This window comes from Heloderma suspectum, chromosome 6 (assembly GCF_057233095.1).
Source record: "Heloderma suspectum isolate Gila_16-S chromosome 6, 16-S_ref, whole genome shotgun sequence".
NCBI classification, from domain to species: domain Eukaryota; kingdom Metazoa; phylum Chordata; class Lepidosauria; order Squamata; family Helodermatidae; genus Heloderma; species Heloderma suspectum.
In genome coordinates this window covers 43,086,786-43,375,143 of record NC_139463.1, presented here as the reverse complement: position 1 = coordinate 43,375,143, position 288,358 = coordinate 43,086,786, and the positions used below count along the sequence as shown (strand labels likewise).

Here is a 288,358-nt window from a genome sequence, read left to right as displayed (position 1 = left end):
CCGCCAACTCATCCGAGATCTTGTCTTTCAAACCGTCCAAAAATTGGGCCACCAGAGCGGCATCATTCCACTGTAGATCCTGCATCAGCAAGCGAAAAGCAGTCGCATAGCGGGAAACTGAATCCTTGCCTTGCTTGAGGCGACGAATGTCCTGAGTAGCTGTCTGTGAGCAAAGGAGATCACCAAAAAACTCCACCATAGCCATCAACCTGGATAGTCTCCCAGCAAGGGGTCATTAGCGAGAAGAAGAGACAAAGCCCAATTAGCTGCCATGTCAGAAAGCAGGTTAATGATAAACCCCACACGAACATGATCTGTCAGGAAATCCTCAGGCCGGAGGCACATGTACACCTCCGCCTGGGCGTGGAAACTGTGAAAACGACCCCTCTCACCTGAAAACGTCTCAGGCAAGGTCACCGGGCACTTGCATCGGGGGGGGGGGAATGGGAGGCGGAATGGGCTGAGCAGCAGCCTGCAAGGCCTGAACAGCAGTCGCCAATTGCATGACTTGCTCACGTAGCGCCTGGTTCTCCTGCGTCAGAGTGGTCAAAACCTGCTCCATGGCACTGTCCCAAAAGTAGGAGGAGGAAAAGAAAAAGGAACGGAGATCAAGCTGTTGGGAGGTTGCCCCTGCTGCCTTCTGAAATCCTCAGGTAGCCAGAATCAACACGCAGACAATAGGGCTCTTTTCCAAGGCTTTATTCCCATTCAACCTAATGACACTTACAGATGCTAATTGCTTGATCCTGCGAGTGAGACTTAAGAGAGCTGCCTACTTGGGGGTTCTAACCTTAGGAATCAGTTGATCTCCACTTGGAGGGGAAGGCAGGAAACCTCTGTACTTATGACCTAGGAGGAGAGAGTCCACCCCTTTCCCGTGGGGCATCAGTGCGCCACTGTTGCTGTTGCACCAAGTGGGCTGAGCGCCTCCTCTCAGCGCCCACCATCTCGTGCTTGAGGGTGCGCCAGCGCCTAGCATCCAGAAACTGCTGTTGCTCCTCCCTCTCTCTGCCAGGGTCACTATCACTCTCAGGAACGTGTACTGCGAGGGGCTCTCCCCCTGGCTGCTCCTCTGAACAGCGCACAGTTTCCTCTCCCACAGTTTCTATTTCTTCCTCCAAATCAGAACTGCTTTGGGGCTCTCTGGGCTCCAATCCAACCCTGCCAGCTGTAGGTCTTCTCCCAGCTGGGTCGGTTTGAGTCACTCAGATTTTTCTCTGTTAATCTTCCTAGGAACTGCTAGTTTCCTGGGAAGGGGTTACAAAACCATAAGTGATTTGGGAGGCATGTTTGGGCATGATAATCACCAGTTGACTCCATTCCACCCCCTCTCCCAGGAATGTCTCTGAGTTGATGGCAACCTGTGAAAGGAAAGGAATGACCTTTGGCTCAAACGGGCATTGACGGGATCTGTTGAAAGGAGATGCTAAAATGCCTCTGTTCAGAACAGAGGAGAGAAGAAACAAAGTATGGAAATAGTATCCCTGGGAGACCACCTCGAAAATTCCTAACATATTTCTGATACCTCCTCTGAAGGCAGGAATGTGAGATGCTTGAATGCGAAGGGTGGTACATTTCTGTTGGTAGCAACGCCATGTGTCATGGGAGTTAGGTGTCTCTGTGGTTCTTGAAGAGTTTGAATTGGGGTGGATGACCTTGTACAAACAGGGTGGGAAAAGATGCGTCCTGATGGGAGATATGACCAAAAATCACATCAGCTCTTTAGGATGTCCAGATCTACATTCACTGATATGGGTCAAGAGTTTCACCCACAGCTGCAGCTTCGGGAAACTGCTCATGCATTCCTTCCTTCCTCCCAATCTAGTTCATAGGATGCTGGCATTGACCTTGTGGTCTTCTGACAGTGCATGACAACTGCATACCTGTCTCCAAACATTTATGTGCAGAAGTGTCACCTGCCTGTACAATATTTCATTATCTTCTATGCCAAAGGTCCCAAAACAATTTTTGGTTTGATGGGCACACTGGGAATTTTGAGAGTGTGTCAGGGCACTCTCACAAAATGGCTCCCATGGGGGGAGGGCTTGCCCATTCATAAAATGGCTGCCATGCTGAGCATGGCCAGTTACAAAACACTCATTTCCCAGAAGGCAAACTAGTGAGACTAAAAGAAAGCTAACTAGTCCAAGAACTTAAGTACAAGGCAGAGGTGGGGTCAGAGCTCCAGAACAACAAAGTCACTCTTTTGAACCCAAATAGATGGGGCCGGAGGGCAGAACTTGTTGCAGCATGGCAGCCACCCAATTAAACAAAAATCAATTTTAAAAAAATTGTAATAAAATAAGAATCAGGAGAGGCAAGGAACCTGGTGGGTGCCAAGAAGGGTGACTGCAGGCCGACATTGGGACCCCAGTTCTCTGTGAAATCACAATGTTTTGTTTTATTCCATCATAAAACTAGAAGATGCAAAGATGATAGGGAAGGACTTAGCTGAGAATTTCTAAATTAAATTTGAATGTGTCTGAGGGTCAATTTACATATGACATGAGAGAACCATGACTGGATCACCCAGTGTTTTTATTTTTACCTTAATGCAGATGGGGGGGGGGGCGGATGCTCTACATTTGATTGTAGCAGGGTCAATGGGGAATAGGGTGTTCTCCCCCCAACCCCAATTTTCCCAATGTGAATCACCTCTCAGGCTGGTTTTTCGACCTGCAGTGGAATAAAATAGAGGTTATGTAACAGTATGAAAGAACTGCTGGGTTCAGCCTGAATGGGTTTTGCTTCCTGGGATGAACTAGAAGGTTGTAAAGGGCAACACTCTTGCTTCTGGCCTGAGGAAAGATTGGCCACGCCTGCTGCTACTGGTTTGAGGAGAGAGAAGCCACAGCCTGAGAGAGCTCTGTAGAGGGGACTTTCTTTAAAAAAAAAAACTTGGAAGTTTGTTTGAAAGCAGAGTCCATTTGAATCTGTGGAGTGTAGTTAGAGAAGTGAAGGCCTAGAAAAAAGCTGAAAAGATTTTTTCAATTTTTTTCCAAGGACCATTTTTGTCGTCCCCCCCCCCCAATGAAAAATTGAACACCTTTGGATTATGAAATGTTTTCTTTTAGAATTTAAGACAAGGGGGCTGTAGCATCTCCCCTATGAGGGAAGGTTACAACAGATGGGACTGTTTAACTTGGAAAAAAGGAGGGTAAGGGGAGACATGATAGAGGTCTACAAAATTATACATGATGTGGAGAATGTGAATAGGGAGACATTTTTCTCCCTCTCTCACAATACTAGAACCCAAGGGGGTCATCCCCTGAAGCTGATTGGTGGGAGAATCAGGACAGATAAGAGGAAGTCCTTCTCCACACAGCGCATAGTCAAACTATGGAATTTGCTACCACAAGACGTAGTGACGGCCACCAATTTGGATGGCTTTAAAAGGGGGTTGGACAAATTCCTGGAGGAGAAGGCTATCAATGGCTACTAGTCCTGATGGTTATATGCTACCTCCAGTATCAGAGGTAGTGAGCCTATGTACACCAGGTGCTGGGGGACATGGGTGAGAGGGTGCTGTTGCACTCACATCCTGCTTGTGGTTTCCTGGTCAACAGCTGGTTGGCCACTGTGTGAACAGAATGCTGGACTAGATGGAGTCTTGGGGCCTGTTTCCACAAGCGGTTTACTCTGAACTTGCTGCATGTGAAGGTCATTAGGGATACGTGACATTGTGACCATCCAGCAGCCAGCTCAGAGCTTATTAGGGAAAAACCGGATTTCCTGAGACTGCGTAAAGTCTGATTCTTTTCTTCAAGTTGGGCTTTCCCCAGTATAGTTGCTGTGTGCCCCAACCTGCATTGACCTCGGATATGCTAGCCCTGCCCAGGGGTGTGCCTTTCACTGTGACCCCGGTCAAGGGGTGTTTCCTGTGTGTTTCCCGTCCCTGCACAAACCAATTAGTGTCTACTCAGAAGTAACTCCCATTGTGCTGAATGAGGCTCGACCTCTGAATGCCCACATCAGTACTTACAGAGATCCCCCTTAACTGAAATGGCACAGTTTAAAGCCCAATTCTCTAAGTGCTGTAAACAGCGATCTCGAGGTTCCGATTCTCCATTTGCTTTATTGCCTTGGGAAGTAACTAATTCACAGCGTCGTTATAGAGATCCTGCGCAGTATCAGTTTGGTTAGAAAGGGGGTTGGTTTCCCACCCCTGTGTTCTCCCTCCCTGTCTTTCCCAGCACAAGCATATGTGTGTCTACTCAGAAGTAACGCCCGTTGTGTTCAATGAGGCTTGGGGCTCGTTGGGAGCCTTGTCTTACAAATGCACACAAGGGGAAGAAACTACTTCTCACCTTCCTTACGGGGGCGGGGGGGGGGAGCCTCTGTTATTGGTTGAGCAGCCCCTGCCACTCAGATGATGTTCACTCCAACCCTCCACCCCACCCTACCTGGAAGTAAGTTATGTGAAGCCACTTAGAATGGTGCGGTGTACACCCACGTGGAGCCCTTCCTGGACCAAAAGCAGCTCCTACAAAAATGTGGGTGAGCCACTCCTCCCTTCTTCCGTTGTCGTGGAAACAGGGCCTTGGTCCAACATGGCTCTTCTTATGTTCTTATATATTGTTACCCAGCCTTTACTCCCTGCAAATGATGTCTAAAAACTATGTAACAAGAAGACTTTTATAGAAAGACTACAGATGTAAAATGTCTGGAAATAATGAAGCCATGGAGGGAAAAGGTTTTTTTAGTCCTCTCTGTAAGATGCCTAGCGTAGTTATTTCTTCCATTTCTTATTACAGTTATTGATCTAACGTCTCTTTTACTGATAGACATTTAGGAATGCTCCAAGTCATGCTTAGTTTCCCAACATGTGAGCAGAGTCACCATATAATAATATGGAAGCAATTGTGCATTCTTGACAGTTTGTGTTTTTTTCTACAGAGTCCTGTGTTTCTGGGCTTGTTCTGGTTAGATGTTGTAACAGTCAGTTAATGTAGTTCTAATCTAAAACCCACATGTGGAAAAAAAAATACACTGTAGGTTATTCCACCACTGTCACCAGATGCGACGGAACAGCATGGGGGTTATCCCACCTATGTCTCTTTTAAAAAAATTAACTTTGAGGCTTGGGTCTATAGAACTCACTGCCACAGTTTTTAATAAAGTCCTTAGTTAGACCTCATCACAAAGGAATGCTGCCTCAGCTATAAAAGCTTCTAACTGCTGCCACAGGAATAAATCAACAGCTGGTTCCTATGGCATAGGCATGGAACTGACACCACCACTAGGGACAATCTTTCAAAATGAACAAAAAATAAAATGTTAATTAATGGAATGTATGTATAAAAGTGAATATAGTATCACTTTTCAAATAATAGATCAAGATTACTTAAAGGTTCTTAAGGTAAATATTAAAGGTTGCCTACCATTCCTAAGTGGAGTCTTTCCCAGCTAAATAACATCACAATAGCTTTTCCTTCAGATCTGATTTCCCAAAGCTCCAACCCACGAACAGGAACAAGTATAGGAATTTCCCTAAATTTCCTGAGGGAGCAATCTTATGGCCGCTAGTCAGTGGCTAGACAGCCATAGGATATCTGGTTTTCTGGGAACCGACCTCGGAGCCCGCGGTCCAAGGTTGGTTCCTGGAGAACCAACCTTCCCTCACTTCTGTTCTGCCTCACAGACAGCGCGGAAAACCCCCATGCGACGCACTCGCAAGAGGAGCGCAGAGCGGCCAAAATGGGGTGTTCCCGGGCAGAGAGGGCAGAAATGACTGTGCAAAACATCCAATGTGTCATATGGCAGCTTCCTCCCCTGCTCTACCCTCCCATGGCTAGACAGCTGCAATCGGCTTGTGAGATGCTTGTTCTCATCTGTGCTTCTTCTACCCTGCATTGGATAGGCGGTCGCCTCTGAGTTCGGAGGCGGCCGCCGACCTGCATAGGATTGCGCCCTTACAGACATAAACAGATGCTGTACTTCAGTCTTCCTCTGCTTCCAGTTCTTTCTGCTTCTTTTGGCTTCTTGGATGAGTCAGATGTTTCAGAGACTACTTGCTGAAGTTCCCTCTCTGGTCAGACCTAAAACAGGAACCTAAAATATGTCATGTATAACTTGGTTTGCTCATAAAATTATCACGTTTGGTATATTAAGTATATTATATTCAGACAATCCCCTTCATGGATCATTGTCTTGTGGCGAAGGGGCTTGCGTAACTCAGTGAAGCCATAAGCTATGCTGTGCAGGGCCACCCAAGACGGACAGGTCATGGCGGAGAGTTCTGACAAAATGTGGTCCACTGGAGAAGGAAATGGCAACCCACTCCAGTATTGTTGCCAAGAAAACCCCATGGAACGTATCACAAGGCTAAAAGAGATGACGCCGGAAGATGAGCCCCTCAGGTCGGAAGGTGTCCAATATACTACTGGGGAAGAGCAGAGGGTATTCCCAAGTGGCGTCAGAAAGAGTGAAGCGGCTGGGCCAAAGCCGAAAGGACACTCAGCTGTGGATGTATCTGGTGGTGAAGAGAAAGTCTGATGCTGTAAAGAACAATATTGTTTAGGAACCTGGAATGTCAGATCAATGAATCAAGGTAAGCTGGAGGTGGTCAAACATGAGATGGCAAGATTGAACATCAACATCTTGGGAATCAGCAAACTAAAATGGACAAGCATGGGCGAATTTAATTCAGGTGACCATTATATCTACTACTGTGGGCAAGAATCCCTTAGAAGAAATGGAGTAGCACTCATAGTCAATAAAAGAGTGGAAAAAGCAGTACTGGGGTACAATCTCAAAAACGACAGAATGATCTCAGTATGAATCCAAGGCAAACCATTCAACATCACAGTAATTCAAGTCTATGCCCCAACCACTGAAGCCGAAGAAGCTGAGGTTGATCGGTTCTATGAAGACCTACAACACCTTCTAGAACTAACACCAAAAAAAGATGTCCTCTTCATCATAGGGGATTGGAATGCTAAAGTAGGAAGTCAAGAAATCACCGGGATAACAGGCCAGCATGGCCTTGGTGTACAAAATGAAGCAGGACAAAGGCTAATAGAGTTTTGCCAAGAGAACACGCTGATCATAGCAAACACTCTTTTCCAACAGCACAAGAGGCGACTCTACACATGGACATTACCAGATGGTCAATATCGAAATCAGATTGATTATGTCCTTTGCAGCCAAAGATGCAGAAGCTCTATACAGTCAGTGAAAACAAGACCTGGAGCTGACTGTGGCTCAGATCATGAGCTGCTTCTTGCAAAATTTCAGCTTAAATCGAAGAACGTAGGGAAAACCACTAAACCATTCAGGTATGACCTAAATCATATCCCTTATGAATATAAAGTGGAGGTGAGGAATAGAATTAAGGGATTAGACCTGATAGACAGAGTGCCTGAGGAACTATGGACGGAGGTCTGTAATATTGTTCAGGAGGCAGCAACTCCATCCATCCCAAAGAAAAAGAAATGCAAGAAAGCCAAGTGGCTGTCTGAGGAGGCTTTACAAGTAGCTGAGGAAAGAAGGGAAGCGAAAAGCAAGGGAGAAAGGGGAAGATATATCCAAACTGAATGCAGAGTTCCAGAGAATAGCAAGGAGAGACAAGAAGGCCTTCTTAAATGAACAATGCAAAGAAATCGAGGAAAACAATAGAATGAGAAAGACTAGAGCATTACTCTACAACAAAGCATTACTAACAACAAAGCATTACTAACAACAAAGCTAGTGGAGATGACAGTATTCTAGCTGAGCTATTTAAAATCCTAAAAGATGATGCTATTAAAGTGCTGCACTCAATATGCCAACAAATTTGAAACACTCAACAGTGGCCACAAGACTGGAAAAGATCAGTTTACATTCCAATTCCAAAGAAGGGCAATGCCAAAGGGTGTTCAAACTATCGTACAATTGCGCTCATTTCACATGCCAGCAAGGTTATGCTTAAAATCCTACAAGCTAGGCTTCAGCAGTATGTGAACTGAGAACTCCCAGAAGTACAAGCCGGGTTTCGAAGAGGCAGAGGAACTAGAGATCAAATTGCCAACGTTTGCTGGATCATGGAGAAAGCAAGAGAATTCCAGAAAAACGTCTATTTCTGCTTCATTGACTATGCTAAAGCCTTTGATTGTGTGGATCACAACAAACTGTGGCAAATTCTGAAAGAGATGGGAGTACCAGACCACCTTACCTGTCTCCTGAGAAACCTGTATGAGGGTCAAGAAGCAACAGTAAGAACCGGACATGGAACAACCGATTGGTTCAACATTGGGAAAGGAGTACGACAAGGCTGCATATTGTCGCCCTGCTTATTTAACTTATATGCAGAGTACATTATGAGAAACACCGGGTTGGATGAATCACAGGTCGGAATTAAGATTGCTGGGAGAATGATCAATAACCTCAGATACGCAGACAATACCACCCTAATGGCAGAAAGCGAAGAGGATCTAAAGAGCCTCTTGTTGAGGGTGAAAGTGGAGAGTGCAAAAGCTGGTTTGAAACTCAACATTAAAAAAACTAAGATCATGGCATCTGGCCCCATCACTTCCTGGCATATGGAAGGGGAAGAAATGGAAGCAGTGACAGATTTTATTTTCTTGGGCTCCAAGATCACCGCAGACGGTGACTGTAGCCATGAAATTAAAAGACGCTTGCTCCTTGGGAGGAAAGCTATGGCAAACCTAGACAGCATAGTAAGAAGCAGAGACATCACCTTGCCGACAAAGGTCCGCATAATCAAAGCTATGGTTTTCCCAGTAGTAATGTATGGCTGTGAGAGCTGGACTATAAGGAAGGCTGAACGCTGAAGAATCGATGCTTCCAAACTGTGGTGCTGGAGAAGACCCTTACGAGTCCCCTGGACTGCAAAGAGGTCAAATCAGTCAATCCTAAAGGAAATCAACCTTGACTGCTCATTGGAAGGACAGATACTGAAGCTGAAGCTCAAATATTTTGGCCACCTAATGAGAAGAGAAAACTCTCTGGAAAAGACCCTGATGCTGGGAAAGATTGAAGGCAAAAGGAGATGGGGACGGCAGAATATGAGATGGCTAGATAGCATCACTGATGGAATGAATATAAACTTGAGCACGCTCCGGGAGAGGGCAGAGGATAGGAAGGCCTGGCATGCTATGGTCCATGGGGTCACCAAGAGTCGGACACGACTGAACGACTGAACAACAACAACAATTCAGACAATAATTGAGTTTATTTTTAAAAGTTTTAAAATATAATGATAAGTTTTTGAGCAAACCAAGTTTTACAGAATATAATTTTTAGGAACATAAAAGCTGCTTTATGTTCTTAAAGCAGCCCTCCCCAACCTGGCGCCCTCTGGATGTTTTGGACGACAGTGCCCAGCATTCCTGACCATTGGCCATGCTGCCTGAGGCTGATGGGAGCTGAAGCCCAAAATATCTGGAGGACACCAGTTGGGGAAGGCTGTCCTAAAGCAAGAAAGTGACTTTAGATCTGTAAAGAGTGCTAAAAAATAAGTCTTGCTCATTTTTTAAATTTTCCTACAATTTCTTTTTTTCTGAACCCCCCCAGAAAAAAACCTGTTTTTTTTTCTGACTTCAAAATGTCTGGATATTTTACATCTCTAGGTGCAGTCCACCAACTTTGAAACAGTGTATATTTTTTCCACTGAGGGTCTAACAACAGCTTGGGGACCAGTTTAGATTGGGAAAATGGTGGTAGGGTTTAACTCAGCCCTCCAGTGTCCATGCTCCAATCAGGTTTCAAGTCCCCTGAAACACACATACATCTGATTCAGGATAAAAAATAAAAACACTGGGAGATTTGATCATGGAGCGCTGACATCACATGTAATTTGGCCCTCTTAGACCCATTTTATGCCCTCTTTGTTTATGTCAGGGGCTCACATTAATCGGAAAGACTTCTCTTTGATGGCTGTACAAACAACTGTAAACGGGAAAGCACAAGTATATATATTCTTATCGCCCCACAGCAGTCTTTTCTTTACTCTCACAACAGTAGGAAGCTTCCCACCTTGCTTCCAGCTGGGACGTTTGTTCATTCTCTCTGTGTTGTAAAAACAGCTTGTGCTGAACAATCATGGTATTTCATTTTTGGCTCAGTTAAGAGTTACTGTGGGCCACTTTCTTCATTGTGGGAACCGTCTCTTTCGCATGAGCAAAATGCTGCGTGAGCCAGCCGCCATGAAAACGTCAACAGTAGCCCCTTCTGCAGTCTCCAGTATTCCAAAACACATCCGAGATTTTGAAAGAAACTGAGGTTGAGACCTATGCCCTGCTAGTTCACAGTACATCCCTCATGAAAATGTGTAAATGCAGTAATTCTTACAATATTCTTTATTTCATCTGCAACTTGCATTTCCACAAAAATACATGCCCAAAGCAGCTACAAAGCAAGTTCAAGAATTTAAGCCCTGGCTAGGCGACCTTTTTGGGCCAAGGGCACATTTGGCAATTTTAGAAACCGTCCTGGCATGGCAAAGGAGAAGTAACCTGCCCAAAAGACTGAGTACAAGGCAGAGGCGGGGTCTGAGCCCCAATACACTATACAAGTCCTTTGAACCCACAGTTTTTGGCACAAACAGAACCTATTTCACAGCAATCCCAGCTGCTGGTAAGAAAATGTGTGTTGTTGTTTTCAAATGGGAGCGGTAGGACACCTTGGCGGGCACCAGGAAAGTTGTCCAGGGATACAGTCATGCCCATGGGCACCATGTCACCTACCCCTGATCTAACTGAACTTGGAGCCTTTCTATACGAGGCATTTAGTGTACATTTGTGATTCCTCACTCATGGTAGTTTGCAGGTGTTTTACATGATGTCATTATCCTTCAGGACCCCTGCCATTCTTTGCAACCATTATAGTGGAGAGGAGCCAGGGTTTTTTTTTTTCCGAACGAGGCAAGTCTGGTATTTCTGTGAATGGCAGCATGAAACCTTGATGTATTTGCACAATTCTGCTTTACCACAGCACCACCTTGTGGTTGTGTAATGGAACATATAGAAAGGCAGAGAAAGAAACCCCCCGGAAAAAAACATGGCAAGAGTGTTGGACTGGGAGCTGGGAGATCCGGGTTCTAGTCCCCACTCGGCCATGGAAGCTCACTGGGTGACTTTGGGCCAGTCACAGACTCTCAGCCCAACCTACCTCACAGGGTTGTTGTTGTGAGGATAAAATGGAGAGGAGGAGGATAATGTAAGCCACCTTGGGTTCCTTGCAAGAGGAAAAAAGGCGGGATATAAATGTAATAAATAAATAAATAGAAAGAAAGAAAGAAAGAAGGAAGGAAGGAAGGAAGGAAGGAAGGAAGGAAGGAGCTGGGCTGAATCCCACAAAGAATCTGTAAGGAAAAGTCTCCGTAAAGTGGCGGGTTAAAAGCCTCATGTAAAAAGCCTGTTAACTGCTTCAGAGGACAGCGTGAGCAAGCTAAAGCAGGGGCAGATAAAAGGTAGATTGGATTCCACCCATAGATCTCTGGGTGCTTTGCAGTAGATCTGCAAGGCTTTCTGATTCCCAATTAACAACTGCAATAACCAAAACCTACTTCTCCTACACAGCACAGGGACAAGCAGAGTGCAACCCTGTTGATTCTCCTGGACCTCTCAGCAGCTTTCGATACCATCGACCATGGTATCCTTCTGGATAGGTTGTCTGGGCTGGGAGTTGTAGGCGCTGCACTGCAGTGGTTCCGCTCCTACTTGGATGGCCGATTCCAGAAGGTGGTGCTGCGGGATTATTGCTCTGTGCCTTGGCAATTATGCCATGGGGTTCCACGGGGCTCTATTTTATCCCCTATGCTGTTCAACATCTACATGAAACCGCTGGGGGAAGTTATCCAGAGGTGTGGGCTGCAATGCCATTAATATGCAGATGACACCCAGCTCTACCTCTTTTTCATCAAACTCAGGTGAGGCAGTGGCTGTTCTGAATCAGTGCCTGGGCACAGTAATGGACTGGATGAGGGCCAATAAACTGAAACTCAATCCAGACAAGATGGAGGTACTGTTAGTGGGTGGCTCGTCAGCCCAGCTAGGTGCTGTTCAACCTGTTCTGGAGGGGGTTGTACTCCCCCTAAAAGATCAGATTCGTAGTTTGGGGGATGCACTTGGATCCAGAACTGTCACTTGAGGCACAGTTGAACTCAGTGGCACGGAGCACTTTTTATCAGCTTAGGCTGATATACCAACTACACCCTTCTCTGGACAGAGATAGCCTAGCTACAGTTCTCCATGCTCTGATAACCTCTCATTTGGATTACTGCAATGTGTTATACGTGGGGCTGCCTTTGAAAACAGCCCGGAAACTTCAGCTAGTCCAAAATAGGGCAGCAAGATTGTTAACAGGGACTGGCCAACCAGATCACATTACGCCAGTACTTTTCCAGCTGCACTGGCTGCCAGTCCATTTCCACACTCGATTCAAAGTGCTGGTATTAACATTCAAAGCCCTAAATGGCTTGGGGCCAGGTTATCTGAAGGATCGCCTCCTCCCATATGTGCCTGCCCAGACCTGAAGATCATCTTCAGGGGTCCTTCTCTGGGAGCCCCTGCCAAAGGAAGTGAGGTGGGTGGCTACCAGGAGGAGGGCCTTTTCTGCTGTGGCCCCCCAACTGTAGAATGAACTCCCTGGAGAGTTTTGCCTGGCGCCTGCGTTGTTCTCCTCCTGGCACCTTTTTATTCTCCCAGTATTTTAGCATTTTCTTAATCTTTTAGCTCTGATGTTTGAAATCTGTATTTTAAATCTCTGCATTGCTGCTAGGTTTTACTCTGGTTCTATTGTTATATTGTGGTTTTAAGCTTTTATATTTTATTTTGTTTTATGTTGCACTTTGTGGTTTTAATTTCTGTGAACTGCCCAGAGAGCTTTGGTTATGGGGCAGTCTAGAAATAAACACACACACACACACACACACACACACCCCTAACTTAGGATGCTGAAGCAAAATCTGGGGGGGGACGGGACCAGGAGTAGATTTTTGTCTTGGTCCTTGTTGGACCTCCAGATTCTAGTAAAAGAACACAGTTGATCCCATAAGCCAAAGCTATGCCCACCCCTGAGATAAAGTATCATGTGCCTCCCAGCAGTACGAAGTTCCAAGGCAACACTCAATGGCACTGCCAGGGTTGAGAGGGCACTAGGCAAGATGCCCTCTGCCCCCCGCCCCCCGCCCCCCGCCCCCCACTCCTGGACACCCCTCGCCTTCCCTGGTTTCTCCCCCCACCCCAGTTTCTCCTCCCCCAGTGTTCTTTCTTTTCCCCACCCCCAGTGTTCTTTCTTTTCCCCACCCCACCCCACCCCACCCCACCCCACCCCACCCCACAGCAGCACCCTTTCTTTCTATCTATTTCTTTTAACTTTTAAAACAACTTGAGTGAAACGACAGTTGCACCAGGCATCTTAATTTGCCCATAATGTCTGTAGTCCCATGCATGGTCGCCTAGAGGCGCTGTGGAGAAATAAAGATGCCAGGAAGGACTGCAGCTTCCTCTGCAGTGCATCTAACCTGTTATAAAAGTTAAAAGAGAGAGTGAGAGAGAGCGCGCAGCAGCAGACAGAGACTGGGTTCACACATGCTAATCCACCCCCAATGGTTGAGTGTGGATTGTTTGTTGAACTGAGAGCGTGTTGTCCGAACCCAGGACATTTTCTGCAGGGTGGCTTGTTAACCATGCAGTGTAGCTTATTTTTCTTGAACAAGCCACCTTGAGAACCCATGGTCTGTTGTTGGGTTGTTCGGCATGGTTAACAAGCCAGACTGCATGGTTAATAAGCCACCCTGCGGAAAATGTCCTGGGTTCAGACAACATGCTAACCCATGGTTCAAAAAGCAACCCACGGTTTAACAACAACCCACACTCAACCACTTAGTGTGAGTTGGCATGTTGTGTGAACAGCCCACGAGAGAGAGAGAGAGAGAGAGAACCACAGTCTGGTAAGGGCAGAAAGAGTGATGGGGAAGAGAGTGTATTTGGGGGGGTTCCAATCTGCAGCATCTTGGACCTGCACCCAGTGTTCCAGCACTCATGGCACCCCTGGCAACAATACGGGGTTTATTTAGCTTCCCTTGAATGAAAGAGACCCAGAGACTTATGGGGTCTTTGTAATATTGGCTGATGTTTCATCAGTAACACTAATAGCAGCAGGTGTTCTCATGGAAGTTGAAAATCTCTCTCCAGCTTTGTAATATGAAACTCAGGGAAATGTAATGGAAATCGAAGTTACAGAATGGTTCCCAGCAGGGCTTATGTTGTCATCACAGTGATATCAAAGGCACCAGCCAAATATTGATATATGGCACCAGTGCATCCATCATCCATGCTGAACGTACATCAGGTGTCCCCAACCTTTGGGGGCCTGTGGACACTTCTGGAAACTTTAGAAACTGCCGTAGGCACTGCCACAAAATGGATGCCGTGGAAGTCACAAAATGGCTCCCCAGGGGGCATGGGGGCTTCTGAATCAAGAAACTTGGCCAATAAACTGAGTACAAAGCAGAGGTTGGGTTTGAAGCTCCAAATACCAGATCATATAATTGTTCCCAAAACGCACAAAAAAATGCCCATTTCAGAGATGATAAATGGAATATGCTTAGAGCAACACATATGTATACCCTTTTCATTCCCCCTTTCAAAGACAGTTTTAGCTGGCTGGTTGGGCCCTGCCCATTTCCTTTCTGAAGAATGCCTCTGGGAAAGGAAAGGAAGTGGGAGGAATGATTGGAGGCAAATGCTTTGTTTTCCAGCACTGCCCAAGGTGTGTGTGTGTGTGTGCACACTGGCGGCTTTGGTGGGCACCAGTGGAATGGTCCAGGGGGACCATGGTGTCCACAAGATTCATGTTAGAGGCCCCAGGCGTATGCACTCAACAGTTGCACTAGCTGAGAAGGCAGCTGTATGTGTATACAGTCAGTATCATGGCTTGCAAGGAAAATGAGATTTCCCCAGAATATATATGCTAGCAGGGCAAACACAGTGTGCGGACTCCACACAACAAATGAGAAGCCACTGCATATCCTGCATGCAGAAGAAGTCATGTCTGCAAAGGCCCCCAGAAGCTGGCCAGTTTCCAGTGCAGCTGTAAAGGGTTATTAACGTTGCTAAGCTATTGACATCACACTGACAACAAAGGTCCGCATAGTTCAAGCAACGGTATTCCCCATAGTAACCTATGGCTGCAAGAGCTGTACCAGAAGGAAGGCTGAGTGAAGGAAGATAGATGCGTTTGAACTGTGGTGTTGGAGGAAAATTCTGAGAGTGCCTTGGACTGCAAGAAGATCAAACCAGTCCATACTCCAGGAAATAAAGCCAGACTGCTCACTTCAGGGAATGATATGACAAGCAAAACTGAAGCACTTTGGCCACATAATGAGAAGACAGGATACCCTGGAGAAGATGCCGATGCTAGGGAAAGTGGAGGGCAAAAGGAAGAGGGGCCGACCAAGGGCAAGGTGGATGGATGATATTCTGGAGGTGACGGACTCGACCTTGGGGGAGCTGGGGGTGGCGATGGCCGACAGGAAGCTCTGGTGTGGGCTGGTCCATGAAGTCACGAAGAGTCGGAAGCGACTGAGCGAATGAACAACAACAAAGCTATTGAACCTGGGTAGCTTTTTCCTGCTGTGAAAACACATGGCCTTTGTGCCTTGGTGTCACTGCGTTACCACTCTTGCTTCTTTTTTTTTTACTCCTGACCAGGAATCCAGGTAGCGCCTGCTCAAGGCTTTTGAGGTCCTTTGGGCAAGGCACCCCCAAAGAACCCCCTCTCTCAGTGCATCTGCCTTCACATTGCCATTGTCACCAGCTGCTCTTGCTCGTCCTCCTCCAGCTCCAGTGGGCTCTCATCCGTAGACTTCTTCTGTGCCCTTGGCAAGTGCCTGACCATGCCCGTCCTGGACGCTGGCCCTCTAATTCAAGCATGAGGAAGATCAGAGACAAGCTTCCAAACTGCAGGGTGGCCATATGTCCTGTTTGTGCTGCTCTGTAGCTGTCTTCAGAAGGGTTGCCGTAGAGATGTTCCAAGGTCCAACAAGCTGATAAGCACAAAAGTGAAGACAGTCAAATAAATCACGGAGCAGAGAAAACACAGTCAAAAACGGTCCGGGTCATGATTCAGGAAAACCACACAAAGCCTAGAGAAGACCTAAACGCAGGAGCAGGGGCAGAAGACGAATGTTGTTTGCAGCAGAGAAGTTGGGTTTCTGCAAGGGCTTTTCAAGCTAGTCAGCTTCAGACACCACCTCCTGGCTCCCGGCTGCAACTAATCAAGGGCCTTCAGAGAAGCCCTTGCTTTCAGCCTAGCACGGTGCCTAAGTGGAGCCAGCTGTGTACACCTTTTCACCTGATGCCTCTCTTGGGGAGTTATGAGAGGGGCCTGCTCCTGCTCAGACTCTGAGTTCTCCAGTGACACATGGGAGTGGCCTGATTCTTCATCATCAGGCTGACATGGTGTTGCCTGGATCTCCCGCTCCGGTTCCTGGACTGGTAAGCTCTCTTCGTCCAATGAGGAAGAGTCCTCCAGAGGAGCCATGACACTATGTTACATAAATAGAGTCCTCTATTTGAAGGCCTGCCTGAGATCAGTCTTCTATTGTGAATATGGACTATCCAGTTTGAAGGACTATTCAGGGCATCTCTACACCAGCCTAAAATCCTGCATTTAAAACAGGGCTTTCTGCTTCTGTTTTAAATGCAGGATCACAACTGACTCTCTTTACACGTGTTTTCTCCCCCCCACCCCTTCTCCCCATTGCTCAGTCTTCCGTTATCTTTCATTGATCTCACTCCTCTTCCTGCCGCTTTTAACTCTTTTCATGGAGGAAACTGGAGTGGAACACAACGGGGTCATGCGATGGCTCATTATCTGCGATTTATGTAAAAATGGAACAGAGGGCATTTAGTGCAGAAGGGTCACGGTGTCATGTAAAGAGCCCACAAACTTCCCTGAAGGGGCAAACTCAGTCACAGGATAAAAGCTCGTGTGATGAAGCCCTCAATCCAAGTGAAGTCTAAAGATAATGAATCCCAAGAAGGAAGTGCAGCAGAGGCCTTGAGGTTGCCAACAACATTTAGCACGGGGACAGCGGACTGAGCAAGTACAAAGCTCACCTGGTCACAGTCTTCCATACTATGGTGAGATCGAGATGTAGTGTATTTATATTTAAATTATAGCAATTCTTTTAAAATTTGCATCTCTCGATACACATGAACACATGCATATTTTATGCAAATCTGTGTCATCTACTGTCCTCTTTTTTGGTGAGGCATAAGTGGCCACCCTAATCTCAGGCCCACAGTGGGTCTTTGAACCAGAGTCCTGAGGTTAATCAAACCTTCTGCCTAATGAATTGAGGCCCATGGGCACTTCCTTCTTCTTGACTGGCTAGCGGTAAGTCACGCAGTCATCTTCCACCCCTTATAAAGCTTCCTAGTTTGTGTTCAGTCTTTTGGCCTCAGCAACCAGAGGACTTCCACTTCCTGCCTGCTGTTTTCCTAGTTTAAGATTCTTATCTCTTGCCTTCCCTTCAGATCTGCCTCAACTGGCTCTCCCCAGCTAATCTGCTTTCTCTTCCACCTGTCCTTGAGCACAGATCACCCTTGGATGAGGAAGATGATGATGACTGATTGATTGATTAACTAATTCATTAAATGTATGTGCTGTTGCCCATTGCCAAAAGCAGTCTCAAAGTGACTACACACACAAATACAGAAATCCGTAATTAAGATAACAGGAAAAAACCCAACATCAATATAAGGCATGATCAGCGCAATAATACAAATAAAGTTAAACACCATAAAAACGTAATTTTAAAACAATACAATATGAGAAGCGTTCATCCACAATGCACAAAAACCTCCCCTGCCCCACCCACAGTGTAGAAAGAACACCGCAAAAGTCATACCCAAATAAGTAATAAGTAAACACTGTAAGTAATGCCCAAATGTCTGGGAAAATAAGTATATTTTCCTGGTGCCGAAAACATGCCAGTGTCAGTGCCAGGAGAGTTTCCTTGGGGAGTGTGTCCTATAAACACCAGGTGATCACATAAAAGGTGTGTTCCTGAACTGCTCCCCCCACCCCCCAAGTTTCTCTTGAGGGGGCCACAGAGAAGGGCCTCTGAAGCTGGCTTCAGGGACTGGGTAGGTTCATGTCAGGAGAGGAGGTCCTTGAGGTACTGGGGTCCTAAGCCATGACTGCCCTCTCCTCCATCTTCTTTCCCTGATTTTATTGCCTCCCCTGATAATTTGTCATCTTCTTGAGGCAGGGTCTTGTCTTCTTGACCGTCACCCTGTAAAGTTCCGTGCGCACTGATAGCATGATATAAATCCTAAATAAAGAGCCTAATAATAAATATGACAGAACTTGGATGAAGCCTGGCAGAATTGGGATCCTATTGAGCTTTTCAGGCCCCGGTACTGGTTATCTGACAGATCGGGGTTTTACTGGTAGTACTGGTAAAACCCTGGTTGGTGGGCAATCCTCTCAACAGCCAGCTTGCTCCTCAGTGGAGGCTGGTGGCTCTGATGTCAGTGGGGCGTTGCATCTGCTCTGGGTTTCAGTCAGAACTGGTCAGAACTCTAAAGAAGCTGTCCAAGGTGCGAAGACTGGGGATAGCTCCTTTAGAGTTCTGACTGACCCTGTGCCCTGATAACTAGGGAGTGCACAAAGATGGGATGCTGTGGGGTTGCTGAGGATGGTGGAGTGGTACAACTTTTTGGCCTGCCTGTCTGCTTCCAAAGGGGATGCTAAAAAGAAACAAATAACAGGCTGTGCGCAAACAAGAGAGAGCATTCAGTTTCAGCTGCATGCATATCTACCAGGAAAATGTCATCTCAGATGTGTGTTGCAGAGATAAAAGGCCTTGATGTCATCCAGTTGCTTCATGGAATGGCAAGTTCAGAAAATATCACAGAGATTGTATGTTTCTTTGATATTTCTTCTGAATGGAGAACAGAGAATTAAGCAATGGAAACCGCATTTTATCGCGTCGACGAAATTTATTAGTAGAAACTGATTAAGACAATGTGTATTTGGAAGTGAACAGCAAATTCCTATTGCTCCATTCTGGCTTCTGAATGGAGCTGAAAGGATTCCTGCAGGTCTGTAGCAAAAATGTGATGTTTTGGAAGAAGCATAAAGGTGTACCAGGAAAAGGGGGGGGGGGTCGGTAGGTGAAGAATTGATGCCAAACAGTCAGATCCTACATATAAGTAGCCTAATATGTTTAATGAAATTAAATAATTGTATTAATATTAATAAAAGACTTTATATAAATATTATAGTATTCCCCAAAGCACAAATCCCTGGTATTTGGGCACCAACTTAGCCTACTTTAGAGCCAACTAAGGTCCCCCCCACTCTTTTTTTTACCCAGGCCATCCCTGAGTGAGTGTGCTGCCTAATCTCTTTTTTTGTAATTATGGTGTTGGATTGGTTTTTATTGGTTTTTATTAATGTTTTATATCAATGGCTTAGCAATTATTATGTATTTTAATTGTATTTTAATGTTTAACATATATTTTAATGTATTTAATTTTCATGCTGGCTGAGGGATGCTGGAAGCTGTACAGCTTTTTTCTACCTAAACATGCATGGGATTGCGCCCTTAATCATCTGTATCAGGGATGTTGAACATCAGTCTCACAGGCCAAATCCAGCCCATGGTGTCCTAGTCCCCTAGATGGCCACACTCCTTCCCTTGGCCCCACCCCTTTCCCCCCAACCTCTGATTATTTGGTGGTTTTCCGGCTTTTGTGCAGTTTTTTCTCCATTCTAAGAGGTAGAAATGTCTCTCCTGGGGGTTAGCTATGTGCAGTAAGCGCATTAAGCTAAAATATGCTGATATTTTCAGCCCTTTTGCCTTCAGCCCCACCAACCCCTGGAATAAGGCCCCTGAGAGCTTCAACAAAATTGAATTTGGCCCTCAGGCTGAAAAACATTCAACAACCCTGCTTCGTAGGGTTTATTCTGTGTATGCAACATTGTGTTTCAGATCTTCCTGAGCTGTTTGGCAGTGGAACAGAATGCCTCGAAAGGTGGTGGGTTCTCCTTCATTGAGATTTTTACGCAAAGGCTGGCTGACCACTAGTCAGGATTTCCTGCTTTAGCATGGGGTTGGACTAAATGACCTTTGAGACCCCTTACCGCTCTTTGATTCTATGGTTCCTTTGTCATAAAATAAATATTTATTTAATTTATACTGCTCAATAGCTGAAGCTCTCTGGGCAGTTCACAACAACTGAAACCATAAAATATTATAAAACATAATATAAAACTTTTTAAAGTTTGAAACCACAGTATAAAACCAAAGTAAAAACTAGGAGCAGTGTAAACATTTAAAAATACAGTAACAGGCTTAAAAACAACAAAAACTGAAGGAAAAATGCCTGAGAGATTAAGGTCATCACCTAGCGGTGAAAAGACCACAACATAGGCACTAGGTGAGCCTCTCTGAGGAGTTCATTCTTCAACCAGGGTGCCACAACTAAGGCCCTCTCCTTAGTAGCCACCAACCACACTTCATTTGGCAGGGGCACCCAGAGGAGGGCCTCTGAAGACTGTCTTAGGGTCCAGGCAGGTATATATGGGATATTTGTGAAACTCTACACATGCTTTGGTGTTAGATTTCTTTTGCCCCTCCTCTTGTCCTTAATTATTAAAGGACTTTCTTGTGGACATCACATTATAGGAGCCACATTTGTGGCTCCTGTAGATAAGGTGTTCAGTAAAATAAGGGTTCCGTAAGCGTTCTGTAAATGGAAATCAGGAGGGTGGGTTGTTCTAACCTTAATAAAATCAAAAAGATTTCACCAATATTCCTGATATTTGCATGTGCCAAAAAGAACTGTCTATTTTACAAAACCAGAAAATTTCAGGTTAAAGATTGGTTAAAGATTGAGGGAGAAAGGGCAGTTAGCAGAAACAACCCTCAGTCACTCAAAAGTGTTCCTGAAAACATGTATTTGGCAACCTTTTGTGCCCATCATTTGTGAAAAAACTATAGGCTCGTTGTTTTGAAGATTGATGTTTTCCTATTCTCTTTATAATGTAGTTGATGGAATGGATTTTTTAAAATTCAATTTACTTATTTTAAAAAAATCTTAATTGGTATAATGAAAGTCTATGGGAGCCTCATAACACGGGGCTCGGTATGTTGAGGGGGGGAGAGAGGGGAATAACTGCCACGTGGAGGGAAAGCAGAAGCAGCAGCAGCTAAGTGGTGAGTTTCTGGGACCTGTGTGTGTGTACGTGGTGGGCAAGCAATCCCTCAGGGGTTACCAGAGCCCCCCTTCACCGATCTGTGCCCCCCACAGATACATAAGCAGGCCTATCTTTCCTTGAGGGCAGAAAATATTGCTGCCCAGAACATCTCTACACAGCCTAAAATCCCGTAATTAAAACAGGGCTTTCTGCTTCTGTTTTAAATGCAGGATCATGACGGAGTCCCTTTACATGCGCTTCCTCCCCTCCTTTCCCCCCTTATCTGAGTCTTCCTTATGTTTCATTGGTCTCGCTCCTCTTATTGCGGTTTTTCCTTTGTCATGGAGGGAAAGTCAAGCACGGTAATTTGATAGCTCATTATCGTCGATCTTAAAAAAAAAATGAAATAAAGGTCATTTAGTGCGGGAGACGCCCTGGAAGTTAATGATGTCATCTAAAGGACCTGCAAACGTCCGTGAGTAACCAGTCCCAACAGCAGGATAAAAGCTCCGTCTGAAGAAGCCTCTGGAGTCTAAGAAGCAGGCAGTCGTGCTGACAAAGCAGTGGTCAAGCAGTGGAACAACTGACCAGTGTGAGCAAAGGTGACAACGTTTGTTACTCCCTGCAGCTAGCAGCTCCACGAGTCTGGAGTGTTCCCCTGTACCCTGATAAGGCCTAGAGTAACAGCTGCCTAAAACAATGTCCCTGCAGATTTCTGCCCTCCACTATGCCATTCACTAATCCAGAACCAAAATTTCCAGTTAGCAACTAGGGAAAAGAGCCAATCAAAAAGCAGAACATGGAGGGGCGTCAGGGGATTAAAGAACGCAACAGCGCCCTGTGAAAAAGACAAGACCCATGTTTGTTCCAGCCTGGCTTGCTTGATTTTTACATTTTGCTTAACTGTGAAATTTGTTGGCAGATTTTGGTTTGTTTTGAGAGCCTTTTGGCACTCAGCCTGGTTCTTGCCTCCCTTTTGGGAGAAGTCGAGTCCTCTTTTCTCTTTTTGAATTTGTTTACCCTTGGCTTTGAGACTATTTGGGGCAGTTTTTCCACAAGCCAGTTTCTCTGAGCCAGGCACCCGGCTCCTGAGCAGCTTGGTGTCGTTTTCACCCTCTTGTTTGATTATGTTCACTGGTGATGCTTGTGCTTCGCAACACTTTTCATTTTAAAATATTTTCTTCACTCTCTACCTCTCTAATTTTCCCTGCTTGGACTTTGCTTAGTTCTACACCCTGGATTCTAGGAGACATCACTTTCAACCTTCCTCTGGGTCCACGAAAGCCTGGTCTTCAGCTCTCTACTTGGGATAGGCAGCTGTACCTTCCTTTTAATTCCCCCTTCCCCGCTCCCTTCCTTTTCTCTAAAATTTTGGACCATACCGCTATAAAATTGAAAGCTTCAAACACTGCTTTTAACTAGTTTGGACTGGTGGAAGTTTAAGTAGAGCTAAGGAACAATTCAAACTGCTGCTAGGCCTACTAGGGCCAACTAACATTGTTTTGGGCCTACTAACATTGGGCCTCCTAAGGGCGCGGTCCTATGCAGATAAGCGGCTGCCTCTGAACTTGGAGGCGACTGCCTATCCAATGCAGGGCAGGAGAAGCACGGAGGGGATAGTTCCCTCTGCGCTTCTCCTGCCCTGCATTTGCGGCTAGACAGCCGATTGCAGCTGTCTAGCCATGGGAGGGCTGAGCAGGGGAGGCAGCGGCCATACAACACATTGGATGTGTCGTACAGGCATTTCTGCCCTCCCTGCCCCAGAACTCCCCCCGGGAATACCCCATTCTGGCTGCTCCACGCTCTTCTTGCAAGCATGGAGAGGCAGCGTGGAAGTGGGGGAAGGTCAGTTCTCTGGGAACTGACCTCAGAGCACGGGCTCTGAGATGGGTTCCCGGAAAACCAAATATCCTATGGCCGTCTAGCTATTGACTAGCGGGCATAGGATTGCTCCCTAACATTGTTTTTTTAAAAGACCTTAACTGTAATGTATTTTGCATAGTGTACACATGTATTTTCTTTGTAATCATTGCACGTTTCACATCTTACTTCTGAATCTGATATTCTTTTGCATTTACTTTTCATTATAAACCATTCATATCTTAAGACTTCTTCTGTGGCATGTTTTCATTTCTTTAACAAGTTAAAGGGAGTATTCACTGTTTTCTTGCTTAAGTTTTAAAATATTTTTTCAACAGGCCTAGTAACTTCAAAAGTTACAGAGTTGTAACTCCACAAAGCCAGGAAATTGGAAGCTAATGCTGATGCCTTAACTGACTAGGATTCCTCTAGCAGTACAGTAAGGCTCAGAAGCTTCATAAGGCAATACAGGACCAGGACAACGTGGAGCATCTTTGCTGGTCCCAGTCACTCCATCCTTTCAATCTGGATTTGGCACTGAAAGACTCAGCAAAAGTGTGGGTACGTGGAGGGTAAATTGTAAGCAAGCACAATTTGTGACATTGCACAACATCATGACTGATCATGAGGCACATCAGATAAGGCATCAGCCTTAGCTTCCAGTTTCCTGGCTTTGTGGAGTTTGGACCAACATGAGATAACCTTAGCTTCTGGTCTTTTAAACCAGCAGGTTTTTGATGATTGAATATTTATCTTGTCCATCTGTCTGCAAATCCATCTCAGCCAAATTCTTCATTGCTCTTTAAAGTTCTGTCATTGTAAAATGTTTCATCTATTTATAATAGTCTATTATTTGTACTCTAGCTTTCTCGTACGTATTATTAAATGTCACAGGGCTTTTCCTTTGGGAAATGGAGTCCCTCTCCTGTCTGCTGCCATCATGTTACGTCAGCAACTTTCTGGTTATCCTACACAATTTCTCCTTAATGAAAGCAAGGTCTGGCTGAATTTCCAGCTAGTATCCATCAGATGATACATCACTGCCCATTAGATACAACGATAACCAAGTTTGGCCACATTCTGCATCTTTCCAAAAGCGTTGCTTTGTGACTCCTACCGCAATGTTGTGATAAGCCCTAGGACTGACGTGAACAAAGCTTTGGAGGGGCACACATGGAAACCATGTGGACTTTGGAGATTCACCAGGATTTCCTCCGGGTGAAAGCTAATGGGTAACTTTCTCATCCCAGGGCGTTCCAGCTTTTTCCTGATGGCAAGACCCTTTCTTTCCTTAGATGAACAGTTGATCAGCAATTTTTGCATAATGTTGCTGTTGAGATTAAAAACGTGGCTTACACTCAAATCAGCTTTCCTGTCATTCCGGTGAAGTTATTGCTATAATAGTGATTCAGAAGCAAAAATCTGGGTGAGGAGTCACAGGTTTGACTGAGAAGCTTTTTCTGTGTCCCGTCCCCCCACAGCACCAGGTTCCCCAGCCTTGGCTTCCCCCAAATATCGTATGGTCAAAGAATTCACCAATGAAAATATCAGCCCTCTTGCGTACTTGTAACACCTTTATGTTCTCACGCTACACCAAGGATCCCTGCCAGAGTTCACCCATCCCCAAATTACATATTCCTAAAGGACCTTCTTCATGTAGGAGAAAACTACACAAATGTGTGTAAAGAAGTCCAGATATCTAATTTTAGTAAACAAAAGCAGTTTTGGGAGAGGGTATTTTTTCATGGACATTACAAACATAGGGGTGGTTGTGCTTAACCCTTTCCCAGCCTTGGTTTTTTCCATTGCTATTTCCTCTCCCACATGCCGAGTTGTGAGTTTACCCTTAGAAACATGCATCTGGAATCCTGTAGGGGGAAAAAAGTTCAGTGGGAGAGGGTTACGATCGGGAAAGGGTTAAGCACACACGCATACATGCTTCTTCACACAAAAACATCCCCTCCTTAAGCTCATTTTGTTTACTAAAAGTGGTTGTTGGAGATTTATAACACACATTCGTAGTAAGGGCAAACATGTCATTTGCCCCTTACTCTGTAGTAGCCTCTCCTGCACTGGACTCTGAAGCAAGTTGTGTTTATGTAAAACAGGCTTTATATACCAGCATTAAAAGTTTCCTTTGTAAAAATCTTATGAAAGTTGAAAACGTTGAAAAAGGAAGTTGAAAGCTCTGTAGTGGCCTCAGCCTCCCCTGCACTGCATTCTGAAGCAAGTTGTGTTGATAAAAAAGCAGGAAGTTACTGGCTTTATACACTGGGAATAACAATTTCCTTTGTGAGAACCTTAAGAAAGTTGAATAGAATGTTTCATCTCACCATGGATCTGTTTGTGCTTATTATCATTCCCTCTAATAATGAACTCAGCTGGTGAGTGCTGACAGAAACAGAGCCAAAATGAATCCATTGAGAAAAAAGGAGTTGATATCAGTGTGTTTGGGGAACCCCAAGGGTTGCAGAAGTATCTTTTAAAAAATAAACCCATGGTGGGGAACAACAACCCTAAAACACCCCAAGGAGGACCAAGCATGTTCATAGGCTACAGAATGTGGAGTGCTAGTTAGAAAAGCAAATTGGAAAATTGAGGTGAGGGTGGGAGAGAGCAATGTCCTCCCAGAGGAAAGGAGCGCTGGCTGGTTGGCTGGCTGGAACCCTGAACAGGAACGCTCCTATTAAGAGGTGAGAATGCTTCGTAACATTTTGTTGTTGGGCCCACTTGTTATAGGGTTTTTCTGCACAAGGCATTTATCGTGAACTTGTCATTCCCTACACACAGTTGTTTACGGGTTCTTTAGACAATGACATGACCCTCCAGTTTCGCTTCTGTGTCTTACCAGCACTTCCAGTGAGGTTTTTTTTTAAGAAGCAGGGAAAATGGGACATTTAATTGTGAAAGGGAAAGAAATCAGAATCTCCTCTTGTGTATTTGTGCTATTCTGCTATACCACAGTGCCATCTAGTGGTTATGCAGCAGAAAACAGGAAAGGAAACAGTCCTTGTGTAATGGGCAGATCTCAATTCTATGATGAAACTGAAAGTAGATGTAGTGGCCTAACAACCCCATGTAGAAAAGCTCATAGAACAATGGTAACATTGGAGTCCCAGAGCAACCTTTCTGAAGCTAAGCAGGTCTGGGTTTGCCTTCCCTAGCCTGGTGCCCTCTGGATGGATTGGGCTACAACCCTCATCATGCTGTCTATGAATTATGGCTTTGTAGTCCAACACATTTGGAAGACACCAGGCTGGGGGCAGGGTGGTCCAGTCAGTGCCTAGATAGAAGACTACCTAGAAACCCCATGCGTGCCATGTTGAGTGCCATCATGGAAAAAAGGATATAAATGTGATAAGTGAATATCGAGTACTGGGATAGAAGGGAAGCAATATGCCAGGAATATTATGTCCATGTGCAATTATTTGCATGTGTATGCATTTGAGGCATGATTTGCCTGCCCCCTCCCCCCCCATCCTCACTCAGATATTTAACTTTTAGAAACTTGGGGAGGGGGCTTAAATCTGAAGAACACTACTGCATGTTTGTGCAGATGAGGGGGCAATCCTGAGCATGTTTAGGACTTTGGACACTCAGCTGTGGATGTGTCTGGTGGTGAAAAGAAAAGCCGATGCTGTAAAGAACAATATTGTTTAGGAACCTGGAATGTAAGATCAATGAATCAAGGTAAGCTGGAGGTGGTCAAACATGAGATGGCAAGATTGAACATCGACATCTTGGGAATCAGCGAACTAAAATGGACAGGCATGGGCGAATTTAATTCAGGTGACCATCATATCTACTACTGTGGGCAAGAATCCCTTAGAAGAAATGGAGTAGCACTCATAGTCAACAAAAGGGTGGGAAAAGCAGTACTGGGGTACAATCTTAAAAACGATAGAATGATCTCAGTACGAATCCAAGGCAAACCATTCAACATCACAGTAATTCAAGTCTATGCCCCAACCACTGATGCCGAAGAAGCTGAGGTTGATCGGTTCTATGAAGACCTACAACACCTTCTAGAACTAACACCAAAAAAAGATGTCCTCTTCATCATAGGGGATTGGAATGCTAAAGTAGGAAGTCAAGAAATCACCGGGATAACAGGCCAGCATGGCCTTGGTGTACAAAATGAAGCAGGACAAAGGCTAATAGAGTTTTGCCAAGAGAACACGCTGATCATAGCAAACACTCTTTTCCAACATCACAAGAGGCGACTCTACACATGGACATCACCAGATGGTCAATATCAAAATCAGATTGATTATGTCCTTTGCAGCCAAAGATGCAGAAGCTCTATACAGTCAGTGAAAACAAGACCTGGAGCTGACTGTGGCTCAGATCATGAGCTGCTTCTTGCAAAATTTCGGTTTAAATTGAAGAACGTAGGGAAAACCACGAAACCATTCAGGTATGACCTAAATCATATCCCTGATGAATATACAGTGGAGGTGAGGAATAGAATTAAGGGATTAGACCTGATAGACAGAGTGCCTGAGGAACTATGGACGGAGGTCCGTAACATCGTTCAGGAGGCAGCAACTCAATCCATCCCAAAGAAAAAGAAATGCAAGAAAGCCAAGTGGCTGTCTGATGAGGCTTTACAAGTAGCTGAGGAAAGAAGGGAAGCGAAAAGCAAGGGAGAAAGGGGAAGATATATCCAACTGAATGCAGAGTTCCAGAGAATAGCAAGGAGAGACAAGAAGGCCTTCTTAAATGAACAATGTAAAGAAATCGAGGAAAACAATAGAATGGGAAAGACTAGAGATCTCTTCAAGAAAATCGGAGATCTCAAGGGAATGTTTTGTGCAAAGACAGGCATGATAAAGGACAAAGAAGGCAGGGACCTAACAGAAGCAGATGAGATTAAGAAGAGGTGGAAAGAATACACAGAAGAACTATACAGGAAATATCTGAATGTCCCTGATAGCCATGATAGTGTGGTCACTGAACTTGAGCCAGACATCCTCGAGAGTGAAGTCAAGTGGGCTTTAGGAAGCATTAGTAACAACAAAGCTAGCGGAGATGACAGTCTTCCAGCTGAGCTATTTAAAATCCTAAAAGATGATGCTGTTAAAGTGCTGCACTCAATATGCCAACAAATTTGGAACACTCAACAGTGGCCACAAGACTGGAAAAGTTCAGTTTACATTCCAGTTCCAAAGAAGGGTAATGCCAAAGAGTGTTCAAACTACCGCACAATTGCGCTCATTTCACATGCCAGCAAGGTTATGCTCAAAATCCTACAAGCTAGGCTTCAGCAGTATGCGAACCGAGAACTACCGGAAGTACAAGCTGGGTTTTGATGAGGCAGAGGAACTAGAGATCAAATTGCTAACATTCGCTGGATCATGGAGAAAGCAAGAGAATTCCAGAAAAATGTCTATTTCTGCTTCATTGACTATGCTAAAGCCTTTGATTGTGTGGATCACAACAAACTGTGGCAAATTCTCAAAGAGACGGGGGTACCAGACCACACCCCGTTTATTCAGCTTGTATGTAAATTATCATGGAGCAGCACCATCCAGCATATTTCCCCCTCCATCTGCCAAGTCATGGACAGAGTTCAAGTCAACACAGAGTATAACAGAAGCGGGTCTTAGATACCTATTAAGAGTTTATGGGACAGCTAGAAAATGTGTCAAGTTCATCAAGCCTAAGGCAGCTGTGTGCAGGAGCTGCTATTCCATAGACAGTGGGGTAGTAGTAATGTTTGATGCTGGCACTCATCCTGAAACCGCCATAGACATGCTGTCAAGAAGAGTCCAAACATTTTGGCCCCTGCCTTGATTTCAAACCAGCTCTAGCCGTTTTCCTCTCCACCAGGAGCTGGCCTTTTGTAATCCCAGTAGGCCTGAATTGCCTATTCAAGACCAAGCCTTCCCAAAATACTTTGCTTTACAACAGGGAATATATTCTTGTTGGTAAAATTAACCACCACCACCCTGCCTCTGTGAGGATGGCAGCGAAGCTCAGAGGAAACTGGGACTCCTGAGGGAGGTGGCAGATGACATCAGTGTCCCTGCTAATAAAAAAAGTGCTGGTGCTGTGTCCCTGTGAGCCCTGGCTCCATCATGCCACTGTCCATAGGGAAGGAGCCATAGCTAAGAAGCGTCCAGGGATTCTATGCTATGGATGTACAAAGCCTCAGGTTCAATCCCTGGCATTTCGAGTTAAAAGGATCTCAGGTAAAGGGGAGAGATCTTGAACTGCTGCTGCCAGTCAGAGTAGGCTATACTGGCTAGTATGGACTGACTCAGTATAAATGACTACAAATGTTGTAGCATGTTAAAGACTAAGAGTTTTTCTACACAAGGCTGTTAATCGGCTGTTAATTGACTGTATCTACTTTCAGTTTCGTTGTAGAATCCAGATCAGAGTACTACACTAAGGGCATTTCCTTTCCTGTTTTTCTGCTACATAACCTCTAGGTGGGATTGCGCTATAGAGGAATAGCGCAAATACACAAGAAGAAATTGCACTTTCTTTTGCTTTCACAATTGAATGCTGCATTTTCCCTGCTCTAAAAAAAATTAATATAAGTGCTGGTTAGACACAGAAGTGAAACTGGAGGATATCATCGTCTAAGGAACCTGTAAACAACTGTTACTAGGGGGTGATGAGTGCACAATATGTGGATTGTGTAAAAAAGGCCTAATACCTTTATTATGGAATACGTTTTGAGGACTAGAGCCATCAGATGCCTCTGCGTCAGTTATGCTATGGAGTCCCTATGGAGCCCCATGTCAGGAGCCCTTGTTGCCTTCAGTAATCCTCAAGTACCTAGAATCAACATGCAGGCAAAAGGGCTATTTTCCAAGGCTTTATTTCCATTCAACCTAATGACGCTTACAGATGCTAATAGCCTGAGCCTAAGTGGGAAATTCAATGGAGCAGCCTAACAGGGGATTCTAGCCTTAGGGAATCAGTTGGTCTCCATTTGGAGGAAAAGCGTGGCAACCCGCTGAACTTAAGGAGTCGGAGGGGAAAGTCCACCCCTTCCTGTGGGGCAACGGGGCGCAGCTGTTGTCGTCGTGCCAAGTAGGCTGAGCACCTCCTCTCGGCGCCCGCTACCTCCTGCTTGTCTCTGAGCCGGCGCTGCGCATCTAGAAGCTCAAGTTGTCCCTCCCTCTCCCTGCCAAGGTCACTCTCGCTCTCAGGAATGTGAGCAGGGGGGGTGTCTCCCTCCAGCTGCACCTCTGAGAAACGAGTGGGTTCCTCTCCCACGGATTGTGTCTCTTCCTAAAAATCAGAACTGCTTTGGGACTCTATGGGCTCAGATCCAACCCTGGCACCCCATAGTATAACTGTCATGGAGGGAGCAATAATCTCCCAGCACCGCCTTCTGGCATTGACCATCCAAGGAGGAACAGAACCACTGCAGTACAGTGCCCGCATATCCCAACTCAAACAGGCTCTCCATGGTTGATAGCATCAAAAACTGCTGAGAGCTCCAAGAGAACCAATAGGTTCCTACTCCCTCCGTATGTTCCTCTCTTACTATAGGTCATCTCACACAGTGACCGTGGCCATTACTGTTCCAAAGCCAGCCATGAAGCCCAATTTAAATTGGTCTAGAAAATCGGTTTCATTCAGTTGGTTAGTTTTTAAGTCCTTGCTGCCACTTGCTTGCTTGACAGGCAGAGAGCTGGGGAGCAAGCAGTCCGCGGCATCCCCTGCTCCTCCCTCTCACCACCACCGTTGTCTGGGCCAGAGCGGGAGGCAGGTAAAGAAGAAGGTTGCAAGGGCGAGGGGCAGGCGCTACTCCGGGGCGCTCTTGCCAGGGCACCTGTGCTGGGGTGTGAGCACTTGGCAAGTGCCCCAGCATGCCTACCTTTGATGTTGGCCCTGCCCTCAACACTTAAAAACATGGATACAGGTGTGCAAATTTTGTTTTATTAGAAACAAGTTAAGGGGCGCATATGTTTTCCTGCATTTCATTTGGATAACATTCAGATGTAATTATTATCTCCTTTTCTGTGCCATTTCAGGGTAAATCATGCTCTAGAAAGCTATTTCCATTATATTATTTTCCTTTTTTTTTTAGCCGCCTTTAAGGCTAAAATGCTCTCAAGACAGCAGCATCTCTAGTTATGCCTACAACATAAAGATTTTCCATCTTTAATTATGCCTATGGCTTTATTTGGTCCTTAAAAACATAAGAAGAGGAAGCAGCCTTGATGGACTGTAACAAATGTCCATTTTGTCCAGCATCCTGGTTTGCACAGTGGCCAAAGGATGGTTCTGGGAAGCCCACAAGCAGGGCATGAGGTAATATTATTGATTTAAAATATTTGTATGCCTCTCCTCAGCCAAAAAAACCTCTCAAAGCAGCTTACATGTAAGCAGTAAAAAGGACAGTCCCTGCCTGTAGGCTTACAATCTAAAATGACATGACACACAAGGAAAGAGGTATGGGGAGGGAAGAGGAAAAAATAACAATTAAGTCTTTCAGCAGGGCTGGTGGACTGACCCTACTTTGTGCTCTCATCTCCCTCAGCCCAGCCTACTGGAATGGCTGCTGATGGTAGCAGGTGAGGGAGAAGGAGCCTTCATGTGGAAGGTCTTCAACAGGCTGGTGGAATGGCCCTCCCCTATTGTAAGATTAAGTTCTCCCATTCTAAGATTTCAAATAAATGTCCTCCCTGTCCTTTAGATGCCATTATCATAAAATCCTGGTGGCATAACAGCTCTACATTTGTGAGGCTATTTTATTTATTTCATTTATTTTCTATACCACCCAATAGCTCTCTGGGGGGTTCACAACAATTCACAGGAGAAAACACAGCATAAAAATTTAAACATACAAAATGTTAAAACAATTTAGGGCGCAATCCTACTGGGATAGGCGGCAGCCTCCGAACTCAGAGGTGACCGCCTATCCAATGCAGGGCAGGTGCAGCGCAGAGGGGATCATCACCTCCACGCTTCAGCCACCCTGCATTCGCATCTAGACAGTTGATTTCAGCTATCTAGCCACGGGAAGGCGCAGTGGTGGGGCGGACACCGGCTGACTCATAGGAAGCGTCGGAACAGCACTTCAGCCCTCCCCACCCCAGCATGCCCCCAGGAACACCCCGTTTTTGCTGCTCCATGCTCTTCCAAGTGTGGGGCTGTTCTGCGCTGCCTATGAGGCAGCGCGGGAGGGGGTGGAGGTTGGTTCTCAGGGAACCAATCTCAGAGCGCGGGCTCCAAGGTCGATTCCCGGGAACCCACCCATCCTATTGCCGTCTAGCCACTGACTAGCGGCCATAGGATTGCACCGTTAAACAGCTAAAAACAATTGCAATAAAATACTAGACCTGTTCAGACGGTTGGCATAAATGCCCCATCATATGCCATTAAATGCCTGGGAATAGAGGACAGTCCAAACCTGGCACCGAAAAGATGACAGCGTTGGCACCATGCAGGCCTATGTAGGGAGATCATTCCATAATCAGGGGGCTACCACTGAAAAGGCCCTCACACTTGTTGCCACTTTCCAAGACTCCGTTGGAGGTGGCACTTGGAGGAAGGCTACAGATGTTGACCATTGTGTCTGGGTAGGTTCAAGGTCGGGAGCGGTGCTCAGTCAGGTATTGTGGTCCTGAGCCATGTAAGTTAGGCTATACTATGAGGCTATATTGCGTTATGTTGTTTATGAGGCATCAATTCCACATGAAGGTACACATCCATTTCTCATTGAGATGGCTTGTACCTTAAATAAGCTGCTATCTTTTGGCCAATTAGGTGGAGTATGTAACGTTTAGAGTTGCTAAATTGGTCTTGACTGCAAAATAGTTGAGGTGGGAATATATTGTACCGAATATAGTCACCTTTAAAGATCTGTTGAAACATAACATTATGTGTGTTCTATTAACAGTCTTCCCTCAGGTCATTAGCAATTGTGGTTGACTTTGACGTTAGTCTGAGTTCCTGAAATGAATTGTACTCATTTTATTCAGTTGTGTGTACTGTAAATATTGGATTTTAAAGTTGTGATGATTATGTTTGTTTTTGGTATGAACAATAAAGCCAAAACCTATTAGGAAGTTTAGATTCTGAACATTTTTATCTTTGGCAGCTTAGATTTGTGTGACACCTGGAAAATATACCACCTTGTGGCGCATAAATGTAAAAAGAAAGAGATGCAATCCAGTGCATGGTTAAGCATGCCTAAGGACCCGTTCATACAGACACCAGAATCAAGAGGTAAAGGCTTTCCCTGGATTGAACCAGTCAGTGGAGGCTGGTGGCTCTGATTTCAGTGGGGCTGTAAATCCACTCTGGGTTCCAGTCAGAACTCTAAAGGAGCTATCCAAGGTGCTGGGCTAATTTTGGGGATAGGATTCTGCATTTTGGATAGCTCCTTTAGAGTTCTGACTGGTTCTGACTCAAACCCAGAGCGGATTCACTGCCTCAGTGAAACAGGTGTCACCAGCTTCCGCTGGTATCAGTTCCAGCTGCAGGTGGAGAGTTGTGTGTTCAAAGGCTCTACATTGTGTATGTGCAGTCCTGGCTCTAGGTTCCATGGGTCACATGGGCAAGACACCCTCAATGGGCCCTCCTCACTCACTGGGTTTACTCCCTCACTGCCAATTGTCAACAGCTCATCATCTCTACCACTTGCCTGCTTGCCAAGCAGAGAGCCAGTGAGCAAGAAGTAATGGCAGCTACTACAGCTTCTCCTCAGTGAGAGCTACTACAGCTCCACAGTGTGGAAGACTGCGATGAGGTGACCTATGTGTGTCTGCCTGTTCAGTCTGCTCTCCTAGTGCTACTTCTGGATGGACAACAGGTCTTATGCTTAGAATCATAGAATCATAGAATAGTAGGGTTGGAAGGGGCCTACAAGGCCATCGAGTCCAACCCCCTGCTCAATGCAGGAATCCAAGTCAGAGCATCCCTGACAAATGGCTGTCCAGCCTCGTCTTAAAGGCCTCCAGTGTGGGAGAGCCCACCACCTCCCCAGGTATTGGTTCCATTGCCGTATTGCTCTGACACTCAGGAAGTTTTTCCTGATGTTCAGCCGGAATCTGGCTTCCTGTAACTTGAGCCCATTATTCCGTGTCCTGCACTCTGGGATGATCAAGAAGAGATCCTGGCCTTCTTCTCTGTGACAACCTCTCAAGGACTTGAAGAGCGCTATCCTATCTCCCCTCAGTCTTCTCTTCTCAAGGCTAAACATGCCCAGTTCTTTCAGTCTCTCTTCATAGGGCTTTGTTTCCAGTCCCCTGATCATCTTTGTTGCCCTCCTTTGAACCCTCTCCAGCTTGTCTGCATCCTTCTTAAAGTGTGGTGCCCAGAACTGGACACAGTACTCCAGATGAGGCCTAACCAGTGCTGAGTAGAGGGGAACTAGTACTTCCCGGGATTTGGAAGCGATGCTTCTATTAATGCAGCCCAAAATAGCATTTGCCTTTTTTGCAGCCACATCACATTGTTGGCTCATATTCAGCTTGTGATCGACGACAATTCCAAGATCCTTCTCGCTCGTAGTGTGGTTGAGCCACGTATCCCCCATCTTGTAACTGTGCATTTGGTTTCTTTTTCCTAGGTGCAGAACTTGGCATTTGTCCCTATTAAATGCCATTCTGTTGTTTTCTGCCCAGCGCTCCAGTCTATCCAGATCACTTTGAATTTTGTTTCTGTCTTCCAAAGTATTAGCTATCCCTCCCAATTTTGTGTCATCTGCAAATTTGATCAGCATTCCCTGCACCTCCTCCTCCAAGTCATTAATAAAAATGTTGAAGAGCACTGGGCCCAGGACTGAGCCCTGCGGTACCCCACTCGTTACCTCTCCCCAGTTTGAGAAGGTCCCATTGATAAGCACTCTTTGAGTCCGATTCTGTAGCCAACTGTGGATCCACATGATCGTTGTTTCATCTAGCCCACTTCGAGCAAGTTTGCTCATCAGGATATCATGGGGCACTTTGTCGAAAGCTTTGCTGAAGTCGAGGTATATGATGTCTACAGCATTCCCACGGTCTACAAGGGAGGTGACTTGATCAAAAAATGAGATCAGATTTGTCTGGCAGGACTTGTTTTTGACAAATCCATGTTTATGCTTCTTTATCTTAAACCAGAATTGGACAGGACAGCCCTTCAAATGGAGGACTGTCCTCTTTAAAAGAGGGCACACGTCCACCCTAGCAGAGAGGTGAGTGAAGAAGCAGGTTGCGATGGTGAAGAAGAGCAGGTCCATGGGCCTCTATTTATTTATTTATTTATTGCATTGATACCCTGCCTTTTTTCCTCTTGCAAGGAACCCAAGGCGGCTTATGTTATCCTTCTCCTCTCCATTTTATCCTTACAACAACAACCCTGTGAGGTGGGTTGGACTGAGAATGTGTGACTGGCCCAAAGTCACCCAGTGAGCTTCCATGGCCGAGTGGGGACTAGAACCTGGATCTCCCAGCTCCTAGTCCAACACTCTTGCCACTACACCACACTGGCTCTTGTCAGCGGAGCCCCTGTTGAGGTGTAGACCCTTGGCAGGCGCCCAATCACACCTACCCTTGAGGCCAGCTGTGTCCATGTGTGTGGGAGCACCCGCCTGCCAACACTGGATGCAGCTGTGATAATGGTTGCAAAACATGGCAGAGGCCTTGGAGAATGACGATGTTGTGGAAACGACAGCGAGTGAGCAATTACGAGCGCACAATAAAAGCCTCATGTAGAAAGGCTCTGAGCCTGCAAAATAGAAGGCTTTTTAGGTCTAGGCTAGCAAAATTCACACATGGAACATGCTGGCTCGCAGATCCCATGGAAGCAGCAGCTGAGTCATGCGCCATGGGTTCATGACACAGGTCTTGAAAGAAGGGAAACACAAATGTTATCTGTTTTCATCCAATTAATGTTGGAGGGTATAGAATCCATTGTTCAGTCTGCTTTGGAGGGGCTGCAGCTCAGTGGTGGAGCCCCTGCTCTGCAAGTAGAAGGTCCCAGGTTCGATCCCTGGCATCTACGAGGGAAGGTTACAACAGCTGGGATTGCTTAGCTTGGAGAAAAAGTGAGTCAGGGGAAACGTGATAGAAGTGTACAAAACTATGAATGGTGTGGAGAATGTGGACAGGGAGATATTTTTCTCCCTCTCTCACAATACTAGAACCCAGTGGGGTCATCCCATGAAGCTGATTGGTGGGAGATTCTGGACAGATTAAAGGAAGTACTTCTTCATACAGTGCATAGTTCAACTATGGAATTTGCTACCACAACATGTAGTGATAGCTACTAATTTGGATGGCTTTAAAAGGGGGTTAGACAAGTTCCTGGAGGAGACGGCTAGCAATGGCTACTAGTCCTGATGGCAGGTGGGCTGGTGGATCTGATTCCGGTGCGGCGAAGATTCCATTCTGGTTTAGCACCTTGGATAGCTCCTTTAGACTCCTGGCTGGCTGTAAGTAAAACCCAGAATGGAATCTCCACCCCACCGAAATCAGATCCACCAGCCTCCCCTGCCTGATGGCTATATCCTACCCCCAGGATCAGAGAGAGTCTGCCTGTGTACACCAGTTACTGGCGAACATGGGCAGGAGAGTGCTGTTGCACTTGTGTCCTGCTTGCGGGTTTCCTGTAGACGTCTGGTTGGCTACTGTGTGAACAGAATGCTGGAACAGATGGACCCTTGGTCTGATCCAGCAGGGCTCTTCTCACATTCTTATCTCCAGGTATATCAAGAAAAAACCCTGCTTAAAACCCTGGAGCACCACTGCCAGTCAGTACCGACAGTACCGGACCAGATGGACCCATGGCCTGACTCGGCCTATGTTCCTATAAAAGCTGTATGTTCAACATGCCTCCAGATGAAAAGAAGGATTAAGGCAGTTAAGCTGGTGGCATTCATTCAGGGCTGGTGCAAGACATTTTGCTGCCTGATGCCAAGGACAAAATGTCACCCCTTTCCCAGTCCACCTACAGAAGCCAACTGATCTGCCACTTGAGTCTAATTTCGTCACTGGTAATGGGACACCATGCGCTGCCACATACACAAAGCAAGCTGCCTCATACTGAGTCAGACCCTGGGTCCATCTAGCCCAGTACTGTCGACGCTGACTGGCAGCAATGGCTCTCCAGCGTTTCAGGCAGGAGTTTTTCCAGCCCTACCTGGAGACATCGGGGACTGAACCTGGGACCTTCTGCTTGCTAAACAGGGGCTCTGCCACTCAGCCACAGCCCCTCACAGGGGGTGCAGGGCAGGCTGCCTGGAACTCACACTGTTGTCCTCTAAAAGAGAGGACTACCCAGAGGGAGGCTGCTGCACACTACCTAGCACCTGCCGCCAGAAGCAACCATCTCACTATGCCTAAGGGTAGGGCCGGCCTTGCATTCATTTGAGACAGAGGGCTCTTTCACACGCAGCTTTTATCCTGCAATTGAGATTGCTATTTCACGGACATTTGTAGGCTCTTTACATGATGCCGTGATCATTCAAGGCGTCTCCTGCACTAAATGACCTTTGTTCCGTTTTTTTCATAGACCGCAGATAATGAGCTATCAAATTACCCTGTTGTGTTCCGCTTCAGTTTCCTCCGTGAAAAGAGGAAAAGTGGCAAGAAGAGGAGCGAGATCAATGAAAGACAATGGAAGACTCAGATATGGGGAGAAGGGGGGGAAGGGGGTGGGGGGAAAAGGAAGCACGTGAAAAAGTGTAAAAGGGAGTCGTCGTGATCCTGCATTTAAAATGGAAGCAGAAAGCCCCGTTTTAAGTGCAGGATTTTAGGCTGGTGTAGAGATGCCCAGACATTTGTTTTAGTTTATGGCAGCTTAGGAGAAGCTTTGATTTCTATGCTGTGTGTGGGCGTGCGTGCATGCTTCCAGACAAGGCTTTTATTGTGCCATCGGACTGCCTTATTCACGGAATTTTATGGTGGTGAGCGTCCAGACGATGACGTCTTTCACACATAACCCTCCCATGCCTTCCAACCAGCTTCAGTCTTTTTTTTCTTACTCCAGAAAATCCTTTAAGGAAGGAAAGGTGGAATAGCTGCAAAACGCCTCCAGATCGTTAGCACTAGGACCCCTCCGCCCAGAAGAGGCCTGTATGTGTGTTTCCGTGGGTGTTTTTCTTTTGTCCTAGTTTTGCCACTGGTAAACAGGTTCTGCAGCTTTGCAGCAGTGGGACCAAATAAACATTGGTGTACGCAGGAAAGCAAAGCCTTTCTCAACCCTAGTTCAACTCACTTGAAAATGAGTGATTGTCTCCAGCCTTAATTGTGGAGCCGGTTATGGGTCAGTGCCACTTAACCTGTTATGTAACAACGCATGCCCACAACAAATGCCTGTCTGAGTGCGTGCACACTGGGGAATGGCATTGCCTGTGTCTCCATGCCATGTATTGTGTGAAGCAGCCCCTCCTCCCACAGTCAAAGAAGGGGGCAAAACCCATGGGTGCACAGTCTGTTGTTATGACTTCCTAGCATTCATGTGATACTGCTGGTATAAAGTTTCCCAGATATTGTTTCAATGAGTCTTCTCTAAGCCAAGCCAGGGGGCGGCGGGCAGGGGACGAAATTGGATTTCCTAGCCATATGGTTTGAGCAGGGGATGTAGCCACCTTGCTGATGCTAAGCTAGTCTGAGTCTGGTCAGTACCTGGATGGGGAACCACCTGAAAACCCCATGGGGCTATTCACGCAAAACGCTAACCCACACTCAGTGGTTGAGTGTGGGTTATTTGTTGAACCATGGGTTGTTTGCTGAACCATGGGTTGTTTGCTGAACCATGGGTTGACTGTTGAACTGTGGGTTAATGTGTTGTCTGAACCCAGGACATTTTCCTCAGGGAGGCTTGTTAACCATGCCGTGTGGGTTGTTAACCATCCTGAACAACCCAACAACAAATCATGGGTTCTCAAGGTGGCTTGTTTGAGAAAAATAAGCTGAGTGTGGGTTAGCATGTTGTGCAAACCCAGTCCATGTGTCCCATCCTATTTATTATTTATTATTTAAATTGATAAACCACCTTTCATCTAGAGGATCCCAAGGTGGTGTACACAACATCATAAATAGACAACAAACCCAATATAAAAACCATACAGTTGCACAATAAAAACAACAACTCTTCAGCCAGCAAACCAAACAACCATCAATTCATTTTAATATAACTTACATTTAATTGTTTTTTAAACCAAACTAAAATGCTAAAATAATCAGATGTTTAAATGCCTGGGCAAAAAAGAAACATTTTAACTTGGCACCAAAAAGAGAACAAAGTTGGTAGTTTGAATTCAACGATGGGAGGAAGGAGGGATATAAATATGTGTGTACGAGTTCTTTGATAGACTGTTACGTTGCCTGACCATTCAGTGCCTGTTCCAGATTTTGTGGTCCCTTGGGCAAGATACCCTCCATGGGCCCCCTCCCTCAGTGAGTCTGCCTTCTGACCACCATGGTCCCCAGCTGCTCTTGCTGCTCTTGTCCTCTCACACATCGTTGCTGCCACTTGCTGGCTTGACAGGCAGAGAGCCAGAGAGCAGCTAGGCAGTGGTATCTCCCGCTCCTCCTCTTCCTCCTCCTCTTCCTCACCACCGCTGTTTTCTGTTCCAGAGCATGAGGCAAGTGAACAAGCAGCCTGCAATGGTGAAGAGGAAGAGCAAGTCCAGGGGGCTCTCGTCAGTGGGCTTCTGCTAGGGTGTGGACCATTGCTAGTTGCCCAGCCATGCCAGTCCTTGACCCTGCCCCTGCCCTCACCCCCAGTGAAATCCATAGGCAGTAGATTCAGGGCAGACATCTTCACACACTACACATAATTAACTTGTAGGATTCATTGCCACAAGATGTGACATTACTGGCCACTATCTTAGCTAGCTTTGAGAAGAATGGACTAGACAGATTCATGGGTAGGATTATCAACAGCAGTTAGCTTTCAGGGGCAGGGCCCCTCTTTCTTTTTATTGAAGTCAGCTGCTGTGGAAGACAACGTTTTTCTGAAAAGCAGGATAAAAATAACAATATAAATAACCACTGAATGGAAGCCTTCATGTTCCGAGGAAGCTTAGCTCTGAATACCAGATGTTGAGGACAGCCGTCAAGGGAGAGCTGTTGGTTTCCATGATCTGATTGTGGGCTTCCCATTACGGCATCTGGCTGTCCGTCCCTGGAAACAGATCACTGGCCCAAGATTTTATCCAGCCAGGCAGATCTTAAGGGCAACAGAGTGGGAAGCTTCCTTGACAGGCCGCTGTTTTGCCAATTGTTTAGTTGATAGGCAATGGTTCTTTCTGCATATTCAGAAGCAGTGAGCATACCAGTGGGTGAAGGAAATAATTTTTTAAAGCTAAAATAGGCTAGTAAAGCAAGAAAAAGCAAAACAATACATCCAAAGCATAAAGCATAAGTTCCTTCAGCCACCAGGTGTGGCATATGCTCTGGTTCAGAGGTTTTCTCAAACTATATTGTCAGTATGTTGGCAACTACTGATCACCTGTCTATATACAGTCAGATTTCTCTTACAACCAGATACCATCTAGAGCCAGTTCAATACTTCAGTCTGATATGGGTAATACAGAATCCTAGTTCCTAAGAATTGCTCTCTCAGACAAGATTTGTCTTTTTGTCTTTTACTAAAAAGTAACATTTTAGCTTTTTTTTTTTTACATGTTACAGTCAAATGTTATGTTTTTGACACAAATATATTTACCTGACATCATCCTGTCTTGTGAGCTTGGTTTTTTTTTTTTTTTACATATTTACAGTCTTCAGTGAGGCTTCTTGGTCACTTATCTGATGGCTCATCTGACCTAATAACTTTATGAGACGTTACTAAGTGAAAGTCGTAGACCTAAATTTAACATTGACACCTCCTCATCTGGATTCTTTTCTAAACAGCAAAAGGATTTAATGATCTTTTTCTAATGGCCTGGAACAATTGTCTCTTATATGGCAAACTTCAGAGATAAGACATTTTAATTACTCTTGGGTGAGAAGACCATACTGGGTGATATAAGGCACTGGAATCTCATTTTTAATTCTGGAATTGTCTTGGAGGCATTTGATTATAGAATTTCTTAATTGAGCAGCAGGGGTAAGTTCATGCAGATATGAAAGATTTGCTTGATCTGCCACATGGGAACCCCACACTCTTATGTTAAGATCAGCAAATCAGATAAGAGCAGTGAGGAAGGGCTGCAAAGGCCTGGCCCGTCACCCGTGATACTTGTAGGCTCAGTCCACAGAGAGGTTCCGAGTCTCAAGCCTCCCTCAGAGATCTATATATACTTGGTGGGCTCGTTCTCCCCCATCCCTGTCCCATTGGGAGTGATGAACTAGCCTCTGTCAGGCAGCCAGTCCAGATGGTAGCAGTGAACTACGGCTAACCTTGGGTCTCTTCACTAACGATAAGCTAGAAGCTAGGAGAAAGGCACACTACTGAAGAGACATTACACAGAAGGCCCACCACGGCTGGATTAGAAATCCAGGCACAAACATAAGCTAGGGTTTCATGTTTATAGGTTTTAATTGTACAAGTTTTAATGTTGTAAAGCCGCCTTGTGTCCCAGTATTGGAAAAAAGGTGGGATATAAATAAACAAACAAACAAACAAAGAGCATTTGGGGCATGGAAGAGAACGATTGTGATGCACCACTAGTTTCTCGATATACAGTCGTCTTCTGCATTTCCACTACATTCCACACCTTGGTGCACACAAGTCTTCTTCTCATGCCTTACTATCCTTTACTATTTCATTATGGCATGAGGGCCTGTCCCTTGGTATACAGTTGTTTAATCTTAAAACACAAAATAGATATCAACAACAGCAATTTACAATGGTTACAAGAAGGTGGATTACAAAATGCCATGCTAGGCTCAAAACATTTTTCATTGTTGCGTTCCTTCCCTAAAAGATACCACATCGGTGATGTGTGATAAGATCTTCCCTATTTTGTATGACTTGGTTTGTTCTTGTTAAATTGTCAACATCATTTCCTTATCATTTTTAGACAAGGCCTTCAATTTAGTTGGGACCCCATCACTTTCCCATAGGGCCTGCGTCACAGGGTGACACTGCAAGCTATGGGAAATGTGAAGCTCCATTCTTTGGCTTCTCAACCTAGGGTCCTAGTTTACTGCAGCAGTATGTAGCTGAGAAACGTTATAGCAACCCGCTCACATGGATGGTTGGGATGTGCTTTATCTTCCCAATATATTACATTCCAGGATACCACACAAACACATCCTCTATCATTATCAATTATTCTAGGAGCATCATTACTCAATTGGGGTCATTCCCTTACTTCTCTGAGTGGATGAAATTGCTCTGGAATAAGATCAATTCTCTGGGCTTATGTCCAAAGTCTGTACTAATGATGGATGCTAAGCAGGCCAAAGCTCTTCTGTCTCAAAGGGTCAGGGATTATGATCTACAAGCTTTAAGTTCTGCAGTGGATAGAACTTGCTCTCCTCTGTTTTTGGGTGCAAATCTGAGTTATGGGCTGGTAGAAGCAAAATATCTCTCAATCCTTAACATTCCCAAATATCTGCGTGCACTTACTTTAGCAAGATTTGATGTCTCACCCTCTTCTTTGTTACAAGGGAGGTTTCAGAAAACTAGCCTTTTAGATCGTATATGCCCATGTGGAAGGAATGAAATCGAATCAGTTATTCATGTTTTATTTTGCTGCTCCTTTTATATAGAGATTAGAGAGAAATTACTGTCTGATACTAGATCAGATATAAATGTACTTCTCTACTGTTTTAGGACAACAGAGGATAGGGATACAGTGGAGGCTTTTGCTAAATTATTTTGAAGGCTATGAGAATAAGATCTCTTCAGAACTGATTTTACTGTATATTTCCCGAATGTATTTGTAGACTCTTTGTATTTTTGTATGTTCAAAGTCAGGTCAGTAACCGTAATAAAGATGATGATGAATTGGGTCATCCACAAGAAGTAACTCTACTAAGATTATAACAGTAGAGGGAGGAGCACTCCCTCTCTTTACAGGCTCCTTTCAGTCTCCCTATACAGGGATCAATCCATGTACCAGCAATGTTGTCCTGACAAAAATGAAAGGTAATGTTCCATTCCACAGACCAAGCAATTTGGCTGATTCCAAGGACTAGACAAGGGGCATTTCTACACCAGCCTAAAGTCCTGCATTTAAAACGGGGCTTTCTGCTTCCGTTTTAAATGCAGGATCACAACTGACTCCCTTTACATGCGCTTCCTTTTCCCCTTCCCCGCCTTATCTGAGTCTTCCATTATCTGTCATCGATCTCATGCCTCTTTGTGCCGCTTTAACTCTTTTGACAGACGGGGTAATATGGCAGCTCATTATCTGCAATCTATTTAAAAATGAAACAAAGGGCATTTAGTGCAGCAGGATAAAAGCCCGGTGTGAAGGAAGGAACCCAAGTACACTTTCAGCCAACTATTATCCAGTTATCCACTCCAGGGATATTTATACAAGTCCCATTAATGCCAGGGGACTATTATTTCTACAATATAACTTGGCTTGGAGTGTCATTTTATTTATTCATTCATTTAATATATTTCTTAGTGACCTTTCAAGGCCATAGTCTTCCCAAGCCAGCTTACAATATAAAATAGTAGCATTCTGTATCTACAAATGATAAAACCACCTGAAATTTTAAACAATTTTAAAATAAGCCAGTTAAAATAGAATAACATATAGTAACGTAACATAAAAGGCAATGCAGTTAAATTATGTAGCAGCAGTAAATACAATAAAACTTTTTTTAGTAAAAAGCCAGGGAAAACAGGTATGTTTTTAAAGTCCTCTAAAAAGTAGACACAAAGGGAGCCATCCGTATATCTCTTGGGAGGGAGTTCCACAGACCTGATTCACACATAACAACAAACCATGGATTAATTAACCATGGCTTATTGAATTGTGGGTTGTTATGTGCAAGCTACGGAACTATGGGTTAACTATGGGTTGTTAACCACGAACAACTCATGAATAGAACCCATGGTTTGTTGTTGGATTGTAAAGTGGGTTGTTTAAACCATGGGTTGTCATTATGTGCAAGCTCAGAATCATGGCTTGTTCATTGGTGGTTTTGTGCAGAGGCAGCAGGCAAGAATGGTAAAAACAAAACAAAAAACCCCTGTCTCTTTACATGTTAGTACTGCATTGCCACAAAGGCAATTGGGATACAGGGAGAAAGCAGGCAAAGGAGGAGGGAAGCAAACAACCCAGGACCCGAGAAAACAAATAATGGTTTATTCAATCATCTGCCTGACAAACCCTGGGTAGGGCAGCAAACCATGGTTTAAATAAACCATGGATTAATGTTATGTGCGAAACAGGCCATAGAGTAGGAGCCGCCATAGAGAAGGCCCTTTCTCTAGTGCCCACCAATGTTCCTGATTTTCCACAGGCAGCTTCATCTGGGTGTAGGCAGTCCTTCAAATAACCGGGACCCAAACCATTTACAGCAGCTTCCCCCCACCTGATGCCCTCCAGATGTTTTAGACTTCAACTCCCAGTAGTCTAGCAATCATGGCCAATGCACAGGAGTGCTGGGAGTTGTAGCCCAAAACATCTGGAGAGCTCCAGGCTAGGGAAGGCTGATTTAGAGCTTTAAAGGTCCACACTGGCTCCTTGAAATGAGCCCAGAAATGCACTGGCAACCTGTGTACTTGGTACAAAATGGGTGCACAAAATGCTCTGACCCCCTAGCCCCAACAAGGACATGAGCAGTCATGAAAGGGCAGAAAGCTTATAGTTTGGTTAATTTATTATTCTTGTATTTTAATGCCAAGGGAAAGGCACTTGCAGGATTTTTGTGCCTCAGGTGCAAAATAACTTGGACACCTTTGCATCCTATGCATCTTGACCTGGGGAGGCTGGGGTGTGTGTGTGTGTGTGTGTGGTGGGGTATGCTATTCTGCCTCAGGCAGCAAAATGCATTCGGCCAGCCCTATTGCCTGCTCCACCACTGTAGCTGTCCCATGGGGGGGGAGGGGCGCCATTGTGCCATGCGTAAATAGGCAAGGGCAGTGCTTAGCACTTGAATGCTTCCTCTCTGGAGTGCACAGAAACAGGCTGCAGAACTCGTTGCCAGCTTGATTTTACAAATGGTTTAAAAAAAATCTTGTGGGGCAGGAGGGTAGAGAAAGAAAAGAAGCCAGAACAGGCTGTGGTGCAGTGGAGCCTGGGCTCACAGAGACGAAGGGCAGGGACTTTTTTTTTTTTATTAGCAGGGACACTGATGTTACCTGCCAACAGAATGCCTTGCTCCCTCCGAGCTTAGCTGCAATTCTCACAGTAGCTGGGGGAGGAAATGGATTTTACCAGCAACAATATATTGTTGTGAGCTATCCCTGTTGTCATGCAAAGTGGTGGTGGTGGTGGTCTTAAATGGGCAATTAAGACTCACAGGCTTTACATTGTCTTTTCCAGCTCACTGTTCTATGACCCTAATAAATTGGGCATTATGCTACGTACTGCTGCTTTTTGGGAGGAGGGGTGTACACACCTGTGTGCGCCCCCCCCCCCGCCCCAAGGCTACCTGCCTGTTTGGAGTCTCCTTGCAGACTCAGCTATGGGGTCTGCCATGAAGCGTGTCTGCAGTTCAAAATGTATCACTGCACCACCGTTCTCCCCCCCCCTCCGTCTCCCAAATTCCATGAATGAGGCAGGGCAATTGCACAGTAAAAGCTTTGTCTGGAAGCACCCCCACTCATTTTGCTCACACATCAGGTTGTGCTGTTTCTATTTTCTATTGCATCCTATATCTAGGGGAGTTGTAGTCCAACATGTCTGGAGGACGATGGGATTTGTCATCCAACATGTCAGGAGGACGATGGGAGGCATAGTCCAACATGACTGGATGATGAGCACTGTAGTTCAACATGGCTAGCAGATGATGGGAGTTGTAGTCCAAGATGTCTGGAGGGCATCAGGTTGGGAAAAGCTGGTTTAGGGTTACTTACTGGATGCAAGCCCCTTTTTTCCTTTTTCCCCCTGGATTCCAAACAATGCATCTGTTGGATCCATCGGTTATGAAGATGGTCTCCAAGGTAGAATTTGGAAATACTTTAGTGAATAGAACACTTACTTCTCGGGACAAAGTAAGTCAGCAGCAGGGAGTCGAGTGCTTGGAACATTTTACAGTCCTTCCAGCCTATAACAATGAAGACTTCGAGTTCCAGGTCCTTACTCTATAAACTGGCCTCTATAAACTCAAGGGAACAGCAGTAACCATGAAGTCTGCCAAAAATCACAGCATTTGACTTCTTCTTGTGTGGCCAACGTAACATGAAGTGCTTCCAGACACTACCAGTCAAAATACATTGTGCAGCTGTTCTGTCTTTTCCTCCTTAAGGGTTTGTGTGTGTGTGTGTGTCCATGTCCATGGAAAGAAAAAAGATGGAAGAAGCTGTGGGGAAAACTGGAGGTTTACAAGATGGAGATGACATTGTCTGGACCCCCAGGAAAATTCTATGAATGAAGCAGGGCTATTGGATGATAAAAGCCCTGTCTGCAAGCTCCCCTCATCTTAGAACCAGCTATCAGCATGGTCTAATAAGCCCAAGAAAATATTCACACAGAGCCAAATGCTCAAGCCAGCTACAGGGACTCAACCCTCAAGACCTAGAAAGACTTACTGAGTTTTGCATCACTATATGTGGTACCCTGCAACTATGTCTATGGAAAGACAATTTCCAAAGGGTAAGCTGTTGTCCCCCAGAGAAAGAGGAAACAGCAGTCAGACAGCCCTCCATTGTGCCCTGAGGTGGTGATGTGTCCTCTTTTACACCGGGCAGTCCTCTGTTTGAAGGGCTGCGCAGTCCAAGTCTGGTTTAAAGATAACCACCAGAAGGGAGAGCAGCAGGGGCCCTGGAGTTGCGCATCAACATTTAGCCCTTGGGACAGCAGACTGAACCGACAGGCACACAGGACACCTGGTCACAGTCTTCCCCACTATGAAATTGTATTTCTAGTTAAATTATGATTTCTAGATTTGCATTTCTGTGGGCAAATTAGCATATGCAAAATTTATGCAAATCTGCATTCCCTTTCACCCTCACTTTTTGATGATGCATAAGTGGGCCTGGCTCATCCTCCCAGCTGCCACTGCTGAGGTCATCAGAGGGAGGAGAAGCAGCAACCCTGTAGTTCCAGCTCCAAGACCTGTTGAATTACTGCTTATCCTTCAAATGTGAAGGGCTTTGGGGAAAAGAAAGTTGAGATCGTCTAGCCAGACCTGAAAGCAAGTGCTGTTCAAATTCCAAAATCTTTCCACTTTTAGAGCAAATTTTCACAGACTGAGGCAGCCTTTCCCAGTCTGGGGCCTTCCAGATGTGTTGGACTACAACTCCCATAATTGGACTCAATGGTCTTATAGGCCCCTTCCAACCCTACTATTCTATGATTCCCAGCCAGCATGGCCACTGAGGATTATGGGAGTTGTAGTGCATTGCATTTGGAGACGACCAGGTTGGGGAGGCTGGCTGAAGTGTTGGACTGTCCAAGGGTTTGGCAGAGATGCATGGCAGAATGGATCAGAAGTGGATGGGTAAAAGGTGCTGGAAGCTCTGGTGTGACTTTCAGCAGAGTTGCTTTATATAGAGAAAGCGTGGCAATACAGCATTTAGTATTGGAGGCAATAAATGCAGGCTAGAGCCAGTTTAAAAGAAGTTCAAATCAACTTTATTAGTGCTTTTATACAGAGAGAAAGCTATCTAACACTGCTTAACTACAAGCACCCCCTAAAGCTGGGGGTGTGAGTGTAACTAAGTGAACTCACGAGATATGGTTACTTGCTTCCTTCCTGAGAGAGACTGCATAGTGCTTGCTTGTTGCAGAGGTGGAGGAAGAAGGAAGAGGAAGGTGAGCGAGCAGGAAATAGGAACTGTCAAGCTATAAGGCATTCTCTTTTGCCCCCTAGTGTCTGGAAGCATGCGGAGTTGTTCCTATTATCCAATAAAAGGAAGATCATTGTGGGGGGTTTAACTGGAAGCATTGCCAGTGGATTGTGGTCCAGATCATTTGGGAACATAACATCTCTGCTCTTTATCTGAAGTTAAATTATCCTGCTATGTACATGAAGTGGATCTTGTGTAAGCCGCCTTGGGGGGGCTTTGCACTGAAAGGCGGCATAGAAGTTCTTTAAATAAATAAGTCTGTTGCAGCAAAAACAACACTTAGTGCCAGCATCACGCTTATCCCAGTCCTGCAGACCTAGCAAGACATACTGAGTTTTACAGTGCAATCCTATACATCTACTCAGAAGTAAGCCCCAGTAATGCTTGACTTCAACTGACTTTTTTTTACTTAGTACAGCATCTAAAGTATAACTCCAGCTTGGTTAATATAAAGACTGATTTTATATTTCCAAAACAGGGGATCCATTGGGGTTTTTTTTTTCTCTCTTTCTTGTTCCCAGCAACCATAGGGGCAGTTCAAGGTCTAACCTTGTAGCTATCACATGACCTGCAGAGCCTAGTTGCCTGCTTGTCTGCTTTTGGTAACCTCTCGCCCGATGAAGAGATCTGGAGATCTGGAAACCTTGCACTAATTATAGGGTGGTCACTTACGCATTGCCAAGCAAGAGAAAATGGATTAACAAAACAAAGCGGACAAAAGAGGGCACCAATTTGCATATAATGTAGATGTATAAATGCACATTTAGAAACAATAACTATAATTTAAATAGAAATACAGTGCATCTCACCATAGCGGGGAAGGTTGAGACCAGCTGAGTTGTGTGTCTGTTCAGTTTGCTGTCCGGGGGCTAAATGTTGATGGGCACCTTCAGGGCCCCTGCTGCTCTGTCTTCTTATGGATCTTTATCTTTAAATGGGACTTGGACAGGGCAGCCTATCAAACAGAGGACCCCTTCAAATATGTATGTTATTTATTTGTTAAATTGATATCCCACTGTGAAGGTTTGAGGCCTACAGAGGTAAAGGGAGGAAAAAGGTCGGCTTAGAGGCCTGGAGGTTTTTTTGGGAGGGAGTATCCCTGAGAGGAGTAGTTTCATTTCCCCAGTTAATTTTCATTTTCATTTCCCCAGTTAAATTTCATTTCTTCAGGTTTGAAACAGTACTTTTGGTTTTGAAGGAGGAGGGTATACAAAGAAAATGAGAGAGCCAGAAAGGGCAGAGTCTGAGAGACCAGAGTCTGAAGAGGAAACTGGAAGAAGCAGCTTGGAGAAGTCTAAGAACAGCTAGGGTAAAGGTACTTGTGCTTTACAACTTTTCTCTTAATGCCTTTTGTATCATTCAGCTCTATTGTGTAAATACCTTTAGTTGAGATTTCCTTGCTTTAATTTACCAGTAAACTGTTGACTGGAATGCCTATCACCCCATGTCTACAGCTTAAGCACCACGTTATTAGGAAGGGGAAGTTTAAAAGAAGGCAGGTGGGACTCTTAATGAGGCAAGAGATCCTTCAGAAGTTGCCCAGGGGGTCCAGGTTATAAAGGGAAACCTTACACCCAGCGTTCCTCCAAGGAGCCCAAGGCAGTGTACACATAATCCTCTGCCTCTCCATGTTATCCTCACAACAACCCTGTGAGGTAGGTTAGGCTGAGAGGCAGTGACTGGCCCAAAGTCACCCAGTGAGCTTTATGGCCGAGTGGGGAATAGAACCTTGGTCTCCCAAGTCCCAGTCCAACACTCACCACTGTAAAATAGGACACTTGGCCACCCTATGAAAATGTTACAAACTTATTAAACTTTCAGACACAGAACAGCAACACACACACTCACACAAATAAGTCCTATGCATGTTTAAATGGGAAACAGTCCTACAATTCCCAGCATGCCCCAGCCAGCCATGCTGGCTGGGGCATACTGGGAGTTGCAGGACTTTTTTCTGTCTAAACATGCATAGGATTGCGCCCTTAGTGATGGAGAATCTTCACCCAGTGATGCCAGCAAGACAGGACTGTGGGGCAGGAGTCCAGGGCTGCCGCCTGAGCAGGAGGGCCTCCAAACACAGCTGGGCTAGCTTACCACAATTTGAAGTAAGTGAAATAATGCACATTACCATCCAAAGAAAACGGGGTGGGTAGGAGGGGAGGTGTAAGTCCAGAGCTTAAAATTACCTAGCCCTTTGTACATGAGGGGGTGCAGCTGGGATCTCTTTCATTTGGATTTTTGCATAACGATAGCTCATGTCTTCACCTCAGGCTTGGTGAGGTACAATAGTCATTCCCTCTCCCCAGGGAACCATGGGAACTGTAGTTTGTGGGAGGCAGGAGCTAAGGATCTCTAACAGAGAATTCTCACCAATCTACAATTATGGCTACTGTCCAACCTTCTTTTATCAAGGGGGCAATCCTATGCACCGTTAGACAGAAAAAAGTCCTACAACTCCCAGCATTCTCCAGCCCGCCATTATGGGAGTTGCTGTCCAACACATCTGGAGGGCTGGAATATAAGAACATAAGAAGAGCCCTGCTGGCCTGGGTCAGACCAAGGGTCCATCTAGTCCGCATTCTGTTCACACAACAGCTGACCAGCTGTTGACTGGGAACCATCGAGTCCACCCCCTTGCTCATTGCAGGAATCCAAGTCAAAGCATCCCTGGCAGATGGCTGTCCAGCCTCGTCTTGAATGCCTCCAGCGTGGGAGAGCCCACTACCTCCCTAGGTAATGGGTTCCATTGTCGTATTGCTCTAAGAGTCAGGACGTTTCTCCTGATGTTCAGCTGGGATCTGGCTTCCTGTCACTTGAGCCCATTCTTCTGTGTCCTGCACTCTGGGATGATCGAGAAGAGATCCTGGCCTTCCTCCCTGGGACAACCTTTCAAGTACTTGAAGAGCGCTATCCTATCTCCCCTCAGTCTTATCTTCTCAAGGCTAAACATGCCCAGTTTCAAGGACTATGAGCTCAGTTCAGTTCTGCTCCTGAAAACCAATTCCTAGTCTCATAATGCACTCAGAGGCAGTCTGTTCTTTCATTCTAAGCATATGTCTTTTGTACCTGTATCCTGGATTTTAAGAAACAGCTGATTTTGCTTTATTGGACTTGCTGAGAAGATTATTGAAAAAATGCTAACCTACCTCTCTTAAATTAATATGTCTTATATCCACCCACCCACCCCCGCCTAGCTGCGAGAGCCCTGCGTCCACCCTCCACCCAGCTATGCGAGCCCCCTGCTTCTTACCTGGACCTGTGGGGAGCAAGTGCAGCCATCAATGTATTGGAGGGAGTCGCCATTTTCTTTTAAAATGATGACTCTTCTTCTTCTGGTAAGTAAATAGTGCATAGACTGTGGCCCTGAAGGGGCTCTCTACGTAGCATTACAGGTGTAAATGGCCCATTTACGCCTGTAATATTGCATAGATGGCCTCCTTACGGCTGCAATCTGTGCACCATTTACTTACCAGAAGGAGAAGAGTCACAATGTAAAAAGAAAATGGCGACTCCCTCCAAGATGGCAATGGCTGCAGGCACTCCCCACAGGTCCAGGTAATGAGCAGGGGGCTCATGTGGCTGGGTGGGCAGCTGTCTGGATCGGCCCGAAGCGTTTCAGAGCGATCCAACCTGCTTTGGGCCACTCCCGACCCACTCCAGAACCGGATCGCTTCAGTCCGAAACACCCCAACCCACTTCGGAATTCGTACCAAAGCAGTGCACAGCCCTACTTTTCGCTTATCAATTAATGAGCAAAAAAAATTGTGTAAAGTACAGGCATAGAAACCTTGATATACAGATGTCTAGAAAAATTTAAAGACTTAGGTTTAATTGGCTAATTTTGAGTAAGGAGTTATCTTCTCAAAGGTACAATTCAAAATTGATCTTATCAAGCCTGAAAGGTGTACGCGTAAGCCTTTTATGTATGTTCTAATTTTTTAAAAGAAAGTTTAAAAATAATTAAATAATTAACACTGTGATTAAATAATTCAGACTGATTTATGGGACATTAGATAATATTAATTATGAGGTAATTTCTACAGCAAAAAAAGTATAAATAAGTGCTGATTTTAGATACAGGGGCTTCTTATTAGAAGCTCACCAGGCCTGTGTACCTGTCAGCTGAATAGGCTGTTTAGTATTGAATAGGGAACTTGGTACTTACAATGATATCTCTCCTTTTTAAGGTGTTAAGACTAGAAGTTTAAGAACAAGAAATAGTTAAGAAATTCTATTTCATATTAAGCTATTAAGATTTAAATATCTTTAGCAATGCTATTTTTAACAATAAAACATGTACTAGTTATATTTTGATGTGATGTTACAAATATATTTCAAATAAAAATGATAAAGGATAAATGGATCAAAACAATTTTCTTTTACTAATTTTTGTTAGTACAAAACCAAAATTGAATCCACCAAAACAATTTTGAACTGTGGTGCTGGAGGAAAATTCTGAGAGTGCCTTGGACTGCAAGAAGGTCAAACCAGTCCATACTCCAGGAAATAAAACCAGACTGCTCACTTCAGGGAATGATATGAAAGGCAAAACTGAAGCACTTTGGCCACATCATGAGAAGACAGGATACCCTGGAGAAGATGCTGATGCTAGGGAAAGTGGAAGGCAAAAGGAAGAGGGGTCGACCACGGGCAAGACGGATGGATGATATTCTGGAGGTGACGGACTCAACCTTGGGGGAGGTGGGGGTGGTGATGGCCGACAGGAAGCTCTGGCGTGGGCTGGTCCATGAAGTCACGAAGAGTCGGAAGCGACTGAGTGAATAAACAAACAAAACAAAACAATTTTTGGTGCACACTTTGAGGTATTTTTTATCTGCAATAGAGAGTAAACAGGCAGCTAAAGCCTTAGGCTCCCAAAGTAATGAACTATGGACAGATAGTTCAAACAAAATAAAACTGTAACACCTGACTTCCGTCTGGTGACTCTTGGGGTTCTAGTAAAAAAAAATAAAAATCGAAGTAGACCCGGCAAGCCTGAGGTCTGCCCATCCTCCCCTCCCCTGTCAAATGTAAGACCCTTGAGGGGTGGGAACCATCATGCCTTGCTTATAAAACTCTGTGATGTAATGCCCCCTGCACAGTTCTGGTGCCAGATGCAGTGTCCTTCCAGGAGAAGGCGAGTGCTTCGAATGGCCATGGGTTAATTCCAAAAACGGTATTTATTCAAAAGGGAGAAGGTACAAAAAGATGTCTGTCTCCAAAGCGTTGTGTTCTGCTTTTTGTCCCCCGTCCCACCCTTTGTTTTTTTACTCACAAGTAAGTGTGCAGAGGCCCAATCTAGACTGGGACCACCACACACAGCTCGGGGAAGTTTAAACCCTAAACTGGCAGAGAGCCAGCGCGGTGCAGCAGTTAGAGTGTTAGGCAGGGACTGGGGAGGACCGGGATCTAGTCCCCACGTTCTGCCATGAAGCTCCTGTTAGAAAAAGAGACTCCATAACCGTTGGCGCCTCAGTTACGTAGGCGCCCGAGTGGCGGGAAAAATGTGGGCGGAGCCAAAAGGAGAACCATAATGACGCGCTCATGACTAACGGCTTGGTAAGCTGATACTGACTGTTTATTGGCTATTGACTTGGTAAGCTGATGTACTGACTGTTTCATTGGTTACTGGCAAGAACAATAGAAGTGATATGGTATAAAAGGCTTTTGCGAACGTGTCTCGGGGTCCAGACTGCTCTGCACCCGTTTTGCAAAATGTTTCAATAAAATAGTGTTGGATCCACTGCTGCCTGCCTGGCATCCTTTTCTTCTAAACCGGAAGCAAGAACTTTTTATCTAACACTCCCCGGGTGACTTTGGGCCAGTCACTGACTCTCCGCCTAACCTACCTCACAAGGTTGTTGTGAAGATTAAATAAAGAGGAGGGCCATGTACTTTGCCTTGGGCTCCCTGAAGGAAAAAGTGAGATATAAACGTTACAAATAAATGAATAAATTAGGGCCAGAACAGACATTACTTTAGATCTGGATCTAGCAGTAATGTCTTCCCCCCCATTTTTACTCTAGAGTAGGAGCAGTGGGCCTGATCCTCTCTGGAGACAATTATCCTTCCAAGGCTAGGTCAGCAGAATCACTTCTGGATCCAGATTTTTGAGGGCCCTTGGGATCGACTCCCTCAATGAGTCTACCTTACCACCAATTGCCACCAGCTGCTCTTGCTCTTGCGCCTCCTCCTCTTTCTCCCCATTGCCACCACTTGCTTGCTTGACGGGCAGAGAGCCAGGGAGCAAGTAGGCCGTGGCCCCTCCTCCTTCCCATCATCGCCGTTGCCTGGGCCAGAGCGAGAGGCAGGTGAACACGCAGGTTGCAATGGTGAAGAGGAGGAGCAACTCCAGGGGACTCTTGTCAGTGGGCCCCTGCTGGGGTGTGGGCCCTTGGCTGCTGCCCAACCATGCCCACCCTTGATACCAGCCCTGGGCAGGGTATTTTTGCTTGTAGGCAGGCTTCTGTTGGTAGTGAACTATGGTGATCTTTGATGCCGTGGCTTTGGTCTTTGGCACAGTCGGACTGGACATTGTTCGTGCAGCACCAGGTATACTGACAATGGCCTTGTTACAACCCTCAACCCATTAAAGGGTTTTTAGGGTGGATTTGATTAATCGTCCACATTTCAGCAGCTGAGTCCATTGAAGTCATTTAAAGAAATTTGCCATTTTATTTATTTAGATACATTTCTGCGCTGCCCATTAGCTGAAGCTCTCTGGGCGTTAAAAATGATTGTAAATATAACTATAAGCAACAAGTCTTTAAAAAAAAAAACTCTTTCAGTTTTCACATGTAGCTTCCTTACAGGGCTACTTAAGAGAACAGAGAATTATGCATCAATAAGTACAGTGAGTAGCGTTCTTACAAATTAGAGCTTCATATGATCGGTACAGGATTAGGCAGCATACCGTATGCCAACATACGATGTCTACGGTGTTCTCTCTGAATCCTTTCTGTTCATGAAAAAGATAAATCTTGCTAAACTGTAAAAGATAAGCATCTGGGTTTGGATGGTGCCCTTCATTTGTATTTATTGTGCACATTTTTCAGCTAAAGCAATGAATCAGTGGAAGTAAGCAAAGGTATGAGATATGTCTACTTGCTTTCTCTCTGCAGAGACCACATGGCACTTGCTGCAGAAGCAGAGAAAGGAGAAAAGGAGGCAGAAGAGGAAGGAGCAGGAAATAGGAACTGATCAAGCTGCAGGACGTTCTAGATTGCCCCCTGGTGTTTGGAAGCATGCAGAGTTGTTCCTGTTATCCAACAAAAGGCAGGGGGGCAAGGGCAGGGCTGAACCGGAAGCACTGCAAGTGGATTGTACTCCAAATCATTTGGGAGAATAACTTCTCTGCTATTTATCTGAAGCTATATTATCCTGCTATGTATGTGAGCTGAATCTTCTTGTGTAAGCTGCCTTGGGAGGGCTTTGCACTGAAAGGCAGCATAGAAGTACTTTAAATAAATAGCCTATTGCAGCAAAAACAACAAAGGGTTTGTCCACTTAGCACCACCAGCATATTTGGGTTTTGACTGTGCCCTCCTTCAGTCATATTTGGTGTGTATATTTTTCAGCTGAAGAAATTAATCATAGGAACACAGGAAGCTGCCGTATCCTGAGTCAGACCCTGGGTCCATCTAGCCCAGTATTGTCAGCACTGACTGGCAACAGCTCTCCAGGGGTTCAGGGTTTTCCCAGCCCTTTTCTTCAGTGGAGAAGGAGCTCCAGTTGGACTTCCCCGCCCCACAGGGCTAAGTGACATCCATGGCCCCGTGGGGAAGAAGAAGGGGCGAGGGAGCAGGCAAAGGGAACATCAGGGCCTGCTCCAGTTGGAAACACCCCCCCACCCCCCTGGGCTAACTGCCATCCATGGCCCTGTGGGGAAGAGGGCTGCTACCAGCAAAAATGTGACTAGTCCTTTCGAAATTAGTGTTTCATTACGTTCCTCAAAGATATGTAATAATGCTAGCTTCACCTCCTTTGGTATGTTTTGGCATTTTCTTTCTCCTTTTGGTATATACAGTCTAGATAACCTCAATAGTGCTTATGTAAGTTATGGAAAGAAATGGCAAGTACCTTGTAATTTAACACCCAACAAATACTTCCAGTTGTTATTAGAAGAGTAATCCATCTTTTTTCTCCTTAATTCCCTTTTGGACATAATAGGCTTCAGACAAGTATATAACTTGTAATTCCACGGATTAATCAACTAAAATGTTATGTCTGTGGTTTTCAGACTAAGCTTCTGTGGAAATGAAAAGCTGAAGAATTTGCAAACCACTACATGATTAATTAATCTACTGAATACTACTTGCAGCCCCATCCAGGTTTTAGATCAGTGATAACTTTTCCTCTCCTTCTTATCTGTGAGATTAGCAAGATCAAAGATGTGGAAAATCACCAGCTATCACAATCAGATGGTTAGCCTCACTTGGAGGTTTATGTTAGGAGCTGTGCATTAAACATATTGTCTGGTCTGGTCCTGTATGTCAGCGAGTGTAACCTTCTGTTTCTGCCCTTATTTCCATTAGAAGGCTGGCATTGTGGAAGCTATCAGGACTGGCCCAAGACATTTTGAACAGGGTAGAGAGAACTGGCTATGCCACTTTGACCTCCTTGAAGAAAAGTTTGGAAACAATCCAAGATTTCTTAGATTCCTGCACTGAGCAGGGGGGTGGACTTGATGGTCTTATAGGCCCCTTCCAACTCTACTATTCTATGATTCTATGAGCCTTGATGCAGAAAACCAAAAAGGTGTACAAAATTATTCTTGGTGTGGAGAAAGTGGATAGGCTGACCTTTTTCTTTTTTGCAGTACTAGAACCTGGGGACACCTAATGAAGCTAAGTGGTGGGAGATTCAGGACAGATAAAAGGAAGTATTTCTTCACACAGAATTCACTGGGGAGGTTCATTGGGGGGGAGGTCAGGGTCAGCGTCAAGGGTAGGCATGATTGGGCACCTACCAAGGGTCGACACCCCAGCAGGGGCCCCCTGGCAAGAGTCTCCTGGCGTCGCTGTTCCTCTTCACCACCGCAACCTTCTTCTTCACCTGCTTCTCGCTCTGGCCCAGACAACAGTGGTGGTGAGAAGCAGCCAATGCTGCGGGCTGCGGCCTGCTTGCGCCTTGCCTCTCTGCCTGTCAAGCCAGCAGGTGGTAGCAAGGATGAGGAGCAATAGCAGCTGGTGACAATGGCAGTGAGAAGGGAGATTCACCGAGGGACGGGGCATTGTGTGTGTCCTGCCCAAGGGCGCTCAAAACCTGCAGCCAGCACTGGTGAGGTGGGTAGGTTTGTTATGAAGACACAGAGAGAAATATGATTCAGTCTAGACACTTCCTTCACGTCCTGGGTGACAGCGGCTGTCCAACTTTCTCAGCCTGACCTACCTAGGCTGACCATACGTACCGTTTTAAATGGGACAGTACTGTTTTTTTCATATTTCCCGACCATCTCGTCATTTTAATATAAATGTCAATTTTGTCCCGGTTTTAATTTTTTGTAAAAAACTGAATGCGTTTATCGTAAGGCTCTCTGCTAATCAGTGCGTGCAGTAAAACTACTAGTGTGACGAAAGAGGAAGGTCCATTTCCGTTATCCAGCCAGGGCCAGGCTGCTTGAGCTAGCGACGCTCAGACACCGCCCCCTCGCTTGTCTGCAGTGGCGGGAATTCAAGAGGCGTCGCTAAGCCCCATTCAGCATGTGGGAGCCAGGAGGGCGAGTCTTACTGTTATTTCAACCATCTTTCCGCCCATAGAGATTCTTTCTGCCCTACATTCAGTTTGATTCGGACTTTTCAGACTCGTATTTCGGTTCAACGGGCTGTTGGCTATTTTTTTATTACAGCGGAATATCACATAACCCCGTCCCATTTTTGTCATCCCAATATCCCGTTTTTGTCTCAACGAAATAGGGTCAGCCTAGACCTACCTCACAGGGTTGTTGCGAGGACAAAATGCGTGCATGCGGGGTGGGTAGAGAGAACTAGCTATGCCACTTTGACCTCCTTGAAGAAAAGTTTGGAAACAAATGCAGGGCATCAATACAGACAGACATGATGCGTGATGGCGCAAACCGTGGGCTGCTTTTGTGCTGGGGGCGGTTTTTAACCATGACCCACCCTGATCCGGGTCCGGATGTCACCATAAGCTGCGGCGACCGTCCACCGTGGCTTGAATGTTCGCAATGGCCGCCGACGCAACCCAGCGTGGCTGCCACAGAAGGTCGTTGCGCCCGAGGAGGCCCTGCCCTCCCGTGGCCTCCCGCGCGGGCTCCATGGTGGGAGCGGGGAGGCGACACGGACCGGTGCTCGCTTCCTCGGCAGCGCGGGCCGGCTGAACGCGCGCAAGTCCGCGATGCTGGGTACGCGTCTCTGCAGGGGGATGGAGAGGCGCAGGGCGGAACGGGCCTGGCTCCTTCCTCCTCCTCCTCCTCCTCCGCATCATCTCGGGGAAACGACCCCGCGGATTCCCCTTCTCCCAGCGCTGGCCGTCCGCCAGCCGCCCCGCCCCGCCCGCCCCGCCTCGCCTGCTCCGCGCGGCCGCACCGCCCACCTGCCCGCCCCGCGCGGCCGGTTTCTTAAGCGAGGGAGCCGGTGCGGAGGACCATCAGGGAGCCGGCGGGAGCGCGGAGGCGTTGGGGACGGAGCATCTCGCGCGGCGACAGCAGCGGGCAGAGCGCGGCCGGGCCTGACGCCCGCAGCGCCGTCGGAAAGGCAGGTCGGCGGCAGGTAACGCTCCAGCCCGCCGCGCCTCGCCGCGCCGCGCCCTGCCGGCGCGGCGGCGGCGGCGGCCACGGTGGCGCGTGACGGGAGGAGGCTGGGTTTCTGCGGAGCGGGGCCAGCAGCCTGGCCGGCAGCCAGCCGCTCTCAAGGTCTGGCTCCCGACTGCGGGAATGCGTGGGATCTGGCCGTGTTTGGGCCCGGGGATGTACTCTGCACGTGCTCAGGGGCACACGCCCCTTCACCGTCGCTTTGTCTGGCCCAGGGCTGAACCTCCGGTGCTGGTAACAGGTGCAGTGGCGAAGACCTCCTAGGGAGCTCTAGCAGATTGGTGATGATGATTTTCATCAACGGCCGCACATCGTTAAACTAGAGAATTCGCTGCCACCAGATGTGGCTGCATACCACAACTGGGATGGCTTTAAAAGGGGGCTAGACGAATTGCTGGAGGAGAAGGCTATCAGCGCCTACTAGTCCTGATGGCTCTATGCGACCTCTAGTACCAGAGGCAGCGAGACTGCGTGCACCAGTTGCTGGGGAACATGGGTGGGAGAGTGCTGTCACGCTCTCTGCTTGTGGGTTCCTGCTGGACAGCTGGTTGGCCACTGTGTGGACAGAATGCTGGACTAGATGGACCCCTGTTCTGATCCAGCAGGGCTCTTCTTATGTTCTTCTTCTTAATACTAATGATAATTTCATCTATTTGTAACGCATCCTTCGATGAAAAACATTTCCAGAGTGGCAAGCATTATACTGAACTCTGTATGTGCGAAAAGGGGCTCTCCGCAGGGGCTAGCAAGAGACAGGGAGGGGACAAACCTTGTCCCAGGTTGGGGGTCTCTCCTCTGCACTGACTGCCCGTAATGAGTGAGTTTATGGTGATTCTCCCTGCAAGTCCTTTTATAGCTAAGCAAGCCCCATGGAGTTCAATGTGCCAAGGAAGCCGGCCTAAGATTTCAGCCTTAATCACATTCCTTAATAGTCAGCAGTTGTCCAAGAGCGGAAGGGGGGGGGGAGGGGAGAGATACCCACAAAGAGAGGCATTGAACTCTGAGCTACTGTGTCCAGTAGTCTGTGCCTCCATCTTTTCTCCCCTTTCTCCACTCCTCCCAATCAGAAAAACTGGAGTAGTACTAGAGCAGGACCTGGGAGGAGTCTTGTGCAGAGAAGAGAGAGAGAGAGAGAAAGAAAGAGAGAGAGAGAGAGAGAGAGAGAGAGAGAGAGAGAGAACAGACTGTTGGAAGAGGCACAAAGCTTAAACAATCCTTTGTGCTGTTAGTATTCTAGAGAGCTGCTTCATGGTTAGTTAGAATGCTTGACTGGGACTAGGGAGATGTGAGTTCAAATCCCACCTGGTCAGGAAACTCACAGGGTGACTTTGGGCCAGTCACACTGTCTCTCAACTGAACCTACCTCACAGGGTTGTTGTAAGGGACAAAAATGAAGGAGGATGCTTTCCTTGGAGGAATGGTGGGATATAACGTGTGGGAGATGGGGAGAGAGAGAAGGGGGACAGTTCAGATTAGGTCTCGGAGGAGGTTTTCTCCTGTGTACAACATGAGATTCTGCAGGTCCTCAGAGTCATGTCCTCAAGGAAGTGGCGGGAGGGTAGGAGTTACTTGGAGAACACACAGAGGGAATGCAAATTTTGTATGGATTCCCCCGCACCTTGGTGTGAACGCTGCTAATGCCAGATTTTTTTTTTCTTAAAAAGAGTAGAGGAGCGAACTATTTTTAAAGCAAATACACATTCCAGCAAATGTAGCTGTCAAAGATGCAGGAAATGCTAAAAATAAAAATGCAGAGTTCTGATTCTTGGTCTGTTATTAATAAGGTCTGCGAGACCTGCAAAAAACAAAAATGAACGTAGTGTGGAATGCTCCTGGTCAGGGTTCCAGCCGCCCGCGGTACTCCGTTCTGCACAGTTTTCTATTCCCCACCTCCCAATAGACACTTGATGTTCTCTGGGCACTAGGCATGTTCAGTCATCATTGGGCTGTTTCTGGTTAGTTTGGGTTTATTGCTCCCTTTTCTAAAGATGGTGGGGTTTTCTTTTGAACTTCTCCAAACCCTGGGAGTCCTGGAGCATGCTGATACTTCCCTCTTGTTTCATAATGACCCTGTTTTGGCTGCAATCCCGTGCAGCGGCGCTCACCAGCTGAGTCTGCTGTTAGAGGACCTCTTATGTGTCAGTAACTGGTTAAAGAAGAGAACGCAGAAATGAATTGTAAATTCTCCCAATGGAGTGATGTAAATAGTGGGGTCCCACAGGGATCTGTATTGGAACCAACCCTTTTCAGTTTATTCATTAATAATCTGGGATTAGGAGTGAGCAGTGAACTGGCCATGTTTGCCGATGACCCCAAATTATTTGGGCTGGTTAAAACAAAAAGGGTTTGCGAGGAGCTCCAAAAGGATCTCTCCAAACTGGGAGAATGGGGATCAAAATGGTAAATGTAGTTCAAGGTAAGCAAGTGTAAAGTGATGCACAACGGGGCAAAAAATCCCAGCTTCAAGTACAAGCTGGTGGGATCTGAGCTAGCGGTGACTAACCAAGAAAGAGATCTTGGGGTTGTGGTGGACAGCTTGACGGAAATGTCAACCCAGTGTGCGACTGCTGTGAAACAGGCAAACTCCATGTTAGGCATAATTAGAAAAGGAATTGAGAATAAAACTGCCAATATCATACTTTCCTCATACAAATCTATGATGCGACCACACTTGGAATTCTGTGTACAGTTCTGCCCACACCTAAAAAAAGATATTGTGCAGTTGGAAAAAGTGTAGAAAAGGGCAACTAAAATGATCGAGGGGCTGGAGCAACTCCACTATGAGGAAAGTTTACAACAGCTGGGATTGTTTAGCTTGGAGAAAAGGTGAGTTAGGAGAGACATGATAGAGGTGTACAAAATTATGCATGGTGTGGAGAAAATGGGTAGTGGATTTTTCTCCCTCTCTCATAATGCTAGAACTGAATGGGCTCATCCCATCAAGCTGATTGGTGGGAGATTCAGGACCAATAAAAGAAAGGACTTCTCCACACAGTGCATAGTTAAACTATGGAATTCGGTACCACAAGACGTAGTGATGACCACCCATTTGGATGGCTTTAAAAGGGGCTTAGACAAATTCATGGAGGACAAAGCTATCAATGGCTACTAGTCCTGATGGCAATATGGTACCTCCAGTATCAGAGGCAGTATGCCTATGTACACCAGTTGCTGGGGAACATGGGCAGGAGGGTGCTGTTGCACTCATGTCCTGTTTGTGGGTTCCTGGTCGACAGCTGGTTGGCCACTGTGTGAACAGAATGCTGGACTAGATGGACCCTGGGTGTGATCCAGCAGGGCTGTTCTCGGGTTCTTATGGGATGCTCTTTTGCAGTTTATTAATTCTCATAGAACTGTTATCAGAGTAGCTGGACTTGGGGATCTGACTTTGTGTACACTGCATCTTTCATGGTACATTAATTCTCTAAACTGTGCCAAGCTGTTAACAAGCTGGATTTTGAATCCCTTTCTTACATTCTGTCCTTCTTCTCCAGCAGAGTTGGATAGAGTAGTAATATATTGTATTTGGGGATTAACTAGGATTTAGGTTCCTTTTCTGTAATATGTATTTCCTTGTCATGTTAATCAGTCACTTTTAGTTTCGGGGCCACTCTTTATCCACCTAACAATAAAGCCAGCTGCACAACATCCTCTGGCCCCATAGAGGGAAGCCAGCACTGTGCTGTTTGTTCCCCTCATAACTTCAGGACAGGAACCAGTTCTTTCAAAGGATAACATTTGCCTCCAGGCTATTTATGAACCTTTCAAAGAGCTTCCAGTGTCCATAGAAAGCCAGCCAAGTAGTACCCTGGAGGCAAGAGCATCTGAGGAAACTGCATGCACCAGCTTACTTCTTGTGGCTCATGAAGGCATTTTTCTCCTCCTTTCTAAAACCAGATTATATTTTGACCATGGGAAAGAAATCCTGACTAAGAAAACTCTCAGCAACAGCCACATTTAAAAAGCCTGAAGTTGCTGAAGGTGACTGTGGCATTCCTGCCTATTTACCAGTGTGAACACCTTTTCTGTAAGGCTTTTCCCACAGCAGGCAACACCTTCCACTATACACACTGTAATGCTGCCACCAGGACCTTTACCTCAGGATCAACACCTTTACTTCTTGAGATGTGAGGACACAGTGGCTTTTTATTCTGACATATATTATTCTCTTATCACTTTTACCTTTTGGTAGCCCCAAGTCATAGGCGTGGGATTTTGAAAAGCAGAGAAATATTTATTATTTACAGAATTAAGGAGTTAAACAGTAAAAAGCCACTTTACTCTCCTCCTGCACATAAATAATTGAGTTACAGTAATATGTTTGTGAATTACCCAGAGAGCTTCAGCTACTGGGCGGTATAGAAATGTAATAAATAAATAAGTCACATAGAATCATAGAATAGTAGGGTTGGAAGGGACCTACAAGGCCATCAAGTCCAACCCCCTGCTCAATGCAGGAATCCAAGTCAGAGCATCCCTGACAGGTGGCTGTCCAGCCTCATCTTGAATGCCTCCAGTGTGGGAGAGCCCACCACCGCCCTAGGGAATTGGTTCCATTGTCGTATTGCTGTAACAGGAGGTTTTTCCTGATGTTCAGCCGGAATCTGGCTTCCTGTCACTTGAGCCCATTTTTCTGTGTCCTGCACTCTGGGATGATCGAGAAGAGATCCTGGCCTTCCTCCCTGTGACAACCTTTCAAGGACTTGAAGAGTGCTATCCTATCTCCCCTCAGTCTTCTCTTCTCAAGGCTAAACATGCCCAGTTCTTTCAGTCTCTCTTCATAGGGCTTTGTTTCCAGTCCCCTGATCATCTTTGTTGCCCTCCTCTGAACCCTCTCCAGCTTGTCTGCATCCTTCTTAAAATGTGGTGCCCAGAACTGGGCACAGTACTCCAGATGAGGCCTAACCAGTGCTGAGTAGAGGGGAACTAGTACTTCCCGGGATTTGGAAGCTATGCTTCTATTAATGCAGCCCAAAATAGCATTTGCCTTTTTTGCAGCCTCATCACATTGTTTGCTCATATTCAGCTTGTAAAACTTTCTCTATATCCTCTCACACGTACACACTCAATCACCACTCTAATCCTATGAACACAGATCCTAGGCTCTATCTATCTCCCCACAAGCCCTGTCCTTCTCTTCCCTATCTAAAACACTACCGGCATTGCTTCTTATATATCGCACACCATTTCACCCCCTGCCCACTCACTCAGCCAATCATCTCACATATACAAATACAACCTACCTCCTGTCACTTGTACCACTCACTCTCTAGGTCTATTTACCAGCAAATACAGAATCATAACATTAATGCAGAGATAGACACAGATTCATAACAGATATACATGTGACATCACAGGGACTTTGCGTTTTGGTGCTCATCCCACTTTTTTCTTGGTGCGTGTGTGTGTGTGTGTGTGTGTGTGTGTGCTTTTACAGCAAAAGTGGGCAACTTGTGGTCTTCAGGCCCTCCACCAAATTTTAAAAGCCTCCTGCATGCGATCAGTTCAGTCCTCTGGCAAGAGCAATTGATCCCTTCCCTGGCAGCTTGCTGCATGGGAAGCAAAAGGAAGAGAGAGAAAAAGGGGTGGCAGAAAGAGATAAGGTGTGATCCACCCACACCCAAGCCAATATACCTGGGGCCACCAGGTTGGGGAATTTTGATGTTCAGCTTAAAAACAAAGCGAAAGTCTTGCCCTTTGCTTTTTGGGCAATTGGCCTGACACCCCCCCCCCCCAGTTTCTGCTGCTGCCCCCCCCCCTCCATGTCAGTTTGTGTTTTCTTTTTCTTTTCCTGGTTGATTGGCCACCTGGGCAAGAGGAACAATGGCGCCACTCATGCCTTATCCCTTCCTTTATAGCTAGGGTGGCTTTTTATGTTGCCAAAAAGAAGAAGAGGAAATGCATCACCAAAAAGAGGACACGGATTTGCATAAAATGCGCATGGGATGGTTTATATGTAAAACCTAGGTTTAGAAAGAATTACTATCATTTTAAGTAGAAACTACAGCTCCCCAAAGTGGGGTAAACTGTGACTTCTCTGCCTGCTCAGTCTGCTGTGCAGGTGCTTATGGTGGATGGGCAACGTCAAGGCCTCTGTTCTTCCTTAATATTATGGTTCTTTATCTTTAAGCCAGATTGGACTGGACAGCCCTTCAAACGGAGCACGCCTTCAAACAGACACTGTTCTCTGATGGCCTTTCAAACAGATGGCCCTTCATACAGAGGGCTGCCCTCTGTAAAGTAGGATATATGGCCATCATGCTTATAGCCTGTAGCTTGGTTCTTTGCTTGAATGATCTGCTCTGCAGGTGGCTTGGTGTGATGCTTTTTTCTTTTTTCGCATCTGCTTTCTGCTTGTACCACGTGGTAGTTTGTACTGCATATGGGAGCTGATCTGTGTGAGTAGGCCTACCTTGGAGCTGATGTTGGGGGGACTGGGAGCAGGTTGGAATTGATGACATTTCAGTCTGTCCCAACCCTTTGCTTCTTCGAGATCTGGTTGTTGCCAGACTAGATTTCTAGCCGTGTAAACACGGCTGTATTTCTCACATGGCAATGGCTGTGTGGTTGCACTTAGATAGCTTATCTCTTTTGAACATCCTTCTTGTTGGCCAGGAATGGTTTGGAAACAGGACTAAGGCTCCAGCATATAGCTGGCAGCCATTAGGCGTACGGCGCCCTGGAGGGAAACTGAAAGTGGGCTATGCACATCAGGCACTTGGAAGGATCTGGACTTAAGTTTATTTATTTGTTTATTCCTCACTTGTCTGCTCTAAGCATTCAAGGAGACGTACAAAAGTTTAAGACAAGCACGTTTACACAGCAGTAATGGTTAAAACCAGAAGGCAACAGCACAGATTAACATCCACTCGTAAACCACAGGAAAGTAGAGGGTTTCTCCCTCTCCCTCTCTGCCTGAATGTTAATGATGAGGTAGTTTGGTGAGACTCCCTGGGAAGCCGCTTCCAGAGCTATGGCGCCATCGTGGGAAAGGCACTACATCGTATTGTGCATTTATTTATATAATAGATTTGAAGCCCGCTTTCGGGGTTACAAAGTGACTTACAACATATTCTACTTCATATTTGTTATCAAATCATGAAAACAACATTCAATATATAAATCATCAAAATGTATAATATTAAAAGAGGACATGTCAAGACCATGAAATCTAGACAAAACTTGGCATGCTTGCTAAGGGACCCTAGGGGGGTGTACCTTGGGCTTACATAGTCCTTACAATGCATTAATTAATTTTAATTAATGTAAATGTGTTCATGTGTTTGAAGCCTGGAGTTCCATCTTCAGTCACTAGGTGAAAGACTTCTCTAACTGGCGCACAACTTTTTAAAATGTTTTTGCAGTCAACACAGGCCGAGTCTACACATAGCAGTTATACCGTTATCATACTGTTATCATAACTATTGGTGCCCATTGGTGTCGTCTGTACCAATATGATAATGGTATGATAACGGTGTGACTACTATGTGTAGATTCAGCCACAGTTTGAAGCCGGGGGGGAGCCTCCAAAGGGCAGAGTTATATGTTTGCCTCCCCTCAGGGAAATAGAAGGATCTTTTTATCCCCTTCCTCTATAGGGGGCTATCAGGATGCACCATGGCACGGGTCGTGCCTAGGGTGTCAGCGGGCTTGGCTTTACTCTGACTGGGTAAGCACAATGTGTCAGCTGCGTATATTTGCTTGAAGCCTTCACAGTATCAAAGGAAGGGCTATTCCAACCTGTGTGAAGCCGGGTCTGCCCATTAGTAACAAAATAGCAGCAGCAGCAGCAGGTAAAACCTCAGTTAAAACAAAGTACTCTCAAATTAAGCAAATGCAGACTGGAAGAAATAATGTTTAAAATCCTCTTACAGGTCAGCAAAGAGGATCCATACGCAGTTCCCAGGGGAAGGCATTCCAAAGAACAAAACCCAGGACCAAGCAAATCTTCAAGAACAGGGAGGGTTAGGTGGGAGGAGACATTCCTGCAGATATGTTGTTCAGAACATGAAGGTTATCCCTTTAACGCAGAGGTATTAAATCACTGGAACAAAGTGGCAAAAGTTATTTTAAAGTCCTTGAAGCTACTTTCTAAAGTCCGAAGAGCTTGGCTTCCTTCAAAATTAAACAAAACCTTGGACTACATAAAAGCAAACAGGGACTCTAATCCTGACTAGAGACAGATAGTTTTTCATTCCAAGAGATCTGAAGGCTAACTCTCCCTGTTTGTGGTGTGTGTGCTTATGCCATTTTGCCTCTGCTCAAAGGCATGTTTGATGTTTTCCCAAACCTGTTTTCACACCAAAGCCAGTGTGGTGTAGTGGCGAGAGTGTTGGACTAGGAGCCGGGAGATCCGGGTTCTAGTCCCCACTCGGCCGTGGAAGCTCACTGGGTGACTTTGGGCCAGTCACACACTCTCAGCCCAACCCACCTCACAGGGTTGTTGTGAGGATAAAATGGAGAGGAGGAGATTAATGTAAGCCGCCTTGGGTTCCTTGCAAGAGGAAAAAAGGCGGCGTATAAATGCAATAAATAAATAAATAAAACCTGTACTCACAGAAGCAAAACTGGAGCAAAAGAAATGGGTATATGTACACGCCCCATGGGAAGCAAACACATTTCAACTCATGTAAAAACTATTGTCTGTCTGTCTGCACTTCAGCCTCTGTGGCCCCAGGAAAATAGAAGCCTGCCTTATACTGAGAGCTTTTCTGCATGAGCAATTTATTGCATGCTCGTGCTTGGTTACTCATGGAAGTTAGGGTCCTTTACAGGACATCGTCAACCTCCAGGATGTCTCCCACACTTTCCCCTGTTTATTCAACTTTCAAAAAGATCTGCAATAACACGAAAAGGGACATTATTCCGATCTATCAGGTGTGTGATATGCGGGCATAGCACTATAATGCACTATAATGAAAGCACCATCTAGTGGCTGCAACCTGAAACACACAGAAACATATAGAATATGCTGAGGAAGGACTTTCCTTGATTCGAACCACGTGTCCACTGTGTAAAGGAGCCTATCGTAATCCTGCAAATAAACCAAAAGCAGAAAGCCCTGGTAAGGATGCAGATTTTTTGTTTAACATAGAGAAGCTATGACCAACTGTAGTCCAACACATCTGGAGGGCAGGTTGGTGAAGTATGGTCTACACCAGAGGTCAGCAACATGGTGCCCACTGACACCAATGTGTCCCCAGACACCTTTCTTGGCACCTGCCAAGGTGCCTTACCCCTCCCACGTAAAAACAAGATAAGTTAACACATTTTCTTCCTGGCAGCTGGTGTCGCTCCAAAGCAACATGAGAGCCTCCAGCTGCTGTCACCTTCATTTCCCATGAATGCCTCTGGGCTACACGGTGACGAGCCTTTGTGACTAGCCACACCTCCCATGGCAGCCATTTTGTGGTGGTGCCCACAACTGTGTCTCAAATTGCCAAAAAGGTGCCCATGGGCACCACATGCTGCCTACACCTGGTCTGCACTGACTGACCATGGCTCCCTAGGGTTTTAGGCAGGAGCCGTGATGGGGAAGAACAAATGGCAAAGCCTCTTGCCACACAGGAAACAGCTTCACCCCTGAATTCTGGCCCCTTAATCTGAGATTTAACTCCTACCCAACCTTGGCATCAACACACAGCCTCAATAATGTGCCCTCAATAATGATGATGATGATAATATGATTTTGATATTGTCCAGTGCTGAGAGGAAAAATGCTGGGCAAGGCAGCTGCAACTGCTGCCATCTTAATTCCACCACAATGCCACTGGGCCTTGCCCATAACATTTGTGGTATCCTGCTCTGGAACACAGCATGAAACTGAAATGGAGGAAGGGCCCACCAGACATAGGAGCCCCCTCCCCACAAGGGCACATTGCCAAGAGCCCCCTCTCAAGCCCGGAGCAGGCCCTGACTCTGTTGCTCAAAGCAGCTGTACAACTCTGTGGCTTCCGGCTGGTTGGGTCGGCCCTGCTGGCTGCACATCCCTAATTCTCGGCCTTCGAAATGCTGGCTGTCCCTTCTCTGAGGTGTTCACGCTTGACTGGTTGATTCATACAGAACTGCTCTCCTCTGAAGTCAAATGAGTGCCAGCAGCTGAGCCCTGTGGCTTTTCATCTTGCTGAACAGCTGGACTGAAGTGCTAATTCTTTGTGTGTGCGTGTTTTCTTCTCCTCCTTGATTAATATCTTCACCCCGATGAGTCATCTTAAGCTTCAGTAGCTCAAGCAGATTTTACAGGCGAAGTATGATCCGCTGCCTTTTAACAGCGGTTGCTTTACTTCATCTCATCATTATTATATTTATATCCTGCATTTCCTCCAAGAAGCTCAAGGGGGTGTACATCTTCACACAACAACCCCGTGAGGCAGAGAGAGAGAGACTAGTCTGAGGTCACCTAGTGAGCTTCATGGCTGACAATTCAACCTAGCCTTTCCCATCCTGGAGCCCTCCAGATGCAACTCCCATAATTTATTATAAACAAATAAACTGGTGCTCCGGCAATGATACTGATGAAAGAATAATAGGGGTCAGCAGAGGCTGGTGGCTCAGATTTCAGTGTGTGAATCCGCTCTGAGTTTCAGTCAGAACCAGCCAGAATTCTAAAGAAGCTATCCAAGGTGGGTTAGCTCCTTTAGAGTTCTGACTGGTTCTGACTGAAACTTGGAGCAGATTCACTGCCCTGCTGACATCGGAGCCTCCAGCCTCCACTGATAGGGGCATTAAAAGTACACAAGGCTGTTCTTTTTTTTCATCTGTGACTTGTTGGAGGGTGTGAAATAGTTAACTTTGTCTTGAGTTTTGCTCAAAACCTACATCTGTTTTAACTCCAAGATCTCTCTCTTTCTCTCTCTTTGGCTTTGGTTTCTGATGAAATGATGCATCCATTTGTTATGCTCCCATGCCACTAGCCATTATCCAGCTGCCCTCATCAGCTTTGAATTAAATTGCAGTGACTGGATTCCTGTCTTAGGGTGAAAGATAAAACAACTCTTTAGGCTGTTGCCAGACAGTCGAAGATTTCTGCCAGAGATTAAACAAACAGAACTGGGTTTTATCAAACATTCTGATGAAGAATCTGATGCAGATATTGGCTCCAAAAACATCTATCTCTAGCAGATGTCTAGCCCTCTGTTTATAAGCCTGTCTGCTGGGTCACTTAGGCTGCAATCCTATACACACTTACAGGGGAGTAAATCCTATTAAATACATTTCTTCTGAGTAGACCTGGCTAGGGTTGCACTAATGATCGGTTGCAGTAACACTTTCCTTGCTCTATGAACAAGTTTGTAGTGCAGCTTTTCCCAGTCTGGTGCCTTCCAGAAATGTTGGACTACACCTCCTAGCATTCCCCAACTAGAATAGCTGGCTGGAGGATGCTTAGAGTTGTTATCCAAAGTTATCTTGAAAGCACAAAGTTGGGGAAGGTTGTTCCAGTGCATGTTGATTTGGTGCCTCTCTGACCTGCCTGTTATAGGCACAACACTATCTGGCTTCTGAGATTTGAAAGTGATGTTATGCTAGGACTCCATCGTATCAGGATGATTTTAGGGAGTTCTTTCTGGTAGATTTGGGTGGAGCATTGTGGTGAGCCCTACCAGAATCCGTCTTTATTCTGGCTCCTAGTTCAGCATGTATGATTCACTCACTTGCGCTGCATCATGGGCATGGTGGGATATATGAAGCAGGTATCCTTTTCCAAAATACTAGTTTAGGGGGATATAGGCAAAACTTCTCCTCCACCTTTTACCCACCTCTAATTGTAAACTGTATTCTTGAAATTTGAAAATGTTTAGCCTTTGGGGAAGAAAGATAAAAGGAAATACTTCTTCAGACAGCACATAGTTAAACTATGGCATTCGCTACCACAAGACATAGTGATGGCCACCCATGTGGATGGCTTTAAAAGGGAGTTAGACAAATTCATGGAGGAGACGGCTATCAGTGGCTACCAGTCCTAATGGCTATATGCTACCTCCAGTATCAGAGGCAGTATGCCTACGTACACCAGTTGCTGGGGAACATGGGCGGGAGGGTGCTGTTGCACTCATGCCCTGCTTTTGGATTTCCTATGGGCAGCTGGTTGGCCACTGTGTGAACAGTGGACTAGATAGACCCTTGGTCTGATCTAGCAGGTCTCTTCCTATGTTCTTAAGAAGGTACTACATGACAGTATTGAAACCTCTAGCATGCTAAATGTGAAAATATGTTTTCTATCCTCTGCAAAATATAGTTAATGTTTCCCTGATCCTGCTTTGTACTGTAACCAGGATACAAGAAAGCACCAGACCACTTTTTCTGCTCTCAGCTACATTTAATTGGCATCTCCTCAAAGGGTATCTTTCAGTTAATAAACACATCAGCCATTCCTGCCTAAGTGAATGAAGTTATGCAAAGGAGCTATATTTGGAGGTTTTACCAGGTGCCTACCTTAAATAAGGTTTTCAATTAATTCGGTCTCTTTAAACTTTAAAGAGTTTGAGACCACAATCCTCTATCCCCATTTCCTGGGAGTAAGCACGTTGAACTCAATAGGGCTTACTTTTGAGTAAGCATGTATAAGATTGCTCTGCAAATCTTTCTCCACACTTATGCCTTAGGCATGAGACAAATAAATATTTTAAAATACGCACATAAATAAACATATTCAAATGTAAACAAAGAACTACACAACCTTATCCTCTACTCACTAAATACAAGTTTAAATAACATTGACTTTCATCACTGCTTGTAAATGCACAGGTTCAAGCTATAGTGGACCTCCAAAGAAGACAGTTTTTGCAGTGTAAGGGGGTTTCCAGAAGGTTTTCATCATGCCATTGCCCTGCTTCATTTACAGAATTTTACGGGGTGGTGGTGGCAGTAATGTCTAGATGATAATACCTTCCACTCATACCCTTCCTGTGTTTTCCCACTGCTTCTTCTGTCTTTTCCCTTACTGTAGAAAATTTACCAAGGAAGAAAAGATGGAATAGTTGCACAGTGCTTTCTAGAGAACCAGTGCATTGTAGTGGTTAGAGTGTCTGACTGGGAATCTGGGGACCCGGGTTCTAGTCCTCACTTGGCAATGAAGTTCACTGTGTGACTTTGGGCCAGTCACTGACTCTCAGCTTAACCTACCTCACAGGGTTGTTGTGAGGATGAAATGGAGAGGAGGATTATGTAAGCTGCCTTGGGTTCCTTGTGAGAGGAAAAAAGGAAAGCTATAAATGTAATAATAATAAATAAGGGCACAATCCTATGGATGTTTAGACAGAAAAAAAATCCTACAACTCCCAGCATTCCCCAGCCAGCCACGTTGGGGGTTGTAGGACTTTTTCCTGTCTAAACGTGCATAGGATTACACCCTAAATAATGGCACCTCTGTTAGGACACATCTGCCTGGAGCACCATGAACCATAGAAATCTGTTGTGATCTCTCTGTAGATCAGCCTTCCCTTACCTGGTGCCCTCCAGATGTGTTGGGCTGCAATCCAACGCATCCTTCCCAGGCAGCATGGAACAATGGGCATTGCAATCCAACATATCTGGAGAGGGCACTATGGTGGGGAAGGATGCTGCAGAGGATGATTTCCATTGAAGAGAAGAGAAAACAGAAGTTCATCTAGGGGAAGAGAAAACAGAAGTTCATCCTGGAAAGAAGATGGGTCTGGTCATCTGGCAACGACAGCAGTTAGGAGTTGCTTCCAAGGTTGTGCTGGGGGTTGGGGGGAGCACGATGAGCTAAAGACGGTAGGACAGTGAAACTGCCAGGGTAGCAGCCCAAGCATCTGGAACAAGGCCTGTTTCTTGGAGTTGACGTAAAGGCCACGGGAGGCTGTTGTGGCTATGAAGAAGTGACTCAAGGAAGGAGGTAAAAGCACCAGAGACGAGATGAGAGCCAAGACCTCAAGCCCCATTCCCAGGCCAACTAACCTACTTTCAGCCGCCAGCCAAAGGGAGGGACTACAGAATGGAAACTGCAAGTCTGGGGCAGGCACTACGAGACAGGGTGAAAGGGCTTGGGCTGATGGGTCTGCCCTTAAACCCACTAGTAAGCACTGTTCAGCTGCAGCAGCTACTGCTGCTCTGCATTCGGCTGACGAACAGAGAAATCTGTCCTCTGCCATCTGTTGTGCTTCTGCCTCTGCCAGAGCTAGTAAAGCTCCTCGAAGAAGCTAGTCGGTTCCGGGTTTGCACACGCAACACCCACCTCCGAACAGAGGTCTGAGACGGTTGCATGAGATCTCCATTAGTTGTCCCATCCCCACTTCTACTCTGTTTTTATTTAGTTTCTTGATTGCTAGAAGACATCAAAATGAAGCTGGGACAGATGTTTTTCTCGCTGCTGCTGTTGGGAGCCATTGACACGCTTCAGTGCAAGGTAAGAGGCCAAGGCCATTGGGATGGTTTTACTTTGGGTGTTTGTTTGGAAGATTGTGCTATTGCCAGCTACCTGTGTGCAAAAATTGTATGCATGTGGGCTTTGCATAGAAATGGATGCAGGCCCCATCTCCTGCCCTGCATGGCCTTTTGCTCCCACGGTTCTTTCCTCCCCTCTAAACCACCCTTCCCTAACCAGGAGCCCCTCAGATGGGTTGGACTGCAACCCCCATCATACCTAGCCAGAACTGCCAATGGCTGCCCTATAACCTGTGTGTGTGTCAGCTGCAGATGACACTTCATAAGAACGTAAGAAGAGCCCGGCTGGATCAGACCAAGGCTCCATCTAGTCAGCATTCTGTTCACACAACGGCCGACCAGCTGTCAAGTGGGAACCCACAAGCAGGACAGGAGTGCAACAGCACCCTGCCACCCATGTTCCCCATCAACTAGTGCACAAAGGCTCACTGCCTCTGGTACTGGAGGCAGCATGTAGCCATCAGGACTAGTAGCCATTGATAGCCTTCTCCAGGAATTTGTCCAACCCCCTTTTAAAGCCATTGAAATGGGTGGCCAGCACTACGTCTTGTGTAGCGAGTACCATAGTTTAACTATGTGCTGTATAAAGAAGTCCTTCCTTTTAACTGTCCTGCATCTCCCACAAATCAGCTTCAAGGGACGACCCTCTTGGGTTCTAGTACTGTGAGAGAGGGAGAAAAATGTCTCCTTATCCACATTCTCCACACTACGCATAATTTTGTACACCTCTATCATGTCTCCCCTTACTCACCATTTTTCCAAGCTAGACAATCCCACCTGTTTTAACCTTCCCTCACTGGGGAGTCGCTCCAGCCTCTTGATCATTTTAGGGCACAATCCTAACTAGATAGCAGCTGCCTCCGACCTTGGAGGCGACCGCCTATCCAAAGCAAGGCAGGAGAGGCACGGGGGGGATCGTTCCCTCCACGCCTCTCCTGCCTTGCTATTTTTCGCTAGACAGCTGTTTTCGGCTGTCTAGCGGCAGGGGGGACGACCGGGAGAGGAAGCTGCTGTACGACACATTGGATGTGTCATACATGCAGCTCTGCTCTCCCCGCCCCAGAATGCCCCCAGCCCCGCCCCTTTTCAGTCGCTCCGCGCTCCTCTTGAGAGTGTGGAGGACGGGGCTTCTCCGTGCTGCCTTGGAGGCAGTGCGGACGAGGGGGGCAGTCGGTTTTCCAGGAACCAACCTCGGAGCATGGGCTCTGAGGTCGTTTCCCAGAAATGAGCATATCCTATGGCCCTCTAGACAGTGTCCAGCGGCTGTAGGATTGCTCACTTAGTTGACTTTCTCCTGCACTTTTTCCAACTTGACAATATCTTTTCTTAGACTTCCTGCATCAAAGGGGGCTCTCGTCCATGAAAACATACACATTTGTAGCACTGAGTGGTAGGCGGCAGTATTGCAACCGAAACTCTCCCCATGACCTGAGTTCGATCCCGGCAGAAGCCGGGTCCCAGGTAGCCGGCTCAGGTCGACTCAGCCTTCCATCCTTCCGAGGTCGGTAAAATGATTACCCAGCTTGCTGGGGTAACGGTAGTCACGACTGGGGAAGGCAATGGCAAACCACCCCGCTACAGTCTGCCATGAAAACGCCAGCGAGAGCGGCGTCCCTCTAGGGGTCAGCAATGACCCAGTGCATGCACAGGAGGAAACTTTCCTTTTTCTTTTGTTTTAACAGATGTGCTGCAAACTGCTTTGCTTTAGCTTTTCTTTTAAACGGATACACGTGTGTTCAACTTGAGAAGCCCCCCCCCCCGCCCCCCGGGATGCTTCACTTTGGAATGGCAAGGCACTGAGCCCCTACACTTCCTACCTATGCTCCGCACTTCTCTAGAGCGTGGGGATGGAGCCGTGCTCGGGAAGTGGCCGTTCTGACATTGCTTGCTTATTTTATTTAAACAACTTCTTTCTCTCTCGGCAGGAGCTTCCTGTGCGCATGAAACGAGGAGCTCGGTCGAGAAGAGGTAAGGAGCTAAGATGGGCACCCCAGTTCTCGAGTAAGGAGGGGGCCCTGGTGTTGAGCTGATACCCAGGCAAAATGGGCTTAGGTTTTGAATCATTTATTAGCAGGGGCGGCATCAAGAGCTGACACGGCTGGGCCCCATAGGGGCCCACTGGCAGGAGCTCCTGGGCCGTCTCTTCCTCCTCACCATTGCAGCCTGCTTCTTTTCCCTCCACCAGCTGTGGCTGAGACTGGTAGTGGTGAGGAGGAGGAGCAGGAGATGCCCCAGCCTGCTTCCTGCCTGTCAAGCCAGCAAGCGGGGGCAAGGATGAGAAAGAGGAGCAGGAGCAAGAGCAGCCACTGACAATGGCCGTGAGAAGACGGGCTCTCCGAGGGAGGGGCCCCCACTGAGGGGGCCTTGCTCCCGGCCCTCCAGAACCTGGAGCCGGCACTGTTTATTAGTATTAGCAATAATATGGATTCTTATTATTTTAAAACAACTAAAATTTCTAGACAATAGACAAAGATTAAGAACACGGGCCCTGGCAGCAGGCTTATAGTGTAGGATGCGAAGGGGGACGCCGTGGAAAGCTGGTTGTGGGCTTGGTGCCTTGGTGCTGTGTGCTTCTGAATGGTCCCCAAGTGTGACCAAATCTAGTGCTCAGGTTCTGTACCCAGAATCTTGTATATTAAGCAACCTCTCCTCCTCAAATCTATGACCTAATTTATTGAGAACCTGGACTTTGGAAGCAGGATAGAGTTGGGATTCCTCTGGCAAGGGCTCTTGCTGGAATAGAAAAAAAGGAAGGGTGCAAAAGTTGGGGATAAATGAATTGTAGGGTCCAGGAGTGCCAGCTACATAAGCGTTCCAAATGGGCTTCTTGTGCTATAACCAGTAAATGGTTATAACAAAGATGGCTCACCCCAGATCCCCACTTGGTAAGGAACTTCCAGGGATCTGTTTACTTGCAACAAGATCAAGCACTGGAGATTTCTTGTGACTTTGTAAATATCTGCAGAACCTATAGAAAGCAAACAGGCTCCTAAAGCAGGCAGCACAACAGATGATCCTGCACTGTATTCCCCAAAAGCCCTAGTTGCAGCTGCACCCTGAGACTTCCATGACTTCACAGGGCTCTGCCCAATGTGATTACTCAAGCTTTTCTATGCAGCCATTAGGAAGAGGAGCTTGTTTTTGATTAAAATGGGTTTTACTGGGATCACCCCAGTGTGTTGATTTACATGGCAATCCTACGGATGTGCAAATAAAATTATTTTGGATTTGTCACACGACTCTTGTCTGACATGCTTTGAAAGTCTTGCCAAGCATTTGGAAGAGAGGGCAGGCATTCCTCCGTCTAGCTCTTGGTGGAGTGGTGGAGGTAGGGACTATGCTTCCCCCCACCCTTACTATTGTAAGTGTAGCATAGGGGGTGCCTGCTGAGCAGGGAACAAAGGGACGTTTGGTACTGATAAGGTGGGAAATAGTGTGGTGGGGTCCATCTTCTGACGAGGACTTCCTGTCTCTTGATTACAGCCACATGCAAAGACCTGTCAACCCAACAGAATCATCAGCAAAGCGAGGTTTGGCTACGCCAAGTAAATGGACACATTGAATATTGTCGATGTGAGGGTAACGACAGCTTCTGCCACAAGGTGCCTGTCAAAGGTGGGTCCTGGATAGCTGTGTGAGAGACTCCAATTGGAGTGCATTGCGAAAGAGCTGGGGGAGCGAAACCGTCATGGCTGCCTTCAGAGAATCCTGGGCAATTATGGGTGAAGACACATTCTAAAGCAGGAGCGTTGAACCTCTTTCCGCTTGAAGGCCAAATTCAAGTTTGGAGAAGCTCTCGGGGGCCACATTCCAGTGGTGGGCAGGGCCAAAGGCAAAAGGAGACAGGGCCAAAATACCAGAAATATGAGCATATGGTATCTTGAAGCTTTTATTGCCAGTAATTACACTTTAGGAGAGGCATTTCAACCTTTTAGAATGGGGGAAAAAACTGAGCCAAACCTGGGAAGACAACAAATGATCTGCAGTTGCGGGCTGGTGGTGGTGGTGGTGATGTGGCCAGGAGAAGTGGGCCTGGCCTTCTGGGTAGCTCCAGGAGGGGCAGATTTGGTCTGCAGGCCTGCATGAGTTCCAGCACCCCTGGTCTAGAGTGTAGCAAAAGTGGTTTGGGTGCACACATTCTCTGCCCTAATGAGAAATCTGGAGGGCATGGCTGTTCAAAAAAACATTAATTTCCCACAAGGCAAACTGGTGAGACCAAAAGAAAAGTAACCTAACGCAGAAGGGGCTCTTAAGCTCCAAAACACAAAACCATTCCTTTGAACCCACGTAAAGATGGTGCTGGAGGGCAGCACTTCCCTTGGCACCATGCCAGCCTCCCAGTTTAAAAAATAATAGTTCAAAAAACCTTACGAAAGAAAATGAAGGTCAGGAAGGTCAGGCAGCCTGATGGGCGCCAAGAGAGCTCTGTGGGCACATTGGTGCCCAGGGACACCAGCTTGAAGTCCCCAGCTTTATAGGGTAACGTCAGCCCCCCAAAGACAGGTGGTGCCCAATGGAGCTTCCAGTCTAAATCCAAATGGAGGGGGAGTGATGGAGAAGTAGGGGCGGTTAGGGGCGGCCCTACCGTGAGGCAGAACGAGGTAGTCGCCTCAGGCAGCAGCTTTTGAGTGTCATAAAAGGGCATCAAATTCTCAGTTACTTACTTTGTTACTATTGTATTTCTATTGCCAGGGATGGGGAAAGGTGCTTATGGGATTCTCTGCCTCATATACCAAAATAATTTGGCTGGCTTTGGATGTTATGCTTGTGGGGGGGCATTTGCTGCTCTGCCTCAGGCAGCAAAATGTCTTGGGCCAGCCCTGGGATGGAGGCTAATAAGGGATGGATATGTGTGTGCGCGTGCAGTTGTACATTCTTAGACTTCAAATGCCAGTTATGCGGTGCAATCCTAAGTGTGTTTACTCAGAAGAAAACCATGGGTTCAGTGAGATTAACTCCCTAGTAAACGTGTTCCTGATTGCAGCCTCGCTGTGTAGTACAGATATGCCAAGACATGCCAAGCCAAAGGAATACAGACCTTCTCCCAGGCGTAGGCAGTCTAGGGCCATATGCGGCCCCCAGCTGAATTTCCAAAGCCCTCCGCATGCAATCAGTTCAGCCCTCTAGCAAGATCTATCCCTACCTTGGCAGCCTGCTGTGTGGGAAGGAAGCAGGAGAGAGAGACAGAGAGAGAGAGGAGAGAATGCAGAAAGGGAAGGAAAATGGTGGACTTACTTTTGGCTGTCTGGCCTTGTCCACTGTTGGCCTCAGTCCTGCTTACTGCTGTCATGGGGGCCCTGACAGATTGCCCATGAAGGACTGCGGCCCTCGGTAGAAAAAAAGGTTGCCCATCTCTGTATACCAGATCAGCCTGCCTGTATATGAGATATCTGTATACCAGATCAGCCTTTTTGACAGGCAGTGGTCCTCCAGGCAGGGGACTTTCCCATCACCTCCAATCCATTGTGCCAGAGCTTCCAGGAGCTCTACCTGGAACCTTCTGCATGCAAAGTGTGTGCTCTGCCACTGAGCTCTCTCTGGCCCCTCCTCAAAAGGTTGAAGGACCAGGGCAAGGGTACCCCAAACTGTTGTGAGAAGAGGAAGCTGAGCAGTGCCGTAGTGGCAAATTCAGAAGTACAGGCAGTGGTCCTCAAGGCAGGGGACTTTCCCATCACCCCTTCGTGACAGTCACAGCCACGCCTCCTCACAGCCACGCCCCCTTCTAAGATTATACAGCCTTGTAAGTTATGCACCCTTCAGCTGGGATCCGAAAACAGTGCAGGTGAGCGTAAGGCAGTGGTATTTCAATTGGACGTCTGAGAAAAATGCAGGGGTGTTCAAATCTTTTTCACTCACTCACTCACTCACTCACTCAAACACAAACATTTTAGGTTTTCAAAATATGATCCTCTATGGAAGCTTCCCCTCTCCACTCAGCCCTCCTGGACAGATCCCTTCTCATTTAAACAGCCCCCTTGCATACTCCCTCAGTGCCCCAACATTACCCATTAGCCTTCCTGAAGCTCCTTCATTATATCTCCCCCCTCCAACAGAAACATCCACACGCCCAGCTGGATTGAACCACACACACACACACACACACACACACTGGTGTAGTGATAAATCTGGAAATGCAGGAGCTTGTTGTGACTGTCTCCAAGGGCAGCCCCAAAATTTCAGGCAGCTGTGTCGATCCATATCAGCAAAGCAGTTCTAGACGTTTCCTCTTCACCAGGAGCATGTCTTCGGTAAAGTGAATAGGTCTTAATTGCCCATTCCTGACCAAGTCATCCCAAATGCTTTGCATTCCAACATGGAACAATATCTTGTTGCTTGGAAAATTCATTCCCCCCACAGCTACAGTGAGGATCGCAGCTCAGCTCAGAGGGAACAGGGAATTCTGAGGGGGCTGGCTGATGACATCAGAGGCCCTGCTAATGAAAAAGTGCTGGGGCTGCGTCCCTGCGAGCCTGGCCTCCGCTACACCGCTGAAGCTGAGATCCTCTCGTTCTTTGTCCAACAGGCTGTACGAAGCCGTGGTGTTCCAACAGGGGGCGCTGCCGGGAAGCGTTATACTCGCCCGGCCTCTTCCTCTGCTTATGCCCTCCAGGCTACTCTGGGAAGCACTGTGAGATTGGTGAGTAGTTAATATATGGAACATGGTGAGGAACGAATGGGTGCACTGCCAGGAGGCCCTGGCCTGGGTTCACAGCCAGGAAATGGATCCTTGGCTTTTGCTTGAACCGGGAACCTCCTGGCTCACAGCTCCATCTGAGGGCCAAACTACTGCAAATGGCACCTTCGGGAGAAAGTAGCAGCCAGGTCAGGGCTGATCTCCAGCAGCAAACTGGTGCGGGTTCCCGATCTGGATCAGGAGCATGTTCCAGATCAGAGCCTAGCAGCTGCTTAATCACCCAAATAAATGTGGCCAGGGTAAGCATGCCTGATTACATATGTGGCTAGCATTGTGTGTAGCTTGGCCCTTAGCCACTGTGCTGCAGTACCTGTGTATTGTAGCCTGCGAGGGAAGGGAGAAAGGAAGCAGTTTGTACACTCACAAACCAGTTAGGCGTTGGCTATGGCCATGCACATCTTGCTTCTTCCCCTCCAACCAGTATGAGGTGGGGTGCATCATAAGACTGAAAAGAGCGTAGGGTGGGATTGTCCCATGTCAGTTCCACTTCAACCCTATGTAGCCAGCAGCGGTCTCGCATTCTGCTCCCATTGCTGAGTTGCCCTAGCTCATGGCTGCCCCGTGGGTAAGGCAAGCATGAGAGAGCAGGAATGACTGAGAGGAACACTTTGCTTCTCCTTCCTCAGATAACAAAGCTATGTGCTACGAGGATGCAGGAGAAACCTACAGCGGGATGTGGAGTGTGACTGTCACTGGAGCTGTGTGCTTAAACTGGAACAACGGTGCCTTGTCAAGGGATGAGTACAATGCGCTCCGGCCAGATGCCCTGAAGCTGGGTCTTGGCAAGCACAACTACTGCCGGTGAGAACATTTCATTTTTAATTTTATTTTATTTAAACTCCTTAATATTGCTTGACGTCATAAGATCTCTAAACAGTTTACATAAAAATACAGTATGAAAACAATATGGAATAATAATTACATCAAAAACTTTAAGGGAATGGTAAAACAGAGCAGTCTTCAGGGGAAGCCTTCAAGAGGCATCTGGAGTTCATCACAGTTTCCGCGTCTCGCACCACACGTGGCAGAGCGTTCCAAAGGGTGGGTGCCAGTGGAGGCTGGTGACTCCGATGTCAGTGGGGTGGTGAATCTGCTCCAGGTTTCAGTCAGAACCAATCAGAACTCTGTACCATTAATGTGTTGGTAGACTTGGCTTTTAAAACAAAAATAAAACTGTGACCTCAGAAAAGCCAAAATGAATTGTAAGTATAATGGAACGGAATGGAATAAAACAAAACATTTGAACAAAATATCTTTGAGAATGGAAACATTTCATTAATTTTTAAATGTACAGCCTGCCTTTCCACCAGTCATGGCACTCAAGGGAGCTAACAATAATAAAACACAGATTAAAAACAGATCTTAATTAAAACATAACATCAAATCAAATCAATTAAAAACACAACAATAAAAGAAATAAACAACATCCAAGAAACAGACAGCACTTGGATACAGGGAAGTATTTTGGGCCAAGAATGTGGGTGGTAAAAGAGGGATAGGATGGTCTGAGCAGGCCTCTATGTCCATTTTAGCTCTAAGTTCATTTCTAAGTCCTATTACTTACTGAGCCATGTTCAAGGTTTTGCTGCTGACATTCAGTTCCCTAAACGACTTGGGACCAGGATACCTAGCAAACCATCTTCCCCTAAATACACCAAATCAACTCCCACCATTTTCCAAGGAGGCCGTGTTGATCATCCTACAGCGTGTTACCAAGTAACAGCACATAAGCAGGCCTTCTTGGTAGTGGCACCCACCAGTGGAGGCTGGTGGCTCTTATGTCAGTGGGGCAGTAAATCCGCTCTGGGTTTCAGTCAGAACTCTAAATGAGCTCTCCAAAGTGTGGAGCTCCACCCACATTCTTATCCCAAAATACTTCTTTATATCCAAGTGCTGTCTATTTCTTTTATTGTTGTATTTTTAATTTATTTGCTTTTATGTTATGTTTTAATTGCGATTTTGTCTTCATTAAAGTCCGCCAACACATTAATGGTCCGGAATGTATTTATTTATGTAATTATCTATGACCAGCATCACTCTCTTTCTGTCCCTCTAGAAACCCAGATAAGGACATCAAACCCTGGTGCCACGTTTTCAAAGACGGAAAGTACTTACGGGAGTACTGCAACATTCCTCCCTGCTCCAACCGTAAGTTCAAGGCCCACATTGTGCGGTGAAAATGTTGGGTCTGGTTGGGGTTAGCGGGCAGATCAGGGTCTACTTTCCAAGTCCAAGATTTTCTTTTACTCCAGAGGTGTAGGGGTTAAATAGGCTGCAGCTGCGTGCTGCGGGAAACACATTCTCCGTGTGCTCATAGGCATTTCTCTTCAAATCTGCCAGGACTGAACACAGATTGCCAGACTGCATGCTTGTGCAAATGTAGCCCCTGGCAGGATGCCATTTTTCTTTAGAATTTGGGCTGAGTTTTGTTAGTTGAGCTCAGGGCCAAACTAAAGACATGACACCAAATATGTGAGTGCATCTCCACTGACTTCTTCTTCCACCCTCTTCCTCCTCCTGCTCCTTCTAAAAGTGTGGGCAATTCGCATCGGAGCACCCGGGCAGTATAGGAGGACAGGGAGGCCTTTAAACATTTTTTCTCCATACCATGGCCCCGATCCAAATCTCACATGTGAACTAGGGATGTACGAAAATCACTTACCTGTTCGTGGATTATGTTGATGGTGGGCGGGGGGAGGCGTTCCGTCCCTCCCCCCCAGAATCCTGGACGGGGGGGGGAGGCGCTCCGTTCCTCCCCCCCAGAATCCTCCGTGGCCGGCTGTGCTCCACGGCAGCTCTGTGGAGCAGCCGGCCAGGCCCAGCCAGGCCAGAGCTGTCTGCAGCCGGATTTCCGGCCGCGGAGGGCTCTGGGAAAAACAAAAACCGCGTACGCAAATGGCGGCGGCTACGGCCGCCGCCATTTGCGTTCCTTATTTTTGACGTCTTAATCTATGTAAACATTTACGTAGACTAAGAAGGTGAAAATAAGGGGAACGCAAATAGCGTAGCGGACGCTATTTGCGTTCCCCTTATTTTCGCCATCTTAGTCTACGTAATTATTTACGTAGACTAAGACAGCCCAAAATAAGGAATGCTGTTTCATAAAACTGCAGTCTCAATATTCGGCTACTGAGTTTCAGCTATTGGGTGGTATAGACATGAAATGGAATGAATGAATGAATAAATAAATAAATATTCCTCGCCTGTAAAACATGAGTCTTAACTTGCTGCCTTAGACCAGGTCTGCTGGCCCGTTTTCTCATTTTAGAGTTGTGAGTTAGAATCTCTCACCTGAATTCACTCAAATGTAGATTCGTACTTGCAGTAGCATGCAAACTGTTAATCCCAGTGGATGACCCATGGGCTCTACTCCCTGGGTTGCCATTTTGTGTCTGGCTCTGCCCCCTACTATTATTTTGCACTTGGTTCTGGTTGGACCTCTGTATTTTGAGTAAAAAAAAAGAAGCCTGCCTGCCTGCCTGCCCTGCTTTGCAGAGTCCAGTCAACAAATAAAATGCAGGCCCCTGCCCAACGATCTTACAGTCTAAAATCTGCAGTTAGGAAGACAACAAAAAGGGAACAAGGAGAGAGATGGGGGGGGTAGCAAGGGGACAGAGTTCACCTCTGGGCTGTTCAGCCCCTGTCCTCGTTACGCTCAGGCCAAATGCCCCGTGGAGGCAACGTGGGACCAGATCCTTCGGAGCTCAACTGGCCATTTTTCTCTCCCTTGCCACAGAAAAGCATACATGTGTTTCTGGAAGGGGCACTGACTACCGAGGTAGCCATAGCCACACGGAATCTGGTGCCGTGTGCCTGAGGTGGGACTCCCAGGTCCTGCACAGCACAGTGTACAATGCCTGGTTGGTTCATGCGCAACAGTTGGGCCTCAGCAGTCATAACTACTGCCGGTAAGCTGATTTCCTGAGTTCTTGTAGTCTCTCTTTTTCTTTAATAACTAGTTTACAGCCCATGTCGCCATGGGCATTAGTACTCTGAGAATGCTCGGATGAGAATATGTTTGGCTGTTTCCCTTGTGACTAGAACAACTTTCAGGGGGCATTTCCTTCTTTCCCTCCCTTTTCCTTTCTCAACTTTCCAATTATTTCCTGCATCAGCTTCCCTTCAAGGAGCAATAATATCAGCTCTTCCCACTACATTAAAGGAGCCCTGCCCCCCCGGCATGCCAAACGGGGTCTTCCGACCCACCTCCCTCCCTCTCATTCACCCACACAATTAGCCTCCCTTGTTCCAATAAGAACCCCCTCCCATTACATGAAAGCATAGACAGCCCCACCCCTCCTCTGTTGCAGGGAAAGGGTGCGTTCCAAGCCCCCACCCAAGAAACCCACCCCCACCTTCACTTGGGCCTGAAACAAAAGATGAGCTGCCTGGGGTGGGGGAGAGAAGAAAAAACACCGCCTTCCTCTCACCTGCCTTGAACCAGAGCCATCCAATATGGTGCCGGTCTTATGCGCCGCCCACTCCTGCCACATCGCCCTGCCCACTACCCACCTCTCTCTCACAGACACATTCACACACACACACACACACACACACACAAACCCCATCCATGCACAGGACATCATGGGAGGAGCAGCAGCAGCCCCCCCCTCCCCGTTCTCTGATTCATCCCACTCAAAGCAATGCATTCCGGGGCAGGGGTGACTATGGCTGTTGCCCCTACCAACCGCCCCCAAACCCAGCAGTGCCCCTTGAAACATGCCTGTGGAGCAAAATGAATTAAAAAGACACTCAAACAGAAACAGAAAAAAGGAAACTGGGAGGATGTAGGTAATAGAGGTCGAAAACACGTGATGTCAGATCAAGCATTGCTTGGCGCAGAGCAAATAAACTGGTACTGAACTGTTGAGAAATAGGAGACCATTTGGTGCGCAGCAAATAAACATACTGTTTTGCTATTACAGCTCAAGCTTTGAACTTTTTTGAAGTTTCAAATTTTTCTGCATGTCTACACTGCTCAAGCTTCAGTTTAAAAAAAAAAGAGCAAAATCAGTCTGGTAGATCTCTAGTAATAAGAGTTACACTATCGTATTCTTATATAGATAATTTTTTAAAAGGCCTTACTTTAATAGGGTCGCCGAGAACCCATCTGGGGGCTTTTCTTCTGTGCTATAAAGAAGATGCTGCAGGTCCTGCTGGGCTTTCCAGGGGATGAGCCCCAGATGGGACAAGGTGCCACCAGCAGTGGTATAGTGGTATGTTTTGAAGTGCAGGCACTCATTGAGCCTTTCTTCATGAGGCTTTTATTGTGCGCTCATGATTCCTCACTCATGGTAGTTTGTGGGGGCTTTGTCATCCTCCTCCAGGGACTCTCCCACTCTTTGCAACCATTTCCCCACCTTTTTTAAATCGAGGAAAGTGTGGTATTATTTAAGAATGGTGGAATGAGGCTCTCGTATAATTGTGCAATTCTGCTATATCACAGCACCATCTAGTGGTTGTGTAATTAAATGTATAGAAAGACGGAGAAAGAAAAAAACTTGGAAAAAACACATGTAAAGGAGTTGATCTTAACCCCACAAAGAATCTAGAAGCAGAAGCCTTGGTAAAGGTGCGGGATAAAAGCATCATGTAGAAAAGCCTTCCATGACAGTCCCCATAGCTGCACCCCCAAGGAGAGTCCAAAAATTCAGGCAGCTGCATTGATCCATATCAACAAACCAGTTCTAGCAGTTTTCATTTCCATTGGTAGCAAGACTTTTGCAAAGTTAATGGGCCTGAATTACCCATTCAAGATGAAGCCTCCCAAATACTTTGCATTACAACAGGGAACAGTATGTTGATACTGGGAAAATTCATCTCCGCGCCCCCCACTGTGAGGATTGCAGCTAAGCCCAGAGGAACAGGACATTTTGAGGAGAGTGGCAGATAATGTCAACACCCCTGCTAATAAAAAGTGCTGGCCCTGTGTCCTTGCCAGTCCTGGCTCCACTACACCACTGCGGTGTAATAATCAAATCTGATAGTATTAAACCTGGCTTGTTTGGGAGAAGAAGGACAAGGAAATGGGTTCTGATCAGCGATTTAGGACAGCTCTGGAGGCCAGCCAGATGGTGTGGCCGGTACAGCTGGAAGACCAGCACGGGGCATGCTGCTTCCCTCTCCTTCTTCTCAGGGAGCGCTTCCATTTCTTTACTGTTCTGCCCTGTTTGCTGCGTCTCCTGAATTCCATGAGAATTTCTAAAATGAATTCTGGAATTGGAATATGCAGGTTTTTAGTTTCTTCAGTTCCTTTGTTTCTTTTCCTCCCCATGCCCTATCAGTGCAGATGTGCGCATTGATAAGACATTGCCAAACAGCGACCTGGACATGATTGTGTGCCTCAAGGGTCTGTTTGTCTATGTGGTATTTTACTGATGTGTGCATATGCTCTTGTGTGTTGGTAAACACCACACTCGCAAAGCAGACTTGATGCACTTTGTCAGCACGCAAGTGTGCACTTTAGTGCACACTTGCTCGTCGATAACACACGTGGGGAAGACATGAATGAGCTGAAAGCTGCAGCAAAATGCACATGCATGGTGCTCTGAACAATTTGGAAACAAAAATCAGAATGACGGAGAATTGAGGAACGTTATCCTGAGTCAGCCCCTTCATGGATCACTGCCTTGTTGTGGCGAGTATTCTTGCCAAGTAAAACCCCATGGAACGTATCACAGTATTCTTGCCAAGAAAACCCCATGGAACGTATCGCAAGGCTAAAAGATATGACGCTGGAAGATGAGCCCCTCAGGTCGGAAGGTGTCCAATATACTACTGGGGAAGAGCAGAGGGAATTTCCAAGTAGTGCCAGAAAGAGTGAAGCGGCTGGGCCAAAGCCAAAAGGGCACTAAGCTGTGGATGTGTCTGGTGGTGAAAAGAAAATCCGATGCTGTAAAGAACAATATTGTTTAGGAACCTGGAATGTCAGGTCAATGAATCAAGGTAAGCTAGAGGTGGTCAAACATGAGATGGCAAGATTGAACATCGACAACTTGGGAATCAGCGAACTAAAATGGACAGGCATGGGCAAATTTAATTCAGGTGACCATTATATCTACTACTGTGGGCAAGAATCCCTTAGAAGAAATGGAGTAGCACTCACAGTCAACAAAAGGGTGGGAAAAGCAGTACTGGGGTACAATCTCAAAAACGACAGAATGATCTCAGTATGAATCCAAGGCAAACCGTTCAACATCACAGCAATTCAAGTCTATGCCCCAACCACTGAGGCCGAAGAAGCTGAGGTTGATTGTTCTATGAAGACATATAACACCTTCTAGAACTAACACCAAAATGCTAAAGTAGGAAGTCAAGAAATAACCGGGATAACAGGCAAGTATGGCCTTGGTGTACAAAATGAAGCAGGACAAAGGCTAATAGAGTTTTGCTAAGAGAACATGCTGATCATAGCAAACACTCTTTTCCAACAGCACAAGAGGCGACTCTACACATGGACATCACCAGATGGTCAATATCGAAATCAGATTGATTATGTCCTTTGCAGCCAAAGATGGAGAAGCTCTATACAGTCAGTAAAAACAAGACCTGGAGCTGACTGTGGCTCAGATCATGAGCTGCTTCTTGCAAAGTTTCGGCTTAAATTGAAGAACGTAGGGAAAACCACTAAACCATTCAGGCATGACCTAAATCATATCCCTTATGAATGTACAGTGGAGGTCAGGAATAGATTTAAGGGATTAGACCTGATAGACAGAGTGCCTGAGGAACTATGGACAGAGGTCCGTAACATTGTTCAGGAGGCAGCAACGAAATCCATCCCAAAGAAAAAGAAATGCAAGAATGCAAAGTGGCTGTCTGAGGAGGCTTTACAAGTCGCTGAGGAAAGAAGGGAAGCGAAAAGCAAGGGAGAAAGGGGAAGATATATCCAACTGAATGCAGAGTTCCAGAGAATAGCAAGGAGAGACAAGAAGGCCTTCTTAAATGAACAATGTAAAGAAATCGAGGAAAACAACAGAATGGGAAAGAATAGAGATCTCTTCAAGAAAATCTACTCTATAGGAAAGATCTGAATGTCCCTGATAGCCATGATAGTGCGGTCACAGAACTTGAGCGAGACATCCTAGAGAGTGAAGTCAAGTGGGCCTTAGGAAGCATTACTAACAACAAAGCTAGCGGAGATGACAGTATTCCAGCTGAGCTATTTAAAATCCTAAAAGATGATGCTGTTAAAGTGCTGCACTCAATATGTCAACAAATTTGGAACACTCAACAGTGGCCACAAGACTGGAAAAGATCAGTTTACATTCCAATTCCAAAGAAGGGCAATGCCAAAGCATGTTCAAACTACCATACAATTGTGCTCATTTCACATGCCAGCAAGGTTATGCTCAAAATCCTACAAGCTAGGCTTCAGCAGTATGTGAACCGAGAACTCCCGGAAGTACAAGCTGGGTTTCAAAGAGGCAGAGGAACTAGAGATCAAATCGCCAACATTCACTGGATCATGGAGAAAGCAAGAGAATTCCAGAAAAACGTCTATTTCTGCTTCATTGACTACGCTAAAGCCTTTGATTGTGTGGATCACAACAAACTGTGGCAAATTCTTAAAGAGATGGGAGTACCAAACCACCTTACCTGTCTCCTGAGAAACCTGTACGAGGGTCAAGAAGCAACAGTAAGAACCAGACATGGAACAACTGATTGGTTCAAAATTGGGAAAGGAGTACGACAAGGCTGTATATTGTCGCCCTGCTTATTTAACTTATATGCAGAGTACATCATGAGAAACGCCGGGTTGGATGAATCACAGGTCGGAATTAAGATTGCCGGGAGAACTATCAACAACCTCAGATACGCAGACGATACCACCCTAATGGCTGAAAGCGAAGAGGATCTAAAGAGCCTCTTGTTGAAGGTGAAAGTGGAGAGTGCAAAAGCAGGTCTGAAACTCAACATTAAAAAAAACTAAGATCATGGCATCTGGCCCCATCACTTCCTGGCATATAGAAGGGGAAGAAATGGAAGCAGTGACAGATTTTATTTTCTTGGGCTCCAAGATCACCGCAGACGGTGACTGTAGCCATGAAATTAAAAGACGCTTGCTCCTTGGGAGGAAAGCTATGGCAAACCTAGACCGCATAGTAAGAAGCAGAGACATCACCTTGCTGATAAAGGTCCGTCTAATCAAAGCTATGGTTTTCCCAGTAGCAACGTATGGCTGTGAGAGCTGGACTATAAGGAAGGCTGAGCGCCGAAGAATTGATGTGTTCGAACCGTGGTGCTGGAGAAGACTCTTGTGAGTCTCCTGGACTGCAAGGAAGTCAAATCAGTCAATCCTAAAGGAAATCAACCCTGAGTGCTCATTGGAAGGACAGATACTGAAGCTGAAGCTCAAATATTTTGGCCACCTAATGCGAAGATAAAACTCCCTGGAAAAGAATCTGATGCTGGGAAAGACTGACGGCAAAAGGAGAAGGGGATGGCAGAGGATGAGATGGCTAGATAGCATCACTGATGCAATGAATATGGACTTGAGCACACTCCGGGAGAGAGCGGAGGACAGGGAGGCCTGGCATGCTACAGTCCATGGGGTCACGAAGAGTCAGACACGACTGAACGACTGAACAACAACAACAACATCCTGAGTCAGACCACGGGTCTGTCTAGCTTAGTATTGTCACACTAACTGGCAGGACAAGCTACTGGAAACCATGGTCGATACTGCGGCACATACCTGTATCAAGTCCATCTTGCTGTGTTTTTGTTTTTTGAGTTATAGACGGTCTTTATGTTTTCAGAAATGGGGGAAAAGTTTTTCAACCTCTGGCATAATGATTTTCCTCTTGTGTGTTGCAGAAATCCCGACAATGATATCCGGCCATGGTGCCACGTGCTCAGCGGTGCCCGGACAAGATGGGAATACTGCGACGTGCCGGCCTGCTGTAAGTGGTGCCCTCCGTCATTCTGTTCTCCCTGTGGCCAGCAAGGAGCCCTCTCCTCCATGCAGAGAGTGTGTTAACTTACATACCTGACCTTTAGCTTTTCCTTTATGTTGGACAATCAAGGGAACACTTAACTGGTTGCTATATAAAGAATTAACTAAGTGATGGGGAACTAATTGTGGAAAGCAATTGGAATTTTTTTTTTTTACTGGTTGCTGGTTTGATTTTTCAGCCTGCAAACCCTGAAAAGGCCCCATGCTGAGGTGCACACATTGGGAAAATCAGAAATTAAGCCTAGGTTACAGCTTAGGTGACCAACCAGCCAGCTAAGAGTAGTGGGCACAGCAGTGTTTCTATTCCTCTAGAGCTGTTTTCATCCTTTGCCATCAAGTACTCAAGAAAAAGAAGAGAAAATAGCCACACTGACTCTGAGTATAGTGAGCACTTTAAAAGAGCACTTACAGTAGATATTTTTTCAGATCACTTTAAGTTCTCTCTTTATTTCGCCCTTTAGCAATAAGCACCCAATCCTGCTCTACTCATCATAATAACTGCGGAATAAACAAACCCTTACTTCTTCCTGGAGGCAAAAAAAAAAATGCTTCTTTATTGCTGGCTGAGTAGAGAACACAACTGCAACTGAAAAGCAGAGCAAAGAAAAGTCCAAGGTGTGGAGTCAAACTGTAGCCCATAATACAAAGTTCTAATATTTAACTCTTCAAGGGTCATGTTACTATACAGTTTTTTTCAGGATCGCTTAAGTAATTATAGGGTGATCGTGATGGTGAAAAATCCACCCTCAGTCAGGAAAAATCTTGAGTGATCAGACTTTGGGGGGCTCTTCCAGATGAGGTTTTTCTTGTGCTCTCACCTTGCCTTATTCACTGAATTTTTCAGAGGGTCCTATCCATTGCTCCTGTTCTTAAAACAAGTTGTCATCCTTTAAATGGAGGCTGTCATTGACTGTCGTGTCACAAATTAAAAAGACAATGTTCCCCCAAAGCCCGGGCGGGGGGCATGCGTGCGTGTGTGAAGCACAGCTCTGGGGAGGGTGTGCAACCACTTGGCCCAACCTGGCTACAGGGCTCGTTAGAGGGAATGGCTGTTAAAACTGCTGCACAGCTTTTTCTTCACTATCAGTAATGGGTCACTTCCAGTGGAGGCTGGTGGCACCAGTGTCAGCGAAGTGGTGAATTTGCTCCAGGTTTCAGTCAGAACCAGTCTGAACTCTCAAGGAGCTGTCCAAGGTGCTTCATACCTCGGATAGCTCCTTTAGAGTTCTGACTGGTTCTGACTGAAACCCAGAGTGGATTCACTGCCCCACTGACATTGGAGCCACCAGCTTCCACTGGTCATTTCAGAAAATGGCTTCAGACAGGGCTGGTTTCTGGGTCTGGTGTGGACGGGCATTTGCTGAGGCCCAGAGTCCAGCAGGGGGCTCACCATCGGAAACCACCTTAGGGCGCAATCCTATGCATGTTGAGACACAAAAAGTCCTGCAACATGGCTGGCTGGGGCATGTTGGGAACTGTAGGACTATTTTCTGTCTAAACATGCATAGGATTGCGCCGTTAACCTCCTTCTCAACATTGGCACCGGTTTGCCTGCCTGCCCCCCACTCTCTAGTTCAGAGGGGTGAACGAGCAAACAGCAGGAGAGGTGTGGAGATGGAGGAGAAGCATTGAGGAAGAGCTGAGTGTTTCTTGGCCAAGCACCCCCCAAAACATGGAGCTGACAGTGGCTTTGGACATTCTGGCTCAGAGCTTATTTCTGTATTTTCAATTTTCCTTCTCCCGGCCCAATTTACAGCCACGTGTGGATTGAGGAAGCGCAATACAGTCGAGGAGCGGATCAAAGGAGGCTCCTATTCACAAATCCAGTCCCACCCGTGGCAGGCGGCCATTTTCGCCAAGGCCCGAGGCGTGGAATTCTTCATCTGTGGTGGGATTCTGATCAGTCCCTGCTGGATCCTTTCGGCCGCCCACTGTTTCATGGACAAGTAAGAGAGCAGCTCTTGACTTGTTTCCTCTGGACTTCCTGCCTCCTTTGAAAGCAGAGGTGCTTTCCATTGTCCCTGTGACGAAAAGCCAAACACGGCACAGTACCATTCACGCAATGCTGCTGTTGCTTTTTCTTTTTCTATATCAAATGGCAGGAGGACTGGATTGGGGCAGGCTAGTGATCCTGATCTGCCCCGCTCCTGTGCCCCCTCTTTCCATCAGGAGGGAATCTCCCATGGCTGCCCCTGCAGCTCAGTATCATCTCCTTTGATTGGCAGTGGCTCTACTTAGGTCTTAGGTGAGGGTTTTTCCCAGTTCTACTTGGAGATGCTGAGGCTTCAGCCGGGACATTCTGCCTGGAAAACAGGTGCTCTGCCACTGAATGAGCACTCCCTTGCCCTGTATTGAGCCTTCGCAAGAGAGAAGTTGCAATCCCGAGGGCTGTGCAAATTCACAGCCTGCTAATTGGCCTGATGTTCCAAAGAATCCACACTTTTCATCTTTTAAAATAGTAGTAGTAGTAGTAATACTGCAGTTTTCTAGCCCTCATTGTGACAGTGCTCATGAATGTGCAAATATTTTTCTGCTTTTCCCAGCTTTTGGCAGTTCTCTTCCCCTCCTCCCCCTCTGCCTTGGCAAAACATTTTAAGCCTATTTCAAAACCTACAAGATTAAAAATAAAAATAACAGATCAAAACCAATGCATGCAGATTTTGTAATTTTGATCACAGAAAACATGGATGTTCTGGACCACCGAATACATACCTGCTGTTTCTCCCTCTCTTTCTCTAATGCTTCATATTTATATTGTGTCTTTTTCCCAAGACATGCGGTGCTACTTGTATGTTGGTAATCCATACACCAACCCTGTAAATTAGCCCAGGTTCTCCTCCATTTTAACTCTGGGGATGGCTGAGCTGAGGTTTGAAACTAAGACAGCCTTCCCCAACCTGGTGTCCTCCAGATACGTTGGACTACAACTCCTAACATCCCCAGCCAGCATGCCCATTGGCCATGTGGGCTGGAGATGCTGGGACTGGTAGTCCAACACCTCTGGAGGGCACCAGGTTGCGGAAAGCTGAACTAACAGCTCCCAGCTTCTACTCTTAACCGGTGTACTAGATTAGCCCCAAAGTCATGGGCTCCAATGGCACCTTGAGGTCCAGTAGCAGATGAACAAGAAAGTGGGAGGAAGAGCCATTGCACCTGAAAGAGGGAGTCATCAAACATTTTTCCGTTCTCCAGGAGAGACCCTAGAGACCTCAAGGTCGTGTTGGGCAGGACTTCCCGCGTCAATCCCGAAGAGACTGAACAGGTTTTCGAAGTGGAGAAATACATCCTGCATAAGCATTTCGTCTCCGCGACGTACGACAACGATATTGGTAAGGCCTTTCCCCTGCCTGCTTGTGGGCCTGGAGCAGGGATGTCTGGCGCTGCGGAATCTGGTGCTTTTGGGTCTCGACGGACTCCTGGTGAGCACCCCACTCTGCTGGCATTTGTGGGCTGAGCCAAGGGGCTTTTCTGAAAACCTAAGAACTTTTTCCATTAAAAAACAACAACAACATAAATAGGAGGCGCAAGTTGCATAATTTACACAACTTCTGGCTGTGAATTTCATGATTTACGCAAATTGTACTTGCAATTTGCACAAATTACGGTTGTGATTTGCACAAATTATGCAAATTGTGCCTGCAATCTGCACAAATTATGCAAATTGCACCTGCAATTTGTGCACACTTCTATTTACATCAATTTTTTAAAATGGGAAATCCACAAGCTGGCCCGACTCAATGCAAATCGAGTTGGGCCAGCTCACAGGGAAATGAGCTGACGTCCAGGGGGCTGAGCTGATGAAAGCTTGGCGAGCCCCACCCCCTGGATGGATTCCTCCAGCATCCCTATCCTGGCCCCCGCTCCGTCCTCTCCACCCTCATGCACCTTGCCTGTTCTGCTTTCTCTTTGTCCAGTGCTCCTGAAGCTGAAGTCTGTGTTGGGGGAGTGTGCAGTAGAAACAGACTTCGTTCGGACCGTCTGTCTCCCAGAGCCTGGCCTGGAGCTGCCAGTGTGGACGGAATGTGAGATCTCGGGCTACGGCAAGCATGAGGAATGTAAGGACAGCTGCCCTCCTAATGACAGACAGCTTCTGTTTGCTTACTGAAATATTTACAGGCCATGAAATATTTATAGGCCAATATTTCAGCCATGAGATGGTGTACAAAACAAGTATTAAAACAGTTTAGACCAGGGGCGGGCAACCTGTGGCCCTCCAGATGTTTTAGCCTACAACTCCCATCAGCCCCAGCCAGCACCACCAATTGGAGTTTAGGCTGAAACATCTGGGGGGCACAAGTTGCACACCCCTGGTTTAGACAAGTTGCCCACAAGTTGGCCACCCATGGTGTAATGTACGCAAAAGTAGTATAGTTCATTCACTGCCGCCAGATGGCAGTGGTAGTGCCCTGTATATATATTTGCCTACTGGGAGTAGGGATGTTGCGGGCGCCCAGCTGGGTCCAGGAGTCCGTCGCCCCCCCGCCGCCTGCGACTCCTGGACAGCGCCCACTGAGACGCTGTCCTTGCTCGCCCCCTGCATGCACCCGTTCATGCCCCACTCGCATCCTCCAGGACTCACCGCGATCCTGTCTGGTGAGTGCCTGCCATTTTCCCGCCTTTGTTGTGTGTGCAAAAAGGAAGTTAAAAAAATGCACATATTTAAATATGTGCAGTTCGGGGCCAGGAAAGCTTAATGTGTGCAATATCAGAGGTGGGAAAATGGTGGGCGCTCACCGGACGGGATTGCGGTGAGTCTGGGAAACTCGCCAAACTTGTGGGTGGCCCAAGCGCAGGTCCAGGGGCGGGGGGGCAGGGGCTGCGCTTCTGTGGGCACCCGGAGAACCTGAGCTGGGATGGGTTCTCACATCCCTGACTGGGAGGAGTAAAGTTCATTGTTAGCTCGCCCTGCAAGCTGTTGAGTCTTCGTTACCCTGATCAGCACAAGACATAACACCTGGTTGAGACAAGAAAAAAAGATTTAAGGACAGAACAAATCAAACTGTCAGGCAAGTAAAGCCTGCTTCAGTTCCTTCTTTAAAAGCCAGAAAATGCTGAGCAGAGGAACAGGAATGCCTTTACTGCCAGTCGGAAACTGAGCAATGACGGAAATAATCTGACCTCCCTTAGGAGGGAGTTCCACAATTGGGGCTGTCACAAAAAAGGCCCCTCCCCATGTTCCCAACAACCTCGCCTCTTTCGGTGGTGGGACATACGACTGGGCCTCTGATGAGGGTTGTGAACTATGGGCAGGTTCTTATGGGAGAAGGTGGTGTTTTGGATATCCTGGTCCCAAGCCTTTGACCCCCTACAACAGCTGTGCTAAGAGGACAGGTCCCACCTCCTAACCACTGGATTCTCTATCAAACCTCTTCTGGTTTTTGGTGCTTTTGGTGGTGGGTTTTCTTTTTTTAGTGATGAGGTGTGTGCAGGAGAGCTTCCCAAGGCATTGTGGGTCAGATCAGCCTCTCTCTCATGCTGCCACCCTTGATGGCACCCCAAAGGTACTGCCACTTCCTTGCCTCTCAGAGGGCAGCTTCAGAATGGCTTTTGTCAGAGGAGGCTGGTGGCTCTGATGTTAGTGGGGCAGTGAATCTGCTCTGGGTTTCAGTCAGAACCAGTCAGAATGCTGAAGGAGCTATTCAAGGCACTTCGTACTTTGGATAGCTCCTAAGCACCTTGGAGAGCTCCTTTAGCATTCTGACTGGCTCTGACTGAAACCTGGAGCCAATTCACTGCCCCACTGACATCAGAGCCACCAGCCTCCACTGGCTTTTGTCCTGGCTGAAATGGGTTTAGGATTTAGGCTGGAACTCTCTGGCTGTCAGGTTTCACTGGAGAAACAGCCTTGGTGATAGCAATCCCTAAACCAAACATATTCCCTCTCCTGGATTTGCTGCAGCGGGAATGTCTGTGAGCTGAATTCCTATCCGGTTACTAACCGATCCGTATGACTGAGCTGTGTTTACACCAGAGCAGCATCTGTCTTCCATCAGAGTGACTCAGATCCCCAAAGGAATGACTTCATCATAAGCTCTCTGGAAACTCCCCTCTTTGCACTTAAACCTCTGTGCCATGGCTCAAAAGTAAACAAGGGGGTTGCACTGAGTTGAAAAGGGCAACTAGTAGAGCGGGGGGGGGCAGCTTATGGGCCTCATTTTCACTGAGGCAGTCGTTGTGTGTCTGGGCTGCATCACTTCAGAGTGCAGGTGGGGACTTGCATGATGGAATGCTCATCCGTACAAAAATAGTTTCCGTTACACTGAAAACTAACTTCACCTTTACATTAGCTTTATCTGTGCAGTGATTTTTATTCTACTTTTTGCATGCAGTAACATTCTGTCATGTGGTCTCCACTAGACTAGACCATAGGCTGCTTCCACATCTGGATGTCATGTCTGTTTTTATGAATTCCCTGGTGGAGCTGTCATATTTTCTCATCTTCATGCGTTGATGCTCTGACAGTGCAGAAAAAGTGCTGAATGTTGAACTGAGCACTGTAGCATACTGAATTCCTCCTTCTGGTTCACTGGAAAGCTTACACATCCTCTCCTTTCGGCTTTTGAAACTTCAACAGCCTTTGCCCATCTACTTATAAGCTTATCTTTGGGCTCCTTCACACTGGGCTTTTGTCCTGCAATTGAGATGGCTCCTTCACAGACTTTTGTGGGCTCTTTACATGATGCCGTGACCCTGCCGTGACCCTCCAGGGCATCTCCTGCACTGAATGCCCTTTGTTCCGGTTTTAAATAGATCGCAGATAATGAGCTGTCAAATTACCCCGCTGTGTTCCGCCTCAGCTTCCTCCCTCAAAAGAGTTAAAGCGGCAAGAAGAGGCAGGAGATCAGTGGCAGATAACGGAAGACTCAGATGGGGGGGAGGGGGAAAGGGGAAGGTAAAAAGGGAGCGCGTGTAAAGGGAGTCAGTTGTGATCCTGCATTTAAAACAGAAGCAGAAAGTCCCGTTTTAAATGCAGGATTTTAGACTGGTGTAGAAATGCCCTTTGTAATGCTGAGGACTACAAACTTGCTTCTCTCTCTCTCTCTCTCTCTCTCTCTCTCTCTCTCTCAAAACAAAAGAAAAGAAAACAAAGAAAGCTGAGGTTCTCAGCCTCCTGAACTCTGGACCCAGTGGTAGTAAAACATCCAATAGACATGCCAAAGCAGGGAGAGGCAGCCTCTTGTCTTTTGAGGGCCACATTCCCTCAGGGGTAGTTCGCTGGGGGCTGTGTGCTGATGGTGGGGTGCAGCTGAAGCCATGGATCAGAACCAAACGTTAGTGGGGCCACTCCTTTTCACTCTCTTTCTGCCACCTCCTTTTCTGTACATCTCTCTTCTTGACAGCCTTTTCTCCGTCTGTCTGTGTGTCTGTCTCTTCAGGGCTGTTACTCCTGCGCGGCTAGCTAAGGCAGGGGTTTTGCCACACTTCATGGGAGGTCCATACCTGGTGGGAAGCAATGCATTAATAATAATAATAATAATAATGGGTTCCTCATTAACACCTGTCCTTTGTCCTCGTTAACACCTGTCTAAGCCACACAAGTCTGTGCCAACACCCCACCCCCACCTCACACACACTATATTCCCTTTCTGCCAACAGTTTCTCCTTTCTACTCGGAGCGTCTGAAGGAAGGACATGTGAGGCTGTATCCCGAGAGCCAATGCATCCCCGAGCGACTCGACAACAGGACAGTCACAAAGAACATGTTGTGTGCCGGAGACACCAGGGAGTTGGATGATGCCTGCAAGGTAAACCCAGCTGTATGAACATTAAGAATTCCGTTGCCCATATAATACACCTGGGGTCCCAATCCGACCCTTTGGGTTTCCCCAGATGCCCCCCTTCCTCGTGATCACTGGTTGTTTGCTGGCTTCCTGGCTTTTGTGCAGTTTTCCCCCATTCAAAGAGGTTGATGTGCTTCTCCTAAGGTTTAGTTACTGGCAGGAAGAGCTTTAAGCAGAAATATGCTGCTATTTTTGGTAATTTTGCCCCGCCCCTTTTGCCTTGGCCCCACCCACCACTGGAACACGGGCCCTGAGAGCTTCTCTGAAATTGAATTTGGCTCTCAGGTAGAAAGAGTTTCCCCACCCCTGTGCAGAGAATGTAAGTAATGACCATCCACTCTTGTTCAACTCCAGCATCTAGTATTCAGAGGTACACTGCATCTGTACGTGGAGGTTCCATTTAGCTCTTAGCTATTGTAGACTGTAGCCACTGATATTTGCCATGACTTTTGTCTAACCCTGGTGGCCACCCTTACACATATGATAAGCTATCAGTCCTGTCTTACTAAACCATGGTGTCCACAACTTGATTGCTCCTGCTTCATTTCTTCCATCGCACGGGTGGATATGCAAACCAGGAAACTGCAGTTAAGCATAGCTTCCTGTTAGCATCCGAACTGGAGATGATGATTAATAGTTTCCAAATGAACCAGGATTTGTAAGCCACCTTTGTCCTGCACATCATGGTTTATTAAGCCAGGATGAGTGGCTAAATGCAGCTTCCCCAACCTGTTGTCCTCCAGATGTGTTGGACTACAACCCCCATTGATTCCCAGTCATCATGGGCAAGCATGAGTGATGGGAGTTGTAGTCCAATACATCTGGAAAGCAGCTGGTTGGAGAAGTCTGGTTTACCAGATGTGTAAACATGGCTGCTTTGTGGTAGTGAATCCCATAAGTTAATTCCATGTTGGAAGAAATGCAATCTCTTTCCCATTGCTGCCAATCAATTTCATTGGTGACCCATGATTACGGGAGAGGGAAGGGGTTTTTTGTTTGTAAAATTCTATCACGTTTCCGCTTTGGAGTTCTTAAAAATGTTTTTTTGGGGAAAGGCAGATGTTTTAGCTTTTCCTCATACTGCAGAAGACCCCTACAAGCAGGGAGTACATGAATGTTGTCTGTTTCCTATTTGAAACTTGGAAAAACAAACAAAAAAACACATCTCATTTGGTCCTCCCAAAGATTTGCTCACTTCGGTGTCAAGGTACAGGCAGCTAATTTGGACACAGGTTCCTGGTTGACCTAGTACAATAGGACCAGGAGGCCAGTCATGCCCCAGAGTGAGGCAGGCACCTTGGGGGCAGGTCTGGGGCTCAAGTAAAAGGCAGTGAGGTGCCAATTATATGTACGTATGCATGTATTTAACTGAAGGGAAGGGAGGTGTAGACATGCAACATCAGACATGCAATTAGAAATCTGTGTAAATGTTATTTAGCAGGTGTGGGGAGCCCCAATCCAGATTGGGATCTTGTGTGCTTGTGTGTGTATTGGAGAGCATTACCCCTTTGCCTGCTGCTGTGGTTCCAATCTAGATTGCCCCCTTGGGCCCCCCTCCCACTTCTGCCTCTGGTGCCTGCTTATTTCCATTGGAAGGAAAGCTCCCATTTATGCCAACGGAAACTTTCTTTCCAATACAAATAGCAGAGGGCCAGCAATCTGGATCGGGATTGCAGCAGAGGGTTAAAGCCCCTTTACCCTCTCCCTCCCACCCGCTCTGGATCAGGGCCCTGCACATGCTCCTTACTTTTCTAAGAGAAAAAAAATCACAGCATTAGTCACTCCTTCAGTTAGCAATGGAATCGTGTCTAGTTTGGCCCTCAGAGGGAGCCAAAACATCTGGCTGGCCTTGCCACGACTGCAAAAGACATGACTTCAGTGCATTATTAGTGAAGTTCTGTTGCTCACTTGCGTTGTTTGTGCCTCCTCCCCCTTGCAGGGTGATTCTGGCGGGCCACTGGTTTGTCTGAACAACGGCCGCATGAACCTCATTGGGATTATCAGCTGGGGTGTGAGATGCGGCTTGAAAGGCACGCCGGGCGTTTACACAAACGTGGCTCGCTATCTGAGCTGGATTCGGGAGAACATGATGCCCTAAGCCGCTTGAGGCTTCCAAGATCAACTTGCATCAGGGAGAGACAGCGGATGCCGCGACAAGAAGCTGTTCTCGAGTGTGTGTTCAGACTGCCGCATGGCAGTTAGGGGAGGGACACGCTTCGCGGGGTACCTTCCTCTCCTTTTCCGAGGCCATTAGTGTAGGTGTCTATTTATTTTGGGGGTCACACCAACTCACACTGTTTCAGTAACCCCCCTCCCCAGGAAATTCAAGGGATCGGTACGAAGAGCACTCTGTACACCGTAAGGTCCATTTCCAGAAGCAAAAAAATATCCATTTAATGTTTTTCGTAAAGAGGGCAACTTGGTGCACCTGCACTATGCACGTTAGTGTGTACAGAGATGCATGGAGGTCATGTTCCAGGCCCTTAGCAAGTCTGAATGGCAACCGCTTGGAACCGTGTCTGCTCATCCTCTCCTAATGTTACACAAAATTTTCAGAATTTTAAGAGAGAGGTAGGCAAGGTAAATGGAGAATTCTTTCATGCCACCTGTGACTCTGAGCGTGTTGTGCAATGGGATAACAGCAGTGGGGTTTGGGGGGGGTTATGGACCCTTTGCTGGTCTTGGGGTTCCTGCCACACTCCTGACTTCAACGGGAGGCTGCTTTGGGGCCTGCCTTGTACAAAACAAAGGCAGCAAGCAGAGCATTTTGACATCCTAGCTACATCAGAAGGGCTGGCTAAAGAGAACCACATCCGCGGTCCCATGTGCCGAAAAGTGGAATTCATTGCCAAAGAAGGGATTTTAATTAATTGGGGACCAGATCCCTGCACAAAGTAAGTCACACTCCAGCTATGCTGGCATTTCAGCTTTTCTCAAACCAAGCATATCCAGCATTTCCTCCTACCCCAACCCCATCGCAAACCTTAGAAAGATTATTTTTATACTGTGTAGATATTCAAAATTTTATGTATGTACAACAACAAAACAACATTTTCTGAAGTGCGTTTGAATGGCAGATGTCTCTGTTGCTGCTGCTTGGAAATAATGTTATTTTAATGTTGTCCCTTTGTGTCTTTCTAGTACATTAAACTATATTAATTTACTGGACCTTGTCTTTGAATTAAACTGGTGTGCATTGTATTCATTTGTTTCATGTTTAATCAGTGAAGAACTTTCTGATGTACAAAGAAGGTGCAGGAGACTATGTGAAATTAAAGAGCACAGTAGCACCTCCTACACAGTTCCCATTCATTTTGTATGGGTTCCAAAATCCATAATAGTGTAATATTTCTTTTCGGCTAACCAAAAGATCACAAAAATGTGTATGTTTTTGAGATCTCCAGATCCCTTCATCAGGCAAGATGTTACAAAAAAGCAATTTTTTAAATTATTATTATTATTATTAAATTTATTAATCGCTCATCTGGCTGGTCACCCAGCCACTCTGGGCGATGTACAACATACAATAAAACAGTTTAAAACAATAAAATTCTACAGTAAAAACATTTTCTAAAATACCCTAACCCACCCCAAATGCCTGCCTGAACAACCACGTTTTTAATGCACGATGGAAGCTCATTAAAGAGGGGGCATTGCGGAGTTCCCTAGGGAGGGAGTTCCACAGAGTGGAGGCCACCACAGAAAAGGCCCTCTCCCTCGTCCCCACCAGTCTAGCTGTCCTGGCTGATGGGACAGAGAGAAGGCCATCCAAGGCTGATCTTGTTAAGCTGCCTGTCTGGTGCTGCTGGAGGCGCTCCTTAAGATAGACTGGGCCGGAACCATATAGGGTTTTCAAGGTGAAAACCAACACCTTGAATTTGGCCCGGAAAACAACTGGTAACCAGTGCAACTCCTTCAGCACTGGAGTGATGTGATCTCGCCGGCGGCTGCCTTTAATCAGGCGAGCTGCCGCGTTCTGTACCAGCTGCAGCTTCCGAACCAACTTCAAGGGTAACCCCACGTAGAGCGCATTACAGTAGTCTAAACGAGAGGAGACCAGGGCATGTACTACCGATGGGAGCAGATGGTCGGGAAGGAAGGGGCGCAGCTGCCATATCAGATGGAGTTGATACAGTGCTGTCCAGCTCACAGCTGACACCTGAGCCTCCATGGACAGTTGGGAGTCCAAAATGACCCCCAGGCTGCGGACCTGGTCTTTCAAGGGTAGCCGTACCCCATTCAACACCAGGTCAACATCCCCCAGCCTCCTCTTGTCTCCCACCAAAAGTACCTCGGTCTTGTCAGGGTTCAGCTTCAGCTTATTCCTCCCCATCCAGCCACTCACCGTCTCCAGACATTTGGACAGGGATTCTATGGCCAACCTTGGTGAAGATTTGAACGAGAGGTAGAGCTGCGTGTCATCCGCATATTGATGACACTGCACCCCAAACCTCCTGATGATAGCCCCCAGCGGCTTCACATAGATATTAAATGGTCAGTCCTGTGGCTCCGGAACCACTGGAGCATTCTAAGGCCTCCTGTGAGGCCTTGGCAAGGCACTTTGCAGATAAAATTGATCAGATTAGGTGTGTTACTCTGCACGCTGTGGATACAGTTAGTGAGCAAGAGGCGGCCTGTGGCAAACCAGTTTTGTGGAATCGGTTCCAGCTTCTTCCTCCTGATGAAGTGGACAAGGTGCTTTCATTGGTACGGCCGACCACCTGCTTACTTGATCCTTGCCCATCTTGGCTCAATATGAGCTGCAGAGAGAGACTGGGTGAGGGGATCAAGGCAGTGGTGAATGCCTCCCTTGAGGAGGGAGTGATACCATCAGCCCTCAAGGAGGCAGTGATAAGACCGCTCTTAAAGAAGCCCTCCTTGGATCCTCAAGTTTTGAACAATTTTCGCCCAGTCTCAAATCTGCCATTTTTGGGCAAGGTGATTGAGCGGGTGGTGGCGGTGCAGTTGAAGGCACACTTGGAAGAAACTGATTATCTAGACCCATTTCAGTCGGGCTTCAGGCCTGGGCATGGGACAGAAACGGCCTTGGTCGCCTTGGTGGATGATATGACTCGTAGGGATGGGGGAGAATTTCTCCCCGAAACTTCGGGGGGCCGAGTGCCAATGCATTCAGTCCTCCGAAGGTTGTTCGGGGAAAAATTCTCCCCCATCCCCAATAGCGTTGCCCTTATTTTCGCCGTAGTCTACGTAAATCTTTATGTAGACTACAGGGACCAAATAAGGAACGTGAATGGCGGTTCCCTATGGGGGCCGCCATTTGTGTACGCGCTTTTTTTTTTCCAAAGTCACCCGTGATAGGCTACGTGACGATTAACGTAGCCTATCACGGCTGACTTTGCAGATCTAGCCGTGATAGGCTACGTTAATCGTTACGTAGCCTACCACAGGGGCGTTTTTTTTTTTTTTTGAAGTTCGCGGCCGGGGAGATGGGGCGCTTCTCCCCCGTCTGAATTTCGGCTGGGCGAGGCGGGAAGCCTCCCCCCCCCGGCCTGAACTTCGGGGGGAGCAGCGAAGCGCCTCCCCCCCACCGCGAAGCAAGCTGCGAGACCAGGTAAGTGACTTTCGTACATCCCTAGATATGAGGAGGGCTCTGGATAGGGGGGAATGCTCCTTCCTTGTTCTCCTCGACCTCTCAGCGGCTTTCGATACCATTGACCACGGTATCCTCCTGGACTGCCTGGAGGGGTTGGGCATTGGGGTCACCGTATTGTGGTGGTTCCGGTCCTTCCTCTCCGGCAGGTACCAGAGGGTAGCACTGGGAGAGGAGGTTTCGGACCCGTGGCCACTTACTTGTGGGGTGCCACAGGGTTCCATCCTCTCCCCAGTGCTATTTAACATCTATGTGAAGCCGCTGGGGGCTATCATCAGGAGGTTTGGGGTGCAGTGTCATCAATATGTGGATGACGCGCAGCTCTACCTCTCAAATCTTCACGAAGGTTGGCCGTAGAATCCCTGTCCAAATGTCTGGATACGGTGAGTGGCTGGATGGGGAGGAATAGGCTGAAGCTGAACCCTGACAAGACCGAGGTACTTTTGGTGGGAGACAAGAGGAGGCTGGGGGATGTTGACCTGGTGTTGAATGGGGTATGGCTACCCTTGAAAGACCAGGTCCGCAGCCTGGGGGTCATTTTGGACTCCCAGCTGTCCATGGAGGCTCAGGTGCCAGCTGTGAGCCGGACAGCACTGTATCAACTCCATCTGATATGGTGGCTGCGCCCCTTCCTTCCCGACCATCTGCTCCCATCGGTAGTGCATGCCCTAGTCTCCTCTCGTTTAGACTACTGTAATGCGCTCTACGTGGGGTTACCGTTGAAGACGGTTCGGAAACTGCAGCTGGTACAGAACGCGGCAGCTCGCCTGATTAAAGGCAGCCGCTGGCGAGATCACATCACTCCAGTGCTGAAGGAGTTGCACTGGTTACCAGTTGTTTTCCGGGCCAAATTCAAGGTGTTGGTTTTCACCTTGAAAACCCTATATGGTTCCGGCCCAGCCTATCTTAAGGAGCGCCTCCAGCAGCACCAGACAGGCCGCTTAACAAGATCAGCCTCGGATGGCCTTCTCTCTGTCCCATCAGCCAGGACAGCTAGACTGGTGGGGACGAGGGAGAGGGCCTTTTCTGTGGTGGCCCCCACTCTGTGGAACTCCCTCCCTAGGGAACTCCGTCATGCCCCCTCTTTAATGAGCTTCCATCGTGCATTAAAAATGTTGTTGTTCAGGCAGGCATTTGGGGTGGGTTAGGGTATTTTAGAAAATGTTTTTATTGTAGAATTTTATTGTTTTAAACTTTTTATTGTATGTTGTACATCGCCCAGAGTGGCTGGGTGACCAGCCAGATGGGCGATTAATAAATTTAATAATAAAGAAATAAATATTAAATAGCATCCGGGAGAGGATGGAACCCTGTGGCACCCCACAAGTGAGTGGCCACGGGTCCGAAACCTCCTCTCCCAGTGCTACCCTCTGGTACCTGCTGGAGAGGAAGGACCGGAACCACCACAATACGATGTCTCCAATGCCCAACCCCTCCAGGCAGTCCAGGAGGATACCGTGGTCAACGGTATTAAAAGCCACTGAGAGGTCAAGGAGAACAAGGAAGGAGCATTCACCCCTATCCAGAGCCCTCCTCGTATCATCTACCAAGGCGACCAAGGCCGTTTCTGTCCCATGCCCAAGCCTGAAGCCCGACTGAAATGGGTCTAGATAATCAGTTTCTTCCAAGTGTGCCTTCAACTGCATCACCACCACGTGCTCAATCACCTTGCCCCAAAATGGCAGATTTGAGACTGGGCGAAAGTTGTTCAAAACTTGAGGATCCAAGGAGGGCTTCTTTAAGAGCAGTTTTATCACTGCCTCCTTGAGGGCTGATGGCATCACTCCCTCCTCAAGGGAGGCGTTCACCACCGCCCTGATCCCCTCACCCAGTCTCTCTCTGCAGCCCATAATGAGCCACGATGGGCAAGGATCAAGTAAGCAGGTGGTCGGCCTTACAGATGAAAGTACCTTGTCCACTTCATCAGGAGGAAGAAGCTGGAACCGATCCCACAAAACCGGTTTGCCACAGGCCGCCTCTTGCTCACTAACTGTATCCACAGCGTGCAGAGTAACACACCTAATCTGATCAATTTTATCTGCAAAGTGCCTTGCCAAGGCCTCACAGGAGGCCTTAGAATGCTCCAGTGGTTCCGGAGCCACAGGACCGACCAGGCTCTGGACCACTTGGAACAGCCTCCTGGGACAGCACTCTGCAGATGCAATGGAGGCAGCATAATATTCCTTTTTTGCTGCCTTCACCGCCACGTGATAGGCTGAAGATACAGCTCTAGCCCGTGTCTGATCGTCTTTGGAGCGAGACTTCCGCCACTGGCGCTCTAGCCATCTCACCTCCTGTTTCAGAGCTCGTAACCGCGGATTGAACCATGGTGCAGTCCGAGCCCTGTTCAGGGGGAGAGGGCGTTTCGGAGCCACCTGATCTAATGCCCCAGTGATTGCGGTATTCCAGCCAGCCACCAGGGTCTCAACCGAGTGGCCATTGGTGTGCCCCAGAGAATCCCCAAGCGCGTTCAGGAATCCATTTGGATCCATAAGACGCTTGGGGCGGACCATTTTAATGGGTCCTCCACCGCTGCGGAGGGGTTGTGGAACCAAGAAGTCCAACGTCACCAGATAGTGATCTGACCATGACAAGGGGGGGGTGGATATACCCCCGACTTCCAGATCACTCCCCGCTTCTCCAGAAACAAACACAAGGTCTAGCGCGTGACCGGCTACATGGGTGGGCCCAGTTAGAATATGGTGCAGCTCCCAGGAGGCCATGGTCTCCATGAAGTCCCGAGGTGCTCCTGTGAGGATGGCCTCCGAACGTACGTTGAAGTCCCCCAACACCAATAAGTTAGGGGACTGTACACGCACATCAGAGACCACCTCAAGCACCTCGGCCAGGGAGTCAGTCGTGCAGCGGGGTGGACGGTACATGAGCAGAATCCCCAGACTGCCCTTCGGGCCCAACCTCCAGTACATGCACTCAGCAACCTTGGTCTCCCGGAGAGGGGGTCTGGTGAAGACCAAGGACTCTCGGTAGATAACAGCCACTCCCCCTCCCCGATCCCCAGCCCTCGGCTGCTGTGCATACGAAAATCCGGCTGGACGCATGGCTGCAAGGGTTGGAGCAGCAGCCTCGGCCAGCCAGGTCTCCGTAATACATGCCAGGTCTGCACCCTCATCCAGGATCATGTCATGGATGAGGGAGGTTTTCTGGGTAACATTTCTGGGTAACCATTTTGGGGTGGGGTGTGTGGGGGAATAGAGGAGAATGGAAATCGGACTGGATGATGAAGTCACAGTGGGGATGTCTCCATGGTCGATTTGCTATGAGCTGGCTCTGTCTGGAGGTTGTTCAGGGCACATGACGTTGTGGCCATCCTGCAGCCACCCGGGAGCTTTTCGCGGAAAAAACAAGATTTCCTGAGACTACTTTAAGGGCTTCATCACACGGAGCTTTTATCTTGCAACTGAGATTGTTCTTTTGCGGAAGTTTGCGGGCTCTTTACGACACAGTGACCCCCCCCCCCGCATTTCCTGTGCTAATTGCCCTTTGTTCCGTTTTTAAATAGATCTCAGATAATGAGCTGTCAAGTTACCCTGTTGTGTTCTGCTTCAGTTTCCTCCGTGTAAAGAGTTAAAGTGGCAAGAAGAGGAGTGAAATCAATGAAAGGCAATGGAAGAGTCAGATATGGGTGGTGGGTGGGAGGAAGTCCATGTAAAGGGAGTCAGTGGTGATCCTGCATTTAACATGGAAGCAGAAAGCCCTGTTTTAAATGCAGGATTTTAGGCTGTTGTAGAAATGCCCCAAGTCTGATCCTTTTCCTTAAGTCAAGTTCTCTGCATTGTAGTTGTTGTGTGTCTGAACCCTCACGTTTACTTTGGATACACTAGCCCTCCCCGGGGTGTGCCTTTCACTGTGACCCTGGTCAAGGGGTGTTTCCCAGCACAAACCAATTAGTGTCTACTCAGGAGTAACTCCCATTGTGGTCAATGAGGCTTGTCTCCTCATTGCACATTTTAAAGCACTAATTGAAGAGCCATCTCGAAGCTGCAATTCTTTGATGTTTGGTAGGTTACTGCTAGGAAGTAACCAATGCGCACCGTTGATCCTTCACAGCATTGAGTTAGAAATGGGGCTGGTTGGAGCTGCAATCAAGTGTTTATAGGGTGGAAGGCTAACTGGAGTAAGTCCCCTAAAGGCTGTGAAACGCCATGTCAAAGCTGCAGTTCTTCGATGTTTGGGTTACTGCTGTTCGGAAGTAACTAATCCACATCTTCAGTCCTTCGCAGCATCATATAGTAGCAGCTTAGGGGGAAGCCCAAAGGGGGTTAGAAGTGAGGCTGGTTAGAGCCACAGTGAATCAAGTGTTAGGGGGTGAAAGGTAAAAGCTGACTGGAGTAAATCCCCTAAAGGCTGTGAAGCGCTAAGTCGAAGCTGCAGCTCTTTGATGTTTGGGCTATTGCTGTTTGGAAGTAACCAATCTGCAGCTTTGATCCTTCACAGGTTGTATAGCAGCAGCTTAAGAGGGAAGCAGAAAGGGGTTAGAAGGGTTGGAGCGACGGTACATCAAGTGTTCATGCGGTTAAGGGCAGGCTGGAGTAACTCCCTGCAATGGCTGTGAGGCGCTAGGTCAAAGCTGTGTGCCTTTGGTGTTTGGTTTTCAGAAGTAATTAATGCACTGCTTCGATCCTTCTCAACAGGAGCAACAGGGGAAGGAGAAGGGGGTAGAGCCTGGACTGGACAAAGAGCATCTTATTGGTTCAGCAGCCCCTGCCAGTCTGATGACATTCACTCCAATACCCCCACCCCACCTGGAAGTATTGTCTTGTGAAGCAACTTAGAATGGTATGGTGCACTCATTCATAGAGCCCTGGGCGGACCAAAGCTGATTCCTTGAAAAATCCGGGTAAGCCACCATTGGCTTCTGCTTCCATTGTCATGGAGATCCCCCCAGTGTCTGCATGTTCAGAGTCCCAAGATGAAATGGGAAGGGTCTGCAGACATTCAAATTAGGGTCTGCAGGTCATCTGTTGGTTACAGGTTATTCTTTATTATTAGATTTATTAGCCACCCATCTGGCCGGCTATCTGGCCACTCTAGGCAGCATACCATACAAAATACAACATAATCAACAAAACAACATTGCTCTAAAACAACCCTAACCCACCCCAAATGCCCTCCTGAACAGCCTGGTTTTCAAAGCCTGATGGAAGCTCATCAAAGAGGGGGCATGGCAGAGGTCACTGGGGGGGAGTTCCACGAAGTAGGAGCCACCACAGAAAAGGCCCTCTCCCTAGTCCTCACCAGCCTAGCTGTCCTGGCTGATGGGACAGGGAGAAAGCCTTCGAGGCCGATCTCGTTGAGCGGCATCCCTGGAGTTGCTGGAGGTGCTCCTCAAGATAGACTGGGCTGGAACCATATAGGGTTTTAAAGGTCAACCAACACCTTGAACTGGGCCTGGAAAACAACTGGTAACCGGCGCAACTCCTTCAGCACTGGAGTGATGTGATCTTGCCACGGCTGCCTTTAATCAGGCGGGTTGGACCTGTAGCTGCCCCCTAGGATTTTTGATGGGGCTCATGCAGATGCTCCTAGTGGATTGTCCCCAATGAACTTTGGAAAAAAGTTGTGAGATTGAAGTATGAATTAAATACATTGTGTTCCATAGCTTCGGGCCTGCGATGCCCAAATCTTGGGTTGGATCTAAATAGGATCACACTAGGAGAAGACCCACAGGAATCAATGGGCCTTAATTTAGTGGTTAAGACCCATTGATTTCTATGGGACTACTCTAAGTGTGACTACATCTGGATCTAACCCTGTCGATGGAGGCCACTAGGGTGCCATAAGAACTACCAGCATTCCGTGCTTTGCGGGTAGCTGGGCTCACAGGAGCCCCCTGCAATGGAGTTTGGTTGCCACATCTCTGCAAAGTCCACTGGAAGGTGGCAGAGCAATCAGCCCGCACAGGGTGGGTGAGTAATTCTTTGGGCCTTCTCTCGTGCTCTCTCTGACCAGATACGCATGATCGCTGCAGCCCACTGTGGCTTATTTAAGCCACAGTGAGTTGTGGTCCATGCTGGCCACCACTTTGAATATGCAAGCGGCGGTGGGCGGGCGGCGTGGTGCATTGTGCAAACCTGGGTGTCATGGGCCACACAAAGGTTAAACAACCCTCAGATAACCCTGGAACACTCTAAGGGTTGTTTAACCCTTGTATAACCAATGATGTCCGAGTGTGCACGACACGGCAAGCTCGCTCGCCGGCCGCAGCTGGCAAATTCAAAATGGCGGCTGGCATGCACCACGAAGCCCCACGGATTAATTAACCCATGGTGGCTTAGCATTATGTGCAAACAGGCATCCGCTCTCCATCTCTTTGTGCATTGGGTGTGGTTGGTTCACTCCATGCAATTAAGCCTAATGGAGAAATGTAGCTGAAGTGCCCACCCTCATCTCCCTGTGGCAATTCTCCATCAGACCCTGCTGTGGGCTAGTCTTCTTAATTGGGAGGCAACACCAGATCACCAATTCATGCAGGAATACTGGAGGGGGTGGTCCTTGGAGGACACCGGCAACAAAGATTACTATCCCTGCATTCTCTCATGTTCTACTTACTAACTTTGGCTTTCAAAAAAAAATCTTGTTGTTGCTCTGTATTGGCTGGATTGCCGCCCTGGTGCTGATCAGACAGGCTTCTGGGCTTTATGTAAGACGTTTATTGGGGCCGCAGTCGCTTAGTGGTTAAGACGCTGAACTGCATACTGGAAGGTCGGCAGGTCAGCAGTTCGAGACTCGAGTGCTGTGTGAGGGAGTGAGCTCCCGTCTTCAATCCCAGCTTCTGCCAACCTAGCAGTTTGAAAGCAAGAAATTGCAAGTAGATAAATAGGTACCTCCTCGGCGGGAAAGGTAACAGCGTTCCGTGCACCTCGGTGTTCAGTCATGCCGGCCACTTGACCACGGAAGCGTCTTCGGACAGCGCTGGCTCTTCGGCTTAGAAACGGGGATGAGCACCGCACCCTAGAGTCGGACACGACTGGTTGGGGACACCTTTACCTTTAAGACGTTTATTAAAGGAGCACCTTCCCCCCGCCACTCCTGCGGTTGCCCCTTAATCCTCCTTGGCCCTTCTAGAATGACACTTGGCATACGCTCCCTTTCCCCTCTATATTCCCTTTCTTTTGTGAGTCATAATTTAGTGGACTGTAGGCCTCAGGGTGAGTGGGTGGGTGGGGCTGTGCGCCTCTTTAATTTTTATATGGAGCCTGGTATGATAAGCACACAGAACAAATACCAAATGAAGATGAGTCAAAGAACTGGAAGGAGCTTGCAATTGCCCTCTTTTAAGGAAGAATTGAAGCAGCAGATGAGGGTGCTTCCAGAGAAGGGGGATGGATCCAGATTTAGGTGCATGCAATGGGGCGGGGGGAGCGGAAGGAGACTTCCCCATCATCTCCTCCCCACAGCAGCCCCTCCAGCCCCTAAAAATGCCACACAGAGGGTTGGGGGACCCTGCTGAGAGGCATAAGCTCTGGTGTGTGGGGAGGGAGGATCCCTGAAAATTGGGCGAGGCACCTTCTCTGATAGGCACCCTTCCATCCACAGATGACAGATTCCAGGTCCAAGCCCTGGCTTTGGCTCTGCAAGCACACTGCCTCGTTCACTGCATTTTATGGGGGCCCAGATGATGTCTTCAAGTTGCAGTCCTCTCATGTTTTCCCATTGCTGCTTCTGTCTTTTCTTTTTCCAGAAAAAAAAAGGGCTAAGGAAAGGAATGATGGAATGGATGCACAATGCCTTCTGATTACTAGGCCCAGGAGCCCACCACTGGGAAGCCTCTTGACTCCCTTCTGCAGGGGATGGGGAACCTCAGGCCCTCCAGATGTTGGTGGACTTCAACTTCCATCAGCTCCAGCCAGCATGGCCAGCGGGCAGAGATGCTGGGAGTTGCCTTAGGCTAGCCCCCAAACACAGTAGGGCCTAGAGTCCTGGCAACAAGCTATGCCCCCCACCCCCATCTGATTGTATGGCTCCCTGAGTGTGGGAGAGGGAGGGGCAGAGGGGCACAGAATGATAGCGGTACCTCTAATGCTTACGTCATAGAATAGTAGGGTTGGAAGGGGCCTACAAAGTCATCGAGTCCAACCCCCTGCTCAGTGCAAGAATCCAAGTCAGAGCATCCCTGACAGATGGCTGTCCAGCCTCATCTTGAATGCCTCTAGTGTGGGAGAGCCCACCATCTCCCTAGGTCATCGGTTCCATTGTCGCATTGCTCTAACAGGATGTTTTTCCTGATGTTCAGCCGGAATCTGGCTTCCTGTAACTTGAGCCCATTATTCTGTGTCCTGCACTCTGGGATGATCGAGAAGAGATCCTGGCCTTCCTCTCTGTGACAACCTCTCAAGGACTTGAAGAGCGCTATCCTATCTCCCCTCAGTCTTCTCTTCTCAAGGCTAAACATGCCCAGTTCTTTCAGTCTCTCTTCATAGGGCTTTGTTTCCAGTCCCCTGATCATCTTTGTTGCCCTCCTTTGAACCCTCTCCAGTTTGTCTGCATCCTTCTTAAATTGTGGTGCCCAGAACTGGACACAGTACTCCAGATGAGGCCTTACCAGTGCTGAGTAGAGGGGAACTAGTACTTCCCGGGATTTGGAAGCTATGCTTCTATGAATGCAGCCCAAAATAGCCTTTGCCTTTTTTGCAGCCACATCACATTGTTGGCTCATATTCAGCTTGTGATCTACAACAATTCCAAGATCCTTCTCGCTTGTAGTATTGTTGAGCCACATCAATGCAAACTAGCCCTCTGCAACAGCTGCACAACAAGTGAGCATCACCAGTGCTCATCACATCATTGTCCTAGACTGAAAGACGAAGAAAAAAGTTTGCAGGCCAGGAAATTAGCTGCCCGCCACATCCAGAGGGCCCAAAGGTGCTGCTGTCCAAAGGTCAAATCTGAGGTTTCTTTAAAGTTGATTAACTGCAGCAGTTTGACCTCCTGGGGTGATGAGAGGCCATCCAGGAATGAGAGCCTTGCTCCAAAGGTTCAGATTCAGAGGAAGGATTCCTGACTCAGAGAGACAAGACAGGCAACCCGTCCTCCATGCCAAGTCCATGACCTTGTTCAGCTTGGCTGTTTGCAGCCACATGGTGCTCTTGCCAGAGGAATCTGGGAGCTTGCCTGTGGATACAAACATCTGTCTGTGGGGGGGGGGTAGAAAAGAAAGATGGAAAGACTAACAGCATTTTTAAAAATATATTTTTAGCTAAAGGTTTCGGCTTCCACCCTTTTCAGTAGCACAGCTGATGAGGGTGGAAGCTGAAAAGTTTAGTTCAAACTATACTATTTATTTTAAAATTACTCCGTTGTTAGTCTTTATTATATATTTTGCATTAAGACTGATGGCATCCACATTGGATCCAGACCCTCCTTGTTGCTTTGCTGTTGTGCCATTTTGCTGTTGCACCCCCCCCCCGCCCCAGCAAAAAAGGATTTTCCCAAGGACTAAGAATCTTATCACACATCATCTTTAAAAAGATTTTGCATTGTTGAAACAGAATTCTGCTGTTATTCCATAGTTTATTGATATGTTTGCAATTGTGTATTGTTTCTTGGTATATTTTAAAACGCAGAGTAAATACAAGTGTGTACGCATACTGGGTTTGGGTTGTGGTTGCATTACCCTGGTTGATTTCATCATCATGGTGATCACTCGTGACCGAGTAAGATTGTCTTCCAGGGGTAGAGTCTTAGCAGTGGGTCTATAGGTGGCTGTGAAGGCCAATCCTGGATCCACACAGCCTCCCACAGTGAGGACATAGGTTTCCAGGCGGAAGGTGATCACGATGAGGATTTGCTTGACATGCCTTCCGCTGAGCTCATTTCTCCCTTTCTCCCTGTACTCGTGCTTCTTCAAAGCCCATAGCGCCTTTAATATAGGCTAACCTCCAGTTGGAACACACATGGGTTAGAGCTTCCCAGTTCTCAATGCTTATGTTACATTATTTTAGATTAGCTTTGAGAACATCTTTAAATCTCTTTTGCTGTCCACCAATATTCTGTTTTCCATTCATACGTTGGGAATAAAGTAGCTGCTTTGGAAGACGATGATCAGGCATTTGAACAACATGGCTGGTCCAGCAAAGTTGATGTTGGAGAATCACTGTTTCAACGCTGGTGGTCTTTGCTTCTTCTAATACGCTGACATTAGTCCGTCTGTCTTCCCAAGTAATTTGCAGAATTTTTCAGAGGCAGCGTTGATGAAATCTTTCGAGAAGTTGGAGGTGGCATTTATAGATGGTCCATGTTTCACAGGCATACAGTAAGGTCAGTAGTACAATGGCTTTGTAAACAAGCATTTTGGTCTCCCTGCGAATGTCCCGATCCTCGAACACTCTACGCTTCATTCTGGAGAATGCTACACTTGCAGAGCTCAGGCGATGCTGAATTTCAGCGTCTATGTCAGCTTTTGTGGAGAGATGGCTGCCAAGATAAGAAAAGTGATCAACATTTTCTAGTATCACACCATTAAGCTGGATTGATGGCGCTACAGAGGGGTTGGTTTGTGCTTGCTGGTAAAGCACTTTGGTTTTTTTTATGTTAAGCGAGAGGCCGGGCTTTTCATATGCTTCTGTGAAGATGTCTAGGATAGTTTGGAGATCTTCCTCTGAATGTACACAGATTACGTTATCATCAGCATATTGAAGTTCTATGACAGAGGTTGTAATTACTTTTTGCTTTCAGCCTACTGAGATTAAAAAGTTTTCCATCTGTTCGATATACAATTTCTACACCAGTGGGAAGTTTCCCTTCAACAAGGTGTAGAATCATAGCAATGAAGATAGCAAATAAAGTTGGAGCAATAACGCATCCTTGTTTAATACCTGATCCCACTTTAAATGGATCACTTTGAGAGCCATTGTTATCCAAGATTGTTGCTGTCATGTCATCATGGAGGAGCTGCAAGATGTGCACAAATTTATTGGGGCATCTGGTTTTCAAAAGGATGGTCCAGACAGCAGTTCGGTTTATAGAGTTGAAGGCCTTAGTCAGGTCAATAAACGCCATGTACAGAGGTTGGTTTTGCTCCCTGCATTTTTCTTGGAACTGTCATGTGGTGAAGATCTTATCCACTGTCCCCCTGGAGGGGTGGAAGCCATTTTGGGATTCAGGGAGGATGTCTTCTGAGATAGGTAGAAGGCGGTTTGCAAGGATCCTTGCCAGGATTTTGCCTGCCGTAGCTAGAAGGGAGATGCCGCAATAGTTTCCACAATCTGTTCTATCATCCTTTTTGAAGAGAGTGATAATTATGGCATCCCTGAAGTCTGCTGGGATCTCCTCCCTCATCCAGATTTTTTCGATGAGCTTGTGAAGCTGTCGTGTAGCTTCAGGCCCACCTTCTTTAAAGACTTCAACAGGGATCCCATCGGGTCTGTTAGCTTTGTTATTTTTCATTTGGTTGATGGCTTTACTGACTTCCTCCAAACCAGGGGATACTGCAAGCTTATCTCTGGTTTGTTTTTGTGGGATTTGCAAGACCTCATCAGCCACAATAGAATTACAGTTAAGGAGATTGTGGTAATGTTCTTTCCAATGCAGTGCAATAAATAGGGATGGCAGGGAATTCTGCTACGGATCTCGGTGAGGCTGAATGCCAGTGCATTCGGCCCCCCAGACTCGGTGGCGGAACAGGTGACGAGACTCACCTGGGGTGGATCTTCTGGGTGGCAGCAGCTGCGGCAGCTGCCGCTGCCGCCATTTCCACTCTTAAAAAAAAAAAAAAGACGTGATAGGCTATGTAAAGATTTACATAGCCTATCATGACTAGGTTTAAAAACAAAAACAAAAAACGACATGATCTGTGCACATTCAGAGGAAGATCTCCAAACTATCCTAGACATCTTTGCAGAAGCATATGAAAAGCTTGGCCTCTCACTTAACATAAAAAACCCCCAAAGTGCTTTACCAACAAGCACAAACCAACCCCTCCGTAGCGCCATTGATCCAGCTTAATGGTGTGATGCTAGAAAATGTTGATCACTTTTCTTATCTTGGCAGCCATCTCTCCACAAAAGCTGACATAGACGCTGAAATTCAGCATCACCTGAGCGAAAGTCACTTACCTTTCACGAATTATGTTGATGGTGGGGGGGAGGCATTCCGTTCCTCCCCCCCGGAATCCTCCGCGGCCGGCTGTGCTCCGCGGAGCAGCCGGCCAGGCCCAGCCAGGCCAGAGCTGTCTGCAGCCGGATTTCTGGCCGCGGAGGGCTCTGGGTAAAAACAAAAAAACAAAAACCTGCATACGCAAATGGCGGCGGCTACGGCCGCTGCCATTTGCATTCCTTATTTTTGCCCGTCCTAGTCTACGTAAATAGTTACGTAGACTATGACGGTGAAAATAAGGGGGAACGCAAATAGCGTAGCGGGCGCTATTTGCATCCCTTTCTGATTCCCCGTTTTAGCCTACGTTACGTAGGCTAAAACAGGGAATCAAAAAGGGACGCAAATAGCGCCCGCTACGCTATTTGCGTTCCCCTTTATTTTCACCGTCATAGTCTACGTAATTATTTACGTAGACTAGGATGGGCAAAAATAAGGAACACAAATGGCGGCGGCTGTAGCCGCCGCCATTTGCATACGTGGTTGTTTTTTTTGTTTTCCCAGAGCCCTCCGCGCCAGAAATCCGGCTGCGGACGGCTCTGGCCTGGCCGGCTGCTCTGTGGAGCTGCCGCGGAGCACAGCCAGCCGCAGAGGATTCCGGGGGGGAGCAACGGAGCACCTCCCCCCCCATTGAGGATTCCGGGGGGAGGGATGGAACGCCTTCCCCCCCACCATCAACATAATCCGTGAAAGGTAAGTGACTTGTGTACATCCCTAGCAATAGACTCTTTGTCCTTTAGGAATTTGGCACCATCTATTGAGCGTAGGGGGGTTGTTACATGATTTGTTGGTCCGTAGATGGCCTTTGTGGCATTAAAAAAGCCCCGTGCATCATGGGCATCTGCAAAATGCTGGATTTCTTGAGCTTTCTTTATCCACCAAGTGTCCTTAAGTTCTCTTATTCTTCTTTGGACCTCAGCCTTTGCAATGGTGTGGATTTTTTTCTTAGCAGCACAGTTGATGTCTTTTTGCCATATTTGGAAGGCTTTCCTTTTCTTATCAATAATATGTTCAATCTCCCTATCATTCTCATCGAACCAATCCTGATGTTTCTTAGTTTGGTATCCAAACTTAGTTTGTTCACAGGCTGCAATAACAGAGGTCTTGTTTATTCCAGTGTTCCTTGACATTTTCATGGGTTTCCATAGGTAGGTGTTCCTTAAGAGTTGTTTGAAAGCAGGCTTGCTTAATAGGATCTTGAAGGGCTTGGGTGTTGATTTTATGTCTTAGTTTTCTTCCTTGGAGCTTACGTTGAGGCTCCAAGGAAGCCTCCTGGTTGATTTACTGGTCTGCTAACTGCTAAAGGGACAGAATCAGATACATCTTTGTAAGGTAAACACCAGAAATGTGAAGAATCAGGCTGCATCCTATGGTGAAGATGACACGCACCCAGCAGGAAGGGCTGCTGCTGCTGAAAAGTTGGACCAGCCTGTCAAAAAAGGATTGAAGTTGGAAGCAACATCAAATTCCAGGCCAATGAGCAAGCTGGGCAGCCCTCCAAGGTAAAAACTGACCGCTTGTGTCAAGTGACCAAAGTAAACACAATTGTTTGCAAGAAGGAAAAAAAGTGGATTGACGTGGACTGTGGGAGGATTACACAAAAGCCAGTTGTGGTGTAGTGGTGTAGACTAGGGAGACCCAGGGTCAGATCCCTGCATGGGGCCTAACTAAATATGCCATGAAACGCTTAACTGAAAAAGGGTGTTTAGCAATGCAATAGCCTTCTTCTGCTGTTTCTCTGCAGCAAGTGACACCCACACCTGTCAATAACCAACATGAGGCACAAGACATCAGGACGTTTTGTGCACGCCTTCCTGAAATGAATGGGAGCAGCGCAAGACCGTGGGAGTGCCCTTGCGCAGCTCCTGCTCTTTTCGAGAGGGAGTGTGCGTCCTCCTCTGCTGCGCCTTGTGAATCAGAGCTCTTGGCCCCCTGCTCTCCTGTCTTTCAATTATTCCAAACACCACTGCCTGTCGAACGAGACCTTTCCACCTGGGAGACCCCTTTGGCTTGTACAACCCGCGGCTTTACGAAAGAAAAAGCATCACTGTTCCTTGGTTTGCAACTCCACCTGCTGAGCAGAAGGAGCAGGTACATCTCTACGCCCCTCAGGCCAGACATGTGGATTTTCTGGTGGGCCAAAGCCACACCTGAACCTGTGTTGCTTTATATAGATGAAGGCAACTTCCAGCCCTGCTGTGCACTGCTGTACATATCCAATTGCGTTGCTAATGAAATGCATCTAATAACTTTCTCCCATAAAGAGCAGCTTGGGACCCTGAAGGACCACCTTCTCCGACATGAATCTGCCCAAGTTCCAAGACCATCCTCAGAAGCTCTCCACCAAATTCCCACATCTTTTGAAGCATGGCATGTGGCAACCAGGGAGGGGTGTTCTCTGTTGTGGTATGGTGTCCCCAGGAAGGCTCACTTGACACCAAGTCCAACCTTCAGCACCAAGTGACAACCTTTCTATCTCCCAGGGCCTTTTAGTGCAAATCTTTAGATGTCTTTATGCTGGAATTCACTTGGTTTCATTGAGATTATGGCAGTACTGCAGTTTTAAAGTTATTAATGATTGTTACTTTAGTTTTTATGCTTTCAAATTGAATCAAACTGTCACAGAGCACAATCCCCTTTGCATGCAAATGAGAATCACATATAGAAACGGGCTGCAGAGCCAAACCTCTGTCCCCACCTCCGATGTCTGCGTATCTGGAGATGTATCTTTATTGAGTCAGAGGTGCGCCTCAAGGCAAGGAAGGGTGAGAAGCCACCCGCAGCTCCACAGCAGGGGTGTTGAAACTCTTTCAGCTAGAGGGCCAAATTCCATTTTGGAGAAGCCCTTGGGGACTGCGTTCCAGTGTTGGTCATTGCCAAAGGCAAAAGGGGGCAGGGCAAAAATACAAAAACAAAGAACAAAAAACCAGCTGATTTTAGCATCATGCTCTTATGACCAGTAGCCAAGCCTCAGGAGAGGCATTTCAACCTTTTAGAATGGGGAAAAAAGTGCAAAAGCCAGGGAAGCACCAACTGATTGGCCGTCAGGGGTAAAGGGCGTGAGCATCTTGGGAACCCCAAAGGGCCAGATTAGGGCCCCAGGTGGGCCAGATTTGGCCCACGGGTCTGAAGTTCAACACCCCTGGTCACTGGGGAAAGAAGCTAACCTGCTTTGGCAGGCCAACATGCAAATGCACCCCTTAACATGATACACTTTGGGCTCGTCCAGGCAGTGGCTTTCGGTGTGCCCAACTGGGAACTGCGGTACGTAGTCAGGAGCATGAAAAACATTCTGGGCAAAGGGAGGTTACTTTACTCCTACACTTGCTGTGGAAAATGCAGGGAATTCAACAGGATGAGCTTACCTGATAAGCAGCTGCTGCTGTCTGTCCTTGTCCAGCCAAGGGCTCCAAGACCACTTAACTGACTCTGCTCCTGTAAGGTTTCATCCCAAATGCTCATGACACAGAGCTATAGGCAAGACAGCTCATGGACCAGCATTTTATCCTGATCACAGCAAGTATCTCCTGGCGAACTGTGATCTCTGGATAAGCAGCCCCTATGGAAACCACACCAGAGGCCCCTGGTCTCCCGAATGGCAGGCTCCCATTCCTACTAGTAGCACTGAAAGTGTGAGGACTTGCTGCTCCACCTGGTGGGTCCTTCCTTCCATCCCAAGACTTCATCGATGGTGCTCTCCATTAGATCCCAAACACCAAGAGGATAAAAGTGATTTTATTGATCTCCTGACAGACGTAATAACGCACTGTATATACATACACATTCCACCCAGGCCATGCAGCAACTGCACTGATATTTTCACCAACTGCGTAGGAAGGCACCATTCTACCAAATGGGGGACTTCCTCGGAGTCACAAAAGGCAGGTAGCATCAAGGGGTGATCAGCCTGTGGCCCTCCAGATGTTGTTGGGACTACAACTATCTTCAGCACTGGCCACTGGGCATGCTGGCTGAGGCTAACGAGAGTTGAAAACCAGCAACAGCTGGAGGGCCATAGGTTGCCACCCCTGCTCTGAAGCAAAGCTGTCATTATCTCAACTCAAGGATGTTCTCTAACCCCGTGACACAGTAAAGTTAGGAGGCACCATTAATCTTTCAGGTTCATTAGGGTGAAGACAGATGTAACAGTATAGGTTTGGTGGAGGCGATTTGAATGCACCTCTGCTGTCCTGAAAAACATATGTATGTTTTACCCTCATGGAGAAAAGCTCTGAGATAAGGTTTTGCAAGCTTCTAGGAAAAAACAGATGCGATCAGTGCCTACTGGCCAACAGCCGTGATATCTCTGAGGTACTTCCCTCTCCATCCCCAGAGCAGTTTTTAAAGTGTTTGTGGCATTTTGTTTTGTAACTATGGACAACTGTATTTTCAGATACAGTTATATATATATATTTGCCTAAGGCACCCAAGGAGCCCCGACAAAACTAATCCAGTGTTTGACTTGTAAGACGCACATGCAAATTGTAAAGGTGAACAACTTGGCACGATCGCTGTTAAGAATGTTGTGACTATCTTCACCATTGTAGTCTGATCCTAAGCATGTTTTACTCAAAACTAAGTCCCACTGTGTTCAAACGGGGCTTACTCCCAAGAAAGTGTACACAAGACTGCAGCCGTGGTCTCTTGCCTTGGTTCTGAAAGAATACTATTAGCCTCAAAGCGGGGAAGGGTCCTACCGCTTAAAAAAACTCCACTGCTACAAGAAGATGTGCCTCATTGTGTTCTCCTCTATGCACTCACCCAGCACTAGGAATCGAGGCGAGAACATGTCCTCTGCACGGGTGCGCCACGCGGGCTGCTTTTCACCCACCACAGTCCTGCAAAAGGGATCCGATCGACACTACCATTTCTTTACCAGGTGGCTGAGTGGCAAAGTCACCATACACAGATCGTTTGGACACAGCAACCAGGATTGTGGATTCTCCAACATGGCTTTCGGGGTCCCAGCTTCATTCCCTGTTTTCAAAGTTTTCAGCCACACTGTCGGAGCATTCCAGAGGCAGGTCACCTTGCCAAATAAGCCAGCTTGGCTTTGCGATGCTTGAGAAAACAAAACACAAGCATGCAACCCAGTGCAAGCTCAGATTAAAATGTACACACACACACACACACACAGCTACAACCTTCTTGTATAGAAGCAAGGTGTGTAAGAGTGGTCAGTGCAACACACAAGTACATGCAGGAGGAGCTGCATCACAGGAACAAAGGCACCCCAGCCCTAAAAGCCCAAACTCTTGCCATTCTGTTCCCTTATCCAGACATCACTTCCTAGAAACATTAAATACACAATTGTACACAGCCTCCCCCCCACCCCCCCTGCCCCAAATAAATTTAGGCAGACAAGAGTTTTTGCAGGTTTTCAAAGCATCCCCCCCCCCCCCGCTCCAAAACCATTGCAAAACCTGTTTACCAGAGACAACGGCTGGGCCAAGCATATTCAGAATGGGAGAAATCGCCTCTTTCATAGCACCTTCAACTCTCCAAAGTATCTACCATCTCTTTCTAGCCTTTTCCCCAGCCAATACATTTAAATGGGGGCAGGACAGAATGAATATGGATGTGAGGGTAACACCCCTCCAATCCCCTTCAGCAGCTCTTAGCAAGGACGTGCAGGGGTGGGCAGCTCCCGTCAGGCCCTCTTTGCAACAGACAAGGAGAGTCCTGTGTGCCAAGTATGAAGACTATTCAGGACTAAATCGCTCAGCCTCCCCTCATCACACTCCCCTGACATCTCCTCCTCCTGATGCCTTCCCCCGATCCATGGCAAGGCTTTTGGAGCTCCAGCCAGCAAAGAAACAAGCAAACGCATGCTGCAAGAGGCAGCAGGGCGCAGCATTTATATTCAGCAAAAAAGTAGCTGGCAAGCCTGGAGGGAGGTCACCGCTTCTCCCGTCTGTTCTCCTGTCCCACCTGGGAGCTTAAAAATTTAACGGAGGCAGGGATGCCAGGTTTGCCTGGCTCAGGAAAAAGACACCTGCCCTGAACAAAACCAGGTGGCCATAGCAAGGGGCAGCCCTGGAGGAAGATGGGAGCAGAGGCGGAGTAGGAAGCGAGGGCGCAGTCGAGTCTTCTTTCGGGCAGAGGCCCTCTTAGGTCCGGACTTGGAACTTCCCAGCCTTGGTCATGTACTTGATCCCTTTGAAAGGTTTGTACTTCTCTCCATACATGTCGAGGCGGTTCACTTTCAAACCTAGAAGAGCAGAAAAAGCAAGGAGAGAGGCTGGAGGTCAGCAATGGTGAGAGGCACAGGGCACTGTAAGTGGCACATGGGCCCTGAGGTACTGGGGAGGGCAGAGTCCAGGCTGCCACAGCCAATCAAGCAACTCTGTGCAGATTTGCTTCATCTCCATAAAGCTTAATTTTGGTTCAGCTAGTGGCGGGATACAGCAAAGAGCTCTACGGGGCCCATGGATTTCTTGCTGCTGACCCCTGCACATCTCACTCACCCCCTCATCTCCTCCCACATGTTCCCCCACAGCACATGATCACTGAGCACCTTGCTCAAGCGCCCCCATACTTGAAAGAGCAGGCAAGTCGCTAAGAAGAGTAGGGCTTTCTTGATGGCAGCAGCCACATTCTAAAATGCATTCCCCAGGAAGGTTCAGCTAGCTTTGTTTATGGGTCTCTTTTTAGAACATGGATGAAGGTGTTTTTATTCATTCACTGCATTTACAAAAATATTCATACTCTGCCTTTCTGCCCCACAAATTGGGGCACCCAGCGCCGCTCATGACAATACTTTAAACAAAATAAAGGGCAGCTTTCTGAACTGAAAGCCGGTTGTTAATGGCCTTGGGAGGTGATTGGGATGAGCTGGTGCCTGGTTTGCCTTATCCCACTTTGGGTGAGAGAGCACTGGGAAAGTACATCAGCAAAAAAAAATACAGTCACTGAATTCACAGCCCACGAACCAGAAATGGCCAGCTGCTGGATTTTGAATTGGAGGTTGATGGTGGGGTTCTCATCCGGTTTGGAGGCTCCTGCCTGGAGGCTCATCGTCCCCTTCAAACTTGGGAGCTTTTGGGGGTTGATTTTTCCCACATCCCAAGACAGCAACTTTGTGGGTGGGGGGCAGGGAGAGAGAAAGAGAAGAAACAAGACAGGTCAGAAGAATAAACAGGATGCTGTGCAAGGGGCAAGAACAAACCCAACCCAGTCTGATGCAGCAAAAAGTCTGGGGCTTGGAGAAGTTGATTAATTAATTGATTAATTAATTCTGTATACTGCCCAACTGGCAGATGCGCTTAGGTTGGTTTAAAATAATTGAAACCCTGCCCGCCCAAACCCAATCCACCAAATCGATAAATACAACAGTGAAACTATCAAAATAGTAAAAATTTTACAAATATTAAAGAGCCAACTTAATAGTCAGAGCACTGGTGTCAGGCTTCCCCCTATGACCTGGACCCCCCGAGGAACTCCTTATGGATCTCTTGCCTCCTTAAGAGTCCCACCTTCCTTCTTTTGAACTTCCCCTTCCTAATAATGTGGGGTTTAGGCTGTGGACGTGGGGTGATTGGGACTCCAGACACAACATTTTACTGGTAAATTAAAGCAAGCAAATCTCAACTAAAGGTATTTACACAAAAGAGCTGAGTGATACAAAAGGCAGTAAGAGAAAATAAAAGTTGCAAAATGCAAGTTCCTTTACCCTAGCTGCACATGGACTCCTCTAGGCTGCTTCTTCCTGCTCTGGTCTTCTAACTTTGCTCTCACTGGCTCTCTTACTCTCTTTATATACCCTCCTCCCCGCAAATTGAAAGTACTGTTTCAAACCTGAAGAAATAAAACTTAACTGGGGAAATGAAACTGAAACTTAACCAGAGAAACGAAAGTACTCCTCTCAGGGATAACCTCTCCCAACAAAAAACCTAGGCCTCTAAGCCTGACCTTTTTTTTGTTTCTGTAGGCCTCAAACCTTCACAACCAGATTAGAAATTAAATGCCTGCTGGAAGAGGAAGATCTTAATCAGGCATCTAAATGTATACAGTGAAGATGACAGGAGGATTTCCTTGGGAAGGGCATTCGATAGACAGGGAGCTACTACAGAGAAGGTTTTTTCTCTGGTAGCCACCCATTACACCATTGTGGGTGGCAGCACCAGAGAAGAACCTCCGAAGATGATCTTAACAATCGAGCAGGAACATATGGGAGAACTTGGGCTTTGTGATGATAAAGCACAGGTAAGAGGGTTCTCAGACTGGGCCTATATCTTGAGCTGCTCAGAGAAAGCTGCAGCTACTGCACTGCAAGGGTGAGGGGAGGAGAGGATGGGGGAAGACCTGGCACCTACTGTCTTGCTGTCTGGTTCTCACGATGGCTCCCCTGCAGCCCCAAATGGAGAGAAGGAGGTTGGCTATCCCCTGCCTTTGCCTCCTTGCTGGCTCTCCGAAACAAGATTAACATCCCCATCCAGATCGGCAGACCTGCCAACCTGCAAAACGTCAACTTTATCTGGATTAAGTTGCAGCTTGTTCTCCCTCATCCATCTCAAAGCCACATCCAGGCACCTGCTCAAGACTACCACAGCCTTCATGGGATTTGTAGGTGGGAAAGAGAAGTAGAGCTGTGTCTTATCAGCATATTGCTGGAAATGCAGCCCAAACCTGTGGGTGACTCCTCCCAGTAGCTTCATATAGATGTTGACGAGCACGGGGATGATGGAACCCCAAGGCACCCCAGAAGGCAGAGGGCATGGGGCAAAAGAGAACTCACCAACCCGGCCTCCTGGGAGAGACCATCCAAAGTGCTTGTAACGCTACACCTCTAAAGCCCAGCGCAGATATGCAGGGCAGGAGGATACCATGGTCAATAGTCTCAAAAGCTGCTAGGAGGTCCAGCAGGACAAAGAGGGTTACACTCCCACCATCCAGTTCCTGATGCAAGTAAAACCTCCACCTTAAGTGCTATTTTAGTGGAAAGGTGGGATTTCATAAATAAATAAGGTCATTCACCAAGGTAGCCAAGGCTGTTTCTGTCCCACAACAAGACAGGAACCTGGATTGGAATGGACCCGAATAATCAGTTTCCTCCAAATCCACCTGAAGCTGAGAGGCTAACACCCTCTCAAACACCTCTGTGAGCTTGGGCAGGGAAACTATTGAGCAGCAGAGTGCCCAGTACACCAGCAGAACCCCCCCCTCCTATCTCAAAAGTCCCAACACTAAGTAAAGGCACTAAACTGGCAGACTGTGGGATGGGGTACCTGAGCAGGGGATGGAACCTTTGTAGACCAAGGCTATCCCACCCCCACCCTCTTTCCAATGCTCCAGTTGTGACTGGTGCTGCACTTGACAGCCAGGTGGGAGCATCTGGGAGAGAACTCCCCACCCCCACCATCCTTTAACTAGCGCTCAGTTATACAGGTGAGTTCGGCATTCTCCTCCTGGATGAGGTCACTGATGGCAAATGACTTCCTCTTGACCAACCTGGCATTTAATAACAGCACCATCAGACCTATTATTACTAAGGCTGGAGGGCAGACTGGAAGGAGAGATAAGCGTGCAAATGTCTAACTCTCAAAATATTGCAGTGTGAATCCTAGGAAAATGCAACTGAAGAGCATTTAATTAATTAAAAGGTGGGATCCTAATTGAAATTGATGAGGCTATGTTCAGGGCAACACCATTTTATTTTTAGGCTATTTTAGTTCCAGTGGTTTATGAGCTTACTTTGATTCCAGTGCATTACTGCACTATTTAGAGAACGAAAATGAGTTGTTTTTTTTAATGGCCTTTCCTTTCAGCAACGAGTGACAGATTCTATTTATGAAATTATAAGCTCTCTCCACCTTTGTGTTCTGGCAATATGTAAAATTTATTTCAGTTTGCAGCCCAATCTTCTGCATGCTCTTCAGAAGTACGTCCCTGCTGTATTTGGGGGGGGGGGGGGCCTTTATGGAACAGGGTCTTCTCAGTAGTGGCATCCTCCTTATGGAACTCATTGCGGGCTCCCTTGAAGTCTTTTGTAGGCCAAGACAGTTTAGACAGCCCTTTAGTTTATTTATTTATTTATTGCATTTATACCCCGCCCTTTTTCCTCTTGCAAGGAACCCAAGGCGGCTTACATTAATCTCCTCCTCTCCATTTTATCCTCACAACAACCCTGTGAGGTGGGTTGGGCTGAGAGTCTGTGACTGGCCCAAAGTCACCCAGTGAGCTTCCATGGCTGAGTGGGGACTAGAACCCGGATCTCCCAGCTCCTAGTCCAACACGCTTGCCACTACACCACTGTTTCCGATAGATGGAGCAAGCCAGGGGTAGGCAACATAGTGCGCTACCCCTCCCTCATTTTTAATTAATATGCTGTCTTACCAACAGCTGGGATCGCTGTAAAAGAGGTTTCTGTTGGTGCTGGAAAGTGTGGCTTCAAAGGAGTGGTTTAGTGTGCTGGGGCTCAGAACCCACCTCTACCTTGGTCTTTTGGGCAGGTTACTTCCCCTTTGCCATGGCTCCCATGGCAATCATTTTGTGGTGGTGCCCTGGAGAGCTTCTCAAATAGCCAAGTGTGCCCATGGCCCAAAAAGGTTGGCTGCCTCTGGCATAAGCCACCTCAGGGGCCCTTGTAATGCTGGTAGATAAAATATAAATAAACAGCACTTGCAACCAGCAGAGTTTCATTGTCCCAGAACAAGAGCAGGATCTGATTTTGTATCAGGGACTCCAGGAGAGCCAAGAAAAGACTACAGTCGACAGACAGCCCTCAGTTTTGGTTCTCCCTTGAAAGCTTCCATTTGGGGGGCCAAGGCCATGACACAGATGGGTGGGACCTACCATTATTTGCCTGTCATCACTGCTTTTCACCGTAAACAGTGAAAACCAGTCTAATGACTCTGCTTTGAAATTATGTTTCATGAAGCACCAGCATCATGGCTTAAGGAATTCTCTCTTCATCTCATCCCAGAAGATGAACGGGGGGTGGGGCACAAGGGAACCAAGTGAAACAACCCAAGAATCAGACTTCTCTGCCCTGTCCCCCCCGCCTCTCACCTTTGTGACAGGATCAAATGTGTGTGTCCCCTGAGAAGGCGTGAGGGTCATGTTTAGGACGCCTTTTGGCATCTGGCTGGTAACGGTCACCCCCTCCACAGTCTTCCCCATGGTCTGTTTGGGCCCCACCGTGATCTCGAAGCGGCCCAGTGAGCTGCTGTCCCGGAAGCTGATGTTGTGTTTCACGTAGACAGGGATGGCCACCAAGCTGGAACAGAGGAGAAGTCACTGCAGTGGCCGAGGGGCGCATCCCCACTGTCCTGTGCCTGTTTCACATGCCAGCGGTACACAGATGTGCAACACCGGGTTAGCAATTCCCTATCCTTAGCAAAGAGGCTCTCTCACTTTAGGGGTGTGGCAAGAAGCGAAGAACCCTGAACATCAGCCTGCCCTAAGCTGACACCCTCCAGATGTGCAGAACTGCAGCTCCCATGATCACCATAAGAACCTTGGGTCCAGGCACCAAATCTGGCCTGGGGTCCCCACCTTCCGCTGGCCTCATCCCCTTTCTTCTGACCACAGATCATTTCGTGGTCTTCCAGTTTTGTGTAGTTTTCCTATCTTTCTATAAGGCTGAAATGCCTCTCCGAAGGCTCAGTTACTGGCAGTAGGAGTTTGTCTGAAGTGGAAATATGCTGGTATTTCCAGTACTCTGGTCCCACCCCTTCTCACTTTGGCCCTACCCACCCCTGGAATTTGGCCCCTGAGAGTTTCTCCAAAATGGAATAGGCTGGAAGAGGTTTGACACCCTTGCGACAGGGGGTCAGCGATATCATGTTATGTACATGTCTTAAGGCCAAGGTTGGATTCATGCCCCAATCCAGAGATCCTTGGATTTCTTGCAGCCGCAGGCAGCAAATGTGAACATGTACATCAGGGGTGGGGTACATGTAGCTCTCCAGATGTTATTGGACTGCAACTCCAATCATCCCTCACCATTGGCCATGCTGGCTGAAGCTGATGGAAGATGCAGTTCACCAACATCTGAAGGGCCACACGCTCCCCAGCCTGGATGCACATGATGCTCCTTGCGCTGAAGTGGAGAGCAGATGCTGGGGGGGAGGGAGCAGAAGCCAGAGGAATTCAGAAGGCAGGGTTGCAGTCCAAGGTTTTTGGGGTTCCTTGAGCAAGGCACCCCTTGACCTGGAGAGGTGGGTTGTGCAAACCGAAAGTTCTCTCACGCTGCCTCTGACCGTCTTGGTTCTCCCCGCAAAGTGGGACTGGCGAAGCTGCTGGGATTGGTGGGCCTTTGGCCAGTCATCAGCAGATGCAAGACCAGGCCAAGTGTGAGAAACTAGTTCTCGTTCTCCTAAGGGAGTACACAAAAAGAACAGAAACTGAAAGCAGGCTGGCTGCTTGCACTGGGCTGTAGCCAGAATGCCAAAGAGCAGATCCCCTTTTTAAACCTAGTTTTTTGGATATGGGAAAAGATCCAAGCCATCACTCCCAGGCCCAGCCCTTACTTCTGAGCACTGACGTGATAGGACAGCAGGCGGAAGTTCCCATCTGGAGGGATGAAGGACAGGATACGTTCCGATTCCCAGCGCTTGAAACGCACGCAGGGGTGGAAGCTGACATCATCCAGTAACCTGGGGTTCTGAAAGAAGCAGGAGAAAGACATGGGTTGTTTGTTTCCCTTCTCCTTTGCCCGCTCCCTCTCAGTATCCCAAATGCGTTTGCGGTGCTGTAGTACTAGCAGGAAGAGCAGCTGTTTTTTTACCGCTATTGCCCACTGCCTCTGTAGCCTGCAGAAACAACCCATGAAAAACCCATAGTTCTGGGTTCACACGTAATGACAACCCATGGTTTAAACAACCCATTGTTCACAACCCAACAGCAAACAGTGGATTTTCTTTGTGGGTTGTTCATGGTTAACAAACCATGGTTTGTAAGTGCGGCCACGTTCACACGACATGACAACCTAGAATTCAACATCCCATATCAAGTGTTAGCATAAGTGAACCAGACCACTGGAGATTTCTTGGCAGATGGTACCACATCTCCTGTTCAGTGAAGCATCTCTTCTGTTGCTCTTTCAACTTCCTTGTTGCCATCCCCTCCCTAAAGTTCCCAATCCCTATTTGGAGGTTTAAACTCTCCCTCTACCTCTCATAAGCCCCCCTCTCCCTTTTTAGAGCTTTAAACCAAGGGTGTTGAAACTCTTTTGGCCCAAGAGCTAAATTCAATTTTGGAGAAACTCTCCAGGGCAGGGCGGGGGGTAGTGGGTTGGTTGGTGAGCAGAAAATGTGGACTTCACAGAGTTTGTAAATACAAAGAGACCTGTGTAGTTTAACTTAACCAGCAATTTCAAGGTTAAGAAAGCAGACCTTTAACACAGGCTGGTAATTCCACAGGCTGCCTTGAAGCTGTTTATGCCAGCTAAATTATGTCATCCTGGAGGAAGAGATAAGGGTGAATTGCCTTGATTCTCACAGAAAAGTTGGGAGACTCCCCCACCTGAAAGGCAATCAGATTACCAAGCTAAATGTTTTGAGAATCTTTGAGGTAAGAGAGAAGCCCCCCTTCTCTTGAGTGTGTGTTAGCCTGTGGGTTTGAGAGAGGAGGGGGAGTGGCATTGCTCATGGGCCAGAAGGAGGCATCTAGCGGAGAAGCTCCTAAGATCCAGCTAGCTGGCCTGCCCTTTGGCCTTCCTCTAAGGAGGAACATGCATGCTACCAGCCCAGAGAAATGTGTGGCTCCGAGGAACGGCCTTCATCTATCTTGGGGACCCAGACAGACATTCAGGGAGTAGCAGCTGCTTTGTCACCTGAAGGGAGGTGTGAACTTCCTGTGTGTGTGTGCGCACGCGCGTGTGTATATATAAGGTAAATGGTAAAGGTGTCCCCAGCCAGTCGTCTCTGACTCCAGGGGGTGGCGCTCATCTCCATTTCTAAGCTGAGGAGCCAGCACTGTCTGAAGATGCTTCCGTGGTCATGTGGCTGGCATGACTGAACACCGAGGTGCACAGAATGCTGTTACCTTTCCCGCCGAAGCAGTACCTATTTATTGACTTGCAATTTCTTGCTTTCGAACTGCTAGGTTGGCAGGAGCTGGGACTAAAGACAGGAGCTCACTCCGTCATGAGGCACTCAGGTCTCAAACTGCTGTCCTGCCGACCCTCCAGTTTGCAGTTCAGCGTCTTAACCACTAAGCTACCGCGGTTCCTCGTGGGTGTGTGTGTGTGTGTGTGTGTGTGTGTATAATCCATTTGCTATCAATAAACCAAAAGAATCTGATTGATGACTGGGAAGTGACATTTATAATAATTATTGTAAAATAATAATAATAATAATAGTTTTATTATTTTACATATGCCACCCGGAGAGTTTTAGACTGAGGGGCAGCACAGACATTTTCTAAAGAAACAAACGATATTTACCATGAAGGAGAGGGTCAGGTCTGGCATCCCAGTCAGTTTCACACAGGCATCAATCACCCCTTGGATTTCAGCCGTAATCGTGGAACCTGCCACAAAAAGAAACAGCCACTTGGATCACAAAGGAAGTCGGAGCCTCCATAGGCAGTTATATTATGTTTCTTAAAAAATTGTAAACTGTTTTATAAGTTACATTAGAAAAGTAGAATACAAACACTATAACTAAAAAAAATGAAATGAATGAGGGAAAGGGGAGGCTGTGCTGTAGGGCAGCGACCAAACAAAGCATACAGTGAGGAACAAAAATGGCAAGCCATTTTTGGGGGAGGACTAAAATGCCAGGGCTTCTGCTTCATGCATCCAGGGTCACTGCTACCTAGAGGAGATGTTGTGGGAATGCAGCACCTTGTACCTGATTTGTCAATGATGGCATCGATCTCCTCGATCACGTCAAAATAGGCCTCGTTATTTGTGTACTTCACGCCGGTCCGTCGCCAGGGGACCACGGACAGCTGCCCTGTGGGGAGTTGTTCCCCCACGTTGGTGCTACCTGAAAAGGTCAAGAGGGCTGGGAGTACACAAGTGGCCAGCCAGACCAAATTTCCAAACCTAGTCAACTCAGGGCGCAACCCTGTGCCTATTTAGACAGAAAAAAGTCCTGCAACTCCCAGCATGCCCCTGCCAGCATGGCTGGCTGGGGCATCTGGGAGTTGCAGGACTTTTTTCTGTCTAAACATGCATAGGATGGCACCCTTAGCCACAAAAATCCAGTATGCAGTCTTCCCCAACCTGGTACCCTCCAGATCTTTGGACTACAAGTTCCATGAGGACTATGTTAGAATAGAATGCTGGACTCAATCAACAGTGGTCTGAACCAGCGAGGCATAATGCCCTCGTCTCAGCTTTGGGAAGGCCTTGCCATGTCCGTGCGGCTGGCAACTTCCCTTAAGAGTTTCAGTTGCTAGAACTAGGTGGAAACAGTTTTAGTTGTCTAAGCCTTTTAATACAGGATGGGCATTTTCAGCTGCTGCTGCTTTTCATGTTTTATTGGTTTCTTGCCTTTTCTCTGCTGCTTTTTCATATTTTTGCTTTAGTTTGTACAGGATTGTTTTGTTTCACAGGTTGGATATGTTTTCAGTTGTATGGCACCATGAAAATAAATGTTAATTAAAAGTAGGGTACCTTTAAAAAATGCATTAAAATAAATATTCAAGATTAAACATTTAATGCGAAGGCTGGCAAATTCTTCCCCTCTGGACATTCAGCTAGTTAGCCCTCACAGCACAATCCTGTGCATGTTGTTTACTCAGAAATAAGTCCCATTTAGCTCAATGGGGCTTACTCCCAAGTAGGTGTACATAGGATTGCTCGCTCGCTCGCTCGCTTGCTCTCTTTCTTTCTTTCTTTCTTTCTCTCTCTCCCTCCCTCCCTCCCTCCCTCCCTCCCTCCCTCACATGCAGAATGTCAGACCTGTAATGGTGTTGACAACAGTTCGTAGGATGGTGGGTGGCTTTATCAGCTCCTTCAGAATGTTGGATTCGGTAGCCAAGGGGAATCCGTTGTCTAGCATCTCCTCCAGCACCTCATAGACTACCACCACATTGTCCTTGATGACAACCTCAGAGCAGACTCCAAAATAATCCTGTGGGGGGAAACAAAATTAACCAGCCCCCTCAGAGAGTGAGCTGAAGCAGATACATGAGAGGAAATATCCCCTAATGTCCCAGGAAATATGAAGGAACGAACAGCTGAGGGGGCTGCCTCAGGTGGCCACTGTGAAGTACCACTGAGGGCAGCAGAGTGAGAGCCGGGCAGTCCTGGCCCAAGGGACATAATCCAGGAGGGAGCTCTCCTGCCCAAACTCAACTGAAATGAAATGAATGGGGTGCTACACAACGGTGCTACCGTGGCCACAGCCCACAAGCCACCTGGAACCGGATTGGCCCATTTGTGTAGCAGTGGTCAGCGTATCAGAATGAGACTGCGGAGACCTGAGTTCAAATCCACACTCAGCCATGGAGCTTGCTGGGTGGCCTTGGGCCAGTCCTGATCTCTCAACCTGGCCTAACTTGCAGGATTGTTTTGAGGATAAAAGGGGGCGGGGAGGAGAACCATGTATGCCATCTTGGGCCCTTTCAAAAGAAAGGCAGGATAAAAATGTAATAAAAAGGAAGAAATATTTTGTCCCTGTTCATCTCAAGGTGGTTTGCCACAAGGGGAACATCACCTGGGATCATGCCCCATGTTCATTTAGGTTTTCTGCCTCAGTCACTTTTCTCTCCTCCCAAAGAGCATAAGCAGATTCCTCATCTTACAACCATCGGGAAGCCCCAGCAGCAACTGGAGAACATGAGGCGCATGTATAATAAAGGAGCATCAGGTAAGCAACTCTGACATTGCTTCTCTCATCAGGTTACACGGATCAAATTCCAACATAGCTTCTTACATGTCAGCAGGACTGTAGCTGGCAATTTGTGGTGGGGGTGGAATCTGGGGAGCCCTAAAGAAAGTGTGTGTGTTGGGGGTGGGGGATGGGAGAAGCATTCTAAGTCGAGGTAGGACAATGAAAATACTGGGAGTCTAGCATTTTAAATTATGTCTTCAGAAGATGCTGATCATAACTGAGTTAAACCTTAATAACATTACAAAAAAAACCAAAGGGACAGATGCCCAGGTGCTTGCCCAGCAACCCGTGGCTTTGAACACATTAGCTGGAATGATGGATGCAGTCCTCTTTCTAACCACCTGCGTGTTTCTCTCAATTCATTTAAGCCAGGGAAGCAAAAAGTATGACCCCCTGGTGGCCCCCAGTACCTGCCATGGCCAAACAAAGATGAGGGAAAGTAGAAAAAAAAACCTCTCTGAACAGGCTTTGTGGTTCCTGCCATAGAATCATAGAAGAGTAGGGTTGGAAGGTGCCTACAAGACCATCGAGTCCAACTCCCTGCTCAATGCAGGAAGCCTACAACACCCATTATTCCTAGGTGGTCTCCCATCCAAATACTAACCAGGGCTGACCCTGCTTAGCTTCCGAGATTAAGCGCATCCAGCCCTTTGTCCAAAAAGGCACATTCTTAGAGTGTCCCTGGTGCATCCCAGGAAGCAATGCTTGCAGCTTCCTGCCAGCCTCCTAGGATGCTCTGGAGATGGTCTTGGATCAAGGCTTCTATGGCAAGAACCATAGAGCCCTTTTCTAGAGCTGTTTTTCCTCTCTCTCTCTTTGGAGATCAGGTTCGCGGACAGCTGGGGAGGGGAAGGGCTTCAACACCTTGATGCTGTGACATGGACAGATGCTACTGCTGCAAGACTGAGATCCGTTGCTTCTGGAGTGAGCGTGAATGGTTTGAGGACATGCATGAGTGATGTGCACATGTGTGCATATATGCCCCCCACCACCCCAAGAGTCACCTGATGCAGTCCTCGGGGGGCGGGGCTGAAAAGGTTGTTTACCTCTGATCTAAGAAGAAATACTAGAGATTTCTAGAAATTCAGGAAAGGGGGTCTAGGAACCTGCATGGCCTCAAATCACAGGGAAGGGCTGTAGCTCTAGGGCAGAGCGCCTGCTTTGCACGGAGAAGGTCCCAGGTTCAATCCAGTAGGACTGGGAAAGACCCCTGCCAGAAATTCTGGAGAGCCACTGCTGCTCAGTGTAGGTCATACAGAGCTAGATGGACCAATGATCTGACTACGTAGAAGTCAGTTTCCTAATCACGGTGCACCATGACAAAATGTAGAATCTAGAACAAGTTTCTAGACCTCATGTCAAAGTACTTAAAGTGCACAGCTGGTCTGCTAAACAGAAACAAAAAGGAGTTTTGTTCTCTTTTGCACTCATCACAGGCCCCATTCTCTCCCCTCCCCACCTCATCACAGTGGTCCTTTCCCCCCCGCCCCAGTATTACCCATTAATGTGCCTTTCAGAACTCACCGTGAAGAAACCTGCAACAAGATTTCAACACTAAAAAACCACAACTCAACTGCCACCCCATCTCCCAACTCCTCACCAGCCAAATTACGCAGCCATACAAAAGAAAATTACTTTTGCTGCAATCATAGAGCTTGGGACATTTTAAAAAAGGAAAATTAATCAACTGGGCCTTGCTGTAGGTTTGAGTCATGTGACATTTCAAGAGTCTTGATCACAGGAGCATGAACCACATGAAGGAAAAATGAATGTTCCTGTTCTAACACCCTGAGAATACCAGTGCTCCTGCATTTCCATGGCTGGATGAGTAGAAGTTCTCAGAGAACATAACTTGGGGTCAAACTACACATGACAGTAGATGCGTCTCTGAATCCCATGAGCTAATATGAATGCAGCACACAGGGGGGTGTTTAACACTTAGCCCACACCGTTTTCCTATTGAAAAATCACTTCCCAAAGCTACTATTTGCTACTATCAGAGAAGGGAAATGGTGCAGAGGAGAAAGGGTTAAGCCCCTTTCCCCTGCATCATGGTCCTGATATAGCCTCCCCCCACTCCACAGATGTGTGTGTTGGGGGGGGGGAGAGAGAAAAAGAATCCCAATTGCAAGATTCAAAGTCACATTTAGCATCACATGTAGTTTGACCCACTCCCTGAAAGGAAGTTCTTCATCCCATGATGAGTCTTTCAAGGAATGCCACAGACTTCCCACCCCAGCCTTTCTACAACCCGATCTCCTGCCTTGTGCTGGCCAAAAATATTTTTGTGCCTTGGGTCAAAAATTCAAATGCTCCTCATGGTCAATAAAAAAATATGAGAACAAGTTAAATGAGGATTTGTTTCCTGAATGGTAAGAACTTTCCTGAATGGTAAAGCCAACCCTTACCTTGGGCCACTGGTGTGTTAGTTGCCCTACACACTTTCATTCATGTCTGTCCCTGTGATACTGTTTTGTCACACAGGCTGTGGAAGAGAGAGGCTCAGCTGCACTTGTTTTCCACTCCCATTTACAGTGTACCAGGTTTGCTGCAGATTTGGACTTGAACTGGGGCAGGAACATAAGGAGCCAGCTTAGACCAAGTTACCATTAGTCTAACTAGCTCATTTTTGTCTTCACCGGCCTTCTCCAACCTGGCACCCTCCAGATGTTTTGGACTACAACTCCCATAACCCCCAGCCAGCAGCTGGGGTGTGTGGTCCAACTTTTTATGGGAGTTGTAGTCCAACACATCTGGAGGGTGCCAGGTTGGAGAAGGCTGGTCTACACTGACTGGCAATGGCTCTCCAAAGTTTCAGACAGGAAGCCTTTCTCAATCTTACCTGGAGTTACCAGGGATTGAACCTGGGATCTGCTGCATGCGAGGCATGCGCTCGAGCACTGAGCTACTGTGTGCTGGGGATCTGAGCTCAAATCCTCACTCTGCCATGAGCTCATTGGACGCTACGTGGGCTCACTAATCTACTTCACAGGATTGTTGTAGGAGGAAAGCAAGTATGTGCCACATTGAGCTCCTGAAAGGAAGGGTGAGGAGAGATAAACTGAATAATTAACTACAACAAGAATGCTATTGCATTCATGCGTTGATCCTTGGCTTCCAACAGGCATCTCTTTGGCTTCAGTAGGAACAGAATGCTAGACTTAGATGGATCCTTGGTCTGATCCAGCACGGCTCTCCTTACAAGACAGAGTTTGAAGTGAATTCAGAGGTTGTTTTCCAAAAAGAACAGACTGTGCAAACACACCTGGAGTTGCGGTAACTCCACCCTGGTCCTGCTGGAGCCAGTTTGGTGGATCAGAGCAACGACTGCTTCTCTAGGCTAGGAGAGTAGTCCACCCTGTAGGAGCCTTGCAAGAAGAGTTAACTAATTCATAAATACATCAACCCAGACTGGAAAAGCAGGCAAAACTTCCTCCTGGAAAAATATGAAGAAGAAACATGCCTGGCTGAATTTCATCAGGGCCAAATGGATGGAAATGAGGAGATACTGGGGTGGGGCATAGCTCAGAGGCAGAACACACGCTTGGCATTCACACAGTCCCAGGTTCAAACCCTGACAGCTCCAGTTCAAGGTGCTCAGGTACCAGCATTGGAAGAGACCCTTGCCTGGGATCTGGGAGATCAACTGCCAGTTAGAATAGACTTGGATGGACCAAGGCTCTCTCTGACGGAGAGTAAGCCAGCTTCCTATGTGTGTACATACCACCTGTAGATTTTGTTGTGATACAGAACCACTTTAAGTGATAAGCCAGGGGTGCAAACCCTCAGGCCAGGGGCCAAATATGGACTTCTTGGGGTTCCAATGCGGACCTCTGGGGTTCCAAAATAGCCACGCCCCCTTCCTCTGGCCCCACGCTCTTCCCCTCAACCACCAATCATCGGCTGGTTTCCTGGCTTTTGTGCAATTTTCCCCATTCGAAAAGGTTGAACTGCCTCTCCTAAGGGTTAGTTACTGACAGTACGAGCTTTAAGCTAAAATATCCTGGTATTTTTAGCATTTTGACCCAACCATCTTTGCCTTTGGTCCCACTGATCAATGGCATGCTGCTCCCAAGAGCTTCTTCGAAATAGAGTGGGCCAGGGGCCGTATGCGACCTTTGGCCACTTCCCATGTGTTCCCCAAAGCTGGCAGGACCCCACCCATTTTTCCCAGCAGTCCAGCTGATAAGATGTGCTGGGGGTGGGGGGAATGTTGCTCCCTGGCTTCTGAGATTGCTGTTTTTCCACTGCTAGTAGGGGCAAAGAAACAACTATCTCATTGGCAACTGCTGGGGGGAGAGGCTTTTACCTCTTCCCTCCCTGCCACTCCCCTAAGCAAGCCCTAGATTCCAGCAGGCAGGGAGTGGAGATTTAAACCTCCCCATTCCTGCACTCGAAGATGCCGGGGCAGCGGGGTGGGGGAGGAAGAGTGTGTGTGTGCCCCAGCCCCTCAGCTGGCACCTTGGGGCCAAGCACCACTGCTTTAAATTTTTCTTAAAAAAAAAAAAAAAGAGGATTGTGTTCTTAGAACATTGTGTGGGATATGGAAGCCAGTACTTAATATCTAAAAACAACAGTGGTATGCTTCTGATTATCATAGGATCCCAGCCATACATCTCAGAAGGAAGCCCTGATCTGTAACTCTGTGGGGTAGGGAGGCAAGTATACTGAAGTTTAAGGGCAGCCTTGCCCAGCCTGGTGCCACCAAATGTTGCCAACTTCCATCAGCCCCAGCCACCGTGGCCAATAGCTAGTAATCCTGGGAGCTGTAGTCCAAAATATCTGGAGAGCAGCTTGGGCTATTTTAGGGAGTTTTTCTCCCTCTTTTCCAATATTAGTGAGTCAGTCAATCTTATTGCATATAACCATAGGTTCCTACAATTTTACTAGAAAAGAGACAGCCACAAAGGAGATTTCACAATAGAAATAAATCCATTCATCATGCGCACAGTTTACGGCAACAGTTTTTACGACCTTTGCTGTAATCGCTTTAGCAGCCACAGGGAATAAAGCTCCTTGACTGGTTACATCAAGATCTGTATCTATGAGTAGCTTACACATTTGCTCAAAAATGTTCTATCAGACATCCCTTCCGATACTAGAAGGCAAGGTCACCCAGTGAAGTTAAACGGTGGGAAATTCAGGACAGACAAAAGGAAGTATTTTTTCACACAGCACATAGCCTGTGGAATTCTCTACCCAAAGATGCAATGATGGACACCAAGTTGGACTGCTTCAAAAAAGGGATTAGACAAATTTCTGGAGGATTAGGCTATCAATGGCTACTAGCCATGATGGCTATATACCTCCAGGATCAGAGACGGAATACCAGTTGCTGGGAAACATGAGTCAGGAGGTACTGTTGCCCTCATCTCCTACTTGTGGGCATCTGGCTGACCACTGTGGGCACAGAATGCTGGACTACATTGCCAGCATCAAGGCCTGGCATAGTTGGGCACCTATCGAGGCCCCACATCCTAGCAGGGGCCCATTGACAAGAGCCCCCTGGAGTTGCTCATCCTCTTTACCATTGCAACCTGCCTGTTCCCCTGCCTCTCGCTCTGGCCTAGACAATGGTGGTGGTGAGAAGGGGGAGCAGGAGATGCCACTGGCTACTTGCTCACCGGCTCTCTGCCTGTCAAGCCAGCAAGTGGTAGCAGTGATGAAAAAGAGGAGGAGGAGCAAGAACAGCTGGTGACAATGGTGCTGGGAAGGTAGACTCTTGAGGAGAGGGGGTCCATGGCAGGTGTCTCCAAGGGCCCTCAGAAACCTGGAGGTGGCAGTGATTATGATCTTCAGAAATGGCTCAAGATCATCCCCACTCTCTGGAATTCCCTTCCTAGAAAGTTCAGAGTGATCCACTTCTTCTGTACAAAATAACATGAATTTCATATCGATTAATACATGGATGATAGGTCCACAATGGCTCATTCACACATGCAGGTCACCATTTGATGCTGCAGTGAGCAAGTGATGGATGTGCACGTATGAATGGGTCTCTGCCTGTCAAGCCAGCAAGCAGTGGCAATTATGAGAAATAGGAGGAGAACCAAGAGCAGCTGGTGACAATGGTGGTGAGAAGGCAGATGCACTGACAGAAGGTGTCTTACCCAGGAGTCCTCCAAAACCTGGGCCCGACACTGCTGGACTACATGGGCCTTTGGTCTGATTCAGCAGGGCTCCTATGGCACAGCAGCAGCTTGGCCATATTGTGCCACAGACTGCTTTGTGTGGGGAGATGTCCCAGTTGCTCAGCAGTGAGCACTGTGCTCGTACTCAGAGACGCACTTTTGTTATTATTTTGTATCCATTTATTTAAGGGAGGGGCAAAGGAGATGGGAGGGTGGTGCTAAAGAGATATAGTTAAAGAAGAAGCTGGGGCTGCAAGACTCAGCCCAACGGTGTTCCGAGATGTTGTCTGTTTACACTGCTAACTAGGGAACTAAAAGGGGAGCTGTGTCATTGGTGCAGCAACAGGAATTTGTGAGAGTGTTGAAGGAAGTAGGACTGAGCCACCATGCTAGATTATAAAAACCTGTAAAACCTGGTCAGGAAAGGGGGTGGGGGACATGTGCTTCCCAACAATTTATTACAGTCCATTTTGTCAGACATTTCTATGTAATGCCCAAAACAGGCCCAGTCCAATCATTAGGCAGATGTGGGGCGTGGGGGTTGGGCTGAGGTGGAGAACAGAGTGAGAGAACAGGGTGGACAACAGGGTGTAGTGGTGAGAGTGCTGGACTGGGAGCTGGGAGATCTGGGTTCTAGTCCCCACTCAGCCTGGAAACTCACTGGGTGGCTTTGGGCCAGTCACAGATTCTCAGTCCAACCTACCTCACAGGGTTGTCAGGATAAAATGGAGAGGAGGAGGAGAATGTAAGCCGCCTTGGGTTCCTTTCAAGAGGAAAAAAGGCGGGATATAAATTGAATAAATAATAAATAAAATAATAAGTGTTATAGGACAGAATCGTGTTGCCATATAGCCCTCCCTGCACCCTGTAAGCTAGCCTGCTGCTCTCAGATGCAGTGGGGTGGGGTGGGGGGATGCTGTCCCATTGTTGTTATTGAAGTAAGGTTCAACTGCCAGTTTGGTTGGGATCTAGTTGGCTTCTGTATGTGGAACGGTGGCGCTGGGGGGACCATCTTGTCCTTTGCCTTACGTAGCAAACGGTCTTGAGCCCTGGCTCAAATATGGACAAGGTAAGGAAAGAGTGACCTGTAAACAGCAGCAGGCATGGGTAAGAATACTTTCTTTCTAGCAATTATTTACCAATACTGGGAAAGAAACTCACTGTCCTCATTAAGTGCAAACTTAATAAAATCAAATTTGCTGATAACTTTTAGTTCAGTACTTGCTACAAGCAACTATGGTTCTAGCATTTCACTTTTAATCCTCTGGGAAAAACAAAACACCCCATCCTCTTTTTGCAGTCAAACTTGCAATTTTGGGTATGCTATTTACATACATTTGAGCTTTGAGTAAGGGCTGTTCATACATTATATTGCAGAAACCCTCAACAAGGAGCTTCAGCTGATTCTGTCTTCCTGATGAGCGTACCTTATGCTGCAAACATGTGCTGGCTGTATTTGCATGTTACATTTCTAGGCATACATTTAAGTGCACCTAAAAACCATCATGTGTGAATGTATCCTAACATTTTACCTACCTGAAAAGTATCCACAACACGATGAAGAAATTCTATGACAAAAAGGGGTGGCACCTCTGTCTGGATCACTGCCACAAAAAAGATCTTGTGCCGATAAACACTTAAGAGATAGTGGTGAGGGGTGGGGATCACGGGGGGCACATTCTCTGCCTCCGAAGCGCGCTCCTGTGCCTCGAAGAAGTAGTCACAAACTGAGCGGCTGACCACACTTTTCCAGTGCTTCTCCAAGAAGATGTCTCCAGACGAGTTAATCAGGAATAGGCTGTGAATCATGGCTGGTCCAAAGTGAGGACAAACGCTGAAGACACTTTGCCCAACCAAGATGGAGCTGGTCTGTGGTACTTCAAGTCTAAAAATTAACACCATGTATTACTTGATTGCCCCAGAAGGTGGCCATCCCATGCTGTGACCCAAGCCACCCTAGACCCACCTCTCAGAAACCAAGCAAGTTCATTCCACCCAGCTCTGACTGCCCCCAAAGGTTCTGCTGCAACAACCATTCTCAGTTCATCTCCCATCTCAAACCTTCTCCCACTTCAATCCGCACCTCTTCAGAAGCCAACCTCACCCCCCGCACACTACTATTCACCCTGGACTAGTCTGTCTTTTTTTCTCCTTTAAGCTTCCCCATTACAACTAACATTTCCTTTATTTCATTCACATAAAGCACAAAGGCATAAAGGGTAGGCATGGTTGGGCACCTGCTAAGGGCCCACATGCCAGCAGGGGCCAATGACAAGAGTCCCCTGGAGTTGCTCCTCCTCTTCCAACATTGCAACCTGCTTGATCACCTGCCTCTCACTCTCGCCTAGACAATGGTGGTGGTGAACAGAAGGAGCAGGAGATGCCACGGCCTACTTGCTCACTGGATCTCTGCCTATCAAGCAAGCAAATGGTAACAATGATGAAAAAGGGGACAAGGAACAGCAGCAGCTAGCGACAACGGTGGTGAGAAGGTAGACTCAGGGCGTCGACTCACTGAGGGTGTCTTGCTCAAGGGCCCTCAGAAAACTGGAGTCGGCACTGAAAGTAGGTCACCCAGTGTTAAGCTAACAGGACTGCAGCAAGACTGAGAGCTGGTTCACACTTAAGAGCCACAGAGCGAATGTGAGGTTTGGAGGCGCAGGACTATGTGAAGAAACATTACCATAATTAGATTGCAGCTGCGATCGCATCTATGGAGAAAAAATGCAGCAGCCATTGCAGAAATGGAGGTAGTTTTTTTCCATGTACTGATCAGTTCCCATTAGTATTTCTCCACAAGGTCACATACCCACATATATAATTACACTGAGAAAATAAATGAGGCCTTGCATGTGTGAACTGGGCCAGAGAGTGGGCTCTCAACAATGACATCCCTGCACCAACTTTGAATATCAAAGGAACGCACAGAGGCATACACTGCATTTATGGAGCTGATTCCCACTCAAGGATTGCCACAGTCTTAACCTGAACATATTTCAGAAGCAATAGAAAATATTTCTGTTTGACAACTGGGATGATACAATCAAGTTATTTAAAATGTACAATACTATTTTGTTTTGATTTTTTACTGTTAAAATGATGTCACCACATAAGGACCTGGTTCAATGTAAAGGCAAATCATGGCTTGATATCACACTGTGTTCAAAAATCAGGGTGACTAGGGGTGGAAATGCCCCGCACTCTTCCACAACTCTGAGCAGGGTTAAACAACCCAGAATTAACCCAGATTCAAATTGTATGTTAACTCTGGGTTGTTTAACCCCGAAACAACCCAGAGTACCTGGGCTTGGACATTATGAGAGCAACCTACATTCATGGTGAGCACAGGTTGTAAAATGAAAGCAGAAGTGAGGAGTGTGCCGAAGGCAGCTTGCTTGCTCCCATTCAACCCACAATTTGCCATTACATGTGAACTGGGTCATATGGTAGTACCAGATGACAATGTATCAGATAGTTCCAAAGCCCTGTTACGCACCATCCTAAATTTCTCCTTTATGGTCATGACTCCAGTGTCCTCACTCCCATTTATATATCCAAGGATCTACAAAAACACTCACCAGCTTGTCCCTGGCAAGTGCATGATTCAACCTGGCGGGGGCAGTGTTAGAGAGAGCCTTTGCCCTTCTCCATCTTTGGGAGAAGTGGTGGAGCTCCCATTGATGGCACACTGAACCTTGAAGAGACACTGTTATTGAACACAGAGCGAGATCAAGCCAGCCTCTGCAGGTTTGACAGGCTTGTGGCAAGCGCATTTTGGCTGGCCATAATTTCTGAGCTATTTATTTCTTCATCGATCTTCTCCCTGGGCTACCACCATTACCACTCCAGTCTTCCCTACTACAATACTTCCATCCCCTCACCATCCTCTCATAACTATTCCAAGGCTGTCACCCTAAGCCACCCCTTACTAGCATCCAGAGCGTTCAGTCCTGATTTTACACTCATCCTTCATCCTATAAAGATACCCTAAGCCCCTCCCCATTACTACAAGCCCGGATATAACTCAGGATGCTAATCTGAAAGCACTCCTGACTGCAGCCTTCCACCTAATCCTAATCCACATAAGGGCACGACACCCATTATCCCTAAAATCCTCATTACAATCCCATAACCCCCAACCAGACATCTACAGGGATCTTTTGGGTCCCCCTATCCAAAGCGCTCCCTCCTAGAATCCTCCATATCTCCAGAATGCAGGCCTCTAACCCACATCAGACTCCCACCCACTTGTTATTTCTAAGAATTCCCATTACCACCCCTTTTGCCCTACGGTGCACTTCAGAGTACCACGGGGATTTCTGCTACCCCTACCGATCACCCCACAACAATCTTCCATGATGCAAGATCCAGAGTCCTAATCAGACCTAGTCATGTGTTGTTCCTAAGCAACCCCACTGCAACATCTTTCCTGCCTAGCAGACCACCACAGGAGTTTGCGCCCCTCCACTTACATCAAAGCTTCCCTTCATATAACCCTCAGTGACTTCGGAAATCCAGAGCCCTAACCTACACTGTCCCTATCCAGCCCACCCCGCCAACACTACTCCGTCCTTCTTAAGCATCCCCGTTACAATCCCACAGACCACAACCCAGTTAGCACATGGATCTGAGCCGGACCTCCTCACACGAAAGCTTCCCTCAGTACATCTCTCCACATCTCCAGAGTCTTAAACCACATCAAACCCCACCTCGCGTGTTCCAAAGCATCCCCCTTGTTGCATCCCCAATCAGACGACGCATCTGAGCCCCCTGCCCCACGTTTTTAACCCAAGGAATAACATAGCCGCCCGCCCCCCCATTTCCAGAATCCTAACCCACACCGGACCCCACATGAGAAGCCTCACCCACACCTCCGCAGAGCCTCCTTTTTGGCGACCCCTGGGATTCCAGCTCCCCCGCCCCATTCCCTCACTGTGTCCCCAGCATCCAGAGCCCTGACCGCGTAAGACCCCAGCTCATGGCGTTCTCTGCTAAGGGTCCCCACAGGTCTCAACCAGACTCCCACAGATCCGAGTCCCCAAAGCTTCCTGTACTGCTGTCCTGGTCTCCAGAGCCCTCACCCCCCCCCCTTTATCCTCTCTCTCCCCTCTCCAACCATCCGTCACCTTCTCAAGCTCCCCAGTTTACAGCCCCTGACTGCCTACAGCCCACGAGGCCCTAAGCATCCGCCCAGCACCCTTCTCACCTCCCCAGCAGCAGGTCCGGCAGCGCCCTCAAAAACCCGACTCAGTTCCCCTCACAGAGATGGGGCCGGGGGGGGGGGAGAGAGGAAAAAGAGGATGTCACTCGGAGCCGCCCACTGCACCCCACCCTGGCCGCTGATTGGTCGCGGGCCGATAAGCCGCTTATCCTCCCCCCCCCCCCCCGCCGGCTGCGCCTGCCAGCTCCAAATGACAAGGCCGGTGGCGCTAGGCGGGGCTGAGCTTCCGGCTCCGGCCTCTGATAGGCTGGAATGGGTGGAGGTGGGGCAGGAGCCCGGCGGCGTATTGAGTGGCAGCCGCGGCAAGCCCGTGAGCGCCGAGCGGGGGCGAAAGAGGGGCGGGGATTGGTCGCGGGCGGGGCCCCTTTTTAAAGCTCGCCCGCGCGCGCCCTAGCAACGGGATTTCGCGGCTTGCCCGCGCGCGCGGCGCGTGACGGCCCGCTGTGGCGCTCGCCTCGGCCTCGCTGTCTCCCTCCCTCACGCCGTCGCCATTCGCGGCCTTGCTAATGCTGTTCGTGAACTAATCCGGTGACACAAACAGCGATTACGTAGTGTTAGAACAACGGCAACAAGCTCTAAGAACCGTTACTAAGGGAAAAAATATATAACAAAAAGATATAACATGATATAATTCGTGTCCATGGGGCTACTCTATGTACACCCGTGGAAATGAATGGGAGTTACATTAGTCGTCGCTAACTTAAGTCTCGTTCATTTCAATGGGTGGTGTAGTGGCGAGAGTGTTGGACTGGGAGTCGGGATGATCCGGGTTCTAGTCCCCCCACTCGGCCATGGAAGCTCGCTGGGTGCCTTTGGGCCAGTCACAGACTCTCAGCCCAACCCACCTCACAGGGTTGTTGTGAGGATAAAATGGAGGGGAGAAGGATTATGTACACCGCCTGGGGTTCCTTAAGGAGGAAAAAAGATGGGATATAAATGTAATAAATAAATTATAATATGAACACAGCATTAAAATAATAATAATAATAATGTACTTCCTTCCTGACCATCTGCTCCCATCGGTAGTACATGCCCTGGTCTCCTCTCGTTTAGACTACTGTAATGCGCTCTACGTGGGGTTACCCTTGAAGACGGTTCGGAAACTGCAGCTGGTACAGAACGCGGCGGCTCGCCTGATTAAAGGCAGCCGCCGGCGAGATCACATCACTCCAGTGCTGAAGGAGTTGCACTGGTTACCAGTTGTTTTCTGGGCCAAATTCAAGGTGTTGGTTTTGACCTTGAAAACCCTATATGGTCCCAGCCCAGCCTATCTCAAGGAGCGCCTCCAGTAGCACCAGACAGGCCGCTTAACAAGATCAGCCTCGGATGGCCTTCTCTCTGTCCCATCAGCCAGGACAGCTAGACTGGTGGGGATGAGGGAGAGGGCCTTTTCTGTGGTGGCCCCCACTCTGTGGAACTCCCTCCCTAGGGAACGCCGTCATGCCCCCTCTTTAATGAGCTTCCGTCGTGCATTAAAAACATTGTTCAGGCAGGCATTTGGGGTGGGTTAGGGTATTTTAGAAAATGTTTTTATTGTAGAATTTTATTGTTTTAAACTGTTTTTATTGTATGTTGTACATCGCCCAGAGTGGCTGGGTGACCAGCCAGATGGGCGATTAATAAATTTAATAATAAAAAAATAAAATAATGGGGGACACGAAGGGAGCTTCCACAAAGAGTGTTCATACACTTTGGTGTCCCCTGGGCAACAGACTCCTTTCAATCCAGAAGCATCTAAAAATGTAGCGTTTTATTAAAATACCGATGATGATGATGATGATACTCCTACTACTACTACCTGTCTGGTAACAGCATATACTCCAAGATTTCTCTGTATAATAACCCAGAAAAAAGAGAGGACTTTCTTTATGGTGGTGCTCCAACGTTAGAATATCCTTCCAAGGAAGATTTATTTGATTGGAGCCAATTCTGTTTTCTTTTCAGTGCCCAACTGAAATGTTCCTGTTTGCCTAGGCATTTTACATTTTTAATGTGTTTTTTAATTTACTGATTCCTTTGTTTGCTGGTTGAATAGTTCTTATCTCTCTTATCTTGTAATTTTATCTTTGTTACTATATTGTACTTGTCTTTTTATAACTTTATGTAACACCACCCTGGAATCCCATGTGGATGAAGGGCGGCTTACAAATTTTTTTTAAGTAGTTATGTAAATTATAATTATAACACTATATATTATAATTGTATTATTAATGCACTATTAATTATAATGATGATGAATATAGTGCCATTTATCATTATTCAAATCTTAGCTGTCCAATACCTCTTCATCTTTTAGCACAAAGTATTGATTTAGTACATTTATATTCTGCCTTCCTCCAAAGAGGGGGTTGAGAGTGCCCTGCCGCTGTACATGTTTTTCTCCCCCTCTACCCAATTATTATCCTCACAACAGTCCTGTGAGGTTGGTTAGAATGAGAGACTGGCTGGCCCAAGGTAACCCAGTGAAAGCTTCATAGCTGAGTGGGAATTTGAATGCTGCCACTCTGCACCATACTGGCTTGTAATAAACATTACAAGTTATAAAATAACGTTGTTAGTAGTAGTAGTATTATTAATAGCACAATAATAATACAGTATACTGTATCGTTACCGTTGTTATATTTTTATATTATATCTACTTCTGTATCTTTTGGAACATACATTTTAACATTAAAACAAAATACTTATTATAATTAATACATTAATAATACAATAATAATATAGTATATTCTATTCATTTATTTTAATGGTCCACTCCCCGCTCTTCCAGCACAAAGGATTTTTAAAAATGTACAAACACTGCAATAACACAGAACCTTTTTTTAGTTCCAAGAAATTTTGGGGTTCCCCAGTAAGATCAGTTATGATGGACCACCTTCCTGGCTGTACATTCATGCCTTAAAACTGCACCTGTACTTCCTTGAGAGAAGTCATAGGCTGCATAACAATTTGCTCTGGCTGATTCCATTTCAGCACATGTGAACCAGGAATAGGGTTCTTTACACTCCTTAAGGCAGGAAGGTCAGGGATGTTGTACTCCCAGTTCATGTGGGGCACTGGTGCTGAGTCCCATGTGTAATGAATAGATGCTGTGTAGATTATGCTGCAAAATTATGCTGAGGTACTAGGACAGAGATGCTGTGGTTCCTCAGCAGGGGTGTCACTGTAGAAAGGGTTCTATGAAGGTACAATGGTTTTATGCTTTAACAGTTGTGTAGGTTTCTGCAGGTACAGCATTTAGCGCCCTTTTATGACAAGGCCCTGTTATTCTTTGTGGACAGTCTCCCCCCCCCCTCCATTGTTAGTTCACTGCACCATTTGTGAGGTCTGATTTATATCTCTGATGTGAGCCATGGCTAAAGCACTTACATTGTATATTCTTTGACATAGTTAAATGCAGCTACATGTGACAAAGCAAGCACTTTAGCCATGGGCCCATTTACAACTGGAGTGTTAGCATGCCAGCATTTGGTATATGGGCATGTGGTAAATATATTTAAACATGACAGGGTGCATATGGCTCATTTACATGGGTAAGTGCTCCAAGTGTGTGTGTGAGTGTGTGCGTGCGTGCGTGTATGCATAAGTGTGTGCATTAGCATGTGTGTGCATGAGTTTTTCTGTGATAGAGAGTGGGGCTAGGAGGAAGGCTCTGCATGTATGTGTGCGTGTTTGCCTGCATGCAGCTCTGTGTGTATGCACCCCCCAACTTACCACTCATTGCCACATGTGGCCCTCAGGGTGGGGGAAAGGTTGCCCATCCCTGACCTATGGTGTGTATTGTGTATAAACTGGGTAATGTTGGATAATAGGTACAACTCTGCATGTTTCCAGATAGAGAATGTCCTTTAGCTCAATCAGTTCCTATTTCCTGCTCTCACCCCTTCCTCTTCCTTCTTTCTCCTTTTCTTCTTTCTCTGCCTCTGCAGCAAGCACCATGTGGTCTTTCCAGAGAGGAAGCAAGTAACCACATCTCATGACTTTGCTTACGTACACTCACACACCCAGCTTTAGGGGGTGCTTGCTAACCTTCTCTGACAATGTGTATAAAAGCACTAATAAAGTAAGTTGACTTGAACTTCTTTTAAACTCGCTGTAGCCTGTGTTTATTGCCTCCAAAACTAAATGCTGTGTTGCCACATTTTTTTCTCTATATAATGCAACTCCTCTGCTGTGAGTCATGCCTGACTTTCCAACAAGTAATGGCCTCATGGCTGGAGTCCTTATTTCTGGATCAACTAATGAGTGTTCCAAGAGCAAAGAACAGTTGCATGCATAGAACCCCTTCTTTTGGACGGCAATGTCAGAACTTTTGATTTGGTCTTCAGAGCAGTAGTGGCTCCAAGCCTGCAACCACTGTAAAACAATGGGTGCAATTGGGAGTCAATTTAAGATCCCAGTGGGAATAATTTAACACTAGAATCTGCTCCAGTTGGAACATAAGAACAGTCCTGCTGGATCAGACTATGGGACTTTCTAAAAATATCTAGAACAGCGTCCTGCCTCCCAAGTTGGCCAACTAGTTGGGAAGCCCACAAGCAGCACAGGAAGGCAATAGCTGCCCACTGTTTTTCACCAGCAACTAATATTCAGTAGCAAACTGCCTCTGAAGATGTGGGTTTCAAATAGCCATCATGACTAATAGCCATTGGTAGCCCTATCCTCCATGAATTCATCTAAATCACATTTAAAACCACCTAAGGGCGCAATCCTATGGCTGCTAGCCAGCGGCTAGATGGCCATAGGACAGGTCAGTTCCTGGGAAATGACCTTGGCACCTGCGCTCCGAGGTCAGTTCCCTGAGAACTGACCTCCATCCCCTCCCATGCTGCCTTGGCAGTCTGGAATGGCCCTGCGCTCAGAAGAGAAGCGCGGAGCGGCAAAAATGGGATGTTCCTTGGGGGGTGTCAGGGTGGGGAAGTCGGAAATGCTGGTAGGATACATCCTACGTATCATCCGGCTGCCACTTGCCGTGCTCCGAGGTCCCACGGCTAGACAGCCAAAATTGGCTGTCTAGCAGTAAATGCAGGGTAGCTGAAGCGCAGAGGGGATGATCCCCTCTGCGCTTCTCCTTCCCTGCATTGGATAGGTGGTTGCTTCCAAGTTCGGAGGCGGCCACCTATCTGGATAGGATTGCACCCTAAATTAGTGAACATCACCACATCTGTGGCAATGCATTCCAGAAATTATATGTTCTGTGAATAAGTACATAATTTGTCCTGAATCTATTGCCAATTTCACTGGCTGACCCCAAGTTCTAGTATTATGAGAAGGAAAAATTATATTTCCATCTCCTTTCTCTACATTATGCAAAATTTTATAAACCTGTATTCATGTCTCTTCAATTATATTTTTTTCATGAACTAAAAAGTCCCAAATGCGCTAGCTTTTCCATGTATTGATTCCATCACATGGCAACTCTTTTTTTCAATGTCTTACTTTGCCCCTAGAAGACAGCACACCAAGCAACCTAAGAACAAACAGATATACTGAGATTATTATTGCCAGTGTTGAATGGACTAAGTGGTTTGTTTGGATGAGAAAAATTATACCTAGCCACTAGGTGGCAGCACACTAGTTCTGAACTTTAAATGACAGGGATGTCCTTCCTTGCATTGGTCATAATCAGTATGGTTAATTTTTATTGGACAGCTGTAGTCCCCTTCATGAAACAAGGAAGACTCCTCAATGTTGACAAATAAAAGGGCTGGCTCTGAAAAACCTCCCAACACACAAGGGCATCCCACTGAATAATTCTTGGCTGCCATTCACATAAGGATGGAATCCTATACTGTTGGGAGAGGCTTCTGTTGACTCCATTGACAAGTGAGGTTGTCCCAGACAGAAAACTTGTGACTTCCCTCTATGGAGTCTTCCCCAACTTGGCGCCCTCCAGATGTTTTGGACTACCATCAGCCCCAGCCAGCATAGTCAATGGTCAAGGGTGTTAAATTTTTGTTAGTGTGAGTCCCTAGAGTTGACATTCTTCAGGGCTCAACTGCCTCCCTGTTGTCTCTAGAACAGGGGTAGGCTACCTGCGGCCCTCAGCCTAATTTCATGCATCCTTCTACAATTGATTAATTCAAACTTCTGGCAAGAGCGATCTGTCCCACCTCTGGCAGGTCACTGGGCAGGGAGGAGGAAGGCGGGGGGAGACAGAGAGGGATGGCATAGAGAGAAAGAAAAAAAGGGATGCAGAGAAAGAGAGAGAGAAAAGGGGATGGCAGAGAGAAAGGGCGGCAGAGAGAGAGAGAGAGAGAAGAGGGTGGCAGAGAGAGAAGAGGGTGGCAGAGAGCGAGAGAGAGAGAAGGGGTGGCAGAGAGAGAAAAAAAGGGGTGGCAGAAAGACAAAAGGGGTGACAAAAAGAGAAAGGTGGTGGCAGAAAGAGAGAGAAGGGGCTCCCTGTCCACTGCTGGCCTCAGCCCTGCCCACCACCGGCATGTGGCCCCAGACAGATTCCTCTCAAGCGAATGTGGAACTCGACAGAGAAACGTTTTCCACCACGGCTCTTTCTGGTGGAACATAGGAAGCTGTCTTATACTGTGTCAGACCATCAATCCATCTAGCCCAGTATTGTCAACTAGGGATAGGCACATTCCCTACCTGCTGCTCTGGGGGGGAATCTGCCTGTGGGGGGAGGCGATCCAGTCCTCCCCCTGTAATTCTCTTTGGCCAGCTCCACTCTGCAGTGATTCTGCGGAGCCGTTGGCCGGCTCCATAGCACCAGCAATATGGCCACCATTGCCACGCTGTATTGCTGGCTGAGGGCTCATTCTGGACGCAAATGGCGTCCACTACGCCATTTGCGGCCATAAAGCTCTTAGATTAAGCTAAATGCAGCCGTAAATGGATGCATATAGCTTAAGCAATGGGCCTTACCAAATGGCGTGTGCTATGCCATTTGCGTCTGTGGTTTTTCCTGCGATAGGCCGCATTTAGCTTACTCTAAGAGCTTTACGGCCACAAATGGCATAGCAGACGCCAATTGTGTCCAGTGTGAGCCCTCAGCTAGCAATATGGTACAGCAATGGTGGCCATATCACTGGTGCTACGGAGCTGGCCAGTGGCTCTGCAGGATTGACGAGGGCAGGATCCAGCCGAAGAAGGACTCTGGAGGGAGGCGGAGGTAAATGGAGACCACAGACTCCGGAGGCCGGATTCTAAAATCCACCACGGACTTATTGGGGTCCGTGGCGGAATTCTCCACCATCCCTAGTGTCAACACTGACTAGCAGCAGCTCTCCAGAGTTCTAGGCAGGATTCTTTCCTAGCCCTACATGGAGATGCTGGGGTTTGAACTGGGACAGAGCATGTGCTCTGTCACACTGAACTATGGCCCCTCCCAGTGGTGGTAATGGTGGATGCATCTTGTCTCTAGTGGTGCACAGGTAGGAAAAGTTCATGCACTTGGACCTTAATGTACCACGAGAGGCACTACAGCTTGCCAGTTCACACACTTCAGCTGTAGGTCCATTATGTTTTTTCAGCTATATCTTAAACCAAAAGAGCAAAACACACTCTTGGATTTTCAATCAGCAAATGGCTTTTCAATCAGTGAATGGCAGGGTATTTTAGAGTATAGCAATAAGGCATACAGCAGGTGGTGAAGATTTTTCGATAACTGATGACAGGAAGTGGTCCTTAGTATGGTGACCGGGGTGCTCTATGCATGTCCCTATTATATTCAATGAAATGTTAGAAATCATTCTATTTCCATTGGTCAGGCTGTGAGTGCTGTTGCTTCAATAGCCAAAACTGTATCATCCGTGCCCAATAGGGAAGCATCAGCAGGCTTGTGGAAATGTTGAGATTTGCAGAAATACAAAAAATCTTTAGGGGAAAAAAACCAAGCGGGGGGGGGGGACGACACCCGTAAAACCACTCCTATGACTGGGTTCACACAACAAGATAACCACACCCAGTAGTTGGCTATGGGTTGAGTATGGGTTGTTGAACCGTGGGTTATCGTGTTGTCTGAACCCAGTGCTTTTTCCACAGGGTGACATATTTTTCTTGAACAATCCACCCTGAGAAGCCATGGTTTATTGTTGGGTTGTAAACTGTGGGTTGTTCATGGTTAACAAGCCCATGGTTTGTTATTGTGGCTGGGTTCAGACAATATGATAACCCATAGTTCAACAACAACCCACACTCAACCACTGAGTGTGGGTTATTGTGTTGTGTGAACCCAGTCAATTAGGGCTGGGAGTGCTTAGTGGCCATGGCATGTTGACTGACTGTTGGGGGGTGGAAGGTGGGGGAAGGAAAACCAGGGAGATGGGGGGTGGAATGGAGTGGTGGCAACCCTGAACAGCAACACTCCACTCTGCAACATTTTGTGGCAGGTCACACTTGTTATGCCATGTTGGGAACAGAGGTAAGCTACCATTGTTCAGAATTCTGTAGCCCCTGCAATGACACACCAGCCATGTGTGTATTTCAGTATTTATTTGTTTGTTTGTTTGGTTGTTTAAAACAGAGCTGTTGAATCTCAGACCCACAAGCCAAATCCTGCCCACTCAGGGCCACAATCCAACCCGCTGGGGTTGCCCGAGATGGCCACGCCCCATCCCTCCCCCTCCATCATTTGGTGGCTTCCTCAGTTTTATGGCATTTTCCCCCATTCTAAAATGCTGAAATGACGCTCCTGAGGCTTAGTTACCGGCGGTGAGAGCTTTAAGGCACAATCCTATGCATGTTTAGACAGGGAAAAGGTCCTGAAAACTATACCCTTTGGTGCAGGTTTGGCAGGCCAGGATAGATAGTTTTGCAACGAGGATAGGCTGGCAACTGCATTGTTCTACAGCGCAGGCATGCTTCTGCACCTGTCACAGGTGTGCTGAACTAACACGTCCAATCCCTACACCAGCTGCTATTGTTCCTCCTCCTATTTATCATCATTGCTACCACTTGCTTGCTTGGCAGGCGGAGAGAGACAGTGAGCATGTAGGCAGAGGCATCTCCTGCTCCTCCTTCTCACCACCACCACCACCACCGTTGGCTGGGCCAGAGCGAGAGGCAGGTGAACAAGCAGGTTGTAATCATGAAGAGGAGGAGCAACTCAAAGGGGTTCTTGTCAGTGGGCCCCAGCTGGGAGGTGGGCCCCTGGCAAGTGCTCAGTTATGCCTACTCTTGACACCGGTCCTGGCTCTTTGGTCCTGACTTCTGGCTTGTTCCTCAGTTCTGCCTCCTGGCTTATCCTTTGGTTCTGACTTCCTCTTTGGTCCTCACTACTGGCATGTCCTCAAGGTTCCTGACTCCCGTGTCACCTTACCCTGTTGTCCCTGATGCTCACATCCTAGAGATTTGACCTAGATCCTAGCAAGGCAAATGGAAGGGCCTAAGAAAGCCAGGTTGGAAGCAGTAAGGGTCTAGGAAAGGAACGTTGGAAGATGAAAGAGCACAGAGGAATAATGGGAAGAGGAGAATGCTGGGCAGGGTGGGGAGAGGAAAAGGGAAACTCGGAAAGAGAACAGACAGAGAAGGGCATATCACCAAGATGTGAAGAGGTGAGAAGGACTGACGTTCACATATTAAGACTGGAAATAGTAAGTCAAATCTTTGGCAGCCGGCTTCTATCCCCTAGTAATTCCGGAATGATGTAGTGGGAGTGACCTTTCCTTCTTTATTCCACCCCATTATCTTAAATCTGACTTGGGGAGATTGTCAGATTTCGCAGGCCTTGGGACCAAATGGTAGACAAAAGCAGTCATGGAGAAAATCCACTCTTCCTTTGTGTGTGCTCTGGTGATGTATACAGTGGCGCATCCCCAAAATGCTAATGACACAAGGCATTGCATCCACTAAGACCAGGTTTATGAGGCAGTTAAGGGATCCCAAGGGTATCGTGAATCCGATGCAAAGCCAGCTGGTGCCCTGAAGTTGCGGCCTACCATTTATGTTAACTCTTGCTGCGCTGACTGACAGATGGCATGAAATGAAACTTCTGTTCCAAGCTGGAAAGCACGGAGCCTGCTTTGATTCTTGAGCGGCTCAAAAGACAACTGCACTGTCTCCTCCCTCTGTGGCTATTGGGAACTGATCACAGCCCTTGGTAGGGTGGTCAGATACAAAAGGGCTCCTGCACCTTTAATAGTTGTGCAGAAGGGGGAATTTTACCAGGTGTCACTTGCAAACAACACCTGCCCTAAATTCCCTCTTCTACAAAACAACTGAAGGTGTGGGAGCCTTTTGCATCTGGGTTCACTAGTCTTTGAGGTGGCCAGGTGTCCTTTACAGAGACAGTCCTCTATCTGAAAGACTGCCTGTGGATAGCCCTCTATTTGAAGTTGTCCATTTGGAAGGCTGCGCAGTCCAAGTCCAGTTTAAAGATACAGAACCATCAGAAGGCAGAGCAGGGTCTTTGAAGTTATCCAATAGCAGACTGAGCAGGCATACAGGTCACAGCCTGACCCACACTAAGGTGAGATGTACTGCATTTCTATTTCAGGACGTCTGCCCCCACTGGGTCAAAGAGACAGCCAATATGACTGATTGGTTCCCTCTACCCAATACAGGAGAAGTAACACGGAAATACGTTTTCTAATTCTCTCTCTTTCTGTTCAGTCTCTCTCTCTTTCAGTTGCATCTCTGCCGTCAGTTTCCCTCTTTCAAATTCTGAGTACTGAGGCAACATTTCTATATGTCTTAGTGGATTTACCTTAGCCTCTCCAGCACCTCCGCCTCTGAGGTGATGGATTAACATCCACTTTAATTCATCTATGAACTTCTCCTCATAAGGGAGATTCAGACTCTGACATCTCTCTAAGAGTCCTTCCTTTTTCATGCTTAAAAACTCCATTTCCCCCCAGAGTTTTCCTCACCCAATGTCACTACTTGAGATAGGTTTAGGATTGATATCTGGTAACACCAGCGTACTTTCCTGTCACCTCCTGACTACAGAAGTGGGCTGTGCATGGACCCCTTGATCCACCTCGGAGGCCGCTTCGGGGCTTCCAAGGTGGGCCTGATTCGCTTTGGGCCGATTTGGGCCCCCTGACCCGCTTTGGTCTACAGAGCAGGATTCAGGCATCCGAGCAGGATTCAGGCATCCAAATCCCACTTTGCCCCCACCCCGATGCGCCACCCAGCCCTCAGCTCCTTACCTGGGCCCTGACGCTGCCAGACATCTTTTTCGGAGGGTGGGGGGAACCGCCCTCCGAAAAGAGACAGATTACCTGGGCCTTACCTGGGCCCTCAGGACACATGCCAGCAGCTGACTTGTTGTTCTGGGTGGGGGGGGGAGCCATTTTAAAAATAGCCCCCCCCTTTGGAACAACAAGACAGCTGCCAGTGTGCATCCAGAGGACCCAGGTAAGGAGCTTCTGAGTGACCTGACCCGCTTCATGGCCCTTCTGCCTCGCCTTAGAGGCGACCCGAAGCACCCCGCTTCAACTTGGAGCTTGGGCTTCGGGCCAAAGCGGTGCACAGCTGTACTACAGAAGTATCTGTCTCTTTAACCCTGAGAGTAAAAGGGGCTGAAGCTTTGTGTGTCAGTGACGACAACTGACCCAGCAGGGTCAGACGTTGTCAAGGGCTCCTTGGAGGCCTCTCTCAGTCTAATCCAGTGGCCAAGTCCAGACACAGACAAAGGGATTCTTTTCAAAGCTTTATTCCTCTTTTACAACTTAACAACTCTACTGTTAGCAACTAGCTATGAGCAGCAGAATACCTATGCCCTAAGTGGGAACAGTTGGTCCCCGTTTGAAAGGGAATTACTGGCAGACCCCTGGACTTAAGGACTAGGGAGAGTCCCTCCCCTTTTCCCTTGGATCCTCTGGGCACAGCCATTGTTTGTGCGCCAGCTGGGCGCTATGCCTCCTTTCTGCGCCCTCCATTTGGCGCCGCTCTCTGCGTCGGCGACGCGCGTCCATCAAGTCTGCTTCCTGTGCTCTGTCACTCCCAGGACTGCTATCTAAGCTAGGAATGCTGGTGGGAGGAATCTCCGTCAGCTGTTGGCCCTGGGAAAGAGGAGCGCGCTCCTCTCCCAGGAGCGACTACTCTTCCTCAGAGTCAGAACTACTCTGGGATTCTATGGGCTCAGTGTCCACCCTGACAGACGTCTTGAGGGGGTTTTCTTCTGAGTTTCATCAGGTGGAAGCTGGAGAAGGTAGAACCCGGGGCAGGAACGTCACAAGGGCACTATCCCATTGCCAGCGCTGAAGTAAGATTCACCTGCCAGTCCAGCTGGCTTCCGTGTATGGAATGAGGACAGAGCCCTATCTTGTCCTTTGCCTCAGGCAGCAAAGTGTCTTGGGCTGGCCCTGTTCTGACAGGTCTTCCTGCAGTACCCTCCTTTGGTCGGAATATGATGTTGGTGCAAAAGCTGAATCCCTGCCTAACATCCTTCATGCAGCTGTGTTGCTGATTCAAGACCCACTGTGGGTTCAAGTCTTGACATGTAAGCAATCCTGCCTCTGTTCTACCTGTTTTCTGTTCACCAGAGAAACAGTTCTGTCTGCTCTGATACTGTGTCACAGACTCGTAAGTCTGGTATCACAAGGCCTAACCTAGTTCTGTATTCTAACAAGACATGTTGCCGTCGAGCTGGCATCAGACACCACTTATTTAGAGGCTGAGCACGCCCATGCAGTACCAATCTAGAACAGGAATGCTCATGTAGCTGCTCTTAATATTTGAAGTGATGAGCATGAAGAAAGCTCCCTCTTTCCTCAAGCAAGGTCCTACTATTTTGCAGCACCATGTGCATTAATGGATTATTTATCTAATATTAATATTTCTATACTGCCCTTTTGGCCCCCCCAAAATCCAAAATTAGAGCATAGTAGTGCTCTAATTTGGCTCCATGAGGCTGCTGACTGGGGAGATTTGCAAAGACCAAAGCTGAACAAAATGTGGGTGTTATAGTTTGCTTTTTTTCACAAAGGGTGGCCAATTAGTTCCTGCAGCCATCTGCTACAATCCTATGCACACTTGACTTGGGAGCAAGACCCCTGGCATCTGAGGATTACTTCTGAGTAGCCATGTATAGGATCAGTCTGAGAGTGTGTAGGCTGCATAGAAAGGACTGGGCAAGTAAGTAGCTGGCAGTGCTGGTAGTGAGGAGAAGGACTCACTGAGGTCGTCTTATGCAAGGACATCCCAACAGGGCTGGCCCAAGACATTTTGCTGCCTGAGGCGAAGGACAAGATGGTGCCCCCTCCCATTCCATGTGCAAAAGCTGACTGGACTGGCTGATGAATCTGTCTTCCACGCCAATGATGGGACAACGTTCTCCACTGAATTTAAGGCAGCAGGATAATTCAGGGGGTGCAGAGTCTCCTTGACACAGGTGTCTCCTTGAACACCTTGCTGCTGCCTCCCAGCATCTGCCACCTGAGGCGACTGCTTCACCCTGCCTAATGGTAGGGCTGGCCCTGCATCCCAGTATCCAGATCCAGCACTACTTTTGATTCTTCAACCTCTGCAGTTGTGAACCCGGCTCCCAAAGGACACCATGCTTTTGAGCCGTCCTTTTTCCCTTTTATATTTGGAGATCCATGCACTTTGATTTCCTACAAATAAATCTATGTTTGTTTTATTCATTGCATTATATTTCCTCAAGATTTGAATCCTCATTGCCTCCCTATCTGCCTTATCTATGGTACTTTATGTTACTGCAAAACAGATATTTTGGTCTTATGGGAGACATTGAGGCACTTCTAAATGCCTAGAGGGCAGCAGGAAAACTATTAATTATTACATGACCATTTGGAGAAGTGGCAGATGATTGCTCCTATTTGCGATTTTGAATATTTTAACAGGGAAGTGTCTGAGGATTTGGAGATTGGTAAAACTCCCTGCTTGGCCCTAACCTTCCCACATACCCATTCTCCCTTTTATCTCTGCATCCCAAAGCCCTGCCTGTCTTCTCTCTCTGCAGAACTACAGGTCTCTCTGAACTTCTCCCTATCAGCCCTCCTTCTACATACCGGAGTACATGCTCCCTTCTCTCTCCCCTTCTGCCATAGGTCTGCACATTGTTACTGCCTTTTTATCCCTGTACCCCATTCACCATGCCCCCCCCCACTTTCTCCCATAACTCTTTCTGAAGTCTCTCTGCATTCCCATCTCTGGCATCCTCTTATCACCATGCCCAATATTTGATGATCTTAAGCGGGCCTTAGCTGTTCCCACAAAGAAATCGGAAAGGACTTTAGGAATTTTGTTAGGTGGCCAAACATGCTCAGAGAGCCCCCCCCAACTGGCTCAAGGGCCTTGTGTTGTGGAGATTTGTTGTTTATTCCCATGTTAGCACCCCAGATACAAATCCTGACCCACAGAACTCAATGCCATCAATGAGGGGTCCCCAATCTCTTTGGTCCAGTGGGCACATTTGGAATTTTGAGAAAGAGAAAAGGGTGCAGTCATAAAGTTGCTGTCATGGTGCAGGTTGCCCATTCACAAAATGGCTGCCATGGTGGGCACAGAACACCCATTTAACAGAAAGGGTAAACAAATTTGCCCAGGAATGTGAATATAAGGCAGAGGTTGGGTCTGAGCCTCAGTATACAAAACTAGGCCTTTGAATCCACTGTTCTCCCTCTCTTTCAGGATCACCATGCATTCCTTGGTAGGAGGTATGTATGAGAAATTCATTTGTTTGTTTATGACCAGAATTTACCGTTTGTACTTTCCAAACGTGAATGCAGTCTGTGGTCAAAGCTCGTATATCCCCAAGATTGCAATGCTGTTCGCGGGGCAGAACAGCGTTAAAAAAATGTGTACATTTGAAAAATAAGCAAGAAAAAATGTGTAATCTTTTTTTCCAAGTGCACACAGACACACATTAAGAGAACATTGCGTACTTTTGTATGCATACCCAGTTCCCTTCCCAGGTACGCGCCTAAGTACTTCACTATTTTCATGCGGGAAGAAAAACCCTTGCAATCTGATACAGTACAAGTTGGACTGAGCTTCAAGACAGAACTTCGAGAACTTTGATGCAGCTGGGTTTTGCTGATTTCCCTATCCATATTCACAGCACCCATGATCCCTGTTACTCCCCCTAGCTCCCTAGTCACTCCCCACTACTTCCCCCAGCCCCCCGGGTCACTCCCTGCAACAGCCCAGGTCTCTTCCATTGCCCTGTCCAGCTCCCCAACGTTATGAAGCAGCAACAGCTTCTTCTTCTTGAGTTTTTGTGGGTGGATGAAAAGCAGAGCACTGGCCTGCAAATGCCCGGCCCTCTTCCACCTACGGCCCAGAGGCATTCTGGGGAAAGGAAAGGAAGAGGGTGGGGCAGCTGGAGGCCATTGCTTCGCTTTCCAGCCTCCCAAGGTAAAAATAAATAAATAAAAATCATTTTTTTCAAATACAAATTGAAAATGGGGGTCTCGGTGGATGCCCAGGGAAGTGTTTGGGGGTGCTATGGCACCTGTAGGTACCATGTTGCTGACCCCAGCCACAGATTTTCATGATAGCGTTTGCATCAGGGATGTCAAATGTAAAGCCCACAGATCTTATCAGTCCCTTTAAGCATCCCTGTTGTGGCCCACGATACTCCCACACAGTGGAGGCTGGTGGCTCTGATGTCCATGGGGCAGTGAATCCACTTGGAGAGCTCCATTAGAGTTCTGACTGAAAGCCGGATCGGTTCACTGCCCCACTGACATTGGAGCCACCAGCCTCCCCTGCTCCTACCACACTCTGCATAAACTATATAGCCATCTTCATGGCTAGGAACTCAATGCATTTAGGAGAGCAAAGAGGTTGACCCAGCAATGGCTACGTTCTACTGTCGGCACTATCTTGTGCGTGCCTGGGGTGGAGACGTGCTCATGTCCCCGTTTTATAGCTGTCTTTTGCAGCTAGGAATGTTTGCTCAAGCTATAAAATGTTTATCAGTACCTCAGTCGGCTGAGCAACAGAAACAACAGACAGTTTTCCCAATCTGAGGTCTCGCTCATATGTACGGTGGCCATGTGTCTTCTTTTACAGAGATCAGTCCTCTAGCTGAAGGGCTGTCAGAGGATCCTCCTCTGTTTGAAGGCACGTTCTATTTCAGGGGTCCCCAATACAGTGCCCGTGGGCAGCACTGCACCCAAAAGGCCAGGCTGAGGTGCCTGCCAAGCTTTTTTCATTCCCTATTCCTCATAAGCTTGTATAGGGAATGAAAAAGCCCCCCCCAAACAGCTGGAAGGGGGTGAAGTCGACCCCCCCACCAAGAACCCTTGGAGCAACAGGATCCTTGCTTTGGGTGGGCCTTGCCACCCCCAGCCAATTTTTGGCAGGGGCTTTTTTGCTTCCTATACAAGCTTCCTGTACAAGCCTATGGAGTGATTCCAAAGAGAGAAAAGCCAGAGTTAAGTAGCACACACACAGGGTGGACATTTTTGTAACTGACCTTACCCCAACCCTGTATAGTCATCAATTTGTGGTGGTACCCAGGCCACTTTTTCCAAAAGGCCAAATGTGCCCATGGGCCCAGAAAGGTCGGAGAGCCCTGCTCTGCTTGTCCACTTCTGGTTTAAAGAGAAAGTACCATAAGAGCTGTTGCCCATCAACAGTGAGCAGTTCAGCATCTTTGAAGGTAGACTTGGTGGCAGCAGCAAACTCGGGGGTGAATACAGAATACCCCATTACTCCTAGAGGGGGCAGTGCATGTCATGCCCCCTGGCCTGGAGGTTTGGCGGCATCCCAAAGACAGCTCTGAGCCTGGTAGGACACTGGTCATTCCACTCCAGGAAGGACCATCAGGAATTCCTGGTATCCTGTGGACTCAAGGACTTGACTCTTCCCTCAACCTCAGCCTCCAAGAATGGCTCTCCCAAAGCCTCTCAGGTCCCTCAGCCACGTAGGAGCTTAAGGCCGTGGAAACGAGCACAGGCCCTTTCAGGCTGCAGCCAGCACCCAGTGGGAGGTGGGGCTTCCGAGAGACCTGAGTTGACCGGCCTTCTTCAGCTCTCAGTTGCTGCTAGTCCCTTGCTGGAACAACAGCTCCTTTGAAGAGGAACTGCCTCAGCCTGGCAGTCCCCGCAGAGCATTGTCAGAGGCCCCAGTAGCTTCCATCTTGCCAGTTGTAGCCTCTTGCTACCAGAATCTCCTGGACCACCTAACTAACCAGCTGCTTCCCCTTGGGGCCCCACCCCAGCCAGGACAGCGTGGAGCTCCTGAAAGGGATTTGCTGCCCACTGAACTGCATGTGGCCAGCTACAGTGTTATGGATGGGGAGAGTGGTGCAGCAGCAGCAGGGAGGGGTGCAGGCTGTATTTTTGACCACCCTCACATGCGGTCGCCTACAGTTAGGGGTGTACAGATTGTGCACAGTTCGTTCCATCTGTGTTTCACGGGTTGTCAAGTGCCTTTTGTTCCATTATCTGCCCATCAGCAGAGTTGGATTGGTTTCCAAATTTGCACAAATTCGCATTTGTGCAATTTCACGAATGCGAGAATACACAAATCCCCGCCAAATGTGCATTTTCATGCTTTAGCCTATGGAGGAAAGGCGCATTTTTGGCCAGGATTTTAAAATGTTGTGTATTTTTCTATGATAAAATTTGCACAAAATTAGGGAAAGTTAGAAAAAATGGTCTGCAAGCCTGAGGAATCCACCCGACAGGGGAAAAGCTGGTCCTCTGAAAAATCCATGGCTCAACTTCATGAAAATCTGAAGTCATTTGGTTCCATTGCAGATTTCTCCAACATCCCTACCTATGGCAAGGGACAGCCTTACAATAGCAGTTCATATGGGTGTGTGTGTACCTAGCAGAATATAGTCCAGTCCCTCTTAATGGCCTTCTGTACAGAGAGAGATGGTTATGCCACTAGGGGACCAATTTTGGTGCAAGGAATACGTCGATGTCTTTTCCCTTCTATTTCATGAATGAGAGCAGAGTGAAAAAGACAAAGAGATGGAGGAAGACGGGGACCAGGAGAGAGGGTCCTTTGTAAGTGAATTGATCTTAATTGGTTGCACCGGTTGCTAGATTATCTGGGGGTCCTACTGCAGGCATAGAGCCCTGGCATGCCACCTCCTTTTTCCAGTACCTTGATATAACTTGCTGGGACTTTACTCACTTTTTGGCCCTGCCTGGGGAATGAGAAGGCATTTAGAACATGGGTGGCCATTAACTCAGCTTTGTGCTGCAATGCACGGCAGCTGCAACTCTGGATGCTAAGTATAGGGAAACTTGCCAGACCCTCATGAGGGGATTAAGCCTACCATGGATACTTGCTCACCTGGTCATCTCCATCCTGGGGGCCGGGCATTCAATCCCTTCTGCTCTGCTAGGAAATTAGTTACCAGGGATACTGTGATCATAGCCCCTGTAGGTTTAGGCATGAACGCTCCATCTGGGGGTGAGTGCAGCCATCAAACACGTGCTTGGAAGGATGCTCCACCAAGACAGCCAGGGAGCAGTGGGGCTTCAAAAAAGGTGGTGGGGGTCAGCCCCGTCCAAAAGCCGTCCAGCCATGTGAGGTTGGGGCTGCTGGTCAAGCTGCTAAGACTGCATCCCAACAGAGAGGATGTTGAGTATTTGGAGTAAGGGCTCAAGTTTGGTTTTAGAATTCCTCTTCAGGGGCCTCGTGTCCCATTAATGGTCTGAAACTTTCATAAAGTTATAGATAGAGGGCATAGTTCATAGGAAGCTAGTGAAATAACGGGAAAAATGCAGGATTGTGGCCCTTTTTGAATACCCACCCACACCTACACATGTTTGCAGGACACAGTAATCCATGGGTTAAACAACCCTTGGGCTATCGGGGATGAGCAGGAGAGAGCGGGCATGCTGCCTTTGGCATCCCTGCCACTTCCTCTTTTAATCAGCAACCCTCAAGCGACACTTTCATAGGTTGCTGAGCTGTTGTCCAAATCTGGGCCACTGGGTTAACAATCCAGTGGTTAACCCAATGAACAAACCATGGTTAGCTGCTGGGTTGTTCGTAGGGTAATGGCCCAGGTTTCCTTTTTCGCTACAGGGACAGGGCCTCACACACCAAACATCAGTTCCGGGTGCCCACTAACAGGGCTTTGAGAGCACTGTGGCAGCCTATGGCTGCCTTCAGCATGCACTCCTTGCAGAGGGAGGGGCCGTAGCTCAGTGGTAGAGCATGTGACTTGCATGTGGAAGGTCCCAGGTTCGATCCCCAGCACCTCCAGGTAGGGCAGGAACAACTCTGCCTGAAACCCTGCAAAGTCACTGCCAGTCAGTGTTGACAATACTGGGCTAGATGGACCAATGGCATGACTCATTATAAGGCAGCTTCCTATGTTCTTAGATAGGAGTGGCATCTACAGTGGCACCTCTGGATTTCAGGGACCAGGAGATAGCGGGTGACGCCAGATGGAGGGATCCTACTGCTCCTAATTCAAAGCTTTTGTGCAGATATTCTGTCTTTTGCTCCTTAACAGATTTTCTGTGGTAAGATGGAAGAAGTGGTGGGAAAACATGGGAGGGTTACAAGTGGAAGACATTGTCTGACTTCCCACAAAAACCAGTGAACGTGTCAGGGCTTTGGCACTATAAAAGCCTTGTCTGGAAGCAACCACAGCCAATTTGCAGGTGACATTTGGCAGCATTTAAGAGTTATGTTAGGCCTCTCCTGTCAGCAAGATGAGGAAAAGGAGGAAACGAATGGACAAGGAAATGGTTGTACCAGTTTCTTGTTCATTTGTTGCAAGTTCTTTACATGTTGTGTTTCTTGGCAGGTTCAGATTCACTGCGAGACTGTGTCAGAGTCCTGACAGGCAGACGTAGAATGGTTTTCTGGGCCAGCTGGACAGCACAAGTGTCCATTTGCAGTTCACAGTCAGGGCTCAGCGAGGTTGCCAAGACAGATTGACTGGGCAAGCGAGGAATGAGCTGGTGTAACCTGCTGCCCGTGCTTTGGGAGAAGGTGGGAGATGGTTTGCTGTGTCATGTATTGCTCAGACACCATAAGGGCAATGACTTGGGCCTTTTGAAGGGCAAGGTGTTCATTCTGCATGCAACAGAAGGCCTTAAGAACATCCAAGCGAGGCGGCCCAGGATGCCTATCACCTGGTCAGAATTGCGGCCCAGGAGAATTTGGAGTGGGGAGGGTGACTCCCGCTGCCTAGACCAGACTAGGAATAAGGTTCCTGCCCAATTGCTAAGATCATATTCAGAGACCCTTTGTTGGGTACCACTGCCCACAATGCTGTGATGGGTGGCTAGCAGGGAAAGAGCCTTCTCTGTAGTGCTCCCCCCATCTTTGAAATGCCCTCCCCAGGGAGATCCGCCTGGCACTTTCACTGTATACGTTTACATACCTGGTTAAGACCTTCCTCTTCCAGCAGGCATTTCATTTCTAATCCAGTGCTCTGATTATTAACCTTACTGCTGGCTCTTTAATATTTTGATATTTTCATTGTTGTATTGTTTTGTCTGTGGTTTTATAGTTTTGGTTTTAACGATTGTAAACTGCCCCAAGGGCATCTGCCAGTTGGGTGGAATATAAAACAAATGAACAAATAAAACTTGAGTTAAAGGCTTCAGTGCACAGGGGGCTATGAAGGGACGTACCCCATTCAGGGATTGTGTATTCCATGTTGCACCAATACCGTAATGCATACAGTTGTTAGAAGAAGGCAATGACATCTTCCCTGGAGATCTGCAACGGGGCTTGCAGGCTGTCATCCTCAGCAGACAGAGTAAAAAAAAGGACTAAGAGAAGCTTGTCTTTTTCTGTGGTGGGGCAGTATGGGGAGGGCACATAGGCATGACCTGTCCTGTGTCACACCTTCCATGGCAGTCATTTTGTAGTGGTGCCCAGGACAGTTTCTCAAATCGCCAAATACGTCCACGGCCTAAAAAGGTTGCCTGTCCCTGCATTAGTGAGTGTCTGGAGGTGCCGAGGGGGGCAAAGGGAGGCTCTTGTGACCTGCCAGCCAGGGCTGTGGGCCTTGGGGCTGGGAAGGAACCCCTTTGGGACCCAAATGGGGCACACACGTAAGTTGTGAGGCTCGAGGGGGTTGCAACTCAGGAGAGCACCCCCCCACCCCTAAAGGCACAGCCAAGGGGGTGAGGACGGGCCTTGCAGCACTTTCAGTCTCAGGGCTGACTTTGGCTCGTGGCAATGCCCTACTCCTGCTGCAGATCTCTTTGTTGTAAGTCAAAAAAGTTGTGACACTAGTTCATCCAACGTCATGTATCCCATCTCTTTATTCCTGGGTGTGGTCACAAAAACACTTCCACATAAAAGTTATAACTGAAACATAAACTGGAAACTGTATAAGGCTACAATTCAAAGCAAGCTCCCTTGAAAGCAAACTGTCTCCCTTGAAAGCAAACAATAGGACTTACTTCAGAGAAAACTATGTTTAAGATGGGAGCATTAATGTGAAATATACTGTAAATTCTCTATCAGAAATTTAACATGTGCTGCAATGTGTCTTGTCCACTCTGTGTCCCACCTTCGCCCTGCCGATATATTTTTTTTCTGGGGCCATCTCTGCTCAGCAGGTTCTATAATTCTGGACAAGCCACAGGTCATACAAACACACACCTCTGGTATAAACAATCACCTATGCATGTACCGAGTATGCATGCCGAAAGCACAGATTCCATTCCGTCAAAAGAAAAAGTCACTTTTGAGCTATGTGGGTGACATTTTGCTATAGTTACTATGAGGACTATAAAGGGAAAGAATAACCATCAATTTTCTCTCCATGTTTCTCATAATTTAGCTCTGAATGTATTAAAGAGATGGCCTTTGAACTTTGCCATGAAAGCCATCCCCCGCCCCCAGAATCTGAAATGCTGCCCCATGTCATGAAACAAACATGAATAGGTCAGTTATTACCACTAAATGCCCTTTTATTTGCACAGTCAAAGCCAAATGGTGGCGTTATTTGCCCATCCCCTTTCATTGCATATTTATAGGATAATATATTAGTAATACAAAATGAGAATTAGCAGTGATTATTCACAGTGCTTAATTTCTAAAAATACAAGTGAGGGGGATGGAAGCCTGCTTGAAAAATCAGCCCTTTTTTCTGGGATGGGATGTGTGTGGGGCTTGGTTTTTATATATCCCGTGGTGAAAGAAGGAAAAGCACTCTGCACATACTTGAAGGCTCTTTCCTTTATAAATCCAGAGCTCATCTCTGGGTATTGACAGTAGCTCAGTGTGAGGTTGGAAGAAGAATCCTCCACAATGAGAACTGCTTCAAAGAAAGACCTCCTTATTTGGGATTAATTAATCAAGATCAAAAGGATGTGATTTGGCATGTGCAATCTGGCTCTGGAGTTAATTTTCTTAAGGATGAAATCCTAAGCACACTTACGTGGAAGTAAGTCCCATTAAACTCGGTGTGACATTTACTCCAGAGTAAATATGCGCAGGGACTGGCAGCAACATGGCTACCTGCAAGCCTCTGTACAGGTAGACTTATTCCCAACAAAACATGCTCAGGATAGGACTGCACAACTTCCATCCTATGCATACACTTCCCTGAACAGTAAGTTTCACTGACTTTAGCAGGGTTTACTCCTGCGTACACACACACAAGAACGGTCCGTTACTCCCAAGTAAAACATACATAGCTCCAGGCGACTCTTCTCGGCTTATCTCTGCAATCCTCAACATGCTTACGCGGGAGTAAGCGCCATCAAACTATCTACAGCTTTACTCCTGAAGAGACATGGCAGGGGCTCATGCTACAAATCCTACATAACTCCTCATCTGAATGCAGTTACCCCACTTGCTCCCGCGTCAGGCGGCAACGCTGACGGTGGACCCTTATTTAGTGCGTAAATCCTATGCACGTTTATACAGAAAAGAGTTGTAGGGCTCACAGCGTTCCCCAACCACTGGGGCTTTTTTTTTTGTCTCGCACCCTTACTTAAATGCCAGGAATAACCCAAATGCCGTACGCTCCTTATTCCCGAATAAACACGTATAGATAGGATAGGGCGGCAATTGCTGACGGTGCAATGGGTGTAAACTTACTTAATTGCCCGAGCAGTGGCCCTCCCATGGGTCGGAGCGCGGAACGCGCCTTACTCCCGGGTAAACACGTACAGGATCGGGGCACTCGCAATGCTGACGACGCTCACCTACTTCATTGCCCGGGCCGTGGCCCCCATTGGCCGGAATACAGGGTGCGCCCTACTCGCAAGTAAACACGTGCAGGATCGGGGCGCTTGCACTGTTGACGAGGCGCACTTCATCGCCCGGGGAGGAAGCCCCGTTGGGGCGCCGCCCGCCCGCCAGTCTCCAGCCTCCGCTCAGCAGCGCGCGCCCACTCCAACGCGCGCGCCCCGCCCGCCAGGGAACACGCCGCGCACCCCTCCTCCCACCCCCTCCCCACACACGCACGCACGCACACATAGAGCGCGGCTGTTCCTTCGGCTCGCCTCCCCTCCTCTCGCGCCTGCTCCGCTCTCCACCTCCGTCTCCCTCTCGCGGAAGAGGCTGTTCCCACACCCCTCCCCCGCTCCCGGCTCCTCCCCGCGCGGGCTGTTCCGCTGCCAGGCGCCTCTCCGCCCTCCGCAGCGCTCCGGACCCAAGATGGCCGCCGTGTCAGTTTGGGTCTTCGCCGCCGTCCAGCTTCTGGCTCCTGGGCTCCGCCTCTCGTAGGCCCCGGTAAGTGCCGGCCGCAGCCGCGTCGCCTCCCCCGGCCCCGGTGGAGGGGGAGCGGCCGCGGGAGGCGCGGGGGAGCGGCGGCTGGGCGGCTCCGAGCCGGCGGAGGGGGGAGAAGGGCCCTGCGCGGGCTTCTCGCGTCAGGCCCCGCGGCCTGTTCCGGCCCGGCCGACGCTCGCTCCTGCGCCAGGCCCGGCCGAGCCCGGGCCTCGCCGCCCGCATCCTGGCCCGCGGCAGGTGCAGGCCGCCGCCGCGGGGCTGACGGGCCTCGCCCCGCCGAGGCCGCCGCGGGCCCCGAGCGTCCTCCGGGCATCTCCCTGCAGGCCGAAGCGCCGCCGCCGCTCCTCTCCAGCCAGGGCGTTGCGGGCCAGCCTCGGGCTAGGCCTCGCGTTGCGGCCGAGGGGCTCGCTTCGGCCGCGCTCCCCCGGCGAGGACCCACCTCGGGCAAGGTGGATGGAGGCGCTTTCTGTGCGCCGTTCCCTTTTTCGTCCCGAAAGTGCAGAGGGAGAGAAACATGGAGCGGGCGGGCAGGCAGCCAGCCGCGGCCCGCCTGCAGACCCGAGTTGTTGTGTTGCTTCTGCCGCTTTTCCTCCTTACATAACGCCTTTCTTTTCCTATGGAAATGCAACTCTAGCTAGGCTCTCTTTTCATTATTTTTTAAACAGATTTCCACCCCGTTTTCTGACTACTTTGGCGTGTGTTGCACAGCGCGTTCTCAGAAGTCGGGGCCATATCAGAGTTGCGTTCAGATCTGAGCATCCGCTTCGAAACCTAGGTTAAAACTTTATCAGGTGAAGTTGGCTTGGGCAACCCTTCTGGTTTATCTTGGCATAGGAGTACAGTGCTTTACTCAGGAGCCAAAGCTATCCCAGTTAGACTTCAAATCTGTGCGTCCTTTTGCAACTTAAAACCGGATTTTGAAAGTTCTTCGGGTAGTTGCCCTTGGCCCTGCTTTACAAAAATATTGTTGGCGAGATGTCTGTAAATTTTGTTTCCCTATAATTTTTAGCAAGGGTTTCTGGAGTGAAGGGATGGCAGGTTGGCTTTTCTGTGACTTTTTTCTCATTCCTTTTGGAGGACGTCAGTTTTTCTCATTGCCCTAGTTTTTCAGGTGGCTGGTGTCTTCTCTTGATGAACGGCATCTTGCTGCCATAAGTTCAGAGCTGTTGAAAAATGGGCCTGATACACTGCCAGTTTAAATGCCAATTCTGTAATTGCTTTCAATTTCCGTTGTAGGCCAAGTATTCTTGGATACACTTTCTTTTTTTAGCACAGCTATGCTGTGTGTATTGCTCTGATGGGCTAGACCAAACTTTACAGCATTCTTTTTAGTTTCTGGGACTTGTTAAACAGTCGCATAACTGTGTTCTTTTCTTGCAGGCATACAGTTCTACTTACTGGCGTGTCAAATTGGGAACATAAAGGGCTGGAGTGAGATGTGCTGAACTCTTATCACCTGTGTGGTATGGTCGTTCACCAGCCATTTTGGGGATTTTTTGGAAAACATGAATCAGTCCCTAACAGGATATGTTTTTTTTAAACGTGAAGTAGGAAATACTAATGTTTGAAAAAGAAAGAGCAATTTGGGGCAAAAAACGTGTATGCTATGGTTAACGGGTTCCCATTTTCCGATCATCTGTTTTCCCATTGTGTGAAACTCCTTCAGCATAGGGATAAGGGATAACGACTCTATGGATATACAGAATTTTTCACCATGGTAAAACTCGCTAACCCGCTGTACACTGAGTGGATTTTGGAGGCAATTAAAAAGGTCAAGAAGCAAAAACAACGCCCTTCAGAAGAGAGGATATGCAATGCCGTGTCTTCGTCCCATGGTTTGGACCGCAAAACTGTTCTGGAGCAATTGGAACTGAGTGTTAAAGATGGAACCATTTTAAAAGTTTCCAATAAAGGACTTAATTCCTATAAGGATCCTGATAACCCTGGACGAATAGCACTTCCTAAACCACGAAACCATGGAAAGTTGGATGGTAAACCAAACGTGGACTGGAATAAACTGATTAAACGGGCAATAGAGGGCTTGGCAGAGTCCAGTGGCTCATCCTTGAAGAACATTGAACGCTTCTTGAAAGGGCAGAAGGATGTGTCAGCTTTGTTTGCAAGCAGTGCCCCTTCTACCTTTCACCAGCAATTGCGATTGGCTGTCAAGCGTGCTGTTGGCCATGGCCGACTCCTTAAAGATGGACCTCTGTACCAACTCAATACTAAAGCAGCCACAAATGCAGATGGGAAAGAGAGCTGTGAATCTCTTTCTTGTCTTCCTCCGGTATCGCTCCTTCCACATGAAAAAGATAAGGTAAGAATCACATGCTCACCAGATTTTGGTAATAATGATGATAGTTGGTCAGACTCAGTGCTTGAGGTTACTTCTTAAAAATTAACTTGTAAAACTGTTGGTATTGTATAGTAACCAGAGCTGTGGACTGGGAAGTTCAAACCTCAGCTCAGTCCTGAACTCTAAATAGTTTTAGGCGAAGGCCTATCTCTCAGTCTCATCTTCCCATCTGCAATATGGGGGTGGTATTGTTCTATGCTACAGGGCTGTTGTAAGGATTACTGAGAATGTATCTGAAATTCTTTGAACTCCCTAAGGTGATATATAAATGCTAAGCAGCATTATTAAAAGCAGTGAGGACATGCCTTGTGCATTTTAGTGATGTATGGTTTCTTTTCTCTGAGCATTGGTTGTTTGTATCCTGTTTGGAGATTAAACCTTGTAACTCGAAGAGAACTTTCTTTCCCAAATACATAGTACTGAAGTTGTCATTAAGCCCTTCCCTGCCCGCTCTGAAAGAATGTGGGTGAATTTAGAATGGTAAGGAGCACTTTATATTTTAAAGTATTGGTGGCTGTCAGCATAGCAAATGTGGTAGGTAGTCCTAGATTTGGGGCCCTGTATGTGTTGTGCACATTAACAAAAAAATTGGCACACACAAAGTTTATACAACATGAGGTGGGACCAACTTGATACTAACTTTGTGAAAGCCACATGACATCTATACCATTCACAGTTTGTTTATACCTATTACATTATCTTCGGACTTTTTCAGGCAATCTCCAATCCTCTCCTTCAGAATAGGCTCTCCTGTCTTCCAGGATCTCCTAATCTGTTTGTAGAGTAAGATGTATTCTCACTTTTCTCTTGCTATGCAACTAACTTACTTCCTGTGAGAAAAGATCAGTTCTGACTGTTAGAAGTTTTTTCTGCAACGAGGAAACTTCAGTATCCCCAGCCTGCTGGATAAAACTGCATCTGTACTTGCCTTTCTGTTAGTACTAGATCACTTGGTAGCACAGAAAACCTTAAAGTTCTAGCACTACTTTCTGACTAGAGCCTTTTTCGATGATGCGGCAAACTCTTACGTTGCATTATTTCTTGCCAACCTCCTTGTCCCTATTTTATACACTTGTTATTGCTAGTGAAAGAAACTTAAAGACTGTAGTGGTGGTGGTAAGTGTAGAGTAAGTGCTTCTATTCCTTCGACTAATCCTAAAATATCTTGCTGCCAGCAGGAGGAAGAGGAGAATATTGGGAGTGTACTGTGGTAGTAAAAGCAGGAAGTTTAAAGTGTCGGTATTCACTGGAGTCTTGAGATACTTAAGGAACCATAAATGTAATTCCAATAGATCTTGTTTGACAGTGTGTTAAAGACTAGCTGGACAGTGAAGAGAACTGAAAGACCAGAATTGAAGTCCTTGCTAAGTCATAGGCTTGTTAAATAACAAATAGTTAAATGGCTCATGGCCTCAGCTCACCTTCTATTGAGTAAGAATAACATTGGCCTGCCTATTTAGCAGTGGTGATATGAACATTAAGAACCTTGATGGTCACAGTTGTAACTTATTAAGAAATTAGTAAATGGAGTGAGAGAAAGCTGGGGGTTGTGTAAATGCATTATAAAGTTTTAAATATCAGATATTGTCTTTCTGCTAAGGCACTTTGGAAGTTCATTTCAGTATTTAAAATAGCTTGTGTTTCCAGCTGTTTAGGTTTTCCCATCCTTCATAGTATTTTGCCTTTAAGAATTGCTGTTGAACACATACATACTTCTAAAGAGTTCAGGAAATGAAGAGCAGTATATCACATCTGGTTCTTCTGGCACTCCTTATGCTGGTTTTAATGACATTTTCATGAGTTATTTCCAAATGAAAACTAATGTCTGCTTAATTTCTAAAGTGTTGTAGTACCACTGACTTCTGAATGGTTTGCTGTAAATGTCAACAGTTTTCAGCATTCTGCTGTCATTTAGTTTTGCTAGATGATACGTTTGAAATTACAAGAGTGTGTGGTGAATGTATTACCAGGGTAGCAGTTGTCTAGCCAAGTTGGTAATGTATAGAACAAATAGTGTTGTCAACTGAGCTTTAAACTTGCTTTCTTGGAATTTTTAAGTACTGGAACACAGGAAAAGCATTACCTGGTTTAGCTAGCACAGCCTTCTTCAACCTGGTGCCATCCACACTTTTTTGGATTTCAAGTACCATCAGCCCTACCCAGCTTGACCAGTGGTCAGGGATTCTGGAAGTTGTAGTCCAAAACATCTGGAGGGCACGAGGTTGGGTCTACAACATCACCTTTTTGAAGAGAGCAGCACTGGTGGACATAGAGCAAATACGTAACAACATGGGATACTAGTTGTGGGCGGCCCCTGTTGATCACTTGAAACAGCTTGGTTGCCTTTGATGAGGATATCCTTCTAAACCATTCCAACATTGGTAATCGATTATGTTGATTATGTTGTCTTCCCTGAATGCACCCAATTATTTTGGAAACCTAAATGTTAATACTAATCTGTCCTTCGTCCAAGGAGCATTAGGTGGTGTACACAGGGATTATCCAATTATATTCCCACAACAACCTTGTGAGGTAGATTAGGTGAGAAATAGTGACTGATCATCCAGTTTAATTCATGGTTGTGCAAAATTTTGAATATGCATCTTCTGTCCAGCACTCTACCTCAGCATCCTCCAATTTGGTGCCCTCCAGATATTTTCAGCTATAGCTCCCATCAAGCCAAGCCAGTATGACCAAGCTCAGGAATGATGGGGGTTATAGTCCAACACATCTTTAGGCTCAGGGAAGGCTGTCTACCTGCTATACTGCTTCTCTTCACATACTGACATTTCCATATCCTTGGCAACAAATTGTAAATATGAATGGTGTAGGGCAATCTGGGGCCCTCCAGATAATAATGGTCTACAACTTCCAGCATTCCTGACCATTGGCCATGCTCTCTGTGCATGATGGGAGCTGGAGTCCAAAATCTCGAGGGCACCAGGTTGGGGAAGGCTGGTGTAAGATAAGAAAACATTAACTTTTGTGTGCGTGAGAGAGGATTTTATCAGACATTTTCTTCTAGCAAACTTTTTTTGTCAGTATCATCTTCTAGCAATCTATTTTTGTCAGTATTGTGTTCCTCCCACTCCTCTCTTCTGTGAAGGTATCCCAGATACTGATGACTCTCTTGCCTTTTCATTTGTTGCTGTAGCAGCTTATTTTTGATGTTCGCAAAATTGCTAATTGTGCATATTTGGCTTAATGTTTCCTATGAAACAAGCACAGTTTGAGGAGTGATGCAGAATTGCAGTCATGTGTTGACCCCAATTGGTGGGACCAACAGAAAATTGCAATATGAGTTGATTATCTTCTTTTTAGGTCTGTATTTATGGGTGTAATCCTGCTGTCTGAATGTGGAGGGCTCCATTGGAGTCCAGCATAACTCTCCTCTTCCCTCCCTCCTTCGGCCCCCAAATGCTTGGAGCACTGTTGCTGAACGCTTCAAGGAGAGAGATGGAAAGTGAATCCCAGACAGTATTGCAGAATGACCAGTAGCGTAGTGTTGTGGCTGATGCAGGGGAGAATGGTCAGAGGAGGGAAGGCTTATGCTGAGTTTTCTGATAACCCTCCATACCTTGCTCTCTACTCCCAGATGAAGCATCTTATTTATTTATTGTATTTTTATCACACTTTTCACACAATTGTCTTCTGAAGCAGCTCACATCAGTCAAAAAGAGACAGGCCATGATATCTCTCTCTTTTTGATTATGCTACACACTAAAAAGACAAGACACAACAAGAGAAGGAGTGGAAGAGGTGGGAGATCAGTTGTTCACAACCAGAACAAGGTGGTGAGTTATACGTGGGCATTTCAGTGCATTTCAGGCCAGGCTAATCTTCTCTTGCTGGTGTTCTTGCTTGAATAGCAATTGGTGGCTATTTCACTGATGGCTGGGGCCAGAGTGTTCTTTCCCCTTGCTTCTGCAGTCCCAGGGCTACAGGCAGTTGGAGCTGAATTTTCTTTTTGCCAGGGAGGGGGAACCGAGCTCCCTGCAACTGCTCCTTCTCTGGCAGATGAATGGGCCAGGTTGGCTTGATGTTATTCCTGTGAGGTAGAAGGTGCAGCCTCCCAGTGACTCTCATCCCCTGGCAAAACATGCTTCCCTTCTGCTCTCCAGTCCTAGGGCAAGAGTCTAAGGTTGCAATCCAAAGCCATCTTTCTAGAAAACAAGTTCCATTGAACTTTGCAAGTTACTTCTGAGTAGACATGCTTAGGTTTGGGCTCTAAGGTACTCTGACTTTACATGTGTAGAATATCCAGATCATTGTTTGGGCTAAGTTTGGACTAGTCATCTGTTCCATTTTGGAGAAGCTTGAAATGCTCACTAAATAATACCATTCCATTAGTTGAACCTCAGAAAGCATTTAGCAAAGTTCTCACATTGACTTTTAGTCCTCCTTTATATCTAAAATAGCTTTGTAAATAAGTCCACAAAAGTTACTAGCCTGCAGGTTTTTTTTTTACTAGTCTGCTAGTAGCCTGTTTCCATGTTGGTTGTGAAAGAAAGGGCTTTCCTTCATCTGTGGCTAGCAGAGAAACCAAGCAGGCTTATGGACAGACCCATTTGTCCCTCCTGTGTCAAACTGCTCACTCACCTACATGGAATTCCATGTGCTCACCTACATGAAATTCCTGCCTGCCTATCACTACCGGGTGAGTTGTTAAATGTAAGGCTCTTCTAAATAAGTGCTAAATTCCAAATGTGCATGCAAACTTTTGACCCTTTATTATTTCCGCAAGGTAATAGAGATTTAAGCAAGCTGTACATCCAAAACTAACTTTCTCATGCCATCTGTTGTTCACCTTCAGCTCCAACAGTGAAACTGTAAGCCCAGGGTACCAGGGTAGCATTTGTTTATACATTCTTGCCTGCTTTACTTCTAAATTGTCACTTGCTTGAGCATCTTGCTATGGTTTTGTAGGTGCAGCATGGTAATGCTCAAATGCACTGCCTGGTGTAAGGGGATAAAAGCATCTGGAAATCCAGCATGTGTTAGTGAAAGTATGCTGCTTTGGGTGGAACAAACAGTCCCCCCCCCCCCCCGAAGGTTTTCTTAAAGTCTAAGCCATCTAAGGGTGGGATAAACGGTTCAATTCCACTGATCCTTACTCCCTGTTCTGAGGCATACAGCACTCATTGACAACTTTGGACAAATCTCAACTCTCAGGTGACTTACCTAACGGAATGATTGTGCTGTTACATTGTAAAGCCCTTAGTACCCCACCATAGTTACAGAAATTGTTTTCCTAGCCTTTTCAAGGCCAGGAGCCAAACTGTAGGAGCCAACAGGTGCAGAAGGAAAGGAATGGCTTCTCAGTGATTCCATGACTGCATGCTTACCTCTGCAGTGTTGTTGGCATTTCATGTATCAAATAGAGTTTTAGGGTGGTTTATGTGAATAACAGCTTGGATAATTAGTTTGATATTTGGTTTTTTGGTCATTTTTTCTACTTGTGTTGACCTCTAACATTGAAGGCTGAAACAAACCATTCCTGTTTTTCCTTAATCTAGCTAGTTGTACAAAATGTTTAGTTAAAGGAAATTTAAAGTATTTTTAAATAAATATCAAACTTTTGATCACAAATTGCGAAGAAACCAATTTTGCATGATAGCAAGTAAACCCCTCTCTGTGTATAGACTCTCCGTAGACGTTGTAGAGTAATAAGAACATACTGTAGGTCTTAGGAATATTAAGTTACAAGGTGTGGCTCACAGGGTGTGGCTTGTGCAGGAAAGTGTAGCATAGTGAAAAGAACTTAGAGGCTAAGTATGCAAAACTATTTGTGTGTGTGTGTGTGTGTTGGCTAATAAGAGTTGGCTGAGTTAACAGCTTAAAATTGTTGTAGTTCTTCTGTGGAAGATCCCACAGAATCTCACCTGGCATTCTTTTAAAGTTGATCAGATATAGCTGAATTAAAGTATGACAAAGCTTCTTGATAGTGATTGGTAACTTTTTGATATGGTAATATCTGAAGATGTAGTACCTGAGTTAACTTTTAAAGATGAATAGTTTTCATATATGGAAAGTCCTCTTATTTAAAGTTGTGTCCTCCCTCCAAAATTCCTTGGTTTTTGGAGGGAGGAAATTATTCTGTAGATCAGTGTTCCCCAGCCTGGCTCCCTCTAGATATTTTGGATTACAACTCCCATAATCACAGACCATTGACCATGCTGGCTGGGGATGATGGGAGTTAAGGTCCAAAACATCTCGAGGCGCCCGGGGTGGGGGAAGGCTGCTGTAGATGCTCATGCCTTGGAAAGCCTGTTCCCTGTTTCTCATAGTAAAGGATTTTCTTAGCACTGAAAACTTCAAAACAAGTAATCTATATACAAATTGCAGAAACCTCATGTTGTCCTGGCTAGCAATTCTGTTCACTGTGCAAGGCCTTATGTATTGTGCCAATGCATAGATTCCTACATCATTGTGCCAGGTGCTAAGCCCAACTGTTGTGATTTGTGGCCCAAATAACTTAGCTGACCTGAAACAGTGTGCATTAAGATTATCATATCTCAGCTTAATAAACTGAGATATGGACAAGTCTTCAAACCCTTCATGCAAGTTAGCAAACAAACCAGGAAGTCTTCCATTAGTTATATTTTCCCATTTAGTCTGAATCGGGAAACGACGATTAATTGCTTTGGAACAAGTCAAGATATTAAGCTTTAATTTGAAGTTGGCTTAATATCTTGGCTTGTTCTGAAGTCATTGACGATAGTTTCCTAGTTTGGGCAAAATGGGTTAAAAGGCTTTTTTCATTTATTTGCTGGCTTGAGTGAAAGGCCTGCATGCACAGCTAAAAGTTTCATATCTCAGCTTATTATTGGACTGTTTTCTGTGGTGCAGCCATCTCTAGCAGTTTGGTTTTTTTGCAATCTGAGATTCTAGGTGGTCAGGTGTACAGTCAGTACCTTTTGTGATTCATTCTTAGCCACCACCCCAATAGTGCTTACATACAACGCAAAAAGGTATATGATGTGATAGTCAGTGTGGTGTAGTAGTTAGTGTTGGACTGGGATTCAGGAGATCCAGGTTCTAGTCCCTACTCAGCCATGAAGCTCAGTTGGTGACTTGGGGCCAGTCACTGACTCTCAGACTAACCTACCTCACAGGGTTGTTAGGATAAAGTGGAGAGGAGGACCATGTAAGCTGCTTTGGGTTCCTTTGAGGGGGGAAAAAAGACAGGATATACATGTAATAATAAATACATTTTTTAAAATCCTGTTGTATTTCTAACTTCCCCATCATGGAGTTGGTTGAACAGCTGAGTTGCTGTGCATGTAATAGAGCTTGACTTCTGGTCTCAACAAGAACTGCTGGAATTTGACTTGGTATAGTCCTAACTGCAGGAGAGGAGCTATCCAGTGTCAAAGGAGAGGAACTATCCAGAGTCTGCTTGTATCGTGGATGAAACCCATCATTTGAGGTGCTGCTGTGACTGCACTCAGAAGAGAACAGTTGTTGAGGCTGGGCTCTTCCTCTTCTGTAGTATGCATATGTAGTGTGCTGCTTGTGTGGGACTGCGACCTTATAGCACCTTTCAGACTGCTTCAGATGCTTCCATCCGGAGTTCTGTGAGGAGCAACATGCCGCTTTTGAGCCTCCAAAGGAAGTCCCTGAACAGTTGCAGATCTGAAGTCAAAGGATTCACGATGTCTCTGTCATGTATCGCTAGATGCTCATTTTGTTTCATGTCCTCTTTACTCACTTTTGCTCACCATGTCCTTTTCTTGTTCTCATGACAAAGGAATCGGTTATTTGTAAGCATTGTGTTTGAGTTTCATTTATTTATTAAAACTATTTCTATACCACCTTTTAGTAAGAGGCTGATGGTTCTTCTACCCATAGCCTATTTATCTTGTTTCATTTGGAAACATAGGAAGCTCTCCCCCTGGGAATCTGAAGTTAGAGGAGGGGAAAAAGAAATAGAACAAATAGGATTTTCCTGTTTGTCTCTTGCATAACATGTTCATCTCTCCCTCCTTTCCCTGCAGTGCCTAAGGGAAGCTGAAACTGCAGGGGTCATTACTGTGAACTATGCATGCAAGTGGTGACTTTTTATTTTGGTGGGAGCCAGGGGAATGATGTAAAGAGATACCTTTGAGATCCACTTTGTGACAAAGTCAGGAGTGAAAGAGGCAAATCTAGTGTGTGAATGCTGTGCTGAGGAAGTCCAGTGGCTAGCAAAGGATTAGAAGGAGAATATTAGCGGTTATATAAGTTGGTACATTAGTTAGTTTGCATTTAAGGCCTTCAAAACTGCTGGGTAAATACTTGTCATCCTGGTGACATTGCTTTTTATCAATTTGACAAGATTTAACAACACTTCACTCTGATTTTCAGATTTGTCACCTGAATGTAATAGTTATACGTTCTTAGAGAGCATTTTAACTTGTCTCAAATAGTTCTGCCATTCAACAATATTTTTGTAAATATTACCAGATATCTGATACACAACAATTCAGTCTTGCTTCTTCGAAAATAGAGGCAGCTAAAGATAGAAAAGTCACCTGACTAGAGAGAAATCTTAATTAGGATTTTGGTTTTGGCCTGGTCTACAGTATCTTAGGACAGATGTAGCTGGAACAGTAACAGTTTCATAAATCAAGCCAATTTAAATCACTGACTTAATTGAGTTTCCAACTTTCTAATTTGTGTACTTCCTAAACAAGCATGCATGCAAATTGGTTGCAATGATGACTAAAAAATATTTGTGATTTAAGTAGAAATCTTACGTTTTAGGCGTATAATCCAGAACCTCTGTCATGCAGCCCATATGCCTTTTTGAAGTACAGAATTCATATCAAATAGAGGATGGCACAATTCTGAAATTATTTTTGTTCCCCTCTTTTTACACATTTAGGGACAGTAAGCAAAATTGCTTCCTTAACCTTCAAATTCCAGAGCCAAGGGCTAGTAGTTAACTGGGAAGATCAGCGTTTCTTCAGGAGATGGAAATGAAATTACTAGGCTATTTGGTTGACAGTTTTATTCATAATTTGCCCAATAATATATATAGTACATAGCTGGTGTCATATTTATAATGCTTGATGTCAAACATCAGGTGATATTGCTCCTGGTGAGTTGTGGAAGAAGGCAATAAATGGCTGCTGATGAGTGACAACTGAGAGGGATGGATGCCCTGTGCCCATACTGGTAGGTCTCAGGTGCAGACAGCTGAAGCAGATAGTGGTTTGCACAACATTGTGCCGGTGTGCTGCTGGTGAATGGCCAGTGATGGTCATGGCTTATATTGTGTGGGGCATTGCTTCCTGTTCACCAGCGGAGCAACTGCACAATCCTCTGCAAACACTCCCTGCTTCGGATGCCTCCAGCAGAAGCCCACTGGTAGGGGCGCAAGGTTCCCTTCTTTCTTAGTCACCACTTAGTGGTTGTTGGCTGTTGCTGCCTGGTTTGCTTTAGGTTTGAAGTCAATGCTTTTGGTTAAGGGTTTTGAAAGATTATGTACATTTAAAACCTTTGTGTTCAATTTTTGTTTAAAACTATATTATTAAGAGATACTTAAAATGGCTGTTTATTGAAATGAATGTAATTTAAATAAACATCTGATTAAAAAACCTGATCTTTCTGCATGCTGAACAATAATCATACTCTTGAAAATTCTTTTGCTTTATTGGCATTTTTGGATGAATCAGTTAAGAGATGCATTTAACTAAACATCCTGTCAGAGCGGTCTTCAGTCATATAAGACAACATAATTCAGGGAATTTCTATTCCGTGTAATGAGAGAAGTCCTTAATACAGCAGCAGCACCTTTTGCCAAAAGGAGCATAGTTAATACTGCTTAGCACAGGGAGGAAGTAAACAAGCTATTTATATCTGTATTTATAATGCTGGGATTGCCTCTCTGATGGAGATGATTTGGCAGGCAAGTTCTTCTCAAACTTTAGACAAACTTTCCTCAAGACACGGGCTGCAAACCTATACCCATTTACCTAGGAGTAAACCCCATTTAAATCTATTGGAGTTACTTCTGAGTAGATATGTATAGGATTGCACTGACAAACTGTCTGAGCTTCCCCACCTAAACAAAGACAAAACAAATTTAGATAGTTTCTTTCATCTTTATTTCTAGACAAAGCAGATGAAAGGGGAAGGCCTACAGTAGGTTTGGAGCTTCCTGAGGGAGGGGCCTCCGTAGAAGCCAAAGAGCTGTCCATTTGAATCTGGCACTGAGCATTGACCCTGGGACGCGTATGCATCTGATTTATTTAGATCATATTTGTTTGTTTTAAATTTATCTCATAAAATCTAGTTTAAAATGAAATCTGAGTTTGAGTACATTTTAAGGTCTTTGCATTAATCTCTCAAAATCCTTGATCAAAGGCATTGAGTTAAAGCCTCCTTTTCTATGTCAAATAACAAACCAGATGGTAGCAGCCAACTGCCACACTGTTTGGAGACTGAGAGGGAAGGGAACCCTGTGCTTTTACTGGTGGTCTTCTGTTGAAAGCAGCTGAAGCAGACAGTGGTGTGCATAGTATTGTGTAGGTGCTCTGCTGGTGAATGGCAAGCAGTTCCCACGCAACATAGATCAATGGGCTTACATTGCGCAGATTTTGATAGGAGAGTTCGGATTAGCTGCCGCCTTGACCAATCAAGGTGCATGTTAGCGCAGGACTCAACAATTACTTTGTTTTTTTCTCCTGCAATTTTCTTGCTTACATTTAAGGACTGTCTTGCACTACATTAATCTGGCTTAAATAACCGTTCATGTGGGTTGCCTACAGAGGGTTCCCTCTAGATTGGAGATTGGGGGTACTGCATTACGGTGGTTCTGCTCCTTTCTGGGGGTAGTTCCAGATTGTAGTGCTAAGAAATTATTATTCCTCTCCATTATAGTTGTCCTGTGGGGTTTCTCATGGGTCATTTTTTCTCCCAGCACCTTTTAATATCTACATGAAACCTCTAAAGGAGCTCATCTTGGGATATGGGCTTCAGTGTCATCAATAAACTGGTAATAGTGAAATATTTCTTCTTTATATTAAATCCAGTTGAGGTGATATGTCCTTAAAATTGTGCCTGCAGTCAGTGGTGGACTGAATGAGGGTAAATAAACTTAAACTTGATCTAGTTAAGACAGAGTTGATGATAGTGGGCCAACTGAGTTGGAAAGTGTCTGTTCAGGGCAGGACCGTGCTGTCCTGTAAGAATAGGGATCACAGTTTCAAGTACTGTTAGATGCCCAGTTTGGGGCTTTGGCCAAGAGTGCTTTTTAGCAGCTCCACTGGTTACACCTGCTACTAGAGTTATGGTTTGTTGATTTTGCAGTTAGTCTGCACCATTGAGGCTGCCTTTGAAAATGGTTTGGGAAATTATGTTGGTGTAACAGGCTGTAATTTATCTCTTTGGCACAATCAGATATTACGTATTTTGAAACAGCTGCGCTTAACTGCCTATTTGCTTCCATGCTCAATTCAGTGTGTTGGCTTTCACCTTTAAATCCCTAAAATGTCCTGTGTCCTGATTATGTCAGGTGATGTTTCCTTCCATATGAATCTCCCCTGCAATTATGATTTGCAAGTGTGGCCCTTGTTCAAATTCCATCTTTTGTAAAGGCTTGGTTGGCCTTCATGAGAAGCAGGGCCTTTTCCATCACAGCCCCAATGTTGTGAAGTGGCCTCCCGTGAGAGGTACATGTGAGCTGCTCCTTGATGCCTGTTTCCTAACAGGTCAAGATCCTTGTGTTTCAAAGAGCTTTTGACTGTTGGTGTATTCTGATGCTCTGATTTTTTTTTTGTACTCCTGATTTTTTTTTTAATATAAACTGATTCTACTGGGTTTATGTGTTTTTAACTTGGTTATGTTGTATACCACTTTTGCAGGGAAACCCTTGCAAAAGTTAGGCTCATTGAAATGTTTTCCTTTTTCAAACTAGCCTGTTCCACCTCCCCTCATGGCAAATCGGAAGTGTGCTTTTGAAATTCCCTCCAGATGAAAGTTGACTTGTTGAAGATTCATAAATATAATGTGGCTGGCGTTCCCCAATTTGGGGCCCTCTAGATGTGTGCAGATGGAAGTTGTAGTCCAATATATATGCAGGACACCAGGTTGGGGAAGACTGGTATAATAGATCATCTCTTGGGCTTTTAGCCATATAATTTACGCTGTTTTTTCTGTAATGGAAACTTTATAAACAAACTCTAAAGCCAACAGCCACATCATAGAAAGTAGGCATGTTTATGGAATGGTTTGTTTTGGGTGGAGTCAGAATAAAAATGATTTGTAGCAGCCAGTGTAGTGTAATAAGATGAGGGAAGACCTCACCCATGTGAGCATGGTCTGTCCCAGCTGGAGCAGGATTAGGGTACTTGCTGTATTCCAGCTCGTTTATCTGACAAGAGAGTCATGGCTCTGAACAGATGGCCACCATCTGTGCGTAACTCTGGAAACCCCAGTGCCAGAAAATTAGTCTGAATTTGCTTCACTGGATTTGTGAACAGGTGAAATGATTCCTAATATAGTGTATTGTGTAAATGGCATCCATTCGTGGGTTTCCATAATAGTGACAAGAAACAAAGCAACAGGAGGACAGCATGGCCTGGGTAGAATTTTAAACAAAGAAGATGCAGCACATTGGCATTTAGCCTGAAAGGCCAAAATGCATCACTTCTGTGCAGAGCTATGGAAGTTGGTGATAGAGGAGGTATATTTGAAAAAAAGAACACCTCAGAAAAGTGTTGTTTTAGTTTAATTTATTGAGAGAATTACAATAGGAGCTGAACACAAGGCGTTACAAAGGAAACACTATATTATGTAAAATCTTTCTGTTTAGTGCTTTCAATCCAAGAGGCTGTTGGTGAATAAGGAACAGACTATCCTCAAGAGGCTGTGATATCTGAACTACATTTTGTCAAAAGAAGCGTTTGTAGTAATATTGCCAGACTGGAGTAGTCTGCCAGTATGCATGTTTTTTTAAGTAGGCTTGTATGCTCCCTCCTCACTCATTCTTATTAAATAGTTCTGTCCAACCTAACCAGGCAGGGAATCAAGCCACCAGTATGTTAAAAATAACCAGCATAGGTATGTCAGGTGGACTAATGTAACTTTTTGTGGGCTAGTTACACTTCTGGATTTACTTTTTAGGCTCTGCAAAAAAGAACAACTTGGAGAAGAGCAGTAAGATGTCCTCTCTCCAACTCTCAGCGATGAGCCTGCTCCCCTCCATTATCAGTAACTTAACTTAAATTTCAGTGACATATTGATAGTAACAAATGGGTTAACTGTTGTTCAAAACACTAGTTGTAAAGCTAGTTTGAAAAAAGAAAACAAAGGTGGAGGAGTATTTACTTAAAAGCATTTATACTCCACCTTTCTATTAAAAAAATGCTCAAAGCAGTTCATGTATTTAAACACACATACACATGCACACTGATAAGTTAAAAGACAGGTATAGCAGATAAAACAAACACATTTGTCATTAAATCAATGAAATGGAGTAAATGGATGTAGCTGAACCTAGCACCAAGGACAGAGCTGTAGGCCAAGCTTCTCATTTTCTTCCTCCATTAACTTACAATGCTTCTGTCACTCTGCCTCCACCACCTAGCTGTGTGAGGCAAAGCCCCATCCAGCCAAGTTCATCCACCAAAAAGTTTGTGCTCAAATGTTTATATTACCCTGAAGAAGATTGTGTAGTGTAGTAAGTTCTTCTAAGCCTTTGTAACTCACAACATGAGTATTATGAGTGTTAAACTCCACAGCTGTGACAACTAGAAACTTGCTTTTTAAAATAGATTTGCAAATAATTACTGAGTTCATAGCTGCTTGTGTGTGTTGCCTGCCTTTCCTCCCTCCTAACTATCATGGGTGCTGCTCAGCAGTTCTTTTGGTGCCTTAAAGAGCTGCTGCCTCCTTTCAATATTATAATCAGGTGTGTGTGTGTGTGTGTGTGAGTGCCCACATGCTATAAAAAGAAGTTAAAATAGTCTTCCAAGAAAAGTTGAATTCTGAGACAAGCATATGTTACACAAATTAGGCACATCTGCCTTCTTCCTTATATTTTGCATACTATGTTCTACAGTAATGTTGTGCAACATGGGTGGGAATTGGCAAAAGGGGGGCTGAGCTGCAGCCAATGTGGTGCAGGACCATAATAAAGAATCTAACAAGTTCCTGTGTGTTGACTTTGTGAGTATGTTTGTCTTCATCTAGTTATTGTAGTAATTATTGACATCCATGCACTCTGGGTTTTTGATTTTTTGCTGGATTATATTCAAGGAGCATTAAATTTTGCCTTTTGTGATGCTTGTTTTGATCTGTGTATGGACTTATTGCTTTGACACACTCCTATAACTGCATGTACATATAACAACACAAAATTACCAGGCTATTAGCTAGTTTAGCAATCTGTGGCTCTCCTTCAAAGCTCAGTATTCTTTCCTTACATAGTTTGAGTCCCAAAGTAGGTTCTTCAAAGAGCCTTATAGTTATTGGCTTCTGCAGTTTTGTTACTTGTAGGCCATGTTGATAAGTAATAGAAATGGACTTTCCCGAGTCTCCCTCCATGGGGGAGGGCAGAGGTTAGTGGCAGCTTTTTGTCTTTGAGTGTCCTTGTAGGAGTTGGCCTTGAATGGCTTCTGCTTTTTTTATTGCCTTACATTCAAAAGGAGATTAATAGAAAGGGAAAATAAAGCTAAAGTTGAGGGCTGATCTGCATTAAGGACTTCATTACATTCAGTTGCCTTGTTATTGTGGCATTCCCTCTTGCTTGCTGGGACAAGAAGTACTGTATGGAGTTCTTGGCCTATGTTTTATGAAGACCTTCCCACTGTTGATCCATTGGATCACGTTTAGATTGAATTATATTGATGGAAATATTGAGACTTCTGCACCAGAAGTCTCAACTTGTATTGTAAGGTCATCCTTACAATAGAGTTGTGCTAGTTGGAGTACAGAGACATGGATGTGAGAGTGACTGAATAGTTTGGAAGAGCTTGGGCCATTAGCCCCAGCTAGTATGGGTAATGGTCAGGAATGCTGGGAGTTGTAGGCTAAAACATTTGGAAGGCATGTGGTTGGGGAAGACTGATCTAGAAAATGTCTTGTACTGAGTCAGATTATGGTCTGTAGCGCAGTAAAATCTACTTGAATTGGGAGTAGCTCTCCAAAGTCTCGGATCGATGTCTTTTTCCCTTTTAACTGGAAATACCAAGGATTGAACCTGGAACCTGCTGCATGAAAAGTGTGTGCTTTACCACTAAGCTACAGCTAGTGATCTCAGTTTTTTGGGAAAAAAATAATTAGGATAATTTGCATTGAAAAACGTTCTGAGGCCCTAGAAAAGGAGTGCAGAACCTTGTTTCACCAAGAGGGTTGAATTACATTTTGGAGAATGGAGGGCCACATTCCAGTGCTGGGTGGGGCAAAAAGCCACCCCATCCCCCATTCAAACATATTTTAGCTTAAAACTCTTACTGCAAGCAACTGAGCCTTAGGAGAGGCAGTTCAACCTTTTAGAGTGGGGGAAAAACTGCAAAAGCTGGGAAACCACCAAATGATTGGTGGTTGCAGGAAAGGAGGTGGGGCCGAGGGAAGGGGGCATGGCATTCTGGGGAGCCCTGGAGGATTGGATTGGGCTTCCTGAAGGGCTGAATTTGGCCTCTAGGTCTGAGGTTTTGCACCCCTGCCCTAGAGTGACCTAATTTAACATATTTCATTTGGTTTTAGTGAACAGCAAAGCAAAAAAAGAAAGAGTAGCCCATGTTAATTTTTTTTGTTCCAATACACCCCACATATTAGATCTGAAATATTTGAGGGGGGGGAATTAAAGCACCCTTAATGTGATTTAAATATTACTTTATATAGAAATTTTTATTGGGATACTTGTAAAAATGTACAGACAATAAAGAGCATGTACTTCCCTTACATTGTTTTGTTTTAAAGAAAAAAACAAAGGTACTGAAAACTGTTGACACACTAATAAATGTTAACAACTCAAATAACTGCGCATGATATGTTGACAGCAACTTATCTGTTTCAACAGAGTTCAGCTCTCTTCCACTGAGGTTGTTGGGGGACCTTCAGTTTTTCTGTCACTACTTATCCATTTCACACTGAGACATATATGCATTCTATCACATACTTGCTAGGGATAATCACCTGAAAAACATTAATTACAACATTGAAATTGCCAAGCTGGCCTAATGTGGTATCCATTCATTGTTACTAATGAACTTAGGAAATGGAAAAAAAATCTGTTTTGGAAAAATTTCCACTCCACATCACCCTTCTCCATTTTGTGATATCGTTACTACTTTGGATATTTGTATATGTCTGTTTGATCTGTTTTCCTTCCAAGTTTAGAAGCCTAATTTTTCTTTCCTTGTCATTGCCAAAGGGAAACTTAAATCTCAGTTACTGTCAGCCATAAAGTTGTTTTGGAAATGTTGGTTTTTATGGGATAGAACATGTTCAGTGAACCAATAATGAATGCATTTTATAGAAATAAGCAATGTTTTCCTTTTCTTGTTTGGCCCAAGGAAAGCCAGTAAATGTTAATAGCATTAGTCTGTGTTACAGCCAGAGTAAACTCTGAAAACTGTTGTCAGATCAACCTGACAATTTCAGAGAACATTACATTCCTCAGTGGATGCACCCATGAACTATATTTAAGGGGTACAGAGGTGCGCATGTGTATTAGGGGGCCCTTCGATTTGTAGTGTGGAAATTAAACAAATATTAAATGAACACTACTGGCACATAGTTGTGAAAGGATTGGTGCCATTTTGAGACCAGCGGCAATGGCCCATTTGGCAATGCATACGAGTGAAAAATGTGTGTAGTCTCCACAGAATAAACTCCAGTTTTGGCAGTTGACAATTGCCATAGTCTAGGTTCTACATGTTAGTCCTTTGGCAAGGCATGGGCTGCAAGATTAAACATTTTTAGTGCATTATGCTGGTGTGTCAGTGAGTCAAGGCTACCGTGGTCTGAATCAGAGACAGGCAGCTAGTGCTTAAACTGGTCTTCCCCCTGCCTTCACCGCTATGCACCTCAACCATTTTCTTCTGAGCTAAGATACAGGCAAGGGGCATTTTAGTGCCTGCCCTTTACTGTGAATAATAGCAGAGACTTTGCCAGTTCTCCTTATGCACTGCTGTAGCTTTCTCACTTGCATGAGTCCAAACACAAGCAAATGTGCATAAGGGAAAAGCTCTGCCAAAACCTCTTGTTGCTGTTCACTCTGGGAAGAGCGGTTTAAAGGAACTCCTTGCTTGGTTCATGTGTGAGTGAGGCAGTGGGCAGAGCCAAAATTGCTACCCATTTTGCCTTTGCTCTGTTTAAAACATGCCCCTTGGTTTTTTGGTTTTTTTCAAAAGCCAACCAGGGATCTAAAATGTTCTGTGTCCAGAGAAAGAAACACTTGGTGATACTGAAAGTTGAGCCTTCATTAAGTTGTGAATCCCAAGGTGGAGACCTGAGATGTGACCTGACATTCTAGATGTGGGCAGATATTAATATCTATAAGTGGTTGTGTTGATACCTTGGCTGAGTGAGAGCACTCTGCATTTCCAGCCCTTCCATCACATTCATTTGCCACTTTCTGGATTTTGAGCAAACACTTGCCAGAGAGGAAGCCTGTATTGAGAATTTCTATTTGACACCTTTCAGGAACTGGTTTTTCTGACAGTGAGAACAAATTCTGGTGCTTTGGGGAACAGTGATTGGAGGACTAAAGGCTGGAGCTGCTTCGCTGAGATTAATGTGGCATGACTTTCAACTGCCCTCTTGAATGTTTGGGAAACCTACAAGGAAGATCTGCTTGTGGAAATGATGTGCAGCTGCTGCTAAGAACTTGCTGTTCTTTGCTCTTTGTATTCATTTGAGATTTCATTTGTGCCTGAACTGATGTTGCAAAATCCCTGGTGTCAGTCTTGTGGAAAAATAAATCCACATACAAGACAACCCCCTACCAAGACCCTTTGTCCACCTGCTTCATAATGATTTATCTCCCTGCTGCTGAAGATGTAGCCAGTCGTATTAATGTGAGGTGTAAGTGCCCTCGAACATAAAAGCAGTGTGCTCTAAATCTGACCACCGCTCTGATTTGGGAAAGGAATGAGGAAATGATAGGTCTAGCAAAGGAAGACCAAAGTAGTCCTGATGAATTGGAGTGATTTGGTCTTTGAAGGACAAGCAGAATTGTGCCAACCATCAATCCAGCATTTATTGGAGTTGTCCTGACATAGTCAGTGAACAAATGGATTTCAGTGGGAGTTGATTTACATATATTTGAAAAATATCTTTAAAGGGCAAACTCCCAGCAGAGTGAGCTGTGCTTCAGAGGAACCCATAATACTCGAACTCGGGGGCATCTAGTGAAACTAAATGGTGGAAAATTTAGAAAAGGTAAAAGGAAGCACTTCTTCAAACAGCACATAGTTACACCACCATGGAATTCGGTACTACAATATGTAGAAATGGTGGGATTAGACAAATTCATGGAGGATAAGGCTATGGATGACTATTAGTCATGATAGCTATAAAACACCTCTAGTATAGTATAGTTGCTGGGGTACATGAGCAGGAGGGTGCTACTGCAGTCATATCCTGCTTTGGTTGGCCACTGTGTAAACAGAATGCTGGGCTAGATAGGTCTTTAGTCTGATCCAGCACAGCTGCTCTTATTTTCTTATGTGAAACCTTTTTTAGGTGGCATACTTAGTAAGCATCTGCGTATGAAACCACATTGCACTTGGCTGATATTGGTTAAAAATGTTGTGAAATATAGCTTGGAGGGGAAAGTTGACAGCTCTTGAGGTAGTGCAGAGCACATGCCTAATCACTTGGAAGGCAGGTTTCTCTTGGCCTCAGTAGCGGGCAGTGCAGACTAAGAAGACAAATATTAAGTTTGATACTCATAGCAGCCACCTGAGCACAAGTATAAGACTGGGGGGAGGGGAGGCAGCTGCAGTCCTGGGAGAAATTTAGGGGTGGTGTTCTATTTCACTATATTATATTTGTATCCCTTTTTCAGATTAATATAGTCTCACAGTTTGGCTCAGATCCACCAAACAAAAATGAGGCAGACCCTGACCTCAGGCGAGGCACACAAGGGAAGGGGAGTGGAGGGAAAAGGTAGAGGAAGGTGGTTAGTTTGACAGTGTCAAAGTGGTGAGTTGTAAACAAGCCCTTCTTTCCAGTTGGGGTCAGGTGGATCTTCCCTTGCTGATAGTCTTGTTGTGATAGAAGAGATGCAGCTGGTGGCAGAGGCCAGAGCGTCTTTCCCCCTCATTTTTGCACTCTGAGGGCAACTCTTTGGTTGCGTAGAGTGTTTGTCATGACTAGATGGTGGGGCTGCAATGTTCTGCTCTACACTGGATGAGATCTACCAAAAGTACTCATGTTTGGGGCACCGCAGTTCATGAAGGCTGTTACTGATTGGAAGCTATTTAATACCAGTGGTAAAAGGTTTGAGGAGGAAAAGCTGAAAATACTTTCTTAGAGCAGGGAAGGGCTTGTTATTGACTGAGAATTGCATCAGACATTCTTGCTGTGATGTGTTCAAATGTTGTCTATGCAGTGAAAAAGCATAGACTTTTTTGAAAAATGGAAGCTGGAATTCTTGGCCTCATTCACACTTGTCACATTCAAAAGCTTGAATGCGACCAGTGGGCTATGATAGCTCTCCCCCAACTTAAATGAGAAAGAGCCAAGAGAAGAAGTGATGATAGAACTCTTCAAATATCTGAAGGGCTGTCATATAGATGATGGAGTAGACTTATTCTCTGTTTCTTCAGAGAGAAGAACTAGAACCAGTGGTTGGAAATTGCAGGGAAGCAGATTTTGGCTAAAAGTTAGGAGAAACTTCCTAATGGCAAGAGTTGTTTGACAGTGGAACTGACTGCCTTGAGAGGTAGTGGGGTCTTCTTCACTGGAAGTATTTAAGAAGAGGCTGGGCAGCCATCATTTAGGGAAGCAGTAGTTGGATCTTGCATTGCAGATCCTGCAATGAACAGGAGGTCAGATTAGATGATCTAAAAGGTCCCTTCCAACTCAAATGAGAGCCAGTGTGATGTAGTGGTTAGAGTGTGGGACTGGGACTCAGGAGATCGGGGTTCTAGTCCCTGCTTGGCCATGAAGCTCACTGGGTGACTTTGGGCCAGTCACTGACTCACAGCCTAACCTACCTCACAGGGTTGTTGTCAGGATAAAATGGAGAGGCTCCTTCTAAGAGGGGAAAAAGGTGGGATATAAATGAAATAATAATAAATATAAATAAAGGTCTGGGTGGAGGCTGGTGGGAACGAAAATAGTTTCAAATATTAAAGGTTATTGGAAAGAAATTGGCTACCCTAGCCAGTAGTGGTAAGAAAAGAAGCAATAGAACTAAACCATTCAGGTATGACCTCAATCATATCCCTGATGAATATACAGTGGAGGTGAGGAATAGATTTCAGGGATTAGACCTGAGAGACAGAGTGCCTGAGGAACTATGGACGGAGGTCCGTAACATTGTTCAGGAGGCAGCAACTCAAACCATCCCAAAGAAAAAGAAATGCAAGAAAGCCAAGTGGCTGTCTGAGGAGGCTTTACAAGTAGGTGAGGAAAGAAGGGAAGCGAAAAGCAAGGGAGAAAGGGGAAGATATATCCAACTGAATGCAGAGTTCCAGAGAATAGCAAGGAGAGACAAGAAGGCCTTCTTAAATGAACAATGCAAAGAAATCGAGGAAAACAATAGAATGGGAAAGACTAGAGATCTCTTCAAGAAAATTGGAGATCTCAAGGGAATGTTTTGTGCAAAGACGGGCATGATAAAGGACAAAGAAGGCAGGGACCTAACAGAAGCAGATGAGATTAAGAAGAGGTGGCAAGAATACACAGAAGAAGTATACAGGAAAGATCTTCATGTCCCTGATAGCCATGATAGTGCGGTCACTGAACTTGAGCCAGACATCCTAGAGAGTGAAGTCAAGTGGGCCTTAGGAAGCATTAGTAACAACAAAGCTAGCGGAGATGACAGTATTCCAGCTGAGCTACTTAAAATCCTAAAAGATGATGCTGTTAAAGTGCTGCACTCAATATGCCAACAAATTTGGAACACTCAACAGTGGCCGCAAGACTGGAAAAGGTCAGTTCACATTCCAATTCCAAAGAAGGGCAACGCCAAAGAGTGTTCAAACTATCGTACAATTGCGCTCATTTCACATGCCAGCAAGGTTATGCTCAAAATCCTACAAGCTAGGCTTCAGCAGTATGCGAACCGAGAACTACCGGAAGTACAAGCTGGGTTCCAAAGAGGCAGAGGAACTAGAGATCAAATTGCCAACTTTCGCTGGATCATGGAGAAAGCAAGAGAATTCCAGAAAAATGTCTCTTTCTGCTTCATTGACTACGCTAAAGCCTTTGATTGTGTGGATCACAACAAACTGTGGCAAATTCTTAAAGTGATGGGAGTACCAGACCACCTTACCTGTCTCCTGAGAAACCTGTACGAGGGTCAAGAAGCAACAGTAAGAACCAGACACGGAACAACCGATTGGTTCAAAATTGGGAAAGGAGTACGACAAGGCTGCATATTGTCACCCTGCTTATTTAACTTATATGCAGAGTACATCATGAGAAACGCTGGGTTGGATGAATCACAGGTCGAAATTAAGATTGCCGGGAGAATTATCAGCAACCTCCGATATGCAGACGATACCACCCTAATGGCAGAAAGCAAAGAGGATCTCAAGAGCCTCTTGTTGAGGGTGAAAGAGGAGAGTGCAAAAGCTGGTTTGAAACTCAACATTAAAAAAACGAAGATCATGGCATCTGGCCCCATCACTTCCTGGCATATGGAAGGGGAAGAAATGGAAGCTGTGACAGATTTTACTTTCTTGGGCTCCAAGATCACCGCAGACGGTGACTGTTGCCATGAAATTAAAAGACGCTTGCTCCTTGGGAGGAAAGCTATGGCCAACCTAGACAGCATAGTAAGAAGCAGAGACATCACCTTGCCGACAAAGGTCCGTCTAATCAAAGCTATGGTTTTCCCAGTAGTAATGTATGGCTGTGAAAGCTGGACTATAAGGAAGGCTGAGCGCTGAAGAATTGATGCTTTCGAACTGTGGTGCTGGAGAAGACTCTTACGAGTCCCCTGGACTGCAAGGAGGTCAAATCAGTCCATCCTAAAGGAAATCAACCCTGAGTGCTCATTGGAAGGACAGATCCTGAAGCTGAAGCTCCAATATTTTGGCCACCTAATGCGAAGAGAAAACTCCCTGGAAGAGACCCTGATGCTGGGAAAGACTGAAGGCAAAAGGAGAAGGGGACGGCAGAGGATGAGATGGCTAGATAGCATCACCGATGCGATGAATATAAACTTGAGCATGCTCCAGGAGAGAGCGCAGGACAGGAAGGCCTGGCGTGTTATGGTCCATGGGGTCACGAAGAGTCGGACATGACTGAACGACTGAACAACAACAACAACATGGCAATATGGGAATGTTTTTGCTATTCAGTTTGCTCCTTCTGTTGAGAAACAGGCTGCTAGGGGAAGCAATGGAACCTTCTCGCTTGGAAGGTTTCAAGAGAAGGACAGATAAGCTTTTATACAAGATGCTTTCCTATATTTGAGCAGGGGTTGACCTAGAACTGAGCAGGGGTTGATATAGTTCTCTCTAGCTTCAGTTCTGTATGTATAGCCTAAAAAGAGAGCCAAAAGTTTTGTCATTATTATTGTGAACTAGTAGTCCCACTTTGCATTCATTTTGTGGTTTTAAGCTTTCATACTTTATATTGCTTTATGTTGCACTTTGTGGTTTTAATTTTTGTGAACCACCCAAAGAGCTTTGGCTATTGGGTGGGGTGTGTGTGTATATATGTGTGTGTGTGTGTATATATATAGAAAACAGAGATGAGGGCAATACCAAGCAGTCAGGAGCACACGGATTTTTGATTGGTAGAGACTGGTGTTGGCCCTTCCCATTTAGTGGCTGAGAGGCATCCTAGTAGTTGACCATGTTAGCTGGGGTTATGTTATTCAGCCTGTTCTGTTGGTTTAGCTGCCTCTCAACTGCTGGTTGTTGTTTTTTTAATGTAGACAATGTTTTATTGTGTATTTTACTTTTTGAAAAAAAAAGTACTTTGTGTATTGTATTGTACTTTTTGTATTGTATTGTATGTTTTGGTCATACTTATTGAACTCTGCCCTAGTAGCCACACAGATGAAGGATGGTTTTAAAATCTTAAAAATAAATCTTTATAGTGTCTCCCCCCCTCCCCCCAGTAGCACTTGAAGTGAGGCAGGAGCCCACTTCATCCGAATGTGATTGTTCTGGCTTTATTCCTCCTATGCAGCTTTGAGGGCACAGGCATGAAGCTGTCATGAAGCTATCATGAGGTCAGTGTACTTTCAGTGATCTGTTTTCAGAGGTACTCCTTCAGGGCAGAGAAAAGTATGGTAGAGGAATCTTGTTAGTGTAGTAGTAAAAGCAGTATCCTTGTTGAAGTTTGTCAGATTCAGATTAGAAATGAAGGGCAAATGCTTGAACTTTGTGGTTGCAGTGATTTATTTATCAACTTCTTGAGCTAAGTAGAATTCTGTCTTGCGCTCTTTAAATTGTGATTGAGTGTATTCCTAGGAGAGAACTTCATAGCTCATTCCGAAGCTATGGGCTTGCTGTAGGAATTGAGTGGAATTTTATGTATCCTGCAGCAGGAGATAACAAGCTTCTGTTCTTAATCTCTCCATTTTAATAGGATTCTGCAGTTTCCAAGGGTACAATTGGTCAAGGAGTTCAGCTATTGTCAAAGCGTTTCAGGATTTATGATACTTTGAGGCTTGTGGAGACTTTAAAAGAGATGTTGGTTCTAAAGATTATTGACTGCACCCAAGTGCTGGTATAAAGACCCTTATGAGTTTGACTGTGGGATCAATTTGTGAAAGCTGTCTTGTGATGCTTCAGTTGTAGACTCTTCTCTCCCCTTGCCCATACTTTCAGTTGTGGACTTTCCCACTCTATTTCATTTTGCCATATATGTAACTTATTTGCAGTATCCCCCCTCCTCCCACAGGAAAAACTCTGCTGAACTTGGTTTGACTGCCAATCTCCTCCCCCTGCCGCAGACAACAAACTTAGGATGCTTCTTTATCATCTGAAATGTAGGATTGACATAGATGCAACCTAGTCATTTTTGTTGAAAATAATGTGCCCATTAATGAGCACTTGCAACTCTTGGGTTGTGTGTCTTCCTCTTTAAGTGTATTGTTGACATGTTTGGGGATGATACTTCCATCTCCCTCTCTTGTTTTATTATCCCTGCTGCCTAAGGGATGATAGTTACCTGAGAGCAATCAAAGGGAGGAGGGGGTATGTTCAGCAGCAAATGCTCAATGAATGGCCAGCATATTTTCCATCGAAAATGTCTAGGTTGTACCTGTGTATGCTACTTATAAAGGCATAGAGAGAGCGCCAATGTGATGTAGTGGCTAGAGCTGACTTTTCTGAACCCTGTTTTCAGTATATTTTATGTTTAAGACATGTTTATCCCATAGTTCCTTCAAGTAGCTCAGGGCTCCATATATGGTTCTCATCCTTCATTTCACCCTTACAGCAACCCTGTGCAGTGGATTAGGCTGAGTGAGTGAGTGATCCAAGGTTACCCAGGGAGCAGTATAGTTGATTGAGGGTTTGAACCTGAGTCTTTCTGATCCTAATCCAGCATACTCTAACCATTATACCACACTGGCTCTCTCAAATGCTCGTAGGCTCAGATGTGGGCAATTCAGATTTAAATCACTTTAAATCAGACCTGAGGGCAGGTCACTGTGTGTCAGCTTAATCTACCTCGCAAGGTGGTTGTTAGGTTAGAAATCCACTTGGAGCTCCACAAAGCAAGAGTGGGATACAAGTGTAAAGAGAAAAAAAAATTATATGTGCCTTCACAGGATGACTTTAAATCTGCTTTTCAGGCTTTAGTATTTGTTTTCTCATTACATGAAGCCTGTCAGCCTCAAGAAAATTTATGGTGTATGTGCATCAATGTGTGTGTATGTGTGTGTCTTTGTTTTTTACTGGGTATTCTGCTTTCATTGCTTCCTCTCTTCTGAAATGGTTGTTGCTTCCCTCAAGCCATTGAAAAGGGAGAAGGATAGGAGTTGAACTAAAAACTGCACGATATTGACTGTTTTTTCTCAAAGGAGGATTTGGTATTCCAATCTCTGCATGAGGACTTGTGACCACAAAATGAGAAGAAATGAGCTCTTATGTGTGCAGAACAGAATTACTGGCTAAGCAACTCTGTGCATGTGTGTGTTCTGTGCTAAAGCCTTCCTTTCCATAGATTGTTCTGCATTTCTCTATGGTGGGAGCAGTTTAGTCTTTGAATCTGTCAGGCGAGTTGGCTTCCCAGATATCCTTTGTGTAGTAACAGCATGTGCTGAGAAACTGGCAGCTTTTAAAACACAGTCACTCTCTCTGACTCTTCCCTTCCCCTCCCCTTGTCCCCCCTCCCGTTCTCTCCAGCTCTGGTGACATTACATAGATGTGCTTGCAAGGAAAACAGAGTTGAGTCTCTGCCCAAACTCTGCAGTTGGAAATGGAGGTGCACTTCCTGCCCCCTCCAGCCTTGTTTCCCCAGGTCTTCAGTTGTGTACATCTAATGTTTTCACTTTCCTTAGATTTCTTTGCTCAGCACATACACCAGCAGGGAGATCTTCCTCCCATACTATAATGCTTGATTCAAAAGATTACTCTCCCCGTGCTTCCATGCCTATTCGGTGTAATTACATGTATCCTTATCACATCCTAGTAACATTCAGTATGCTTTCCTTCTAAACATACTGACATTGATTGGACTTGTAAAGCTCTTAGTTTATTGTTCAGTGACTCCCTTAGGGATGATAGCTAGAGGAAAACTTCAAGCTGTGAAAAATGTTTTTCTTACACTATGCTGTGTGCAATCCTTTCTCAGCTCCTCTTTCAGAGTTGCTGGTTTGTTTGTTTTTTGGTTTTTTAATGGGCCAGTTGTACTCCAGGAAAGGTGGCATGGGCAGTTGGGATGCAAGGCACAAACTCTGCCTTGACCTTTTCCAGTAGGTGTTTTGACTGGCACAGAAGGCAGAAAGACTGCTCATTTCTGTCCTTGACCAGTTGGTGCAGCATGTCTGTCTGTGTGTAGCCCAAACCCTAGTAGTGTTTCAGTGCTTAGGGTCAATTGGACCATCTTACATATTTTTAAAAAGCCTTTTGCTTTTGTTAGGCCCCTTCTCTGTGAACTTTAAAATGTACTTAGAGACCATGTTGTGGCCCTTCTCCCATCCCTCCTTTAAAATTTCCTTTTGATTTTCCTGTGAGTTTGGTCAGGTAAACTATCTCTTGTCTTAGTTATGCATGAGGAGGTTTCATTATACCACTGATGAAGGATGGAGATTTAGAGAGAGATGCAACGGATTAGATCCATGGTGGCATTTAACCAGACTTACAAAAAACAAAACAAAAAGAAAACAAGCCCACATAATTTTTTTTACTAGTCTGCCTATTCACATCCATTTTTTGTAATTTGTGATTGGATGGACTGTGCTGGAATCTGGGGGATCACATCACTGATTCAGGCAGTGAGAGAAGAAAGGGGGAGTACTCCATTCTTTGCCAGCAGGTAAGTTGTGCTGACTGAGAGCTTTCATTCACTGCAGTAAGTGACTCATTCAGTGCCATCATTGCATATAGATAAATGTGAGCGCATATAACCTTTGTATCCCACTTTTCCTCTAAAGAGCTCCAGGTGGAATACATGAGGTGCTGCTTTATTGCCACAACATCGCTGTTGCAGTGAGCTGGAGTGTGAGAGGAATTTTCCTAAAGCCCCACCCATGGGACTTGGGACTGACTCTCCTCCCTCCCTTTTCCTAGTTGGCACTTGTCAGTAATCACTCCAGACTAAAAACTTGGACTTAGAGTTCAGTCAGGGCCTTCTCTCGCTAGTGACTTGAATCCTCTGAGGGCCCCAGGAATACTTTTGGTCATGTTGCACTTTGCACTGTGGAGCTGCTGCCACCCTTTCCCCCACACGTAGCCTAAGTCTGCTCCCACCAAAACCACCTGGAGCTGGTTTCCCTTCACTGTGAGGTACTCTGAATTTCACGGTTAGATGTGGGGACTATAAACAAATTGCCTGTTATGTCTCTAACTCTTCTGATGTGAAAGCTACGACTCCTTGCTATAATGTCTTCATACAGCAATACATTTTGCAAAATATGCTAATTAATGCAAACCTATGTTCTCTCTCTTCTCCCCCCTCCCCCCGCAGCCAGTTGCTGAACCAATCCCAATCTGCAGTTTCTGCCTTGGTACAAAAGAACAAAACCGAGAAAAGAAACCTGAGGAGCTCATCTCTTGTGCTGACTGTGGCAATAGTGGTAGGTGACTGCCTGTATCTACTGCACTAGTGACAACATACTGGCTTGTCTGTTTGGATCCACTCCATGACTGGCCTTTGTACTTCCTTAGGCTGTGTACAGACAATCACTTCTGAAAGTCAATGAGAATGACTCCCCCACCCCCAACACTATAATAACACTGGTCCTAGTCCTGGATTGTAGCTAGGTAACTGTACATAAGTTGCAGGGAGGGGCAGGAGAAAATGGCTTTCATTTCAGTGAGAAAAAACGGGTCAGTTCCTTTCCTAATTGCAGTTTCTTTCCTCTGTTCCATACAACTCAGTGGAGTGGTGAACTAGCTGCTTCTGGTTTAGTTGATTTCAGTCTTCCAGGGAATTTTAAAAAATGTTCTGGAATAGCTGTTCATCTCCGAGAAAGAGAGACAGCCTTGCACTTCTCTTCCCTACCCTCTTAAAAGGGTTACATATGAAGGCACCTTCCCAGCATCCATCCTTTCCAAGTTTAATTAAAAAAAACGCACCCTCTAAACCCAGTCTCAAAACTACTTCAGGAATAGGTATGTGCGTGCTAAGCTGTCATGGGCAGTGTACACAGCAGTTGCGCCAGTCCCTACACATAGGTTTTGCCATATTGCTGGCCATGCTGCTGAGGATTTGTTTGGGGTTTTCCCAAGTACTGCTTGGAGCATTGCATGAACCTATGCAATCAATATGACCGGAATTCATGTTGGGACTGAAAAAATTCTTGTATATACTGCAGGAAATGATATGCAGCCTTAAGGCACTTCTGTACCTAAGGTCAGTTCCTGCTTTAGAGTTTTACTGTCCAGAATGTCTCCTGCTTTCAGTGGGAGGGGCCGTGGCTCAGTGGTAGAGCACATTTTTTGCATATAGAAGGTCCCAGGTTCAATCCCTGGCATCTTCAGGTAGGGCAGGAAAAACTCTCGCCTGGAACCCTGGTGAGCCATCGCTGCCAGTCAGTGTCGACAATACTGGGCTAGATGGACCAGTGGTCTGACTCCATATAAGGCAGCTTCCTATGTTCCTAGAATGGAAGCAAGTAGTCTGGAAAGAAGGTTCATTGTAGCATGGGATAACTCCATGTCAATAACTTACCTTTGGTAGTCTGGACAGCCTTGTCGTTGCTGGCCCTGCTGTTGATGTCATTTGTTGTCATGCAGACAACAGTGCAACGTTAGATATAGTTTGCAGGGAATCAGATTTGTGAAGGGTGCCCTTTAGCCTAATGAGCAGCATGTTTGGCATTATTTGGGTCTATCACAATGGCTGGTAGTATTTTATCACTTGTTTATTGCTGGAACTACCACTGAATATTTCCTTGCCATTTCAGGGCAGGCACTTCACTGGAGTAGTGCAGTGTCACGTTTAATTTCCAGTAGAAATAAAGCACAGCCACTCTAGCAGAAGCTGCTCTAAATGCGATAGCCCAGATGGTTCTGGTGCTTGGCATAACTATTTTTGTCCTAATCATAAATAGTGTTAGCAGAAATAACAACCTTATGGGACCTTGAAGGTTAATCAGTTTAACGAAGTGGGCTTTCTAGTTCATGAAAGGTTATGCCACCATAAATTGGGTAGACCTTAAGGTGCCATAGCTCATAGTAGTCAGAACAACAAACATGGCTCCTGGAATTCATCTGGAATTCTGGAATTCATCGCAATAGATGGTAGGGCATCCTTACGATAAGCAATATTCCCATTGCATGAGCGTGATCCTCTCTCCAGTAGTGTGCATTGGAGATAAGCGAAAGGAAAACGGGACAGTTATCTCCATCAAATTGTGTGTAGATGCTACCATTTTTAAAAAATGTTTTGGGGAATAGAGTCAGGAATCTTAAAACCATTAATCAGGATGCAGCCTTAGTTATAGCATATACCTTTGTAAAAACTGTTCTCTGGCCAGTTTGTGTATCTAATGCGGCTTAAGCACATGCTTGAGGCTCCTTGGCTTTGGACTGTTCACACAGTTCCTCCAGGGTTGAAATCAAGCACTTGGGCAAGAAATCAGCTTCCTTCCAAAAACACATCATGTGAGTTAATCTCAGATTGCCAAGTACATGTTGAACTGCTCTGATAGGACTGGAGCCTTTTAAAGATGTCAAATGTTAACTGTATTAGAAGCTATACCTTGTGCTCTTCCCAAGCACAGGCTTCTCCTACTTAGTTTCATTGAAATTGTTCTCACCACCTTGGTACAGGTCATCCATCCTGCCTGAAGTTCTCCCCAGAGTTAACAGTTCGGGTGAAGGCCTTACGATGGCAGTGCATTGAGTGCAAAACGTGCAGTTCCTGTCGAGATCAGGGCAAGAATGCTGTGAGTACTTGGGCTGAGCATTTATCTACTGGATTATAAATAGTTACTTTTCTAACCAGTTGCATCAGATTCCTTTCTAACCAATTGCATCAGATGGAGGTGAAGCTAGGAATAACTAGAAAGAAAGAAGAGTTTCTCTGAATAGGACTCATGCCTTTCTGGTGAAATCTGGTGTACCTTGCTAACATCCAGGGTAGACTGTGGTAATATGATCTATTCGGGGCTGCTTTTGAAAGATGCTACAAACCTTCAACTGGCACAAAGAATAGTCATGAGAGTTTTAACAGGAACCTGCCACAGGGAGCATTTGTTGTGTCAGCTATGTTGGCCCCCTATTCGCTTCTGGACCCCAGTCAGAGTGGTGGAGCTAACCTTTAAAGCCCTGGATAGCTTAGGAATTTCTCCCATATGAGCCTGGGCAATTACGTCATCAGCTGGGGCACTGCTCTGTGTCCCTGTGTCTTCTGAGATTAGGCGGGTTGGTAAGCATGACAGGAACTTTGTGGCCATTACACCTAGGTTTTGGAAGCCCCTCCCTAAGAGTTCCATTTGCCCCCTATCTCCTGGCTTTTCACCAGTGTTAAAAATTTAATATATTAAACTTCAAGATAAAGGAAATCGCAACTTTAATCAAAGTTTTGGATTTCTATAGAAGATGTCCTAGGATTCATCTTCCTCTATATTATGTTTGCCTGTTTGAAGTTCCTCTGTGCTACTCCCATCAGTAGGGACATTTTTTTTCTCACATACTTCCCATTAGACTAGAACTATAGTCGGATATGTTTTGAGAATAATCAGACATAAGCGTTGTTGATTTGTGTGACTTGGCATATGGAAGGCGTTAACTGAGAACATCTGTGCTTTACAGGATAATATGCTCTTTTGTGACTCATGCGATCGAGGCTTTCACATGGAGTGTTGTGACCCTCCTCTGACCAGGATGCCAAAAGGTAAAGAGGAGATGAAAGATGATGTGGGGGAAAAACATGTGTAACTGTAGCATTCCTTTTTAGCTTTTAGATTAAAAGGCAGTCTTTACCAGGCACAATAGAATAGGATGGTAGCATAGCTCTGGTGAAGAATTTGGAATCATTTCACGGCTTATGTAACTCGCACACCATCAAGGAAAAGATACTACCTTTGTAATGTAGTGGCTAAGAGTGTGAGTGGTGAGACGAGGAGACCTCGGGTTGAATCTTGCTTAGCTGTTGATTGATATTATGATGAGTCTTTTTGCTTTGCAGGCATGTGGATATGTCAGATATGTCGGCCACGTAAAAAAGGAAGAAAACTTCTACATAAGAAGGCAGCACAGATTAAGCGGCGTTATGCTAACCCAATAGGACGTCCCAAAAACCGATTAAAGAACCAAAATGTGACGTAAGTTATTTTGAAGCTTATTGGTGGTGAGTACAGTGTAATAATGGGGACCTGTGCAGTTTTGCATTAGACATGTTTTCTCTTTTGTCAAATTGGTTGGGATAAGTGTCTCAATTAGTAAGTATTTTGGAAAGGATTATGGACAGTTCTGTTCAATTTTTTTTAATGGGTTTTGCTTTGCAAGAACGCACAAGGCCATTGTGTATTTTGCCTTTGATATGTTTGGTCTCTTAGTGCTTGAGCGTCTAGGAAGTCAGCATTGTTTTGGCTTTAGCCCTTCTTTATTTGTAGAAAACGCCTGTTTACAGACTGGAACCATTCAGTATAGACAGTTCTCAGAAAAGAGAAAATAGGTTTCTCTGCTGGTTTCAAGCAATCCAGTGTTCTGTTGAGAGGGATACATGTTTATATCAGAGAAGAAGGTCTATTATCATGTGCCTTCAGGTAGCTTGGATTCCCACTTGATCTAGAGTCAATGGTGAGCTTCCCAACTGCAAGTAAAGAAGTCTGAACATTCACTTTCCTCTAGCAGCTTTGAGTCCCTAATAGCTGTGTCTCCTGCACTGCAAACCTTTCTAGTCTCTCTCAGGCTAGACTGAAAGAAGAAAGTTCTTTAGGTAATGTGCTGCTGCCATTAGAGGAAACCTATTGCTCTCCTGCAGACACACAGTCTCACAAATGTTTGTCAATGCTCTCTTTGCAACCATGAAATCTGAATAGTGCCTGGATTGTTGCTTTTCCCAATTTAGGGCATGATCCATGGCAGTGTTGCTTTTGAATGGTTTAGATGCTTGTCAGTTTCACTCTAGAGTACAGTGCTGAAAAGACTAGGAAACTATCTGGAGGGTGAAACAATATATTTTAACATTCAGGCACCATGCTTTTATGGATCATATAAGATACTGCTCTTAAACTCTAGTTCTAGTATTTTGAAAAAATACTAAATTTGTTGGGATAAGTGTCTCAACCCACAATGGCTCTTGCATTTAATTCCTATTTATAATGCAAGATGCTTGAGAAATCTGCGAGGGCTGCATTGCTATGCATACTTAACCTGAGAGTAAGCCCCTTTAACACAGTTGGACTGGCTTCCAGGTAAACATGCATAGGATTGCACTTCTGGTATCTTAGTTGCCCGAGTAAAAATTTGAAATCATCAGCTAGTCAAAGCAACAGGCTAAGTGCGTGCTTGGTTACTGCCTTGCATAGAGTGTTTCTGACAAATTTCCTGACGGCCTCTATTTCCCCCCTTCCCCCCATTATTTCTTCAGATCGAAAGCTCCGTTCAGCAAAGTTCAGACGGGACCTGGTCGAGGTCGTAAGCGCAAGACTCCTCTATCCGACCAGTCAGCGTGCTCGTCAGAAGGGGGGTATCTGGAGCAAGTTGACGGCCTGGAATTCTGCAGAGATGCCAGCGCCACCTTGAAATTCAACAAGAAAACCAAAGGGCTTATTGATGGCCTTACCAAATTCTTCACCCCCTCCCCTGATGGGCGTAAAGCTCGAGGAGAAGTGGTGGACTACTCTCAGCAATATAGGATCAGGAGAAAGGACAATAGGAAATCAAGCACTTCAGACTGGCCCACAGGTAGCTAACAGTGGAGGTTATTAACTCTATACTCTCTGGATTTCAGACTTTTTCAGTTTGAGAACAGAGTCTAAAGAATCCTCAGCACTTTATTTAAAAACTGCTCATCAGAAATAATCAATTGGCTTATCTTTTGGAGCACCAGGACCAGGATTGATCATCTTGGTTTACTCCTGCGATTGTTCTAGTCAGTAGTACCCTGAAAAGCAATATTCTGGCTTATTGAAACCATTGAGTCTTTAGAAGGTGGGTGGGTGGGTGCAGTGGAAAGATTATGCCTCTCAGTTTGGGGCATTTCCACAGTCCAGGAGATTAGCCCTCCTGTCAAAGCCAAGAGGCATTGGCTGGTATGGGTAGATTACAAAAGAGGTATTGGATGCTCTTGGGGTGGAGAGAGAAGTGTACGTTTGTATGATGCATTTTCTTTTTTTTAATAGCTCTTCAAGAGAGCAGTGTACAAAATGAGACAACTTAGCCTAAGGTGATGGCATACCAGTAAACCCAAAACTTCCTATTGCAGTAAAACTGTGATTTCCCCTGTTAAGCTGGTTATTTGTCCATATAGGTTTGCAACCACCTTACTTGCTGAGCACGTTCTTGATAATTTATCAAGAGATTCTGACTGTCATTCTGTTTTTATTTTCAGACAATCAGGATGGCTGGGATGGAAAACAGGAAAATGAGGAATGGCTTCTTGGAGGCCCTGATATCATGGCTGAGAAAGATATGGAGTTGTTCAGAGACATTCAGGAGCAAGCACTGCAGGTAAAGCTGAATAAACTTGCATGAAAAAGTTACAGTTAGTAGAGTTTAGTACAGGGTTGTGTGAGTTGTCTAGCACATACTATTGTCATGATGAGAAGAATTGGGGTAGGCAGCCAGATGGGGTTTTCTGGGCATCAGCCAGCTAATGGAGGGAATAATGAGGAGTGATGCTGCCAAGAGGAAGAGAGCAAAGGTGAGCCAGCAGTTCTGAGGAGAACTTAGAAGATGTGATGGCACGGCCTAGAAGCATGGGGTTGAGGAGGGGGATGAATAATGCTCCAAGATTGTCTGAGCTTATGAGGTGTGCATGTTAAAGAAACAAATTAGCTTTGCTTGTTTCAAAATGGGTACAGAGTTCTCACTGTTACAGCTGTACTTGGTTATCTGTCTGCAATTCCGTGTTCCCATTTTTGTTGGGCACCACCTTCGTCGTCTTCATCTTCTCTGTGCATCATGCATATAGGCGCTGCACCTGTGTGATTCAGGAACTTTCTGTAGCTAAGGATTTTCAGCAGGAACCTGCCTCCATCATCCCAGTGTGCATGCCCAGTGGGCACGTTCCTGCCTATTCCCTCAGTTCTCTTTCGGTTGCTGCTTTGACTGCCTTGTTGGGAATCTTCACTGTCATTCTTTTGCCTTTGTTGAGGAAAAAGCCCGAGCTGAGTATATTTCTCTTCTTAGTTAGTTAGTTAATTAATTGTATTTGTTTCTGTCCTTAATATTTCTGTTTTTGCATTATATTTCCCTGGGTGTTCTCTGCAACAGCCTGAGGTCTTATGGCTCTCTGGGCCCTTTTTATAAATGTACTTGCTGTGGGACCAAACTTCCACCCACAGGTGGGCACTCACTCTCCTCTTGTGTGTTAGAGAAGAGCACAAAGTAGACATTTGCTGTTTTTGTCAGGGTTTCACGAAGCAGGCTTGCCAAAATCGTTCGGCCAAAGTCGGCCTTGTTTTGGGAGCAGGCACTGCAGGCAGTAGATTCTGATTCTAAGTTGACAGATCAGTGTCTATCCTCTATCTATTAGTCTCGAGAATTGGAGATCTCTTCTCTCCAAAGACCTGCCTGTGCGAGTATTTGTATCCCCTACTGAGAAGTCTCGCAACTGCCTCTGTGGTAGCACTGAGCCTGACACTTAGTGACTGGGGAGGCGGGGCAATCCACTCACTCTGGACCGTTGAAAATAGCCACACCCCCAAAACTGCCTAAAAAGGCTTATGTTAGAAAACCAGTGTCCTCACAGCTGCTGCTGAAGAAGAAGAAGAAGAATGCTTCAGCCCCACAGTCTACTGTCTTGCTTTTGCTACCAAACCCGACATCGAACACAGCACTCTTGGGATTAATACCACTGCTGCTACCTATGCTTGACTTGCTCATCCCAGTATTATAGAGATTGGTGATTGAGAATCAGAGGGAAATAACTCACTTGATTGCATCTCTGTTGGAGAGGATGTTATGGGCTGTCTCACCAGACCCACTCTCTTGGATCCCTCCTCATCTTTGGGCTCAACCTAGTAGGTTTCTCTCTCTCCTGACAGTCCCTGGAGTCTTGTAGGACCTCCCCAGACTCCTTTTATTCAGGATATTTCTACTTGGAGTGGAGGAGCTGGGGTTCTACATGGAGAGAATGTCCCCAGTACTGCTTCTGTTCTCTGTTGTACACTTGGGAACATTGTCCCCCTCCCAGAAGGGAGCCTCTACCACGCAGTATGTTCACAATGAACCCTCATGAGTATACAAGGGTATAGGGACTCTACCAGGTCTTTCAGCACTATCACAGTCTCCCTTGCCAGACATGCACTGCCACCACACGTCTGCTACTGTTTCCAGGCCTCCAACTGAATTACAGCCAAACTAGTCTCAATTACTGGTTCCAGATCAAGTGCCTGCTCTACTGGTCCCTCTTCCATTCTTGGTTCCAGCAGTCACATTACAGATGTCAATCTGGGCTCCGTCAATGGAGCCACGTCCTACCTCAGTCCCGGTATGGGTTGGCCTTCCTGCCACACAACCGATTATTTTACCAACTGTTCCAGTAGCCCCTGCAGCTTCTCCCACTAGACCGCTTGTGGGGGGGGTCTCTCCTTATTTAGCTGTGGAGGATTACCAATCTTACTTAGTGTCCCTCTCGTCTGTTGCCCTGTCTGTTTCATCTCCAGATGTGACAGTAAGCAGTCAAGACCCTCCCTCCTGTCAGAGGTTATACGACCTCTCACTGCGCAGGTGACCTGCATGGCCCATTCTTTGGATCTTCAAATTCTCCAGCCAGCAGCTCCTATGAAGATCTGGTCTTTGGTACAAGCTGAGGTCTCATTGCTGGTGGCCACACCCCTACACTTCTTCAGTCTGTTCAGCTTCCATGGAAGACACTGTTGTCAGTCCCTCCCACCTCAGAGACTTGAGCAAATGTACATACTTTTAGAATCTGATGCTGGTTTCCTGTTTCATCATGCCACCTTGTACTCTGTGATAGTAGATGCAGCCCAGGGAAAGTCCCAGAAAGTCCACACTTCACCTTTGGATAAGGAAGATAGAAGATTGGACGTTGTGGGACAGAGAATCTAATCCTTCCCTCTGCTTGGTTTGTGGGTAGCTAACCAAGTATGTACAGTATGTCACAGTACGAGCTTGTCCTCTGGGGGAGAGTAGGGACATTTTTAGATCACCTTCCAGAAGATAAGCGGGAACTGGCTCAAGTTTTCCAGGGGGAAATGATGCATCTGTCCCTGCAGTACCTGCCATCATATGGCAAACTATGGTTTGAAGGTGATGGTCAGCTCTATCATGCTCCCATCGACATGTGTGGCTGCAGTCAATGAGTCATTCTCAGGAAGTGAATAGAAGACTTGCTTTTTGATGGCAATTGCCTCATGATTGGGCCTTGGGCAACAAGCTTCCATGTACTATGCTAGGCTGTGGTCCTGGAATGCATCTTACAGGTAACCTTCTCAATTCCCTGGTGGGCAGCCCTTCAGATAACAGACCTTAAACAGAGGCATTTCGCAAGTTTCCTAGGCTGCTCCTTTTTTATAAGGGCCCATGTAAGGAGTTGCCGGTCTTGTTTCTTGGACTTTCTTCCTGGATCATGAATATAATTAGGTGGGCATACGAACTCACTGGGCTTCAGTTGTCAGATCCGATTTGAGCCCATACTTCTGTGGCATTCGCTCGGGGTGTTCCCCTCCTGCACTTGTTTAGCGCTGCTGCCTGGTCGTGCCCAATGACATTCATAACACACTACAGACTGGATGTCTGGGCTCGAGCTGATTCGTCCTTTTGTCAAACCATTCTCTCCTCTATTGTGCAACAGGGCACTGACCCTCCAACAGAAAGTCAGTTTGCTAGTTGCCCATATGTGTGATGCACAGAGCCCACAAAAGAGGAGGAAAGGTTGCTTACCTGTAACTGTGGTGCCTCAAGTAGTCATCTGCGCATTCCCGAATGCGCAGGTGACCATCCCTTCTTTGGTGCCGAGTGCTTTTGCTACCAAGGACTTGACACCCCTTGGTTCTGAAGCCGTGTTTGGTGGCCTTATGGGAACTGAGGGAATAGGTGGGAACACGCTCACTAGCATGCACGTTAGGATGGCGAGGGTGGGTTCCCACCAAAATTCCTTAGTTATAAAAAGTTCCCGAATGGGCCTCCAGGGAGGTGCAGTGCCCATATACGCAAATACATAGATGACCACTTGAAGAACCACAGTTAGAGGTAAGCAACCTGTCCTTTTTTGTGTAGTGGTTAGATTGTTGGTTCTCCCTTGGGACTCATGAGTAGAATCATAGAATCATAGAATCATAGAATCATAGAATAGTAGGGTTGGAAGGGGCCTACAAGGCCATCGAGTCCAACCCCCTGCTCAATGCAGGAATCCAAGTCAGAGCATCCCTGACAAATGGCTGTCCAGCCTCGTCTTAAAGGCCTCCAGTGTGGGAGAGCCCACCACCTCCCCAGGTAATTGGTTCCATTGCCGTATTGCTCTGACACTCAGGAAGTTTTTCCTGATGTTCAGCCGGAATCTGGCTTCCTGTAACTTGAGCCCATTATTCCGTGTCCTGCACTCTGGGATGATCAAGAAGAGATCCTGGCCTTCTTCTCTGTGACAACCTTTCAAGTACTTGAAGAGTGCTATCATATCTCCCCTCAGTCTTCTCTTCTCAAGGCTAAACATGCCCAGTTCTTTCAGTCTCTCTTCATAGGGCTTTGTTTCCAGTCCCCTGATCATCTTTGTTGCCCTCCTTTGAACCCTCTCCAGCTTGTCTGCATCCTTCTTAAAGTGTGGTGCCCAGAACTGGACACAGTACTCCAGATGAGGCCTAACCAGTGCTGAGTAGAGGGGAACTAGTACTTCCCGGGATTTGGAAGCGATGCTTCTATTAATGCAGCCCAAAATAGCATTTGCCTTTTTTGCAGCCACATCACATTGTTGGCTCATATTCAGCTTGTGATCGACGACAATTCCAAGATCCTTCTCGCTCGTAGTGTGGTTGAGCCACGTATCCCCCATCTTGTAACTGTGCATTTGGTTTCTTTTTCCTAGGTGCAGAACTTGGCATTTGTCCCTATTAAATGCCATTCTGTTGTTTTCTGCCCAGCACTCCAGTCTATCCAGATCACTTTGAATTTTGTTTCTGTCTTCCAAAGTATTAGCTATCCCTCCCAATTTTGTGTCATCTGCAAATTTGATCAGCATTCCCTGCACCTCCTCCTCCAAGTCATTAATAAAAATGTTGAAGAGCACTGGGCCCAGGACTGAGCCCTGCGGTACCCCGCTCGTTACCTCTCCCCAGCTTGAGAAGGTCCCATTGAGAAGCACTCTTTGAGTCCGATTCTGTAGCCAACTGTGGATCCACATGATCGTTGTTTCATCTAGCCCACTTCGAGCAAGTTTGCTCATCAGGATATCATGGGGCACTTTGTCGAAAGCTTTGCTGAAGTCGAGGTATATGATGTCTACAGCATTCCCACGGTCTACAAGGGAGGTGACTTGATCAAAAAATGAGATCAGATTTGTCTGGCAGGACTTGTTTTTGACAAATCCATGTTGGCTTCGAGTAATCACGGCATTGTTGTCAAGGTGCTTCCAGATGGATTGCTTTATGATCTGCTCCAGAATTTTCCCAGGGATTGATGTCAGACTGACTGGTCTGTAGTTCCCAGGTTCCTCCTTTTTACCCTTTTTGAAGATAGGGACAACGTTAGCCCTCCTCCAGTCATCTGGCACTTCCCCGGTCCTCCATGATTTCTCAAAGAGAATAGACAGCGGTTCTGAGAGTTCTTCTGCCAGTTCCTTTATTACTCTAGGATGCAGTTCATCTGGCCCTGGAGATTTGAACTCATTCAAAGTAATGAGGTGTTCCTTGACCATATGCCTGTCGATCTCAAGCTGCAATCCTGCCCCTTCAGCCTGTACTTCGCCTTTGCCAGGGGGGTCATAGACCCTCTTTTGGGAGAAGACTGAGCCAAAGTAGGAATTGAGCACCTCTGCCTTTTCTTTGTCATCTGTTATCATTTTGCCATCCTTATTTAATAGCTGAACCACCATTTCTTTCCTCTGCCTTTTACTATGCACGTAGCTGAAGAAAGCCTTTTTGTTGTTTTTAGCATCCCTCGCTAACCTCACCTCGTTCTCCGCTTTAGCCTTCCTGACGCCATCCCTGCAATTCTGTGCTACCTGCCTGTACTCTTCCTTTGTTACTTGGCCTTCTTTCCACTTCTTATATGTGTCCTTTTTTGTTTTCAGGTCATCCCTAAGCTTTTTGTGAAGCCACATTGGCTTCTTCTGTTGTCTTCCACCTTTTCTTCTTGTTGGAATTGTTTGTGATTGTGCCTTGAGAATTTCCTTTTTTAAAAGTTCCCACCCATCTTGGACTCCTTTTCTCGCTAGCATTGTTTGCCATGGGACCTTACTGATCATTGTTCTGAGTTTATTAAAATCAGCTTTCCTAAAATCCAGGGTACGCGTTTGAGTACACTCGGCTTTTGCTTCCCTTAGAACCAAGAACTCAAGTACAACATGGTCGCTTTCCCCCAGAGTTCCTGTAACTGCTACTTTATCCACTAAGTCATCTCTGTTGGTTAGGATCAAGTCAAGGATAGCCGATCCTCTAGTTCCTTCCTCTACTTTCTGTAGGAGGAAGTTATCCGCCACACAAGTCAGGAATTTCCTGGAGGGGCCATGTTTTGCAGAATTTGTCTCCCAACAAATATCGGGGAAATTGAAGTCCCCCATTACTACTACATCATGCTTCCTTAAAACATTGGCTATTTGCTTTTCAAAAGTTTCATCCTTGGCTTCTCCTTGATTGGGTGGCCGGTAGTAGACTCCGACCACCAGGTTCCTTTTATTCTTTGCTCCATTTATTTCAACCCAGATGCTCTCGATGGGGCTACCAAGCTCCTCCTCCTGTATTTCTGTGCAGAGATATGTATTTTTCACATACAGTGCAACCCCGCCTCCCTTTCTGTTCCTCCTGTTCTTTTTGAACAAGTTATATCCTTCAATTGCTGTATTCCAGTCATGAGAGTCATCCCACCAAGTCTCAGTTATACCTATCAAGTCATAATTTCCCTCCTGTATTAAGAGTTCAAGTTCATTCTGTTTGTTTCCCATACTCTGGGCATTAGTATATAGACATCGAAGACCATGTGCTTCATAGTCTGGCTTTCTTCCTACCTGTGTCTGAAGACTATTATTGGGCGCTATCAGCGCTGTTCTCTCCATTGCAGTGCATGCGCCTACGTCCATTGTTACCCCCAACATTACATCTCCCTTCCCCGTAGGATTCAGTTTAAAGCCCTCCTGATGAAGTTCTTCATGCTGTGTCCAAACACATTCTTCCCAGCCTTTGTGAGGTGCAACCCATCCCTAGCCAACAGCCCATCTTCCAGGAAGTATAGCCCGTGGTCCCAGAATCCAAATCTCTCTCGTCGGCACCACCTTCGTAGCCAGTCATTCACCCGGAGTATTTTTCGTTCCCTTTCTATCCCTCTTCTAACTACTGGAAGGATGGATGAGAAAACTATCTGGGCCCCAAAGTTCTTGAGTTTCCTTCCCAAAGCTTCAAAGTCTGACGTGATCTCTTCGTAGCTCCGCTTGGCGGTATCATTTGTTCCCACATGGATGAGAAGAAAGGGATACCTGTCAGTGGGCTTTATGAGTGCAGGCAACCTTTCAGTCACGTCTCTAATCTGTCCTCCCGGGAGACAACATACCTGGCGAGTCCACGGGTCTTCGCGACATACTTGGGTCTCGATCCCACGCAGCAAGGAGTCTCCCACTACTACCACTCTTCTCTTCTTCTTCTTGTAGGCCTGGGTTTCATCGCCTCTGTTTGACTGACCTTTAGCCTCTTGCTCACTCTCATGCAGGTTCCCCTGTGATTCTTCCTCTGCAGGCTGTCCTCCAGTCTCATCTGCAAGTACCTGGAATCGGTTCCACAGCTCCACCGCTTCCACTGGTGCAGAGTGGCGTCTAGTTCTTCTTCTCCTAACTGTCACCGTTTTCCAAGGAGTATCCTCTACTCCATTTTTCTTCTCCTCAGCATTTCCCACTTCTGCCTCATCTTGCTGTTGCTCTTCAAGCTTCTGGTCTGCCCTTTGCTGCTGTAGTTCCCCCATTCTGTCCAAGAACTCTTCGTGTTCTCTTATTCCCCGGAGGGTTGACAGTCGCCGCTCCAGTCCACTTACTTTTTCCTCCAGCAGCGTGATCAACTTGCACTTGTTGCAGGTGTAGGCCATGTTGTTCTCAGGCAAGAAAACAAACATTGCACACACCTTGCAGGTCACCACCACTGGAGAGTCTTGTCCTTCCATAGCCCCTTTTCCCTTTTTGTGTCTAGCTTTGTGATTGTTCTAGACTAGCCTGTGCCTGCTCCTCTACTCAGTAGAGGTTAAAAGCAGAGTCCCACTGGTGTGGAAGTGTGTGTTACAAGACAAATAAATGGGAAAAAGTTAGTTAAAAAAAAAAAATGTTAGGGGCCTCCCCCTTGACCTCCCCTGCCGAACTCCCCTGGCCAACTCCTGTTTGCTCCCCCTGTTCACTCGCTCTGTTCGCTCGCTCTCTGGGAGCTTGCCTGCTTCTGTAGTCCCTGGACCAGCTGGAGCAGCTTGCTCTGCTCTGCTCTGCTCAGCTGGGAGGCGGGAAACAGACTGAAGCTTCCCGCCCAGTCAGCTGCTGGGAGTACTCAGGCCACACCCCTCCAATTCAGTTGGAGCTCTCAGAAGCTCCTGGTGAGCTCACAGCCAGTCAGAAGGATAAAGGGCAGCGCCCTGGGCTTCCTGCAACCCACTTACCTCTTAGCCTCTGTCTCCTTTGTCTCCTTTGTCTCTTCAACCACTGCAACTCCCCTGGCCAACTCCTGTTTGCTCCCCCTGTTCGCTCGCTCTGTTCGCTCGCTCTCTGGGAGCTTGCCTGCTTCTGTAGTCCCTGGACCAGCTGGAGCAGCTTGCTCTGCTCTGCTCTGCTCAGCTGGGAGGCGGGAAACAGACTGAAGCTTCCCGCCCAGTCAGCTGCTGGGAGTACTCAGGCCACACCCCTCCAATTCAGTTGGAGCTCTCAGAAGCTCCTGGTGAGCTCACAGCCAGTCAGAAGGATAAAGGGCAGCGCCCTGGGCTTCCTGCAACCCACTTACCTCTTAGCCTCTGTCTCCTTTGTCTCCTTTGTCTCTTCAACCACTGCAACTCCCCTGGCCAACTCCTGTTTGCTCCCCCTGTTCGCTCGCTCTGTTCGCTCGCTCTCTGGGAGCTTGCCTGCTTCTGTAGTCCCTGGACCAGCTGGAGCAGCTTGCTCTGCTCTGCTCTGCTCAGCTGGGAGGCGGGAAACAGACTGAAGCTTCCCGCCCAGTCAGCTGCTGGGAGTACTCAGGCCACACCCCTCCAATTCAGTTGGAGCTCTCAGAAGCTCCTGGTGAGCTCACAGCCAGTCAGAAGGATAAAGGGCAGCGCCCTGGGCTTCCTGCAACCCACTTACCTCTTAGCCTCTGTCTCCTTTGTCTCCTTTGTCTCTTCAACCACTGCAACTCCCCTGGCCAACTCCTGTTTGCTCCCCCTGTTCGCTCGCTCTGTTCGCTCGCTCTCTGGGAGCTTGCCTGCTTCTGTAGTCCCTGGACCAGCTGGAGCAGCTTGCTCTGCTCTGCTCTGCTCAGCTGGGAGGCGGGAAACAGACTGAAGCTTCCCGCCCAGTCAGCTGCTGGGAGTACTCAGGCCACACCCCTCCAATTCAGTTGGAGCTCTCAGAAGCTCCTGGTGAGCTCACAGCCAGTCAGAAGGATAAAGGGCAGCGCCCTGGGCTTCCTGCAACCCACTTACCTCTTAGCCTCTGTCTCCTTTGTCTCCTTTGTCTCTTCAACCACTGCAACTCCACTGCAACTCACTGCAACTTAAGAGTTTGCTTGCTACTCTTTCTGTATATAGGACACCAGCTCAGTGCAGAAGCATGGCATTCTGTAGAATGGTTGTTCACATCTGCCCATATGTCAGGTATCCTTCCTTGCATTGGTGCATGTTGGAAAGCTGTGAGGGAGGGGAAGGGCTGCAGTTGTGGGCAGGTTTCTGTGATCCTTCAGCTGGATGAACATCAAGAGGAAAAACAGCAAAGCTTAAACTTGAGTGAACTGGGCAAAAGGTTTTGCCGATTTCTGTAACAGATTACTGGTCAGACAGCTGCAAGCTGAAATACTTACCTCTGATCAACATAGAATGATTTCAGACATTTGAAAAAAGTTGTTTATTGCCTATGGCAAGGTGGAAAACATGGAGTATTTGCTTGGGGACTAATGAGCAGCTGCACACCTCCTGTAAGCTCTGAGAAAGGTTAGGTCTATCATTTGGGGCTGATACTGTGTGTGACTTTGCAAATGCTTCATCTAATTGGTTTGTTTTGGCAAGGATTGGGTTAAATTCAGCTGAGTTGCTGACGCAGTCCGTATCCAGGTAGAGCAAAAGGCCACACCTGAGCGAATGGGAATGCACCGAGCAAAGGTGCAAGAATGGCTGGCTGAGTTGGTGGGGAGAGACTGAGTCTGCGAGAGAGAGCAGTCTAGGACAGTGTGCAGTCGGTGTGGAAATTGGCCATCTGTTTTGATGGGACTTTGGGCTGTTGTGATGTGCAAGCAGTTGTACTGGAACTGGGATTCCACGTTTATCTCGGGGATTCATTTGGAGGAGAGTTTGGCCATCGGGAAGGCACAAACACACCAGGCATTGCCACAGGTGCAGTCTGCATTCTACCTCTTTGAAGCATCTCTGTGTAAGCTGGGGTGGTTCTACTGGCAACAGACTATGTGAGCTGACTAACTGCAACACTGTCTGTCTTGGCTGGGATTAGGGATTCTATTCTGGGATTTTTGAATCATTGATTTTCATAGATATGCTGTGCCCTCCATTCCTTTTATGAAACAGTGTTTTGGTAAATTTGCTTCTGCCAGTTGGTAAAATTCTTATACTGTGTAATTCCTCTTCTGGGCAATAGGACTTTTATTACCATTATGCTTAAGCAACCAACTACAAGGCAGTTTCTAGCATCACACTTGTTTTTTTTAATTTGGCTATTGTGTGCTTTTTCCTCTTTTGACAGAGGCTATCTTAAATCTTAGGGAAAGGTAAATTGGATGCTTCGTCTTGCATTGTTCCCCTTAGGAAAATCCAACCAATCCCCCAGGCTTTTTTTTCCTTTAAAAAAAGAGAGAGAGAGAGCCCTGGGAACCAATCAGTGAACTGTGGAAAAGTAGTGGTGTTTGGAGTAGTTGAACTTGATATTGTGTACGATACTAAATTATGACTGAGGGCTTTTGTTTTGTGTGTGTTCCTGTGAAAGGGTACAGCAGGGTGTATTTTGGTGCGAAGGCAGCTCAAGGAAAGGTTTTGCACAGATGGCTGCTAACCATATTGGCGCTTTGAGACGATTAACATGAGAGGTGGCAAAATTAAGTGCCTACAAATTCTGAGGGGAAAATGGCTCTGTCTTTATGCTAGTATAAGAACATAAAAATTGCCTTGCTGGATCGCATCAGAGGTTCATCTCATCTACTGCAGCATCCCCTCCTCCAACCCTGGCCAGCCAGAAATCTCTAGCAAGCTCATGAGCATGATATGATGGAGGTAGCCATTTCCTGTTTTGTCCCCAATATGGCGGTAAGAGACTTGCCTTAAACATTGAAGCTCTACTTAGCTATCATGGCCAAAAGCCATTGATAACAGCTATTTTTATTTTGTTTGTTAGTTACATTTATATGCTGCCTTTCCTCCAAGGAACCCAAGGCAGTATACATGACCTTCTTCCTCTTTTTTTATCCTCACAGCAATCCTGTGAGGTAGATTAGGCTGAGTGTCAGTGACTGGCCCAAAGTCACCCAGTGAGCTTCATGTTCGAGTGGGGACTAGAACCTGGATCTCCCAAATCCCATTCTGACACTGTAACTACTACACCACAAACAGCTATGCTCTTAATCCTTAAAAAAAACCCATAGTTTTCTCTTGTGATAGTGAATTCCAAAGCTGAATGACACATAGCATTAAAAAGTAAATACTGTCTCAAGACCCAAGCTGTTGACCAGTTCCTTCTTATTGCTTTCATATTCTGAAACTAATTTAGAAATGCACTTTTAAGTGTCTTCACCAGCTACAGGGGATATTCTCCTGTGTTACCCTCTGCTTGAGGGTGTGTTAGCTCTATTCATTTGACATTTGACACCATTTATTTGAAAGGGTTAACTGCTCTGTTCTGAAGACTCAGGGGCTCAGTTCAGATGAAACAATTTCAGTCTAATAAACTATGGTTTATTAGACCAAAAATTAGCATCGTGTTGCCCTCTCTTGTGATCCATATTGAAAGACATCCAGGGTCTTTAAAAACCAGTTTCCTGTTGTATATAAACTGAGAAACAGTGGTTTAATCTTGGTTTACACACCAGGATATGAAATTAGGATCTGGGAAAAGAGGGCGCACATGGGCAACAATGCCTGTTCTCTGTCAAATAAACCATGGTTTCATGGAGATTTTATGAGATTTAGGAAAACAAAGGGGGCACCTAGTGGAGCACACTCTTGGAGATTTGCAAAGTGATAGCATCTACTATTATAAGTATTTCTAAACATTAAGCTCACACATTACCAAACCATTAGTCGGGGTGTGAATAGCAAACACTGTGCTCACGCACTCTTTTTCCTCCCCCCGCCCACCCCCCCCGTTACAATGGAATGGGTTAGTTTTCCTGTTACATCTAAACCAGCAAGCTAGGGCTTCTGCTTGCTGTCTAAATTAGGCTTGAAAACTCCGCTTTGAGGTTGGTTGAGGCCTGGTTTGGAAGGCAAGTACAAACCATAGTTGCTGAATTGGGACATAATGATAAACCATGGCTTGTGCTAAAGAGGAAATAACTCACTGAATTAGAGTGAGAGGAGGGGGCAGGAAGGAGTACGTGAGCGTGAGGATTATTCTCATAATGCCAAACAATGGTTTGGCATTATACTATAGCTCAGTACAGTGTGTGAGTGTGTGTGTGTGAGAGAGAGAGTGAGCGAGAGAGAGAGAGAGAGAGTCATCCCTCTTCTTGTATCTGAACACTAGGAAGTGCTCCCATACCTTTCAGAAAAGCCAAATAGAGACGAAAGGAAGAAACAAGAAATGGCTTTAAGCAGGGCTTTCTGTCCTGGTTCAGCTGAATTAATTGGTCCCTACTGAGGCACCATCTGCACTAGCTTCCTAGCACTGAAGAAATGTGAGCATGTTCAAAGGGAGGGAAGGCAAGAGCTGGATCTTCCAATATTGGCTAAAATGCTTTTAGCAGTTGTTTAGAACTGGATGTCTGAAAACTTCCTGGGATTAGAAACGCTTCTGGCACTAAATACAGCATTGGAAGCTGAATGGGAACACACACTACAGAACCACCTTGAAGTCCACTTTTTAAAGTCAAACACCTTAAAAATAATCACCTCTAGCAAATTAGTAAAGTGAAGTCTGATTGGGATAACATTTTCCCAACATACCTGCTTTTATACTGTTCTTGCTTTTTTATGGATCTGTGCAGAGGAGGAAATTTGTGTTAATCCAAAGCTGTTGCATCTTCATTGGAATCCTGGATTTGTTAAGTGGGATTTTGTTTAACTTTGAGAAATATTTCTTTCTTTTACAGAAAGTAGGGGTGACAGGAGCCCCTGACCCACAAGTCCGCTGTCCATCAGTCATCGAGTTTGGGAAATATGAAATCCACACCTGGTATTCTTCTCCATACCCACAAGAGTATTCCAGGTACAACACTCACATCTTCTTTGCTGTGCACCTTATGCCATGCCCCTGAATGTTTAGCAAGCAGCCTGACAAGCTCATATTTTAAATACGAGCCCTTCCTTAAAATTGGGGCTGCGTGTCCTCTGTGAAAAACAAATAATTGACCAGGATAAAATTATGCAGAGTAAGTAAATAATATGTATTTGCTTATTTTACATAAGTGTGTTTCCAAGGTTAAAGCTTTCAAAGGATTCTGAACATTTTTTAGCAAGGACTGTGAAATGAAAAGATGGAAAGAGCAAAAAGCATAGGAATTTGAGTGTGGTGGCTGGTGTGCAAAAAATAGTAGCAAGGGTTGGCACCAGTTTTTGGAACTATGCCCAATCCCCCTTGGCCCCCTTCTACTGCTGATTTTCTGTTTGAGTGTTCAAAAGTCATTGCCCACATATACAGAACCTTTGCAATAGTGAGTTAGAAATTTACTTTAAAAAGATAACACAAAAACATAGAAGTTCCAGCCTGTCAAATTCTGCTGGGTTCCTCTTGTTCACCTGATAATTTTGACATGCAGCATAGGTACAGTTCTGTGTATAACCAGTGAAAGACAACATTTAGAGATACTTGGTACATTAGTACAAGGGAACCTAAAGTCCAGCTTTGCAGCTTCATTTCCATTGATGCAGCCTTAGCTATACTATAGGCTGGAAGTGATCCCAAGAGGTTTTCCTCTTAGGTCTCCTGCCTCGATAATAGAATCCAACCCAATACATGCCCTCTTACACCTCTTTCATTTTGATACTGCTTCACGCGTACCCAGTTTTAATGTGAAAGATCTTTTGTGATTTGCCATAGAAGAGAGAACTATAGCAATTGTCTCATTTAGGAAACTTGCAACGCTGCTATGCCTTTTGTGTCTGAGGAAATTTAAACACGTTTTATCTTGTAGGCTGCCTAAGCTGTACATTTGTGAATTCTGTCTCAAGTATATGAAAAGCAGAACTATCCTCCAGCAGCACATGAAAAAATGTGGTTGGTTTCATCCCCCAGCCAATGAAATTTACAGGAAGAGCAATGTTTCAGTCTTTGAGGTAAATTTTCAAAGGTTTTTAGCTGCTGTTGAACTGTCTGCCCTGATGGAACTAAAAATCTGGGACATGATCCACTGTGAGCTTTCCAGAACAAACTCTGTTGCATGAATAAGAACTGGCTCAAGAGCACACACAGATGCCACTGGAATGGGCACTGGTCATGTTGTGTTTGGAATCCTGTCTGTGTGGGGTGGGGTGGGGGTGGGAGTGGGACAGGGCTAGAAGCACCTTGGGCAGGGCAACAATTTGGAATGGAGAAGTGGTGGGCAGGGAAAGGGTTAAGCATGCACGCACAAGTGCACACTTCCTCTGTTCCAAACGGCCCTCTTCCAAAGTGGTTTTTTAAAGTACGTATCTAAAATGTCAGGGTTCCGTTACATGCAGTTGTGTGTAACATTTTAGGGGCCCCCTCGGTCCTTTCAGTAAAGGTGATAGGTTCTTGGCCATCTGTTTGCATGCATTTTATTTATATTGCATTAAAAGAGTTCTAAACTGCCTTTCAGCACATAAAGCCCTCACAAGGTGGTATAGAACAGTAGGCTTAGGAGCATTGGCCACCTTGGACTTCTATCATCCATACGGTGCTGAGGATCAGAGTGGCCACTTTCCCAAACTACAGGCTTTCTCTGTTCTTTCATTCATGAAGTTACAGGCTATTCAACAGATTCTGTCTTTGTTGTTTGGTATAATTCTACTTGGCTCAATTGGGGTGCTTCTCATGATTGTCTGCTAGCAGGCCGTTCAGGATTGTGACTTTAACCTGTTCTCCATTTCTCTAAGGTGGATGGCAATGTCAGTACCATTTACTGCCAGAACTTGTGTCTATTGGCAAAACTCTTCCTGGACCATAAGACACTCTATTATGATGTGGAGCCATTTCTTTTCTACGTGCTGACGCAAAATGATGTGAAGGGCTGCCACCTTGTTGGCTACTTCTCCAAGGTAGGATGGGGAGGGGTCACAGCTCAGAGGTAGAGTGCCTGCTTTGCATGCAGAAGGTCCCAGCTTCAATCCCTGGCATTTCCAAGTAGAACTAGGGAAGAATCCTGTCTGAAACCTTGGAAAACCACTGCCCGTCAGTGTCAACATCCCTCAGTGGGGCGGTGTCATGGTTTGTTGTGTTGCCCAAACCCTCAAATAACCCTACAACAGACCATGGGTTATTCGAGGGCTGTTTAACCCTCAAACAACCCCTGCCACCTAGGTTCGGACAACACAACAAACCGTGGCTTGAATAGACAATCTGGTGTCTGTGGGCCCTGCAGCTCATCGTGGCTTAAGTAAGCCACAGCGGGCTGCAATAATTGTGGGAACCAGGTCAGTATAAGCCAGCTTCCTGCATTCCTAAGATGAGTGGTGATCAGGCCCACACCAGGATTTTGACTTGCAGTTGTGTTGATTCCTGACAGCAGCTGCCTTTATTACCTTTTCTGTTAGCTGAGAGAAATAAAGCCAGGACTGTATATATTCTGTGCTGTAAAAAATGTAATAACATTCTGCACTATGGCCATCCAAATCCTGTGTGAAGAAAAGCTAAATACTGTGATTGGCATAAATTACACAAGCTGTTTGCAGGCATTTATTTTGCATAATTCTGCTGTTTTAATTGTTTTGTTTGACTTCTCATTCTACTCGTCATGAGGATGGGTGCAAGGGACTACTCAAGAGCACTGTAATCCCATGTTTAACTTCTGGTATTTAGTAACCTACATTTGAGTAGACATTGACCATACACTTCTTCAAGCATATCTCCTTTTGGACTCTAGCCAAAGACGTGGTGTCTGCAAGTAGGCTGTTCATCCTGTCTGTCTGTCTGTCTGTCTCTCTCTTTCTCTCTCTCTCTCTCTCTCTCTCTCTTTCTCTCTCTCTCTCTCTCTCTTTCTGTCATGTCTGTGTGATAACTCTTCATTATTTTTAAGGCCACAGTTCTGAGACTATGCCTCTGGACATTTCTGTTGAAACTGGCATGACTTTCATCCATGTGAATATCATTTTGATTGAGTTGTAAGTTTAATACTGAGAACTGAAAATAAGCTAGTTTTAAGCAGATCTGAAATAATTCTCACATAACTGTACTGGGTTTAACCAAAGGGTCCAATTTTCCATACACCTCTACAATTCTGTGTAGGCAGAATCCAGGAAACTGAAGCAGTTAATAAGGCCAGCTTTCTCTTCATCCTGTTGCACAGAGTGTATCCTCCAAGGAGCATGAATTCCAGCTTGGCTGCTCTGAGAGGAGAGGGTTTAAATGACTTCCTAGTCCCTTGGGTGGTGAAGAGTAGAGCGACTTGGTGAAGTAAACACTAATTGTTACCTCCACTGAGCTTGCTTCTCAAATCAGATGCTGATCTCATTTCAAAGCTTTTGTTTGCACTTTGGAAAAGAGACTATTGAGGCTGAATGCAGCTTTAGTCTTCCTCGTACAGGAGCCAGGCATAAGGATTGAAAGGGCCCCCCTTTACATTCTCTCCCCCTCCCCCCTCCCCCCCAAAGTATAGAAGCTGTTTTGCTTGGAGAACAAACTTACAGAGAAGGAAATTATGCAGCCTTAATCTGTGGTCTGCCATTTTATCTTCACAAATACATATGCAGATTGGATTTTGCTCTTAAGTGCCCCCAATTCTGTGCTGCTTCAGGAAGCAGTGAGGATTTTAAATTTCTAACCTTGAACACCTTTTGGGGTGGGGTGGGGTGGGGAGGGGAGGGGAGGGGATAGGAAGAGTATTTTGCTTTAAGTGCAAGGCCCTTAATAATTGCTTCGGGGTGGTGGTGGTGGTCATAAATTGGTGACAGTGCATATACTTTACATGGAGGAGGTTGCAGGTTCATTTTCAATCCCTTTAGTTTAAAAGGATCGGGGTAGCAGGGATGGGAAGATCTTCTGGGATTGAGACCCTGAGAGCTACTGCTACCTGAAGTAGACATTACTTGGTTTGATGTACCAGTGGTTGAACTTGCTATAAGCCAGTTTCATATGTTCAGGGACAGTTTTCTCTCCCTCCCTCTTCCTGGCAGAGGTTGCACTAGTTGAAGTGGCTCGATACTGTTCTGTATTCTTTTGCTGGAGAGTTGTTTTCAGGATGATCTTCATGACTTCCCCCAGTGGGGCTATAACTGTGTCTTTTACTGGAATATTCCGTCTGAATTAATTACTCGTCCAGAAGAACTTCTCTTCCATCTCACTAATCCCTTGCTTTTAAAGTATGTTTCTTTCTGTCTTACTAGGAGAAGCACTGCCAGCAGAAGTACAACGTTTCCTGCATAATGATTCTTCCCCAGTACCAGCGTAAGGGCTATGGCAGGTTCCTCATTGATTTCAGTAAGCATCTTCTCATTTTTTCTGCATTTTCATTAGCTTCACACTAAAAAGTATCGAAGCACACAATTCTCCAGCAGTGTGTTTTGGTTGCACTTGATGTCAAGAGTGTTAATTATCTCAATTGGCTACCATTTGGGATTCCAGAAGGCATCCTTTTTTCCTACTGCTTTCTGCAGAAGCGTCCTTGCACCTCATGTGCACGCATGCACACCTTCCTTCTCTCCCCTGCCACACTCCAGCTCAGAGGACACCTAAGATTGGGATCCACTATCCTCTCCCCTCCAGCTGTGTGAAGAAGCGTATCCCTCATCATCATTTATAGTTTAAAATACTTTCCACACATTTTGTGGTGGTGCCCACAGCAGTTTCTCAAATCCCCAAATGTGCCCCAGGGTACAAAAAGGTTTGGGACCCTTGTTCTAGAGTGTTGAAGGGCAATCCCAAGTACATTACAGCAATCAACCCTTGAAATTATGAAGGAATAAGCAAGTGCTGCTAGATGTGTGTGTGGGGGCGGGGGGAAGCAGCTGCTTTCTAGCTATTGCTGCAACTTGACTTTCCAGGTTCACCAATAGTCTCAAGGCAGTGACAAGCAATGCCATTCCTTCCAGGTCCCAGGGCCCATCATTCATCATCTCTTCTGTCTTTTTAAAAATTAAGTTCCAGCACTTCAAGCTTATAAAATCAATTATCACAAAGCCAGGCCAAATGACCTTCATAATCCAGGGACTTTTCTTCCCCCAAGCCTTCAGCTTGTTCCTCAGTCTCAGTAAACTGACAATACAGCAAATTAAGGGGCTGTCATTTGAAGACAAGTGATCATGCATAGTGAGCTTTGAAACAGACCGGATAGCTATAGGATCAGTCAACAAGTAGTGTTAACTTTGAGATTACTTCCTTAAAAGATGTCAAAGGAAAGGGACTTCTGCTGGAATTTCTACAATTAGCAGTGATATGGTGTAGTGGCAAGAGTGTTGGACTGGGAGCTGGGAGATCCGGGTTCTAGTCCCCACTTCGCCATGGAAGCTCACTGGGTGACTTTGGGCCAGTCACACACTCTCAGCCCAACCTACCTCACAGGGTTGTTGTTGTGAGGATAAAATGGAGAGGAGGAGGATAATGTAAGCTGCCTTGGGTTCCTTGCAAAAGGAATAAAGGCGGGATATAAATGCAATAATAAATAAAATAAATAAATAAAGCGAGCATCAGCATCCCTTTAATAGTTCACAATATGGGGCTCCCTCCTCATGACATGGGAAGCCGCCTAATTGGGATTGATGGTCATTGATGAAACTAAGGAGCGTCCACCTTATATAACGCTGGAAATGCTGAGTGAACAGGTGGTTTCTTTGCTTTTGGAACCGGCTCCTCTCCCCACCTCCAGAAAGCATTCCCTGTGCGTTTGGTGCCACTGCCAAGGAGCCCTACAGATACAAACACCTTTGTTGGTTCAACTGCACTTGGCTACCAATTAGTTTCCATGCTCAGTTCAAAGCTCTTAAATGGGCTGGGATCAGAATACTTAAAAGGACTGCCTCCTCCCATTATCAGCCTGCCTGATCTCCATGATCAACAGGAAAGGTTCACCTGCATGCCCCTCCTTACTGAAGTCTATAATGCTAAAATGTCTACCCAAACACTCTATGGGGTGATTTGGTGTAGGGGTATAGATACGGACTTATCCAGTGTTCAAGCCCAGTTTTTGCAGACAATTCAATTGATATGCTCCTAGATGCGTACAAATGCAGTAATTTTATTGGAAAGTGGATAGTGTCCCTTTGATGATGATCAGGTGTAGGTGGCCACATCAAAACACTAGCTCAGGATTCAGATCTTTATGAATTACTCTGGTCTATTAGCCCTGATTCCAAGGGACAGTTGCAGGAGTATATGGACAAAAACAGTTCTCTGGAATCAAACAGGAACTCTGGGATAGTGCCAATCAACACAAAAGGCTTGTGTTAGTATGTGTTTCTCACTTTACTTACATATAAACAGATACTTTCATCCCATTGATTATTTCAAAAATCTTTATGTGTTAAATATCAAAAAGCTTGTTGTAGATTTGAGTTCTACGTCTAGCAAGGCTGAATGAAACAATAGAATCCCTTCCCCTTGTTGGAACAGATTCTTTGGTCTGTGGGAAATACTAAAATATCAAATTATAGAAAGATGGCAAGGAGAACCTAACTTGGTCTAATTATCTTGGATAAAAATGAGCATTTGTCTGAGAGATACGATTTCATGTTTCAGAGCACTGTCATGTTGACCTAGAGAGTGTGGGCAAGAAGATGAGATTAAAATACCTGGGATCCCCTGCCCATGTAGGCAAGAGTTCTTGGTTCCTAGGTTTTTGAGTGAACCTATACAGAACTCACATTTCTAGTTATGTCAAATAATGCTTAAGGGCTGAACTTGCCAACATTTTTTCAATAAAAAAATGCTTTCCCCTCTTAAGTGTTTGCAGTACTAAATCATACAGTTCCCTCTTCAATCTACTCAAGTTGATACTCATTATTTGGGCATCTAAGAAGGCAGCCTGTCATTTCTGTCTGCGGTAGTTCTAGAAATGCTTTGTTTCCCTTATTAATGATGAAAGAGAATTGGTGTGCATCTTCCTTTAGCAACTGCTTCATAGTATTGCATTAGGACAGTCTAAAAGTGACTTCTGAATTTTAGCAGTTGTGAGAGTTTTAGCACTCTGCTCTGCCTACCGCCTCAGTGTTTAAGCTCAGCTAGTGAGTGCTGACAGCATTGTATCCACTGAGAAACAAGAGGGAGGTATCAGCATGCCTAGGGGAACCCCAAGAGTTGCAGAAGTACAAACAAAATTAGGGTGAAAAATATGAATGTAACCCCCCCCCCCCCCAGCCCAGCGAAGCAGGGGACAGACTGGAAAACTGGGGTATATGAAATGGAGTATCCTGGAAGAGAGAGCCATGCTGCCTGACCGGAACCCTGAACAGTAGTAGTACACGCTGCAGTGTTTTGTCGGATGTATAATAGGAAAAATCTGCCACCTAGTGGCGTTGACTAGTTTTGCAGGATCAGGGAAGGAAAATAAGCCACCATAGTGCTCCCCCCCCCACCCGGTGCTGGTCATGTGCTGCGTAATCACCATAATTACCCTTGCCAGACACAGTTTGTCATGTTGCCCGAACCTGACAAAGGTGGGTGGTGGGGATGGGATACAGATCACCCTGCAACTCTAGAATAAGCTCTGGGTTCCAGGGTTTGTAAACCTACCCATCCCCCATCGTCACCAGGTTTGAACGACATGCCAAACACGGCATGTGACTGGCACATGCAGGGTGGGAAAATAAGCTACGGTGGGTTATTTTCCTTCCCAGATCGTGCAAACCTGGCCGTTACCTTATAGCCAGCAAAAGTTGGATGTAGTAATACTCCCCAGGTGTAGCCTGCAAGGCCTTTCCCTGTCATTCATCTACATTTGCTTCTTTGTGTGGCCCCTAGGATTGGTGCTGTAGCACTTCCTGATGGGTAGAAGAATCACTTGACTTTTTCAGAAACTGAGATTCTGATTGGAGGGTGACCCCATTATAGCGGTGTTCTAAGCTTCTGTTCATTGTCTGAAAAATTCAGAATGCCTTTAGCACAGATTAGAATTGTGTATCTTTGTGCGGCCTTTGTTGAGGGGGGCAGATGCCACAGAGAAACAAAATGTGGGCCATATTGGTGGGATTGTGGTGACTATTTCCCTTTGTGGAGACATATAGTCCTTAAATTCCAACCAGTTCCCCCTGATTCTTTGGCTGAAAGCTGAGCAGATACTCATCTAATGTTGGTGGGAGGAACACACAGCTGTCTTACAAAGCCCAGTCCTCAGTGCTTTCTGCTTCCTCTCAGGTTATCTCCTATCAAAGCGTGAAGGCCAAGCAGGATCCCCAGAGAAGCCGTTATCTGATTTGGGTCGTCTTTCCTACATGGCTTATTGGAAAAGTGTAATTTTGGAGTGCCTTTATCACCAAAATGACAAGCAGATCAGCATCAAGAAGCTAAGCAAACTGACGGGCATCTGCCCTCAAGACATCACTTCCACCCTGCACCACCTGCGAATGCTTGATTTCCGTAATGATCAGTGAGCATCATAGCCCAGTTGCTTCTCTGGCAGGACTGGGAGGCCCAGAAATGGCAGGATCATGATAAAAGGGGAGGGCTGTGCCCAAAGCAGATTGTGCAGGAGCATGGCAAAAGTGCAAACAAGGTTTGGGTGTGGAATACCTGAAATTTTCAGCTTCTCTTTTTAATTTTTTTTTTAATCCAAGTTTTTAGCCTTTATGGTTCTGAAGCTATGCTTGAAAGACTGTAGGCAATATCTCTTGAAATCTCAGAAGCCAGAATTTATATTCCACCTTTTAGGATACAAATCTTTTCAAAGTGACTGAAAAGTAACATCAGAATATATTAATAAAATCACAATAAACAATATCAAAACATAAGAAATTGGGGGTTTTCCCACAGGATAGTTGATGGTGGATGGCCCTGGGGTGGTGGCGTGTGTGGGCAGACCAGCTGAAACAGACCAGCTGGTCTGATATCGTTTTCACCTGCCTCTCCCTCCTAAGATTTCCTGTGGTCACAGTGCAGGGCTTCAGTGCCTTGTACAGCTCTTTGCCACCTCCCCCAATAGGTAGCAGAAGCAGAGTAAATTATGCAAAATAATAAAAATGGCAGAATTAACACGAAAAATAGAAATTATGCCAATCCGCCCAATTTTCATAATTTGTACTGGATTCTGCTCTTCTTGGCATAGAATTTGGATTGCCTAGATACAGAATTATAATATTTATATGAGCGCACACAGCTCTGATCGTGAGATCTCTTGGCTTAGCCCCATGTCAGACTGAAAAACACTGATCAGAATAAATGGAGAAGGGCGGTTATGTAACTTCTATGTTGGTGCCCATGCTGACTGCGACATTAATCAGCCTTTCAGGGGATGGGAATGGCAGTTGCGAATAGAATAGAGAAGAGGAAAACATGCTTCACTGCTTTTCTACTTTGCTTGGAGGTACAGCAAAGATCTGGCAAGTCATGTACAGCCTGATGACTTCCTTGTGCGAACTAGTAGACCAAATCATGCACACTGGGTGAAAGCACATGAGCCCCACTAAAGCAAATGAGTTGGCACATCTGCTGCTTTAAGACACCATAACATATTCTCACCATTGAGGTTGAGTAATCCAAAAACTTAAAATTCTGCACCCAGGCAAAACTAGTCATGGGAAGGGGCAAGGTGCTATAAACTTCACCACACAGCCACTAGAAATCTTACCTGGCTAGCGCTCTGGCAACTGAGACTTCGGCAGCTGTAGCCCATACCGTAAGAGCTAGAACCTTGCTTTTTCTTTTAATCCAAAAGCTGGGATTTTTAGGAAGCTGAATTCCTGTACCCATTGCCACATTCAGTGCTCCCATGGAATTGCATCATACACAGTGCCTTGGCCCCGTGTCATTGTTTTTAGTCTTTTGATAAGTTATGTTGGTTTCCTAGCAGTTTTTTGCACATTCTTAGAGAGATAATATAAAAAACTCTCAGCTTCTTTGTTCCTTTCCAGTTGTACTCCTCTGGCACTGGAACCTGGCACTGCTCAAACTTTTGGCTTTGAGACTTATTTTCATTACTAAAATACAATCATTGTGTTTCAAGAGTTTAGGTACTGGGATTGTTACACTTTTAGCCTCTGAATTAGATGCTTCCAATCCTTGGCCAGCTTATGATGGGCTAGTTACGGCACAGGAAACCAGAAAGGCTGGTGGGTATTTTTTTTCTGCAACATTAGATGCTTAGCCACCATTAATGGTCCTTGTTAACCAGTTGTAAGGATCACACCTCAGTATTTGGGTGAACCCTTCCTCTCTAGAGCAGATGATGGTCAAGTGGCCCCTGTAATCATATGTCCAATGCAATTCTGCCATAGTCTGTTTAAGGGAAGCCTTTCTCCATGGCCACTTCACTCCAGTGGCAGGTAGCCTGGAATCCTATTGCACTGGGGCAAGAGCACGATCCTTTTGAAAGGGGTAAGTAGCAGAGCCCTACTTTGGGGTCCCTGACAGAGAAGCTGTTCAGCTGGCATAAGTATTGGAACTGTCCCCTGCTTGGGCTCAGAAGCTCAAGTTACTTGAGGAGAGTCCTCTGCATTTATACTTTGCAGCCACCTTGCGCTCCGCATTGGTTCTAGTTTCATTTCCATGAGATTCTGGACTATGTTGCAAAGAGGCTAGTGGGGAAAGAAGGGTTATGCTCCTAAACAGTATATGGGCCAACGCACATGTCACAGCCACCATGAGGATTTTGCAGCTGGCTTTAATTGTGATGAGCTATTTGTGCACTGCAAATTCTGTTGTCTTGGACGATTTGCTTCTTGATGCAAGAGATTATGGCAATGGCTCAGTCACTTATCAGTTGCCCTTTCTCCTCGTCGCTTTTTCTCTCCCTGTACTCAGTGTCAATTGATGGAAGGATTTTTTTTTCCTCCTCAGATTTGTGATTGTTCGCCGGGAGAAACTTATCCAAGACCATATGGCAAAACTGAAACTGAATCTCCGGCTTGTAGTTGTGGATCCAGAATGTCTGCGCTGGACTCCTGTCATTGTCTCGAACTCTGTGGTTTCGGAGGATGAAGAAGAACCTGAAGAAGGGGAAAATGAAGAGCAACAGCAGCCAAAGGAGAGAGAAATAGAGGTGAGCATGCAATGTGTGAAATAAGTGAACACGGGTAAATTCGGCCCATCCTACATATGCTGGCTTGAAAGGATGTATTCAGGAAGGCGGGATATAAAATAAATAAATCCATGTAGTCCTGAATAAATATTTTTTTAAAATAAATTGTAATTAAATTAAATAAAACCTTCCTGAATACATCAATACATCAGTAAAGAAATCCTTATACTGAATTGGACTATTGATCTAGGCCAGTATGATTGGTAGTCTCCACACTCTCAGGCAGGGGTCTTTTCCTGCTCTGCAACCTGAGATCTTCTAATGGGATTGAAACTGCAACATTGTGCATCCAAAGCATGTTCTGTACTGAATGAGGGATGTCTTCTGGTCTGAAAATGGGGCTCATCTGGGATTTAAACTAGGGGGCCATTGTACTAATGAGCCAGTTGAATAGCAAGCTGCTTTGGGAGTAGTAATACTCTCATTTCTATGAGCCATGTCATCTAGGTGAGGTTTCTTAAGGAGATTTTGCAGGGCTTTCCAATAGGGAAAATGAGTGTTCTTGGTGCTGCCAGCAGCAGCTTCCATTTTGGAAAATACTGTGAAAGATGTTCTAATGAGAGAAGGGAGCATGGAGGGAGTGTAAAAGGATTTGGAGCCTAGGAAAGAAGGCAGCAAATCAGGTGAAGCAGCAAGGTACCCTAGGAGAGGATTCTTGGAAGAGGGAGCGGGCTAGAGGAATGAGAAGGCCAGGTGAGGGGCCTGAGACTCACAAACTGGAGGAAAGAATGGTTAGAAAAAGTTGGATATGAACAGGAGCTCTAGAGGTGAGGGAAGTCAAACTGCCCGCTGACCGTCCAAATATTTGGCTGCAGGCCTCTAGTTTAAACTGAAACTATATACCTTAGAGCTTTGTTGTCTATAGGAATTCACATTTAAGGAAGACTTTTAAAAAAAGTGGGATTTTTCTTCACACCAGGTAATAAAATCTGTATCCTGGGAGAGAAAAGAAAGAGAGTCTTGCTTTCCTCTGGAGAGTGAAAAAAAGCCAGAGGTTGTCACTCCAGCCAACTCTGTACGGCCAAACAAGCAAAGTCTTCCCCTGGCTGGTCTTCCTGCAAACAGCCAGACGCCGCGGAGGGGCCGATGGGGTCGGAAGAACAAAAAGATGCGGGAGTCCTTTGCTGAGAAGGAGTCAAAACTGCTCTTAGAGGAGAAGTCAGCCATGGCCAGGGGGGGTCGGTGTGGGGAGTGCCAGGAAAAGGCCGCCGCCGCCGCTGCCGCCGCCGCCGCAGCTGCCGCCTCTCGGGGGAGATTTGGGGAAAGTGAAGAGAAAACCACTTCGTCCCAGGGACAGTGTGGCAAATGTGAGGAAAAGTCCCCTGCTCCCCGGGGCCACTTCGGTAAAGATGAGGAAAAATCTGCCGTCTCCCAAGGGCAATATGGCAAAGGGGAAAAGCCCTCAGTGACCCAGAGGCGATACAGCGAAGGCATGGAAGTGTGGCGAGGGCAGCTGAAGGCCATCGAACCCCTGAAGAGCAGAATCTCTGAGGAGTGCGACAGGTTACCCCGGCGACACAGTGAGGCACTGCTGAGGCACTTCAGCGAGAGTAGTGAAGAGGATGAGGAGGAGCCTGTCAGCCCTTGCTCCAATTCCCCACCAGTTCTCACCAAACCCACACTGAAGCGAAAGGTACATTCTTCCCTCGCTGTCTGTGTTTTGCTCAGCAGCTTCGTGCTGCAGTATCCTCCTTAAAACTTCTGAAGTCTTTGCTCTGGGGGAATTTATCAGCTGTACTCTCAGCAGGCACTGCCCACACAGTTTCAAGCGTGTCTTTAAAGTCATAAGGGCTAAACACATGTTTTTTTAAAAAAAACCCGAAAGCAGAGATTCTCAGAAAGCTGAACTCTGCACCCACTGCCACATTTTACGTTACATTAAAAATTCTGCTGTGGAGTTGTGGCGCACACAGACCTGGTCATTTGCGTTTTGTGAGTTACCTTCTAAACTGGTTATCTTTGACCTGGTTTGCATGTAATGGTGGCATATCATGGGATAATGAATCCACGGTTAATTAACGCTCAGTAGCCATTTTGAACATTCAACCTCCGAACGGGAGTTGCTATGTGACATCTGAACCTGGACACTATAGGTTAATTGTGGGTTAAACAAGCCACAGTTAACCTGCAATTAATTAACCCACAATTTGCTATCATGGAAACGTGCCCTTTGTGTCAAAAAAAGGTAATGGGTTAGATTCAGACTAAATTAGTTGCATTTAAGTAATGACTAATTTACTGTGGATCTCAGCCAATGTGTATAAAGCCATCCTTTGGGGTAGAACTTAGTGGGGGTATCACTGTACTTCTCTCTCACCACTCTCTCACTTCGTATTACTGTCTTCAACAGTTATATTTATGCTTGACTGTGGTTAAAAAGAAAATTAACTTGGAATAAGGTTGGTTAGTGATAAAGCAGAATAGACATTAGGAGATGGTTTTCTTTCAGCTGATCTGCATAGCTGGTTCAGTATTTTGGGTTGTCTTTATGGTTGAAATAATACTCATCTGCATGGAGTTGGGGGCTTTCTAAAAATTCAGTCTGCTGGAATTGGTGTTGGTTGATGTTCAGGCCACTAGAGTCAATAGGATCAACACTTATAGGTGAAACTACTGTTCTCTTTCTTTTAATTATGTTCTTGGAATAAGCTGTACAAATGAATCTAATTTGTATGCCCCACCGCAACCTTCTGAAGAAGATTAGAGGGGTTTTTTTAAATGGCGGGGAGAAGGTGAAGGCCATTTATTCTGCAATAAGCGTTGTCTGAAATGTTATAGCAGCTACATGGAGTTTCCCTGTGGTGACTTTTGCCTGTCATATGGGTCTACAATGGCCTGTTTGGGGCTGCTGTATGAATTGGAAGTACAGCCCTGGAAAGAGGGCAATGAAGCTGCCCAGGGCCAGCTCCCAGCTACTTCCTGCCCTGATCTTTGGGGTATATTGCATTGCCTGCATGTTTTGAATAAATCTTTACAATTAAGAAAGCTAGGGGTTCTCCACCCCCCTCCAGAAGCTAGTATTTTGTTGGTGCAGGATACCAGATTTCACGCTGATGATGTGCGTATAAACTTCACACTACTCAGAAAACAGCATTCAGTGTGTATTTTTCCTGTATTTAATCCCCTCTCCCTTTCTTTTGGCTGTCATGTGCAGAAGCCCATTCCCCGGAAGAGGCGGGTCCGCAAGCGTAAATATCACAACAGCAGCGTTGTGACCGAAACCATCTCTGAAACAACTGAGGTCCTGGTGGACGAGCCTTTTGAGGACTCTGATTCGGAGAGGCCCATGCCTCAGTTGGAGCCCACCTTTGAGATGGAAGACGAAGAGGATGAGGAAGAAAGCGAACTGTTCTCTAGAGGATATCTTCGCCGCCTCTCTCCACAGGACTCCCTGAGGCACAGACCCTCCTCAAAGAGAGGATCTCAGGGTGGAGAGGAGTCAGATGATGCCACTGGTACGTTTCCCAAATGATGCTGTAGGTTGGTGCTTTGGTTCAGCATTCCTCTGTCATAAGAAGTTATGGATTTTATGGCAGCAGCATCACCCAACCATTTGCTCCACCCCACTCCACTGCTGCACCTTCAAACAGAGAAATGCTCTCATGATTTTGGACCAGGGGAGGAGCTAGACATGTGGGGGACATGTGGCCAGTAGGAAGCTGCGCAGGGCAGCAGAATGGCCAAAGCTGTGACAACTAGGAAATAAAAGACAGACAGAGCAAAGAAATTTGGCAGGAGATGCGTGCCAAGGGCATGCTACTGGCATTCTGCTAGGAAAGCTCAGACTAGGGATACCCGCCTTGGGACTAAGCTGAAAGCCCTGTCCTTTACTCTCTGCTGGGCTGGAGGTATGGCTAAAAGGGCGTCATTGCCTTCAACAGCAGGGACCCTTCCCTTTGAAGGGAGACAAAGAAAACGGCTAGGAGCAGAGGATCATCTGGTGACTTACAACCTGCTGAAGTAACTGAGATGAACCATCTGGTATATCTGTGGGGAGAGAATAAAAAAAAAACCCTGAAGCAGTATATCTGTATGGTCCAAATGCAGGCTCCACCTGTTGTCCTGCAATCCACCTTGTGGCAAAAACATGGAGGCTACAAATTCATCCTCCCATCACATACGGTCTGTTAGTTTCAATGTAGTTCCTTTGCTTATAGCCACTGGCCCTTGCAAAACAGGGCACATGCATTTTGAGTCCTATAGCCTATGAAAACAGAAGGACAGAACGAGCCAAGGGCATTTCATAACATACGGGCTCAGACTGGCCTAATTTTTTGTGCTTGGGCTTCATATAAAGATGTTTTCTATGTTATGTATTTATCTCAATCCCTGCTAAAAGATCTTATCAAAGTCATTCCTGTCAGCAATCCTTTCCAGTATTTCAACCAAAACCCTATTTCTAAGGGGTATATAAAATGGTCGGTACAGTACATGGTATGCCATGTCCCCTGTTGTCACCTGGCCTTAGAACTGCAAAAGTAGATTTACAGGACTCTTTAATTACCTTTCTTCTAGATAAGCTGAAGGCCTTGTCTGGAATTGAAGGACTGCAAAAGCCTTCCCTAGCGAATAGGATGTTTGGTTATAAAATAAGTTTCTCGTACATGAGAAAGCAGTACCCTTTAAGAAAAGGTAGTACAATAAGCAGTGGTTGTCTCTATCTGTGTGTGTGCTTATTTTTTCTTAGCTCTGCAAACCTCAGCTCATGAGTTAACCAAACCAGAATTACACAGTAGCATTGCACATGTCTTCATCCAATAGACCAGCCTTACCCAGCCTAGTGCTGTTGGATTTCAACCCCATCAGCCCCAGTCAGCATGGCCAGTGGGCAGGAATGCTAGAAGTTATAGTCCCAAATATTTGGAGGGCCCCAGGTGGGGGAAGGCTGCACTAGACAGTTAACTTTAAATTGCATTTGTTCCATGAAGCAGGAATTCTCTCTCTGCCAGGAAGAACCATGAGGGGAAATTAGTACTAGACTGAGGCTCCTTCAGTTTGGAAAAGCTTCATTTAACCTCTTAAAACAGCAGTCAGAAAGCTCAAATATGTTTATCAAGCTGAGTAGTTTTGAAGTAACTTACTAAAAACACCAAAGAGGAAAAAATCCAGAAGTGCCACTGGGTATGGACTGTAATAGTTATTTATTTGTTATGCAAGTCTCTAAAATACTCATGACAGCTGACAGAACAGACGAGTTTCTACACAAACAGGCTCATCTAAGAGATCACTTGCTCCTGAGGAAGAGACCTGATCTCGAAACATGTTGAACATTTTAGTGAACTGCACAAAAAATAAATAATTTTTATACAATTCATGAGTATTTTAGAGATATGCATAACAAATAACTATTACAATCTATACTCAGTGGTGCATCTGGATTTTTTCCTTTTTGGTGTTTTTTGTGCATAGCGCCTTCCCTCTTAGATTTTTAATTGAAGTAACTTACTAGACAGCTGTGTTTTATTAACTAAGATAGTCCCCTGCATGCGACAGACATGATTACTGTAAGATATTTCGCTATAATATTAGGTTGAAGAAATACACTGCAAAACATTCAAAGCTACTTCCCATTGACCCTGCCCCCCAGGGGATTGTGGCACCTGAGAACAGCTGCTTGCACAATGGTTTCATGTAGATTTAATCATTGTGGTACTGATGTGCGGAAGATCTCACTTGTTTAGGCTGGAGGGTTGACTTGACAAGCTTTTTGCTTTCACTGACCCCCTGGGTATTACCCTTCTGTGCAAACCCCCTTGAAATTATTCACTATTTTTTCAGTCCTCCCTGCCACCCTTCCCAGCAATATCTGGATAGTAATACTTGCCTACCTGATAGGCTTATTGTAAAGATTCCTAGGTTAATGAGATGGCACTTTGAACACTTGTGCTGGGTTGTATCAATGTAGCCAGCCTTTTTGGCATGTGCGCCACTTGTTTAAGTTTCAACTCCAGTCTGTACTTTTGCCTATATAGGATAGCTGGGGAAGAAACACCCAGGAGTGCAACCTTGACTCTCTGCCATATCCAGGAGTGCCACAGGTGTCACACCCATGAGCTATAGAATTGCAAGGTATTAAGTCTCAAAGCTGGAAAAGGTTGGACAATCTTTACAAATGCAGAGATGCAAAGTGCAGCTGGTGTCTGTAATATTTGCAGTACCAAAAATTACAGGGCAATAATTTTCTGATAATAGGTGGGGCTGCAAGGTTGAATTAGTATACTAAAGCTTTAGCCAATCGACTGGCCAATATTATTCTGTGGCAGTGAGCATTATGGGTACTCTTGTTAGTTTTTGGGCAGTGGTTCAGCTATTTTAACTCTGGTGTGCTACTGTAATAGGGAGTGAGAGAGACAGCCAAAATCTTTCATTTTAATAATGAGCGGTAACAATAAATTGCAAATTACCTTGCATTTGCTTCAACATTTTGGAGAAGTAACTCTGAGGTTTTGGTAATTATTGGTAATCAATATTAAAAGGCAAATGGTTGATCAACTACAGATACTTCAACTATAAGCCCAAGTAAGTGCAAGAGATTACTGGTCCAGCAGCCTAATCTTTGTGTGTTCTCTCTCTCTCCCTCTCTCCCTCCCCCTCCCCCCTTTTCCATCTTCAGGCTCTCCTACCTTGAAACCAGTCTCTGTGCTGAGAAAATGTGAAGCGAAAGATTCTCCACTTCAGCCAGACACTTCCACCCCCATGAAAAAGAAGAAGGGTTGGCCCAAGGGCAAAAGCCGCAAACCCATCCACTGGAAGAAAAGACCTGGCCGCAAACCAGGCTTCAAACTGAAGAGGGGGAAGGTCCTAGCACCTCCTCCGGAAGAGGCAGTGGATCCTGTGGAAGCCACACCGAAACCAGGGCGCAAATCAAAAGTGCAGGAGAAGGAAGAGCCAGTTGAGCAGAAGGAAGAGCTTCTGCCTATTGCAGAGGAAAGGAAAGAAGAAGATGGGCCTGCAGAATTGGGGGATCTAGGAGAGGAAGAGGAAGATGCACCTGCCAGTGAAGCAAGAGTGGCTTCGCCCATAGATAGCAGCAACAGCCCAGCAGTGGAAGTTAAGGAACCTGAAATGGAGGAAGAAGTTGAGAAGCCGCAGGTCCTAGAAGAGCAGAGGCAGTCCGAAGAAGAGCAGCAGGAGATGGAAGAACCTGAGCGTGACCAGGAAGAAGAGGAGGAGGAAGTTGCAGCAGTAGCAAACCAGAATGAAGACCACGATGCAGATGATGAAGAAGATGATGGCCACGTGGAGTCTACCAAGAAGAATGAACTGGAAGAGCAGGCGGCGAAAGAGGGGCTGAAGGAAGAACCAGATGTGCAGGAGCCTTTTTTAGAAACAAGCACACAGGACGGTAGAGAAGAAGATGTCAAGAACAAGAGTGAGGGAGAGGCAGATTCTGAGGAAGAGCAAGCATCCCATGAGACATCAGTGGCTTCGGACCCCGTTCCTGGTTCCGAAGATGACCAAGAGGAAGAGCAGCATGCTAAGGAGGGACTAATTGAACTGAAGGAAGAGGAGCCGATCCCTCATAGTGAACTGGATCTTGAAACCGTCCAAGCAGTCCAGTCCTTGACACAAGAGGAAGAGAACAACGAACATGATGTGGCCTACCAGGACTGTGAGGAGACCCTGGCGGCTTGTCAGAACCTGCAGAGCTACACTCAAGCTGAAGAGGATCCTCAGATGTCAATGGTTGAAGACTGCCAGGCCTCAGAACACAACAGCCCCATCTCCTCTGTCCAGTCCCACCCCAGCCAGTCTGTGCGCTCGGTCAGCAGCCCCAGCGTGCCCAGCGCGCTGGAGAGCAGCTACACCCAGATCAGCCCCGAGCAAGGCTCTCTTTCCGCACCTTCTATGCAGAACATGGAGACCAGCCCCATGATGGATGTGCCTTCCGTATCGGACCATTCTCAGCAAGTGGTGGACAGTGGCTTCAGTGACCTCGGCAGCATCGAGAGCACGACGGAGAACTATGAGAACCCAAGCAGTTACGACTCCACCATGGGGGGCAGCATCTGCGGCAACAACTCCTCGCAGAGCAGCTGTTCCTACGGCGGGCTGTCCTCCTCCAGCAGCCTCACCCAGAACAGCTGCGTCGTCACCCAGCAGATAGCCAGCATGGGCAGCAGCTGCAGCATGATGCCCCAGGGCAGCGTCCAGCCCACCACCAACTGCAGCATCAAGTCCCCCCAGAGCTGTGTGGTCGAGAGGCCTCCGAGCAACCAGCAGCCGGCAGCACAGCCTCCGCAGCCCCAGGCCCAGGCCCAGCAGCCTCCACCCCCGCCGCCGGCGCAGCAGCAGCAGCCTCCGCTGTCTCAGTGTAGCATGAACAACAGTTTCACTCCTGCGCCAATGATCATGGAGATCCCCGAGTCTGGCAGCACGGGCAACATCAGCATCTACGAGCGGATCCCGGGGGATTTTGGCGCTGGCGGCTACTCCCAGCCGTCAGCCACCTTCAGCTTAGCCAAGTTGCAGCAGCTGACCAACACCATTATGGACCCTCATGCCATGCCTTACAGCCATTCTCCTGCTGTGACTTCCTATGCAACCAGCGTGTCTTTGTCCAACACAGGCCTGGCTCAGTTGGCTCCGTCACACCCCTTGGCCGGGACGCCCCAAGCACAAGCCACCATGACACCCCCGCCAAACCTGGCGTCCACCACCATGAACCTCACCTCGCCCCTCCTCCAGTGCAACATGTCCACCACCAACATCGGCATCCCCCACACCCAGCGGCTGCAGGGGCAAATGCCGGTCAAGGGGCACATTTCCATCCGCTCCAAATCGGCACCCTTGCCCTCGGCGGCTGCACACCAGCAGCAGCTCTACGGCCGCAGCCCTCCAGCGGTTGCCATGCAGGCGGGCCCCCGGGCTCTCGCTGTCCAGCGGGGCATGAACATGGGGGTGAACCTGATGCCCACCACCCCTTACAATGTCAACTCCATGAATATGAATACCCTGAACGCCATGAACAGCTACCGGATGACCCAGCCCATGATGAATAGCAGCTACCACAGCAACCCTGCCTACATGAACCAGACAGCCCAGTATCCTATGCAGATGCAAATGGGAATGATGGGGAGCCAGGCCTATCCCCAGCAGCCTATGCAGCCAAACCCTCACGGGAACATGATGTACACTGGCCCCTCGCATCACAGCTACATGAACGCGGCCGGGGTGCCCAAGCAGCCTCTCAACGGACCCTACATGAGAAGATGAGCAAGATGCGCTTGCACTCTTGAAACAAAACAAAACTAACTGAAATCTCTCTATAAATAAAGGAACCTTTTATACTGACAAACCAGAGACGATGGACCTTTTTCCAGTTAAATATTGCTGTAGATCTTAGATGGGGTTTTGTTCCCTTTTGGTTTATTTTATTTTATTCTTAGGGGGCCTGGTCTGTATTCTTTTCACATTTTGTGGGGTTCTCTTGTTTGGGGTCTTTGTTTTCCTTCACAATCCTGAAACACTTCACAGTTCAAATCCATTTTTAAAATGGGGTTTGGGTTTTTCTTTTTTCAGGGAGGGGATTGAAAATGTGCACAAAACCTTTCCATAATTTAACAAAGAGCCTTACTTTGCTTACCATCCAGGCAGAGTTCATGTAAAACAGACATCTCTCATTTTCAGACACCACATTCTTTCTCTTTCTCTCCCCTTGTGCACAGCTCCTAAGATGGCCCGATCTCTAAAGGTCAAATCCTTCCCACTCTTCCCTACCTTCTGTTTCCTACTTCAGGCCCAACAAAAGGCTCTGATGTGGTGACTGAGGATCAATCCTCTTTTGCCATTCCCCCAGAAATAGGAACTCTGAACAGTTTATCTTTCCCCAACTCTCTCTCCCTCTCCCTCTCTGGATGAACTGAAATACGGTTTAAATGTAACTTTTTAAAAGTGCGCCCATTGCGCTATCCCGGACAGATACTGTTAGTGTGGCCCAACAGCAGCATTTTAAGGAAGAGTTACTTGCAGCCTTAAAAGAGGGGTGAGGGTAGGAGAAGCTGAGCTCATTAAGCATTGCAGGTCAGCTAGAAATCTAACCATGGAACCTTTTGAACGTGGCTCTGCGTAAGGGCTGCAATTGCAAAGGCTCTTGTGCAGTGCGTTTCCTGTTAAAGCATCCTTGGAAGCTCACATGTACATTGAAGCGGCTCGCAAGATCCCTTAATGTTCTTTCTCGCTGGCCTGTTGCTGGCCTGTAGAAAGAAAGTGCTCAGGACGCCTCTTCCTCGCACTCCCCCCCGCCCCAGTGCCCCCTTTATATCACTGTGCTCTAGCATCTTGCATAGTGCGATCGCTGAGGAGTTTTCTCAGCCATGTGTGTCTAAGGGGGTGGGGATGGTGGTGGTGGCAGAGTCGTGAACATCAGGGAGACGGGGCGGGACGAGTCCATGCAGTGCAATCCATGCAGTTGTAATGGATGCCAGGCCTGTGGGCACACCATCAACTAATTACAAGGGGGAAATGTAGCTTATCCTTCTAATGTAAAGTTCTCTCTGTATATTCCTGTAGAGCTACAGACGCACTTAGATTGACTTAGATGTGTAAAGAATTTTTTTTTTCAAAGAAACCTGGAAGGCAGTTGTGGAGGGGGGAGGGGGGGTTCAACTGCACTAAAATGGACTTCCTCCGTACTGTTGAGTATAAAAAGGCAGAATCCCAAGGGCTTCCAGCCCTCGTTTTCTCTTAGTTCTTGAGCATGTGTACAAGGCTGTGTAGGACCCATGTCCCTGTATATATCTATAAATCCAGGCTCACCTCACCTGTGTCGAAAGGCAACCTTGGCTGCCCTCTCCTTCCCCTATCACCTGTGCTGGTGTTGCTTCCCGGTTGCAGGTGGGCAGGGCGCAGGGTCCGCCGGGGTGTCGAAAGCGAAGCTGTTGGCACGAGGGCCGTGAAATTATTATTTTTCGTCTGCTGTTACCTTTTTCGGTTTTGGGTTTTTTTTGTATGGTTTTTTAAAATCAATTGGGCAGCTCCCTTTTTTCCACAAATCTTTGTGACTGTAGAACTATTGTAGAGAACCAACGTTCTTTTCTATATTATTAAAAAAAAAAATATCCGACACAGTAATATTGGTACCTGTCATTTTTTTTCCCACTTCTGTTTAAGAAAAAAATAATGTATTTTTAGCAAAATAAACTTGGGTAATCTTCTAAAAGAAATTTAAAAAAAAACTCACTGTTAGTGACTTTGATGCCTTTTAAAAAAAAGAGCTTTTTCATTTCATTCCATCTTTAAAATTTTTTATCTTTGTTGTAGAATATTAAAGACTATTTTAAGAAAGATGAAAATTCTCTTTAAAGAGATCTCTAGAGTGTGTGACTAGAGCTCCAGATGCCTCTAAAGCCGCATGTACAAAATGAAGCCGCGTCTATTCCTGTCTGTTTATATTTGCTTTTCCTGTTTTGTAACTTCTTTGTACTTTGTTCTTGGTGACTTGTAAGCTTAAAAAGGGGAAGGGGTGCCTGGATGATAACCCTTTGTAATTCTCCATGTCATGCGCTCCTGGGCCGGCTGGCCTCCCTTCCTCTCCTTGTATGTAATATCACTTTTTCCCTCCCCCCTTTCTAGCAAGTACTTTCAAAAGAACTCTGTACATTTTAACATAAAAAAAATAAATTATGTTGAGCCATTTTGGATGTCTGGTTTTGCACATGGAATTTTTCTTCCTCTGAAATGTTGGGAGAGCTGAACTTAACAAGGGGTCATTAATTTGTGGGGTCTTCTTTTTGGCTGTTCTTGCATGCAGAAGGGGCACTCTCTTTTTGGGGGCCCTAGTTTACCAGGAAAAATGTCAAGACATTTTCCCCATTAGAGATGTTTAAAAATGTGCACAACACTGTGTAAACTAGTGCATGCATTAATGCATACATTATTGAAAGTGCATATGAATGTCCTTATGGCTTCTTTTAAAATAAAAATTTCAAGCTCATGTGGAAACAGGATGGAACGGGTGTGGACCCCCCCCCCCCATGGCAACCTTGCCAAGACCAAGATGGAGAGATCCGTCTATCCCTGCTCCACCTCCCCATATCCCTGGTCAAGGTAACGCGGAATATTTTTAACTTGGCTAAAGCTTAAAGCAGCTTTGCCCAACCCAGTGTCCTCTAAGTGTGTTGGACTATGTCTCCCATCATCCCAACCAGCATGGCCATTGGTCATGTGTGCTGGGCATGATGGGAGTTGTCATCCAGCATGTTGGGAGGATGCTGGTTTGGGGAAGTCTGGCTATAAGGGCCTACAATGTTGGCTCCATCCCCCTGTTTGGCCGGAGATCTAGTCAAAGGGCTCTTTCAGGACCCCAACAGAGGCTTTGGAAGACTCCTTCCTTTATACTGCAGTTCAATGTGAGACACAGGCAATGGTGAGCAGCTGAGGCATTGCAGGGGAGAGCCTTGACAGAGTGAGAGCAAGGGGATAAAGAGCCCTTAATGTCTATGTCTCAGTTGGCTGAGAAAGTAGGTGAGCTGGATTATAAAGGCTATTTTTAGATTAGGGGCCAGATCGAAGTCCTGGGCCTATGCTAATCCAGACAATTCCAACTTTGTCAGGAGATGGCCCTGAAAATACATTCTTGAACTTGGTCATTGTGAGCCATCTTGCTTGAGGAACTAGCCAAGCTTCCCCAAATGTGAGAGCCAAACAGCTCAGGCTTGGCTTGGCAACTAGCTGACCAGAAGGAACAAGCATGGGTGCATGTGTGGTTAAATTGGGCTTACACCATGCAAGTCATTCTTAAATTGAGGTGGGCAGGCATTCAGTGACTGCGGCTGAAGACAGGATTCCTTTAGCAGCAGCATTTTTAAACGGCTTTATTCAAACTTTTGTAAAATGTAAGTGTAAGCTGTTGCCCACCCGACTCCTAACAATCTCAACATGACTTTTAAGTGCCTGAGCAAAAACAAGCTTTGGAAATTAAAAACTAGACCGTAAGTTGAAACGTATGGAAACTCAATCAAGACACATCCTGGGATGTTGCTGGCTAGTATGAGCCACCCTTGCCTCTTCCCCAAGACACCACCCTCAGTACTCATCTGCCCCAAATGCTCACCCAGCCCACCAGACGTGGCTGGCTTTAATTTACAAGGATAGAAGAAATGAGTTGGTGCCCAGGCATGTGAGAAGGAAGCATGGGGGTGGCATCCCATATCTCATACAGGTTTTATCTCACTGTTTGTTGGTATCCTGTTCCTACCCAAAGGTCTGCCCGTGACATATTTGTATGGACTAGGTGTGTGGTATATGGAGTGGAGTCTAGCAGATGATCGCCCGGCTACAGTTATATGCTCAGCAGGCTTAATCTTAAGGCGTTGGGGAAAATAGGATTTTTTAAATAGTGGCGGATGGGATTTTCCTCTGAATGAAACCAAATGAGTGGAAAGAGCAAATTGAATTTTGCCTGACTAGGTCAAGTCACGCTCCATGGTCCTGGGGGTGGTTCTTCTAAAAGTGCTCATTGCGAAGCCCCAGAGCTTTCAGGTGCCCGTTAGCAGGTGTGCATGCCTGCTTTAATAATAAAAGGACATTGCTCAAAATTGTGTTAAAAGTATCGCACATTCTGCGCAAAAAAAAGCGAAATGCATTGATCGGTAACATTTTAAATGTGCACTATTTCTTATTTTGTGTGATTTGTTTCCATTATGCATGAGGGGGAGGAGCAAGGCCCTCTGGAAGACCACCAACTGGAGATATCCACTTTCAAGGATAACCTGGCAACCATGAGGACCAGGAACCCTCCTCTTTTTAATTTCTGCATGAAAGCTAGATGCCCAAGAAGCTGAACTTGCCCGCACCCCACCCTACCCCACCCTGGTACCATACTCTGTGCTATGTCTGCTCATGGCATAAATGCTACTCTGCCTATTTGGACCATGTTTGGTTCACATTTGATTTGTAACTCACCTTTCTACCAAGAAAAATGGCACTCAAGGTGGCTTACAATCATAAATACAACAATTAAAACAATAGTAAAGCAAATGCATTAAAACACAATGATAAGAAAAACCAACACAGGCTCCAACCCAACAGACCCAATTGCACACCCAGGGTCTGGATGAATATAAAGGTGTTTGCCAGGCGGCAGTGAGGGAGCAAGGTTAGCCTCCCTCAGCAGGGAGTTCCACAGCTTGGGAGCAGCCACTGAGAAGGCCCTTCCCAAGCAATCCGTAAGGAGCATCAGCCCTGCAGATACTGGGATATTTATACCGCTAACCCTGGAAGGATATACAAGACTAACTAAAGATCTGTTTCAAGATGGACCACACAGTCTTACTGTATTCCACATATGTAATGTAACGCTCAGAAGCTGCTTGATGGCCAAATAGTCTGACATGGTATCGGGCAGCTTCCTAACCTTTAGACTGTTAACAGTTCATGAGAAAGACTTCTACTGGAAGCCCTGAAGAGCTGCTGCTGGTCAGAATAGCGCTCTTCGGGGTTTCCAGTAGAGATCTCTCCCATCACCTGCTCCCTGCTCGTTTCCTAACTGGAGATGCCAGGTATTGAACCTGGGACTGTCTGTGGATAAAGCATGTACTCCCTCATTGTCTTGTGACCCCACGTTCTCATCTATATACATGCAGGTATCAAAGGACACATCACTGGTTCTATGTCTCTCACGCACGCACGCACGCGCATGTCTCTTGATTCACAGCGGCATGTAGCAACAGACTGGAAAGCATTGTGCTGGAGGGGATAGGAAGTGAGACAAAAGTTCTGCCTGGTGCCTGAGCACTGATTGCTCATTGACACCTGCAGCTCATCACTAGATGCAGCACCCAACATCCCTTTTCAGGCATTGTAATCCCCTAGATGGTTACAATCACATTAACGGGGGTGGGGATGAGCATGCCAGCTCTACCCTCTCCGCCACAGCTCCTGTGGCCCTCCATACATTGGAAAGGCAAACCCCCCTCTCTCCCCACCCCCTGTGCTTTAGAACCTGGTAAGATGGGGGTCCAGAATCTTGCAGGGAGCCTCCCTGGGTGGCAAAGGCTCCCTGCTGCTGAAGTTGCCCCCACCACCACATGGAGGGGGGCGGGGATGCGACATGGGACAGAGCTAGTGTGCTTGTCTCTGCTCTCCTCATTGCACAAAGGACATTGCACCCGAATTGTGCTATTGAGTGGTGAGCGTGCATTTGTAAACCAGCCCTTTTCTGCCCATGAATGCAGAACCAGTTGCACAGAGGGCAGTTGAAAGGAAAGACCGAAGGACTGCTGCTGTGGCTTTTGATGTCGTGTCTTTGTTGCCCCCTTGAGTCTAACCCTGAGCCTGGGTGAGAACTGAGCCCACTAATATGCTGTCAGAATCCAAACATTTGCTGTCATTTCACTCTTGAAGGCATATCCTGAGAGTGCTGATTACTTTAAGAGTAGTTGAACTACAGCGATTAGGGTTGGGTGTCATTGGTGGACTTGCCACCCTGCCCCGCCCCGCCCCACACACACAGCTAGGCCTGTGCACTGACCACAAGATTTGGGTTGGACTCCAATGTAATGATTCAGAAAATAGCCTGATTCAGCTTGGCTCCGAAGCTTGATCCAGAAATCCAAATCTTCATGCTTCCCATTGACAAATGGCTACAACTTTCTGTTTGTCAGAATTGGATGACGTTGGCAGGCATAGTCCTTATGAGGGGATTACGCTTGCCAAATATCAGACAAATTGGTGAGGAGTGCGGCGGATGTGCTGCATGCCTTTAAATTTTGATTCTTTAAAAAATAACCATTGGTAGTTTCTTTCATTATTATTTCTCAGTGGAATTGGATATGTGCAGGGATAGTTGCCTGTTCTGAGGTTATCAAGCCTGTCAAGTTTCAGATGAAAAGGTGCAAGCAGCTTTGTGCAAGTGCAGCCTTTACAGTTTCGGGGTTTCCAAAAAAGGATGAGCTTATACCACTACATTTTTTGTGGACATTTGTTATGAAAATGAAATACAGCATAGAGGTGGCTTCAGTCAAGCAACCTACAACAGATTCAGAAGAATACATGGCAGCATTTTTTTTTTTTAATGGAAGGAGAGTTTATAATTTTTTTGGAGGGGGGAAGTGATTAATTTCCCCTAACCCCCATGGGGGTTTTTGTTTTTTGTTTTGGTAATTTGTAAGAGCTTGGCATACGTCACAGAGGTGTCCTTAGACAAGAGACGTGCAAAATTTCAGAAGGATCAATACAAAGGCTAGGAGATTAGGATGAATGAAAAACAGTTAAAGACTCTGTTGTTTTCTGCCCAGTTGGCACCACAGTCACAGGAAGTACAAAAGGACAGGGGAGGATGATGGGTGTGGTGCATAGAGTAGCAGAGGCAGAAGGACTTGAACATCCAGCATTTTCCAAGCAAACCCCCAAATGCTAAACCCTCTCAGGTCCCACAGACTCCTCCAAACCTCTTTTGATGTTGCCGCACCTGTGGGAGACAACTAGCAAAGCACACTGAATGCTGGATCAGTCCTGCAGTATATTACTCCAACATCCCACCCCCAAAGCACTGGGACTGGAGAGCCCTGGTAAAACCATTCACTGTGATTAGAAGTTTGAGCTGCCAGTCACAAAATTACACCCCCTCGTCTCCCTCTTCCCTTCTCCCCACCCTTGCATTTTTCTTATATGGAGAAGTTGGGTGAAATGTATCAATTTTGGAGACCTGCTGTGTTCCTCTGAATCCTGACCCTTCAGGAGTGTTCAGATTCAGCTAGCTTTCTTAAAATAGTAGGGTTGGAAGGGGCCTATAAGACCATCGAGTCCAACTCCTTTGGAGGAGCCCTGCTTTAATTCGGGCGTCTCCCAAATCTGTCCGAACCAGCCAGATTTGGTTTGCGATTCAGCTGAATCCAAAGCACACCCTTAGCATCAACAGCAAATTTCTGGTTGCTACTTTTGTTTTTCCCTCTCAAGAGGCATTCTGGGATAGAAAGATGGCAGCAGCAGGTGACAGAGCCAAGCTGCAGCAAACCTGGCAAGTTTTAAAATGAGTTTAAAAAACCCTAAAAGTATGTTTATTAGTTATCCACATTTTAGTCAAAGTAGTTTGAACTTGGGAGTACTTCTGTAAGCACTTTGTAAAGTAGTTTCAACTACTTTTTTGGTAACTGCTCCCTACGCCAAGGTTTTGTTTGTGGTTTGCTCTCAGGAATGTAGAAGCAGTTCTAAAGCACACAAGGGCAGTCGGAGGGAGATAAATGTTAGTTCTTCTTCGTGGTCCCTTTGCATCACACACATGGGCTTTGCGCCTGCCAGAGACCTAATTGGGAAACGTCTAAAGCTGAGGAAAAGTTTTGGGTGGGTCCCCCACTGTCTGCCGTGCGTGTCCAAGTGGCTTCCCACCTTTCCCCTCAGTTCTCTTTTGACCACCTTGCTGAAAAGACGCCTTTTCAGGAACTTCATTCTCCTCAGATAAGTTTTTTTTTTTTTGCTGAGCAGCTCTACTTTTCTTTTATTCTTTCTTTTGTTTTATTTTTCTCTTTCAAAAAAACAAAAAGTAGATTAGTTTATTTCTTTCTGATTGGGGAGAGGTACGTATGGCAGTTAAGGCCCCTTTTCAAAAATGTCTGCAATGTGGCAGTAAATTGCCCCCTACAGACAGACACTCTCTGTTTATTGTGCCCAGGGGAGTCTCATGTGGTAGAGACTTGTCGTCACTGCATGAACTTTACAAAACGAACAAAGCGTTCAGACTGCTTGAAAGCGATGCTGTGGAAGAAAGCTTTCGAGGCTGTGGATTTGGCTCAGTCAAAGGCTTCAAAGCAACTGCCTACAGCAATGTTGGACAAACTGCAGTCTTTCTCCGCCATCATGCTCAAAGTCCCTGGCTCCAACCACGGGCCAGGTTGACCCGCCTACTCCCAGCCAACATCTGACTGTTTCTGTGGCAAAAAAGCTCTCTCAAAGGGCAAAAGCCCCAAAAGCCGCCGTGGAAGTGCAAAAGAAGAAGAAATTAAAGGAATCTGAGAAGCTGCTTCGTGAGCTGGGAACCGATAATGAACCAGCTCAAGTTTCAGTACGGATACCGCCACCATTACTAAAGTCGACCATACCAATGCGTCCTTCGGTATCAGTGGTGGGCTCCAGACCTTTTCCAGTATCAATACTGGAGTTGGCCCCCACTGCATTGGCATCAGAGGGAGAAATTAGAGACGTCTTGCCACTGAGGGTTATTGAAACCTCTATGACCCCTTCTTTACTAAGCCCTGCTTTGGCTCTATCAGAATATTGTTACCGAGATTTTTCACCGGATTCCATATGATCGGATAGATTGAGAACCCCTCATCAGGATCGGTTTGACAGAGAGACGTATATTACAGGTCTCGATCCCCGGTTCGGGACTGGGATAGGTATTCAAATTTGTCTCTACCTCCTAGAATGCACTACCAATATGATCACAAGGGTTTGCAAGTGATACATATTCACTGCTGGAACATGATCGTGTCATGAGAAGCACACGTCCTCAGTATCGACAATCTCCTTCGGTGACAGTATTGTGGCCATCAAGGACTGAGCCTTTTCTTCCTCCGCCATCAGTCCTGCTGCGGTCCACCTCTTTAAAGGACTGGCTGCAACCTAAGGAAAGGGTGCCTATCCAGCCTACTGATATAGATGTCTCTCATCCTCTTCCTCCACCACCAGACCTGGGACCAAGTGATTGGATCAAGAAAAAGGGGAGTAGTAGGGAGACTTCACCACAGTCAATTGCGGGCTGTCGGATTCAACCTCAGTTTCTTTGGCACCACCTTCCATCGTGTCACTGGATGACGCTATAGGTGCCCAAGAAGGAGCTTTGCCATGGGAGGACTTGTATCATTTCACAGATCAGATATTACATATGGCTCAGTCACTGGAGATTGAAATGCAGCAACCCTCTGAGAAAATACAGGATCCTGTGTTTGATGTGGTATATACAGAGGCTGCAGACCCAGTTTCTAATCCTTTCCTTCCAACCGTGCTTCAGACTGTGAAGGGATCATGGAAGGCACCATCATCATCTATGGCCCCAACTTCGAAGCATTTGGAGTTGTATAGGTTCAGCAGAAGTGTGCGGAGTTCCTTTTCACACACCCTCGCCCTTCATTGTTGAATCTGCACCCAGGAAATTGCAAAAAAACCCATGCATCTCCAGCAGATAAGGAAGGCTGTCATTTGCATTTATTGGGCTGCAGAATCTACTCTTCAGTGGCACTAGGATTCCGAGTAGCCAATTATAAGTCAACAATGTCTTGCTATCAACTTCTTCTTTGGAAAAAGATAGGCTCTTTGTGCAATCATGTACTAGCGGACCAAAGGCAACTGGCTAGAGTGTTCCAGATGGAAGCAATGAAATTATTGCACCAGCAAATTAATACAACATGCCAGCAGGCAGATTGTGGAGCAGAGGCAACAGTGGGAGCCATTGCACTTTGAAGACAGGCACGGCTTAGATCAGCGGGGCTAACTCCGGAGGCGAGATCTCACACTGAGGACTTTCCTTTTGATGGAGAGGGCCTTTTCAACGCAAACACTGACGAAGCAATGGATGCCATTCAAAAAGCCAAAAACACCACTAAAAAGATGGGATGCACACAGCAGTACCAGCAGAACCATTCTAGGTATAAGTAATGGTTTAGGCAGCAACAGCCTTTTCTGCACTCACATGAGTATCAGGATGGAGTGTTATAATTTAATCAATATCAGAATCACAGAAGGCAACAACTTTCTAATCGCTTTCATCAATCCCGTACCAAGGGTGACAACGGTTCCAAGTGGAGACTAGATTCAGCCTCTGTTTCTACTTTTTGCCACCCCTCCTTTATTCGATTTCCTTCTGTCTCTTTTCCTGCCAAATTGGTTACTGATAACTATGGACACCTGAGTTCTCAATGTGACCCAGTATGGTTACAAAATAGAATTCAAAGTCCTCCCTCCTCTCAGTATCGTGACAGTAACAGCACCATCAGAGGTATTACAATTAGAAACAGATACCCTGTTACTCAAAGAAGCTATCAAATGAGTTTTACCATACTGAACAGAGGAAGGGTTTTTCTCCCGCTACTTCACAATACTGAAGAGATAGAGGACTTTGACCCATTACGGACCTCAGGAAACTCAACAAGTTTGTCAAGACAAGAAGGTTTCGGATGAATACACTGGCTACAATTATGCCTCTTCTCTGTCGAGGTGTCTGGTTCACTGTAGCGGATCTGAAGGATGCCTATTTCCATGTGGCCATCAACGAATCTCACCAAAAATATCTCAGATTCATTGTTGGAGCAGAGAAGATGTTCCAATTTGCGATCCTTCCTTTTGGACTAGCTATCACTCCGAGAGTATTTACGAAAATGGTGGCAGTCATCTGCACTTACCTTCATACTCAAAATATACAAGTCTATCCATATCTGGATGACTGGCTGATTGTGGTGTCGTCAGAGCATCTTGTTCATCAAGCAGTAGCAATTGTCAGAAACCTTCTGCATTTGTTGGGCTTAGTGATCAACAAAGAAAAGTCAAGGTTGAGACCCACACAGATAATTCCTTTTATAGGTGCAAGATTGGATTCTACGAGCGAGAGAGCATTTTTGTCTCAGGACAGGCTTGTCACCCTGGTGGATTTGGCATGCAAGCTTTTCCACTTACACAGGACAACTGCTTTCAGTGTTCAGAGACTCCTAGGTCCTATGGTGTGGATGGTATATGTGGTGACCTGGGCAAGACTCTGCATGAGATGCTTCCAGAACTGGTTCTTAAGAGTATTCACAGACTCCAGAAATGCCCATCAAGAGTGACTGGTAATACCACAAATGGTAGTGAACAGTCTTCTTTGGTGGACAGCACTATGCAACCTCACACAGTGTCAGCCTTTTTCTCCACTTCCTCCATCCTGGATGTTGGTCACTGATGCTTCTTGACAGGGTTGGGGAGCCCATTGTGGTCCTTTGCAGACTCAAGGATTGTGGTCACTCCACATATTGTTCGAAATCTCTCTTTTCCACAGAAATGTTCAAATGTTGACAGACAACACAGCAGTTTTGTGGCACTTGAACAAACAAGGAGGGACGTGTTCTTCTTGCTTGGTCTTGATGACTCTGGACATTTTTGACTGGGCAGTCATCAGAGGGATAACAATCATGGCTTTACACATAGCCAGGAAGAACAATGTACTAGCGGACTCCTTTAGCCGTTCCTCAAGGATGTCCCACGAATGGCAACTAGCTCCGGTAACCTTCACTGCATCTTCAGCAGATAGGGTACTCCTCGGATAGATGTGTTTGTGACACTTCATAACACTGTTTGCCCAGACTTCTATTCAAGAGGAGGTGTGGGCCGGGGGTCTTTGGGAGACGCCTTCCAGCTTCACTGGTCAGGAACTCTATTTTACTTGTTTCCTTCATTTCCCCTCATTGCAAAGGTGCTCCAGAAAATCCAAGCAGATGCCATGGACTGCATTATAGTCACTCCGTGGTGGCCGAGGCAAGCGTGGTTTGCCTCACTCCTTGACCTAGCGAAAGGGCAGTTCCTCCACCTACCTTCAGTACTGAAGCTGTTTATCAGGGACAGAGGTCGGATTCTTCCCTAGATGTCAACACCCTCAGACTAACAGTGTGGAGGATCAATGGAGTTGAGTCTTTTACCTAATGAAATTTGTCAAGTACAATTGGCAGCTAGGAAAACCATCTACTAGAAAATGTGAAGGAAATATCCAAGGCGGGTTAGTTGAACAGTCAGAAATTTATTAAAGCACATCACGGCCATGGGAGAGACAGACGAAACGGTGTCTCTCCCAAATAAAAGAAACAGAATGCATTTATTCAGACTGAAAGTCAGAAAACAAAGAAAATACACTACGCATGCTCAGAAACCAATTAGTACTCAGCAAGAATCTTATCAGCATAGTCGCCTTCTTATCTTTAGGGATGAGTTACTTCGGTGAATAGGAATTTCTTGGTTATGAGCAAGTTACAATTACCTTCTCATGGTCAGACAGACAGACACACACACACTCAATCCCGTCAGGCACCTTGGCTGGTTGCTTGAACCAAACTACTTACAAGGCCTAGTCAGGCCTACCTTCACAATCGCCCCTTTGAGCCTATAAGGCTCACCATCCATATTTGTATCATTATCAGTTGTTCAATCTTTTTTCTCTCTCTCTCTTTCTCTTCTTTTCACATTTCTCTTTGCATTCTCTTGACCATCTGGTGCAGTTCAGCTTTATATATAGTTTTTAGTAAGGAATTTGATACAACATTTAATCAAAGCAATGATCACATGTAACAAAACAATATAAACAACAATTATGCTTATTACATTGCACATCTTGCTAGGTGGCTGTTTCTGGTAGATCTAGGTAATAGGGTTTAATCATTTTAGTCTGATTTACTGGGATTTGGATCATTGGTATGCTTCTATGGGCTGGCACATGGTTGCAGATCTAGCAGTTGGATACCAGCACCACAGTGGCAACCAGAGATGTTCTTCTCTTTCCAGGTCCAAAATTACTCAAAGGGCTGATGAAATCTGTGTTAGGGCACATCCAGCATTGTCTGGTTCTGGGGTACGTCATCTCCAGGGGGCAACATTTTCTTGCAGTGGGACGTGGGGATCCAGGTAGCTCACTTTGCAGCTTCATGGTGGTGTGGATGGTCAACAGCACCTGATGGAGTCTTTTGCAGTGAGGCTCAAGGGACGATTTCTTCTGATGGACTTTAATGTAGACTCAATCTCTAGGCTACAGGTTGTGACACCATATTGTAGGAACGTCTGGAAACACTTTTTAACCTGTGAATGGAAAGCCTTCACACACTTTATTAATGCTTGGTAATACTTTAACACAGTCTCATCACTTAAAATGCAAGTTAGTGAGATGTTCTTTAATAGGTGCTGAAGACGGGAGTCTCATGGGCTTCTTTATAAGGTTCTCATGGGTACTGAGCACAGTTTGTCAGTGTGAAGTGGCATGTATTTTTATCAGGGCCAAAGGTAGAGCATCTGGCCAATTAAATCTAGCTTTAGCACAGATTTGGGCTAATTTGATCTTTAAGACTCCATTCTTTTTTTTTCTACCAGCCCTGCTGGCTGGGGATGGCAGGGGCACTGGAAATGCTGTTGAATTTGAAGAGCCTTGTACACGCAACTACTGATACATATTTAAAAGAACAACATTTTTTCATCTGAATGAAATCTATTTGTATGTTAAAAGAAAGCTTACACATCTCTGGGGCTGGTTAGCTGAGCAGATGGTGCACCTTCTTTCTCTCAGACAAAAGCAGATAACAGGCTAATTCACTCATGATTTTATAAAGCAAGTCTCAGTTAGAAAACTGTAGGGATGTACGAATCCCACTTACCTTTCTTTTGCCGGGGGTTGGCTGGGGGAGGGAGGTGATCCGTTCCTCCCCCCGGAATCCTCTACGGGGGGGGAGGCGATCCCCTGGAATCCTCCCCAGCCAGCTCCACTCCGCGGCAAGTCTGTGGAGCCGCCGGCTGGGCCGATCCACAGCAGGGACTCCGTCTGCTGCTGGGCTGCTGCGGACACAAATGGCGTCCTGTGTAGGGGACGCCATTTACGTCCCTGCCAGGCTGTGATAGGCTACGTAAGTATTTGCGTAGCCTATCACGGCTAAAGCAGGGATGCAAATGGCATCCCCTATGCCATTTGCATCCCCGCTTTAGCCATGATAGGCTATGTAAATATTTATGTAGCCTATCATGGCTAAAGAAGCGATGCAAATGGCGTCCTGCGTAGGGGGCACCATTCGTGGCCACACAGCGGAGCGGCAGGGAGCAGCAGCCGGATCCGGACCCACCGGAGGCAAGTAGGATCCAGTCCGCAGGGACTTCGCGGGGTGGCGGGGAGGAGCAGTCCATTCCGCCACGGACTCTGGCCTCACTAGCGTCCGTGGCGGAATTCTCCGCCATCCCTAGAAAACTGTCAGAAAGTACACACACTGCTGGCACCCCTTCACCAAGGCCTTTCTCTTTTGGCAGCAAAATAAATTTTCTCACAGTACAGAAAGAAGCATTCCTTATCAGTTAGAAGGTACACAGTGTGAAGAGCAATTACGGTGGACTGTTTTAGCTTCTGTTAGTTGCAAAAAGCATGGTTTTCACTGAATGTGAATACAGCTATGAGAACAAACTCTAAAATCATGAAAATTGCCAACTTTTTAGCAAATCAGCATACTTGTGCTATTGATGACTGAATTATTACTGCGTATGATTCTGGGCAAATTCGTACCTGACTGCTTCCTATTTTTCTGAAACTAAATCTAATACACTTCTCCCTTGAATTCTCACAGATTCTATATGCAGTTGTTTATTAAACAATTAAAACAAATAATTTATCATTTAGCTTGCTAAGCTTCATACAAAGCAAAAAGACAAAACAAGAAAATAACAATAACTAACACAACAATAGGACAATGCACAACACATAGGATTTCAAATCCATTGTTACTTCAGTGTGCAAATATACGTATATCACCAGTGACTTTCAATAAAAGTTTATTCTTGCTTAGAATACTTTAAAGTCTCATTCTCATCTCGACAGCATCATTCTAGTACATGCAGCATCTCTCAACAAACATTCAGTTTAGTTTGCATTTTCTTCTTTGTGAAGTAACACTTACTGGTACATACAGAAGGTTGAGCTTAAGCTACAATACATGTTCAAACACATTAGCTAATACATGACCACACAGACAATCCTCAGCCAACACTCACTCTCTATTGCCAGTCACACACAGTCATTGCATCTTGATCTTTGTACAAGGGAAGCTGCTGTTATTGTAGCTTTTTAGTGGCATATAGGACAATCTGTCCAGCAGGCCTAAAGGACAGGCATTTGATGACTAAGAGGAGTAAAAAAACCTCACACTCTTACATGGCAAGAAGAATAGCCACAAATACAGATATAAAGACATTTTCTCTAAAAGCAAAAACCAAGTTAGAGTACATTAAACACATTATTCACATTTATGCAACTTGCTTGGTCTAAATCATTGTGGCACCTTCACCTCTTAGGGGATTGACTCAATTGATTCTACCCTTCTTATCTGCTACTACAAGGTGGGGAAAAAGGACCATGGGCACTACCAGGTGGCCGTTCAGGAAGCGCCACAAATGGTCAGTGTAACTGAGAACAACTAGCCAGCCTCCACTTTTCTTTTTAACAATTGGGCCTGGTTTTGGAGTTGTGAAACATCTTTAAAAGTTGTCATAGGAAAGTGGCGTATTGCTGCAAGGAATAAGGTAGTAGCCCTTGTGAGGGCAAAAGTTTGTGCTACTTGAGCAGAAGTTGTTGTTGTTGTTGTTGTTGTTGCTGTTGTTCTTCAGTCATTAAGTCGTGTCCGACTCTTCATGACCTCAGAATTTGTTCTATTACAGTATGGGAAGTACAGACAGCATATCTCATTAGCATCTGTTTGACAAGGAAAAAGGAAAGGTTCCTCCTGTGCAAGCACCGGGTCAAAACCCATCCACAAAATATACACAATCTACATTAGTCAGTGGCTCATCTGACAAGTCTGGACATGGCTTTGCTAAGTGTCCAACTACTGCTAAACAATCGTAAGGGATACTTTCAGAAGGAACAGGCAGCAAAGATGCAGGACTTGGAGTGGAACAACACTGCACTTATAATATGACTGCTAGAGAGAAACAAAATGTCATACCTGAAGAGGCATGACTGAGGCAGGTGCTGAGTCTTTGTAAGTAGAAGAACTGCTACTGAGTGAGGTACACAAAGAGTTAAAGGAGAATTTAACACAATATATTTAGAGGCTTGAACAAGGAGGGCAGTGGCTGCAGAATCAAGGGAAGCACTGTAATATGTTACTAGTCAGTTCTTATTTCTACACTTCTAGGTAAATGTACTAAGAGCACAAGATTTTTTTTCATAACAAAGAGAGTGAATGGGATAATTAGGAAACTCAAGTTGTTTTAGAACAGTGCTTGTTTTGGAGCAGTTGAAGCAGATTCAGCTTCAGAAGACTAGGAAAGTGGCTCAGGAATATTTGAATATACTCTGTCAGGGAACAAAGATAGTGCAACCAAGATTACACAAAACGTCTCTGGTCAATGGAAAGACAAGTTAGAAACCTCTTGGCTGTCTTAGAAGTTTTGAGAAGGGGGGGAGGGGGGGGAAGCGGCTCGGAGATGTGAAGTGTTTTCATCGGCTGGCCAGGCCGGTGGGGACACTTATTTTTCTAATGCTCAACTTGCCTACAGCAAAGTGGCAGCAGCGCTAGAATAATTTTTCAAAAACATCTTTAGACAATCCATGTAGTCTGCTGTAGTCTCACTTTTGTTTTGCTTAAAATTGATGATCTTTTAGCCTAATCAACTTTCTGCAGACAAATTTCAGGGATTCTTGCTAGGTGCCTGATGTGCTCTTGGTCTAAAGTATTAAGATCAGCTAGTTCTTGATTTGGCCAATTTGCTTATTCTTTTAATCTAGTGCACACTTCTAGGGGCAAAATAACTTGCATGAGTTGGTTCATGCTAGCCCAATTAGGATTTTAACAAGTGATCACTGTTTGCAACTCTTCTCTAAATTTCTGTGGCTTTTCTCTGATGTTTCAAAATTTGACTTGGTCTTTCAATTTTTCTTGGGAGCCCTTAGGACTCCACTCCTCAGGACTTAGGTGACCTTTTTGACATTTCAACATCTCAATCAAAGATGCATTCTCATTGACCCTGTGCCTCCTTGGACTCTGAGATTCCAAGGCTCCTTTTAAATGCACAATTCTGTCCAAATCAAAGGTCCCAACCAAGGGAAATTGTTTGGATGGGTCAAGTTCCATTTGTCCAAAACTTGCAAGTCTTAGGTCTGTAATTCCTGTACATGTACATTGAAGGCATACCTTTTGGGGCTATGGACTTTCTTTGGAAGAATACGACCCCATCCTCAATTCCCACAGAAGCACACAGGAAAACAATCAGGAGGTCTCCACAGGTTGCGAGAAATGAAAGGCATTGCCAAATTCCGAGGTACAGAGACTGACTATCACTGAATTGGAGGCACCATCAGTCACTCGTGGTCAAGGGAGCTCATACCATGGCAGGGAGTGAAGGAAAGGTCGAGTCACTCACTGCAATCTCCATTCATTCAGGAATGATTTATTCAGGAGGTCCATGCCTTGTCAGCCAACTCATACCATGGAGGGAAGAAGGAAAATTCACTCATACAAGGTTCCAGCGACTATCATTTGCCCTGTTCCTTTTTTACCTCAGTTCATACCAGGCAACACTTGTTCAGTTCTTTTCCTCAGTTCACACAAGGCAACTCTCATTCACCTGATGCCATATCCCACGGACCTCTGTAACCCAAAAAAACAAACAAAAACAAAAAATTACCAAGTGCTGAAATTACTGACTGTCTCTTTAAAGCTGGTATGCCATCAACCAAGGCAGAATCAGTCCACAGACAGCCTCACACTGAGTCCCAGACTTAGAGATTTCAAAAGGTCTCTTACCTTGGTGTGCGCTTCTAGGATGTTCAGTGAATGGCGGTCCAAATTGGTTCGATTCTCCTCAGCATTTGGGATCTGAGTCACGACACCAAATTGTTAAGGAAATATCCAAGGCCGGTTAGGTTGAACATTCAGAAATTTATTAAAGCACATCATGGCCGTGGGAGAGACAGACGAAATGGTTCCTCTCCCAAATAAAATTAACAGGATGCATTTATTCAGAGTGAAAGTTGGAGAACAAAGACAATACACTACACATGCTCAGAAACCAATTAGTACTCAGCAACAGTCTTATCAGCACAGCGGCCTTCTTATCTGTAGGGATGAGTTACTTTGGTGGATAGGAATTTCTTGCTTATGAGCAAGGTAAAATTACCTTCTCATGGTCACACACACACACACACACACACACAGAGCCAATCCCATCAGGCACCTCGGTTGGTTGCTTGAACCAAACTACTTGCAAGGCCTAGTCAGGCGGGCCTACCTTCACAAAAGTCGTATGACAGTAAGTGGAAATTCTTCTCTTCATTTGCTTCTTCCAAAGGTTTTCTTCCTTGTTCCGCTCTGTTGAGCTGTATACTTACTTGTGAAGGATTGTTGGTCCCACCCCAACAACTCTGCAAGGTAGGCCAGGCCCAACTCGGTCACAAGTCTTCCAAAGATTACTCAGTAGCTTCCCTCCTAGGCCAATAGGCACTGTATTTAGCACTGAACTTATACAGGACACAACACACCAACTGGAAGTTGGATACAAGTTTATTAGGGGAAAGGAACAAAGAGGAAGGGAAGGGGAGAGGTGGTAGGTTGTACAAGAAACTATAAGCAAGTTACAATACCCAAAAGCCAGAAACGCCAGTCACCAGGACACACACTTCCCAGAGCAAAACAATAAAGCTATACATACCAAAGTATGGCCTCTCAGGATAGCCATCAAACAGCAACACACTCTAGTACTGCCAGGGCAAAAGAAGAGACACCCGCCCCATCTTTGGCCCCTTTTTTATTGCCCAGCCCTAGCAACTCAAGGCAGACCTGAAACACCCAATCATAACCCAGTCCCAGGACACCCCACTCCACCCTCCAAGGAGGCTGAATCTTCCCACCATGCACGGCTGTTATCACTTTCCCAATTAGCCGGAGCAGAGTGTGGCCTTGAGCTGCCAGACTGAGAAATGGCCAAAAAACAATCAGCTTCCAGGTGGCTACTTTGTAGATGACAACCCAATCAGCCCTCATAGCTTCAGCTTCTACTACCCTAATTCTTGACACTTACCTTCCTTCATTTGTTCTTTACTAAAGGACTTAAGCTTGTGTCACTTCGAGTGTACCTGGCAGCTATTTCAGTGTCTCATGATTCCGTTCAAGGTTCTACTGTATTTACTCATCCACTGGCACGTCAATTCTTATGGGTTGTTAAGAATTTACATCCTCCGATTTGAGATCTAGTCCTTCATGGACTTTATCTGTCATCTTAAAAACATTAACTTTGAAGCCCTTCAAGCCTCTGGCTAAAATGGACCTTCGACTTCTCTCCTGGAAGGTGGCTTTTTTGGCTCAACAACACTACAAGCAAGAAGGATCTTGGAATTGTTGTAGATCACAGGCTGAATATGAGACAGCAATGTGATGTGGCTGCAAAAAAGGCAAAGGCTATTTTGGGCTGCATTCATAGAAGCGTAGTTTCCAAACCCCGGGAAGTACTAGTTCCCCTCTACTCAGCACTGGTTAGGCCTCATCTGGAGTACTGTGTCCAGTTCTGGGCACCGCACTTTAAGAAGGATGCAGACAAGCTGGAGAGGGTTCAGAGGAGGGCAACAAAGGTGATTGGGGGACTGGAAACAACACCCTATGAAAGAGAGACTGAAAGAACTGGGCATGCTTAGCCTTGAGAAGAGAAGACTGAGGGGAGATATGATAGCGCTCTTCAAGTCCTTGAAGGTTGTCACAGAGAGGAAGGCCAGGATCTTTTCTCTATCATCCCAGAATGCAGGACACGGAATAATGGGTTCAAGTGACAGGAAGCCAGATTCTGGCTGAACATCAGGAAAAACATCCTGACTGTTAAAGCAATATGACAATGGAACCAATTCCCTAGGGAGGTGGTGGGCTCTCCCACACAGGAGGCATTCAAGACGAGGCTGGACAGCCATCTGCCGGGGATGCTCTGACCTGGATTCCTGCATTGAGCAGGGGGTTGGATTCGATAGTCTTGTAGGCCCCTTCCAACCCTACTATTCTATGATTCTATGATTCTACCACAGCTTGTAGGTCAAGTTTGCTGCATGCGCTGAGAATGGATCCTCCTTACCTTGTTTTTCATAGGGACAAGGCAGTTCTAAGACTCGACACTTCTTTCCTGCCTAAAGTAATATCAGACTTTCATCTCAATCAGGATGTCATACTTCTACTTCTCACGTTTTTTCCTTCGCCGTCTTCCCAGCTGGAGGCTAGACTGCATGCTTTAGATGAAAGGCAAGCGCTTGCTTTTTATAAAAGCAGAACAGAACAGTTTCGTCTGTCACGGATGGTCTTTGTTTGCTATAGCAGTCCACAAAAGGGGCTGCCAGTATCTTCGCAGAGACTCTCCCCTTGGATTGTAAAGGCCATCAAACTGGCTTATGAGCTTGCGGGGCTCAAACTAGATGGCCCAGCCAAAGCTCATTCGATGAGAGGAATCTCCATTTCGCACTTTCGGTAAGGGAGTGTCGATACCAGAGCTCTGTAGGACAGCAACCTGGTCGAGGCCATCAACTTTTCTCTCGCATTACAAACTCGATGTCCGAGCGAGAGAGGACTGTAGTTTTAGCTGTGCTGCTCTTTCTTTGATTTTTCAATAGGACATCGTGATGCACCTGCCCACCTCCGGTAAGTTAGCTTGTTAATCACACATATGTGTGATGCACAGAGACCATGAAGAAGAAATGCAGGTTGCTTATGTGTAACTGTAGTTTTTCAAGTGGTCATCTGTGCATTCACACAACCCACCCACTGTCCCCACTTCGGTATCGATGTCATTATTGCTGTTGGTACTGAAGTAGTCTTTCCTCCTCTGTAAAGAGGCCAGCTAGTCGGTCTCAAAGAACTGAGGGGGAAGGCAAGAACCCACTTGGACATGTGCAGTAGATTGGGGGGGGGGGTTCCCGCCAAAACCTTTTCCTCAGCTGAAGAAATTTCCCGATTAGGGCTCTGCACAGGTGCATAGCCCATATGTGTGAATGCACAGATGACCGCTCGAACTACAGCTACAGGTAAGCAACCTGCCTTTTTGTGCTTCACAACTGAAGTAGTGCACAGAGCCATCTAAAACACCCTCTCCCCCGGCCCCATAAGATGGTTGAGTCCAGGGCTGCATCCCTGCAGAAATCCTGGTCAATGTACTGCAAATCACCCAGAGATCTACCAGCAGAGTTAGATCTGCCTTCTACCCACTCCTGGTCTAGAAGTGTTTTGCTTGGCAAACAGAGCTTGCTTCAGTTGCTAACATGGGCAAGGGGGGAAACCAGAAGAAACAGTTAATTCTACTGCACAGATACACAGTAAACACTAGATGGAGGCAATGTTTCAATAACGGCAAAATGTTTTCATGATTTCTATAGCGTTTTCTAGTCTGTTCTTTCAGAATTTTTGCAGGGGTGCCAGATTTGTTCCTGGGTGCAATGCAAAGTGCCGGGTTTGACCTAAATGGCTTGGGTCCAGAATTGTAATTTATTTCCATCTTATGTATGTTCTTGTTTTCATAATTTTAATTCTTTGGGGGCATTGGGGCTGGAAAGGGAAATAACCATGGGAATTCTGGGGGGATTCCTCCAGGGGGTGAAGCCCCGCCCACTAGAGGAACCCCTGGAGGCATTGCGGGTTGGACTGGGAAGCCCAGCACATGAACCCAGGGACTCAGAGAAAACGACCCTCTCCCCAGCATGGAGAAAGTAACTCTCAGAACAAGCCTATGCATATCTTCCCAAAGTTGCAGATTGAGCCTATCTACTCAGAAGTAAACCCCACTGAGTTCAGTGTGTAGGACTGCTGCCTCGCTTTCTTAACGTCCTTTAACTCTGCCCTAGGTAAACTTTGTGGGCTGTGGGCACATTTAGCAATTTGAGAAACTGTCCTGGGTACTACCACAAAATGGCTGCCATGGAAGGCATGGCAAAGGACAAGTAACCTGCCCAAAAGAATGAGAACGGGGGGGGGGGGGGTCTGAGCCCCAATACACTATACAAGTCCTTTGAACCCACAGTTTGCAGCAATAACAGAAACCTGTTTCGTAGCAATCCCAGCTCCCAGTAAGAAAATGTGTTCATTTTATTTTTAAAGTGGGAGCGGTAGGGCACCTTCGTGGGTGCCAAGGAAGGTGTCCAGGGCACATTGGTGCCTGCAGGCAGCATGTTGCTGACCCCTGCTTTAACTGAATCTAACTGCCTCTTGACTGCCTCGTGGCCCAGTCCTATACATGTCTCCTCCGCAGTAAGTCCCACTTGATTCAATGAGACTTCCTTCCAAGGAACCGTGCATTGGTTTGGAGCCTTTGAATTCTCCTGTCACTCTCCAGCAGCTCCTTGTCAACGCTGCAAAGACCAAGGGCATTACAAAGGAACTTACAGTGGGGTGGCCAAGTGTCCTACTTTCCAGAGGACAGTCCTCTATTTGAAGATGTCCCGTATTGGAAGGACTGTTCAGTCTCACAGGCCTTGGGTTGTAGGCCTCTGCGTGCTTATAGACACCTGCCTCCCAAACCTAAAACAGCTACTCCCTAGCGACAACAACAAGCATATAGCAAGGATACCAACACAGGGTCCACTAGACGTTGCAACAAACCCAGATGCCAGCGTTGTCCCCATTACAGGACCTAATAATGTCACGTACAATAGAGACGTAAAATTTCCAGAAATTTTGAGACATGGAAAAAAACAGTTTTTTTCCCCCCAGGAAGTGGGAGGTGGGTCAGAAAAATTGAACATTTTGGAAAAATTGAAAAATAAGCAAAACTTAATTTTTTAGTGCTCTTTACAGATCTAAAGTTGCGTTGCTGCTTTAAGACAGCCACCCTCCAGATATTTTGGACTTCAGCTCCCATCAGCCTCGGGCAGAGTGGCCAATGGTCAGGAATTCTGGGCACAGTAGTCCAAAACATCCGGAGGGCACCAGGCTGGGGAGGGCTGCTTTAGGAACATAAAGCAGACTTTCTTTGCCTCATAAAATTATCATTATATTTTAAAACTTTGAAAAGTGAACTCATTTAGTGAATTTGTAATTATTGTCTGAATAGATTAGAACTACATTAATTGACTGCTACAGCATCAGAAACCCAGGACTCCATAGAACAAAACCCAAGCTGTCAAGAATGCACAATGGTGACTCTACTTACATGGTGGGAAACTGAGCATCCATGTCTATTGGTAAAATATATTTTAGGTCAATAATTCTAATAAGGAGTGAAAGAACTAACTATGGTGGGAATCTTACAGAGAGGATTAAAAAACATTTTTCCCTATGGCTTCATTATTTCCAGACATTTGACATCTCTAGTCTAAAAGTGTTCTTATTACATAGTTTTTAGAAATCATTTTGGGGGGGAGTAAAGGCTGGATAACAATATATAAATACTCTGTCTTAAATCCTAAAGGAAAATATTTCATAATCCAAAACTGTTCAATTTTTCGGAAAACAAAAAGGGTAAATGGAAAAAACATGGGTTTTTTTCCTGAATTTTTCTGGGTTTTTTTTCTGGGCCTTCACATTTCTATCCACAATTGTAGGGGCTCATTTACTTGCTTATCTTTCAGTGTGATATGTGCCATCTTCTGTCAGCATCCTACATAGGGCAAACAGGCTAGTTTCTATGGAAAAGAATTGTTGTTGTTGTTCAGTCGTTAAGTCGTGTCCGACTCTTCATGACCCCATGGACCATAGCACGCCAGGCCTCCCTGTCTCTCCCGGAGCGTGCTCAAGTTCATATCCATTGCATCGGTGATGCTATCTAGCCATCTCATCCTCTGCCGTCCCCTTCTCCTTTTGCCTTCCATCTTTCCTAGCATCAGGGTCTTTTCCAGGGAGTTTTCTCTTCGCATTAGGTGGCCAAAATATTTGAGCTTCAGCTTCAGTATCTGTCCTTCCAATGAGCACTCAGGGTGATTTCCTTTAGGATTGACTGATTTGACCTCCTTGCAGTCCAGGGGACTCGTAAGAGTCTTCTCCAGCACCACAGTTCGAAAGCATCAATTCTTCGGTGCTCAGCCTTCCTTATAGTCCGGCTCTCACATAGGGTTGGCGGAGAATTTCTCCCCGAAACTTCGGGGGGCCGAGCGCCAACGTGTTCGGCCCCCCAAACAAGTTTCGGGGAGAAATCCTCCGAACCCCACCGCCCCCCGCCCCCCGCCCGGGATGGGACTTACCTTCACCGAATGTCCCTCCCGGTGGCTGGTCTGGCCGGCGGTTCGGCGGGTGTTCGAGCGAGGCGGGAGCAGCAGCCGGTCTTTTGACCGGCTGCCGCCGCCGCCATTGCAATGAAAGAAAAAAAAAACAAACGCCCCCTGATAGGCTACGTGACGATTCACGTAGCCTTTCACGGCTAGATCTGCAAAGTCAGCCGTGATAGGCTACGTCAATCGTCACGTAGCCTATCACGGGTGACTTAAAAAAAACAAAAAAACAAAGCGCGTACGCTAATGGCGGCCCCCATAGGGAGCCACCATTCGCGTTCCTTATTTAGTCGCTGTAGTCTACATAAATGTTTACGTAGACTACGGCGAAAATAAGGGCAACGCTATTTGCTATTTGCTATTTGCGTTGCCCTTATTTTCGCCGTAGTCTACGTAAACATTTATGTAGACTACAGCGACTAAATAAGGAACGTGAATGGTGGCTCCCTATGGGGGCCACCATTAGCGTACGCGCTTTGTTTTTTTTTTTTTAAGTCACCCGTGATAGGCTACGTGACGATTGACGTAGCCTATCACGGCTGACTTTGCAGATCTAGCCGTGATAGGCTACGTGAATCGTCACGTAGCCTATCAGGGGGCGTTGTTTTTTTTTTTTTTAACTTTCGCGTTCGCGGCCGGGCGAGGCGGGAAGCCTCCTCCCCGGCCTGAATTTCAGCCGGGCCGAGGTGGGAAGCCTCCCCCCCGGCCTGAATTTCGGCCGGGCCGAGGCGGGAAGCCTCCCCCCCCGGACGGAACTTCGCGGGGGGACCAGCGACGCGCCTCCCCCCCACCGCGAACGTCCTTCGAGGAAAGGTAAGTGACTTTCGTCAACCCCTACTCTCACAGCCATACATTACTACTGGGAAAACCATAGCTTTGATTATACAGACCTTTGTCGGCAAGGTGATGACTCTGCTTCTTACTATGTTGTCTAGGTTTGCCATAGCTTTCCTCCCAAGGAGGAAGCGTCTTTTAATTTCATGGCAACAGTCACCGTCTGCGGTGATCTCGGAGCCCAAGAAAATAAGATCCGTCACTGCTTCCATTTCTTCCCCTTCTATATGCCAGGAAGTGATGGGGCCAGATGCCATGATCTTATTTTTTTTCATGTTGAGTTTCAGACCAGCTTTTGCATTCTCCACTTTCACCCTCAACAAGAGGCTCTTTAGATCCTCTTCATTTTCTGCCATTAGGGTGGTATCATCTGCGTACCTGAGGTTGTTGATCATTCTCCCGGCAATCTTAATTCTGACCTGTGATTCATCCAACCCGGCATTTCTCATGATGTACTCTGCATATAAGTTAAATAAGCAGGGCGACAATATACAGCCATGTCATACTCCTTTCCCAATTTGGAACCAATCGGTTGTTCCATGTCCAGTTCTTACTGTTGCTTCTTGACCCTCGTACAGGTTTCTCAGGAGACAGGTAGGGTGGTCTGGTACTCCCATCTCTTTCAGAATTTGCCACAGTTTGTTGTGATCCACACAATCAAAGGCTTTAGCGTAGTCAATGAAGCAGAAATAGACGTTTTTCTGGAATTCTCTTGCTTTCTCCATGATCCAGTGAATGTTGGCGATTTGATCTCTAGTTCCTCTGCCTCTTTGGAACCCAGCTTGTACTTCCGGTAGTTCTCGGTTCACATACTGCTGAAGCCTAGCTTGTAGGATTTTGAGCATAACCTTGCTGGCATGAGAAATGAGCGCAATTGTACGGTAGTGTGAACACTCTTTGGCATTGCCCTTCTTTGGAACTGGAATGTAAACTGACCTTTTCCAGTCTTGTGGCCACTGCTGAGTGTTCCAAATTTGTTGGCATATTGAGTGCAGCACTTTAACAGCATCATCTTTTAGGATTTTAAATAGGTCAGCTGGAATACTGTCATCTGCGCTAGCTTTGTTGTTAGTAATGCTTCCTAAGGCCCACTTGACTTCACTCTCGAGGATGTCCAGCTCAAGTTCAATGACCGCACTATCATGGCTATCAGGGACATTAAGATCTTTCCTGTATAGTTCTTCTGTGTATTCTTTCCACCTCTTCTTAATCTCATCTGCTTCTGTTAGGTCCCTGCCTTCTTTGTCTTTCATCACCTTTGCACAAAACGTTCCCTTGAGATCTCCGATTTTCTTGAAGAGATCTGTAGTCTTTCCCATTCTATTGTTTTCCTCGATTTCTTTACATTGTTCATTTAAGAAGGCCTTCTTGTCTCTCCTTGGTATTCTCTGGAACTCTGCATTCAGTTGGGTATATCTTCCCCTTTCTCCCTTGCTTTTCGCTTCCCTTCTTTCCTCAGCTATTTGTAAAGCCTCATCAGACAGCCACTTTGCTTTCTTGCATTTCTTTTTCTTTGGGATGGTTTGAGTTGCTGCCTCCTGAACAATGTTATGGACCTCTGTCCATAGTTCCTCAGGCACTCTGTCTCTCAGGTCTAATCCCTTAAATCTATTCCTCACCTCCACTGTATTTTCATAAGGGATATGATTTAGGTCATATCTGAATGGTTTAGTAGTTTTCCCTACGTTCAATTTAAACCGAAATTTTTCAATAAGAAGCTCATGATCTGAGCCACAGTCAGCTCCAGGTCTTGTTTTTACTGACTGTATAGAGCTTCTCCATCTTTGGCTGCAAAGGACATAATCAATCTGATTTCGATATTGACCATCTGGTGATGTCCATGTGTAGAGTCGTCTCTTGTGCTGTTGGAAAAGAGTGTTTGGTATGATCAGCGTGTTCTCTTGGCAAAACTCTATTAGCCTTTGTCCTGCTTCATTTTGTACACCAAGGCCATGCTTGCCTGTTATCCCGGTGATTCCTTGACTTCTTACTTTAGCATTCCAATCCCCTATGATAAACAGGACATCTTTTTTTGGTGTTAGTTCTAGTACGTGTTGTAGGTCTTCCTAGAACCGATCAACCTCAGCTTCTTCGGCCTCAGTGGTTGGGGCGTAGACTTGAATTACTGTGATGTTGAATGGTTTGCCTTGGATTCGTACTGAGATCATTCTATCGTTTTTGAGATTGTACCCCAGTACTGCTTTTCCCACCCTTTTGTTGACTATGAGTGCTACTCCATTTCTTCTAAGGGATTCTTGCCCACAGTAGTAGATATAATGGTCACCTGAATTAAATTCGCCCATCCTTGTCCATTTTAGTTCGCTGATTCCCAAGATGTCGATGTTCAGTCTTGCCATCTCATGTTTGACCACCTCCAGCTTACCTTGATTCATTGATCTGACATTCCAGGTTCCTAAACAATATTGTTCTTTACAGCATCAGACTTTCTTTTCACCACCAGACACATCCACAGCTGAGTGTCCTTTCGGCTTTGGCCCAGCCGCTTCACTCTTTCTGGCACTACTTGGAAATCCCCTCTGCTCTTCCCCAGTAGTATATTGGACACCTTCCGACCTGAGGGGCTCATCTTCCAGTGTCATATCTTTTAGCCTTGTGATACGTTCCATGGGGTTTTCTTGGCAAGAATACTGGAGTGGGTTGCCATTTCCTTCTCCAGTGGACCGCATTTTGTCAGAACTCTCCCTCCGCCCTGATCTGTCTGTTTTGGATGGCCCTGCACGGCATAGCTTATGGCTTCACTGAGTTACGCAAGCCCCTTTGCCACAACAAGGCAGTGATCCATGAAGGGGATGGAAAAGAATAGCTGGACATAAATCTGACATCAGAAATGGCAACATTCAGAAAACAGTGGCAGAACATTTCAGCCTCCCAGGTCACTGTCAGAGATCTTAAAGCAGTCCTTATGGAGCAAAGGAACTCAAAAGGGAGATTAGTGTGAGAGAATGCTGGGTTCAAATTAAACCTCTTGATGAATTCTATCACCAGAGTCTTGACTTCGGATAAAGGGTGTTTATCATGCTACATGTGTTAATCAGCTTACCTTGTGCCAGGATGCTTGTAGCTATATGTACTGTATGTACATCTGAAATTCTCCATAATGATCCGTGCATCTGATGAAGTGGGTTATAGACCACAAAAGCTCATGCTAGAATAAATGTGTTAGGGTGCGATCTGATAGCTTGCGTCCTCAAGGCTCGTAAGACCCTGAACTCGGGGGCTTACAAGCATCCTATGCAGCATGGGAGAAGTGGTGGAGGCGGTCTTTGCTTCCCTGTCCTCCTGCCCTGCATGTTCATTAGATGGGCTTTTCTGGCCATCTAGCCCAAGAGTTACGGAGGGGGAGGAAAGGAGGCTCGAGAGGCTTCCGGATAGCTCCTATCCTGGCCTCCCCAGTCTCCTCCCCTCCCCGCCCCTGAAATGCCCCATCCCCTCTGACCTCGGAGAGGCAGCTGGGACAGTTCTTTCTGTGCCAGCTGCAAGTGGGGGGGGGGGTCAGAGCTCTGATTCCCAGCTCTGAGGTTGGAGTGCTGTCTCCCACCTTGGATCTGGAAATCAGAACTATCCTATGGTCCCTCAGATGCTGCCTCGGGCTATCGGATTGCTCCCTCCTTCTTTAAGGTGCCACACGACCCCTTGATGTTTGCAGAAGATATAAATACCTCTGAGAAAGGTGGGCAGGAGTACTGAAATTTCCCATCTGCATCCAGCACCTGGACAGCAGACTGAGCAGGCCTACAGCTCACCTGCTCACAGTTTTCCCCATTATGGTGAGGTTATTTTATTTCTAAGGGCGCAATCCTATGGAGATAGTCAGTAGCCTCCGAAATTGCGAGCTACCAACTATCCAGTGCAAGGTGGACAAAGGACAGAGAGTATCCTCTCCTCCGCACCTCGCCTGCCCTGCATTTGTGGCATGACGCACATTTGGGGGAGAGGGAGGGAAAGGGCCTGGAGACTGGATAGGAAGCTGTCTAAAGCAGCTTCCACAATTCCCTCCCCGCCCATGGGAACACCCCATTTTCACCCTCTCCACGCTCATTTTACGAACGTGGAGATGGCATTGTTGTGGAAAGAACAGCTCTGACTACGGGGGCGGGTGTGTGTGTGTCTTTCTGGACCTGTTTTAGGTAAAAATTGGGTATTTTGTGCACTAAATAATTTAAACCTGTTTAGAGGAGCAATTGTGGAATTAAGAATTTCTGTTTGGCTCTCTCTATATATACATGGAAGGACAATAAGCAAGATAATTTACTTGAAGAGTGAATGCCCAGAATGTCCAGAACTTCTGGAAAGTCACTGGTCAGAACAGTATATCCCCATGACTTGGAAACTAAAAGTCCACGTGCTGTTTGGCTGGCAGAAAGTACACATTCAACATTGGCATCATAATAAATACAGTCCATGACCCATTGTATCAAATCTCGAATTTCTTACTGGAAAAAGGCACATACTTTTGACCTCAGTTTGTTCTTTTTAAAATATCTGTTAGAGTTATGGGTTCATTTTAAAGGGATGATATATGTAGAGTCATGGAATATCTGTTGCTATTACATTCAGATATAATTTTAAGCCAAGTTATTTTACCGGACGCATCATAGAACTGAAATGCTTAAAAATATAAATCTTCCGGTAGGAGCCAGTGTCGCCCTGGCAGCATTCCGCGGAATCTCCGTGGGACGTTATCTCAAACAGCTTTTTAAAAGGTTGAAAAACCTTTTCATTTCTCCCTTGGAATTAAAAGGGGAGTCAAGGCAGTATCTGGATGAAGTCTTGGAAGAAAAGTCCTCTCGGTGAAGCAGCAGGGGGGCTGGATTCTGAGACTAGCCTCCCAGAGCTTAATCATTGCAAAAAGTTGTTTTGAAACTCCTATCTAATTAGGAGAATGCAGGGCTGATGTGCTCCATTGTAATATATTGATTAAGAAATACCAACAACATCTAAGCGATGGTTTAAGAAATATTAACAATATTTGAGGATATTTGAGGACCTGCAAGATCTGTTTGAAGAGAAACATGGCTACAGCAAGGAGAAAAAAAGGAATTGGATCTCCGCCCCTGCCCCCGTATCTCCTTTGGCAAAGGCTCTGAGAACCGAAGATACAGGGGAGTTACTTACTCTGATAAAACTTTGTCTTTGCAATTTGCTGAGCAGGCTAAGAGGTTGGATGCAATTCAAAATTCCATCACTGCCCTGCAAGGGGCTGTGGATTTAATTAACATTTCTTGGCAAAAAATGGAGGTGAAGGTTAACGAGCTGCAAGATAGGGTGGCAGCGAACAAAACTGTGTCACAAGTTTTTTTCAAAAATTTATCTGTCAGAATTTCCCAACTGGAGGCTTTTACGTGCAGAGCAAATGTACGTATCATTGGTATTCAAGATTTGCCTAGTGATGTAAATTTGTCTACTTGTGTAGATAAGCTTTTGCATGAGATACTCCCTGTGCCATCCGATTATTTACTTGATATCGAGCAGGCATTCCATGTGCCAAATGCCAAAGGGACTGGTTATACGATTATAGTCCAATTTGCAAGAATCTCCACAAAGAATTATATCTTGTGTTTGGCAAGAGGGGGCGGAAATCTTTTTTGGAAACAAGATAACGTATGTTATTTCCGGATTACATCAAAGAAGTGGCTGATAAAAGAAGGCAATTCATCAAGATGAAAAATCTGGCAAAACAAATGAACTTACAATATCACTTAAAATATCCTGCTACATTTTGCATTGTTTCTGAAGGTCAGATGAAGAAGTTCCTAAATCATGAAATGGTGAGGGCTTGGCTAAATGCAAAATTGCGTGAGATTTCTGTTCCAGCCCCATGAACTGGAATCTACAAACATGTTTTGTTAACTGGCTATGTTTAGTCTGTAGAATTCAGGCTAGGCCAGAGATAATTGCTTATACATACAGTACTGTGCAAAAGTCTTAGGCCACCACCAGCTTTGTTGTTTTAGCAAAGTTTTAATGACCATCCATAATTATTTTTTGGTCCCTGTATTAAGATACAAACAGAAAATACAGGAAATATGTACAGGCAAAAGTCAGTATTTAGTGTGACCTTCCTTGGCTCTAAGCACATCTTGAACTCTTTTGGGGAGACTGTCCTGAAGTTTTCTGAAGTAATCTTCTGGTATACTATACCAGGCTTCTTTCAGCACTTCCCGGAGTTCTTCTTTAGATGTAGGTTGTCTTTTATTTCTTTCTCTGTCCAGGTGATCCCATACTGCCTCTATAATATTCAGGTCCGGACTCTGTGGAGGCCAGTCCATGACTGTCAGTGTTTTATCAGCTGTTTTCCTTACGATTTCACTGCATTAGCAGTGTGCTTGGGATCGTTATCATGCTGAAAAATGAAACCATTCCCAATCAGGCACTTTCCAGAAGGAATGGCATGATGAATTAAAACCTGTCTGTACTTTTCAGCATTCATGATCCCATCAATACGGACAAGATCGCCAACACCACTGGCAGAAATGCAGCCCCAAACCAGGATAGACCCTCCACCATGTTTCACTGAAGGCCACAAGCACTCATTCGTCCATCTCTCTCCAACTCTTCTTCTCACATATTGTCGACGACTGGACCCAAACATTTCAAACTTGGATTCACCACTCCATAATACTCTTTTCCACTGATCCTCATTCCAATCTTTGTGAGCTTTAGCATATCTTAGCCTTTTCACCCTGTTCCCCTACCGCAAAAGTGGTTTCTTGGCTGCTACCCTTCCACGAAGACCATTCCTGATCAAGCTTCTTCGGACTGTAGAAGGGTCAACTTGGCATCCCGATGCAGCTGTCAGATGCTGAGCCAGGTCCCTGCTGGACTTCCTCCCGTCTCTCAAAGAAGAAACTATGAGGAACTTCTCATCAGACTTTGAAAGTTTTCTTGGCCTTCCAGTCCTTTTAGGGGAGCCAGGTGCCTGCTGTTACTCTAGTGTAAGGGGAAGTCACACTAAATACTTGCCGCTTTAGCCTATGGAAGCATTTTTTTCTTATTTTTTTTCTGTTGTTAAGTACTGCATACAAATTTCCTGTATTTTCTGGTTGCACTCTAATGAAGAGACTGAGAAATAATTAAATATGGTCATTATACCATTGCTAAAACAACAAATCTAATGGTGGCCTAAGACTTTTGCACAGTACTGTATATCCGTTTGCTTTCTTTCATTTTTCTCTTTCTTCTTTAAATCCTTTGTCTTTAAAATGGATATGATATACTGTACTTAAATATATTAATAGAATCCTAGAATAGTAGGGTTGGAAGGGGCCTACAAGGCCATTGAGTCCAACCCCCAAATATTGTTTGAGGGTGTATAGAAATGTGCACACTCATTTATATATCTAGTATAAAATATATTACTGATTGTTGTAAGGTTGCTTCTAAGCTTTATTATTATATAACATTATAAAATTTATTAGTGATTTGTTATTATTATTATTTATCTCTTTTAATCTTATTATTATTATTATCGTCATCATCATCATCCCTGCTATAAGACTGGTTAGTAAGATTTTTGGCTGGTTAAATTGTTAATCTTTACTATTATATTCTAACTTAAGGGCAATATGTGGTTACTGGAAATGAATTGTAGGCCTGCTTCCTTGCTATAAGACTGATGATATGATATTGAAATGTAAGGTTGATTATTTATGCTGTATTGAATTGTAATATTGCCAAGATTATAGGTATAATTTTTAAGTAGAATAGCATCTGAAGCCCGTGTGTACTGGAGTTTAAATTTAATCCTTTAAAAAAATATATCTTTTTTTCTTTCTTTTCTTTTCTTCTCCTTTTCGTTATTGCTGTGTCCTCCTTAGAATACTGTATTTTTGGGAAACTGTAGTTATCGATTAGGTTGTTGGTACTGTTTATTTCATTTATAAAGACAAACATTAAATAAAAAGTATTTAAAAAAATACATCTGATTTTCTTTTATTTTTAAAATCATCAGCTTTTATCTACCATGTCAGGTGATACAAAAATTATCTCTCAGATGATTCATCTGTGCTGTGTCATCATTCACACATGTAAGTCATCACTTTATGGGTCATCAAGTGATGATCCTGCATGTGTGAACTAGCTTTCAAGAGCAAAACTCTTCACAATCTTCCAGAGTTTCATAATCTATTGCTGAATTGTTTGTGTAGTTATGGAATTGCAACTAAAGGTATTGCTAGTCTTCTGCATATATGGGATATCATAGAATCATAGAATAGTAGGGTTGGAAGGGGCCTACAAGGCCATTGAGTCCAACCCCCTGCTCAATGCAGGAATATGGCACACCACCTATCAATTCATTTGTTTATAATCTCTCATTTTTCAAAAGTTCAAAGGAGCTTACAGACACATTGAAATTCAGTTCAAACCAACAATAAAATCTGAACACAGCCCTGCAATCGTAAACTATTAAATATAATCAGACAATAATTAACAGGATAAGTGAGGCTAGAGAATAGCAAATAAAGCCACATCCTGAAAAACCTGCCAAAACATGAACGCCTCCTGTAATTTGCAAATGCCAACGGGAGATGGGGAGGAAGTTGGCAGCTTTGGCTGAGGAGCTGGTTCCACAACGCTGTTGGGAAAGCCCTGCCCCACCAGTTCATAGACTGAACTTCTTTCTGAGACTAATACAAAGATATTGTAGACCTGGAAAAAGTGGAGTAAATGGCAGTGAAAATGATCAACTCTCCTATGAGGAAAGATTAGAATGTCTGGGACTGTTTAGCTTAGGAAAAAGGCGAGAAAGGGGAGACATGACAGAGGTGTACACCGTTATGCATGGTGTGGAGAACGTGGATAGGGAGATGTTTTTCTCCCTCTCTCCTAATACTAGAACCCAAGAGGGTCATCCCATGAAGCTGAATGGAGGGTGATTCAGTACAGATAAGAGGAAGAACTTCCTCACAAAGCGCAAAGTTAAACTATGGAATTCACTGCCACAAGATGTAGTGATGGCCACCATTTTGGATGGCTTTAAAAGGGGGTTGGACAAATTCCTGGAGGAGATGGCTATCAATGGCTACTAGTCCTGATGGCTACCTGCTACCTCCAGTATCAGAGGCAGTATGCCTATATACAACAGTTGCTGGGGAATGTGGGCAGGAGGGTGCTGTTGCATTCATCTCCTGCTTGTGGGTTTCCCATGGACAGCTGGTTGGCCACTGTGTGAACTAGTTGGACCTTTGGTCTGATCCAGCAGGACTGTCTTATGTTCTTAGTAGCTGTCTTCTGTTATGTTCATGAATACGTTCCTTTCCAAAGGAATGTGTCCTGCCTTTCCCATCCTTTCTGGCTTAACTGCAAGGGCCAGCTGTCCTGTGCTCCTTCTTAGAAAAGCAGTGGGCAGCAGAGACAACAATGGAGTGGCAAAATGAACACTCCTATGAATGTCGGTCTGCCTGTCTGACCTAACTGTATCGATTGATCTTCCACCAGTGTGACCCACTGTAGGCAAAACATTATTTGTAAAGGAGTCCTAATGCTGGCATTACTCACAGGCAAGGCCTTTCGTCCGCATGGATCCCCCCCCCTCTGGTTCACATGGCTGACAGAGACAAAGCTGCCCAAGCCAACATGGCTTGATTTCCCATAGTGAGTGAAGGGGCAAGGAAAACTAGCTGCATTTCCCTTGTGGTGCTTTTAGAGCATTGAGTTGGAGCTATGCACCATCCAACAGTGAGAGGTAGAGTTGGAATGTTGGGTTGAATAATGGGAAATTTGGGGTCAAATCCCAACTCTTCTTTAGCCCACCCAGCTAGTTGCAACTAGTGATGCAATTATTGCATTTTGACAGGTAAGAACAAAGTATTCTTTTTAATTCACCCAGGCTTTTTAAACACTCCTTGAGCTCTCACTCTTTTAGTATGATTTTAATCTGAATTGCTAATTGCTTTATACCGTCTTGATTAGAAGGAGGTTTTAATGTTGCTTTTTATTGTTGTTTTTAATTATGGTGGTTGGTATATTTTTAACATTTTATTTTGCTTGCCTTGATCTGTAGGCCGCCCAGAAAATATTTCTTGACAGGAAACCATATCAATTTAAGAAATCAAACCAAATATCTGTGGTCATTTTTCAGCAAAAGATTGAACTGTTGCTTGCAAACCTGAATATGAACATTGCACTGAAGTTGCTTCATTCATTTAATTTAGAGCCCACCCTTCACCTTATGGTTCCAGGGCAGGGAATGTACATATCAATAAATCAACATACAACAAATTAGAATTACCATCAACTCAATCCAAAACACAAATTCAGCACACAGCTTCCCTACATAGGGAACACAACATGATTTCATATTGTTCATCTACTTTCAAAGGCCTGGGTAAAGAGGTGTGTCTTGACTTGCCAATGAAATGCATACCACGAAAGCACCAGACACACTTAAGGGGAGAGAGAATTCCACAACCTGGGTGGGGTGTACCACAGAGAAGGCCTTGCAGATCAGCCAAAGCACATCAAAATTTGGCATCGGAGCATCTAATTTCATTGTTTTTATGATGTTCAACAGTGCGATTTGTGAAATTGTAATGTGCATTTGCACCTCTGATATAAAAGCTTTAAAAATGTGGGTGCTGACTTTGTAAGCTTAGTATTCACGTGTACATATGTGCCCATCCTGCAATATGCCAGTTTTTAATATGGCCTTCCAATAATTACTAAGTAGAAAATAATTACCCACCCATTCAAGGCTCAAAAATCATAGCCTCCCAAATTTGCTTTTCATTAAAAAAGAAAGTCAAGGCTTCTTTATATGCATTTGCATGTAATTTGTGGTTGGCTGCACAATGAGAAGAGCACTCTAAGTAAAGGTCCTGTTGTACTGTGTTTTTGTACATCATTTGTGCTGGGTAGGAGAGAAGATTTGAAGCAACAAGCAAAGAGATGGATGTGGAATTGGAGGAGGCGAACAGGCCAGGCTAGGTGTGAAGAAAGGAGCTATATTCAGGAAAGGTGACCAGAGTGCCATGAAAAGAGGGCTCCTATGCTTTTAACAGCAGTGTACATAAGGGAATTGCTGCAGATGCTGCTCTACATGGAGGGGTAGTGGTGTGAAAAGTGGTATGTTCCAGAATTCCCTCTTCCACACAATTATTAAAGACAAAGGAGCTCTGTAACTTTTAAAATATTTTTTCATGGAGGGGGGCAGAGAAAGTGTGTGTGTGTGTGTGTATGTACAGACAAAATGAAAGGGGGAAAGGCAGAGATTATAGGGCCAGATTTACATCTTATGTCATATCGATACGATCCCAACATGGTAACACTATATCTCCCTTGTGCATTTTTATGTCATAGTGCACACATTGACATCTGTTGTGATATTGTGGATAATATGGAATAAAAAGTGGGAAATAATGCTAGAAAAGTGGTATATGGAATGCGCAATGTGCCCCAACAGTCATCAGTGCACTTCAGTACTGAGAAAAAGCACTAGTTTAGATCTATCCTAGGATAATGGGTTAACAGGGTAAGAAGGATGCCTGAAGAAAAAGCGTAAAATATATATATTTTCAGAAGCTAGATGCTTTTGGGAAGTCAACAGGCAGGGCATGAAGGCAGAAGCTGTCCTGCATGGTTTGTCCCTCAGCAAGTGGTACAGAGGTACACTGCTTTTGAAGATAGAGGTTCTATTATTGTGGCTAATACCTTTTGCTAGACCTCTCCTCCATGAATTGATGTGTCTAATCCTTTTTTAGTCCCAGAGATGCAAAGAAGAGAGAGAAAGAAGATAATTTTGTACTTTGGGTAGTGAGCTTCAACCTCTCAGATGCTCTACCCAGTCCCCACACCATCCTGCCCTCGCCTTGCAACAAACAAACCATCATGCCCTCCCGCTGCATTCGCACACCTGGAAGCTGGCTGGGATTTGGGGCAGTCAGAAATAGATTTGGGACATAGGCCCTGGGTGCCCGCCCTTTATAAGGCCTCTGTACTTTAACTGGCACCTGCTCTCCAGGTTTCCGGGCAGAGGTCTTTCCCATCACTTCCTGCTTGATCCTTTGAAATGGAGATGCCAAGGAATGAACATGGGACTTTTTTTGTGTGGAAAGCAGGTGATATTCCACTGGGCTACAGTTCCTCCTCAGTCTAAAGACAAGACTGTCTTAAAAACAGACCTGATCTCAAAATGGACTGAGGGCAGGGCTTAGTTTCACTTCCTTGTTTGGAAACACAGAAGGTTTGGAACAGTTCATGGCTTCAGGGCCCCAGCAACTGGAACATGCCTCAATATGCAGTTAATGTATTTCCTCTCAAGTTTCAGGGTGTGCTGGCACAAAGTCAGCCTCAAGATAAACCGGGATGACAGTTTTGTCTTGGGGGATGTTTGCCTTTTTGCAAATATTACGTAGCCTTTTTAATCTCTAATTTGGTTGAAAGTGGATTGGAACAACACTTGTAAAAACATATGCCTCTGGTTACATTATCCATTTTTCCTTGTCCTTATAAAGAAATTATTCCCAGATTGTGTCTGGGTGCAGAACTGTGCCATGAAGAATAAGTGAATGAAATAATGCAAGGCTCTTGTGAGCTCAAAGCTGCCAGAGAGGAGGCTCTCTGCTGCATCTCTGTATGATTCATTGTCTGGCATCCTTTCTTTCCAATCAGCCATGACAGAGAAGCTGGTCCTTCTGCCATGTCTCTGCAGCAGGTATTGTTGGGTAATTCAGTCACTTTTGATGCAGAGGCATGGCAGAAAGATCTACCTACCAAGGAGGATATCCATGATGTCTCTACATGAATCAATGCTCTGCGCTTACCTCCTTCCTATGGGGAACTGTATCATATGCCTGTTATATTAATGTATGGGTTCATTGTTAAATGTAACCCAGGCTAGATAGGATTAACTGTTTGGTAGTGAGTGAAAAGTGGGAGGGTGTGTGTGTGTGTGAGGGAAGAGACTGACTTTATAAAAGGCAGGGGGCATCTCTACATCAGCCTAAAATCCTGCATTTAAACTGGGGCTTTCTGCTTCCGTTTTAAAAGCAGGATCACAACATCTCCTCTTTTCATGGGCTTCCTTTTCCTCTACCCCCTACCCCCTCCTTCTCCCTGTATCTGAGTCTTCCTTTATCTTTCATTGATCTCACTCTTCTTCTTGCCGCTTTTCCTCTTTTCACAGAGGAAACTGAAGCAGAACACAACGGGGTAATTTGATAGCTCATCATCTGCGATCTATTTAAAAACAGAACAAAGGGCATTTAGTGCAGGAGATGCCTTGGAGGTTCACAGCATCATGTAAAGAGCCCGCAAACTTCCGTGAAGGAGCAATCTCAATCTCAGGATAAAAGCTCAGTGTGAAGGACCCCAGGAACTGACAGAAGATAGATTTAGGGATTGGGGAAGCAACATCTAGTTAGTAAGGGGGGTTGTGTATAGGATTTTAGAAGAGGTAAAGTAGGTAGGGAAGTTAGGACCAAGCATTAATGAATAATAATAACAACAACAACAACAACAACAGCATATAACTCTTCTTGTGTTAAACCAATTTTATTTGTTTGTTTTTTAAAATACAGACTCCCATGTGTTGATTGAATTGTTACGCTACCATTATTTAATTTTTGTGAACCGCCCAGAGAGCTTCGGCTATTGGGTGGTATAGAAATGAATGAATGAATGAATGAATGAATGAATGAATAAATAAATAAATAAACAAAATCATTAAGGTTTTAATGACAGACAGCAGCTGGATGGCCATAGAATTGTTCAATTTTTGGGAACTGACCTTGGAGCCTGCACTCTGAGGTCGGTTCCAAGAGAATGGCCTCCTTGCCCCTGCCGCCTCATAGGCGGTGTGGATCATCCCCAGGCTCCACGCTTGGAAGAGCAGCATGGAGCGGGGTAAAAGGGGGTGTTCCTGGGGGTGGGGAGTGCAGAAGTGCCGGTATGATGCTTCCTATGCTTTGTCCGGCCTCCCCGCCCACTGCTCCGAAGTCTTGTGGCTAGACAGCTGAAATTGGCTGTCTAGCCACAAATGCAGGGTGGCTGGAGCATGGAGGAGACGTTCCTCTCCGAGCTCCTCCCACCCTGCATTGGATAGTCGGTTGTCTCTGAGTTCAGAGGTGGCCACCTATCCCCATAGGATTGTGCCCTAAATCTATTTCCTTGTTACATCTCCTGTAGCGGGTTGAGAGAACCAACTGGGCATACTGAGTTTCTCTGGAACCCAGAGAGGGTAAAAGGCCTGAAGCTTGGGTGTCAGGGGAACAACTGATCCAGGTGAATGCAGGTGTTTCCTGAGGGGGTCTGTTTCTCCATTTCAGAGGTGGAGGCTGGGGAAAAGGTGGAACCCAGGCAGGAACACAGGAACACAGTCAGAATGATTTATGCAGAAACACAGAGGATGGGCTTCCTGGTAGGTTGCTCATTCTTACTTTCTGCTTTCACTCTCTAAAGGTAAAACTTATGGGGTGTCAGAGTGAAGCCTGCTTTCAGTTTTGTTTATTTTTAAAAAGAAGTGTCTCCTAGGTATCAGAAATTTGGGAACCACTGCAAGGAAGTTGTTGTGAAAGGAGCAGAATTTCAGGTTTGTGATTATTGCTTCACAAATGTACTGCACATTAATTTTTGCTACTTTGTGGTGTCTCGCTGGCTAATCAATTTTTGGCAGCCCAAAGCAACCCACTACGATGTGATCTATTGATTCAACATGCTGACGACTTTTGCGACATTTGTTGTCTGGCGAATTTTGAGTGATACCATCGCTGAACTTGTTCCCAATTAATAAATTGGATGGCAACTTGAAATGCCCTCTCCTTGGGCATGAAGTGTCAAGAGCTTGCCTTACCTTGCCATGGCCCCGATCCTGGAGAGCAACTTAGCCACTGATGCTGGGGTGGTGGGAGGGACGAGCACATCCTCCTCATTGTTCTGTTGGGTTTGCCCCACCTCATGTCCCACTCCTCCTTAGCACATCATGCAAAAAGAACTATGATACAACCAAGCATATGAACCAAGGCAAATGGCCTTTTCTGCAGTGTTTTATCAATCTGCATGGGGGCAGTGATAAGCCCAGAGGTAGTGAAAAGATGCAAATGAGCTGCAGGAAATTAACGCAGCACCAAACTGCTTTTGTGCACAGCAGCATTCTGTACAAAATGCAGATATAAAAATGGAACAATGGTGGAGGATTTCCCATGGAATAGTTCCACTTTGGGAAGACTTGCGAAGTTGAGAACTTCAGAATTCAGGGTGAAACTGGGTTAAGGAAGTGGCCCAGGAGGCAGGGAATGTGGCAGCTGGACCCCCGTCTGCAAGAATGGGCTACTATCAGGCCCAGGTCCTGAACTCAGGTATGCAGGCTCCTTTAAGATGGAATTTCCCACACTCCTGATATCCAACAATACTGCTTTTCTGAATTAAAACTGAAAGAAGCACATTTGCCCCTTACATCCCCCCCAAATGGGTTTACCATGAAGATGTGAAAGAGTAGGAATTGCTCACTATTGGCAAGGAGCACCCAGCACCTGTCTGCCACATTTCTCTGCATGAGCCCTGCCTCCAGTGTAGAAGGTGAGGCCAGAGAAGGGACTGATACAGAGGTGATGCTGGCAGCCTGCTTTTCAGCTGAGAAAAGTCTGCAAAGCCTCTGCCATTCGGCGGGAAGAAATGATCATGCCATACGATGCTGGCTCCAGGTTTTGGAGGGTCCTTAAGCAAGGCCCCCTCCATGAGCCCCCTCTCTCAGTGAGTCTAACTTCTCACTGCTGTTGTCACCAGCTGCTCTTGCTTCTCATCCTCTTTCTCATCATTGCCACCACTTCCTTGCTTGACGGACAGAGAGCCAGGGAGCAAGCTGGCCTTGGCATCTACTGCTCCTCCTTCTCACCATCTCCATTTTCTGGGTGAGAGACAGGCGGACAAGCAGGTTGCAAAGGCAAAGAAGGGGGTAACTCCTTGTCAGTGGGCCCCTGCTTGGGTATGGGCCCTTGGCAGGTGCCCAACCATGCCTACCCTTGGCACCAGCTTTGAAGCCATACCCAGAGCAGAGACACAGGAGAACTGCCCAACCCCAGGGAAGGCCGACTGGAAGGAGGGAAGGCCAGAGAAGCAAATCATACAGAGAAGCAGTGGGAAGATTCCTCTATGGATGGGTACATCGGACTCCCAGGAGCCTTCAGTTATTTATTCATTTCATGCACGTTTGAGAATTGGTGCTGTCCAATGCAATCCTTAGCGTGTCCATGACGACGTAATTACGGAATGATCTCCCTGACGAGGCCTGCCTGGCACCAACATTGTTATCTTTCAGGTGCCAGGTTAAGACCTCCTTCTCTCAGGCATTTGGCAACATAAAATGAGGTTTTAAACAGGACCCGGATGTTTCTTGCTGTTGACCGTTTAAAATGGTTTTAGATGTATGTGTGTCTCTGTGTGTGCTGTTTCTTTATATGTTTGTATGTAAATGGTTTTCTAATGTATTTTTAAATGATTTTTAATCTTTGTAAACTGCCCAGAGAGCTTCAGCTATGGGGCAGTATAGGAATGTAACGAAGGAAGGAAGGAAAGAAGGCTTACCGTGTGCAATGGAATTTTCTCCCAAACAAATGTACATGGGATTGCAGCCTTAAAACCTGTCTAAGGGTGGAGCAAGGACTGAGCCCTTGTTTTGCCACCCCCATTGAGAGGCAGTGAAATGGGGGTGGTGGGGTGGTTCAGTGATGTTTTAGTGGGAGGAAAGTGCAGGGTAAATGGTGGAGGGCTTCCTGGTGGCTGCTACTTCCTACCCAGCATCAGTCAGGGAATGACATAAATGTCATTCCCAGGGGACTTAAGAACATCAGAAGAGCCCTGCTGGATCAGACCAAGGGTCCATCTAGTCCAGCATTCTGTTCACACTGTGGCCAGCCAGCTGTCAACCAGGAACCCACGAACAGGGCATGAGCTCAACAGCACCCTCCCACCTATGCTCCCCAGGAACTGGTGTACCTAGGCTCACTGCCTCTGGTACTGGAGGTAGCACATAGCCATCAAGACTAGTGGCCATTGATGGCCTTCTCCTCCAGGAATTTGTCCAAACCCTTTTAAAGCCATCCAGGTTAAGACCTCCTTCTCCTTGGTCTTCACCAGACCCCCTCTCCGGGAGACCAAGGTTGCTGAGTGCATGTACTGGAGGTTGGGCCCGAAAGGCAGCCTGGGGATTCTGCTCGTGTACTGTCCACCCCGCTGCACGACTGACTCCCTGGCTGAGGTGCTTGAGGTGGTCTCTGATGTGCGTGTACAGTCCCCTAACTTATTGGTGTTGGGGGACTTCAATGTACATTCGGAGGCCATCCTCACAGGAGCACCTCGGGACTTCATGGAGACCATGGCCTCCTGGGAGCTGCACCATATTCTAACTGGGCCCACCCATGTAGCCGGTCATGCACTAGATCTTGTGTTTGTTTCTGGAGAAGCGGGGAGTGATCTGGAAGTCGGGGGTATATCCACCACCCCCTTGTCATGGTCAGATCACTATCTGGTGATGTTGGACTTCTCGGTTCCACAACCCCTCCGCAGGGGTGGAGGACCCATTAAAATGGTCCGCCCCAGGCATCTTATGGATCCAAATGGATTCCTGAACGCGCTTGGGGATTCTCTGGGGCATGCCAACGGCCACTCGGTCGAGACCCTGGTGGGTGGCTGGAATGCCGCAATCACTGGGGCATTAGATCAGGTGGCTCCGAAACGCCCTCTCCCCCTGAACAGGGCTCGGACTGCACCATGGTTCAATCCGCGGTTACGAGCTCTGAAACAGGAGGTGAGACAGCTAGAGCGCCGGTGGCAGAAGTCTCGCTCCAAAGACGATCAGACACGGGCTAGAGCTGTATCTTCAGCCTATCACGTGGCGGTGAAGGCAGCAAAAATGGAATTTTATGCTGCCTCCATTGCGTCTGCAGAGTGCTGTCCCAGGAGGCTGTTCCAAGTGGTCCGGAGCCTAGTCGGTCCTGTGGCTCCAGAACCACTGGAGCATTCTAAGGCCTCCTGTGAGGCCTTGGCAAGGCACTTTGCAGATAAAATTGACCAGATTAGGTGTGTTACTCTGCACGCTGTGGATACAGTTAGTGAGCAAGAGGCGGCCTGTGGCAAACCGGTTTTGTGGAATCGGTTCCAGCTTCTTCCTCCTGATGAAGTGGACAAGGTGCTTTCATCGGTATGGCCGACCACCTGCTTACTTGATCCTTGCCCATCGTGGCTCATTATGGGCTGCAGAGAGAGACTGGGTGAGGGGATCAGGGCAGTGGTGAACGCCTCCCTTGAGGAGGGAGTGATGCCACCAGCCCTCAAGGAGGCAGTGATAAGACCGCTCTTAAAGAAGCCCTCCTTGGATCCTCAAGTTCTGAACAACTTTCGCCCAGTTTCAAATCTGCCATTTTTGGGCAAGGTGATTGAGCGGGTGGTGGCGGTGCAGTTGAAGGCACACTTGGAAGAAACTGGTTATCTAGACCCATTTCAGTCGGGCTTCAGGCTTGGGCATGGGACAGAAACGGCCTTGGTCGCCTTGGTAGATGATATGAGGAGGGCTCTGGATAGGGGTGAATGCTCCTTCCTTGTTCTCCTCGACCTCTCAGCGGCTTTTGATACCGTTGACCACAGTATCCTCCTGGACCGCCTGGAGGGGTTGGGCATTGGAGACACCATATTGCGGTGGTTCCGGTCCTTCTTCTCCGGCAGGTACCAGACGGTAGCACTGGGAGAGGAGGTTTCGGACCCGTGGCCGCTTACTTGTGGGGTGCCATAGGGTTCCATCCTCTCCCCAATGCTATTTAACATCTATGTGAAGCCGCTGGGGGCTATCATCAGGAGGTTTGGGGTGCAGTGTCATCAATATGCGGATGGCACGCAGCTCTACCTCTCATTCAAATCTTCACCAAGGTTGGCCATAGAATCCCTGTCCAAATGTCTGGAGATGGTGAGTGGCTGGATGGGGAGGAATAAGCTGAAGCTGAACCCTGACAAGACGGAGGAACTTTTGGTGGGAGACAAGAGGAGGCTGGGGGATGTTGACCTGGTGTTGAATGGGGTACGGCTACCCTTGAAAGACCAGGTCCGCAGCCTGGGGGTCATTTTGGACTCCCAGCTGTCCATGGAGGCTCAGGTATCAGCTGTGAGCCGGACAGCGCTGTATCAACTCCATCTGATACGGCAGCTGCGCCCCTTCCTTCCCGACCATCTGCTCCCATCAGTAGTACATGCCCTGGTCTCCTCTCATTTAGACTACTGTAATGCGCTCTACATGGGGTTACCCTTGAAGACGGTTCGGAAACTGCAGCTGGTACAGAACGTGGCGGCTCGCCTGATTAAAGGCAGCCGCCGGCGAGATCACATCACTCCAGTGCTGAACGAGTTGCACTGGTTACCAGTTGTTTTACCAGATGGGCGATTAATAAATTTAATAATAAATAAATAAATAAATAAAATCCAAATTGGTGGCCATCACTACATCCTGTGGTAGCTAATTCCACAGTTTAACTATGGGCTGTGTGAAGAAGCCCTTCCTTTTATCTGTCCTGAATCTCCCACCAGTCAGCTTCATGGGACAATCCCATTGGGTTCTAGTATTATGAGAGAGGGAGAAAAAGCTCTCCCTACCCACATTCTCCATACCATGCATAACTGTGTACACCTCTAGCTGCCACTTTCCTGCCAGAACTGCTCTAGGAATGATGCTACAGCAGGGGCCTTGAACCTCCTTCAGGCTAAGGGCTGCATTTCATTTTGGAGAAGCCTTCAAGGGGCACATTCCAGTGCTGGGTGAGGCCAAAGCAAAAGGAGTGTGGCCCAAAATACCAGGATGTTGTAGCTTCAAGCTGTTACTGCCAGTTACTAAGCTTTTGCAGAGGCATTTCAACCTTTGAGAATGGGCGAAAAAACTGCACAACAGCTGGGAAACTACCAAATGATCGGTGGTCAGGGGAAAGGGTGTGTGGCCACCTGGGGAACTCTGGAGGGCTGGATTGGGACCCAGGAGTTGGGCCAGATTCAGCCCATGTTTCTGAGGTGGGCCCCTGCTTGGGTATGGACCCTTGTTTACCCTCATGCTAAACGAGGACGTAGAAAAGGCCAGTTCCCGAGAAGGTCTGTCCTTGCCTCCACTGCGAAAATGGCAGTGGCGGTGGAAGCAATGCAGAAAGGGGAACAGTGTCACTTCCCTTTTCATCACCCCACAGCTGAGCCAAACATTCTCAGCTGAGATCTTTCAGCTCACCCTTGCTTGGATGGCTCCTATGAGGCCTCACTTGCCGTCCCTTGGAACACATTCTTTGCCATCCTTTGGAGCTGTCCAGGGTCTGCCTTAATGACTCTGGCCTAGCTCTCACGGATGGAGAAAACCCATTATCTGGTTTAGGTCAGAAACCTTTCTTCCAGACATGCTAGTTTTCTTTGGGCAAGGATTTTCTTTGGGCCTGGAGCATACAGTCATGTGGGCCTTGCCTCTCCCAGGGCTGGCTCTACCATTAGGCAGGGTGAGGCAGGTGCCTCCAGCAGCAGCTGCTGAAAGGCGGGGGGTGGCAGTCAGGATGACAGAGGTGGGTGTTTTATGCAGCCTGCTCCACATCTCCTATGCTAGCCTGCTGTGCTCAGGTACTGAGGAAGATTCTGTCACCAGTGCTGAAGTAAGATTCAGCTGCCTGTCCTGCTGGTATCTCTACATGGAATGGGGTGTGAGCAATGCCGCTCCAGCCTTTGGAAGTCCCTTGGGCAAGACACCCTCCATGGACCCCCTCCTCCCTCAGTGAGTCTACCTTCTCACCACCACTGTCACCAGCTTCAATTGCTCCTCATCCTCCTTCTCATGATTGCTACCACTTGCTTGCTGGGCAGGCAGAAAGCCAGTGAGCAAGTAGGCTGTGGCATCTCCTGCTCCTCCTTCTCACCGCCACCATTGTCTGGGCCAGAGCGAGAGGCAGGTGAACAAGCAGGTTGCAAGGGTGAAGTGGAGGAGCAACTCCAGGGGGTGCCTGCTGGGAAGTGGGCCCTTGGCAGATGCCCAACCATGCCTAACCTTGATGCCAACCCTGCATGTAGGGGTGTACGAAACCCTGCTTACCTGGCTCCGCCGGGTTCCGCAGGTGGGGGAGGTGATCCGTTCCTCCCCCCGGAATCCTGCCCGGCTGGATCCGCTCTGCAGCCAGGCTGCAGAGCCGCCAGCCGGGCCAACCCACAGCGGGGCTCCAGCCACTGCCGGGCTGCTGCGGACGCAAATGGCATCCTGTGTAGGGGATGCCATTTGCATCCCTACGCTGGCCTGTGATAGGCTACGTAAATATTTACGTAGCCTATCATGGCTAAAGCAGGGATGCAAATGGCATCCCCTATGCCATTTGCGTTCCTGCTTTAGTCGTGATAGGCTACGTAAATATTTATGTAGCCTATCACATAAAAAAAAGGGGAACGCAAATGGCGGCGGCTATGGTGGCTGCCATTTGCGTTCCCTTTTTTAGCTGTGATAGGCTATGTAAATATTTACGTAGCCTATCACGGTGAAAAAGGGAACGCAAATGGCGGCCGCTGTAGCCACTGCCATTTGTGTTCCCTTTTTTTGCTGTGATAGGCTATGTAAATATTTACGTAGCCTATCACAGCCTCTGCAGGGATGCAAATGGCATCCCTGCATTAGCCGTGATAGGCTACATAAATATTTACGTAGCCTATCACGGCCATTCGAAAGACACGAATGGCGGCTGCAGACGCGGCCGCCATTCGAGGAGCACCGGAACGGCTGACAAAGGTAGGCTCCGTTCCCGGCCCATTTTGAGGGGGGGGGGCAGGGGGCCTCATTCCGCCATGGATTTTGGGGGGCCAAATGCACTGGCATTCAGCCTCACTGAGATCTGTGGTGGAATTCTCTGCCATGCCTACCCGCATGAGGGGAGATATGATAGTGCTGTTGAAAGGATGTCGCAGAGAGGAAGGCCAGGATCTCTTCTCAGTCATCCCACAGTGCAGGACACGGAACAATGGGCTCAAGTTACAGGAAGCCAGATTCCGGCAGAACATCAGGAAAAAATTCCTGACCATTAGAGCAATGCGACAATGGAACCAATTACCTGGGGAGATGGGGGGCTCTCCCGCACTGGAGGCATTCAAGATGAGGCTGGACAGCCACCTGTCAGGGATGCTTTGACTTAGATTCCTGTATTGAGCAGGGGGTTGGACTCGATGGTCTCATAGGCCCCTTCCAACCCTACTATGCTATGATTCTATGAGGCTTCCTTGCTCATTACATCATTTCCCCCTCCCCTGATCCCTTACTTCCTCCAGCTGGCGGATTGTGGTGTAACCCTCCTGGGTCAGCGCTGTCTACCTTCCACGGTGAAACTTTGAAGCCTACAGAGGCAAGGTAAAAAGGTCAGGTGTAGAAGCCTGGGGTTTTTTGTTGGGAGAGGGGACCCCTGAGAGGAGTAGTTTCATTTCCCCAGTTAAGTTTCATTTTCCTGAGTTAGGTTTCATTTCCTCAGGTTTGAAATAGTACTTTCAGTTTTGGGGGATAAAAAGGGAGAGGAAGACCAGAGCATGAAGAGAGAGCAGGAAGAAGCAGCCTGGAGAAGTCTAAGTGCAGCTAGGGTAGGGGAACCTGTGTTTTTTCCAACCTTTATTTTCTCTTAATGGCTTTTGTATCACACAGCTCTATTCTGTAAATACCATTAGTTGTAATTTGCTTGCTTTAATTTACCAGTAAACTGTTGTGGTTAACACCCAGGTGTCTGAAGCGCCAATCACCCCACGTCTACAGCCTAAACCCCACCTTACTGGGAAGGGGAAGTTTAAAAGAAGGAAGGTGGGACTCTTAAGGAGGTAAGAGGTCCTGAAGGTATTGTTCAGGGGTCCAGGTCATGAGGGGAACCCTGACAGCACTCAAAACGTGCCTCCTGAGGTGACTGCCACCTCAGTACGGCTGCCTCCGTTTCCCTTTCAGCCAGCTGCACCCATGTTTCAAGACAAAGGCATTGCATATGGAGTGACCTTACCACTTGGCACCTTCCCAAATGTTCCCTACAGGCCTGGGGGCAAAAACTGAAGCAGATATATTCATGACAAGGAGTAACGATGACTAATTCCTTTACACGGTAAACCCAAGAAAAGGGGTTGTCTCAAGCTTTGCCCCAGGCACAGCATTTCTTCCAAAAGGCAGTGGAATGAGCAGGAAGCACACCAGCTCCATGCACTGGAACGGGGGTTTGGGGGGAGGAGATCAAATGCACTGCATGGGAGAGGAAGCCACCCCCCCCCCAGCACATGGCATCAAAATTTTTCTTTTTTTTTTAACTCACCTCTTTCGTGGTGCACTGTCCCCACAAGACAGTTTACAAGATTATGAACACATAAAAATACAAATACAGTTATAGGCATCACGGAGGTCTTCTCAGTGATTGGCTGGTGGAAATGGCTCTTCTGCCTGTCTTCACTAGGGCAGCGCCTAAGAAGCCGTGTGTGTGTGTGTGTGTGTGTGTGCGTGCACGCACACACATTTACGTAATGCCAGCAGTAACAATTTCTCCCCTGGCTTCCCAGGTGGAACGGCTGCTGCCGTGGTTCCTGGCAGCTGTCAATCATTCTGGCTGCCCAGATTCAATGGCCTGAAGCTGGAAGCTCTAGGCTCCTTGTTGAGGTCTTCTCTGTGGCCAACTGGTGGTTCTGCTGTCCCCTGCTATGACAACAACTGGGAAACTCAGGGGGAGGATGGCTGCCACTGCAGTCCCTCAGTGGCTGGCTGATGTAATGGCTGCCACCAGGTGACAGCTGGGTGAGCCTGAGGGTGGGGGCTGCTCAGCAGAGCTGCTGGAGGCTCTGCTTTCCTCCACTCCCTCTGCTGCAGGCTGATGGAATGAGAACCGGGGTAGGACCGCCAGCACTTTGCAAAGGCCCATGACACAACGGTGCTCCGAATCCCCCCTGCTCCCACCTTGGGCATAAAGCAAGCATCAGTGTTTTAGCTAGGGTCAGCCCAACATATTTTGGTGAAAAGCCCAAATAGCACCTCTCCTTGCATGCCATTGTCACAAGGATGCTGGGTTTTGCCACTTGCTTTTAGCCCCTCCAATTTCTGCAGTTCCAGACAGCTAGCAACCACCCCTGATTTACCATGCCCTATGCATGGCTCATGGGTTGTGTTTGGCTTGATGGGTCACCACTTGTACAGGTTTGTACTATATAGACATTGAAGGGGCTTTTTTTTTAACCCTCCCAAAAAAACCCTCCCCAGGGGCTGAAATGAAGATTAGATGTGTCCAGATTTTTCAAAGATTAATTATTTTAATTATATATTAAAAGATTAGATGTGTCCAGTGAGTGCACCTCTCGGATAACCTCCATTACAGGCTGCCAGTGGAGCGGTGCTTGGCTTGCAAAATAGTGAATTGTCTTCTCTGAAAGACTTCGTGTTTCCTCTTCCCTCAACACCCCTTCTTCCTTGTGTACCATGTCTTTTTGAGATTTTGAGCCCATGGACAGGGACTGTCTTCTTTTACAAATTGCATGTAAGCCATTCCGGGAGACTTTTTAGCTGATGAGTGGAATCAAAATACTTTAAATAAATTTAAAACCTGAGAAGTGGTGACGTGTCAGGGCCGAACTAGACTAGACATTAAGGGTACAATCCTATGCGTGTTTACATACAATAAAGTCCAACAACTCCCACCATTTTCCCCAGACAGCCATGTGTCCAGCCACATTATGCCTGTGTTGCAGCCAGGTGGGGTGGGTGGGTGAGTAGCTTACTTAATCATCTAATGCAGCTTTCCCCAACCTGGTGCCCTCCTTTTGTGTTGGGGATGCTGGGAGTTGTAGTTCAATACATCTGGAGGGTAGCAAGTTGGGGAAGGCTGATCTAGTGAGCTATGATGAGAACTCAGTCCAGGACATCTTACACTTAAGCAGCATGACCTGATGCATTTTTTCCTCACAAGTAAGCCCTGCTGTGTTTCACAAAGTTTACTTCCAAGGAACTATGCCTAAGATCACAATCTCCCTCTTCAAGAAATATGTCCAGGATCGCAGCTATAGCTGCTTGGTTACATTAACTCCCCTTGGCATTGTTTCCACCTCTTGGATCATGTGCCCCTATCCATATGCAGAGAGCATCTTCTGCCTGCTAAGGGACTGTAGTAATTTGCAAGTCATTTTGGGTCTATAGGCCACAGACTGAGGCTTCTGGAAAGCCCTGAATTTCTAGAAAACAAGACACATACATTAGGATCCACTATGATGGAATCCACCAGGACACTATGACCAGCATCTGAGGCCAGACTCCCAGAGAAGTGCGGAGGGGACAGGGCATTCTCCATAGTAGTCCCCAAATGATGGGCACCAGGTTAGGACTTTCCAGGTTAGGACAGTTGATGGTGGGGCTTCAATGCCAGTTGTTTCATTGGCCTGTCTTAAACGGTTTTAAAATTTTGTAAGTTAAAGATTTAATAATATGTTTGTATTATGTTGTATTATCTATTTTGGGGGGAACTTTGGCTATTGGGTGATATGAAAATGAAAGGAATTAATGAACGAATCCGAAGGCAGACTGCAGCCCCCCTCCCCCCGTACCCTTACTGTCTCTGATCTGAAAGCCCTGCCCACGCTTACTGCGTGCCGAGGAAAACGCACTCTGCATCTGCCCAGGGGCCCTGCTGCCCTTTCTTCTTCATCATCGTGTGTCCGTGTCGAGCCCAGACACCGCAAGCAGACGAGGCAAGCGAGGGGCAGTGCAGGCTGGTGGCTCCCATTTCGGCGGGGCTGTGCCTTCATTCTGGGTTTCAGTTCGAGCCAGCCAGAATGCTCGAGGAGCTCTCCAGGGTGCTAACCCCGGTCCCCCAATAGGTTCAGCACCTCGGAGAGCCCCTTTAGAATTCTATCTGGCCCCGGCTGAAGCCCGGAATGAGGCACACAGCCCCACCGAAACCCGAGCCACCAGCCGCCACTGAAGGCGGGCAGGAGCCCCGGCAATCGGAAGCGGGCGGCCGGCCGGCGCGGGACTCTGCTTAGCCGAGGCAGAGCCGCAAGTGCATCGATTCGGGCCCCCCCCCACTCCCTCTCGAGCCGCCGCTGCATGCTGCTGCACGGCGAGCGGCCGCGCGGGGTGCCCGGGAGCTGGGCAGACGCGCAGCCCCCACCATCGCCGCCGCCGCAGCCGCGCGACGACTGCAGCCGAGGCGCGCTGCCCGCCCTTGCCTGCGCAGGTGGGCGAGAGCAGCAGCAGCCGCCCGCCGGAGCCGGCCTGCAGCGGGCCGGCCGGCCTCGCCCGCCGCAAGGGAGCGCGCCCCGGAGCAGGCGCGTGCCGAGCCGCCCGCCGCTCCTTCGCGTCGTGCCAGGCGCCGGGCGCGCGTCCCTGCGCCGCCGCCCTCGGCGGGCCATGCCGCGCGGCATCCTCGGCGCCCCCGCCGCCTCGTAGGCGCCCGGCCGGCGCGCCGCGCCCCGGCCCGGCCCTGCCCCTCCCGCGGCTCTCCCTCGGGAGCGGGGCGCTCCAGCCTCGCTTCCCCTCGGCCGCCGCCGCCGCGCCGCCGCCGCCGCCTCGGCGTCGCGCGCTCTCCAGGTGAAGCCGGGCTGGTGGGGCAGCAGCTCTGCGGCGGCGGCGGCGGCTCTGTGCCCTCCTCGCCGCCCCGCTCGCCATGGCTCAGGCGGCCAAGCAGCTCAAGAAGATCAAAGACATCGAG

General features: G+C 46.4%; 3 protein-coding genes across 7 annotated transcripts; 2 read left to right on the top strand and 1 right to left on the bottom strand.

Annotated features, from left to right (window-relative positions):
- The first annotated feature begins 58,448 nt into the window (after positions 1-58,448).
- Positions 58,449-100,611, top strand: PLAT (plasminogen activator, tissue type). Of its 3 annotated transcripts, none has more exons than XM_084804084.1 (14): positions 58,449-58,556; positions 72,886-72,977; positions 74,941-74,983; positions 76,499-76,630; positions 79,539-79,652; positions 80,336-80,510; positions 81,766-81,857; positions 83,446-83,617; positions 89,529-89,614; positions 91,424-91,613; positions 92,860-92,996; positions 93,582-93,722; positions 97,264-97,412; positions 99,388-100,611. In XM_084804084.1, exons 2-14 carry the CDS (start codon positions 72,912-72,914, stop codon positions 99,544-99,546), a joined length of 1,656 nt encoding a protein of 551 aa, XP_084660210.1. In that variant the 5' UTR covers positions 58,449-58,556; positions 72,886-72,911; the 3' UTR covers positions 99,547-100,611. The 3 variants fall into 3 exon arrangements, with proteins under 3 accessions (XP_084660210.1, XP_084660209.1, XP_084660208.1); XM_084804083.1 differs by having other exon boundaries at positions 58,449-58,560; XM_084804082.1 differs by having other exon boundaries at positions 58,449-58,571.
- Positions 100,612-118,874: 18,263 nt separating this feature from the next.
- AP3M2 (adaptor related protein complex 3 subunit mu 2) lies at positions 118,875-166,587 on the bottom strand. 3 transcript variants are annotated; one of them, XM_084804080.1, is made up of 9 exons: positions 166,227-166,587; positions 139,628-139,976; positions 131,027-131,198; positions 129,969-130,106; positions 129,560-129,645; positions 127,644-127,777; positions 126,181-126,388; positions 122,103-122,247; positions 118,875-121,381 (listed from the first exon to the last, which is right to left on the bottom strand). In XM_084804080.1, exons 2-9 carry the CDS (start codon positions 139,898-139,900, stop codon positions 121,281-121,283), a joined length of 1,257 nt encoding a protein of 418 aa, XP_084660206.1. In that variant the 5' UTR covers positions 139,901-139,976; positions 166,227-166,587; the 3' UTR covers positions 118,875-121,280. The 3 variants fall into 3 exon arrangements, with proteins under 3 accessions (XP_084660206.1, XP_084660207.1, XP_084660204.1); XM_084804081.1 differs by having other exon boundaries at positions 166,334-166,536; XM_084804078.1 differs by lacking the exon at positions 166,227-166,587 and adding an exon at positions 143,298-143,383.
- Positions 166,588-166,763: 176 nt separating this feature from the next.
- KAT6A (lysine acetyltransferase 6A) lies at positions 166,764-238,648 on the top strand. Its single transcript, XM_084804077.1, has 17 exons — positions 166,764-166,862; positions 168,240-169,176; positions 196,477-196,585; positions 198,786-198,901; positions 199,770-199,851; positions 200,146-200,281; positions 201,553-201,869; positions 202,516-202,634; positions 215,765-215,880; positions 216,806-216,947; positions 217,728-217,889; positions 220,173-220,266; positions 224,134-224,365; positions 226,771-226,972; positions 227,931-228,644; positions 230,166-230,466; positions 233,625-238,648. Exons 2-17 carry the CDS (start codon positions 168,574-168,576, stop codon positions 236,225-236,227), a joined length of 6,048 nt encoding a protein of 2,015 aa, XP_084660203.1. The 5' UTR covers positions 166,764-166,862; positions 168,240-168,573; the 3' UTR covers positions 236,228-238,648.
- Positions 238,649-288,358: the final 49,710 nt, after the last annotated feature.

Coding starts and splice junctions, on each gene's coding strand:
- KAT6A (XM_084804077.1), top strand. CDS start 168,574: ATGGTAAAACTCGCTAACCCGCTGTACACTGAGTGGATTTTGGAGGCA. Junction 216,948..217,727: donor GCAATGTTTCAGTCTTTGAG/GTAAATTTTCAA, acceptor CATTTCTCTAAG/GTGGATGGCAATGTCAGTAC. Junction 217,890..220,172: donor TTGTTGGCTACTTCTCCAAG/GTAGGATGGGGA, acceptor CTGTCTTACTAG/GAGAAGCACTGCCAGCAGAA.
- PLAT (XM_084804084.1), top strand. CDS start 72,912: ATGAAGCTGGGACAGATGTTTTTCTCGCTGCTGCTGTTGGGAGCCATT. Junction 72,978..74,940: donor TTGACACGCTTCAGTGCAAG/GTAAGAGGCCAA, acceptor CTCTCTCGGCAG/GAGCTTCCTGTGCGCATGAA. Junction 92,997..93,581: donor GACGTACGACAACGATATTG/GTAAGGCCTTTC, acceptor CTCTTTGTCCAG/TGCTCCTGAAGCTGAAGTCT.
- AP3M2 (XM_084804080.1), bottom strand. CDS start 139,900: ATGATTCACAGCCTATTCCTGATTAACTCGTCTGGAGACATCTTCTTG. Junction 131,199..139,627: donor GTGTTGTGGATACTTTTCAG/GTAGGTAAAATG, acceptor TTCCCCCCACAG/GATTATTTTGGAGTCTGCTC. Junction 121,382..122,102: donor CCAGCAGCTGGCCATTTCTG/GTTCGTGGGCTG, acceptor CTGCTCTTCTAG/GTTTGAAAGTGAACCGCCTC.